This window comes from Papio anubis, chromosome 3 (assembly GCF_008728515.1).
Source record: "Papio anubis isolate 15944 chromosome 3, Panubis1.0, whole genome shotgun sequence".
Taxonomy (NCBI): Eukaryota; Metazoa; Chordata; class Mammalia; order Primates; family Cercopithecidae; genus Papio; species Papio anubis.
In genome coordinates this window covers 133651736-133881497 of record NC_044978.1, presented here as the reverse complement: position 1 = coordinate 133881497, position 229762 = coordinate 133651736, and the positions used below count along the sequence as shown (strand labels likewise).

General features: G+C 36.0%; 1 protein-coding gene and 1 long non-coding RNA gene across 8 annotated transcripts; one reads left to right on the top strand and one right to left on the bottom strand.

The window, feature by feature from the left end:
- The first annotated feature begins 39046 nt into the window (after nt 1–39046).
- SNCA (synuclein alpha) lies at nt 39047–148854 on the top strand. 7 transcript variants are annotated; one of them, XM_017958851.3, is made up of 7 exons: nt 40323–40432; nt 40605–40649; nt 41701–41846; nt 49249–49290; nt 54718–54860; nt 145603–145686; nt 148251–148854. In XM_017958851.3, the coding sequence occupies exons 3-7, from the start codon at nt 41726–41728 to the stop codon at nt 148281–148283; spliced, it is 423 nt and encodes a 140-aa protein (XP_017814340.1). In that variant the 5' UTR covers nt 40323–40432; nt 40605–40649; nt 41701–41725; the 3' UTR covers nt 148284–148854. The 7 variants fall into 7 exon arrangements, with proteins under 7 accessions (XP_017814342.1, XP_017814343.1, XP_017814345.1 ...); XM_017958853.3 differs by lacking the exons at nt 40323–40432; nt 40605–40649 and adding an exon at nt 39047–39137; XM_017958854.2 differs by lacking the exons at nt 40323–40432; nt 40605–40649 and adding an exon at nt 39076–39174.
- A 5624-nt stretch (nt 148855–154478) lies between these two features.
- On the bottom strand, nt 154479–193531 carry LOC101024909. The gene is made up of 3 exons (XR_002522027.2): nt 187611–193531; nt 183218–183338; nt 154479–154828 (listed from the first exon to the last, which is right to left on the bottom strand). It is a non-coding gene; the product is annotated as an uncharacterized LOC101024909 (long non-coding RNA).
- Nucleotides 193532–229762: the final 36231 nt, after the last annotated feature.

Sequence of the window (229762 nt, the reverse complement as noted above, 5' to 3'; positions counted from 1 at the left end):
TATTAATACATTTATATTTTTATTAATGTTGCTATAATTTTATAGCAACATAAAAACAAAAGTCTGTGAATTCAACAGAGAGTACTGCATGGGCATGAGGCACAGAATCAGCCATGACAAAATTGAGCTCACCTGTCCAAATTATTAGAGTAAAATTCGTATCTTTACTCAAATATTTCAAAAAATATGAAAACAACAATGCACAATTTAGTATACAGTACATTATATGTAATATAATATCTGTGTAGAATTAAATATGTAGCATATATAATATATAAATATATATACATAATATACACCTATAGCATATAGAATACGTACATAATTTAGTGTATGTGTAGTATGAGTGCACATATATATATGTGCACACATACTAACACACACCAATAAAATATAGAAAGAAATAAGCATTTTAAAGAACAAAAAATAAAGAGCTATGGAAGTTTTCAGAAGTTACTTTTCATTCATTTTTACAAATGAGTGTGTGTGTGAGAGTGTGTGTGTGTGCATGCACGTGCGTGCACGCACATGTAGAGGAAGAGAGAGAATCTCTGCTTGGAAAAGTCAGCTTCAGAAGGCAAGAAATGTTGTCTTTTATGCCATCACTATATTTCTAGAAAATGGCACATTTCTATGTTTTATAAAGAATTGTTGAATGAATGAATGTTAACAGCAGTTATCAAAAACTAAGTAATGCCACATATTCTGAAGCTGAAGCTTTTTTTTTTTTTTTTTAAATGGAGTTTCCCTCAAGTCGCTCAGGCTGGAGTGCAATGGCTCGATCTTGGCTCACTGCAGCCTCTGCCTCTGGGGTCCAAGCAATTCTCCTTCCTCAGCCTCCCAAGTAGCTGGGATTACAGGTGCCCGACACCATGCCTGGCTAATTTTTTGTATTTTTAGTAGAGAGGGGGTTTCGCCATGTTGTCCAAGCTGGTCTTGAACTCCTGACTTCAGGTGATCTGCCCACCTCAGCCTCCCAAAGTGCTGCGATTACAGGTGTGAGTCATCATACCTGGCTTTTTTCCTGAAACTTTTAAAATCTCTTAGTATTACTTTTTATTCCACAGCCAGGGGTAATTTATGGAAAATGTTAATCAGAGCATGTACACTCCTGTGTTTGTTAAAGCTTTATCTTCTCTTTATACCTAAAACATCACTCAAATTCTCAGGCACAAAGTGGTCTTCTTACCACTACAATTGCATCTTCACACCCACTGTCTCCTTTGCCTACTATGTCCCAGCCACATCGGCATTCTTCAGTTCTCAAACTTGCCACTTAGTAATAGAATATTTTCTGCTCCCTGCCTAGAAATCTATCTTGCCTTCTCCTCATGGTTGCTTCCTTTTCGTGGTTAATTCTCAGCTTATATAACTCCCTCTTCCCTATAAGTATCTCCTTAAAAACAATGTATTTCACAATTAGTCATTCATTTACTGTTCATTTCCTTCCTACCACATATCACAATTAGTTGTTCCTTTACTTATTACTTGTTTTCATTCTCCCCACTTGAATCACTAAATTCCATAGTGGCAAAGGAACACATCTATCATGTTCATTTGTTTGATCGTATTGCCTAGTATGATATCTTACATACAGTCGGTGCTTAATAAATATTTAAGTGAGTGGTGAAAAGTAACCTTGAACTCCCATAGCTCTTTATTTGTATTGTACTATAAGCACTTCATTCTGCCTACCTTGTATTAGAGTGATTTGGAATGTAACTGGCATGTAAGGTCCTCCACGAGTCCAGTGCATATGTTTTGATTGTCTTCTTTGTCTCCTATAGCACTAGTGACAGATATTGCTAGCTATCTGCTGTGGTAGATGATGTGAATCACTGTACATGCAACTCCCAGTGTCACACTCTATGATACTCTATAATTCTGCTGGTATATAGATAGACGTACTAATATATTTGAACTTGGAATTGAACATTATGAAACTTTTGTTTAGGACACTGAGTTTTTTGGTAGATAGAGTAGGGGTCTGTGTCTTTGTCAGTAGCAGTACTGGCAAAGTATCTGATATCCAAGTTCATCTAACTTTACAATCTTCATTTGCCTCATCTGTCAGTAATACCTGCTTCACAGGATTATTGTGAAATGTAAATAAAATAACCTAGAACTTAGCAAAAGACTTTCCATGTAGAAAATATTTAATAAATGTTAGATAAAAATATTATCAGTAATGTCTATTTTTTCTTTATCTCTGTATATTACCAAGCAAAGGCTCTAGCTTAGGAGAGAGAATTAAAGCATCTATTTGAGAAACATGTTTGAGTGGATATAATGACTTATTTTTGTATATAAGACAAAAATGAGTTGAAAATAAAGGTTTTATTTATGAAAAAATCTATAGAATAGCTTTACGAAAAAGAATTCAAGGATACTTTTGCCATACTGAACCACTGGCAAGAAAAAATATAAAACATAAAAAAGGTATTAAAAAACCTTATAATTAACATTTATCCATGAGAGTGGAAAAATATTCAATATATGTAAATTTTACACACACACACACACACACATATATATATATATGCTGCAGAGGCGAAAAAACAATTCTGGATACTGGAAATTAATTTTATAATCCAACACCAGTCAGGTATCTGTCTTTATGATGAAAACTGTATGGTGACTTGAATATCTGATTTTTCAAATATCATCTCCCAAAAATCTCTCTCAAACTTGAATATGACAGATAAATTCACCATCAGTCAGCATATGATTGTTGGAATAGAAGGATAGGATGATTAATTAAAGTTGAGTCTCTTTTGTTCAGTTTGGGTTTGGAGATGTGCATTGGAAAATCACACAAAACCATATTTTTCTGGGATTTGATGAATGGCATGATCAGCACCAAATCATTTTCTACACACCTTACATCAAGTGGTTTGCTATTGAAGAGTGTTTAATAAAGGAAAACCAAACTCAATACATATATGAAAAGAAAGAGATGCTATCATTAATTTTGAACTAAGAAAGGAAAACAATTTTTATTTTTATGAAAACCTTATTTAATCTTTAGGGAAACACATAAAGAAAATATTTAAGGCTTTGTAAAAATCCTGACAGATTTTATTACTGAATGTTCACGTGGCCTGAATCAAATGCTGCTTTTTAAATGTGTTGAAATAATATTGGAACTAAGACCTGACATTACTAATTGCAATACGTTGAACAAATGCTTATTTGAAAGAATACTGGGTCTCCACTTACTCCTGCTGGGACCATTTTCATTTTCTGTGCTCTGTCATCATCACCTGGGCTGCTTTTGCTATTTTCCTTTCTCTAGCTGTTTCATATAATGTTTAAGTGCATCTAAGCTGCACGTGTGTGAGCTAAGTCCTCTATGATTAAAAAAAAAAAATAGCCGGCATGTGATTTAGCAACAGTATAACAAATTAGTTGTATTAATAATAATAATAATAAAAACCAGACAAATGCATTATTTGGGTTGTGCACCTTTATTTGAAGTCATATATAGTGTCAATTTTAGAATATTTATAATTACAATTAACTGCTTTATTATCTCCTTAATTTAATATTCAAGAAAGATTAAAATATTTTTTAAATAGCATACACTTAAGGCAATAGTACAAATACAGTGAAATTGTCATTTCACTTTAAGAAATGCCATCAAATTTGGGTGTTGATTCAAACAAATCAATTGCAAAAAGACATTTTGAGAAAATCAGCAAAATTGGGTTATGGGCTGGGTATTAGATAAATAGGAATAATTTGATTTAGTTCCATGTGATAATTTTATAGTTATATAAGAATATGGCTATACATTTAGAGATGCATGCTGAAGAACAGGAATGCAGTGATATAGAATTGCTTTAAAATACTTCAGCAAAAGGAAAAAAGATTTAAAAACACAATTTTGTCAAAATTGTGATACTTTCATTTGGGTATTGGGTATGTGGGAATTTATTATTTTCTTTTTTTCTAATTTTTTTAAATGGAGAACTGAGTAAATCGGCAAAATCAATGAAAAATTGATTGCTTGGAAATGCATAAAAAATAAATATGCCAGTAGTTCTGAAAATGCCATCCATTAGGCTTCCTCACTATGGCCCAGCCACACTGGCTGCTTTGGAGGCTCTTTCCTAAGGACCCTTGCAGAGGTCATTTATTCTCTTAGAAACACTCTTGCCCAGGTATTCACAGGGCTTATCCAGAGGGCTTGCTCCCTCATTCCTTCAAGTCTTTCTTTAACTGTTACCTCATTGAGCTTTTCCCTGATTATTTTATTTAAACAGTAATACCCACCATCCTCCCCTAATATTCTGTATATATTTCCCTGCTTTATTTTTCTTATAGTGTTTATTATTGCCCAATACGCTACGCAATTTACTTTTTTTTTTTTTTTTTTTTTTTGAGACAAAGTCTGGCTCTGTTGCCCAGGCTGGAGTGCAGTGATGCCATCTTGGCTCACTGCAAACTCTGGCTCCCAGGCTTAAGCCATACACTCACCTCAGCCTCCCTAGTAGATGGGACTACAGGTGTGCACCACCATGCCTGGCTAATTTCAGGCTGGTCTCGAACTCATGAGCTCAAGTGATCTGCCTGCTTCGGCTTCCCAAAGTGCTGGGATTACAGGCATGAACCACTGCGCCCAGCCACAATTTACTTTTAATTGTGTATATTATTTGCCCCCCTCCGCAGTAGAATGTTAACTCTATTAAGGCAGAATTTTGCTTCTGCTCTAGTAACAGCAATATTTCTAGTACTTGCTGAATAAAGTAATAGGACAGATTCTGAAAGATGAGACCGGAGCTATATTTCTGCCTGTGGTTACTAGGCAAAAGTTTAAAGAATGAAAAAAGATATTGAAGAAAGAAAGGCAACATTGCAAATGTGGCTCACAGCCCATATAGGCCAGAAAGTGCAGCAATATTCCCTTGTTCAAAAATATCTCAGGGAACTTTTCACACTCTAAAATTTCATTTAGATTCAAAAGTTTTGCTTTAAAATAAGCCCTTTGGAAAATTAAACTTTTATTTTCTTATACTTCACGATGAAAGTTTAGATTGTTGATTCTGTGACGATCAAGAAATGATGAATGTTTTAATGGGAATATGATGAAAGATGAGACCATGTTGGAATATACCAGGTGAGGTGGTGAACTTTAGAGGAATAAGCGCTAGGAGATGGATAGAAAGGATAAAGTAGCAGTGAGGTTCTGAAGTATGTATAGTGTTAATGTTTAAATCAGTTATAATTTTATAACAAAACTCTATGGTTAAGAAATTAATTCCTTAAAGATATATCTAAAACCTGAAATCAGAATTCTTATTCTGTTTTAAAAATGTATAAATGTGTGATCTTGCATTTTATAGACCTAAACTCTGACTGAAATAGCCATATTTTTTAATGTGTCTTACTGTTTTCTGAAATTGTTCACCTAAATGTATGCTTGGGTTTTCTTACACCTAGATGCTGAGACAAGATTTTCATCACCTGCAATTTTGCTTCATCTATTTAGGCACCTCTTTCAATAAATATCAAACAGAGACAAAGTTCCTTAGTAAGAGATGTTCAATAGAAAAGGGATATAGAAGGAAAGGAGAAGAAGCAACAAGATAAAATAATATTAAATGAAGATAACTACTCAAAAAGCTCTCTTATTTTGGTTTTCTAAACTGTGTTTTGACTAGTTAGCATGTGTTTGGGGTAAATTACTGAGCCTATGTTTTGTTAGGTATAAACTGAAGGGGCTCCACTAATGATCCCTAACGTCAATGATATCTTCAAAAAATTTTAACAACCAGTCCTAGGTGATGGATAGCCAGAGAGAAGGAAGGCCTGATGTGTATTACTTACCAGTTCTGATCAATTTCTGTTGTATAAATATTCCCTCTGTGGCTACTTTGGTGGGATAATTAAGCTACCAACATGATCCCATGAAATAAGATTTATAATTTAATTCCATTGTGTTCGGAGAACATGCATTGTATGAATTGAATTTAAAAGTATTTTTTGAGACTTGCTTTTTGGTGCAGGATATGGTCTATCTTCTAAGATGTCCAATATACATTTGAAAATAGTGTTTATTCTGCTGACATCAGGTGTAGTGTTTTAAAAATATCAATTAGATCAAGTTGATTGATAGTGTTATTGAAGTCTTTTATAACCTTACTGAATTCCTGTCAACTTATTTCATAAATAGTTAAAGTATGTTGAAATCTGTAACTATAATCATAAATTTGTCTACTACTCCTTGTAGTTCTGTTAGTATTGGATTCTTGTATTTTCATGTTATTAGATACCTGGAATAGGCAGAATTCTAAGGTTTTCCCCAAGATCTTGCTCCCTGATGTATATGCCCTGTATAATCCTTGGAGATTATTCTCAGTGAACCTGGCCTAATCAGGTTAGTTCTTAAAAGAGACAAAGGTTCTGGTGAAAGACATTCAAATTATTAGAGGAATTCCATGTGAGAAGGATTCCTTGTACCTGACTTTGAAAATGGAGGGGACCATGTGGCAAAATACAGTTGAGCTCTAGGAGCTGAGTAGCCTTCAGCTAAAAACCAGTGAAGGGATGGAGACCTCAGTTCTACAACTGCAAGAAATTGAATTCCGTCACAACATGTGGGGTTGGAAGAGACTCCTAACATCCAGAATAGAATACAGTCTAGCTGCCACATTGATTTTACCTTTTGAAACTGAATAGAGAATGTTATGTTCCGGATTCTGAGCCACAGAACTGTGAGCTGATAAATGGGTGTTTTTTTTTTTTAAGATATTAAACTTCTAGTAATTTGTTATGCAACAACACAAAACTAAAACAGTGCATAAACATTTTAGATTATTATGTCGTCTTCATTAATTGAACACTTTATCATTATGAAATCATCTTCTGTATCACTGGTAATATTCTTTGATACGAAATCTGCATCGTTTTATAATTAATATGTCCATTCCACCTTTCTATGATAAATGTTAGCATAGAATATCTTATTCCATCTCTTTACTTGTAACCTAATTATGTTTTTATATTTAAATTGGATTTACCATAGACAGCACGTAGTTGTGTTTTGCTGTTTTATCTAACCCGATATGGTGTGCTTTTTAATTGCAGATTTTAGACTTTTACATTTAGTGTGATTGTTACATGTTGAATTTAAGCCTCCTGTCTTATTGTCTTATATTTGTCCTAACTGTTCTTTGCCTCTCCTCTTTTTTTCTTTTCCTACCTTCTTTTGAATTAATAGAGTATATTTTATGATACTACTTATGATTCTCCTTTGTCAACTTATTAGCTATCGCTCTTTATAGGCTCATTTTAGTTTCTGTAGGATTTATAGTGTCCATCTTTAACTTATTACTGCTTACCTTCAAGTAATATTATACTACTTCTTATAAAGTATAAGAACCTTACAAAAGCATACTTCCTTTTCTACTCTTCCAGAATTTGTGTTATTGTTGTCATACATTTTCCTTCTGTATATATTACAAAAAACACAATACATTATGATTATGTTTGCATTAAACAATTATGTTTTTAAAAGATTGAAATGAGAAGAAAAAAGCCTGTATATGTATGCATATAGTTACTGTTTCTAGTTTTCTATATTTCTTTGTATAGATTCATATTTTTATCCAATATTTTCCTTTTGCCTGAAGAACTTTCTTTAGTATCTCTTATGGCATAGGTCTACTAGTGATAAATTCTTTCAGTTTTCGTATGTCTGAAAGTCTAATTTCACTATCATTTTTGAAAGATACTTTGATTGTGTAAAGAATACTGTATTAGTTTATTCTCACACTGCTAATAAAGACATACCCAAGACTGGATAATTTATAAATGAAAGAAGTTTAATTGACTCAAAGTTCAGAATGACTGGGGAAGCCTGAGGAAACTTACAATCATAGCAGAAGGAGAAGCAAACACGTCCTTCTTCACATGGTGGCAGCAAGGAGAAGCACAGTGCAAAGGTGGGGAAAATGCCTTATAAAACCATTAGATCTCATGAGAACAAACTCTCTATCACAAGAACAACATGGAAGTAACTGCCCCCACGATTCAATTACCTCCCGCCAGGTCCCTCCCACAACGTGTAGGGGATTATGGGAATTATAGTTCAAGATGAGATTTGGGTAGGGACACAGCCAAACCCTATAAAATACCAAATTAATAGTTTTTTTGGAAAAAAATTTGATTTAAGTACTATAAAGATTGCTCCAAAGTCTTCTAAGGGTTTGCATTTTTTGTAACCCCTCCTCACCAACAACGTCTGCTGACATTTTTTGCTCCTCTGTACAGAATGTACCTTTTTTATTGGCTGCCTTTAAGAGATTTTCTTTATCACTAGTTTCAAATGGTTTGATAGTGATGTCCACTGGTGTGCTTTTTGTGTTGTCTTCTATTTGTGGTTCTTGAATCTTTGTGTTTAAAGTTTTCATTAAATCTGGAAAACAAATAACCATTATTTCTTCAAATATATTTTTCTTCCTCCACCTGTAAGAATTTCAATTACATGTATATTCAGTTATCCTACAGTTCATTGATGTTTTGTTAATTTTTTTCAATTGCTTTTCACTCTGTGTTTCATTATGGATAATTATGGATAATTTATATTACAATTTTCAAGTTGACTAACATTGCAAATTTAAACATTTTACAATATTTTATCTGGCTTTAATCTCCTTCAATATATTTTTCATCTCAGTCATTGCTTAATTTGGGCTTTTAAAAAATTATCTTCTGATCTCAGATTCCTTCTTCATATGTGTATGTTCATCAGTGCTCAACTAAATACTTGAGAATAGACCTCTGTAGCTCTTTGGAGCTTTCAGTCTGTGCAGCATTCTCCACTTTAGTACTCTGCCCTGCATATATTTATGTTATACTTAAAATACTCTAGAATTAATTCATTTCTGAAAGTTTATTGCTAATAAATTTCTACAGACTTTAATGTAAAAGATAATCTTTGTAAAGTCATTTCTTATGCTAGCTATCAATTATGGCAGGGAGACTACATGTTTTCTTCATTCTTATAAAAATCTGGAATCTTCTACTTTTTTACAATTTAAAATTATCCTTAGAATGACTACAGAGAAGAATCTAATTATAAAAAGGAGTTTACAATTCCACTTGTAAATTTAATAACATTAGAAAACATTGCCTGAAACTAAGTTGAAATAACCTACTATGAAATGTTAAACTACTCCTGTGAACAACAGCATTAAAAAAGTGATCTGAAATGTAACCCAGGCTGAGGATCCTTCTGTAACACTGCAAATTTAAATTGTTCAGAACTTTCCTGGATTTCTTTTTATCTGTTAGTGTGTTAACAATTTTATTGTACCAACAAATCTGTTTGACAAACTGTGGAGAAGAAAGTGACAGCGATGGAGCAATAAATAATGTATATATGCAATATATTAGCTTATTATGAAAAACAAAATAAAATAAAGTTCAACATATTTCTTTGAAATTATAAAACCTATTTTAGAATTTTTTTTATACACTGAAGTAAACACTTAAAATTTTTAGTAGTAAATTAATCACAAAAACCAATCATGTGTAATTTGAATTATCTTTTTTCTTGTAAATGTAATGGGAAATGTTCCCTTGTCGCCCTTGCCAGGGCGTGCGATGGGGGTGTGGCTCTCTTCTTCTTAATAAAGGTATTCTTTTACTTTTCTCTGCATCTGTAAGATTAATTACATAAAACATTTCAAAATTAGAAGATACTTAAAGAGAAGAAATTATAAAATTCACATTATCAAATGAGTTAAATATTTTAAAATACTAATTTTATTCCCCCAAGTGTAAGATATATATTTATGTGTTGCCCTAGTCACATGTTTACTCATAGTTGAATTTAATCTACTTGTGTTTCTGAGGCTAAGAATGACTTTTTTAAATTAAAAAATAAGAATAGGAAAATTTTTTTAGTGAATCTAGAATTATCTTCATTATTTGGAACTAAAAGACACTCTTTAACAATTGAATATAAATTAAGGTGCATTATCTTTCAAAACTGAAAGTATCTTTATTATCTCTGATATCTATTATTTTACTTATTATTTTAAAACAATCTGAAGTAGACTTATTTTTAATAGTTGCTAATTTTTAGGCAAATACGTCATATGTATAATAATTTCAAGATTCGACATGTTATACAATATAAAAGAAATAACAAACGCCCTTGTATTTTGAAATGCAGCATGAATAAAGCTTTGTATCTTTTTCTCTTTTGAATAAATTGAGAACATGGACAAAATTAGTCTTAACTTTTTCTTGAAAATTAGTAGAGAAAGAAATTGTAGCTTTTAAGGGCGTGCAATTTTGTTTCTAAACAACAGATGGCACTATCAAATTCTAAATTTACTAAATTTTTTTCTATTTTTCTCCCTTTTTTAAAATTAAAAAAGTCATAATAACTGTCTTAGCTTCAGAAACACAAGTAGATTAAACTACAGAATTACAGTTTTACTGGTCTTGAAGAACAATATTTGTAGGATCTTGAATAAAATACTGCTTTTTCAAAATTAACACTTGATGGTAGTTAAAAAGCTGTTTGATCAAATTTTAGAAGTATTAACATCAAAACAAATGAAATCAGTGCTCATAATGTAATTGATTTACACCAATAGGAACTGAATTCTCCACGTTACAACTAGGATATTCTCCTCTGAGCATTAGTAGAGATAAGGATGTTCTGTGAGGGAAGAGGCTGACCTCGACTGCACTAGAACTAAGTAGCCTCTGGGAAGCCCAACATCTGACAGTCACATAGAACTTAAAATGCAAATCAAATCAAATAATAAAATGATAAATTTGGTTTTTTACTTTCCCTCAAGAGCTATAGTCAGGGTAGAACATTTGGGAACAGAGCTGAGAAGGAGGAACGATTGTTAAAAACGGTTTTGTTCTCCCAGAAAATAAATGTCCCAGTCTGGTATAGGAAGAGGAGACTCATTTATTGTAGAATTTTGCTATGGACATGAGTTCTTTGGTAGAAGTGCTTACAGTCAGCGACTTTATCTCCATGACTGCCCTATTCTGGTCCACCCCGTTACTGCCAGGTAAGGTGGAGGTAGAGTTGCCAATTTCAACCATTTATTTATCTATGTGTTATCTTATATCCTACTCTCAGCAATCCTAGTGATATACCAGTCTGTTGTATCAAGTGTTCTTTCTTAGAACAATATTCTAGAAATTTAGCCTAAAATATTCTTGATCTCTCATTATCCCATTTCTTTTGTTTGTATCTTTTTTCTTTAAAAAAAAAACTCAGACTTTTTCTTTCTAATGTCCTCTTTATCACTCAAGAGTAATTTATCACATATCTATGTTCTCCTTACTTAGCAAAGTATTAATAATTATCCTTTTCCATTTTTCCTACATCAATCCTTTCAAATTCTTATTTTGCTTGACAAAATAGATATTGAATATAACTAAACTGCTTTAATCTCACTTACTACTTTCTTTTCTACTTTAGGATATCTCTTTATGTGTAGCTTGGAAGAACCCCCTACTTCAGTTTATATGTTCACTATTTTTATTTCTCTATTGAACTTAGATAAATGGATTATTCAATTATTTTGAGTATACTATGAGCAATATACATTTGCTCTATTATTTAGTAACAGTGAGAGTAAGGTTTAACTCTATCTATTTTCCCAGGACTGAAAACAAAAGCCTTAAGTAGTAGTCACTTTCCATTCTTGGTTGTGAAAAACTCTAGGGTTTCATTAATTATCTTGGGATGTCATGATGTTCTCAAAAGCAAACCAATATAAAACTAAGGAGTGTCTAAGGCAAGCTTTCTAACCCATGGTAGGTTGAATGTGGCCCAAGACAAATTTGTAAACTTTCTTAAAACATTATGAGTTTTGTTTGTAAACTGCTTTAAATGTCATATGGAAGCAAAAAAGAGCCCACATAGCCAAGACAATCCTAAGCAAAAAGAGCAAAGCTGGAGGCATCACACTACCTGACTTCAAACTATATTACAAGGCTACAGTAACCAAAATAACATGGTACTGGTACCAAAATAGATATATAGACCAATGAAACAGAATAGATGCCTCAGAAATAACATCATACATCCACAACCATCTGATCTTTGACAAAACTCACCAAAAAAAAAAAAAAAAAAAGCAATGGGGAAAGGATTCCCTATTTAATAAATGGTGTTGGGAAAACTGGCTAGCCATATGCAGAAAACTGAAACTGGACCCCTTCCTTACACCTTATACAAAAATTAACTCAAGACAGATTAAAAACTTAAACATAAGACCTAAAACCATAAAAGCCCTAGAAGAAAACCTAGGCAATACCATTCAGGACGTAGACATGGGCAAAGACTTCATGACTAAAACACCAAAAGCAATGGCAACAAAAGCCAAAATTGACAAATGAGCTCTAATTAAACCAAAGTGTTTCTACACAGCAAAGAAACTATCATCAGAGTGAATAGGCAACCTGCAGCATGGGAGAAATTTTTTTGCAATCTACCCATCTGACAAAGGGCTAATATCCAGAATCTATAAACAACTTAAACAAATTTACAAGAAAAAAACAAACAACCCCATCCAAAAGTGGGCAAAGGATATGAACAGACATTTCTCAATAGAAGACATTTATTCAGCCAACAAACATATGAAAAACAGCTCATTATCACTGGTCATTAGAGAAATGCAAATCAAAACCACAATGAGATAGCATCTCACACCAGGTAGAATGGCAATCATTAAAAAGTCAGGAAACAACAGACGCTGGAGTGGATATGGAGAAATAAGAATGCTTTTACACTGTTGGTGGGAGCGTAAATTAGTTCAACTACTGTGAAAGACCGTGTGGCAATTCCTCAAGGATCTAAAACCAGAAATACCATTTGACTCAGCAATCCCATTACTGGGATTGCTACTATAAAGGCACATGCACACATATGTTTATTGTGGCACTATTCACAATATTTTGTGGCACTATTCACAATAGCAAAGACTTGGAAACAACCCAGATGACCATCAATGTTAGACTGGATAAAGAAAACGTTGCACATATACACCATGGAACACTATGCAGCCATAAAAAAGGATGAGGTCATGTCCTTTGCAGGGACATGGATTAAGCTGGAAACCATCATTCTCAGCAAACTAACACAAGAACAGAAAACCAAACACCACGTGTTCTCACTTATAAGTGGGAGTTGAACAATGAGAACACATGGATACAGGGAGGGGAACATCAGACATTGGGTTCTGTCAGGGGGGTGGGGGACTAGGGGAGGGACAGCATTAGGATAAATACCTAATGTAGATGACGGGTTGGTGGGTGCAGCAAACCACCATAGCATGTGTATACCTATGTAACAAAATTGCATGTTCTGCACATGTACCCCAGAACTTAAAGTATGTATATATAAAGAAAGAATAAAGCAGAAGGGGAATGGGGGTACAAAAAAATAAAAAAGAATAAAGCTGAAAGATTTACATTAAAAATTATGAGGTTTTTGTGCTCACCAGCTATTGTTAGTGTTAGTGTATTGTATTTGTGGCTCAAGACAATTCTTCCAGTGTGGCCCAGGGAAGCCAAAAGATTGAATACCCTTGGTCTAAGGTGTACTGAAAGTTCTAATGGGGGGTCAGAGAAGAATGGATTGAAGCAGACATAGCTGCTGATATCCTACTGTCAATTTCGAGTCTACCAAGAGAATAATAGCAGTAGCAGGAGTAGCAAACTCTATTGTTTACAGATGACAGATACATATGTAAATGAATAAAGATCAATTTTCCTTGAAAAATATAGATGTCCAGTTCTATCTTTCATATTTTCTGTTTTCATATGATATGGCACATTAGGATTAATTTAAGCTGCAAATAGCGGAAAAATGCAAAATAACAGTGGCTTAAATGAAATACAAATATTTTATCTCTTGAAAAAGTTCTGATAAAGACAGTCAAATGTTATAAGGGCAACTGTGTTCCAGAAAGTTCTCAAGGAGCCAGGCTACCTCTAACCCACTGCTCTGCCATCTCTAGTTCATGTCCTATGTCCTCAGGGTCCAAAATGGCAGTAAAAACCCTCCTCATCATATCTGTGTTTCAAAAAGTAGAATGGAGAAAAAGATGGAGAAGAAAAGGTGGCATTAAGGAAGATTCCAGAAGCTGCCATATGACACTTCTGTTAACACTTAATTGGCCAAATTTTAATCTCATATCACATAAGTTGTAAGAGATGCTAGAAAATGTACTTGTCTCCACTCTACATGGACATTATCAGAGTATTTCTCAACAGAGAGGTCTATGTAATAATAGTAAAAAGTAAAAGTGGACACAAACCTAGTCCTTTACCTTTCAGTGGAAGTAAAAATGCTATATTAATATTTGCTCTCTCTCTCTCTCTCATTTCTGGTTTTGACAATCAAATTCAGCTGAATATGATTGAAACTAAAAATCAAGGAAAATGCATTATACTCTGTTGTTATGGTAACTGGAATGGTGAAATGTGTGTATTATTTTCACACCCTCAATAATACATTTCTAACTATATATTTTTTAAAAATTGCTGCAGGGTTTGCTTAATGACCAGAGTATAAAGGCATATTTGTTTCTCAGTTGGCAAAAACACAGTTTTGACAAATTTGACAGGTTTTTGTAGATCTGTAATTTATTTGATTTAATTAAATTTTCATCTTGTTCTCACGATGAGTTATTGCAAATAAAAAATAAAGGTTTAAACAGGAAAGTTTTAAATTTGAATTTTCTTGGTTGAACTCCTCATACTTTTCACTTTCAATTCACTAACAGAATAAATACATCATTCCACTGAATATGAACCATCCATACAAAGAGTACATGACCAAATGCAATGTCACTAGGTATTTAAAGTAACCTAGAAATTACATTCTGTCTCATTGTCCACAAAATACTACAACTCACATATTTGGATAAACATTTTGTTCATGGCATGTACACATATGAGGCATGCATAAGGATAAATAGATATAAAGTTGTAAAAATTAGACAAATTTCATATTTTTGTCCAGTCTTGAAACTTTCATTTTTCTAAAACAAAATATAAAATGCAAATTTTTAAAATAAATGTGCCATCATCACATTAGGGAATATTAGGGAAAACTGCATGAAAAATATACAGAAACACTTCATACTTTACAAATCTTTTGTACATCCTATATTATTTCAAAGTCAAAAGTTTTAAATATGTTCAGTTTTGAAATGTATCAGAAATGTTTATCTAAAGTTTTGTTAGTGTTAAGATTAATATATTAGTATTATTACATACAGAAAGACAGAGGGTAAAAGTAAAGTTAGTTTGAATATGACTGTCATTTTAAGTCATTAACATTTAACCTTACGACCATTACCTCAAGTTGGCCCATATCACTGCCCAACCTAAACACACGGTTACACGCAGCTGGTAAAGTACATGGCAGGAGTATTGAGATATCAAGGAGTCACTGTGTGTCAGGAAATGATAAAGTTCCCCAGCGTCTCCTCACCTGTGCCAGGCTGACTAAGGGAAACCACATTCTACATTCATGAAGAGTGATCCGTGGGCTTGAAAGGCAAGTAAGTGGAAAGAAGAGTTTATCCCAGCAATTCATGAAAATGTTGAAAAAAAGAAAAACTAAGTCAGCTTTCCTTGGAACCCAAGTTTCTGCCTGCCTTTTTTTTTTTTTTTTTCCTTAATTTTTTCTGTTAAAGCTGCCACCATTTTTCCAGATGCTCAAGATAAAACACTCAACACAGAAATGTATGATTTTGTTGTGAGATATAGGTTTGTTGTTTACACTCTACCCTACTATCCATCGCACCCTTCCAGTTCTGCTTGCTCTCAGTCTCCACCTCTGATTGCTATTTACACAATTCATCCCATGAAACACCATCAGATTATTCCAGCACACACCGGTATCTCCAGGCCTTCCCTGGTGCACTGCACTCCCTTCTTAGCCCACAGGTATATACACAGGCACACAGGCACATTCAAACATTTTAAGGCTCAGTACTCAAACTCCAGTATTTAGTTCGATATCCTTCAACAAATCAAAAGCATATTTTACTCCAGGACATGGGATAAACACATTCATTAACAAAATATTAAGATGAAATTCCTGCACTTAAGGAAAACAGTGGGGAAATTGGCCGTCTAACATGGTACCCTTTCCTGTTCTCCAAATGTACTGCTGGATATATTTTCACAAACCTAACACACCCATGTAACCAGCACTCAGATCAAGAAAGAGAGGAGAACCACAACTGGAAAATGCCTCACAATGTATTCTCTTAGTAATTGCCCCTAAGGGTAACAACTTTCCTGACTTCTAAGAGTAGAGAGTAGTTTTACCATTTTTATTTTTATATAAATTTAATCTCACACACACATAAATACACAAACATACAGATTTATTTTGCATATTATATTGGTTTTCTTTTGCTGATATAACAAATTACCACGAATTTAGTGGCTTAAAGCAATAGACATCTATTATATTAAAATTTTGTGGGTTAGAAGTCTGACGCAGAGCTCACTAGGCTTAAATTAAGGAATTGCCCAGGCTGTGTTCCTTTCTGGAGAATGTGTTTCCTTGCTTTTTTTGGCTTCTAAGGGTCACCCACAGTCCTTGGCTTGTGGCACTCTTTCTTCATCTTCAAAGTTAGCAGTGTTTCATCATTGTGATTAGACTGAACCCACATGCATCAGTCAAGATAATCTTCCCACCTCAATATCTGTAACCTTAATCACATCTGCAAAGTCCCTTTTGTGAAGTAAGGCAACATATTCACAGATGGCAGGGATTAGGATGTAAATATTTTTAGGAGAACCTTATCATAGGATGGAATTGCTGGCCATAGAATATGTATATATTCAGATTTAGTAGGTATTGCTAATTTTTCAAAGTGGTTATATCAATCTGCACTCCAGCTAGCAGTGTATGAGTTGTCAATACTTGATATTTTTGCCCTTCTGACTTTATCTGTTTTGGAGAACAATATTACATTGTGTACTTGAGTTCTCATAATTCCAAATTTTCTGTGCTTTTCAAAGTGCTGATTTGAGAACTCTGAAGTGTCCAACACATTACCGTACTTGGAAACCAACAAGTTAGCCTGACAAAACTGTATAGATATTTGCAAAAGACATGAGATTCCTGAGTCAAAGATGAAAGACAGTTTATCACTCATAGCAACAGCAGGTGCAAAAATATCTGCACTTACTCCAGTTCTCCATGCCCCAGTTCCCATAGGACAACACAAAGAGGGCCAGGTGCCTGTGCACACAGCGGGCTGCATTACAAAAGAGGAACCCTGAGCTTAAGGGATCAAATACTTTACAATGGAGAATATGCGTGCCTGCCCTTTGCCCTAGGGTGAGACACTGTGGCTATCTTCCAATGTTGAAATAAAACTTGCTCTGGAGAAAAACACTATCTTCATCTTCCAAGGCCATTCTCAATTAATATATCGTTGAAAATGTGTTCTGGAAAAAAGGCAACGAGTGAATCTGTTTCTAAGACATGCAGAAAAGTAAGAGACAAATGGGTATTGTCTCTCAACATTTTGCCTGTCTTTAATCTATTCTGAGGCTGATAAATAAATTATGATAAATTCAACAAACACAATTCACCATATGGCTGTATGGGGTGTATATATGGAGAGTATTATAAAAATAAATTAAAAGATGTCCTTGCCTTCAAGAGCTTACAAATTAGACGAGAAAGAGGATATGTGTACCTTTCCTATACATGTGTTATACTTCAAACAAAGGTTTTAAATGCAGCAGTACACAGTGTCACAATACTGAACTGACTTGCATCAACAAGGTGAATCTGAGCAACTCCTTTCATCTGTTTGCCATTCTGAGCCTGTTTTCCTAACTATAAATGGATGGAGATGATGATGATAAGTATAATATTGTACTAGATTGAATAACATCCTCTCAAAATTCATGTCTACTTGGAAATGAAGAATGTTACCTTATTTGGAAATAGAGTTTTTCATACGTTATGATGAAGTCATATTATAGTCTATTGACTGGCGTCTTTATAAAAAAAAAAAAGGAGGGCAATTTTGATACAGAAACACATCAACACAGAGGCAAGACAGCCAAGCGAAGACAGTCAAATGAGGCCGCTACAAGCCAGGGAGTGCCAAAACCTGGTGGTGACCACCAGAAGCTAAGAGAAAGCAAAGAAGTATGCTTCCCTAGAGCCTTAGAAAGAGCATAGCCCTGACTAAACCTTAATTTTGTACTTCTAACTTCCAGAACTGTCAGAGAATAGATTTCTGTTGTTTCAAGATACCCAGTTGGTGATAATTTGTTACAGTAGCCCTAGTAAATTAATACAACTACCTCCCTACCTACCTAACTACTTCATAGGCTTTTGCAATATATAGATGACATAATTTATATTACAGTGTTTGAAAAGTACTACATTTGTTTCCTCTCAATGTTCGTTAGTTCCATGGTAATAACACTCAAAGTAGGACATACTCTTCTAAGATATATGACAAAATCTTTCCTCTACGAACAGAATGAAATGAGGCATACGGGTGGGGAAATATATCATATATCCAGTTGATTGAAACAAAATGACTCCCAGAATCCTGGGACTCATGTCTATACAGTAATTTTGGTTTCCTTTGGTCTTCCATTGTCTCTTTTTATTATCTCCACATATTAAAAACAATGCACTTCAAGGAAGGTCTTGGTGCCTAGGCAGGCCCAATATACGGTAGTGCTTTTCTTTGTCTATGCTCTGAACCAATTGAGAAAAAGGCAAACAAGAAGAAGGCAGAGCAGAAATTAAAATATTACTTCTATTAGTATGGACACCTAAATTATAAAACATAGCTTAAATTTAAGAGACAAACAGGCTTACTAACTGGATCACAGAATTAAACAAATTTACCCATTCAGTCTTCTGTAGCACTAAACTGCAACTGGCCTCTTCACAGGATCCACAGGTAACATTTAAGGCAGGGCCATGACTAGGGAGTGCCAGGCTCCTTTCAAGATATACAAAGTAAGTAAAAATGTATTACAAAATGCTTTTTTTTTTAATTGTCCAATTACTGTTATAAAGATTCTTGATTGTATTCAGGCATCATTTTTCCTTTTCAGATTCAGGAACTATATTTACATGTTCTTTACTGTCAAATACATCATCCTCGATAATTTCGTATCTCCTACCTTGAGAGAAGATAGCAACATTGTTACTATTCACAAGGCGGTGGCTTTCCAGAATCCATTTGTACTGAAATGATATGGATCTTCTTGCCTCTGCAATTCCCTAACGCCATTTGTTTAACGCTGTTTACATGATTACACATGATGTGCCACCCACAATGCTGCCTGTGAACACTGGCTTCCACTGACTCTCTCACTGCTGTCACTGTGCTTTGTGGATGAGGACTAAGTATACAAATCTTGTATGCAGAAAAATGTGAACAACAATTGTTTACTGTACAGAATTTGATACTGTAAACTTAGAATAACACATTTTATAGTCCTATCCTCTCTTGAAGCTTTTAGGATGTAATCACTGAATTTCCAGAGTGTGATTTCTTTAAATGTTGACCTCACTCTGTCTGTCATACATGGCCATCAGCCAGGAGGATAGGGGAGGGGCTGTGAGCAGAGCTAAAAGAGCAGTCACATTTATGTAAAAACATCCATTCCGACCTCCAAGGACAGTTTAAGATCAACTCTTGAGAACAAGACTTCACCACAGGGAGGAAAAGCAAGAGAGGACATGGATCAGAAGGACTCGTTATCAACAGGGAGCAACAGACTTGAAAGCTGTCAGATATGTGTGGTTATTCCTGAGGTTTTCCTGATGGGTGGCACAGAGCCTGTGGAAAAAGTGGCACAGTAGCTGGAGGAGCACACAGGGTACAGTACACCTTTCCCCACCCAACTCTTATGGTGACGTAGACCTGAGGTGGTACCATGAAGGAAACATAGACAGATGAGGCCGCATGCAAGAGCCCAGACACATGGCTCAAGCTCCCAGGGTCAGTGATAGTGGATAGCTAGTTGGGAACCCTGCACTGGTTCTGTGTTCAACATGAGTGGGTCACCCTAAAAGACATGTCAGCATGGTTCTGCCTCCCCAGTCTTGCAAAGAAATATCTCTCCACCCAGTGAGAAGTGATCCACTAGCCAGGCTGCCCTCCTAGACCTGAATTAACCATAGAGTCCTAGAATTATTCTATAGGCATGAACCCCAGCATTCTATGGGACATCTAGGTGACCCCACAGGCAGCGGGGCTCGGAAGTCTGAGAGTAATATCTCAAAAGGTTGGCCCACAGGGGTCCTGTCCAGGATGGGAGGGCAGCTCCTGAAAAGCACTGCGAACCCTGAAGTTCCCAGCATGGGAGGGAGGGGGATTTGGAGAATTGTGAGGAAGCCATTCCAAAGTGCTACGGTGTCCAAGTGTAGACTTACATCAAGAAGAAATTGAAAAATGACAGCTTTTCCCCAAGTGGTAACAAGAAGTAGCTGAGCCAAGCCTAATTGTATATTCTTCTCAATTTTAACCCATTTATTAAATTACCGCAGCCCTCCTGAGCAGAATAAGGGATAGGGAAGGAATTCAGGAGAGTTCAGGAAAAACACCTCCTCATGAAAACTCAAAAATTTGGAAAACTGTTGGTTCCTAGTAATCGAGATAGCTACATTTTCCTTCAGTTACCAAAATGAAACTTAGGAAGTTCATTCTCTTTTACTCCTAATCCGCAAACAGCTTAGTCTTGTTAACAAACATGAATCGAAAGAGCCAGTCCTTCAAGACACAACCTGAGTGGCTAAATGGGGCTATGTTTTAAATAGGGACAAGTGGCCATTTGCTAACTAAAGGTCACATATGTATATTCTGAGTTCCCTGAAAACTCACAGCTCTGTTCAACTTTGGTACTTCCAGAGCTTACCTGATCCTACCAATCAGGCCTGGGCTGCTTCAACCAATCAGGGCTCAGCTGTATCAAACAATGGAAACTGAGTATTTGCATAAACAAACCTGACTGGAAACTTGGGTGGGAACTTTCACTGTAATAACTGAACCTTCTCTTGGCTCTCTGGATCACACCTTCATTTTACACCAAAGGCTTTGTCTCACGGTTTGCAAACTGTTCACTGGAATAAAGTCTTTCCTCCAAATTCCTTTTCAGAGAACTTTTGTTCACAGTCCCTACTATCCAAGGTAAATCTGTAATCAATATGTATGTGTTGGAAAGTGTTTCTTTCTTCCTCCCCACCTTTCAATCCTTGTTCTCTTCTAATCATCTTACAGATAATGTCTAAGAAATTGGCTTATTTAAGTTAAACGTTTTGACTTCCTTACTATTCATCTGAAAGTACAAAATACCTCAGTTGCGCATGCCTACCTGCTACGTCAACAGTGTGCTGCTGCATATTAAGAGGGACCCAATTTAAAATCACCCGGAAACGGCAAAATCTTACTTTTTCTTGCTTTAGATGACCTCTAATTTTATGGCTGATATCAGCCACAAACCTCCCCTTCCTTGTGAAAGGAGGGCAGCCTTCAAAATGAAGTTCAGAGCATTGTTGTACAACATTCCTGAGGTATATTTCTCCCCATGGGATTGGGATCTGTGCCACAGAACCTATAAATGGATAAATGGGATTTACACAAGGTTCTGTTATTGTCCAGGGAATAAATTGTGGACCATAAAAGTGAAATATATAATTCCCAATGCCTTTTAAATGTATAAATATGCACAGCAGCTCAGTGCACTTTTCACTGGATTAACAGCATGCTGCTACACTGTGATACTGCCAAGAAAGATCTCATATTTCAAAGCAGAATACATTAGTCCTAGAAAAGGAGAAGAGCAGCTCTAGGGTATGTCCATGATCTGTCTATGAATCTGTTGCCTGCTTCATTGCCTGAGGCAGAACAAAAGAGCACGTGGCCAAGAAGGAGGCTCTGGATGAGCCCAGCATGGGTCCTCGGCCTCAAACTATGGCCTCAGTGACTGTTTCCTGATTTGCAGAGTAAATACTACTGTGAATATCCAACACAATTCAGAGGATTGAATGAGGTTAATTAACTTCATTAACAATTATTAATTAATTAATTAATTTAAAACACTAGGTCACAGCCTGGGCCATAATAGGCTATCAATAAACGCTTACTATTGGTGTTGGCAATCTTTACTTTTATTTAAGTGATGTAATTACTCCAATTTACTTTATTTGAGTGATGGAATTATAGATATATATTTATAACTTATATAAGTGTAAGCAGTTATGCTTTTGGATTATACTTATACAAGTACTTATATAGGTTATAATGAAGTATGTAAATATATTTATAACATATTTATAGGATTAATGTAAGAAGAATATTTTTAATAAAATTATCTAACATGCTAAACTATAGAAATTAAATAAGTAAAATTATAATTTACTTTAGCTTGTGTTTATTTGACTCTAACCACCTGAACATTTAGTCCATTTACTGCAGTACTTCTCCAAGTATGGTTCTTGGGCCAGCACCATCAGCATTACCTGGGAAATGAGTTAGAAATGCAAATTCTCAGGCTCCACTACAGGCCTATATGAAAACTACTGATTTAGTGTTTCTAGAAGGAAAAAAATCAAAACACTTAGCTTCTTTCAGGAGAAAATAACTCTGATATTGATATATACCTCTCTTCACTTTTAAAAGTTTCTTCTTATAGAAACCAGATCTGATTGGATTGTTAAAATTAAATTGTAAATTTTGTCACAATGAATTTCCTCTATGGTGGTCTGTGTTTAAGGAAACACTCATCCCTGAACTCAACTATACAGGGTTGGGCATGTTTTCTACTTGTATGTCTCTCTTCTTGTCTTCCTTCTCCGTTGAACCCTAGTCTCCCTCCCTGCCTTTTCAGAACTGTTTCCGCCTGGAGTTCTTAGCCTACTCTCTTTTACCTTTCCATCCAAATATAGTCACCAATATAGTCCTCTTCTCTTTCTCAATCTACACAGCTGGAGCCTCCACTGCTGCTTTAGAATCCAGAGAGACTTCCAATCCCATTATCCCCAACGATGAAGTCTCTGTTAAAAATCGAAATTCTCTATTTTAGTAGTGGTGGCTCTGTGTTGATGCTGTTCCCTCTGCCTAAAACAGCATTTCTTCATATTTTCACAGCACATGGCACATAAAAAGCACACAATAAATACCAACATTCTGAGTTAAAAATGCGAAATGTCTTTTCCTGCCAAAATAATGTATGCATGGTGTTTGTCCCAGTTCAATACACGTTTATTGACTGCCTAATACTTTACAGGTATTGAACAAAGAAAGCATGGGGTAGAAATAATAACAATATTTTCTCCCTACACTGAAGTAGCGTGCACTCAAATAGGGAAGAGATAGATAGATAGATAGATAGATAGATAGATAGATAGATAGATAGAGATTATTTCCACATAATGTCACAGATGTAGCAATAGGAGAGTACACACAGTGGCTTGTGAATACTAAGGCCAACTTGAGAGATCAGAAAAGGTTTTTAGGAGAAGGTGTTGAAGGGCTGAATATATTTTAAAACTGCTAAATGTATTTTCAAAGGGCAATAAACACCCATATGTTCCATAAATATAAACAGCCTGCTTATTCAAGTTAATTCAGATTATGTTTTCAAAAGCAAGATAGATTTAAGTCACACTTATTCTTTCCTTTAAATAAAATATTCCTCAAGTTAAAAGTATTATGAAGTATGTCTGGGAACCATTTTCTTGTTGGAGGCCTTTAACATCTTCACGTATTCCCAACTCAGAAATTAGCAAACCATTTTGACATCTCCCTCTTCCTCAATTCTCTCATACAAGAATCCTTAAGTCATATCCATTGCATTTCCCATGTTTTTCAAATTATTTTTTCCTTTAACATCCGTATTGTCAGTGCCTTCTTTTTGCATCTGTTTCTTTCTAGATAACATCCTAATTATTTTCCCCAAAACTAGTTTTCATTCCCTCCAAATATCTGCAAGATATTAGAGTGCTCTTTAAGCAAAACAAATCAGATCACATTTTTCTCTTTCTTAAATCTTTTATTATTATGTTCCTCTAACTAGGATGAATATGCATCCCAGTTTGTCCAAATGTAGATATTCCAGTTTTATACCTGCTGACTAGCATAATTGTCAGGAGTGTCTCCTTTCACTCTCAGAAGTGCTTGTTCTGAATTAAAAATTATATGGTTAGCCTTCTCATTGCCTTCATTATTTTGTTTGAATTCAATAATCTTACATTAAAGTCTTCATTTATAGTGTGAGTCCTGCCATTAAGAGATGCAAGGTTACTCTTACACCCTGCTTTACCCTTTTATGATTTGAGTTCATTAAAATCATGGATAATGTCTTAACAACAACTAGTATTTAACACCATGCCTGCCATTGAATAGGCATATAATGATGATTATTAAATTTTAAATAGTTACATTTAAAATTGAAGTTTTTGTGATTAATCATATTCTATATGAAATATCCTTAGATTATTGAATGCAGCCATATGGTTTTTGACATTCTTTTTAACATGTTTATTTACACGTCTATAAAACGATCAATGATTAGTTAATATGTAATCTAGTTGAGCAATGTCCTGGTGATGCTGGGATATGAGAAACTGAAAAAACAAACATCTAATTACAGATGTTCCTCAATCTACAATGTTGTTATTTCCCAATTAACCTATCATAAATTAAAAATATTGCAAATCAAAAATACACTTTAACACCTAACTCATCAAACACTATAGCTTAGCTTATCCTACCTTAAAATGCTCAGAATACTCACATTAGCCTACAAATTTGGACTCCTACAGTTGGGTAGGCTAATGTAAGTATTCTGAGCCCTTTACTGCAGGCTAGGCTAAGCTATGTTTGTGCATGACACAAATCCTATTTTATAATAAAGTGTTGAATATCTCAGATAACAGTCTTATATCACATATCAAAAGACCAGGAAAATATCAAAATTTAAAATTTTAAGTACAGTTTCTACTAAATGGGCATGACTTTGACACCTTTGTAAAGTCAAAAAGTCTTAAATTTGGGATCATCTGTAAATGAGGGCACAAGTCCCACAAGAAGGTTTCAGAATTAAATTCAAAATATTGTGAGGACACAAAAGAGGAAGTGATCAACTCTCAGGGAGTGGAGGGGAAATAATGGCTTTATGAAAGAAATGACTTTTGGGCAGTCTTGGAAGATGAAGAATTGTAAATATTCAGTAGAACTGGAGTAGGATGTAAGAGGAGCCGTGGATTAGCCTAGATAGGTTACATAGAGGCCAGAGCTCAGAGGATATTATTGGCCAGTCCTTGTGAACAACGATGAGTGCCTAAAGGGTGTCATGCAAGAGAAAGATAGAAACAGTATAAAAATTCATAAAAGTCAGCCTGGTAGCAGCGTGACAAGCATACTTAAAGAAAAAGACACTTGCCCTAGGTCAACAAAGGTTATTTCAGAATAAGAATTATATTAATATATAGGCATCTGAATTCAACAGTACTTTTGCCAAAATCATGGCATAATGTGTAAAACTGTATTCAATTATATCCCACATTGATTGTAGCCATTTCTTCTAATTTTCAGGTTTTAGCTGTGCCTATGCACGTGGATGAGACTTAGGTCTCAATCAAGGGCTGGCAGTTTAGAAGGTCATGCCATGGTAGCTACCAGACACGTCAACCATGGTAGCTACTTCATTAACCAGCCTCACCTAGATTGAGTATAACTGTGAAGCTTTTAAATTTTCTTTATTATTTTAGCCATACTGCTATCATTAGGATATTTGACCTCTCCAAACTTCACGTTGAAGTTTGATCCCCAGTGTTGGAAATGGGGCTTCATGGAAGGTGTTTGGGTAATGGGGGCAGATCCCTCATGAATAGATTAATCCCCTCCTTAGGCATGGTGACGGTAAGTGAATTCTCACTCTATTAATTACCAAGAGAACTGGTTGTTAAAAAGGACTGGGCCTGGTACCTCTCTCCCCTCTCCCTCTTGCTTCCTTTCTCACCATGCGATCTCTGCATATTCCAGCTCCCCTTCACCTTCTGCCATGAGTGGAAGCAGCCCAAGACCCTCACCAGATGCAGATGTCCAATTTTAAGGGTTTTTCAAAATCAGAATTATGAGCCAAATAAATCTTTTTTCTTTATAAATTATCAGTGTTCTTTAATAACAACACAAATGAACTAAGACACATACTATGTTTGCTTTCTCTTTCCCATCCTTTAATCTGAGTAGAAATTATAACTTTGACAAATTCAATTATGAAATTTACCCCAAAGGGTGGTAAACTAATTCAAAACTTTCTCCTCCCTCACATTAGGCCAGAATTGTATGATGTCTCTGGCAACATATTCTCCTTTCCACTCCTTTTAGAGTAAACAGAGATGAATTTATGCATTGGTTACCTGTACACAATATGAGAACATCCTTGGCCTCAGTTTACTTCGTTCACATTTCATCAGTTGCTAGTAGCTTTTGCTGATATGTGAATGTTCTGTGCTTATTAAGAAAGGTTATTATTGTGGTCACAAAATCTACCTTTAAATCTAGTGTTATAAATTTGATTATTTTACTGTTGATCCCTCTAAATGCACCATATTTCATGACTAGAAAGTGTCTAGGGCTTTGTTCTGTGGGAATTTCTTATTTTAAGTAAACACTGAGTGTTAATGCATGTCAACTCTCCTCTTGCCGTTTTGAGATTTCCAAGATCTTGCTAGCTTTGAAAGTTAAATTGGGTGAAATAAAAATTCTGCAATATTAAAAAAATTTAAATCTCAAAGAACTCAAGACATAGTTCAAGATTTTTAAAAGTTCAAATATTTGTCAATAAATAATAAAGAATTATTTGTTGCTTTAAAAAAAGAACAGCAAAGGATGTGTGACATAACTGGAGCATCCAGTAATGACTCTATCAAATTCCTAAAATAAGCTTAAAGAAACGTAACATCTACATATTAATATTTATGACTGTTTCTGAAAAGGATATGAGTTAAAACCTTTCTCAACAGTTGATATTAAACAAAATGTTTGCTCAAACAAAAAAAAACAGAAATTTGATTGGTATTCTTAATTAAAATGATGTAACTCATATTATATGCCAATTAAAAAATAAAGGGAACCACTGAGGGATTGGTCATTTTAAAAACTAATATAGGGGCCAGGAGCAGTGGCTTATGCCTGTAATCCCAGCACTTTGGGAGGTCGAGGCGGGCGGATCACCTGAGGTCGGGAGTTTGAGACCAGCCTGACCAACATGGAGAAACCCCGTCTCTACTATAAATACAAAATTAGCTGGGCATGGTGGCGCATACCTGTAACCCTAGCTGCTCAGGAAGGCTGAGGCAGGAGAATCGCTTGAACCTGGGAGGCGGAGGTTGCGGTGAGCCAAGATTGCGCCATTGCACTCCAGCCTGGGCAACAAGAGTGAAACTCCATCTCAAAAACAAAACAAAAATCTAATATAGGTGATGAAAATTGTGGCTGTTGCTATAAATTGTTACTGGTAAATGAGTTTACTATAGATACATGTACACACACATATACAATAAATGCTATCTATTACATGAATTTGAAAAATAATATGCATTATGGGACAGCAACTTCAACTTTTCACAGATTTTAAATGCAAACATTTGAAAAATGAAGGAAGAAGAGAATATAGAAGTGAAGAAGGAGCTGGAGAAAAAGGAAAGGAAGGAAATGAGAAACACACCTTGGCATTCTGAAAAGAGAGTAGGATAGAAAACTGAACCGTATTGGTAACTGGAGATATGACTCATTATTTCATGTAATGATGATATTAAGCACCAACTAGGCTAAGAATGCATTAAAGGAAAAAACATAGGCATTGGAAACAAGAGAGCTGGGTTCAAATCCTGGACCTATACTTAAAGCTCCCTAAGGACTCACTTTCCTCATGTTTCAAGTAAGAGGGAGAGAGGGGCTCATTATTCTTACCTTAAAGGTTAATGTGGGGGTTAAATGTTAAAAGGCAAGAAACATATTGCTTGCTACAATTAGTGATAAAAAATATTATCCCTTTTCTTACTCCATATGAGAGGTGCTGGGTTCTTAACATTTGTGCATTTTCTTGTTTGTTTTACATACAGGTAGAGGAAAGGCAAGATACCATCTTCAGTCATTTAAATCTATGATTTGGAGAAAAGATATTTTCAAAGTATCCTTGCTCATTGACTGCTATACTAGAGAGTATGAGTATTAGCTTGTGGACTTTGGGACAGTAATAATAAAACAGAATTCTATGCATCTACAAGTATAAGCAGAATTTTTACTGAGTAATTTTTGAACTTTTTTTGTTACTGTTCAGATCATCTTAGTCCAAATTTTTAAATTAGTTATTGAGGTAGAGACTAAAACGTACTGTCTCTTACATTACATACTGAAAATATTATTGCATGTTTGATTAGTTAATATGCATATTATTAATTATTGTAGGTAGTAAGAAAACTAATCTAAAAGCTTTGTTTACTCAAGCTGTTTATCATGGTCTTAGGAACTTTTTGTAAACTGCTTTATAATTTTACTGTCATATATTCAGAATAGTCTTATTCAAATATATCAAAAACACTGAGTACATCAATAAAGTCTTTCAAAAATCGGGAAAAAATAGTGGGTTTTTCCAAAGAGAGAACTTAACGTAAGAATTTGTCTAATTGTGTTGAAGGACTGCCAAAGGACATAATGGAGTAACAGGAAGATTAATAAATGCAGGCAGCAGGGTTCTCCCCTAAGAGAAGAGCAATGAAAGGTAGAGATTGGGATTATTAAAACCAAAAAGCTTAAAGCCATACCTCTGTACAGTTGGCACTTACACTTCTGAGGTGAGGTGCTGGCACCTCAGGAGGCACGAGGAGAAGCCTTGAAGAGCTTCAGTCAGGTGCATGAGGAAAAAACATAGGCATTGGAAACAAGACAGCTGGGTTCAATTCCTGGACCTATACTTGTATAATCATGTTTATTCCTTGTGCTTTTGTTTGTTTTGTTTTGTTTTTGAGACAGAACCTTGCTCTGTAACCCACGCTCCCGGAGTGCAGCGGCATGGTCACTACTCACTGCAGCCTCGACCTCCCATGTGCAAGTGATCTTCCCCACTCAGCCTCCCAAGTAGCTGGTACTACAGGTGCACACCACCATGCCCAGCTAATTTTTAAATTTTCTGTAGAGACAGGGTCTCCCTTTGTTGCCCAGACAGGTTTCAAATTCCTGGGCCCAAGAATTCCTCCCACCTCAGCCTTCCAAAGTGCTGAGATTACAGGCATGAGACAACACGCCCAGCCTTGGCATTCAATTTCAGCATCCATAAAACTGAATTTATTTTGAAGTTCCTCTTGAATCACAGTTTATTCACTGAGTATACACATCAGGACACAAAGCACACTCTATCACAATTGGAAGGACAGGAAATTTGGAGAATATAGTATAAAACTAATGTAGTAACCAGAGTAGCCTAATTTTTCCCAAAGGGTCCATGATTTCACACCCTACTGGACAGCTGCTCTCTAGTTTTCATTTTCTTCAGAGAGTGTTCAATAGTTCTGTCATCGAAAAGTGTTTCTGCCAGGATTGATGGTGTGAAATAAAATTTATGGGAGCCATTGCTTTGGACTGAGCTCTAGCACTAGGCCCAAGAGACCAAACCATAATAGAGTGACTCATGTTACAGTCCCACATTATCAAGCCAAAACTAAGTTGTTTATCTGACCTTCCTAGAAATCAAGAGAGTAAGAGATAATAGCCAAATCCCTAGAGGAGCCAGTTTTAGCTGGCATGATAAGGAAGTTCCCTCTGTTTTAACTTTTATAAGGAAAGTACCTTTGAAATAAGAAATCTACTTTTTGCTCTCTGTTTCTGCTTTCCTTAGCCTTTTACTGTATATGAAACCAAACTCCTCTGCTCAACTTATCAGAAAACTCATTATATTATGTAGAATGAAGCGTTGCCTGATTCTAGAAATACAGATAAAAGCCAATTAAGGCCTTTAAGTAAGTTGTAATTTTGTCTTTTGGCAACAGTTTCTGAACTGAGTCTGGGAAATAAATAATCAAAAGACCAGGTAAAAGGAATGGAGAAAGAGGAGTGAATTATTTAAAGCTGTCTTTTCTCATTATGATAAGTTCCTTCACTCTACAAAAATAAATAATTCTACCACCTGGATAAATTTGGTCCTTTGGTCCTTAATGGAAAAATAATATCATCAGTAAAAGTGGAAACTGTGGGTAAGAAAAGGGAAATAATTAAAATGCCTGAACCAACTTTACTGTCATTAAAATATCAAATAGCTGAACTAGAATGATTCAATAAGATTTCAAATCAACTGTTAGTAGTCTCTTAATGCAGAAAGAAGTCTGCATCTAGGAAGTCACTGAAAGAAATTGCTAAGTTCTAAAGACAGGTCCTGTCCAGACCAAAGCAGGCCCCTAGCCCTAACAAGGATACCTTGCGTAAGTAGACCATTTGCTACAATAAGAAAAAATGACATCAAAGGATAGGCTGAGTGCTATGATCTGAAGATCAGTGGGTGAGGAATCTCTTGGGAATCTCCTGGATGCTTGCTCTGGACACAAGGCGGGCACTGGAGATATAAAGAAATGTGTGGCCCTCAACTGTTCAACAAACAGCCATCAGTTCAAACTGGATATTTAATAACCCATCAGTCCTCAATCAGAATTTCAAAGCCCAGAAAAATACATTTAAAAGGTCAATCCTTTAGAATACAGCAATATTCTTTATTGTCTATGTCCTGTTTAGCAATCAACTTTCCACACTTTCTACTGAGTTTTCTACACAGCTTAGAATGAAAGTCCTACAGGGTAAGAAGTTCAAGAGCTAATAGATGCTTTTGTTCTTCCAGTTGTTTCTAATAAAAGAGGTAAAATCCAACAACATATTCTTTATAATTTGATTATAATCCAATTTCTTACATTCTCAGACTAAACTTTGTTTACTACACTAATGATTTCTGAAGTTAACCTCCCCTCAATACCCTTTTTAAACAGTGAGAGCTGAAATTATAACAGCCATATGATATTGATGGGCTGCTTTTAGAGCCTCAAATTCAAGCTCCAGAGATTTATTTTTAGTTGTGCATATTTATTGTAAAATATTTGTAGTGCCAGCTTATGTTTTCTATGCCCAGATTTTGTTCTCCACCTTCTGAAGCCCACAGAGTATGAAATAAGCATTTATAATGGAGATGATGGTGCTAATTTTATGTATTTTATTCCCTGGCATATTTGATTGCAATAGAGTAGACAAAAAGATGGATTAGTAGATATGATCTCGCTCTCTCTCTCTCTCTCTATATATATGTGTGTGTGTGTGTGTATGTATATACATGGAAGGCATCAGATATCTCATGTGTGTATATACATACATATATATAGGATATAATGATATATATGTGATGTAAGTCTTCACATCATCCATAGGTGTAATACCAGCTGGTTAATCTTGGGCCAGTCATGTAGCTTCTACAAACTTTGGGCTTTCTGGACAAAGCATATATAATGTTCATTATGTAGCTATGCCAAAACAAAGGTCAAGATAAAGAAAGCTCCTACCTAGAGCAAAAGAGAATTTTTATATATACATTTTATATACAAATTATATATACAGTTTCATATACAAATATAAATATCACCCCGATGTAGTAGTTTGCTAGGATTGCCATAACAAAATGCACAGACTGTGTGGCTTAAACAACAGAAATTTATTTTCTAACAATTCTGAAAGCTAGAAGTCTGAGTTCAATGTATCTGCAGGGTTGGTTTCTTTTAAGGCCTCTCTCCTTGGCTTGTAGATGTCTGTATTCTTCCAGTGTCTTTATATTGTCTTCTGTGTGTGTGTCAGTGTTCTAATCTGCTCTTTTTATAAAGGTATCTGTCATATCAGATTAGGGTTCACTCCAAGGTATGAACTGAAGAGCATGCTCTTTTCTCTGATGGGGAAAATTGACTCCATCTAGACATTAATCTTTGGAGAGCAGTCTCTCAGATGCTGACCCTCTCTACAATGGAGAGAGCACATGGCACGGCCTGCTAAGCTACTTCTCTGCCATTCTGCTAGGCAGGTTTCCGGCCCTGACGATATAAGACATGAGCCTCTACTCATCTTTGGATAAGTCTCTCTGCATTATTACAAATACAAGAAGCATTCTGTAGCTGCATAATAAAGAGAGGAGAACACTTGCAATATTCTCAGTCAAGATTCTCAACTCCCCGAAGAAAAACAGTGTATTTTACATATATTCATGCTGTTATAACTACATTATATAGAAAGATTATTAACCAAATATTGTATATATGAAAACAGAGTTGAAAGCTCTTCAACTATTTCAATTTATGACTCCCAAGATGGACCTGACTGTACTGATATAATCTGATGGATTTTTATTTGAAGCTATTCTAACAGAACTGTATTTTATGATAGGGAAATGAAGAGAATTGTTTTAGGGAAGAGCATGTTTAATGTTTTCAAATATTTTTATCTCTGACTTAAATTTCAGCTTTTCTAGTTTGTTTCACATTTTCACACTTGGGTCAATTCTCTTTTGCTCTAGGTAGAAGTTTTTTTTTTTTAATCTTGACCTTTGTTTTGGTGTACTTCTGCCTGACTGGAAACGTTTTTATAACCCCACTTTCTTTTCATCTGATTAGTAGCTTTTCTGTGTCCACAGATAAACATATCTTTTACTTTTATGAGCATTATTTTGGTATATGTATTTTTGTTCCAGTTGGGAAAAGAGCAGCAAAATGATTTTCTTTCTTATTTTCTTCCTAAAACTTGCTTTAGAAGTTAAGTGGGAGCAGCTCTTTCACACAGCATCATGGTAGTTATTTACGTGCATTAGCGCAATTCATTTTCACAGATTTATGAGACGGATAAAGTTAACCGTTATTTCTTAAAGAGAGAGAGAGCAAGTGGAGAAAAAGGTCAACTGCAGGTGCTTGAGATTGTATTGTGTGCTGCGTAAGAAGAAATACGGAGTCAAAGTGCCTCGTCATTCACCAGTTGTGTGACGTATCACAAAAAGAGGGAGTGTAACCAACTAAAAATTTAACTTGGACAATCGGATTGGTAAAAACTTTTTATGGAACATGCAGGAATACAGTTCTTAAAATTTTATAAGATGACATAAAATTCATTTCTTTGATAAATGACATTATTTTCTTAAGATATCTTTCTAGAAATGGAATTGCTGAGTCGAGATGCATATTGAGGGATTTTGATAGATATTTTTAAATTATCTTTTAGAAAAGGTAGTTTTTAGTAGGAAAGTAGAAGTTTATCTCTTATTGTTAGGCATACTGATTTTTTTCTTTTTCTGATCTGCATTTAATCACTTTTCTTTAATGAGCATATACTACTTGTATAACAGAAAATAAAGGATGATTATATCTGTGAAGTGTCATGTCAGATTGTCCTGTCCAGTATGAAATCCACTTTGACTTTTAATCTACTTTGAGATGTTATTTTAGCTCCCTACAGGTTAAGAGCATAATCTAAGATGATTAAGGAGATTGAATTCTCATTTAATTGATTGTGCCACAAACACTTACACAGAGATAAAGCCATTAAACACAGGTCTCTTTTACATTTGAAGAGACGTGGCAAATAATTTCACTGCTTTCTTTAGTGTACATAACATCATAATATTGTGAGTGTGCGTGTGTACAATATTCTGTCTATATCTTAACGATCTAATATTTATATGCTACTTTCTTACATGAAAATGAGCCGTACATATTTGAGTAATATTGGTGACTTTTTGATATAAATCAATTTTTCCTTTTGATGCTTACATTATATGAAGATGTTTGAAGCTGTTTTTTCTTTGTTATCTATATACTTATAGATATAGCTGTGGAATATCTAGCTAGATGTCCTGTAGGAATCAGTTTTACATATGTAAACAAGTATATTTCTGTACTCTAAATTTTGATAATTACAATAATTCATAACTTTATTATTCAACTCTCAAGTGTTTAATAGCCATTACTAACAAAAATTTCTCTTTGTGGCTAATCTGATTACTTGGAGTTTCTTTTTATTGTGACAAAAAAAAAAGAAACCCTGCACACACAACTTTAATTTCAATATTTTAATGACAAAATTTAAGGAGAATTTAAATAGAAATGGACTCAGAAAAGCATCAGTAAGACTTAGTGAAGGATCGTTGTCTACTATAGAGAAGTTGATTTAAGATTAACTTATTAATAATATTTAACACATATAAAGAATTATTAGACTCGGTATATAGACAAGTGTTTTACTCTTGGAAGATAAAAGAAGAAAAACTGAATTCAACCGATGTATACGAAAATTAAAAGTAACAGTAAATTAAAAATAGATAATTAAATAAATATATGATACAGTATAACATTTTATAGTCAAGATGATGTTACAAATCCATATTTATTGACATGGATATGTTTTTATACTAAAGTGTTTATCACATAGCCATTAAGACATAACTTCTTCTTTGAATAATTTACTTTCTACATGTCTTAACAACATACATTTCCAGCTTTATATGGAAAACCAAGTTTTCAAACCATTAGTTGTGTGCTTTTTATATAGTGTTGAAAAGTTTCTTTCTTTCCCGCTCCCCCCCCCCCCCCCCTGCGCTAAGACGGAGTCTTACTCTGTCACCCAGGCTTGAGTGCAGTAGTGCGATCTCTGCTCACTGCAGCCTCCGCCTCCTGGGTTCCAGCAATTCTCCTGCCTCAGCCTCCCAAGTAGCTGGGATTACAGGCACATTCCACCATATCCAGCTGATTTTTGTATTTTTAGTAGAGATGGGGTTTCACCATCTTGGCCAGACTGGTCTTGAACTCCTGACCCTCAGGTAGTCTGCCCACTTCAGCCTCCCAAAGTGCTGGGATTACAGGCGTGAGCCACTTGCCCGACCTAAAAATTTTCTTAAACGTCACTTTATATTCTCAAATTATCTAGAAAGGAAAATGTATTAGATTCCTGGATATTTTGGATATTGTAAGGAACATATTTATTTGCTGTATATTCTTTTAACAGTATTATAACTTCAGTTCAAAACAACACACAAAACATTATAAGAAACATTATAAGATTCCCTTATATTTTAAAAAACTCATTTATTTTCTGTTAATAATGCTGTTCAGTCTGTTGATTCTTCACTCATCTGAAATATTAGAGACTGATTCTGAATTGGATATTCATTCTGAAGCCTTTCAGAGCCACTGACACAAAGGGTCTGTCAAACTTGGAACACTATTTGTTGTATCATTTTATTTTTTTCTCTTGGCAAATCCACATAATTCATACAGGACTATGCCAAAGTCTTTTGAAAGAAACCAGATTTAAGAACATAAAAATGTTAGTAAAGATAGTGAATGTTAATTCTGTCGTTGTTACTGTATTTCTTCAAGCTGTGGCTGCAAACTGCTTTGAGTGATGTTATTGTAACTCACACATTAGGGAGAGAAAAGAGATGTTTGCTAGATTTTTTAATTAATGACCCCTATCGATGCTCCTTGACCTTTCCCACTCTATCTCTCCACAACTTCCATCCCTGGTTGGAAATTTTTTTGCTATACTAAGTGAGAGTTATTGATGGGAAGGCATCAGATATCTCATGTGTGTTGCTGGTGGGATGGGAGACTGTGGAGGACGGGAATAGGTGGAAATCTACTGCAATGGGAAAAAAAAAAAAAAAGGCGTGTCCTAGGACACCCAAAACATAAAGACTAGATAATAACAATAGCCACTTGTACTGAGAGCTTCCACTCTGCCTGGCTCTTTGCTATGAACCACATTATTCATTCCTTACCACAATCAAACAAGACAAGTAAAATATCATTCTCATTTTAAATGAGAAAACTAGAGATTAGACAGGTTGTAGATACTTGCTCTGAGTCACTGCTAATGAGTAGTAGAGCTTTGATAAGTCCCTGAATTTAGGTTGTATCTAGTACATTTACTCTTAGAAGTCTATCACGCTCACCAGAGTTGCAGAGTTGAATGTATTTCTTGGGCTCATTAATGTGTTTTTTCTTTCTAATACTAAAGTCATTTGAACTTGTTAGATTTTGAAATATTTAAATGTCTTTTCTATCTGGCTTTAACATCTTGTATTCTTTCATATTCTTAGGACCACAAAACCACAGGAATATTTAAAATGATATCTAGTGGAAACAATATGAAGTTGGCCATGGGGTCAAATTAGAGAATCTGAACACTGTGCTCCTTCATTGCTCTTCATATTTCTTCAGAGTAACCTTATTCCCCCATCTCACACTCACCCTCTTTCCAAAATCATACATAATGCTCTCCCAATAGTACTCATTAGGCTTTCTCTACTGTACCCACTGTGAAATTACAGGAGAAGCCTACCGAGATCTCACTACCTCATCTCTCTCACACGTTTACAGAAGGTGAGAGGAAGGTGCAGATAGAGAATAAGAAGCAGGTGGCTCCAGCATCAACATTACATCATCCCTTGTGTTCACAACAAATATGGAATATTATCCAAACACAGTAAAGATTGTATTGTCTTCACTTAAACACATTCAATCAGACCTCTCTTTAATCATTTGTTAGTAGGCAGCGTCTTTATTTTCATGCCATTCTACTCTGCTGTCTTTGCTATAGCACAAGTTTACCACATACCATACCTAAAAATTCAGTTGTTCTATGGGGGTTAGACAAAGTCTAGGTTAAGCATATATTTCACAGAATGTTAATCTATAGCAAAATTAATGAATTAAATCCAGATAAAACAATCGTATTAAGGTGTGGTAAAATATTTATATCTCACTTAGCAAAGAGAAAACCAAACTTGAATATGGTAGTTATGAAGAGAACATGCATGCTAGTAATGCTTCCAAGTACATTATTACTTCATATTTCTTATGGGGTACAAGCCATTCAGTTAGTTTAACATTATATTCAGAGAGGCTAAAGATTTACTGAAGACAATGCCGTACATCAATAATGAAAACAAAAATAAAAAAATCTTTATTTTAACTTCTAGTTCCATTCTTTGAACTTGAGCAGCTTTGCCTCCTTAAGAACACAGATCTAGAACATATGCAGTATCACTATCAATATTACTTGTAATTAAAAGTTCATTGGATGTTTACTGTGTTCAAGGCATTTTGAGGAGTGAAAAAAGTTAAACATATAGTTGTAGTTCAAAATGACAATGAAATTAGTTTACAGTTTTCTTTTTTTTGTGGGTAGTGAGAAAGCGTCTCCCCCTATTAAGAAATACCAGTATACAAAAGGCAAAACTTTAAATATGAATGAACTGTTTTATAATAACATAAGTTCATCTTGATTTCCATTGTCACATCCAAATTTGAAGGCTATTTCTAACACAGCTGGGTTCTACCCTTTTCATTCTCACTCTTTACCACACCCAATCTGTGAGGCTTCAGACAGAAATCGCTAATTCAGGAGACAATTGTGCCTTCTATAACAGTTTCTGCTAAATTGTCACAGTTCTGCCACTTAAAAAAGCTAGATGATCTCAGCCTATCACCAAAGCTCTTGGAGCTCAGGTTCTCTGTCTGTAAAAGCTACATAAAATGTAATTTATCTGCTTGTTATGACTAAATAACATAGTGCATTAGTCCTTTGCGAAAGTACTAACAAATTACCATATAAAAGTGTAGAATCATGTCAAATGTTATAAGAAATGCAACTGTCGAAAAATAATTATCTCACATTGGTCTGGTAATGAGACCTAAAATATCTCATTTTATTTACCTATTTGACTCAAAGCACCAGGTCTCAAAGAGGTCACTGTTATACTATAAAAACGTCATATGAAATAATATATTAAATAATTGTTGTAATAGCCTATTGAAGTACTAGTTGTAATAAGACACAATGGAAAACTTACACTATTAACAGTAATAAAATGAAACAACAAAAAGCAATAAAAAACAAACCACCGATTCATGCAATGACATGAATCACCTCACAAATACTATGCTGAGTAAAAGAAGTCAGACAGATATAAAAAAGTTTATACTACGTGATTAGATTTTTATGACATTCTAGAATGTGCACATGAAGGGTGCAAGGTAACTGTCTGGAGTGATTAAAATGTCCTGTGTCTTCAAAATAGTGTGGGTTACACCAATGCATGGTTTTTTCAAAACTGATTTAAAGGGACACAACATCTGAGCATTTCACTAGGTGTAAATTACACTGAAATTTAAAAGAATCGTCTAATGACATTGTGGTTATTTTTAAACAGTTCTTAAATTTTGTGGATGCATACTGAATGTTTACAGTTGAAAAGATGTATATAAAGCTTGAATTTTGTGAAAAAAATAGGGAGGATTGGTAGTGATAAAGTGAGTGGACTTATGAATGAGACATGATATGCCATGCATAGAAAAAATGTAAAAGTTGGGTGATATTCACATGGGAGTCCTTTATTCTTTCTACTTTTGCGTATGTTTGAATATTTCCCATAATAAAAAGTTGAATATAGGGCGATCACCTGAGTTCATCTCGTCATTTACAAAAAATAAAACTGGAAACAGAAGGAGAACATAACTTGTTCAAGGTCTCCAAGCCAGACAACAAACTAGCTCCCAAGTCCAACCTTCTTGCTCTGGTCCTAAGCAAACACAAACTATTAATATGAGCTACTGCGTTATGGAAAGTCTGTTTTTCCAAAGGGCAGACCAATAGTTCAAGGAAGAGTTTAAGTAATAAAAATTTGTAATCTTACTTTCATGTTTTTCTATTTTCCACTGAACACATAGGCATTATCTTCTATATGTCTTTCATGTATAATCATTTGTTTCCTATTCCTTGTGGTTTTAAAGTTATTTTGTATGTTTACATTTGATTTTACTCAAATTTCAGAATCCAAATGAGTGCAAGAATCAGACAAAGCATTAGCTACAAATATAAAAACAATTTTTAAAAAACACAGCAAAAACGAGCTGTTGTACCCCCCCCCCCGCCGGCCCCCACCCGTGCTTAACTAATCTTCTCAATCCAGGCACAGAAAGCAAAGGCTTTCTGCTAGTGGGAGGAGCTTCCTTCTCCATTCTGGTGTGATCCAGGAATAGCTGTCTTCCAGTTCTGAAAGAGGTGAAAATGCGTTAAGCGATGCAAAAATTGTCTTGAGGTTCGCGTGTGTACGTCTGTGTGTCTGTGCATGTGGTGGGTCGGGGGAGAGAAAAGGGGATGTCAATTCTGAGGGCAACGAGAATTAGAAGTCAGAAAGGTGAGTGGCGTGTAGCATCTCCCTTTCAGAAGGGGCTGAAAAAGAAATTGGATATGATGGTCTGGTAGGGTAAATCACGCTGGATTTGTCTACCAGACCATGCACATAGGTCTGCAAAGTAAGTCTCATTTCTAGAGCGAAAAGCCTTAGGACCGCTTGTTTTAGACGGCTGGGGAATATTTATTCCTCGTTCCGCTGATGGGAAAATCAGCGTCTGGCAGGCGCTGATTGGTGGAAAGGAAAATGGTGATAGTGGGGTGGGAAGAGGATTTGCTGAGCCTCCTCCTGCCTCCTCAACCTGTAACTCTTCCTTAGTAGTCTCCGATTCACCCGCGGGACCCTTTCGAGCTCGACCTGGATTAAGAGCAAACGAAAATCTTGAGGATATTTGAACTAAAGCGACCCTTAACGTAGCCTGTGGCCGTAATTAAATGTCAGCGATGCGAGGGCAAAGTGCTCTCGGCGGTGCGGTGTGAGCCACCTCCCTGCGCTGCCTATCTCCTCCAGCAGCTCCCCAAAGGATGGGCTCTGCTCTGGGTGGTCGACCCTCAGGCCCTTGGCTTTCCCAGGTCGACTCTGACGAGGGGTAGGGGGTGGTCCCAGGGAGGACCCCGAGGAAAGGCGGGGACAGGAAGGGAGGGGAATGGGAAAGAGGGAGAGGCGTCAGCCCAAGCCCAACCGCTCCCAATCGCCACAAGAGTGCCCGTGACCCTGAACTTGAGGTGAGGCGCAAAAGCGCCCCTACTTTCCCGCCTTGCGCGGCCAGGCAGGCGGCTGGAATTGGTGGTTCACGCTGCGCCCCCTGCCCCATCCCCATCCGAGATAGGGAACGAAGAGCACGCTGCAGGGAAACCAGCGAGCGCTGGGAGAGGGGCGGGGAGAGGCGCTGACAAATCAGCGGTGGGGGCGGAGAGCCGAGGAGAAGGAGAAGGAGGAGGACGAGGAGGAGGAGGACGGCGACGACCAGAAGGGGCCCGAGAGAGGGGGCGAGCGACCGAGCGCCGCGACGCGGGAGTGAGGTGCTTGCGGGCTGCAGCGCAGACCCCGGCCCGGCCCCTCCGAGAGCGTCCTGAGCGCTCCCTCACGCCTTCCCTTCAAACCTTCTGCCTTTTTCTCCATCCTCGTGAGCGGAGAACTGGGAGTGGCCATTCGACGACAGGTTAGCGGGTTTGCCTCCCACGCCCCCAGCCTCCCGTCGCCGGCTCACAGCGGCCTCCTCTGGGGACCGTCCCCCTCCCGGTGCCGCCTCCGCCCTTCCTGTGCGCTCCTTTTCCTCCTTCTTCCCTATTAAATATTATTTGGGAATTGTTTAATTTTTTTTTTTTAAAAAGAGAGGTGGGGAGGAATCGGAGTTGTGGAGAAGCAGAGGGACACAGGTAAGTACCTGTGGATCTAAACGGGCGTCTTTGGAAATCCTGGAGAAAGCCGGGTGGGAGAGGAATGGTCGTGGGCACCAGGAGGGGGTGGTGCTGCGGTGAGGACCTGCTGTGTCAGGTCTCTGGGAGGTGAGTACTTGTCCCTTTGGGGAGCCTAAGGAAAGAGACTTGACCTGGCTTTCGTCCTGTCAAGGGCTTCTCCCCAAGGGCTGAGAGATTAGGATGCGTCTCCGGGATCCGCTTTTCCCCGGGAAACGCGAGGATGCTCCCTGGAGCGTGAGCATCCAACTTTTATTTCTCTCTTACCTGAAATCCGTCTGCCCGCTCTCTTGGTTTTTCTCTGTAAAGTAAGCAAGCTGCGTTTGGCAAATAATGAAATGGAAGTGCAGGGAGGCCAAGTCAACAGGTGGTAAAGGGTTAACAAGTGCTGGCGCGGGGTCCGCTAGGGTGGATGCTGAGAACGCCCCCTCGGGTGGCTGGCGCAGGGTTAGAGACGGCCCGCGAGTGTGAGCGCCGCCTGCTCAGGGTAGATAGCTGAGGGCGGGGGTGGATGCTCGGATGTATTAGAACCAGCACCCTTGGGCTCGCTGTTTGCCTGAGGTTGAACCACACCCAGAGTGAGTAGTTAGTTCTCTTGCCTACGCCTCTCCACCATCAACCTGTTAGCCTTCTTCTGGGATTCATGTTAAGGATGCCCCTGACCCTAAGCCTCCAGCTTCCATGCTTCTAACTCACACTGTTACCCTTTAGACCCCGGGAAGTTAAAACAGGAGTGACTCTTTTCATGCAACTCCACTTCTGAAATGCAGTATTAACAACTCAGAGGATTCATCCTAATCCATGGTTAGGTGGCTAGACTTTTACTAGCCAAGATGGATGGGAGATGCTAAATTTTTAATGCCAGAGCTAAAAATGTCTGCTTTGTCCAATGGTTAAATGAGTGTACACTTAAAAGAGTCTCACACTTTGGAGGGTTTCTCATGATTTTTCAGTGTTTTTTGTTTATTTCCCCCCAAAAGTTCTCATTCAAAGTGTATTTTATGTTCTCCAGTGTGGTGTAAAGGAATTCATTAGCCATGGATGTATTCATGAAAGGACTTTCAAAGGCCAAGGAGGGAGTTGTGGCTGCTGCTGAGAAAACCAAACAGGGTGTGGCAGAAGCAGCAGGAAAGACAAAAGAGGGTGTTCTCTATGTAGGTAGGTAAACCCCAAATGTCACTTTGGTGTTGGTTCATGACTGATGGGTTAGGATAATCAATACTCTAAATGCTGGTAGTTCTCTCTCTTGATCCATTTTTGCATCATTGCTTGTCAAAAGGGTGGACTGAGTCAGAAGTATATGTAGGTAGGTGAATGTGAATGTGTGTATTTGAGCTAATAGTAAAAAATGCGGCTGTTTCCTTTTCGATATTTTTAATTTTGCCCTAACATTTAGGACTTTTGAAAAATGAATGCTTCTGTGCCTACATAATTACATTTCAGAGAACAGTTTTAAAAATACATTGTCTTTTTAAAAAATCAAGAATATTCTTAAGAATCAAAATCATTGCTGGGTCTGTGATTTCTTTTACCATCATGAATAATGTTTGTCAATTTTAACCCATTCTGATTTTAAAAATATGACTTTGATATGCCCCTGTGCTGTGCATAAAGAGACCTATTTGTGGCCCTAAAATGGAAACAACAGATTAGTCTTTGGTAGAGTTACTTCATGTGATCGTTTGGTCTCTGTGAACACTGAGGACAGAGAAAAGTGCTTGAGGGCTGCTACTGACCTCTCAGAAACATTTATACAGTTCATCCATCAAATGACAAACATACTGAAAGAATAAAGAAATTGATGCTTATTACCTACTTGTTCCTAAAGTTCCACCTTGGGGTATACAGCCAAGCTCTGACTCTCTTTTCTGTATCTTGAATTGTGTTCAATTGCATGTTATTTTACAAACCACTTTGAATTCTTTGGAAAAGAATAGACACACACGCTCTCATCCACAGGCATAGACACAGACACACACACACACTCAACATAGACACATTGCCCATTCTTCCTCTCTTCTTTCTCCTCTGAGCTTTTTCACATTCTCTGGTGGCAACTATAAGCAGTTAGAGTCACAGGATGAACCGTCAGGTGGAGGATGAGCACATTGAGTTGCCTAGCTGAAACACGTGCTCCGTCTATGTCTGCAAAGCGAAAGAAAGCTACACTATCTCTTTAAGATAGATCAGTGGGGAAAATTTTATATTTGGAATGAGTTATATGAATGCGTCTCATCAAATTTCACAACACATTTTTTTTTTCTGTTTTCTATTTTCAATTTTTAGAGTCAGGGTCTTGCTCTGTCGCCCAGGCTGAACTGCAGTGATGCTATCATAGCTCACTGCAGCCTTGAATTCCTGGGCTCAAGTCATGCTCCCACCTCAGCCTCCTGAGTAGCCAGGATTATAGGCATGTGCCACTGCCTCATTATTTAGACTTTTCTTATGTTGACTTAATCTTCCCACAAATCTTCAGTGAAATTACTTTTTTCTACCTTAAAACATATTTTCAGAAAGTCATTAAAATAGAGTGTTACAAGAGGAAAAAATGTATGAGTTAATTTTAAATATTTTATGAAGTGTGAATTATACCTTTTTATATGGAATTTGGAATACTGAATTAGTGACATGCAGTTTATTCATCTTTCCATTTGTCCTCAGATTTCCAAGTTTTGCAAGTACAAGTTTCTTTGACTTCAGTTACTTTATACCTGTTCATTGAAATCATTTTCAATGTCTCTCATGACATTTAACACATAGCACATTCTATAAATTATTTATTGGTTGCATTCTGAGTTCTAATTGAGAGTTGAACTTATACACATACACAGTATTTAAGATAAAAAATGACCATGCAAAGACACAATAGTGTAATCCAGGGGTTGGCAAAATTTTTTGGTAAGGAATCAGATAGCACATATTTTAAGCCATGAGATCTATGTCTTGGCCAGGTGCCATGGCTCAGGTCTTTAATCCCAGAACTTTGAGAGCTCAAGGCTGGTGGATCACTTGAGCCCAGGGGTTTGAGACCAGCCTGGGCTACACGGTGAAACCCTGTGTCTACAAACAATGCAAAAATTAGCCGGATATGGTAGCATGCACCTGTATTGCCAGCTACCCAGGAGGCTGAGGTGGGAGGATGGCTTGAACCATACAGCTAGCTGCAGAGGTTGCAGTGAGCTGAGATCAAGCCACTGCACTCCAGCCTGGGTGGCAGAATGCGACCCTGTCTTAAAAAAAAAAAAAAAAAGGAAATCTATGTCTCAATTCTGCTGTTGAAGTGTGAAAGTAGTCATAAACAATAGCTAGTGTGGCTGTGTTCCAATAAAACTTCATTTATCAAAACAGGTGGTGGGCTGGAATTGTCTTGTAGGTTGTAGTTTGCTGACTACTGATAGAGTGGAAAGAACATGCACTAATCACACAAACCAAAGTTTTAGTTCGAGGCTACATCACTTATTACCTTTAGGGTCTTGGGGAAGTGTACTTAACATCTCTGAGCATCGCTTCCCTGATTAATAAAAAATATGATTTAGAAAACTGCAATGACCTTCTGGTTTTTGTAAGAATGTCATAATAAACAGGACATATGAATAATTGAGCACACTTTTATATATAGGAATCATGGTTATTATTATCAAATAAAATCTCCAACGGAATAATTACTTTACCAACATATTTTCTATTTATTCTTTTGTCCTTCATTACATAACAAGTTTGAAAGATTGGAGGTGACCAAAGACCATTTTATAATTTCACTATGGCTGAAGATGTTTGGTAGAAGCCTCATAAGAAAAGTAATCTCAATCTCATCAATCTCAAAAGTATGTAAGAATATACTTTTGACAACTACTTTTTAACTCATTGCAGAACTACCTTAATGATCAGTGTTATTTTTGTGGGTCTTTTTCCTTCCATTTTTGTTATCTGTGTACACAAATTTTCAATCAAAGTACTTCAGTTTAATATACAAAAATTTCTTCAAATGACTCAAATTAATTAGACCTAAATTCAAAAGCAGAAAGATTTAATGATATAATGCTAAGTAATATAAATGCAATAAATGCAAGAAAATAATGATCTTGGAGTCTCTTCCAATGCCACTCTGTTCAATCAGCAGCAGGGGCCATCAGTGAAATTGACAGCAAATTCTCAAGTCAAAATGTGCTTCACCTCACTAAGCTGACAAAGTCAACATAGCATGCACAACAGGGATAGCTGGGTTCTTAAAACTCAAAGGTGTTACTTCTGACCTTCTTCTCCACTCTGTGCTCTTTTGAGGTTGGGAAGACAAGATGTGGTTGGTGGGGGACATTTCTGCTCAGGGAAGCCATCAGCTCTGGTGTCCCTACAGCATTTATATCTTGCTAGTCACATAACTACTTGGCACCTATTTTGTAGCTGTATGTTATCAATTACAGATTACTCATAAATTAAAGGCTAACCATCAATTACAGTTTATTGGTAAATAATTATGACCTCAAAGAACAGCTGATTGGTTTGATACATGGTAACCTTATGAGGACTCTCATTTATCTCTTTATTTAAGGTATATACATATCTCTTTGTTTGGGGTTACACTACAAAAATATAAACTATGTTGCATATTTATAAAAAATAATTAATTATAAATTCTAATGGTGTGTTTTAGTAGCATTCTTTTTTTTTTTTTCCCCCTGAGATAGGGTCTCATCTGTCACCTCACTCCAGGCTGGAGTGCAGTGGCGTGATCTCAGCTTACTGTAACCCCCGCCTCCTGGGTTCAAGTGATTCTCCTGACTCAGCCTCCTGAGTAGCTGGGATTACAGGCATGTGCCACCACACCCGGCTAATTTTTGTATTTTTAGTAGAGACAGGCTTTCACCATGTTAGCCAGGATGGTCTCGAACTCCTGACCTCGTGATCCTGCCACCTCAGCCTCCCAAAGTGCTAGGATTACAGGCATGAGCCACCACGCCAGGCCTAGTGGCATTCTTTTTTAAAAATAAATTTAATTGTGTATATTTAGGGTATACAACATGATGTTATGGGATATATTAGACACTAAAAATTACTGTATTGAAGAAAGTTAATATATTCATAATCTCCCATAGTTACCTTTTTTGTTGTTTTTGTGGCAAGGGCAGCTAAAATCCACTTATTTAGCATGAATCTCAAATATAGTACAATTTTATCACCTATAGTCCTCATACATTAGATCTGTACACTTGTTCATCCTATACATCTGCTACTTGCTTGGATCCTCTGGCCTATATCTCCCTCTTTTCTATCTACTTTTCCACCCCTATTAACCCTGTTTTTTACTTAGTGTTTGTACATTTGAATTTTGTTTCAAGCTTCCACATATATGTGAGATGATGTAATATCTTTCTTTCTGTGTTTGGCTTATTTCACTTAGCATAATGTTGTCTGAGTTCATCCATGTTGTAAATGGTAGGATCTTATTCTTTTTAGGGCTGACGGATATTCCATTGTATCTATGTACCACAGTCTTTTTACCTACCTATCTATTAGTAAACACTTTAGTTGTGGCTATTGTGTTTTTCTTTTTTTTTCTTTTTTGGAGATAAGGTCTTGCTGTCACCCAGGCTGCAATGGAGTGGTGTGATTATAGCTCACTGTAACCTCAAACTTCTAGGCTCAAGAGATCCTCCTGCCTCGGCCTCCCAAGTAGCTGGGACTACAGGCATGCATCACCATGCCTGGCTAATTTTTAATATTTTTCGTAGAGATAGCATCTCACTCTGTTGCCCGGACTGGTCTCAAACTCCTAATTCAAATTTAAAATAGAGTATGACAATTCTGTAAAATATAAAAAACATGTCCACTCCATATAGAAAGTAATACAATGAGAAGACAAACACTATTTATATTACTCTTGATAAGTTTTTTACAAAGAAATAAAACACTTTAATTTTTAATGTTTTATAGTTTGCTAAACAAATACTAGTTTTAGTGTTTTTAAAATTCATTATATATTTATAAGTGATCTTCCTGCCTCAGCCTCCCAAAGCACTGGGATTCCAAGCAAGAGCCACTGTGTTGGGCCCTTGGGGTTGCAGATATGCTGAAATCTTTTCTTGTGGATTTACACCCAGAAGAGGGATTGCTGGGTCATATGCTACCCTACTTTCAATTTTTCTTTTATTTTTAGTGAACATGTGATAATTGTATATAACTGTGGGATCCAGAATTATATTTCCATACATGTATACAACGTGTGATAATCAAATCAGGGTAATTAACATATCCATTACCTGGGACATTTACCATTCCTTTGTGGTGGGAACATTAAAAATGAAAAATTCTCTCTTCTAGATTTTTGAACACATGCAATAAACTATCGTTAAGTATATAACCTTACAGTACTACAGAATGCTAGAACTTATTCTTCATATTTGGCTGCAATTTCATATTCCTTAACCAACCTCTCCGTATCCTCCCCTCCCTCTTACCCTTGTCAGCCTCTAATAATCATCATTCTACTCTCTACTTCTATCTTATTGTCTTTGATTCAGAATACATTTCATCATTTAACCAAAGGTCAAATTCTTAGATACTGCTGAGGCAGAGAAGAAAGACCACAGACCAGCTGTTAGACATTTCTTACTACTAGTCATTTTTAAGACAACATGGGGTGCAGGGGGTGAGGATGAGAGATAGAGATTGAGATCTATTCTCTTAAATACCAGCTGTTCTCACTCTGCATAGTTTCAGCACACACAAATTCCAGTTACCACGGTTAGTTAAATAACACCAACCCCTAACAACACAATTCAAATTTCTGTTACCACAGTATACTGAAAGTAATTGCATAAAGTACAAACTTTGCTGCTAACTCTTCAGCCTTCAAATCATTACATAAATAACAGAAACCCATTATAATCAGTGACAAAACCACAGCACTTCTTTCAAAGCTTTTTGGTGATTGTTCGCTTCACATGTGTTATGCAGTTCATACAGACAGCAATGCCCATAGTTGTGTAGCCACTTTGTCTTCCAGTGGTGAGCCCATGTGATGCTTCACAAAAATGCACAATCAAAAGAGGAAATTGACCAGTAAAGGTGAAAGAGCAGCAAAGAAAGGAAGCGAAACATGCTGGAAGTAAAATTTGAACCAAACATAAGTTGATTTATATAAGAAGTAGCCACCCCTGAGGATGTTGTCACTGCTGCAATTCAGGAGACTCTAGATATGCAGTCAGAGGAATGTATTGAAGGTGGAGGTATCCATATAAATGGGGAAAGAGGTTGTGATAAAGAGTGAAGGTGTCCCAGAGGAAGTGATGCTGAAAAATGCACCTTATGTTAAGTACACTCTCAGTATATCATGACATTAAAGTGCAAATGGTAACATTTTGTAAACTGATCCAAACTTAAAAAGGAGTATGACAATTCTGTAAAACATAAAAATCATGCCTATTCCATAAATTATCTACAGTGTGAATTACACTGAAAAATCCAACATTAGAGACGATATGAATAAAATTTTTAACAAGCATAATTTTAATAATACACATAATAATTATTTGTATACAAGTTTAGTAATGGTCCAGGTTTGGAAGAAATTCTGATCCTGTGTAGAAACCCTAGTTTGAATGTGCTTATAGCCTATTATTACATGTGTAATGTTAGACAAATTGCTTAACTCGGATTTTTAATTTCATCAGATATTTTAAATGGGCATAATATAACTACATTCAATGGATGTTGTGAAGATTAAATAAGATATATGTAAAGTGTTTTTTACATAATGGGTGTTCAGCACGTGTTAAAGCCTACTCTCCATCCCTCTTTGCTTTTGTTTCATGAGTTGACTCATTTGTCTCTAGTGCTGTATTTTTAAAGCTTCTGGCCGGGCAGAGTGGCTCAAGTCTGTAATCACAGCACTTTGGGAGGCCAAAGCGGGCAGATCACGAGGTCAGGAGATCGAGACCATCCTGGCTAACATGGTGAAACCCCCGTCTCTACTAAAAATATAAAAAATTAGCTGGGCGTGGTGGTGGGCGCCTGTAGTCCCAGCTACTCGGGAGGCTGAGGCAGGAGAATGGCGTGAACCCAGGAGGCGGAGCTTGAAGTGAGCCGAGATCTGGCCACTGCGCTCCAGCCTGGGCGACAGCGCGAGACTCCGTCTTAAAAAAAAAAAAAAAAAAAAAGAGAGAGAGAGGGAGAGAAAAGAAAAAAGCTTCTACAGCTCTGATTTCAAAATTATCTTCTCACCAAGCCCCAGTGTAATCTCATTATTTTTTCTCCTCTGTAAGTTCGTATGTGATGTGGGAACAAAGGGGATAAAGTTATTATTTTGTGCTAAAATCTTAATTGGAGATGACCTCCTGTTAGCTTGGCTTTCTTCTATTTATTGTGGTGGTTACTGGAGTTCCTTCTTTTAGTTTTAGGATATATATATACACACACATATATATATATTTTTTCCCCTGAAGATGTAATAATCTATAGACTTCTGAAGACTGAGTTTTTAAATTAGTTGTATTGAAAACTAGCTAATCAGCAATTTAAGGCTAGTTTGAGACTTATGTCTTGAATGTGTTCGTTTTTGTAGGCTCCAAAACCAAGGAGGGAGTGGTGCACGGTGTGGCAACAGGTAAGTTCCACTGGGCTTAGATCCAAAGACGATAAAATATCTAGTGATTAGTGTGGCCCAGTATTCAGCATTCCGAATGACACTATAAAACAATCGCTGAGCATTCTAAGAGCATATCAGTCTTATTCAAACTGAATTATTTATAAAGTATTTTTAAATAGGTAAATATCGATTATAAATAAATAAAAAATATAGTTACTTGCCAAGAATGATGGCTTTGAATTGATAAGCTATGTTTAATTTATAGTAATTGGGCATTCAGATATTCTGACCAAAAATGTATTGACAAACTGCTGACAAAAATACAATGTGAAATAGCCATTATTTTTTTAAAAAATAGAGTAAAATTTCTGTTGATTACGATAAAATATTTTGACCTTAAGTTATATTGATTATAATATTTCTTTGATAATTCAGAGTACGTTTCAGGAAACACCCTTGGACAGTCAGTAAATTGTTTATTGTATTTATATTTGTATTGTTATGGTATAGCTATTTGTACTGATATTATTGTGCAATTATCATATTTCTGATTATATAATTCATTTGGCCTAAATTTACCAAGAATTTGAATAAGTCAATTAGGTCTACAATCAAGAAATATCAAAAACGATGAAAATGATGATAATCATCATCAGATGATGAGGAAGATGAGGATGAGAGTGCCAGAAATAGAAAAATCAAAGGGGAACCAAAATTTAACAAATTAAAAGCCCACAGACTTGCTGTAATTAAGTTTCCTGTTGTAAGTACTCCACGTTTCCTGGCAGGTGTGGTGAAACAAAAGATATAATCAGAAATATAATTTATATGATCAGAAAGCATTAAACACAATAATGCCTATAAAAACAAAATGTTCCTATCAAGGACTTCTAAAATGGAAACGAAAAAAATGATATGGGAATCTTAATACAGTGCTTGTGGTTAGGACTAAAAACACAGGAGTCAGTTCTTGGTTCAACTTGCTGCTTACTCCTTACCAGCTGTGTGGTGTTTTTGCAAGAGTCTTCACCTGTATATGATTTAGCTTCCTCATCTATAAAATAATTCAGTGAATTAGTGTACACAAAGCATCTGGAAAACAAAAAGCAAACAATATATATATTTATAAGTGTACTTCTTGCTTTATAGTGAACTTTCTTGTGCAAAATTTTTACAACTAGCGGAGAAAAAAATTTTTTAAATGAATATTTTTGATTTAAAAATGGGAGTGTAAAAATAAAGCAGACTCCTTTGAAACTAGTTCTGTTAGAAGTTAATTATGCACCTTTAATGGGCTCTGTTGCAATTCAACGGAGAACTAGATAAGTAAATGGACTATGTTGCCTTCTAGGGACCTCCTATAAATATGATATTGTGAAGCATTATTATAATAATAACTAGATAGCAGACAGGTGGAGACTCTACTATCTGAAGAGGGTCAATCTAGATGAATGGTGTTCCATCTAGTAGTTGAGGAAGAACCCATGAGGTTTAGAAAGCAGACAAGCCATGTGCCAAGTTTTGGAGTCAGTGGTAAAAATTTTAAAAACCCAACTACTACTGTCACCTAATCTAATGGAGACTGGAGATGGACTGCATTTTTTTAGTCTTCTCCAGAATGCCAAAATGTAAACACATCTGTCTCTCTCTCTTTCTCTCTCTCTCTCTCTCTGTGTGTGTGTGTGTGTGTGTGTGTGTGTGAGAGAGAGAGAGAGAGAGACTGAAGTTTGTACAATTAAACAACATTTTATAAAATGTTTTCTGAAGGACAGTGGCCCACGATCCTAAGTTTTCAACATTGTACTATGTTGGGAGATTCTGCATACTTTATTTTCTCTTTGGTATATTAAGGAATCTGAGATGTCCTACAGTAAAGAAATTTGCATTATATAGTTAAAATCAAGGTTATTCAAACTTTTTGATTATTGAAACCTTTCTCCATTAGTTACTAGGGTTGAATGAAACTAGTGTTCTACAGAAAACTATGGGAAATGTTGCTAAGCAGTAACGACATGGAGATTTCAGCATGGGCAATATTTACAGCCATTACACCCATGAACCACCCTGGCAGTAGTGAAGTACCAAAAATACTGTCATAACTAGTATGGCTATGAGAAACACATTGGGATAAATCAGCTGCTATCATAATCATTCCTCTCCCACATCAGATAAATGAATTAATTTTTTGAATAGGGTTATTTAATATAAAGTTCTTAAGTCTAATTATGAGAAGAAATGAGACAATTACTTCAGTGGTTAAAGAGAGAATAATTTGCATATTTTACCTGATGTAAAATGTTTGCTATGGGTACATATTAAGTGCTAACTAATTGTTAATTGTTCTTGTTACAAGTCTTAATGCAGGGAAACAAGAAACTATTACATAGTACCTAATATTAACTTCTAATATTAAATAAACAATTTCCCCCAAATTCATCCCATTAGATTTCTTTTCAAGGGGGCGGGGGAGAAATATAGACTTCAGTAAACTTGGGCTGGGAGCTTTCTACCTACAAAGTTCAAGGAAAACAAATTATCCTAGTTAGATAATATCAATGAAAAATCCACCAACTTAAATCCTGGCTCTTTGATCTCGGGAAATTATTTCAGTTATCAACTTAATGCATCATATATGAAAATGTATTTAATTAAACTTACTGAATGATATGTTTTTAAGGTACTTTAAAAATAAACTATGATATAAAGTTACTTATTTTTCATGCAAGTGTAGTATAAAGAAATTTCTGACACTGGAGATTTTCTGAAGGTTTTGATTCTTGTAAATTTATTACATCATAATGAACAAAACTAATTTTCAACATGTTATGATCTAAATTTCCTTAATAAATTGTTTTAAATTTATTTTCTTTAAATCTATCATTTGTATAACAATTCAAAACTAGATATTCTTAATTTATAATTTTGTTTAATGTCAAAGATTAGATTTTGCTATATCTATTCTAAAAGTTGGTATCACATTTCCTTTTTGGATTTTTATTTTTAACTTAGTTAAAGTCAAATATAAACCTATTACTTATATTAATGCAGACATTAGAGAGAGATACTAAATTCATTTTAGTATATTCTAAATTATTTATCTACTATAAAATAATATAAAGAAAAATAAAGTAGAATCCCTGATTTCAAAAAACTCAGTTGCTGAAAAACAGATACCATTTGCTAGACTCAAAATGTACTAATATGAGTATGTCTCTTTTCCTTTTGTTTTGTCACCGTTCGTTTGGAATGTCAGTGAGTAGAGAAATAGTGTGGAAGGCCCTCGGGGGAAAAATAGAGGTTCAAGGTCAGCAGAGACCCTACTAGAGAAACCAGTTCTACAGAAATGTTTTTAAATGTGTCGATGATTGCTACCTGTATACTCTGTTATTTTGTCATGTAACCATTTTATTTATTATTATAATAATAAAAGAGTGAAATTATAATAATGTGCAGAGTACATTTTACTGTGCAGTGTATTGCACTAAAACTAGATTAAAATTTATACATCTATAAAAGGTTATCTAGATATTATAAAATTTATGGCTGGATCTGTAAAAAATTCAAAACCTATTTTTAATCTTGCTTCGAGATTTTATAACAAGAAAATGTTCATTTGAAGCAAAATTTTCAATTCTCGTCCTTGAAAACGAAAAAAATGACAACTTGAAACACATAATTGACTATTTTTAAAGGATCAACATTTCAGAAATGTTTTAAAACATAAAATTTTCAGTACAGCTTTTCACTGGCATTTAAATCGAACTTTGAATTGTAAATAGCTCTTACTCTTAAGGAGACATCAGCCATATCCTTAGAAATGGCACGGAGTCGGTAGGTAGTTGTACAAAATTCTAGCCTAAAAGACAAGTAGGGAGCAACAATACTGTGGACCCTTTCTGGTCTTGGGCTGTGTGGCTATGTCAGGCTTCCCCACATTGCCTGAACTAAGGAGAAAGCCTCTTGTCCTTACAGGCCCCTTAGCTTCTGTGACCTACATAGTCTATTTGAAAATGAATTGCTTTGTCCACACCATTTAACTATTGGCTTCTTCAACTGGTGAGATGAAGCCTATACAATAATCATGTGACTAGCACGAAAGAGCTGACATGGTGTAACTCCTCTCAGACTGAGGCTTATCTGGGGAGTACAAATCATATCAAGAAAATGTGCCTTCATTTCCTTAGATGAGTGTCCCCATCCTCCACTCTCCTCCACTGTTCTCCTCTCTGCTTCTATGATACCAACTTTTTTTTTTTTCTTTAGATTCTACATGAGTGAGATTATGTTGTGTTTGCCTTTCTGTTTCTGGCTTATTTCACTGAACAAGAAAATTTTTGACATGAAATTAAATTTCTGCCTATAAACTCAATTCAAACTATTTACACTGTCTTCTCAAAAATGTTAACTTATTGTGATAAACCTACTGAATGACCGTATCACATTTTGTTTTGTGAAAACGAATTTTAAGGGTGCTCAATAGCCTCTTCATTTTCATACTGTCCAGCTCCTTTGCTCCTATTAAAATTACTGCAAGTTAGCTTTTAAGAACCCTATGTTTCACTACCTGAAGTTCTATAAAAAGATCCAAGTTCCTTCACAACCATTTCTTATGCTGTCATTCATACATATGTGATAATACCGTGTCTGAACACACAGATAAGAAGTATGGGCTGGGTGCGGTGGGTCATGCCTGTAGTCCCAGCACTTTGGGAGGCCGAGGCAGGTGAACCACCTGAGGTTAGGAGTTCGAGACCAGCCTGGCCAACATGGTGAAACCCTGTTTCTACTAAAAATACAAAAAAAATTAGCCAGGCATGGTTATGGGCACCTGTAATCCCAGCTACTCAGGAGACTGCGGCAGGAGAATAGCTTGAACTCAGGAGGCGGGGATTGCAGTGAGCTGAGATTGTGCCATTGCACTCCAGCCTGGGCAACAAGAGTGAAATTCTATCTCAAATGAATGAATGAATGAATGAATGAATGAATGAATAAATAAATAAATAAAATAAATACAAGTATGTATTGTGTTGTTTAGAATGTGTGGTGGAAATAAACTTGCTGAGTGAGCTCAAAGGATTGGCACTGAATTGAAATAAAGAAATACTCATGTTGAGTCTGGTTCAACTATAACTGCACCTGCAAGAATTGCTTTCCTTAGTATAAAACAAATCCAAATCACTCATGGCTTTACATTCCTGATCATTAAACTTGAAGCACTTTTTAATACTGCATGACTTTAACAAAAATATCTTAGCCGAGATTCAATGTTTGGTTGAGCCACACTCACTTGGACACCTTGGTTGCTTGTTTCTTCTGACCCCTCAGTTGTCTATGGCATGTGTAGATACAGGTGTATAGAAGTCGATGGCTAGTGGAAGTGGAATGATTTTAAGTCACTGTTATTCCACCACCCTTTAATCTGTTGTTGCTCTTGATTTGTACCAGTGGCTGAGAAGACCAAAGAGCAAGTGACAAATGTTGGAGGAGCGGTGGTGACGGGTGTGACAGCAGTAGCCCAGAAGACAGTGGAGGGAGCAGGGAGCATTGCAGCAGCCACTGGCTTCGTCAAAAAGGACCAGTTGGGCAAGGTACGGTGTGTACACTTTGTGCCACATTTATAAGCTGGTGAGATTATGGTTCATTTTCATGTGAGGCCTGGAGGCAGGAGCAGGACACTTACTGTGAGGAACAGCTACCTGACCCTCCCCTTGTGAAAATGTGCTACCTTTATATTGGTCTTGCTTGTTTCAGGCATTAACCCAGATAAATGCCATGCAAATTTTATAATTATCATGATTGTTTCAATTTCTAGAAGAAAGTTAATGAAATAAAAAATGTAGTAAAATGTCAAAGGAACAGTGACATTTCAAAAAGAATGAGGGCTTTCATGTTAACTATAAGTCTTGGAATTTCTCTTCCTTGGAATAACAAATCTCTTTGTGCCTAATTTCTTAATTTCCAAAATAAAATTCTTTTACTTGATTTCTTTATAGTGACATCATCTCTTATTCAATGGCATATTTGCATATTACATAACAGTTCATTGCCAAATACATGTTTGTGGGAACTAAGAGGTTTAAAATATATACCAACCAGAGATCATAGTTTTGAGGTAGATTTTAAAATTCTGAGAAGAATTTTGACTGAATTTTTTTGACAAACATGGGGCACAAATAAGATTATACCAAAGATACTATAACTTTCATTTTAAATATGAAACTAATACAGTATGAGGTGTCAACAATGATGAAATTTTACAAATGTCACCACTACAACAGCAAAATGATTTTTGCTTTTTCCCTGTCTCCTTGCTATTTCTTGAATAAATCAAGCATACCCTTGCCCTGACACATTACTGGGGAGGCCTGCCTTAATCTATATAAAATTGGAGCCATTACCTTGATAGCCCATTAAAACACTGATAATAAAAAGGCAGAACAAAAATATCTGTGATATATTTAGATTTACTACATGAAGTTACATGTCTAGTGTCTGGTGCAATGGATGTAATTATGGCAAATCCTGACTGGGCTTCTAGTGAAGTTCTTCAGCTAATGCTTGAATGCATGGTTGGTCATGGCGATACCCCTTTGTACAAAATATGCTTTTCAAATAATCTTATTAGGGATAATAATTATATTAATTCCTGGTTTCCATCTAAAATTATAATTCTATTTATAGCTTTGTAAGATTTCACAAGTTAAGAGGGACCTCAGATTAAAATAGTACACAGGCAATTGACCAGTTTTGTGTCTCAGACCCTTTTCGCAATCTAATAGAAGCTATGGACCCTCTTAGCTTCAGAAAAATGTGTCCTCACATACACACATCAAAGGGCTTAATGGGAAGTCCATTGACAGATCCTCTGTTCAGATCAATCTTCTGATTGTACAGATGAGGAAACTGAAATCAACAGAGGAAGTGGGTAGTGCAAGATTGTACAATCATTTGGAATAGACTGGACACCAATAGTACTTTTCCAGCCACTATATCACTTCCCCAAGCACTTCCTCAAAACTTACTTTCCTTTGGGTCTTTATACATTCAGTTATGGACAACTAGATTTAACTAGAGAATTTTATTGCTTCAGAATATTAAGCAACAGGGAAACATGTACCATCCTTTCTTTATTCACCTGCATTTAAGGCATACAGTATAAATTGCAAATGGAGCATGAAAGTGCTTAATCTTTTACAAAACTGGGTTTGCTTTCCAACCATCTAAAAATACTGCTATTTATTTTAATATTTAAAGCAAAAATCTAAATGATGTAACAAAATTAATCATTTGGAGATATTTCCCTTATAGTATCTTACTGATTTCTAATATGAAAATGAAGTCATAAAACCTAGAAATTGCAGCATAGTTGTGGAAATAAACATTGGACTGAGAGTGAAAATGGCTAGTCTTCATCTCTGCTCATACACCACCTGACTGGATAAGCTTTTGCAGATCTCCTAAAAGTCTTTCTCATATAATGAGGAAGCTCTACTAGAAAATTGTTGAAGTCTAATTTAGCAATAAAGTTCTGAGTTTCTAAAATAATTCAGAGAGTACTCTAATAAACGTCTGCAATTGTGGCCACATCTATGGGATGCTAAAAAATCTGGATGGTTTCAATGAAAGTATTTAATTTATTCATTATGATATTTGAAATAATTTATTTCATTTTTTAAACTCTGATCAAAATGACCCTGGCAACTAGAAATAAGCAAAATCTTTTTGCTTGAAATGCTTATTAATGACCACATTGAGACACTCATTCATCATTCAAGAAAGAATGTTTGCTCACACTGCGCCAGAAACTTGGAGGAAGAGGGATGTGACAATTAGGGATACCAGATGTCTAGCTTGTAGAAGTGGATTAATGGCCGTACTTTAAGATCAGGAACACTGAAAGGGAGTAATGGCACCGGTTTTAACCTTTCGTGCCCTTTGAGGGTATTTGGCCCATCACCCTCTAGTTGATGAGGGGGAAATTTTCCTCTCCCTTCACAAATATGGGGAAATTAAATTACGTAATTCTGAACAACCAATAAATCAAGAGTAAATCAAAGAAGATACCTGTTTTGTGAATTTGATCATAAGAATATAGCTGCCCTTATTAATAATTTCTGAGTATAAGACTAGTTAAAGGACAAATGAGTTATCTTGAATTATAAGAATTTGTTTTACAGAACAATATTAACTCTTGTGTTTAGAATTAGAATTAGAATAGAATTAGAATTAGAATAATAGATCTTTTGATCTATATTTTACTCATGTACACATAAGAAGTTATCAGTCATATAATTCATTTCTTGAAGTTCATACCTTTTATTGGCAGAGTAAAAACAGGTTAAAAGTGCACTGGCAGAAATTTTAAGTGCAAAGCAACAGTGATGTTATATAGAGAAAATTTATATTTCCTACTTCTATTGAGGAAGAAACATCTGCTTGTTCTAAGAATATTGTACAAAGAAAGTGACTTGGATCAGCATTATTCTGTGGTGCTACTATGTGTGCAGTGTGGAGCTAGCCACCAGAACACTTGGTCTATCCCAGCTCCTCAACAGTGTCTTGCATGTGGCTGGTGCTCAAATAAATCCTTGCTGAACTAATGAGCATTTCTTTCATGCCACATGGAATGCTCTAAAAGAGTTGGGTCCTGAAGTTTTTATATTTTTATAATTTTCTGGAGTTTTAGAGAGCAAAAGTCCTAAATAAACTGTGAAGCCACTGCCTGACAAATAATACAGCAGTCAGCTTCATTATCGTATCCCATTTAGACACTGACTTATCTACATGATGATTAGTAGTTTTCATGCAAGAAATAAGCTTGAAATATCTGTTGCCTCAGGTACTGAAAACATCCAGGTTCAGCAATGTTATTTATTGTTGTTCAAAATCAGAATGAAGTTCCTAAACAATGCCATTTTGGAAAAATTGGATCAATAGATTATAAACAGTTTTTTAAAAATCTGGATTCAAATGGATTAACGTGTGTATATTCTGTAATAATCCTGACTTAATTCATAAAAGGATAGCTAGTCAGTTGTGTGGTAGATGAATAAAACAAAAGCAGGATTTAAAATGTCAGATTTGACATCATGAACTATAATATCTAAGCATTCTTGTACTCACTTCCTTTGAACTTACTACAGCTGTCATGTTGGACTTCATGCAAATTTATTTTTAAATGCTTGAGTGTTATGGACCCTCTGATTAAATGATTAATCAGATGATGTATGCTGCCATCAGCTGAATCATTTAATGCTGATTTCACAAACAAGCACAGGTCACAGGCAACCTTTCAGATTTCTTTGAAGAAGCACACACAGGTCATAGGCACAATCTTAAAATAATTTTATAACAAGGTAGTAATAAAAGATGTCAGGACTGGGGAAATATTTTAATTTATAGTACACTTTCCCCTTAAGTGTCTAATAATGATTAATATAATACATTGCCTCAAATAATTAGGAGTTTGATTCTTGTCCTTGTGCTTGACTTCAGAAGATAACCAGATGACTGTTAGGTATATTTAGACCTAAATTAAAAGCTTTGAGGCCCAGTGAATTGCTTGATTTGTATTTGTGTTTGGAGTGGCATATACTATTACTGGCACTATAATCTTAGATTAAAGCATAGTGTGATTATTAAAGAAAAATTTTAGATTGATTTGTTTCTAAAGATATGTAACAGTGACATTTTGCAATGTGGTATGTAAAAGTTGTTATCTTTTTACTCATATGAGAGTCCACTAATGGTACATAAACTGTCCCCACTTAGAAACACAATTACTATGGACTTTCTTTGTATCTGACAAAATTTCACTGGGTTCAAGATGGATGAATAACGAATTATAATGACCCTTAATGCTGTAAGGTTCTAGGTGGGAAAGTAGTCTGTAATTATGTACAAATTTATAAGGAAAACAGGCTTACTGCTATGTTTTCATTAAAAATCATTAACTGAGTGCTTAATACGTGCCAGACACTCAGCTGGGCACCATGAAGAATACAAAACTGAGTAACACATAAGAAATGGGCAGTTCAGGCCGGGAGACTGACATATTTACCCTTGGGAAAAAGGAGCAGCTGTGGTCTCTGAGAACAATATGGTTTGTAACAAGTATACATCCATCATGAAAAAAAGGAGATTTATCTTAGAAATGAGAGAGGTTGATGCTGTCAATAAATATGATACATTAAATTGTGTCTTTGTCAGTAGACTGAAATTACCTCACACATACACGCAGATAGTAGCCGTGATATTTTAGCTGTTTAGATGTAGAGACAAATACTTCCACCCACATCTTAGAATCAGTGGTTAATAGTCTGTAAGCATTACAACCGCACAACATATACATGACTATACATAGAATTTTAATATTCAAAGAGCTGATTGTGATTATAGTTTTGTTTGTCAAAGAAATGTATTATAGGATGAGTGGGATAGAACTGCATCACGGTACACCAACAAATAGGTTTAAATCATTTTCGTGCACTTCCCTTGTTCCTTCATAAATGTTTAACATAGCTTAAAATTCTGTGAACTGCAATGTGAGAGCAACGACCACACTTTTATGAACCCATTTTTACTGTGCATGTGCTAACGTCTGTTGGTAGTATTCCTTCACTTGCAAAGATGGCGTGATAATTTTGCTGGTTTCATTAATGAGATACTATTAAACATAGGATGACTTCAAACTTAGGTGTATTTTAAAATTATTTTTAATTGTATATGTTTTAAGTTGTACAGCATGATGTTTTGAGATACTTATCTTTATATATATATACACACATACATATATATACACATATGTTTATAAAAGTGATATATAATTATGCATACAAGAGTTAGATGATACATCTCATCAATTTGATTGTTCTTCTACAAGGAGAAAATGAACAATTTGTCAACTCGTATATGAAGTACTTTTTATAAGAAACTGTATTAAAACTTTTTCCAACATTTGGATTTTTAAATTGCAATTTAAATATCCCCCTCTACCAGGTGATTCTGAAATCACTAAGCAGTTACTTGTGAAAATTCCAAAGCAGCATTTAATTCTTATTAATGCCATAGTGAATACTAATGCAAAGAATACTGAGCCAGAAACTATGTTTGTTGAATAAATAGATTATTTATTTAACAAGTAAATGAAAAAATGGAAAGAAAGAATGAATATATATTTTATCTTCCTGCTTAGATGTGGGACTGTCCTACTTTTCTCTTGTGTTCACAACAACAATATGATGAATCTAATTGGAATTCAGTTCATAGGAATGAATTCAGTTACATTATGGATTGTGATGAATAATGTACACTTTTAATTTAATGAAATCAAATAGATTTTAACCATCTATGCTTACAATGGAGTGACATAAGTCTGATAATCCTTAATATTAAGTCGTCTCCAATTCACATGTGTACATACTTTTTTTCTATTTGGTTATTGGGAATCCTCGAAATCGAAAAATTGAAAATTGCCCTTTCAGTGTATGTTACAGTATTCATGCCACACAGATTTTCTGAGGTTGTACATACAGCTTTGCCTTGAGGCCCCAATTTTTGCTCAGTGGATTGAGTATGTATTATTTGTTATTGCTAAGGGAAATGGGAAGAGGCATGTGCTTCCTACTTATGTCACATAGCTTTGGGATTAATGTAATTGTCCTACAAAGCATAGATAGATAGAAATGCTTCATCCTTAATTTCTAATATTATGACACGTCTAAAGTAGGCACCTTTAAAAGATAATCTCCACTATATACTAATGACTGCTTATAGTGGCAATTCATCTTTCACGATAGTCCTACAAAGATATACTAACATTTATGAGTTTGAAACAAAGGCAATTCACAAGTGTTCTACTAGAGATGGTCTATATCTGCTGTTTGATCCAGCATGATGGCCAGCTGACCCTCCTGTGCATGCGGGCTCCTGGTTTAACTGCACCGTTTTGTTTGGTCATATACAGGGAAAACATGGCTTGGTGTGGAGGACATGGGCTCAAATTCAGGGAACAGAGAGTTGGTCTTGTCTCTCTCACTCTACTGGATGATATCATCTTCCCTCTCTGAGCATGCGTTTTCTTATCTGTGAAATAAAAATGTTGAATTAAATGAGTTCAAAATGCTTTCAGTGTATAATAGCTTGAATCTTAAGACAATGTATTCAATTATGCATTGCCAGACCCCTGGAAAATCATTTAACCTTTCTAAACCATAGCTACTCATCTGTAACTGGCCAGTCAACTGCCCAGGGTTGGAGTGTGAATGAAATAAAATAATGCAGACAAAAGATTTAAAAATAGTGTAGTGCACTATACAGTTATAATATTTTGCTAAGAACTTATATTTTCTCTAAGAAATGTGTTGATATCTGATCATAGAAAATCTTTTCCATATTCTTTGATGATATTAAGTAAGTAAATTGTATAACACAAAGAGGGAAAAGCATCACTGAACATGTCATTTTATTTAGCTAAATAAAATGTAATCACCATTAGTTTTCCTCTGATTTCCCCAAAGTCATGTGGTTCCATTGAGTATTATGCACATGGTATAATTAGAATGGGTTCTCTGCTCAAATAATTTTGGGAAACATTGAAATGAACAAAGTTTAAAAGTATATCTGTTAAGCCGAAGCAAATCTCTGAGTCCTTAATGTTGTATGTAAGAAGAGTAGTTACCATCTTTCCTAATGCCTCTTTGATACCAACCCCATGGAGAATAGTTCTAGGTGTTTAGTAGAACACAGATTTAGGGTGCCACAGGTTAATTGGAACTCTCCCCTGCAATATTTTACTCTTTTTCTTAATAATGGCTGATTTTAGGTCCTAGATGAAAGACATTTAGAGAGATTATCAGGACTCAGCATCCTATATCAGAATCCATTCTTTTATAGTCATTTTCTATTACATTTCTTGGGACAACACCAAAGAAATGACCATCTTCATTCACATAAGGCTTTGTACCAAATGCTGACAAAGATCCTTGGTGACCTGGAAGGGGACAGGTCTAAGTAGATTGCAGCTGTGAAATTGGCTGATGAATTATCTCAGCCCCTTTTACTCGCATCCAAAGGCAGGACGGTCCATTAAGGGAAGGAGGGCAGAGAGTTTTTCCTTGAGCTAATTTCCTGTGCCAGAACTTTTTAGAATGGAAGCATTTCCAGAGGAGAAACAACCCCAAGCACAGTTCAAAGCCTCCTCCTGCCAAGTTCATTTGAAAGTGGGATGGTTTATCTGCAAAGGAGGAAAGGATGAAGGATAGGCATGGGAATATCCTTACCCTTCAGAGAGTCCGGTTTTCATCCTGCACTTGTACTGCACAGCCACGAATGTCTTGGGGTGAATCTACAATATGATATACCATATGGTCTAAAAGTGCCTGGCTGATCCTCTCTGATAACTTCAGGGGTCTAAAAGGGATAACATGCTCTCCTGTCACTCACCAACTCTGTCTACAATATTTCACCCAGCCTGCCACTGCCTTCACTTCCATCCAAGGCCTAATCTGAGCCATGGGAAACTTAAGAACCCCTACCACAACTGCCTGAACTCTCGGGAACCAGGGTGTATGGGGTTGACGGGAAGTGGGCATACATTCTCCAACTTGATATGTCAGCCCCCGCGTCTGCATGAGTGTTTGCTCACACTCTGACTGCAGGCCTTGCTCCTCAGGCTGCATCCCACCAGGGAGTAAGACCCAAGTCCTTCCTGCTTTCAGACAACACCAAGTCTCACGAGGCCCCAGTTGCCTCCAGAGAGGAAGGACCGGAGAAGACAAATTCTAATGTTCCACTAATACTTTCCTTCTTATTACCTTCCTTGAAAATCCCTTCTCCCTCTTTCTTTTTATACTTTGCTAATGAAGAGATAATGAAAGGGTCTGGCACTTGGAATTTAGAATAGATACATGGTTTTTAACCTGCAGATGTATTCAACAATAACCCTTGCATCTTCTACTAAGACGTGGGCTAGGAAGGGACAAGCCAATTCCCAGGGTCACAGTGCCTCAGCTGATGTTTCATATTTTCAGCAACTTTATGTTAGAGATGTCCATCAATCAGCAACAATATGGTCAGAGAATAAACTAATAAAGGTCATTTTTGAGGACATGTTGGAAGTCTATTAAAAGCATTGAAATTATGCATGCACTGACCAAACAGTTTCATGTCTAAGAATTTAAATGATCATAAGTTTAAATATGAAGACATTTATCACAGAATTGATTATAATACAAAGTTGAAAAAAAGTGCTAAAAGTTTGACAATAGGGACCTCATTAAATGCATTGTGGTTGATCGATACAGTGGTTTGCTGAACAGCCATTAAAATGTTGTAGAATAGTTATTAATGGTGTGGAAGGATGCTATTGTTGCAGTATGTGAAAAGAACAAATTACAAAGCAGTTTGTACAGTATAACATTTTTGTTTTTAAAAACCTGTATGCTGTGTATGTATGTATAAAGACCTGGAGTAAATGCACCACATACTCAATTTTTCTCAGTGAAGCCCATTTTGCATTTTGGGCTGGGTAATTCTTTGCTGTGGAGAGCTCTCATTCATTGTATGATGTTTACAAGCCCTGGACCTTACCTCTTTAATGCCAGTAGACTGCCCCAGCATGGCAACAAGCACAAAATTGTCTCTTATATTGTCCTTAAGGAAATTTTGCAACTGAATAACTACTTCTGTGTCCTAGATTACAGTCTGGATTATTGTGTTCCTTTCTTATTTTTATTTTATCCAATTCCCTTTAATAAGCATGTACTGGATTCATAAAAAAAGCATCATAAATGGTAATTATAATATTCTGCACTGGTTAAAACTTATGTAACTAAGTATTCTGCTGCTTTAGCCACAATTGTAATTTATGCTACTTTTCCTTCTTAAGTTCCCAGTTCCCACGTGCATTCATTCAACGAATTTGTAGGTCATTTTAGCTTGATAGACTCTTAAAAGTTAGAGTTATCATTTCTGCTATTTATTCTTTCAATTACTCATTTGTTCACCCATCCATCTGATCCATTTTGTTGATGCATGCTGTGTATAAAATATGACACCGGCCTGGCGCGGTGGCTCATGCCTGTAATCCCAGCACTTTGGGAGGCCGAGGCAGGTGGATCACCTGAGGTCAGGAGTTTGAGACCAGCCTGGCCAACATGGAAAAACACTGTCTCTACTAAAAATACAAAAATTAGCCAGGTGTGGTGGCAAATGCCTGTAATCCCAGCTACTCAGGACGCTGAACCAGGAGAATCGCTTGATCCTGGAAGGCAGAGGTTGCAGTGAGCTGAGATCATGCCAATACACTCCAGCCTGGGTGACAGAGCGAGACTCCATCTCAAAAAAAAAAAAAATACTATGCCAAGCATCATCAAAAATACAGTGATATTTAAGACCTATTTGTTGTGCTTTAGGCATTGACATCTAGCTGTCAATCATGAATATGTGCCAGAATCTATCTATTAATATTATGGACCATGCTTGAAGACTTGTTCCCCAATCTTTTTCTCTTTCCATTAAGTTTGAAGTAAGGTTTTCTGAGTGAAGTATCATAGTACCTATAGTCTCATTATTTTTCAAAAAATTCTGGTTATAGTACACTTCTTTCCTTTATCCCCTTTGTTCCCAACTATCAAACCATTTTGGATATCCAGTATTACTAAATAGCAAAACAGAGAATTATTAACAAAAAAATTTGTAGGAGTAATTGGTGTATGGTATCTAGTATTATTAGACAGTAAATCAGAAAATTATTAACAAAAATTTTAGACGAATAACGGGTTGTATTGCCCAAGTGAATTGAATGATTTAGTTGCTCTTTCATTTTCAGCAAGTACAGCTGATCATTTGAGGCCTTACTCCTTGTTTGACTTTGCAAATTCTTACTGTTATAAATCTTTTGGGCTCTGAGAAAGCTGTTGTCTTAATCTGCTTGTGCTGCTATAACACAATACATGAGAGTGGGTAATTTACAAACAACATAAATTTATTTCTCATAGATCTGGAGGCTGGAAACTCCAAGATCAAGGCATCTGTCATCAGGTTCAGTGTCTGGGGAGGGCCAGTTCTCTACTCCCAAGACGGTGTCTTGTTACTGTATCCTCCAGAGGGTCAAATGCTGTGCTCTCACATGGTGAAGAGATAGAAAGGGCAATCTCACTCCCTTAAGGCCTTTTATAATGTTACCAATTCCACTAATCAGGGCTCTGCCCCATGACTTTATTGCCGCTGCAAGGCCCCACCACTTAATACTGTCACGTTGGTGATGACGATTTATCACATGAATTTTGACCATAGTAGTTGTCATGCTTTCATTTTCATTTATCCTTAAAACTTTGCCTTTCTCTTTTTAATGTACTTTATCCACACACAGTATTCCAAAATCTCTAAGCTTACAAATAACTTTTTAATACTTTTGTTAACCTGTCTGACAATACACAGGAAAAAATAAAAGTGCAGTTTTTGATACGCTTTTTAACTGCCAGTTTACTTCTACTGTCGTTAGAGAACCCCATCCACAGTGCATGGGTTTATTTTGGGTATGAACAAAGACTTTATATATAGTTTGGGTCATTTTTATTCATTAGTGCTTCCCTTATAATCTCTGAATATCATCTTATTAGTAAATACTACTATTCTTAATAGTAACTAGCATGGCTGATCATCCCAAATACCTATTTTAAAATAAGTTATATTTTTAAATAAGTTTTAAAATAAGTTATATTTTTGGACTTAACATTTTAAAATAAGTTATATTTTAAAATAAGTTATATTTTTGGACTTAACAGTTTATTGAAAGGTAACAAGGATTGAGTCATAGTTGTATGTTTTTGGAAGTAGAATGCAACTGTAAATAGAAATTGGTTGTTCGGATTCCCACTGTATATAAAAAATGAAGGCTTTAGGAGAAAATCTTCCCAAAGTACCCATTTTTCATGTGATAAATATCCTGTAACTATTTGAGAAAAAAATGTGTATTTATTACATCTAACAAATATTTTTGTTTATTCTTCATGGAGAGAATAAAATTTCTCTTCTTTACACATTTCTTTTTCTTATTAGAAACTAATTGGTGCCTTTATAAAAACAAACTGCAAAGCACTAACGTGTATATATAAGCGTGTATGTGGAGTGGAGGGTATGTTCAGGGTATGGTGTGTGTGTGTGTAATGAAATATATGGTAGTGTTTTTTTAGAAATCTGCTTAGTCTTCTCATAGTTCATTCATTTTATAAATGCATCTACATTGATCTCTATCTTTGGAATCCGTAATATGGTTTTTGGCAATACTTCCTTTAATATAGTGTGTTGGAAATCTGGACATTTCTAGCCAGATTAGTTATACAAAGTTAGCCAGTGGTTTTGCACTTTCTATAGAATCAAGGCCCAAGACCTACTCTTGTTACTCAGGGCCTTGTTTTATCTGGCCTATCTTTCTTTTCAGCCATATATCTCTCAAATACTCAACAAAACTCTTCATTCTAGGTAGACAAGTATCTTCAAAATACTTCCCAATTATCTAATAAAATACACATTTTTAACTTTCTTCCCACTAAGAAGGCTTTTATGTCTTCTCTCTGAATTTTATCCATGCAAAAAAGTCCAGCCCAAGCCTCCAGAACTCCAAAAAGTTATCCCTAACTGCCAAAACACAGTAATTTCACTATTTGAAATTTCACTTTGATCTTATAGCATTTGCAGATATGCCATACGTATCCTTGATTCTTTTCCTTTCATACCTTTTATATCTAACCCTTAAGCTAATAATTTTACCTAAACTGTAATTCAAAATATATCCCCAGTCTTACCATGTTTCCCTTCTCTGCTGTTACCACCCTAAGCCAGCCTTCATCATTTCTCACCTGGACTCCTTCCCTAGACTTTAAACTGATCTACCTGCTTCCATTTAGACACCGAACCTAGTCCATTCTTGAGCAGTCAGAATAATTATTTTAAGAGAGAAACCAGATCACATCTCCCCTGCTCCCAACCATCCAGTGACCTCTTATCATACATAGAAAGAAATGCAAATCTTTACTGTGATTTAAAGGCCCTACATTATCTGGCCCTCAGTAACTTCTTATTTCCTATCCCCTTTCTCCTTGTATACCACCCTCCAACTACACTCTAACTACACTGCCTTTTTCCCTGTTCTTCAGACATGCCAACCATATTTTCACTGCTCAGTTAACACGTAGAAAATGAATTATTGGTTAAATGTAGACTGTTTCCTTCTGAAAGCAAAGATAAATGACATTGTCTTCAAAAACAACTAACTGCCCAGAATTACTGATTTTAATTTTAAAAACACGAACTGCAAGAATATGTTAAACAGTAAGGAAACAATTCACTACTTCAGAATTCCATATGATTTCACTGCATGTTAGTAATTTAGTATATTATAGAATATGAGGGTATTCTAATGAACTTAACTCTATGCTGTATACTTATCATGATAGCTCATTTTCTCATATGTTTATAACAACTCTATTTATTGTACATGGATACATGGGAAATAAATTAATTTTCTCCTTAAGAACAAAGCAACCATTTCACTCATGAGATAAATCTTGAAGATTTAAAAACTACTGTTTTAAAATTATACATTATTCATATAATGTTAAGTATTTTCTTAGTAAACCACATAATTTAGAATGACAATTGGACAGATGGGCAGAACCACATGCGTCCACCCTTAGGCAGTTGGTGAGCATAAGATGCCAGAAAGAAGATTAGGAATATCAAGGCAGGGAGCTTCCGATCGCTCTTGAAAACATTGACCCTTTGCTCCTCACTCTCCACGACGCATTTCCTTTGAAAGGTAATGTCTTCCAAAACAAAGTTCTGTGTTTTATATCCAAATTTACTCAATGCTTTCTCATGGTTATTGATACATAAAAAATAAAGTGAAATGCTTAGGCAGACCAAAAGAAGAATTTCCCCCTCCCTCTGCCTTTTATGCCAAGATGACAGCTATGAAATGTACAGTACGTTTCCTCTGCAAGGAATGTAGCAGTGTTCCATTGCAAGAAGATGAGAGGGAGAGAAAGGTTGCACGCTGAGGAGTACAGTGTCATTTGTCACTGCCTAGACTCATCAGCCATGTGGAACTCTGAGAGGCACCAGGCTTCTTTATTTATTCCTTCAGAACACTTCAGCCAAAAGATTTCATTAGGAGCAGAGAAAAATGTGAAAAACAAATTAGTTTTCATGATGCGGAGTAGTCATCTCTGAATATTGATCAAGATTAAGAGGGTGGGCTTCGTAACTTCTTTTATCCATAGTCTATACTGATTTAACTAGAAAACTGTAATTTCAGGTGGTATTTTGGGTGTGGCAGATCTTTATAGTAAATGAAGCATCTAGTCAAATCTACTGAAAAATTCTGCCCACTTTAATGTTTTATCTGGTTGAAGCCATTTTAGCTTAACAATCCTTCCTCTGCACCAGGGAATCCATTGATATCTTACAGCAAAATTATGTGGAAGGGCCATTAGCTTCACTTCCCGTGCAAATTTTGCATGTATTTACTCTTCCCTAATCCAAAATATATCAGATCTAGATGCCAGTGAAATTGTTTGAGCTAGATGGCTTGAGGGTCATAGCGTTTTTCATTGCCTGTTCTCAGACCTCTTATAATTGATAGAATAAAATCAGAAGAGCCCTAGAGTTGTCCCATCCATTCTGCCTCACAAAAGTAGAAGTAATGGCAACCACTATCATAGGGATCATGCTCACCTTTCTCTTGCCAGAAAAATTTGGATATTAGCTTGAAATTAATACCTTCCTTAAAACGTTGGAATTTGGTTATATGCCAAATTTTGCTCAATTTATTCATTGTATTTTGTATGGAATTATTTTTGCCCTATATTTTCACTTAAGTGTTCTCTATCCAAGATTTTAACTGAGCCCAAATCAGTCAGACACACAGACATGGCTTTTGCTGCCACCAAGGTTAATTCTTCTTTTAAAGTTAATTTTTAAAATTTGGTAAAATATGACTTTGAAAATTTGCATTCATCTAGTGTTTTTTATGTACTTCTCCCTTTTCTTTGATTATATGTCTATATTTTTCTTGTACAAATTGATTTTTAACCTGCTTTTTATGTTATCTTTTATGAGCTTCTCTCTGAATTTGGAATATGTCTTTCTTAATGTCTTCTAAATGTTTCTTTCTGGATTATTAAAAGATTTACTAGGCTTTTAATAATTATATTTGTTACCTTAGGGAATGCGTTTGAAAATATTTTAAATGGAATCACCAGTTAACACAGCATTGGAATTTTTCCTGTTAGAGATACATTGTTTTCTAGGCATTTTATTGGGAGAGAAGTTAGTATGATATTGTTATAGTGTATTTGGCTGATATTAACTATTCTAAGATGCATTGTTTCTGAGAACACCATTGTCTGACTTCATTCAGGGAAATTTCACACAAGCAGGTAGAGTCAATATTTTTTCAAGACCTGTTAATGGATATTTATAAAAACTTGCCATTGTTTACATACTGTTTCAGATCCTTTATGTGACCTAAGCTAGAAATGCATTTTTACAGCGTTTGTTTTTCTAAAAGTATTTATTTATTTATTATAGAGACAGCGCTTCTCTATGTTGCCCAGGCTGGCCTTGAACTCCTGGGCTCAAGCATTTCTCCTGCCTCGGCCTCCCACAGTGCTGGGATTACAGGTGTGAGCCATTGCGCCAGGCCCTTGTTTTTATTTTTTTTTAAACATTGTATTTTGAAAGGGGTTTGAAGGTGATCCCTAGATAGCAACCAATAATGATTCGAGCAGCAAAACAATCTAAAAAGTAATTTTATAGGAAAACGCAGGACATAAATGAGCCCACAAAAATTATATTAGGTTCTATTTACATCACTACCTTCTTTCACATGTAGTATTTCACTAACATTTAATGAATTTCTGTACAGTGCCATATACCATTATAAATTCTAGGACAGAAGAATGAGTGAGAAATATTCTTAGGCCTTAGGAAGAAGGAACACAGCATCTCTGTGTAATAGTTATTTCAAGTCTTCTTTTATGCCTCATTCCCGTATTAAATCTCAGAAAAGCTAAAGTAATAGCTATCCTAGATCTATTTTAGACTCCAGACACTTAGTTCAATGTCTTGTTCTCCTTATCAGACTGGAATCATTCCAAACCTCGTAACTTCTGGGCAACCATGATAATGTGACAGAAAGGACAAGAAATCTGTCACAAATTTATCTTGATACTCTATCCAGTCTTACTTGGTACTGAAGGTCACAAGTAGAATAAGGTTATTTTTTGTTTGTTTGTTTGACAGAAGAAAAAAGAACACTGTGAGCACAGAGTGAATGTCTAACATTGATTCTTGAGTAATAGGAATTCTCTATGCAAGAAGATCTCTATGCAAAGATATCCCATATTTTAGCACTATCAATAAGCTTTGGGGTAATATACTGTATGTGGTATGACTTGATTTCTAGAAATTTGATTTCTAGAAATGGTCCCTATAGTTAAGGATATATAATGTGGCCATCTCCAGTTTTCTATAAGGAATAGGAAAATACTATCAAATTAGCTATGTCACCATGACATGATAGTGATAGAAAACACTATCATATTAGCTATGTCACCATGAACAACTTGCTTCGTTCTTCAGTTACATCATCCATATAAAATAAGAATAAGAAAATTTACATCTCTAAGGTGTGATGGAGATCACATGGGATAAATGTGGTCCCAGAGCCTGGCACAAAAGAGCTTAATACTTATAGTCCCCCTCATTTCTCCGTATACTCTAAAGGAAGTTTGCTGCTCTCAAATTGTGCCGTGGTTAGTTGTATAGCTTCCCTGCCAAATTGTAAACTCCAACACTAAAGTGACCTTACATTTTATATAGTGCTATGATTTTCAAATTGTTTGTGTAATTTCAAATACACAGTAAAGTGTTTTTTATTAATATCATTATTGCTATTGTCAATATTATTATTACAACAGTTTCACAGTAAGATGGGCAGAAAAAAATTTAATTTCCCTTTTACAAATGCATTTTTGAGGCTCGCAGAAGTCAAATAAACCAAAGTCACAGGGCTACTGAAGGACCCAGAAGAAACAAATTGTAATTCACTGATTCCAAGCTCAGTGGTTGCCTCACAGCATCATAAAGACTATTACACAACCCAGGTGTATAACGTGATTCTCGTCTATATATTCATCCATATCAGAAAAAGTGTCCTACTCAAAATTGCTAGCAATCAACAGATACTGATAGTCATTAGTACTTAAATCTTTATCAAATGAAATATTAACACCCATGAAAGAAGGGACAGTGAAAGGTTTATGTCATTTGTGTGTCACAAGTCAACTTTTTTCAATCACTTATTATTAGTTTAACTGTAAAAAATTATTTACATTTAGCATAAAACTTTCCTATAATCTTAACATATTTCCTTCAGTAGAAAAGCAAACTCCAGTTCTCTGTTCTTTGCTTGGATACTTGCCAGTTCATAACTCAGCTATCAAACAATAAAGTTCACAAAACACTTATTAGAATGACTAAAATCCAAAATACCAAAAGCACAGCATGCTGGTGAGATGTGGAGCAACAAGAACTTTCATTCATTCACTGATTCTGTCAATACAAAATGGTACAGTAACTTTGGAAGACAGTTTGACAGTTTCTTACAAAGCTAAACCTAGACTTAACATATATATTAGTCCATTTTCACAGTGCTATAAAGAAGTTCCCGATACTGGGTAATTTATAAAGGAAAGTGGTTTATTTAATTGACTCACAGCTCAGCATGACTGGGGAGGCCTCAGAAAACTTATAATCATGGTGGAAGAAGAAGGGGAAGCAAGGCGCCTACTTCACAAGGTGACAGGAAGGAGAATGAGTGCAGGAAGAACTACCAAACACTTACAAAACCATCAGCTCTCGTGAGAACTCACTCACTATCACAAGAACATCATGGGGGAAATAGCCCTCGTGACCCAGTTACCTCCACCTGGTCATGTGGGGATTATGGGGATTATAATTCAAGATGAGATTTGGGTAGGGACACAAAACCTAACCATATCACCATATGATCCAAAATCATGCTACATGATATTCACCCAAATGAAATGTAAACTTTGCCCACTCCAAAACCTGCACATGTATGTTTAAAGCAGCTTTATTCATAATTGCCAAAACTTGGAAGCAACCAAGATGTTCCTCAATAGATGAATAAGTAAACAAACTGGCACATATACTCATGGAATATATTTCAGTGATAAAAAGAAATGAGCTGTCAAGGCACAAAAACACATGGAGAAAACTTAGGTACATAAGCCAGTTTGAAAGGTTGCATACTGTATGATTCCAACTATATGACATTCTGAAAGAGAGAAAATTGTGGAGACAGTAAAAAGATCAGTGGTTGCCAGGGGCTCTGAGAAAGGGCAGAGAGATGAATGGATGAAGCACATGGCATGTTTAGGGCAGTGAATCTATTCTCTGTGATACTGTCATAGTGGATCATGCCATTATACCTTTGTTAAAACTCAGAATTATACAATACAGAGTGAATTCTAATATAAACTATGGACTTTAGTTATAATAAGGTATCAATGTTACTTCATCAATTTTAATAATGTACCACACTAATGCAAAATGATAATAATAGGGGAATTGGGGAAGGGGTAATCACTCCTACAAATTAATTCACAAACCTCAAAACTTCAAAAACATGTTTTATTGCCAGGTGCAGTGGCTTACACCTGCAACCCCAGCACTATGGGAAGTCAAGGCCCCTGATCACTGGACTGAGTCTGAGAACCCAACAGGAATCTTTGTCCTACTTGAAAAATAAAATGAAAAAAATGAAAAAGAAAGGAAAAAGAAAGAAAGAAAAGAAAGAAAGAAAGAAAGAAAGAAAGAAGGGAGAAAGAGGAGGAAAGGAAGAAGAGAAAAAGAAGAAAAGGAGAAAGAAAGAAGAGGAAAGAAAGAGGAAAAGAAGAAAGAAAGAAAAGAAAAGAAAAGAAAGAAAAGAAAAAGAAAGAAAGAAAGAAAGAAAGAAAGAAAGAAAGAAAGAAGAAAGAAAGAAAGAAGAAAGAAAGAAAGAAAGAAAGAGAAAGAAAGAAAGAAAGAAAGAAAGAAAGAAAGAAAGAAAGAAAAGAAAGAAGGAAAGAAAGAGAGGAAAGAAGAAAGGAATGGAGGAATGGAAAGAGGCATGGAATGGAATGGATGGAAGAGATACAGTACCAGAATAGTAGGAACTTTACTTCACCTGTCCTACAAATTATGGTTCTGTGCCACTGGGGTAAAACTCAGTATCCAAATATGTGAATTTAAGATTTATGGGGAAGTTATTTGTATTTCAAAATAATCTTTAATGAATGCACTCCTTTTAAAGTAACCATTAATAAAGCAGTTAATGTTTCATTTAATTATAGATTAATGTACATAAGCTATGCCAGGAATGCAATTAGAAACTGGGAAGGGGGTGTTATTCTAATAACTTCCACACAGCATTGTGAGGCATTTTCTGCTTTCTTCAAATTTCATTTAATTACATTTTAAACAAATATTTTTTGTGAGCCTATTATATAGTCCTTTGCTAGCACTGAGGAGACGTGCTTTGTGACCTTGGGGATTTCACATTCAAATTTCACTTTCACCTAGACTCTTCCTTGCTTTTACATCCTATGTGATTGCAAATTCTTCCTCAGATTAAGACATTTTACTCACCTTTGTAACATCCACAGTATCTAGCCCAATCAATGCCTTCAAAAACAATTGGCCTCAAGAATTGATTGACTCAATGAGTGACTGCAGGACTAAGTTAATAAGTACACATCTATTTCTACTTCACTGCTTACTTATAAGGTATAGCAATGAAATACTGAGACAGTTTTACATTACTTATGGACTCAATCTCATTTCTTTACAATCTCTATTCTTTTTTCTTGAGTATAATGTTATTTTACAATTCCACTGACTTGTCACTATTATAAATTCATACCTCCATTTCACCTGAGAATAATAAAGGCAAGGAAGTGTTTTAAATGGTCTTTGTTTTTTATAGCTAGCATTCATTGAGCAAATCAAAGTATGAAAATAACATAGGTGTCAGTGATTATTATAAGGTTGTATGCACAAAACATTCTAATGATTGGGGCTAATACAGAGAAAACATCTCAATATTTGGAATTTTGCTTTTCTGTAAATATTTTGATATGTACTTACCTTGTATCAGTTATAACTCCTGCCGAAAACAAACAGTGCACACGAATTAGGCAGTCGGAGGAGACTTTACAAAGGGACTAATTATGAAGGTTTAGACTGGGTTAGGGAAAACACAAGGAATAGTGCAGTACTTTAGGATGGTAACAGTGAGCACCATTACAACCACTAGGCCAAATGAACTGAATGAACAGGGAGATTCCCATTTTCAGAAAAAGAGGGAGAAAGGAAGGAGAGATGAGCAAGCAAGTCCTATGTGAAGATGGCTGCCTGACCTGAGCTGTGTGATCTTTGGAGTGATACCACCTGCCTGCACTGGCCTAGGAGGGAGTGAATAGTCAATATCTGGAAAATGGATCACCTGACCTTACTTTCCTCCCTCCGTTTCCTCTTTGTGGCGTCCCACTGGCCAAACTCACAGCATAGACAAAAGGCAAAGGAGTGCATCGATGGAGCAGTGGTTCTAATCCAGGGGCAATTTTGCTCCCAGGGAACATTAGTGGTTATCACAACTCTGGGGAGGAAGGGAGAGGAGGGGAGTGCTATTATGATTCATTGAGGGATTTTTCTAAACATCTGCAATGCACTGGACATCCTTCCACAACAAAGTATCCAGTTTAAAAATGTCATTAGTGCCCAGGTTGAAAAACCCTGATGTACTCAATAAAATTCAACTTCCCCAGGCACAGTGAAGGAGTGGGGTGGAGTTTCTGAAGGGGGAGAAGGAAGAAACCAGTACGCCCCACAAAGGTAATCAATGAAAATACCAGAGAGGAAAAGAAAGTACTTAAAATACAAAAGTCTCAGGAATATATCTGGTAGTGTTTTATAGAATATATTAAAATTCAGCCTGGAGTGAGTAATATTTAGCAAGCCAGGTTTGTCTTTAGAGAAATCCTTGTGGGGTTTATACAAGGATTTATTAGTAAAGGGCACACACAATACTCATATTACAGTCAGTCTGGTTATGTAAAACATGGGCTAGAATGTAATAGGACGACGTGATGTATTCACAAAGGATTTTAGGACTACACAGACAATCCTCTAATGCTTTTACGTATGTACTGTGAAAGGCTATAGTTTGCATAGTGATATAGCCACGTAAGATAGTAAACTTGACATTTATGCAGCTATACATGTTTGCACACACCAGGACGCATGCCCTTTCTACCTGGTTGACTTTTGATTCTTTTACTAATCTCTAATTTATTCCCCAGAGCACTCTCCATAAAAACTGTTTCTCACAACTTAAATCTTTAATCTATTGTGTGGATTTCTGACTCATTCTCCAAGCTTTTCCTCTTCCCTCAGCAATGCCTTATAGTCTTATGACTATTTATCCCTTTGCCTACATTTCTAGCCAGATCTCTTGCCTGCTACACAATCTCATATTTCTCTTTGCATGCTACACATTTTTACTTGGATATCACACTATTACTTTGATTTCAACAGGTCTCAGTTTAACTTAATTTTTCCTTCAAGCAAGGAGTCCCTTCGTATCATTTACCACCACTGGCACCAGAATTTTTCTTATGACTTCCCATGACCTACAATATAAACCATATAAACCACTGATGCCTCATAGTTCCCTCCCTCTCATATTTAGCCGTAAGATGATTTTAGGATCCTTGTCTTTTCCAATCTCTCTTTCATTCTCTCCCCCATCTCTTCCATTAGGAAGGTTTGGATAGGACACTCATCAGCTCATGCCTAGATTAGTGCAATAGACTCTGAGCCTGTACAGCAGTAGTTTAGCTTTCTCTCCCAGTTAACTTTAACTGCCACATATATTACTTCACACATTATTTTTCATCCAAACATATTTAACTGGCTCTTCATTCATAAGAAGCTGGAATTTGTCCTTTGATATTTTAAAGTTTTTGTATTTTTCTCCATCCTCGTTCTAATATTGTATCTTGTGTCGTTTGTTCATTCATAAACTTAAGACTTAGCTAACCATTGAGCATCCAGGAAATTCAGTATCTATCATATAAATTCTCTAATGCTGGTTGATCCATTGTCACCAGAACATAGCAGGCTTTTCCTGCCTTTATGTATGTTTGTCATATATAAAACAAAATTCCTTCTTCAATCTTAAATTTCTAAGACACACACTTTTGCCCAAGATCACAGTAATCTCTGCCATAATCTCTGCTGGAATCTGTTCACTATGTTGCTCCTGCTAAAGTTCTTACAGATGACTTTTTTTCTTTTTGGTTTCCCTGGTATCTAGTACAATTTCTTATATGGGTACTCAATAAATGTTTCCTGTTGATCTCTGCACCTGCTCTGTACAATACAATAGCGACTAGACACATGTTGCTATCAAGCATTTCAAAAGTAGCTAGCCTGAGTTGAGACATAGGTTTAAAATACACAACAGATTTCAAAGACCTATTATGAAAAAAACTCATAAAATTTCTCGGTAATTTTTGTATAGATTACATGTAGAAACTATAACATTTTGAATAAGTTGTATTAAATAAAATATAAAATTCACCCGGTTTTTAAAAATTTGTTAAATGTGCTGGCTAGAAAATTTAAAATTACATATTTGGCTCACAGAATAATTATAATGGACAGTATTGCTTTAGATCAAGTTTGTCTAACCCATGGCCCATGGGCCACAAGCAGCCCAGGATGGTTTTGAATGAGATCCAACACGAATGTGTGAAGTTTCTTAAAACATTATGCAATTTTTTGTTTGTTTGTTTTGTTTTCGTTTTTTGCTCATCAGCTATCGTGAGTGTTAGTGTATTTTACGTGTGGCTCAAGACAATTAATTCTTCTTCAAATGTGGCCCAGGGAAGCCAAATGACTGGACAACCCTGCTCTATATAGAAGAGCATATGAGTAGTTAATGTGTACTCTAAGCAATATGATCTGATAGAATATTTAATGTTGTTTGATGGTGCATTATTCAAGTTGATTATTATGTCTACCTATGCAGTTTAACAGTGGGGGGGAGAGGGCAGCCTGATTACAGGTTTCATCTTTTGATTAACTTGCTAGGTCACCTGAGAAGGACCCAAATTATCTGAATGCTTAACTCAACTAATTTGTATTCACTTGAAGAATTTCAAGGATGTTTATATGCCGTCAACTTGCTTTAAAATTTTTTCTTAAAATGAGTATGTAGTATTCAAATTTATCCTTGTTTTCTATGATTATCTTTTCATAGCACTGTGGTTTCCAGGAACCCTTTTCTTGGGATGCATACTACATGTAACTATTGCACAGTTTGCATGTAGTAAGGTTCATTATTCTTCTACTTTTCCAAACACCTGGCATGTTTGCTTGAGGTTGGTACACCTTGTATACCAGATTTTGCTGTTTTTAACCTAAATATTGAGTATTTTGATTAAACATTATGGAAACTTTAAATAGGTCCAGAAAAATAGCTTTTCTTCCCATGAAGAACAATACAGCATAGGAGTTAAGAACATAGATTTAAAGTCAGAAAACCTGTGCTGCCTACTTGTGCAAAGTTACTTACATGCTGTACTTCTGTTTCTTCATCTGTAAATTCTACCTCTAAGTATTTGCCTAAGATTAATGAAAGCATATGTCCACGCAATGACTTGTACAGAATTATTCATAATAGCTTTACTCTTAATAGCTCCAACTGCCAACAACACAATAATCGATCAGTAATAGTGCTGTATTCATACAGCAGAATACTACTTAGCAACAAAAATGGAATGGACTACCGATAACCTCAACAGCATGGATGAATCTCAAAACTATCATGCTGATTGATGCCAGGCACAAATCAGTACATACTGTAATTCTAGAAAAAACAAATGTCATCCACATTGACAACAAGATCCATGCTTGCTGGAGGTAGAGGCATCAGTTCAGTCATTTAGGAAGCTGATTCCAAGATGGTGTTAAAATTACAACCATCCACAAGAAATTTATTGCAGGTAATACCTGTGAAAGGTAGAAAGAGAACAGGAGCAAAACCAGGCAAGGAAAAAACGACGATGTACTTGTGATATCACTTCAAAGGGAAGCAGAAGAAAGGAGAATTGGATAGGAATAGCCTCAGATTACAGTGCAGCTGCAAGGAAGTCTTGGCTTCCAACACAAGTTACTTGTTGAGGAGTCAAGCATTGGACAGACATGTCTGGGCTGTAGTTTCCTTGCTAGTACCAGTCATTGGCTGAAGACCAGTGTCTGGGTTCCTGTGCTGTAGTGGATCCCATTGCTGCTGCAGCAGGAGGCCAACAGCACTCCTGGCAGCTAATTGGAGAGTAAAGATCCAAGAGGTGTACCTTCATGGCTACCCCACGGGGTTGGAGTGGAGGTGGAAGTGGAGGAGAAGCAGAAGAGATTAATTAGAAAAAGGCACAAGGGAAAATAATGAAGATATAGGATTTCTCAATTGTGGTGGTAGTTATATGGGTTTATTAATGCATTAAAACTCAAGAAATGTACATTTAAAATGAGTGCATATGATTGTAAGCGAATTATACCTCAATATAGCTGATTTTTTAAGACTCATAGACTTTTTTTTATATTTAATACATTAGCATAACACTAAGACACTCCTCCACTCCAAAACTTAATTGCTTTGTGATGACCAAGGTACCTTGGGACATATAGGTAGAAAAGATGAAGTCTTATGACATTTAGCAAGAGACAGGAAAATGGACCTTGTCCTAAGTTACCAAACTGTGGCAATGTTACCTACAAAGGCTATTCATAACATACATTTTGAAGGGGTTACAATATTTGCCTACTGTGAAGTTTTGGATCTGTAAAGGGGTTAGACTATTTGTCCAGGGGAATAAATATCAATGAAACATTGAGAGGTCCAGAGAAGTAAAATATGAAGGATCTTTCAGGTAGAGGAGATATTTAACTTTCAGAACATGTGGAATGAAGCTGTGTTGATTGTGATCTGATCTTCTTCCCCCTAAATTTGAGCCTCTTCCTGTAATCTATTGTTTCCATCATCTTCAACTCTTCCCTTTCCCTCTCCCTCCTCCCTCACTTCTAGTCAATCACAAAGTCCTGCAATTTCACTTTCTGTATACCTTATTTCTGGAATTCATCTCTAGACTTCAAAATATCTTTTTTTTTTTCTTTTTGAGATGGAGTCTCGCTCTGTTGCCCAGGCTGGAGTGACATGGTGCAGTCTCAGCTCACAGCAACCTCTGCCACCCAGGTTCAAGTGATTCTCCTCGTTCAGCCTCCTGAAAACCTGGGATTACAGGCGTCTGCCACTGCCTGCCTAATTTTTGTATTTTCAGTAGAGACAGAGTTTCACCATGTTGGCCAGGCTGATCTCCAACTCCTGACCTCAGGTGATCCACCCACCTCGGCCTCCCAAAGTTCTGGGATTACAGGCATGAGCCACTGCGCCCAGTCCAAAATATCTTAAGTAGGTAATTGCGCCAATTAATCTCTGCTTTTCTCTCCCAGCAGCCTTCCAAATTCATGTCTCACAACTGACAGAGTTGTTCCCGCCTTCAGATTCAGGACACAGTCCTAGCTACTGACCTGGCTCTGTGCTCCAGCTCAGGCTTTCTCTCTCACATCACCTCTTGCCTCTGTTGCCCCCATATTTTCCCCTCTGGTTGGTTGGTGCTCCTTTGGAACCCTCTGCGTGTCTTTTCATGAATATGTGACTTATTATCCCTAGAAACTTTGTTTAATTATTTATTTCCAAAATTTGACAGGGAACTTTCTGAAGGCAGGTATTGTGTCTTTTTCATTTAAAAGCAAATTCTCGCCTGGCATGGTGGCTCATGCCTGTAATCCCAGCACTTTGGGAGGCTAAAGTGGGCAGATCGCTTGAGCCCAGGAGTTCATGACCAGCCTGGGCAACACAGTTAGACCCTGTCACTACCAAAAAATAAATAAATACAAAAATTAGCCTGGCATAGTGGCACACCCCTGTAGTCTCAGCTACTCTGTTAGCTGAGGTGGGAGGATCACTTGAGCCTGGATGGCTGAGGCTGCAGTGAGCTGTGATTGTACCACTGCACTCCAGCCTGGGCAGTAGAGTAAGATCCTGTCTCAAAAAAAAAAAAAAAAAAATGTGAATCCTCAGTGTTTAAAAAGTCCGCAAGCATATTAAACATAGAAGACCTCCAAATCAATTATTATTTAGTGGGTTGCTTCTCTTTTGTTTTAATATAGTTTTAACAGAGTAAAAGTTGTGATCTTTTTATTATGTAAAATAAATAATGCTGGATTTGACATGTATTTTAGGAAAACTAAAGATGCTACTTCCTAAAAATTTTCTTTCTATAATCTTCCTAAATATTTTTCCATAAAGCACAAAATAATAGAAAAAAATTAAGAGATTGAGTATCCTTTCAGGAGGTGATATGACAAATAGGGTTCGAGAACTATTTGAATTCTCACCACTTTTCATAAGGGCAGATCTCAAGTTAAATTTTTCTATTCAAATGTAAATGGCTTTCACTGGAATACCACTACAGAAAAGCTTCTGCGTTTGGATGGGAATATGAATTTTCTTTTCTTGGAATATTAATTGAAGGAGAGGTCTTAATTTTTTAAGTCTATATCTCCATATATATTTGAACCTATTTTATATGTCAGTCCTTCTCTTTAGTAACCTTCATCCACAGTGAACAAGGTTTACCCTTACCTTTAAGCAGTAGTGGCTACTTTATGTGAAGTGAACAGCTGCTTTTTTTTATCTGCATCTAGACATCAAGTAGTTCAGAGTCCTTTCTAACACCCTAACAATAGAAGTAAGAATATTTTGACCATTGCATGACTTGATACTTCTAGTAATAATACTATATTATTAAGGGAAAAAACAAAAACAAAAAAAAAAAACCTTGTGCCGTGGTAATTGAAGCAGTTCCTTGGGAACATGTATTACGTACTTTTGAGCAGTTAAGTCCACTCTCTATAGGTTAAGGAATATTTAAATAAAATAATGTGGCAAATGAGTTCAAGATGATAAGTGCAATGAGAACTAAAACAGCTTTAATTTTATGTGGGAAATAAATAGAGGAAAATTACATTATAGGGCTCCTGGACTTATTTCTTTCTTCTCAAGTGTTTCCCCTAGCCAATATTATTACTATTTTTTCTCTTAAGTAAAAAATATACAAAGTATGAATCTACACAGGATAATAATATTGAAGTTAAGGATGATTTCTCCTCCTTCAGTCTCCAAAATCCTATTTACTTGGCTTCACAGAAATCTCTTACTCCACTTCCACAATGTCAACTGAGGTCTTCAGTGCTTTCTCTCCCTATAGTGTATTCCTGTTACATGAATTCTAAACTGTGTCATGCTAGTCACACACTGTAACCTTTAGATAAGCGCCTGTCCAGAGGTTCTCAATTAGAGCCTTGCAAATATGTATTAAATCAATGGGTCATCTTCAGTATCTCAGTGGGCCCTTGGATACGTTTTGCAGACTGCTGTGAGTATGTAGGGATGTCCAATATGGAGGGAAGTGTGCATGGCTTTCATTGGTTCTTATAGGGTTAAAGAACACATAGAGCAGTAAGCACTTCTAGTGTAGGGAAAGATGGAGCTTCTCCCTCCCCACTGCTGGCACCACAACCACCCTACACCCCATTTTGAGTTCTCATGTGAATCCTTGAGAAAGAACACACAAAACAACCATCATAATAGTGGGCACAGCTGCGAGTGGTAGAATAACATTCCCCAAGGTTCTTTTCCTACATATGATTAATATTAACTCAGCAAACATTTCTTCAGCTCCTACTTTTAAACAGGCACCATTCTAGGTACTAAAGACACAGAGGCAAAGGATACGAGATTCTGCCTTTGTGAAACAATTAATAAATAAGTAAAAAGAAAAGAAACAGAAAAGATAATTTGGATAATGGCAGGTGTTATAAAGAAAACAAAATACCATTTTAATAAATAATAATAATACAATGTTTTCATACTATGTGCTAGACGCTATGCTAGTAGGTATTTATAAACATAACCACAATTAATCCTCAAAATGGCATGTCGATATCAATACCCCAAGTTTACATATGAGACTTAAGGTATCTAAGTATGTTCCCCCAGGTAACAGTTAATATGCACGATAAAACTTTTTGCTCATTCATTTATTAACCCATGTTGATTGAGTACCTATTTTGTGGCAGGCATCATTTTAAGGCACCAGGATATAGTTATGAACAAACAAATAAAAATCCCTGCCCTCAAATAATTAATATTCTCACAGAGATTAGGCAAAATATAATCAGAAAATAAGTATAAAGTATAGGATGCCAGATTATGATAAAAGCTATGAATGGTATCAAGAAGCTGGAAAAGGGGAGGAGACAGATTCTCTCCTAAAGTCTCCAGAACAGACCACAGTCCTGCCAACACCTTAACTTTAGGCTAGTGAGACCCCTATTGGACTTCAGACTTACAATCCCATAATGTAATACATTTGTGGTAATTCATTAGAGAAACAATAGAAAACTAATATTATATTAAAACAAATTATATAATAGAACAAGAAAATGTAAATGTGGCAAATAATGCCTACAAAACTGTTGTAAATGCTACGCAAATAATGTGTTTAAAGCACTTAGGCCAATGTTCAACATAAAGTAATTCATGCTGTAATATCATCATCATTATTACCAACATTTAGGGGCTCAAACAAATGATGTACATGTAGGCAGATATAAGAAAATTTCCTTGCTGAAGAGCAGGTATTAGTAGAGTATATAACAATAGACTACAAATTCCAAATAAAGGCAAATGAAATGTTTTATTGGATTAAATTTAATTTTAAAAACTATAAGAGGCCGGGTGTGGTGGCTCATGCCTGTAATCCCAGCACTTTGGGAGGCTGAGGTGGGCGGATCACGAGGTCAGGAGATCGAGACCATCCTGGCCAACATGGTGAAACGCTGTCTCTGCTAAAAATACAAAAAGTAGCTGAGCCTGGTGGTGCGTGCCTGTAATCTCAGTCATTTTGGAGTGTGAGGCAAGACAATCGCTTGAACCAAGGAGTTGGAGGTTGCAGTGAGCCAATATTGTGCCACTGCACTCCAACCTGGCAACAGAACGTGATCCTGTACAACAACAACAAAACTGTAAGACATCCATGGTAGGCTTTTAAGAGGAAAATACAAGCTAAGGTTTGTTTAGACTCTGAGTACTGCGTGCCTAAAAATAAAGGCGTGATGAAAAGATCAAGAGATTAGAGTGACACTTTTTATCTACTAGTGTCAGAGTCATGACCAGGGGACTGGCTATGAGAATAAATAAGCTGTGCCAGGAGTAATCCAAGGAGATTGTTTCGATTTGGAAGAGTGTCCACAGAATGATTCTCATACTAGACGCTGGGCTGTTATAAAGAAAGTTGGTGGGTACTCCATCACCAGGATCATATCCGGGAGAAATTGAACAGCATGGCCCTAATGACCCTGTTGTACCCCTAGCTGATCAATTAGGCTAGTTACTTCTACTTGTATACCCTGTTTCCCCATTTGTAAATATGAGGATGTGTTATTCTAAGGATCTCTAAGGTTCTTTGCAGTTGTTAAATTGCATAGCTCTCCATTGACTCCACGGTGGAAATTTGCTGTTCTATTACAAATATTCTAAACATATGGGATATCAGAAATACTCATTTAAAAAACAAAATATAAAAAATAAGTATTCTACAAATAAACACAGATAATGTTTAAATTATATATGTCTTTTTTTTCTCTTCAGAAGCATCCAAAATACAAACCATCTAAGAGGCAAGAAAATGTTGTGATGTTCTTAGTGCAAGTTGAAAAGATTTGCTTTCCTCAAGTTGGAAAGCCCTTCTCATTTTTGAGGTTTTTTTTCTTTTTTTCTTTTTTTTCAAGTGAAAGCATTTTGGAGGAGTCACTATCCATGTTTAAAGGTAGCCCAATAAAAATTACTTGTTTCCAGGACATTTTCATCTGAAAGAAACATTGTCATATAACATAGAAGCAAGAAATCCAGTAGTCGGTGTATTTACAAATAGCTGGAAAATTTTAATCAGCATGAGTCTGAAGCAACAATATATCATCATCTTTTATGGTGGTTGTGGTTAAGAAGATTTCAGCGGGCTAAGTGGTGGTGATGGGGGAGAGACAACAGGGGAGGTGATTCCCATTGCATTGCCTTGTAAACAGAGACACACATTCTTCACTTTTGTCACACAAAATCACAGATGTGCAGAATTTATTAATTTATTCTTCTGAGACAAGAAAAAAGTCACCAAAGGAAACCAACAGCTTGCTCCTCTCACACTCAGGGAACAGTTTGAGAGACTTTTCTATCCCTGACTTCAATTTTGACCTGAGGAGAGCTCCTCTTAAGGAAAACAAGTTAATTCAAAGACTATGCTACTTCATCATTGATCCTTATTTAATAAGAGATTTTTCCATAGGATATGCTGAGCTGTCTCAATTACATCAGTTGTGTCTCCTGAGGTGGGTGACAGGAGACCACAAATATTACATAGCACACAAATTTTTAATAGCAGCTGTTTACCAAACCATTACTTAAATATGTAGAGTACAATTCATTCTCACTAACGTCAGAGAGCATGCTACAAAATGCTGAATCCGGACAGCTGAAGATATTGAATAATAACTACTATTTTGAACAAACTTATAGTGTTCCAATCAGTAATGAAATTGACACCTGATGAATATATGTGTGTGTGTAGATATTCACAGCAGAGATGGTTTTCCTGAGATAAGGATTCTGTTATTTGGATAAGCTCCTGCTGGAATTGTCCTTCTACCCTTGTTTCTTTGTCCTTAGTCATCACTCATACCTCTTTCCACTCTTCTCTGCCATCACTTTCATCACCAAAGCCATGGTCCTTTCCTTGCCAATTGCTGTTGGAGGTCTAGGGCACAAAGACTTAAGCAGCACTCACCACATGCCAAGAACTGGACCACAGATACCATCCAGCATTGCTCATGGAGACTCTGTCCCTTTCTGTAGGACCTCTCCTTTTAGCTAGCAACCCCTTGACCACCTAGAGCCTCTGAACTTATCATTTCAATATTAAGAACTAGGACAACTTACTGCTGAGAATGGGTGTAACTAGTAAAACTAGAACTAGTAGAGAAATCTGGGTCTCTTGGGAATGGATTTTTAGGATTTATTGATTAGAGGTGTATTAATAATGCAGTGTTATAGTTTCATGACATAACAAATAAAAAAGTTCATTTTGGACTTGCCTTTTAGCTCTATAGGAGCTAAAAGACATATTTAATGTAATTTGTATATTGGAAATAAGTTCTTTTTTCAGGCAAAAGATGTGCAAACACATCTGGGAAAAAAACATTAAAAACTAAGGAGACAGTGTCCTAGATAACTATGTTCTTTTCCTGTTTTAGTCTAAAATCGTGATTAGTTTTCTTATATATCTTCATTTGTCTTCGTTCCTTTTAGCCCAATTTAATAATATTATTGCAGATATTGATGAAAACCTTTACTTTCCACTTAATTCATCAAAGTACTTGATGAAATTTATATCTAGTACATTAATTGGGAGATTTTTATAAGATTAATTAACATAATGAACTGATGTTGAAATTATTTAAAACCTGAATTATTATTATATTAAGTAGGACACTGTTAATCAGTCCTGCCTTTATTCATTTGTGAGAAGTTTTGGCAAGCTATTGTGAATATTCAAGGAAGGGAATGTATTTTTAGCAAGAATCTTATACCTCCTACATAGAAATGAAGCATTTACTGAAAGATCCATGAAACAAAATGTTTCTGAATGTGTACTATACACTGCTTATAAACCCCTTTTCTTCTGTAGCTGTATTTCAGAGAAAAATCTTTGTTTTGACAAAAAAATTATGTTGACTTACACATATATTTTATAAGTAAGCAGTGTTTGGTTTGTGATAAAAGATATAAAAAGATAAAAATGTTCAGCACACATAAGTAAGGCCTTGTTGCTAATGTGAGTTATGCTACTGGATACTCGAAAGGAACATTCAGTGTTCTCAGGTGGTCTCTAGACTATCTCAAGCCTAGGAAGATATTTTATTAACAGAGGAGTAAGAGAAGGAAGGTTCAGATTTAATCCAAGTGAAGAATTCAGTTTTGTTTGCCTGATCTTGTTATTTTGAGAGGCAGCCAAAAGATGCTGGTCAGCAAGGAGAATTGTAAGTTGGGCAGCCAACTCTGATTTCTCAACCTCTTAGCTGTTTTCTTAAACTCAGAATTTTTAGTGAATTTAGATGTCTACCATATCAGGTAGACTTTGGGGATGCTTTTACCAGTGATTTTCAGAATGTTACTTTCTGGCATTTATTTTCATGTAACATTAAATTAAAAATGAGTTCATTCATCCACCTTCCCTTGTCCCTACCAATTTTCCCTCCTACTCCCTTCCCCCTCATTCTTGCCATGGGAACATGCAAACGCGGTGGTTGATGTGTGAGCAAGGCTGCTGACAAGGCGGGGAAGGGGATGTCAAGCAGAGGTCAATGGCAGTGTGCCCAGAAGCCTAGGAAGTAGGAGGGAAAACAGAGAGAGACAGAGATGGTGGGTGAAAGAGAAAGCCAGGATGATTATTGTGGTTATGATACTTGTCATGCTGAACACCCAATTGAGTACCCAATAAACACATAATAATTTCATCATCCTCTGGCTTGAATAGCAGTGTTCTATCATTGTTGACTTCCTGGTTGTGACAGCTTTACAGTGTTAGTGTAGTAGAGAATCCTTGTTCTGGAGGGGTACTTACTGAAGTACCTAGGGTTAATGATACACACACACACACAGACACACGCAGGCACAAATACATCCATGTGTTAGGCAGAGGGAGCAAATGACGTAAAATGTTAATAATTAGGAATTCTGGGTGAAGTGGATAGAGGGACTCTTTGAATGTTCTTGAAACTTCTCTATACATTTGATCTGTTTCAAATTCTTCAGAAAATCAAACTACAAAAAATTAATTCATTTAGTGAACATCTACTGAACACCTGTATATTAAATAGTGTTAAATGAATGTCAGTTAAAATGCTCAAACACAGTAGAGGTTGATTCTCATTCACATAAGTCCATGGTAGGTGTTTTTGACAGGTGGGTGAGTTTCTCCCTCAGGGTGATTGAGGAACCCAGACTCCTCCCTAGTTGCAGCCCCACCATCTTCTAAGAGGATGCATCCATCTCCACTTTGAAGTAGCATACATTATTTCCTTTCTCGTTCCTTTGGATACCAGCCACAATTTATTCAAGGTAGATTGAAAATTGTAGTATATAGCCATATGCCCTGACAAAGAAGGGAGAACAGATTTTGGTGGACAACTAGCAAACTCTGATACAATCTGTTATTAAGCACTGTGTGTGGATAGTGCTAACTAGAAGGAGATTCTCTTCCCTTCAGCAAATATAAACTGAATACCTTTTATTTGGGTGAAACTAAGCTAGATCATGGGAGTATAGAAATTTTATAAGAAGACATAGTCACTTCTGTCAATGAGCTCACGAAGAATTAGTATGTGAGATATAATCATACCTGAGGGGGTTTGTGCCACTTAAGTAAAATGAAACATTATTTTGAGTACAATTTAGCAATAAATGTACTACGGCATCATTAAAAGTCATGTTTGAATGTTATTGTGTCAAGGATGGGAAAAAGATGTTTTGGGTTGGAGACTTGATAATTATAGTTAAAAACAGTTTTTATTCTTGTTTAGTCTTACTTTTTTATGTTTAAACATATTTATACTTGCTAACATTTATACTTGCTAACTAAGTAGAGACTGTTTTTACAACCATGACAAGAACAAAACAAGTTAGTAATGCAAATGCCACATTTCCTACAATCAACTAACCACACTAACAGCTTTGCATGGAAGGATCACTGGGATTGATCTGGCCACGTGTGTAGTCATGCCCAAAATGTGAAGTCCATCTGTGTTGCAATTTTTTTTAACCACTCTTATCCAAATTCTCCTTAGATTTTTTTTTTATTAGTGGATATATTTTGTAGGTCAGACACCCTCTTAACTAGATCATCACCTTTATAACAAATAGATACACTATTCTCACGGAAATATATTTAGACATTGCCCTACTGGGAATTTTTTCAAGTAATTAATGTACAGCTTGTGCACCAGCTTGATCTTGGCTTCATGGAAATAATTCACTCTTAGCAGCATCTAATGCCACAAAGCATTTATGGATGCCAGCTCAGAACTTACTTTTATTTATTTCTGAGTTCCTTTTTTTTTATTTTTGAGGCGGAGTCTCGCTCTGTCTTTGGCTTATCCCTAACCTCTTAACAGACTTAATTTTAAGCTCCATTTCACTCAGTCGTTCTATTGTCATATAGATGAGACATTCTGCAAGCACGGTTTTTAGTTTCTGCCAGAGCATCGTACAACATTGTGAGTTATGATGAAGACCTAGAGATGATATTTAATATGAAGTTCATTATCTAGTATTTGGTATGTGTGACAAAATAGCAATCTACTGTTTGGCTCTGCTATAATCTATTTACCCACCTATCCCATCTTTCTTTCCATTTAAAAGGATAACGATTTTAATCACAATTATACATAAACCCATTACCATAGGCAACAAACAATGGAGCAAACCATCAGTCCCATAGTTAGGGTGTGGTCTGAAGTGTGTTTTGGTGGAGAGAGTTCTATGTCTGGAGATAGCTAACATGGATTTGGGTCCCAGATCTGCTCCTACCTGTTGCCGTGCCTGTGACCAAATCATGTCATCTTTCTGGTTGCAGTTTACTTGTGAATAAAGTAAATACCTTCATCAACACCTGTTTTTGAATACTGAGTTTTTCTGTAATTTTTGCTTGTTATAATGTTACGATGGTCATCCTTACATCTAAATCTTGGTTTACGTTTTCATCAATTCTTTTGGAAAGATTGGAGAAGTAAATTTTGGAGATGTATGTCGGCTATTAAAAAATTTTAATTTTTTAATTAAAAATTAAAACATTGAAAAATCCTGATGCAAAATAAATGCATTATGCTTAGTGAACTCTTCTCAATTTGAAGTTTATTCACCTTCTTGTTTTTGCAAGTTTCCTGAAAAATGCAATAAAGTCACCAAGTATAAAATTATATAACTATATATAATCTTTTGATGTCAGTGAAGTCAGCTGATCCTATAGAAATAATGTAGGAATTATAATCACTAACACATAATTTAAGAGTCCTGTGGTCTTATTCATGTTATTTACCCTCTCTGAATCTTACATATAGTAAGAGGGTTACTATACATAATATGTGTACATGTATACAGGTAAGTATGTATATATGCTTATGTGTAATAGCAGAGTTATTGTGAGAGTCAAATGGAAATGTGAAAGTACTTTGTAGTTTTTTATTACTATTATTAATTTTTAATAAAATGGGAGCATTCGTTTAACAATCATTAGTTTTAACTTCAGATTGTACTGGCTTTCCTCTAATATTTCTTAAGATTAGTGAATAAAGTATCTCTCCTAATAAATATATTGACTACTGTCTTTTGATCAAATATGTTAGGTATATTTTTACAGTAGCATCAGACATAGTGAAAATTTGAAGCTGTTTATGGAGGACTGATTTATGATGAAAAGGAATAACATGAACAAATTGAATTATATGAAGCTTCCCCAGAAACATTTAAGAGGGGCCAATTTTAAGAAATATCTGACTTCTTTTTCATGGACATTTCAAAATAAACCTAATTCATATGGTAAAGTTTTTAAGCGAGAAAAGAAAAAAACATCTGAGAATCTCTGGAATTCTGCCAAAAGTATCACTTGGCATTTTATTCTACCTTCTGGATGCAGTTGATTGACAGCAGTGTTATGATGCCAGGGGTATAGTGACTAGAAGAAGAAAACCAGGGAATTCAGTGTTCTTGCTTGTGAAGAACAGCTTGGTTCTTTAAAAACAATAAGATTTTGCCACCCCATCTCACAAACCTATGATTTGTGAGAACAATCCCTTTTGTGTTGCAAGACTTTTACATTCTCTTCCCACACTATATCAGAAGAACAAACATTGCTTCATAAATACTGATTGATAGTCTCATTTCATATTTCTAAAATAGAGATACTTTAAGGTTAAATTTTTCATGTAGATTAAAATGACGAAGTAACCATTCACATATTTCAAATAAAATATATTGTTACTACAAAAGGAAAATGACTAGGTTCTTAGGTGTTATAGTCAAGTGTAATTGAGTAATATGAATTCTAAATGAATTTCTAAGATCTGCTTAGCTTTTGCTGCCTTAGGAAGGAACAACTTAAGAGAAATTTTAATAAAGGTATATCTTCACACACTTGGCAGTGTTATATTTAGAGAACATGATCCATAATTTTTTATGACTGCATATTGAATTCCTGATACTCTTGGGAAGCTCCAGAAACACCAGTGGAGTTTCCAGATGTAACTATGGCTGCAGACCCACCAGTCCCAGTGTTGGAAGGAACCATTATAGGCTCTTGTATTCAGACTCATCTTCAAGCCCGGAGTAATTAACTGACTTGCCCAAAGTCGCAAAACTTTCTCATGGTAGATTGGGCACTAGAATCAATATCGCTTTTTCTTAGTGTTACAGCCTCCGTATTATGAAACCTTCTACGTTCTGAAAGTGTTGAAGGCCCTCTCTGCTGGTGATGTCTCCCTTCTTCATCAGTTTTACATTTTTAAGCAATGGAAATACAAACTCACAACTCCCAATTCCCAAGCCATCTTAGGAAAAGCAATATTTAAAGAAAAAATTACAGGCATCCCCTCTCCTTTACCTGGCCGATGCTTGAGAGTAATGGCATCTAGATAGTAATGACATCTAATATAAATGTGTCCTTTTAAGTCAAGCTTTCTCTGTTCATTAGTAGAAATATTGTATATCAAGTGTGCAAAAATTTTCTTCAACAAGGAGCTTTCTTTCCCTCCTCTTATTATAACAATCTGAGCTTTATGGTCCCAGGGTCTCCTAGTGCCTGTCTTTAGGTCTGTTTATTCACAATGGAGAAAGCATGTCATATGGCATTATCTAAGACTCAGGCTGCTTATGCATGATGACAGAAGGGTTCCCAGGCACAAACATTCATCCATGCATTCATCCATCCACCTAGTCATCCATTGATTTGGCTGATGATTATTGACTACTATTGAGTTGCCCTCAGATTTAGTATCTGTCCTTCTGTCATGGGGAAATATGGGTTAAGCCACAATATACTCTTCTCTTCTTTTTCTTCACCGTCTTAGTATATTTAGTGCCATTTTGTCTAGCCCTGCCTCTGACTTCTTTGTTGTACTTCAGGCTTTTTATCATTGAAAGTTATTTCTGCATTGTAGATCATTCTCTTGGTCACTTTGCTTGTTCACTTATAAAATTAATTCAGAAAATACGCACAATGATTACCATAAATCACAGGCCATAAACTATAATACTGTATATTGTATTTTAGTACAGAAATATTTATAGATACTTTAAAATGTTTTAATTATAGATATTATAAAAAGATATGTATCATATAAGTAATATAGATGCTTTTTTATTACCTCCTCTCTCCCTATTCTCCAGGCCAGTATTTTAAAAATCTGTCTTTATGTGTCCATCCTGAAAAAAACTCATGATCATAAATGAGTTTCTCAATAGAGTTTATAAGGCCACAGTTGAAACACAATTGCCTTAGCATCTGCTTAGTTGTCATATTTTTAGAATTTAATGGCAAATATTATGTCTTGTTTCTTCAAAAGAAATATTTTAAAATTTTAGTAAAGGCAGTTAGAGAAAGTAGAGATAATGGGCTGTTTAATCCTACTTTTCATCCCACAAGTGAAAAAAAAAATGATAAAACACTTTTCCCAAAATGTAACTTTAGCTATACTTAAATTTGGACTAAAAATGGGAGATATCTTTTCCACGATTGAAAAGCCGTGTCTGTAGATTAATGCTAAAATTGGTTGTAAAAGCAAAATTTGTTTGGCTTGATTGCCAATGGCCCATTCATTTGGCTACAGAAACAATAGTACATAGCAATAGATAATGATGTGAGATCACCTAACTCAGGTAAGAGTGTCTGATCCGTCAAAAATTTATACATAAAGATTCAGAAGAAATGTGTGTTTTCTCAAGTCATCTCTGTAAAAATATATTAAATAGAAGAATAGAAGTTTGATTTGAAAATACATTGCAGACTCAGTCTGTCTGTCTTTCCTATTTTCTGGTGAAAAAAGTATCAAATATCTGGAACCTGGAACTGCTATTTTCCTTCTTAAAAATCTTTCTTAATATTCTGTTGATAACTGGTGCAAGCCTAACTTTTTGTCTTACCCAATTCTTCTCACACCAACGTGATAGGACCTTCAAGTGACCTTTGGATAGAAGATAAATAATAATTTAACTATTGATGGAACTAGTTAGTAATAGAATTAGGCTTGGAAGTCTATAGAATAAAATGATTCTACAACAATTTGTATTTCAGACGTTAGTATAACAAAACATGTTTGCCTGTGCATGCAGAAACAACCAATTTCACGTGGGTGCTTATATTCACAAAGGAGTAACCACCCAGGATTTCCCACTGTTGCTCCAGAGGAAACTAGCAGCAAGAGAACTTTTCTGAAGGTATCAAGACATCTTTAAAAAATGCTTGTAAGTGTTGGTTCAGCTAACGCAGGGCATTTTCAGTTAGTAGTGGCTTTTAAAAATTAAAACAAGTTTAGCATGTAGGTCATTAATCTTGAATCACTGTCATGATTATTATTAACCACCTGTTCTCAAATCTAAAGATATTTTTCTTTTCGAGATCACACTTACTCTCACATTGCTAAAACAATTTCACCACATATGAAGATATGAAAACTGTAAAAGTCACACCTTCCGCATTATTATTTGTGATGAAAAATTCCTAATGAAACACTGTGCTCTGGGACAGAGAAAGGAACCAACTGACATTTTGCTTCTTAACTTGTTTTTATACCAGTTCTAAGTGGTTTCTGGCCATGTACATAAAAGACAAATATCTGGAAAAAAACTAGCAAAAGTCAGTTATTTGGCTATATCTACTTTGAGAATTATGTTATATAAATGTTAGGAAATTTTTTGTAATATTCTTATTTAGAAACAAAATATACCAAGTTTTAAAAATATCTAAGGCCAGTATACAGTCCTAAAGTAAAGCTGTTAGGTAAATGCTGCACAATCCTCTTATTACAGAGTCACTTACCTGAGAATTTAAGAAGAGGGCCTCCTGTTTAAGAGTAAATGTGAGCTGCCATCAGCATTCTGTACTCTTTTGGACACTTAGTTTTCTTTTTCCCTGACTGGTGTTGCATGTTACTGAGATACCTACCTCTTATGTGACCACAGCTTATGTTACAATGTATCTAGTCAGGCTTAGAAATGTGTGAAAGAGCAGTACCTAGGGGAGAAACTATGGGTCTATAAAGGTTTTGCCTTCTTGAGCCGAGTCCAAACGAGGAAGCCACAAAACTTACAGTTGCATTTTTGCAGATTAATGAAATATATTTTACACTTTTCCTGAAAGATATTTTATTTGTGCAAACCTTGTTCCAAAGTACAGCCAGTTGATTAATCGATCAAGTGATTTGCAGTGGATTCTTATATGTTGTGTAAGGGTATATGTGAGACCCTATACCAGAGGCTCTCTATATAAAGAAGTATAATTCAGTTCAGCATTTCAATTCAGCAGTCACTTATTGGGCCTCTACTCAGTTGCCGTCAGGGTTTTATAATCTAATTGATAAAGGGAGGTTAATTAATTAATTATAACAACAGACCGCTTAATGGTATAACTACTAATTTAATTAATGACAAATAACATAATACATTAAAAGGAATGCATTAATAAATAATAATATATTGGTGTTATAGACAATAACTAAACAACAAAAAGCTAAATATAGGGCCCAATCTCTTCTGGCTAGCAGGGTTTATACTGAGAAATCTGCTGTTAATCTGCTATGTTTTCCTTATAGGTTACCTGATGCTTTTGCCTCACAGCTCTTAAGATTCTTCCCTTCATCTTGACATTAGATAACCTGAAGGCTGTGTGCCCAGGTGGTAATCTTTTTGCATTGAATTTCCCAGGTGTTCTCAGTGCTTCTCATATTTGGATATCTAGATCTCTAGCAAGACTAGGAAGTTTTTCTTGATTATTCCCTCAAATATGTTTTCCTAACTTTTAGATCTCTCTTCTTCTTCAGGAACACCAATTATTCTATTGTTTGATAGTTTAATGTAATCCCAAACTTCATGGGGGCTTTGTCTATTGTTTTATTCTTTTTTCATCTTTGTCAGATTGAGTTAATTTGAAAGCCTTGTCTTAGAGCCCTGAAGTTCTTTCTTCTACTTGTTTGATTCTATTGTTGAAAACTTCTGGTATATTTTGCAGTTCTCTAAGTGTGTCTTCCATTTCCAGGAGTTGTGATTGACCTTTCTTTAATGATATCTATTTCTCTGGAGGCTTTTTCATCCTTATCTTGTATTGTTTTAAAATTTCTTTAAGTTGGTTTTCACCTTTCTCTGGTGCCTCCTTGAGTAACTTAATAATCAACTTTCTGAATTCTTTATCGAGCAAGTCAAAGATTTCTTCTTGGTTTGGATCCATTGCTGGAAAGCTAGTGTGATCTTTTTGGGGTGCTAGAGAAACTTGCTTTATCAGATTGTCAGAATTATTTTTCTGTTTTCTGGTTCTTTCTCATTTGGGTAGATGGTTTCAGTGGAAAGATCTGGAATTTTCCCTTGTATCTGCCATTTTCCCTTGTGGTCCCTGAGACAATAATTTTGAAGAAGATAAATAATTGTTGTAAAGAGTTGATTTTCCGGCAACTAGTCATACAACAGTGAGATTTAATCGGATCCTTGAAAACCTTGAATAAGAGAAATAACATGATAAAATGGAAGCTTTATACTAATTAAAGTGATCGAGATGTGCAGAATGTTTTAAAAGAAAGGAGTTTAGAGGCAGGGATGAAAATTTGAAGGCTGTAATTGTTTTATATCAAAATTTCAAGATTTTAGAGTGCTTTTAAAAATATATTCTAATTTTATAAATACTAACTAATATACAGCAGACTCTCACACAACACAATGGTTAGGGGTGCCAATCCCCCAAGCAGTCAAAAACCCACATAAGTGCTAATAGCCTACTGTTGACTAGAAGCCTTGCTGATGACATAAATAGTAGATTAACATGCATTTTGTAAGTTATATGTATTATACACTGTATTCTTACAGTAGAGTAAGGAAATGTTATTAAAAACCCATAAGGAAGAAAAAAAATACGTTTACCATTCATTCAGTGGAGGTGGATTATTATGAAGATCTTCATCCTGGTTGTCTTCATGTTGAGTAGGCTGAGGAGAGGAGGAAGTGGAGGTGTGGGTCTTGCTCTCTCAGAGGCGACAGAGGCAGAAGACACTTGTATGTAAGTAGACTTGTGCAGTTCAAACCTATATTGTTCAACGTTGGTCAGCTGCATATGTTTTTACATATTAGCTTGGTGCAAAGTAATTGCACTTTTAGCCATCAAAAGTACTGGCAAAAACTGCAATAACTTTTGCACCAACCTAATATATATTTTATACATTCTAACACATATTTAAAGTGTAAGATAAAATATTCTGCTAACAATAAATGGCTCATGCACAATTTTCAAAGTAGTATTTTTATTATTTTGTGCAATAGATTTGGAAAGACATTTGAAAATTAATTTGCATGTTACTAATCAATGGGCTTTACAGGCTGGTGTAGGGTTTGTTAAGGATCCCACTATATAACATGAAATATCTGTTATTGGTACTGAGGTGTGGGCCACAAACAATTCTGTGACATTCATATGTTTCCTGAAAACTCTTCAGAATATTCGTCATCTTTAGTGCTTGTTATCTTAGTGTCTGGGCTTGGCTTAGGGTGATACATCTCATAACAGAGCAGCAGAAAGAACCAGGAAACAAGATTTATACAGCATAACTCAGTAAAACTAGAGGCACCAGAGGTTTACATTTACATTAGGTTACATTTTCTAATGGGTAGCAAAGCACATGAATGAAGTTTAGTGGAAGGCCTTCCTCAGGAATCCAGCAAAAACCAAACACACACACACACACACACACACACACACACACACACGGACATCCGTGAGGCAGGAAGGGAGGTCCACTATAGTACAGACAAGCATCCTGGAAAGTCATCAAGGAGTAGGTAGGTTTCAGTTCCTGCAGGAACATGGCATGGACCCAAACTAAATGAGTACAGATACTTGTCATTGAGGGGAAGATTCAAAGTAAGATCCCAGGTGTACAAATTGAGGCACCTGGGGCAGGGGAACTAGGTCTCTGGAATATTGGCTTAAAAGCACCCCTCTCAGGAAAGGGCCTCATATGCCCTGCAGGGGGTTATATATGTGTTGTGGGACACAGATGGCAAGGAGATAATTCTATGCACCAGGCTCTACCATTAACAGGTAAACAGACCAACATTAGGGGAGACTTAGGTAAAAAGGTACGTGCCGAGTGATCAGTTCTCAGGCACTTCCAAGATGCAACTAACAGAAATGTAACTTGGTGTTTACTGTGTCCTAGGTCCAACAACTAAAGAAAAGTGAATTAGTACCTATTATGGACAGACAGACAGGGGCAGAGACCCATTACAATGCTGTCTCAGATAGACATTTGAAGCTGTTTAAGTACGTAGAGGCTTAAGTCAGGCTGGTTCTGAAATGTGAGAGAGGGTTAAGCTTCATGGGAAATCAGCAGGGTAGTTTGTTGTTTTTTCTTACAACCAATCCCACAATAGTTTGGGACATCAAATATCAGATTGTTGGGAATATTTTTCCATATTAGTTTTTTTGCCTCTACTGTTCAAACATAGTTTACAAGATTCCACATAGTTTACAAGGAAAGTTTATGAGCATGTGCTAAATCTCCCAGTTTCTGTGATTCCATCATTGGAAGTTATAAAATTTCAAAAACAAAAAGTTGTAAAATTTCCATCTCCACTTAATCGATCTTATGTACCTATAAGATACATCAAATGTTCTGTGTATACAATCACAGAACATTTTTGCAGATCATGCAAGGTGGGCAGACTCTAGGGATTGGAGATGCAAAGGTGAATAGAGGTTCCACTGTCTCAGTCACAGCTCATTGTTATGGGTGCGGTAATGGATATAAGTAAAAAGTAATGTGAGAGCACAGAGAAACAAGAATTGAACTCTTAAAGAGAAGACTGTGGAAAGCTTCACAGAAGTGTCATTTGGACATCAGCAGTACCAAGCTGCTTCTACCCAGGTTTTTGTTTTCTTTTTTTACGTTTTTTAAAATTTCCATAGGCTTTTGAGGAACAGGTGGTATTTGATTACATGAGTAAGTTCTGTAGCAGTGATTTGCGAGATTTTGGTGCACCTATATATAACCCGAGCAGTATACACTACACGCAATTTGTAGTCTTTTATCCCTTGTCCTCTACTCACCCTTTTCCCCTGAGTCCCCAAAGTCCATTGTGTCATTCTTACACCTTTGCATCCTCATAGCTTAGCTGTCACTTATGAGTGAGAATATACGATGTTTGGTTTCCTGTGTTACTTCAATTAGAATTATAGTCTCCAGTCTCATCCAGGTTGCTGTGAGTGCCATTAATTCATTCCTTTTCTGAGTACTATTTCATCATATATATATGTATATATATGAGATACATATATGTGATATTTATGTGAAATTATAGATATAGATATAGGTATAGACAGAGAGTTTCTTTATCCACTCTTTGATTAATGGCATTTGTGTTGGTTCCATGATTTTGCAATTGTGAATTGTGCTGCTATAAACATGTATGTGCAAGTATCTTTTTCGTATAATGACTTCTTTTCCTCTGGGCAGACACCCAGTAGTGGGCTTGCTGGATCAAATGGTAGTTCTATTTTTAGTTCTTTTATTTATTTATTTTTAAATTATATTTTATGTTCTAGGGTACATGTGCACAACATGCAGTTTGTAACATACGTATACATGTGTCATGTTGGTGTGCTGCACCCATTAACTCGTCATTTACATTAGGTATATCTCCTAATGCTATCCCTCCCCGCTCCCCGCACCCCACAACAGGCCCTGGTGTGTGATGTTCCCCTTCCTGTGTCCAAGTGTTCTCATTGTTCAATTCCCACCTATGAGTGAGAACATGCAGTGTTTGGTTTTCTGTTCTTGTGATAGTTTGCTGAGAATGATGATTTCCAGCTGCATCCATGTCCCTACAAAGGACACGAACTCATCCTTTTTTATGGCTGCATAGTATTCCATGGTGTATATGTTTTCTTAATCCAGTCTGTCATTGGTGGACATTTGGGTCGGTTCCAAGTCTTTGCTATTGTGAATAGTGCTGCAATAAACATACGTGTGAATCACCATACTCTCTTCAATAGTTGTTCCCACCAGCTGTGTAGAAGTGTTCCCTCTTCACCACATCTATGCCAACATCTATTCTTTTGTGATTTTTTATTATGGCCATTCTTTCAGGAGTAAGGTAGTATTCCACTGTGGTTTTGATTTGTATTTATTTCCCTGATCGTTAGTGATGTTGAGCATTTTTTCATATGTTTGTTGGCCATTTGTATATCTTCTTTTGAGAATTGTTTGTTCATGTTCTTAACCCACTTTTTGATGGGATTGTTTGCTTTTTTCTTGCTAATTTCTTTGAGTTCGTTGTAGATTCTGGCTATTAGTCCTTTGCCAGATGTATAGATTATGAAGATTTTCTCCCACTCTGTGGGTTGTCTGTTTACTTTGATGACTGTTCGTTTTGACATACAAAAGCTCTTTAGTTTAACTAAGTCCCAGCTATTTATCTTTGTTTTTATCACATTTGCTGTGGAATTCTTGGTCATTAAATCCCTGAATAGGCCAGTGTCTACAAGGGTTGTTCTAATGTTATCTTCTGGAATTTTTATAGTTTCAGGTATTAGATTTAAGTCTTTCATCTATCTTGAGTTGATTTTTGTAAAAAGTGAGAGACGAGGATCCAGTTTCATTCTCCTACATGTGGCTTGCCAATTATTCCAGCACCATTTGTTGAATAGGATGTCCTTTCCCCACTTTATGTTTTTATTTCCTTTGTCAAAGATCAGTTGGCTGTTAGTATTTGGGTTTATTTCTAGGTTCTTTATTCTGTTTCGTTGGTCTATGTGCCTGTTTTTATACAAGTACCATGCTGTTTTGGTGACTATGGCCTTATAGTATAGTTTGAAAGCAGGTAATGTGATGCCTCCACATTTGTTATTTTTGCTTAATCTTGCTTTGGCTATGTGGGCTCTTTTTTTGTTCCATATGAATTTTAGGCTTTTTTTTCTAGTTCTGTGAAGAATGTTGGTGGTATTTTGATGGGAATTGCATTTAATTGTAGATTTCTTTTGGTAATATTACCCAGGCTTTTCTTACTTAGGCACCCTCTGCTGTTCTTTCCTTTTCTTTCTTTCCCCTTCTCTTAACCAACTGTTACCTACAGTTCAAGACTTTCTGAGGGCATTGCATCCTCCAGTAAGTCTCCCTGAATCTTCTCTTCCTCCCCAGGCTTATTATATATCCTTCCTCTTGGTTCCCTTTGCACCTGTGCACACTTCTGTCATTGCACTTGCCAGTTTGTTTTGTGATGATCTGCTCATCTGTCTCCTCACTTAGACTATGAGCTCACTGAGAGCAGTGGCTGTCATATTCACCTTATATTCTCAACACCATCTTGAAAGCAAGAGAAAGAATACCCAGAGGTGGAGCTGGGAAGCTGGTTGTCTAAATAGTGAATGACTCTAGTTTGAACTCTATAGCCAGTGGGCAATGTGGATGCATTGACAGTTTTTTAACAGGAGTCTAGTGAAATTACATTTGGGTTTAGAAAAAATTGCAAGTCTGATGACATGCATAGAATTAAGAGAGGAAATTAGGGATAGGAATTTCACTTCAGAAATTTAACCACAAGTAAAAGTGAGAGATCACAGAAGTCTGAACCAGACTATAAATGTGAGAATAGAGAAAAAAGTTAACAATTTGGGTGTGAGAGGGCGAGGGGAGAGGTGTGAAGAATGACTAAGTGTGGATCTGTTTTTAAGGATTGAATGGAAATCTGAGCATTTTAGCTTATCAGGCCTAATACTGAGTTTTGAGCAAAGCAAAACTCTTGCAAATTGTTATTTCAAATGTGGGCTGAGAAAATGAAGAAATATAAATTCTCACATTATAACCTCTTCCATGTGTCTGATTTGATAGAGTCCACCCCCATTGCCTCCAAATCTCATTGCATCTTAGACAAGCAAGCACAAATGAATTCTATTTAACCTTAGAATTCTATATGAAAATCTTATTGCCTTTTTTTTCTAATTATGTGTCTAAGTGTGGGAAGAACTTTTATCTATGTTTTAATAACTTGCCAGTATAACCACTTTTACTTGAAAATTTTATAATTTTTCAAGTAAACAAATTATTTCTCTAAGTTGAAAATTTTATGACTGAATAAAAATATTTTTCCTCAAAACTCATAGAAATTTTACAACAAATGTTTTAGAATTAACTAAATGTTTCTTTAGTAGTTCAGTCACTTAAAAAGTTATATGATTATGAAAATACTTAAACTTTGTCTTTTAACTATTTCTAATAATGCTATTGGTATAATTTCATATTTTTATACTGATCTTTTCTCCAAACTTTAGTAAAACATACTTCTGTAAACCCCTACCCGCAAAACTGGAGTCCACATTTACTTCTGAATGACTGATAAGGTTGTAAAAGTATGCATGAATTTCGTTATTAAGTTAAAGTTTTTATTGTATTTTATGCACAATGGTATAAATATTAAATTAATTTTCAAGCCTATAGAACATTGATAAAGATTGTTATTGTTATTAGAAAACCCTGAGTTGATTGTTATAAATTACATAACCTTTCATTGGTGGATTAGTGAATATGGTATAGGGTGACCATGAATCCAAAGAATCAAGGCTGGCTACAGCAAACAGAGGGTCAAAAGGATATGGAACTATGCATGATCTAGCAAAACACTCAATATCTATGCTAAACTACCATGTTTTCCTGGAATGTTAAAAGACAAAGAAGAAAACTTGGGGAACACTACGTGCATATAGTTCTGGGTCTTTAAGCATAAAAATATGGGCTGGGCACGGTGGCTCATGCTTGTAATTCTAGCACTTTGAGGGAGGCCAAGGCGGGCGGATCACAAGGTCAGGAGTTCAAGACCAGCTTGGCCAACATAGTGAAACCCTGTCTTTACTAAAAATACAAGAAAAATTACAAAAAAAAAAAATTAACTAGGCATGGTGGCAGGTGCCTGTATTCCCAGCTACTTGGGAGGCTGAGGCAGGAGAATCACTTGAACCCAGGAGATCGTGCCACTGCACTCCAGCCTGGGTGACACAGTGAGACTCTGTCTCAAAGAAAAAAAAGAATAAAAATATGAATGGTCAGAGTGCTGGTACCTTGTTCAGTGCAGTGCTGCCTCGGGATTGCATTGCAGCAAGTCTGACTCTGTCTGAGAGATAGTAAAAGAAAGTGATACCTTCCTTAGCCCCATTTCTCTTCAGACTATATGCTTTCTCCTCTCCAAGTTAATATGTCTTGGTCTAAAGCCTGAGAAAAGGTACCAATCTTGTTTTTCTTTCTTTCTCACACATCCCTGAAGTTACACTGGGACACTATTACTTTTTTCCAGGCTTTGGCCATGTGTATTGTTTTGGTGAGTCAGCTTCCTTTGTTTACTTTCATACTGCAAATATTTTTCAGCTGTCACTCAGTACTAGGTGCTATAAAACTTACAGGTGCATTTTACATGCCTATTTCCTACAGGTCACGATTTAACAAAATGTTCATAAATGAGAATTACTAGTGCATGTATTGAATCACCACACATTAACTGAACAGCTTTCATTGGCCAGAGACTATATTGACAGTGGAGATTCAAAGATAAACTACAGAAATCTCATGCTTAAAGAACTTTTCTATAATAAATTCTATAAGAGAAGTTGGTTCAGGGATCTTGGGAGCTCAGAAGCAGGATGAGTTTAAACAAAAGTTGGATTTTGCCTTTAGCTTGGTTTCATTACCCTGAAAGCAGAGCCTGAAATATACTGTAGGGTGCAAGTAGTATATGTGGGTGGTAATCTCGGAAAACAGGAGCATGTGAATAAGGAGACAAATATATGTATAATATAAAGATACCGCATTGAGGGCAATGAGGGCTCTAATTCTCCGCACCTTCTCAAGCATTGTGCAGATTGGTTTTCTGAATTATCAGCCTGAAGGACAAAATGAAGAAACAATCATTAGCTCCTGTCTCCCATTGTCTGAGAGCTGCCACTAGGATACTAACTTCCTGAAATTCTGCAGAAATCTCCTCTTACTTTGGCACTGGAGATGCCCATACGCAGAAAGCAAAAAGGCACAGCATATTTCAGGAAGCTCATAAGAAACAGTGCATCCAGAAGTGGTGAGAATTGGAGGAACGGGCATGGGACTGTAAGAAGCGGCACCTTTGATGTTCCTTTTGATCTGATATGTAGCTCTTCTTGTATACAGGTGAGCAAAGGCATGCTGGACAAATGGATTCACATGTGCTAAAGCAAGGGGTAAAAAGCAAATATTAATTCAGGAAAAGGCAAGATGTATGGCCCTCTCTGACTCTGTCTAACGGTGAATCAGAGAGCGGATGTATGTAAAAGAGTGGCAGGGCAGGACTTGAGATAAGAAGGCTAGGTGGGTGCTCTCATGCTAGTAGCATTATAGTACAGGTGATGAGAAACTCCTGAAGAATCATTTTAACATTTGTATTGTAGAGCAACAATACTGAGCTCTGACTTAGAGGCAGCAAAACTAAAGACAGACCATTTTGATTATTAATGATGTAAATACAAGAATATTGTCAACATGAACTGAAGCATGAAGCTACTTATGATTTATCATCAGAAGGATTTAACTGATTGGAAACAAACAGAGAGGGAGGGGGAAAAGAATTCATTTGTTTTTATTTACTCTTTTTTTCCTACTTATTCCTTAGTTCTGAGTGTGAATAAACGTTGTAAACACTTATACTAAAACATTCTGCTCATTCATACTTATTTATTTGATGAAAGAAGGAAACTCTTGTATAGTTATAAATGTGTGCATTGATTTAAATATTAGGAAATTTTTAAAAAATAAAGCTAACTTTCCGGAGGGGAAAGACTTGGTTAAATTTTTTGCTGGCAATCTGCTTTGTGGTTTTGAACATGATATCTACATCTAGACTCATGTTTTGCTAGTTAGAATTTTTTTTTCAAATTAATGCTATCATTATTGCATGCTTCACCATTTAGCTTTTGCAGCCTTGGAAATCTATGATTAATACAAATAATTCTCTATGGCAATTTTAAAAATACATGTAAAAGCATTCAATCTACATTGCTACTGTGTAGTAGCACAAAAAAAAGAAACTGTCATCAAATTTGAATAAAATCTACCATTTATTCCCTTCTAAATGCAGTCCTAGCTCAAGAGAAAGGAAGCTATTTGTATTTTTCAGAATCAAACTTTCTTAAGTGAATATAGAGTAAGAGTTATAGCTGAAATAGTGTTGAAATAGTGGTCATCTCAAATCTGAAGGTCATTCCAAGAAAAGTTTCTGAGTTTTCATTGCCTCAATCTAAAAGTTGGCCTTTTTGGTAAAAGATGAAAGTAAAATAATTAAAGGGTCTGTTGCAGTTTTGGAATATCTTCAAAATATAGTAGAGTGAAGCCTTCTTCCCTCAAATAAAAGACAATTTGCTCATTGTGTTCTTTCTGGGCAGATAAGAATAATGCTTTCTTTCTCTTGTTAGTCTTAACACTTGTTACTATGTGTCAGAAAAGCGAGACACCGTAAATGGAGATACTACTGATGGAGGTCATCTGACATGGGGCTGGTAGGCAGTGGGAAGATTGGTATGCACACAGGTAGCTTAGGGGTTGGGGGATGATTTGGAACCAAGGAAATGATAATTAGCAGAACCCAGTGTACATGTGTGTGCATTTGTGTGTCCGCGTGTGTGTGTACTGTAGCGCAATGCAAGAAAGAAAAAAAAAAAGGCAGACTTTTCATAATTTCAGGGATAAATAAATCCTTAATCACTTCATGTAGACTATTGGCTACTTGGAGATATATATTTATGTATATTTAGATATATCTAAACATAAATATATAACTATATAACTGCATGCTAATTAAAAACACACAAAGAAGTGCCGAAAGAATTACAATAGAAAGTGGCATAGTAATTATTAGAGTTAATATAGTATAAATAAGTCCAGGCATGGTGGCTCATGCCTGTAATCCCAGCACTTTTGGAGGCCAAGTTGGGGAGATCACTTGAGGAGAGGAGATAGAGACGAGTCTGGCCAACATGGTGAAACCTGTCTCTGCTAAAAATATAGAAATTAGCTGGGTGTTGTATTGGGCGCCTGTAATCCCAGTTACTCAAGAAACGGAAGCAGGAGAATTGTTTGAACCTGGAGGCTGAAGCCACAGTGAGCCAAGGTCACTCCACTGCACTCCAGCCTGGGTAACAGAGCAAGACCCTGTCTCAAAAAAAAAAAAAAAAAAAGTGTAAATAATAGTTCAAAACACAAGTCTGTTAAGAGAAAAGGTACAGAGGAATGGTGAGACAACTTTTTTATTTGTATGATAAAGGACTGTTTTCTGTGACTGTGAGAAAGACCATGAGTTAAGAAAAAGTGGCCATCAATAAATGAGCCACTTGTGGGGAAGAACCATAAGCCACTCTCAGCTGAAATACAAATGCCATCATTATTTAATATGATTGGAATATTAGTATTAGTTTTTGGTATGTACTGCTAGTACTGGTACATTTTACTAGTCAATTAATATTTTGTTAATATTAATTTCTAACTACATTCCAGAGTGAAATGGAAATAATACTGAAAAAAATTTTATTTACAAAACGGATTTTGTTTTCTTTCCCATTAAGAATGATACACAGTTGTCCTTCAGCAGCCATAGGGGATTGGTTTCAGGACCTCCCTTGGGTACTAAAATCTGCAGATGCTCTAGCCCTTGTTATAAAATGGCTTAGTATTTGTATATAACCTATGCACAGTCTCTCGTATACTTTAAATCAGGGGTCCCCAACCCCAGGGCCACGACCAGTACTGGTCCATAACCTGTTAGGCTGTTTGATACCAGGCTGCACAGCAAGAGCTGAGCTCCTCCTCCTGTCAGATCAGCGGTGGCATTAGATTGTCATAGGAGCACAAACCCCATTGTGAACTGCACATGTGAGGGATCTAGGTTGTGCACTCCTTATGAGAATCTAATGATAAATGTAATGTGCTTGAATCATCCCAAAACCACTCCCCTTCCCTTCACCATCCCTGTCCATGGAAACATTTCTTCCACAAAACCAGTCCCTGGTGCCAGAAAGTTTGGGGACTGCTGCTTTAAATCGTCTCTAGATTACTGATGATGCCCAATACAATGTAAATTATATGTAAATAGTTTTTATACTATATTGTTTAGAGAATAATAAAAAGAAAAAGGCTACATGTTCAGTTTAAGTGTTGATAAGTGTGCAGAGAAAAGGGAACCTTCATACATTGTTGGTGGAAATATAGATTTGTGCAACCATTATGGACAATAGTATGGAGGTTCCTAAAGAAATTAAAATTAGAATTACCTAAGACCCAGCAATCCCTCCTCTGGGTATGTACCCAAAGGAAATGAAATCATCACCTCATAAAGTTATCTGCACTTCTCTATTCATTGCAGCATTATTTACAGTAGCCAAGATATGGAAACCACCTAGGTATGTGTTGGTGGATGAATGGATAAAATAAACTGTGGTATATGTATATACAATGGAATATTATTCAACCTTAAAAAAGGAGGAGACCCTGTCATTTACCACAACATGCATGGACCTGGAGGATATTACGCTATGGGAAATAAGACCAATGCACACTCACACAAAAAATTGCATAATCTCACTTATATGTGGAATCTAAAAAGAAAAAGGTCAAATATACAGTTAAAATAAAACAGTAGTTACTAGCTGGACATGGTGGCTCACGTGTGTAATCCTAGCACTTTGGGAAGCCGAGGTGTGTGGATCACCTAAGGTCAGGAGTTCAAGACTAACCTGGCCAACATGGTGAAACCCCGTCTCTACTAAAAGTACAGATATTAGCCGGGCGTGGTGATGGGTGCCTGTAATCCCAGCTACTAGGGCGGTTGAGACAGGAGAATCACTTGAACTCAGAAGGTGTAGGTTGCAGTGAGCCGAGATGGTGTCCCTTCACTCCAGCCTGGGCAAAGAGCCCAACTCTGTCTCAAAATAAAAAACAAAACATAAAACACAGTGCACACAGTGGTTACCATGAGTGAGGTGGCGGGGAGGAGACTGGGAAATGTAAATCAAAGGATACAAAGTAGCAGGTATGTAGGAGGAACTATAAAGCTGACATGCAGGATGACAACTATAATTAGTAATAATGTATTGTATTCAGGATTTCTGCTAATTGAGTAGATTATAGCTGCTCTTGCCACAGGGGAAAAAGTGGGTAACTATGTGAGATCATGGATATGCTAATTTTTGTCGTTATAATAACCATTTCACTGTATACATTCATCTTATAACAGCATGTTATTTACTGTAAATATACACAATAAAATTTATTTTTAAATATCTGAGTATGATTTGATGAATTGTGAAAACAGAGTGAATTATAATAATTTAAAATGTAAGTTAATGTTATTAGAAAAGAAACAGAAAGAACGTACCACACAGAAAGTCTGTCTGAAGGATCTTTGTTTTCTCCACCAATACAAGTGTTCATTGATTCAGAGGTGGATTATGAGATATGACCATAAAACAAAAATTTCAAGGGAAATATAGTTAATTCAATGAAAAATTCTCAACACAACAGTTACATGCCAGTAAACACTATATCTTTTAGATAACAGATCATATCTATTATATTTAAAATTCAAGGAGAGACTACATTAGAGATGCTATTAGATCAGCTTCTAATTTCAAAGATTTCTAAGATATGGAATGGTTATTCCTTATACAAATTTAAAAAGCCAATGCTGAAGAAATTCAGCTGCATAGATGCACCATGAGGTGGAAAGATGCTCCATAACTCTTAATTAAACTGCATTAATTACACATAAAAGGAAAATGTTTCATTTCATTGTTGTTTGGAAACCAAAGAAAGAAAAGACTGAATTTTTACATAGTGTTAAAGAGATTGCATATCTGTACTAAGTTTAAGACAGAGGCAAAATGTATTTTATTCATTTGTCCTGCACCAGTTAGAAATAAAATTCAACTTCCTTTTACTTTTCTTTTTGAGAATAAAAAACTTAGTCTAAGGAAAATCTTAAGGTTTTTGTTTTAAGTGATCCACTGTTCTAGAAGTTTAGTATTTTGTTTAAAATATTTATGCTCTGTATTCCACCAAGTCTAGTTTTAAAACAAAACAAACAACAACAAAATACTTCTGTAACTTGGAGTTTAAGGTGAAAGAAACCAATTACATGGTTTGAAAATATCACACTTTTCATCTCTCTTTTTTTAAATTTTTAAGTCAGAACAGAAATTGTATGGATTTAGTGTAAGCCTTAGGATCTCACAAGTGTCAGTATTTCACTCTCCTCTATATCTTGATAGCAATAACTTGAAACAGGATCTCAGTAGCTCAAGCAATATTGGGCTCTGAGAGTTGGTTAAAAATTATTTGGCTGAGCGCCTGTTGCTGAGGGAAGAACTAATCTCGAGCATATTTTTGGAGCCAAATATCAAATTGTTTGTGCTTAGCAACACAGCACCAGTCTTGCCCTTCAAAATGATCATAGACCAAATGCCAGAAATGTTCTGGTTCTGACTACAGAGTTCTATTCATAAACGACAGGAGGCAAGAGGTCCTCCTCGCTTTCAGAAGAAAGGTCCTTTGCTTTCTTAGTCAATGGTAGGAAAACCATTGTGGTTTTCATTGCATTACATAATTTTTAAGGTGATTACTTCAATAAGAAGTGCTCTCTCTATATATGTGTTTATAGATGCATTTTTTTAAAACACTGGAAAATTTCCGAAAGTAGTACAAATCTTGTAATGTCAAGTAGATGTGGGAAAAAGGGAACTTACAACATTCCCTCCTTACATTGCTCTACTTTGGCATCTGCATTTTTAAAATGTTAAAAATGTTTAAAAATGTGTTGTTAACACTTAATATGGTGATAGTAGCTGTTACCAAGGCAACTCTAACTCCACCCAGATAAAAATAAATCTTGAAGATGAGTTTCTGTGTCTCTGAGCAAATATTTTTGTGAATAGTAGAAATAGAGAAAGTTAAAGATACCTGAGCTTTTGACCTTTACCAGTTTTATAGATATGTTTATAGTTATACATTTTTATTCATACATTTTAGATAAATAACTTTGGAAAGCAATTGATTCTTCTTGTAAAAATCAAGTATATTCTCAATAGACTGAGAGACTTTCTTTTTTTGAGACAGAGTCTTGCTCTATTGCCCAGGCTGGAATGCAGTGGCACAATCTTGGCTCACTGCAACTTACCTCTGCCTCATGGGTTCAAGCAATTCTCCTGCCTCAGCCTCCCGAGTAGCTGGGATTACAGGTGCACGGCACCACATCCCGCTAATTTTTGTATTCTTAGTAGAGATGGGGTTTCACCATTTTGGCCAGGCTGTGAGAAACTTTTTAAGGTCTCTTTTGCGGCCAGCTGTTTGTCTACCTTATTTAATTCTTAATCTCACTATCCAATATTTTTCTGTTTAAGTACTTTCAGCAAATATTAAATGCTTGTTGTGACTTCAGTCTTCTCCTGTGGAAAAACACTGGTAATCACAAAAACACATATTTCAACCTAATATACAATAGAAATGGAATGCCAGCTATTCATGGAGGAGAAGAATAGCCTTCTGTATTTAAAATAACTTATTTTGCTCTGTGTTTTAAAGTCATTCTTCCTTAATCAATTGTAAGCATCTTGACTATAATTTATATACCTAAAGATAAATAATTCAGTAGCAATGATAACTGAAAACAGGATACATACAATGAACTTGCTAAATTACCATAAATTCTCATCCATTTCAAAAATAACTCTGTACTTTTTTCAGATTTTGTTAGAAGAATATTCACTAAAAATATTTATTCAATGAACACTTCAGATGTCAAGATTCTTCCCCATGTGGACAACAGTAACCGGTAAAGATTCTGCAGCCAGGCGTGGGGGCTCACGCCTGTAATCCCAGAACTTTGGGAGGCCGAGGTGGGCAGATCATGAGGTCAGATCAAGACCATCCTGGCTAACATGGTTAAACCCTGTCTCTACTAAAAATACAAAAAATTAGCCAGGCGTGGTGGCGGGTGCTTGTAGTCCCAGCTGCTCAGGAGGCTGAGGCAGGAGAATCAATTGAACCCGGGAGGTGGAGGTTGAGGTGAGACGAGATCGCACCACTGCACTCCAGCCTGGGTGACAAAAGCAAGAAAAAAAAAAAAAAAAAGATTTTACACCTGGACTCTGTGCTCACCAGCAGAAGGGGTAACATGGCTTCTTAGGACAACCTTGCTTGACCATTTACTTCTTTGACACTAGGGATATTCTTAGATCAGCAGGTCCTTCCCTCCATATATCCATTTGAGGCTCATAGAAAGTCTGGGAGGCAGGGAATTTATGACAGGGAGCAGTATACTTTTTATCTAAGAAATTATTAATGTCACTGCATTCAAGTAATGGACACCCTCAATACCTTCAAGACCAAGGGAATTACATGATATGTAAAATTAGAAAACTGTCATCTACTAGTGGCTAGGTACTTTAATTACATTAAGCATGCAACAAGAGAACTCTTCAAATGAATCCCTCTCTCCTCTGTATTATTTCCAACCCTCGGATCCCTATTTGCTTCTGCAGACAAAAGCTATGCTGCTGAATGTCTTAATGGTTTGTTACCCCAACTAGCTTCAAGATACTGCAGGTCAAGGATAGCATCTTACTCTTCCCTGCATCTCCAGCACCTCTCAGTATGTTGGTCACATAGAAGATGTTTGCTGAAGAGTTGAATAAAAATATGTACAAGGGACACAATTAGCATTGTTTAAAAAAGATGTAACAAGATAGGGTAAAGGAAAGCTTTTGAGGATAAACCTTTAGAACAATCAATAATATCTTCTCCTCTGTTGGTTAGTTGCCCTTCAATCTCAGCCACTGAATCAAATACAACGTAATTACTATTCTGATATGTTCTTGAATCTAATATCCAATAACAAGATACATAGTGGATTTAATGATGTTTTTGAAAGGGCTTGAGGAGACAGGAAGGGGAATATACACACTAACTTTAAAAATGTATCTTAGTATCAGAAACAAAAAATATGTGAAAAAATGTGTGTCATTTAATCAAAGAAACATAGTATTTTAAACTACAGAGTTTACTCTGACTTGGTAACAAATCTTTATAATCGCTGACATACTCTGAGCTCTTAAGATGGACCAGGCACAGGATTATGGCTTTTACATGCACTGTCTTTTTAAATTTTCACAGTAACTAGTGATATAGGCATTTTGAGAAGTTTAATAACTTGTCCTTGATCAAAGACCTAGTATTTCGGATGCATAGCCATGTCCAACCCCAAAGCCCATGCTTTTCACTATTGTTGTACTCTATACATTAGCTTCCAAATTTATTTGCAATCCAAATATTAAAAGCAAGTCATAAGCTTAGTATGGCCAATGTGATACTAAGTATCCACTTACTAAACTTTATTTTCAAAATGTGGTGTTATCTCAGTTTAATGAACATTGCATGTTTTAATTTATACTTTCACATTACATAATAAGGGCGTGGTTACAGATATGTTAATTTCCTGTTCTTCTTCACAATGATGGAACATAGCAGCAAATTAAACTGTTAATTTGCAGATACCCATAGGCCTTTGGTGTCTGAATAGAAATGAACACACCTACAACTGAGAGAGAAAGCATGTGAAGTATTCCAGTGAACGGAGACCATTTATTCAGTCACAGACACGGGAGAAAAACAACAATTAAAAAAACAATTTCTGATGAAAAGTTCATAAAAAGTTCACTCAGTTTAAGCATATATTCTACAACTACTTAAAATAAAGTTCTTCTTAAACATCAAATCTTTTTTGTTTTTAGATTTCTTCTGCCTGTATCAAATTAATAGGACACAGCATACTTTTAATTTGTTCTGGTTTCTTAGTGGGGCATTTATTAAACACATTAAAACAATAGTCTCAGGGTTTTACTGCTGATGTTAAAGTTCTGCTTTCCTACTTACCAAATGTGTAAGGCACATACTTTGCCTCTTTATCAAATCTCCCAAATGGAGAATGATAAGAATACTTACCTCAATTAAACAAGCTATAACAAGTAGAGTGTTTAGAAAAGTGCCGGTACACCATAAGCCTGCAGTGAGTATTGGACTGTATTACCTCTGAAAGCTGCAGAATGGAATTCTCAAAGTTGTATGTCCCTAAAATCCTCTTAAGTGACAGGAATGGAGAAATTACCAGTCTGTTTAAGAGAGCTTTTCTAGAGTCTGGGCATATGTTTTTAGGACAAGACAGTTCAGCTTCAGCTTAAAATGAGAGAGCATGTCTGTGTCCTTACCCCTGGGTGCCAGGTTTCTTGTTCCCATCTTGAGACAAATAATTTTTGATGGAGAAGAGGCAGTCTCTTTCATTTCTCTCTAAAAACCTTTTCTGGAGGAGGTAGACACTCTCCACCCCCGTTTTGAGAGTCATCTCATGCAGCTGAGAATGACTGGCTGAGTACAAGCAATTGTTCCTTCTAAGCAGTTTCAATTCTTATAACTTGTGGAGATATTCTTAAGTCCAGGAAATTTTGTGGATGGTGGATTTTTATTACAAAGGCCTGTGCTTCATAGGAACAAAATAATTCAAAGTCAGGAACCAGATCAAAGCCACAACTCAGATATGGCACCTTGAGAAGTTCATTTGTATTTCACTTGCATAAAAATCCTCACCACTGCTACCTGATTTTCACAAATCATTCAACAGTTATCCATGAAGCACCCAGTGTGTGTCTGGTCTCTGTGTCAGTCCCTGGCTTCATGTGTCTTTCCTTCTGTACCGCGACTCCCCAGCTCATAAGCACATGAAGTAAGAAAATGAAAATATTTTTCTGTCCTCTCTTCTAAATCACTTTTTTCAAAACAAACAGCTCTCACCTGCTCATCCTCCATCCAGTCAATCACGGGGGCCTAGAAATATCACAAATATTTTCTGGTTCTGTCCCTCCCCTCAAGCTTGCCAACATTATCACAGTTCAGGGCCTGCTCATCTTTCCCCCAAACTGCAGTTAGATCTCTCCACAATGCAATTCTGCACATTCCCTGTTACAACCCTTCAATTATTTCCCAACCCATGCAAAATAAAATCTAAGGCTTTTATTAACACATTCAGGAACTCTGTGGCCTACGTTTCTCTAGACTAATTTTCCAGCAGTTGACTTCCAGTGCAAGTGAAAGCCTAGTGTCATGCCTGCATGATAGATAAATTGGAAGCTGAGGAGCCCAAATGTATAGACCATGCCATGAAAGGTTTATAGTAATGGCACAGAGGCCCTATACTACAATGCTTGAAGCTGCCTCTCTACCGTCAGACAGACCGCTTGCCAGTCGTGAGACCTGGGGCAAAATGCCTTAATTTTTATGTGCCTAGAGTTCTCTTGTGAGATGAGTATAAAAATTATCCCTGGCCGGGCGCGGTGGCTCAAGCCTGTAATCCCAGCACTTTGGGAGGCCGAGACGGGCGGATCACAAGGTCAGGAGATCGAGACCATCCTGGCTAACACGGTGAAACCCCGTCTCTACTTAAAAAAAAATACAAAAAAAAACTAGCCGGGCGAGGTGGCGGGCACCTGTAGTCCCAGCTACTCGGGAGGCTGAGGCAGGAGAATGGCGTAAACCCAGGAGGCGGAGCTTGCAGTGAGCTGAGATCCGGCCACTGCACTCCAGCCTGGGCCACAGAGCGAGACTCGGTCTCAAAAAAAAAAAAAAAAAAAAAAAATTATCCCTATTTCATAAGATTTAATAAAGCATTTAGCATAATACCTCATAACAATTGCAATTCAGTGGTGGTTATTATTATAAAGAAATGATGATTAACTTTATCTTAATGTTTAACATGTTCTGATAGTTACGGATCTATAGCTTTAATATGGAGGTTAAAGAATGACCCGGAAAGAATTGGCCACAGATGACTGAAGATAGTGATGCAGGAATAAAAGATGACTGCAAAATGTAAAACTGTAATAACAGGAAGAATGAAGTCACTGGTCTCATGGGAACTGATATGGGAGAAAAAAAAACAGATCAAAAGGCTATTCATGTTTTGGACCTCTTTGCCAAAATGGAAATGAGAAATTTGGGAATAAAAATTAGAGCAATTCTAGCATCTAGTTTTAACATAATTCTTACCCCTAAAAAGAATCTATAAGAAACCCCCAAGGCTGGGCGCGGTGGCTCACACCTGTAATCCTAGCACTTTGGAAGCCGAGGCAGGCGGATCACGAGGTCAGGAGAATGAGATCATCCTTGCTAACGTGGTGAAACCCCGTCTCTACTAAAAATACAAAAAATTAGCCGGGCGTGGTGGTGGGCGCCTGTAGTCCCAGCTACTTGGGAGGCTGAGGCAGGAGAATGGCGGGAACCTGGGAGGCGGAGCTTGCAGTGAGGGGAGATCACACCACTGCACTCCAGCCTGGGCGACAGAGCAAGAATCCGTCTCAAAAAAATTAAAAAAAAAAAAAATAATAATAATAGTAATAAAGAAACTCCCAAATGACAGGCAGCCATGCATTTCAAGTAGTCTTTTAGTTGTTAAAATTTAAGTTTCCAACATGAACATAAAATTTTCAACTTAAAAGAAATGAGTTCCAAATTTGAGACAGGTAACAAAGGATAAAGACTACTAGGGGGTAAATTCCATCTCTTTAGAGATCTAGTACACAATTTAGCAATGTCCAATCAAGGCTTTAACTACTACATTTGAACACATCATCATTTCAAAATGTTACTTAATGATGCCAATTAACTGTACAATGTCTCTGCATAGCACATAACCCTAAAATGATTTGTGCAACGTTATTGTCAGTATAACTGAACTACAGGGAATGCTCATATTCTATGTCAGTATATACAGAAATGGAATATCAATAATGTAATGTCTGTTGGTATTAGAAAAAAGTGAAAATTTTCATATTTTTCTATTTTCTTTTTTCCTCAATGGGATGCTCTTGTTAAAGATAGATCTGCATAGTAAGGTTTGTATAAACATTATTTAGCTAAGGTTAAAAGAGGTAATGTACTGATTCCAGCACAGATATTAAAACAAATTAGTCTGTAGGTAGGCAGTAATTATATTACTAACCATAGTTTTATTATATGGTTATGTTAATTATATTACTAACCATCCTTTTATTCTTTCCCATTTGATTTTACACAGTGGGATGTTAAAGGTTGAATGTCTTTGGTATCTATAAACTTAACTGAAAGATGTATTTGTTTGTTTAGGTCTGCTGATTTTCATAATCATAATTTTACTCCTATAGATTTCTTGTAGGAGTACTTTATAAGATTTATCTTGCACTAAATTTTGTTATGTCATACAAATTAATAGGCTTTTATTTATGGAAAGCTACTATTAATCTGTCATTTCTTTTAAAATTACCAAAAAAAATGTTATAGCTTTAAATGTTGGAGAGTTTATATTTTAAAAGTTACATGCTAGAAAAGCTTATGTTGTATGAGTATGTTAGAAGTTACAGATAATTCATCTGTCAACTATATAACTCTCTAACACTACCTTTCTTTAATGAATAATATGAAATTTAGCAGTGAAAATGTAACAATGTGCTAATCCTAAATAAATCAACAAATTTAGAGATGTACCTCTAAAACAATTTAAATTCAACAGTGTAATTTTCCATTCGACTTTCACTTATTCATTCATTGAACAAATGTTTGTGTGTACCTGCAATGTATGAGACATTGTACTGAAGCTAGGCAGTGTGAGTTATCATATGGGATTACCTTTTAAATACTTTTGAGGGCAAAAAGAAAAGAAAAGGTGTGAGAAAAGACAAAGGATTAATTCATTAAAAAATAACACTTGAAGACTGTTTTCTTTGCAAGGCATAAAGTTGTCACCCTCTCAAACAGTAGATATTTCACATTTAGGATGCAAGACTCCAGTTCCAATAAAGCTGATTGCACAGCTGCTACCCTAATTAAACTGCTACATGAACTCTGAGCAATGTAGCATGGTAGCCGCATGCTTCTGCTTGCATGATGGTTAATTCCTTCCATCCTCATCAGTGATTTTCTGAGCTTTGAAATTCTGATGGTACCTAGGATATGAAGCATATTTATCTAACTGAAAAACAAATAATTAGATGTAACAAAATGTTCAGAAAGTATGAATGGCTTTGTCACTTTATTGTAGCAGAGAATGAATGTGGGAGAAATTAAAGCTGATGCTAGAACATATGCCTATTTTTTTTGCTGGAAAATTTCAAGGTTTATGTACCTTGGGCTTGAGAAAGAAATGGAATTTATTTTTTATGCACTGATATCTCCTTTTTTTGTTTTTTTTGTTTTTTTGGAAGAGCTCTCTTATGAATGAATGGTATGTAAATATAGCAGAAATGTAATTATATATTTTCCTGACCCAGTTCCTAAATAATAGATATCATTTCAGAAGTGCCCCTAATACCTGACCTTTTGCTCTAAGCCATATCAAAGCACACATCTAGTCTACTTTTCACTCTCATTCCTAGCCACTATGACAATACTATTCAGATAAAACTTCTGGTCCTCTACTTATATGACTCATATCAACTTGACCTTAGGATAGTGACTGACTGTGCCTATCCAGGTTCATGCTGTTTGTCCATTATTATGGTTTTGTGAGAAAAGGCAAAATTTCTACGTAAAGTGTTATGATGACGAATAACCCACCAGGAAACCAGCTGACCCTTTCATTTGCCATCTCATCACTTCAAACAGCTCTCCAGAACCTGCAGCCAGCACAGACCAAAGTCAGGTTTGTCTCTTCTTCTGTTGAGGAACAAAGGTTGATTCCATATCTTGGCTATTGTGAATAGTAATGCAATAAACATGGCAGTATTATATAAAAATATCACAGATAGCCCTTAAATATGTATAACTATGATGTGTCTATCCAAATTAAAAATTAAAATCTATTTTTAAAAGTTAAGTTAGAAAGCTCGTAGTTCCTGGCAAACTACTACCTTTCTTGGCAAAAGAATTTGATATCTCTTAAATGTTTTCTGCCTAATGCTGATAGATTGTATTTACATATTCCATTAATGACAACAAATAAAATTACACCAACACATCAGCATTATTTATTTCCAGGTGTGCCTCTCAATATAAATTACTCCAAAATTCACAAAACCAAAATCAATGTGGAACTGTACTCAGGGATACAAATGTAGCCAGGTGAAGCATTTGCCCACTTGTTTGGGATTATTTAAGCGCAATTGGAAAAAGGTGCAATGTATGCCTAAAAATTCCATAATAAAGGCCAGGCGTGGTGGCTCACACCTGTAATCTCAGCACTTTGGGAGGCCAAGGTGGGCAGATCATGACATCAGGAGATCGAGACCATCCTGGCTAACATGGTGAAAGCCCATCTCTACTAAAAATACAAAAAATTAGCCAGACATGGTGGCGGGAGCCTGTAGTCCCAGCTACTCGGGAGGCTGAGGCAGGAGAATGGCATGAACCCAGGAGGCAGAGTTTGCAGTGAGCCTGCTCTCCAGCCTGGGCAACAGAACGATACTCCGTCTCAAAAAATAAAAATAAAAAATAAAAATTCTGTAATAGGAACTTTTTAATGTATGATATTATAATGTAAAAAGACTAGCTGTCAAACAAATTATGTGATGGGAAGGAATTAAGGGAGAACTTTAGACTAAGCAATAGAGCAGCACCTGTTTTTCACCACAAATCTGTTACGTGTATTGCTCAATTGTGCTGCATCCATATTGGATCCTGGTGGCTATGTAATAGTCTCTTTCTTGGATAAACTTTTGTCCTCTCTTATGGTTTATTAATGGTGTACAGAACAGAATTGAATAGTGATTATTTCCTATGGCTTCCTAGATATCTCTCTCATAATCACCTTTGAATGTTCTAAAGATCATTCTTAGATACAACTAGATACCAATCATAGTGGAAATCAAGTAGACAAAATTTAAAAGGAGTCTTAATTGAAGGTCATTTTATTGTCCTCAGATAGTATTAATCTTATTTAAAACAAGCCTGTCACTGAGCAGAGCTCAAAACACCAGAGCCCTTTGCCAAATGTGATTTTTTACAATAGGAGTGCTGGCAGTTGAGAGGAGTATTCTGTCACACTTGAGAGAATCCGAGTCCCTGAAGATTTATATGAATGCTTAGCTATTATCAAACCATCTCTTCATAGATGACTTAGTAAATGTCTGTTTTTGCATCAGATAATGGCTTACAAGTTAATCTGTTGCTCTCCGTTACACACACATACACCTTCTTCCCAAACAGCTCATAAGGTGAAAGAAAGACTCAGATTTCCGACTGTGTAATTGATAGTATCACATGGACTACCTGCTCATCATCTGCTGGTCACATTAGCAGAGTTGACAGTTTTGGAGACACTGAAGACAGTGCATATATTAGGAAATTAGCAGTTTTCTGATATGAGTTTTCTTGTAGTTTATAAATTATTTAACATTTATTATTCCCTCATATTTTATAATATTTAATATTAGAACTGACACATATATTCATTTTAAACTCAGTTGTGTATAATAACTATCATAGCAACCCTTGAGTGCCTCCCATAAACATCTTGAATATATAGGGACTGTGGTTAGCTCCAACAAACTTTTGGTTAGAATTCATTGCGTTGATACATAGACATGTTTTAAAGGCAGTTTCAAGTCAAAGCTCTCAGCTGTGAATCCAGCACACCTTAAAAAGTGACACATTTGTCACTGGATTCCAGCCTCTCAGATTACTCACACACATCCTTTTTATGTAAAGATGACATTGTTCTTTCCTGATATATTGCATTCCTCATGAATTTCTTATAAGCCATTTCAGCATGGCTGAAATAAACATCAATATTTTAAACTTTTTCATTCCATCAAAAATATTGTATGCAGAGATATCACTGTAAGTGTGTATACTTGTGCTTAAGAGACTAGGGCTGAAGAGAAGTAATCAACCAAACCACTGGTGTAAATGTGAGTGACATTTTTAATGACTAGAAATTGAAATAATTCCAACAAATAAATATATTGGCGAATTCAGATTACCTTAGACTAAGATAAAAATCTTTTCCTGGTACTATATGCCTTATTTTATTGAATGACTACCTGCCTCTTTCTATTATATATGCAGAGTTTATATCTCTGGTCATCTTCGTAAATGGTGCCTAAAAGATAATTTGAAGAATAAGTGACCAGCAATAAGAACAAATGTCTATACAAAATCACCCTTCAGCTGGATATAATTCACTGTTTCGAGTTGTTAATAACCTGTAAGGATGACGGTAGCTACTAGTTGAATAAACCATTATGTCTATTATTAGAACACTGGATAGTTTGTAAGTCCAAACAATGCATAAAATACCTATCTCACATTACCATTGTTTAGGTTACCAGTTAATTGTTCTCTCCAATTATTCCACTTAATTTTTTGCTTGCCCATTAGCTAAGTGTCAAGAAAATGCTAGACATGTATTGAAAATGCTAGACAAGTACACTTAAAAACAGGTCAGGCACAGTGGCTCTCACCTGTAATCCCAGCACTTTGGGAGACTGAGGTAGGCGGATCACCTGAGGTCAGGAGTTCGAGACCAACCTGACCAACATGGAGAAACCCCATCTCTACTAAAAATACAAAATTAGCCAGGCATGTTGGCACATGCCTGTAATCCCAAATACTGGGGAGGCTGAGGCAGAAGAATTGCTTGAACCCGGGAGGTGGAGGTTGCATTGAGCCGAGATTGTGCCACTGTACTCCAGCCTGGGCAACAAGAGCAAAACTCCATCTCAAAAAAGAAAGAAAGAAAGAAAGAAAACAAATGCACAATTTGTAAATATTATTTTTATATAGTATGTCATCTAGGGCTTCTAAATGTATTCTTCTTATAGGCCTAGGTTTGTAATAACATTCATTTAGTATTGAGTAATTTAAAATATAATATTTTATAAAATATAATAATTTCTCTTAATTCTTTGAAAATATTAAATTAAAAGGGAGTAGCAAACTCTGCATTCCACGTTTCTGTCCCAACATTTAATTTTAGCAATTTTGTAGTCTGCCTAACAAGCAATCCATCATTTACTGTTTAGAAAATAGGGAATGTACACAGAGGCCTTTCAGCTTTCCCTGAACGCCATAAAAATCCTGTTGCTTCTTTACTGCCCCCCTTTGTCAGGGGTTCTGAGGAAATGTTTTTTTATCTTAAGTCTCAGAAAGCATTCAGGAGAATATTTAAGCTTAAATCCTTTTAAAACTTATGTTCAGGACAAAGTAACGTTGTATGCATTGGTGTCATATATATTTAAATTTTGAAATTTTTAATATTGGCAAAATAAGGTTTCAATTTTAATTTAAAATATTTAATAATCTTAAATCTTTAAATATATTACTTAATATATTTAATATATCTAAATGGTCACAATTGTCCCATGCTAATAATCATAAAAAATCTTACCTAATGGTCATATAGGTATACTTAATGGAGTTTTGGGGGGTATTTTTGTATATTAAAAAATTCATATATTTGCTTTAGTAGAACTGGTTAAATGAAAGTATAATATTAACAAACATATTCTGTTATTTTATATTTGCATTTGTGATAATTATATTTGAAACAAACGTTCAAAATTTTCCAATGAATTTTTTTTGCATTTGCATATTTGTGCCTTTTTATTATAAAAATAGGTGGCTTTTTAGTTCCACTGCGTAAGTTTCAACATAGGTCTACAAATAGTGCATCTTTTTGAAATTAATCATTATAATCACAAATTGAAATTGCCTGAGCTCCAACTGGAGCCTAAATGGATGACTGAATCTTATTATTCAAAACCCCCTATTGCTACCCAATATGGCCACACAAGAGAGTACACAAAACCTATCTGATTCAGCCTCAGTGACATAAATATTTTAATGGTTTCGTTGGAATCTGGAAATGGCACTCTCCATAGGTGATGCTTCTTCCTTTGACTCTCATTATTATTTCCTTTACAAATTAATTAATAAAAACTTAGATGGTAAATTAGCATTTGATGAAAACTTACATAGCCTTGACATTTTGATTATGTGAGTGAGTAAAAATACTAGGAGAAACAAAAATCCTAATCATGTTCAGGAATACCCACAAGGTAACAAATATATTTTTAAACTTTAAAAACATTTATTATTCATGGTAAAACATGTTGTGTGATTTAAATAAAATTTTTATTATTTGCTTTAACTTATTTCCAAATTGAAAAGTAAATGTTTACCTATCTGTTCTAAATGGTAATCCTCATGATTAAAACAGCAATTTGTCATATTTCAGTTAAAAATGATCTTTTATTATTAGTTATAGGACATAAGTTTCTTCATTGATTGAGGCGATGTTTCAAGTGGATAAATCTGTTAAAAAAAATTGTGGTCATGATTCTGTTAAATTCTCATACCAGCCAATTTGTTTGATATTCAGAAAAAATCTAGGCACTGACCAAAAACTCTACCTGCCTTCTCAGCTGTATCCTCTTGGACTTAAAGGGGACTGGGAAAGTTATAAAATGGTTCATGATAGTCCATCAACATCCCAAGAATAAAAACAGATGTTGTACTGACAGCATCATATGATCATATGCATGTGAGTAAGAGCATATTCATATTGCCAAATCAGTTGGAATTTTTCACGGTTGAAAGTTAAATGAAATGCTTAGATGCATGAGTCATTGGAGTTAAAGACAATTACAGCCAGATTTATGGCTGTGCTAAAATAAAGCTAGTTAGAAAACAGACAAAATTCCATGACGATACCAAGTCTGACTAATGATTCACCTTAAATTTCAGAGCAACATTTATCCTCACTTCTTTGTTTGTCTATTTGACAACTTGCCCTTATCCATTAAGTAGCTAGGAGGAAAGGGAAAAGCACTACGTGGGTGCCTGACAAAACACTGAGATTGATTTGTGACTTTGGATAATTCCTGGATGCTGTTATCTGTTTTGGCATAGAGATGGATCTGTAACTGCTAATAATTGCGACTGTTACCATCCCAGAGGTCATTTACTTAACCCAGGTATTTCAGACCTGACAGCTCGAGGATAAACACGATTTTCCTCCATCGCTAACTTCATCTGCAGGGCCTAAGCCTCCTTCACAGTCTCCCCAGTGATTTATTGGCATCTCCAAGGGTATCTCAAATGTGCTGAAGAACAAATCTGCTCACTTTTATCCGCTTGGTTTTCCTTTTTGAAATCTGCTGCCTTAAAATTACTAAGGGAGGAATCATACTGCTGCTACCCTTGCCAGTGACCTCGCGTCTTGTGCCCTGAGTGTTCCAATTACTACAATCAAAACAGAAGCGTTAGCAGTTACTGCACTGCTCTCTCTGTGGACGTCAGGTCTGACTCAAAGAGCCAGGCTGGGGAACAGCCATTTCCATTCTTGTACCTCTGCAAGAGGACTTCCATGTTCCGTAGACTCCCACCTCTCATTTTCCCCCCAAGCAAAGCATCATAAATTAGACAGCATGTAATGGGAAGGAAAATCCATTAGCCGTTTGGGTTCAGTCAGACAAGCCAGCTCGTGGAAAGTTTATACAGGAAGGTCACGTTTCAGGTGAGATCAGGAGGATGAAAGGGTCCGGCTGTGTGATGAGAGAATGTTTGGGAGTGGGCTTATTAGAATGTGGAACAGAGGTATCCAAGGCAGGACAAACTCGTATATGAAGGTTTTAAGGGTGTGAGAATCTGGCATATTTTATGGCATAAAAGAGTCCTGAATAGCTAGAATATGGTGAATATGAGAGGAGGTGAAGGCTGGAGATAGGAAAAATTATTCCAGATCTTATAAGCTATAGTGAGAAGTTTGCATATTATATATAGACTCATGGGAAGTCATTGGATTTTGTAAGAAGGAGATTAACATTATCCTATTTATGTTATTTGTAATTTATAACCCCAAATGTGCCAGATACAAACAAACCAAAAATAATAATAACGAGAAGAAAAACAACAACAGCAATGGAACTGTGGTGATGGTTTTGGTCACAAAATGCATATATATCTATTTTTCACAATGTAAAAATATTTCATTATTTCAAATTTTAACATAAATGTCAGTGTGCATTAGTTTATAAATCTTGAAGTTTATTGGGGAATATTGTTGAGCATGGTATTTATTGCATGGTCACAACTTACTAATGGGAAACATCTGAACACCTATTGAGTTAATGCATGCACATTTTTATTTTCCTGGAATACTGAGAAAAAATTGTTAGATAATGTCTTGATAGCTTCTAAGTCATGGCTCAAAAATGAATATGGAATCTGCTAATTGGAGTGGACTCAGGTTCAGCCAAGTTCTCAAAAGCATTTGCTTTCATAGATGTCTTCAAGAAACAAGGAGTTTTGAATTTAAATTGTGAAGTGTCTATCTTAGAATAGAGAGATTTAAAATCTGACTGTATTTTGTTAAAAAAAAAAGTCTATATAACTGTATTATATAAAATTATTTATACCACAGTTAAAAAAAGAAACCCATCCTATTTGTGCCTAAATATGTGCCTGCTTGTAGCATGAAAACTATTTGTTGAGGGTCCTTAGATCCTCAGAGCATGCTATAAAAGTAGGTACAATTGTTCTTTCTATATAAGCCTCTTAAGATAACAGATCATTGCCAGAAATACAGCGCACAGTACAAAATTACCTTGTTTTACTTTTGCCACAAAAAACAATTTCTTTTGGCTTTGAGCAATAAAGGCCAATGATTTTTTTTCCTCTCAAAATATCTCCCTCCCTCTCCCTAAGTTTTATATTTGTTCACAAAGGAATATTCCAATATCGGATGTTTTTGTCTGTGTCTCTTCCTGGAACAAGTGTTAATTAATCTCTTTGGGTTTGTATGTCAAGTGGAGTGGTGGGGATTGGGGACAGGTGATAGTTGTCTAGGGACTTAACTTCATCTCTATAGGAGAGTGGATAGATGCTGTGTAAGAAAAGCTCTTGAAAAGGGAAATAAAGCAGTCACTTCCTCAAGGCTTCCACGGTGGTCAGACTCCTTGATTGCTTTAGATTAGTTCCGGTTTTTGTCCTTCTGAGGCCACCAGATTGGATGGATAGACATTGCCCTTGCTGTTCTTTTGGCATACCTACTTGTACTTTAGGGAATAAAATGCTTGTAATAAGCTAAATGCTTTCTCAAAGATCACCGAAGTATATAACACATGGCAAATAGAAAGAGAAATGAAAAAGATGGTATAATCAGCATAATTTATAAAAGTGCCTTATAGCAAGATCCCATGGGATATGGCTTTTTTAAGAAAAAATCTACCTAATCTTTACATTGAACTCCTATTCAGGATTCATCATGTTGAATATGACTTAGAGACCTAGAAAATTGTTTCCACCTTTTTAATTTATTCACCATCGTTTATGGAAGTTTTCAAGGACATTTACTTACCTACCTCAGTTAACAGATTGTACTACTTAGGAAGTCTATAAATATGAGCTTAAAGAATTTTCTGAGTTTTAAAATAATTTAAATTCTGTAGAATGTTAAAACTAAAAGAGGAAAAAATTATTCAATTCCTCAGTTGAAGCTAGCAATTTATCTTTTCACAGTGTGCTCAAGTATAGTTTCTGAAAAGTAAAGGAGATGGTTTTTATACAAAAATAAGCACATTTCAAAGATTGTATTCAACTAATTAATTAATAGTGGAGCCAATAAGCTGGTAAGACTGGTTTAAAGGAATATCTGAGGAATAAAGATTTATAGAAACAGTGAGTCAAAGGAATTCTAAAAAGAATTGGCTAATAGATATAAATCTGGTAAATATTTGATTAATAATAGCAGTAACCTATGGAATTCTGTTTTCTACTGAGCATAAATGTACAAGTTAACATATAATGTGCAGATTTGGGGGCTCTAATAAAAAAGTTAACAGCAATGTCAAAATCAGGTGTTTTATCTTAGATAACTTAATAGTCATTGAGTGAGCCCCTTAAAAATAACATTTAAAGGACATGTAGTCATTCTCTTTCTTTATTTCCAAGTTTTCAGCAATTTTTCTCATGAGAATGAGTGCTAAGAAACTTTTGGCAGAGCGTGGTGGCTCACACCTATAATCTTGCACTTTGGGAGGCCAAGGCAGACCAATCACTTGAGATCAGTAGTTCGAGACCAGCCTGGCCAACATGGTGAAACCCTGTCTCTACTAAAAATAACCCCCGCCAAAAAAATAGGAAGGTGTGGTGGCACATGCCTGCAATCCTAGGAGGCTGAGGCGCAAGAGACACTTGAACCCGGGAGGCAGAGGTTGCAGTAAGCCGAGATCCCACCACTGCAATCCAGCCTGGGCTACAGAGGGAGGCTCCATCTCAAACAAAGATAAACTTTTAAGATATAACAATAGAGACATCACATAGCCCACAAAACCACTTCCAAAAAAGCATTCTAGTCACCTGTAAGAAAGTATATGTATACACACACACATACAAACACACACATATATACCCACACATATGTGTGATATAAACGTGTATATTTACACATATATTTGTGTGCATGTGTATTTTTAACTCAAAATGTACTAGGAGTTAGATATGAACTGATTTTGGAGGAGGTGATATGCTGTAGAGAGATAGAATGGGAGAAAAGGAGTATTATATTCTCTCTCCATTGTATTCGGTTTTTTTCTTTGTCTGAATTTTTCATAGAAGTCAGCCAGAAGATATTCGTTTCTGGGAAATGTGTTGAGATTTAAAGTCAAATCCAGAGAGAACTAGAGGCTTATGAGTAAATAAGTAAAGGTTATGTAGAGAAAGTATTCTTTTTCCTGTGTAAATTTGAATATTGGCCAGGTGCGGTGGGCACCTGTAATCCCAACACTTTGGGAGGCCGAGGCGGGTGGATCCACTGAAGTCAAGAGTTCATGACCAGCCTGGTCAATATGGTGAAGTCCCATCTCTACTAAAAATACAAAAATTAGCAGATGTGGTGGCAGGCGCCTGTAATCCCAGTTACTAGGGAGGCTGAGGCGGGAGAATTGCTTTAACCCGGGAGGCGAAGGTTGCAGTGAGCCGAGACTGTGTCATTGCACTCCAGCTTAGGTGACAAGAGCGAGACTTCGTCTAAAAAAAAAAAAAAAAAAAAAATCCTTGAATATTTCTTGTACTTGTGTTCAAATCATACATTTATAAAAGTGTACCCCTAGCTGTTATACTTAAAAGGTACTTCTGAAATACACAGAGAAGATACAGACTGTTAATGAGTTCCACTAAACTTTTAGTGGTTTAGAAAATACAAATATTTTCTTGTTTTTCCGGAATTCCGCCATTAATGTAAAACATTGGTTTCAACATAAATAACACACTGGTATGCACATACAGACATGTTCTGAAAGACCACTTTTTAAAATTATTCAGTACTGTATATTGTGCATTCCTTCTTTATCCACATACTTAAGCTGCTGCGAGCATCCCATTGATAACACCAGTAATAAAAGATAATAAAAGATGGGACCATCAGTAATGAGATTTGAAAGCCCATTTTGCAAGAGAGTAAGGACTAGAAGGTGGAAATCATTCTCTGTCTTGATTGATAGAGTCACATGGATTGGGGCTTTGCTAGAAGCCTGTGCTCTCAGGGAAAACTGCCTTTTTATTTTCTCCAGAGAAAAGCCTTTTTGTCAGAAAAAGAAGATGTATCATCCAATGCATATGTAAAATTCTGAACAGCAGATAAAACAACATTTACTATTAATCTCTGCAAAAGGAGATATATTGAAATAATCCTCAAGTGTCCCTCTTTGGGTTTCTTTGTTATGTTTAAAGCAGTTATCTTTAGATACATAAGAATCACCTGACGATCGTATTTTTTAAATTCAGATTCCTGTCAGTTCACTCCCAAAGGTTCTGATTCAGTAGTTACTAGACAAAGCCTAGGAATTTGCATTTACAATCAACACCTCAGGTGATAGCCATGCATGGTGTTCTTAATGCTCTACTACTATCTATGCATAAAAGGAAGACAAATTTTTAAAAACTTGAAATGTGGTTTAAAGGTTTAATATTGAATAATATACATTTTTACCTATTTTAACAAATTATGATATCTTCTTGGGGCACTAGTATCTTTTATTTTGGATCTGAATCCTAATACTGGCTATGTATCACGTAGTCTAAAACAATTAAATGGAGTTAGTGGTTTCTTTCAGTAACTCTTGATTTTCTGTTTTTTCCCATTGGCATCTTACAAAATTTATTCATTTTTCCCTTTTTCACTTGGCATTATTTGTTACACAGTGGACAAAAGAACTGTAGAAAGTAGAGATGAGTGTGATGTTGTCCCTGCTCTTAGGTTCTCACAACCCAGGAGAGGACATTTGCTTACGCCAATCATCTCAAAACATGGCAGTTTATGCTGAACTCAATCCAACGGGAAAGCATTTGACTGAGCACATAGGAAAGAGAGGTTAGCTCTGTTGAAGGATAATCAACGAAGAATTCATAGGAAATGTGCGATCATTCATTGAATATTCGCTCAGCACTTACTAGGTGCATATACGTACTAGGATCTAAGGATGGGCTGATGAAGAACGCGGGTCCCTTTTCTCCTAGTGGACATGCAGACTGGCCTTTAAAAAAAAAAGGTAACTGGGAAATGGATAAGGAAACTGAGTCAGTTCTTATCGCTCAGTTTATTTGCTTTCGTTTGTATTTTCATTTTGACACAGTGCAATGTCATCCTAACGCATCCTCTAGAGTGAGGGGTGGGGTGGATAACACTTTAGTTGGCATTTCTGTAGCCAGCAGCCAGGATCTTTCTCCCATAATTGCATTAACCTTGGAAGGTACCCTCTCGGTAGATTTGTATAGCACCCTGGCTAATCAATTATCAGGTTACTTCTTGTCTCACTAAGCTTTAACACCTTACATTTATGAAGCACTGTAAATATAACTTTAGCATCTTGATCACAGCAAGCACCTGATTTATATTTATTTTATTTTATTTAGCTCAAGTGAAATCAGATCAGAGAAGTACATTACAGGTCATAAAATATGTGCAAATTTCATAATGACCTCCTTTTTTAAATGTGCAAAAAGAAGATAGTTAAGGCATATTCCAGAGCCTTGGGGGGTGGGGCTGTGTGTGTGTGTGTGTGTGTGTGTGTGTGTGTGTGTGTTTGTCTTTTGAGAATATCTTTATATCAGAAAATTTGACTGAGAAGCAATCTTCTTCTTAATGGTTCTTTTTTCTCTTTTGAAAATAAAGTACTAAAAATACTTAAAGATGCAGAACAGCAACCTGTCCCCAGTGAGACTCTCGTTTAATTAATGTGGTGATCTATGTAGAGAAAAGGGACAATTGCAAAAGTCCCTCAATAATTATCTAACCACAGGCTTTAGGTAATCACAGCAGAAAGATTTTCAAGACACAAAACACCCTGGAAAATTTGACCTCTTATTTTGATTCAGGCCTTTCGTTTCTTAAATCTTTTCTTTCATGTCGATGTTTATGCGTGACAAAGTCAGCCTAATGCCAGATGAATCCCTGGAACTCAAAACATTACTGAATTCACAGTTGAAGGATTTTAATATAATATACCAGGGTTTAAAAATCCTACAGTGAGAATAACAGGACTGAAGAAAAAAATTAAGAAATGCTCAGGTAGAAATAAAGAGAGAAATTTAGAGAAAATAATAAACCATATTCAAAATAAGTATTAAGCATTGGCAAACAAAAAAATAGTATCAGACAATTACATGTTCCATTTGTAAAGATGATTATTAATTAGTGGTCTTGCAAAACATTGGAGAAAACTTGCTGAACCATCACATTCATAAATATTAAAACCATCCATTAGCGAAAATCTTTTTACTAAACTTCACAATTGATAGTCAAATAATGTTCCGTTTTTCTCCATTGCAATAAAAATTAAAGGCTTTAGGTTTCAGATCAGTCTCTGGGCCTTATTAATTCAGTCAGCCAGAAGCCACATGGAAATACTTTGTTTTTGTTAAAAGCCAGCTTGCCCTCATGATCTTTTAAAATCTTTAAAAAATGTTCCATCAGCCCTCTCCCTGACTTGAATTATGGCAGTGCTTTCTAAACTGGTAAACTCAATCTCCTTGGTGTGCCTCAAGATAGAGTGCATAAACCCTCCTTAGAAATTGAGCTCTCAATTCTAAATTGCACTCTCCTTCATGAGAGCAAGCGAGAATGCTTTGCTTTGTATTAAGTGGTCACAATATTAAGTATAGCCATAAACAGCACTGTATTTTCTAAACACCTTATCTTCTTTTAATGACTGACATAAATTAGGTCATAAGTATACAAATGCATATGTGTTGTATTTTTCAGGACCCTGTGGGTTTTTTTGTTTCTTTTTTTGGAGTTATTTTTCTGCTTTTGGCAGCCTTTTCTCTCAGGTGCCTTGTGATCCACAGTGGTGTGTGTTCACACTAACCAAAGCAACAGTCTTACCTGCCAGAAATAGCTGTGACATTTAAAGAGAGGTCCAGGGGAAGGCACAGTGCTTAACATCCAAGTCTGAAGAGCTAATAGTGAAACTGGGACATCAGCTACAGAGAGATTTAGGGGAAGTAACATGCAGGTTAAATATTTTATGGAAATGATTTCTGTTCTGTATAAGATTACAATTAACACATGTCAATCTGTTTCATTAATTTGTTAACTCATCTATTATGCTATGCCATGAAGAAAATAAAATGGAAGTTCTTTACTTTTTTGAGATGGAGTCTCACTCTGTCGCCTAGGCTGGAATGCATTGGCGGGATCTCAGTTCACTGCAATCTCCACCTCCCAGGTTCAAGCCATTCTTTTGCCTCAGCCATCCGAGTAACTGGGACTACAGGTGCGTGCCACCACGCCTGGCTAATTTTTGTATTTTTAGTAGAGATGGGGTTTCACAATGTGGGCCAGGCTTGTCCCAAACTCCTGATCTCAAGTGATCCTCCTGCCTTGGCCTCACAAAGTGCTGGGATTACAGGCATGAGCCATCACGCCCCACCATAAAACTGAAGTTCTAAGCTTCAGTTTAGATGCTCACTAAATACTTGTTTTGCAATACCTAACTGTAACTGGCAGAAATATGTTTTGAAAGTCCTCATTTTCCAGGTATGCCAGTGAAATATAGGGACATTATCTACTACGTCAAATTATAATGATTTATCAGTGGCACATGAAAGTGGCCTCACGTTTCTTAATCAGTGATATACCATGATATACCATTATATCATGCCACCTTTTAATGTAATATGTTTATATCTTTCTTTAGATGTAAACATTCATTTAGTTCATCACTGTGGTTTTCATAGTTACTCCAAGGAACCCTATGAATTCCTTCAATGTACTCAAGTCTCCTGCCCCAGGGAGAAAGGGAGGGATGAGCAGGAATCACTTTAATCTATTTACACAGATATTTTCTTTTCCATTTAATTTAAAGGATTTTTTTTTAACTTAATGAATATGCAGTGATGGTGGTGATGATGATAATGATGATGATGATACAAAGGTTTAAATGATTAGGTAGTCAAATCTGGGCTGGAATTGTAATACTGTTTTGACTTTTAATCTTAGAGAAGCTCCAATCTGCTTATTTTCTGGACATAAACACATGAGAACAACAACACAATTCTGTTATCTGAATGTTGTTATGTTGTTTGAAACATTCGGTGACTTTCAAATGTTGTATTTGCCTAAGAAAATTCAACAGAGTCAGACATTTTCTTCCAGGTTAAATTCGCTGAGTCTGCTAGGAAAATAAATTTTGTGCACTGGCCATTCTGATCTAGCAGATGTTCTAATAAAATCATCTTTGTGCTGCCTACAACTTCACTTCAAATATGAGTTACCTGGGTACTCCACACCAAATTATAGTTTGAGATCTGAAAAATGGGATAGGAAGGCACAGCTCAAAGAAAAAAATACTAGCACTGGAAAAGATAGGACTAGTGAAGATGAATCATTCTCTGGACTTTAAATTCAGAGATATCAAAGTTAAGAAAAATTAGGAGGAATAAAAAAAGAGGGTAAGAAAAACAATAAAAGTTTATATAGCAAGAGGGTATAAAACAAATACAATATTTTTCAGAAAAATTAAATAAAAATAGATTTACATAACATTGTTTTTAATCTCAAAGATCAAATTTCAATTTTCATCTCATTTTAAAACCCATATGCACAATCTCCTTTATATACATCAGTTGGGTGTCAAAGTGACTTTTTTCTTGTTTCCAAATACAGTTACTTTTCAATTTTAATTCTATGATTTAGGAATTTGATAGCAAGTCAGTTGGCACACATATATGTTATTACATGTGTGCTTTAGACTTGGTTTTTAGTTAATGTAACATGACAGGGCCACCTGAATTATTTGTTTACAAACTAGCTAGAAAGCCACCAGGGAAGAGAAACCCTGGCAACAGAATGGTCTGCAGCAACGGTGCTTTTTTGTTATTGTTATCTATGGGATTGGATGCCATTACTACTGTAAAACGGTTCACAAGAACTCGGTCTATGGGAAAGACTCAAAACTTCTTTGCCTGTTAAAGAAAAATCAGGATATTGGGCTGGTTAGTTTAACTAAAAAGTGATGACACTCAGATTCTGCTTGCATGCACTGCTTCTCACCAGTTGTTTTATTTCTTTCTAATTGATATTGTATCTTATTTTTCAGATAGTCCATTATAAAACTCTTCTACTTCCGTTAAAATCACAACTACACAACAGCAACTAAAACATGCTTTGGCATAAGACTGATATGGTTTTGAACCCAGCTTGACTATCATATTTGTTACTTTAGGCAAAACACCTCTGACATTTTTATCTTATCTTCAGTAAAAAGGGGTGATTAACTGTTTTACAAGAGTATTCAATAAACAGATATAAATTCCCTCCTTTTCCTTCCTTTCCTTTCTTCATCTTCAGCATCTGAATGCCATAAGCTCATTTTAGTTCTCTGGACTCATGTTAACATGTCCCACATTTCCCAAATTAAAAATCACCTCTGTTCTTGGCTCCATTCTTTTCCTCTCTTTTGAGACAATTCTCTGTCAACCAACCCCGTCTCTGCCCTGTATCATGAAACTCTGCTCCTACTACATTAACAGTCTCTTGGTTTCTTTAAAAAGGAAGACAACACAATTAAAGAACAGAAGCAAAAAATCTACTCAAATCCCCAATTGTTACCCTCAAAATTAATTGTCCCAAACCCAACTTTCTCGTTGCACAACTCTTTGTCAAAATGTTTTCTACCATCACAGTCTTCAATGATCCTTCTTGTTCCTTTATCTCCTGAAATCTGACTTCTGCCTCCATCTTTTTTGGGCTATTCAACACACTTAGAGAAAAAACACATTTTTGTTAAACAGGTATGTATCTCTGAAGCATAAAATACATAGTACTGGAAGTGCACATGTGTGGTTCTTTCCATTTTTTGTCAGCACTTGAAACTGACAAGTAGTAGTACCAATTACTTAGTGAAAGACCTTTTTCATTTCATTTCTGAAATGTTGTTATTTTCCTTTTTCATCTTCCATCTCTGACTACGTCTCCAATTTTTCTTCTTTGCTGCCTTCCTTCCTAAGAAAGTTCTTCATGCGATGCCATCTTGTTTTTCTTCACTGGCCTCTTTTTCTCACTTTAATTTTATGAACTCTGATGACTTTTTCAATTACCTCTCTAGTGTAACTACTCAAAATATATATTTCTGAAGTCTCTCAACTCTAATCCCTTATTTTCAACATATATTTATGGACGCATCTCAGACTCAACCTATCTAAAATATGACTTATCTCCCTAAAATCTACTTTGTTCTTTTTTTCTCTACTGCTAATAATTATCTTCCTAGTTGGTCAAGCTCAAAACCTAAACATTTTTACCCGTTGTCCCTCTGTCAGCTGTCCACATTCAAGCGGGGTCTCATTTCTGCACGTTTTACAAGCAAGTCAGTAACTGCCTTTTGTTTGGGATTAGCTTTTTATATAGTGAATAGCCTTGGAAGATATAAATCATTTATCCTTCTAAAGCAAAAGGCAGGTGTGCTTGCAGCCTTGGATAGAGGTAGTGCCTCTTTCTGAAGCAAAGGGACATCTTTACTGGCCATTATAAAATATCCATGTTTCCTAAGCTCTGGGTTCCTCTTTTCTGATGCAACTCACTGAGCATGTAGGTGTCACTTGAGGTTTTCCATGGGAATTGGGGCTTGAGGAATCAGTGCAAGAAAATCATGATACTCTTGCTAATGCTATTACTGTGACTAGTAAAGTCAATTGTCTCTGACCCAGCACTATTGTGTCTTTGCCCAGCACCCAAAGAACTGGCAGGCTTGCAAGTAAGACAGAATGTTAGACTTTTCACAGTTCTTCTGCTTATAAGTACTTGTTAAAAGCAATTAAAACACAACTTGTAGTTTGCACCTATAATTTTGTAGCATTTGCTTCTTATCTATGTCACTAGGATGCACTTAGGATGCAACAGACCCATCTATCATCTATTACTCAAGTTTTTGGCTGTATTCCTAGGCAACAGAGAGAAGGGAAACAAAGAAGAGGACCTGTGCACAGTGTGAGAAAGGCAAAACACTGAGCTTAATTGCAGACTTGAAAGTAGCTAGCAAATGAAGTAAGGCAAAAGGTTCCTTTTTTTTTTTTTTTTGAGATGGAGTCTGCTCTCTCGCCAGTCTGGAGTGCAGTGGTGCTATCTCAGCTCACTGCAACCTCCACCTCCTGGGTCCCAGCGATTCTCCTGCCTCAGCCTCCCGGGTAGCAGGGACTACAGGCGTGTGCCACCATGCCCAGCTAATTTTTGTAATTTTAGTAGAGACAGGGTTTCACCATGTTGGCCAGGATGGTCTCAATCTCTTGGCTTTGTGATCCGCCCACCTCGGCCTCCCAAAGTGCTGAGATTACAAGTGAGAGCCACTGCGCCAGCGAAAAGTTTCTATTTTTTAGTTGGGTTTTTTGTTTCAAATCTTTCCAAAAAAAGGTTTTTTAAAAAATAAAATTTGCAATACGATGAAATACAAGAACAATGTAATCTTATTAAGACAATATATGATAAACATTTATCAAAATACTTATATTTTCAAAAGTGCTTAAAATAATCTGGCACATAGTAGATGTTCAGTAAATATTTGATATTATGACTGTGCAGGGGTCATTGCAGGCTACTTTATGTGTATCATTTCATTTAATACAACACCACTCTGAAAAATGTTTTATCGTTACCATTTTTCAGTTGAAATATTTACATTGCTCAAGATCTCACTGGTACCATCTACTCATAGGTCAGTCTGCCACCAAATCTCATGCTCTTAAATGCCCTTTTTCTCCTGCACTTCCAACAAATAGTGTATTGTATACAATTGTTGAAGGGAGGGGACTGTGATACAAAATATTTAGAGTGATTGTGTAGCCACAATTTCAGTTTCTCAAGGAAGTAATAGAATTAAGAATCATCCTCAATATATATTCTTCCAACACACACACACAAATACCACAAGCCCACTTGAATGCACCCCACCTACACATTGCAACCATAGAGACAATTGTAGCATTAAATACAGAATATTTTGTGTGTTGTTTGTTTGTTCTCCCTCTGCTACAAAAATCAGAGTTTCTACTCAATAAACAGCAAAGGGAGATATAAATGAACCAAATTAAAGATGGAAAAATTGTTGAAAAAATTAAATACAGAACTAAGTACTGATTTATTGAGAGTTCAGTAATGTAATCCAGAAATAATGGATGCTTTAAAAGTAATTAAAATAATACAAATAAACATTTAGTGCCTAAAGAAAAAGAAAAAACAATATTAGACAAAATAAAAGATATTCATTTGATGTGATAAGGAAATAATCTTTTATTCCTCTTTAAATTCTCTGTGGAATAAGGCAGGGTTATAAATAAATAAACATCTGCCCCACGGACTTAATGGATCATTATGTTTTATTGTGATAATCAAAATGAAATTGTTGGGAGGGATTAGTATCTCTAGTATAACACTAAGAAAGATAAGGCCTGTGCCCAGGCAAAAGCTTTCCTGGTTGGTCAAAAGGTTTCAAGAAACTCAAGTGATGATGTTTCAAACCATTCTAAAACAAACAAAGACGCAAACAAACAGAAAACATATAGTGTCTTTGCCACATATTTAGGAAACAAAATGAACGATTTATTTCTGACAACCTCATAGTCTTTATTCTGAACAATAATGGAAAGGTCTAAACCAGAAAATGCTATGCATTGAATTTATAACAAACTCTTTTTTCCTATAATGAAAAATTGATAAACTTGGCATTTGCAGATTTAAAAATTAAGGTTAAAAATATCTGTTTTTTGCCGTTGCAAAAAATCATATGTATACACACATATATGTGTGTGTGTGCATATATATATATACATTTATATATATATATATAAACATTTCCTTTGACCTCCTATTTTCTTCCAATAAAAATAGTGGTACTAGAGATAGTTCTGATATTTCATCGTAGAATAGTTAACATTGCATTTGGAAAGGATGAATTTTTTAAAAACATAATTTTGCCTTAATAAGCAGCCCAGCATAACATTTTAGTAACTACACAGATTTTTTTCAAGACATTTAACAAATAATATTGCATAATAGTTAAGAGTGTAGGCTTTGGATCCAGACCTCCTATTTCTGTTCATTCACTGATAAAAAGGAGACAGTAGTAACTTCCTCATAGAGTTGTTTTTTAAGATCAAATAATGCATATAAAACTCTTGAAATGGTGCCAAATACAGAGTAAGCACCAAATAAACATTAACTATTATTGTTAGTCCATGTCCGAATAACATAGAAGAGTAAGAATTTTAATATTTCATTTGGATGACCTTTTAAGGATACACCTAGCCCATTATCTTTCTTGATAATCTTGTAAGATGATTCCTTTTTTATCTCCTATCTGTTGAGGCATGGATAGAGGTTTTCAGGAAAAACATTTTCTAGGTAACTAAAAGAAAGTAGGAACAACAAATTGTGACAAAACTTTACAATGAGAGAATTTACAAGGTAGTATAATCGCAATTCCTTTTGAAATCAACCACTATGGTCCTCTGGCTGGGACAGCTAAGCAAAGATATTCTAGCCTGAAGGTTGAGACCTACTTGAAGAGTTTTCCATCCAGATTGTGAGGGCCCCTCAGACTTCACTTGGTGTCTGTTTCTATTAGTATGGGAGCTTCTGGGACCTTGGGGTATCACATGCACTTGACTACTTTATTCCTGCTCTATCTATCTTAAAGCCTTTCTTAATCTTTTACATCTTAGAGAAGATACTTCTGGATTTTAAATCCACTGATCTTGAAGCTATTGCCCTCACTCTCTGCTTCAGAGCCCATCCTTTTATATATGAGTAGTTTGTTTTGCCTAAAGTATTTTCTCCCAGTCACATATTAAGTCCAGGTTCTCATCTATTTTTGAAAGCAAACTCCTGGGCCTTGGCTCACTAACATCTTGACAGCATATTTCTTCTTTCCTATGAGCTTTTCAGCATTCCCTGGGTTTCTCTAAAATATAGAAGCAGACTCTTTATCTCTTACTTTGTCAAAGCCTACCCTCCCCACTGATTTCTCACCCAGTTGCTGCTTTCAAGACCTGCCTCCAAATATCATTGTATTTACAAACATGAAATGACTCATTGATTCTGAGCTCAGCACAAGAGCAAACGTTTCTCAGCTTGACCCATCTTCACATTGTTGGTGCCTTATTCAGTCACGACCCAAGGGGCTGACCTTCAAGAATCTAATCCATGAAAACTTAAAATAGTAAACAAATTTGAATATAGTTTAACATACATAAGAAATGTTATTCATAGAAGAGGAAGATCAGCCCTTAGACATGAAAAGTGAAAATAGTTTATTCCCAGATTTCCCTTTGTGCATTAGTATTTTCAACCAAGTCTATCCAAGTAACAGGAAAAAAAAGAGCTGGCAATTGTTGCTGTGCTGTGAAGTCTTATTAGGTGAGTCAGCTAATTGCATGGCACTATCATAAATACAGCAGGCACTGCACTGCTTGTTAAGCTTGCCAAGGAAAATGAGGATTTAAAGCAGCATATTACCTCTTTGCTATATAATGACATTTTCTTCTTAAAAATGATTTTGTACCAATTCCTGATTTATCCACCAATTATTTTTTAATTTATGGTTGAATGTATTTAAGCCTGAATTCAGAGATAAAACTAGTAAATAGCTCTCAAAAATAACCCCCTATATTAGCTTTACTCTCTCCTCCACTGCCAAACCTTTAAAAACAGTGAAATAAGTAGTTTTTATTTCATCTGTTCTCTTTCTCTGTATATATAAGGTGATTGACGAGACTAAAGAAATAGCTAGAAGGGCAAAAGGCAAGAAAATGAGTAAGATAGTAACTGATTATCCAAAGTAGAGCACGGGCCAGGTGCAGTGGCTCATGCCTGTAATCCTTGCACTTTCAGAGGCTGACGCAGGAGGATCACTTGAGTTCAGGAGTTTGAGACCAGCCTCGGCAACACAGTAAAACCTCATCTCTACAAAAAAAATTTTTAAATAGCTGAGCATGGTGGTGCAAGCCTATAGTCCCAGCTACTTGGGAGGCTGAGGCTGGAGGATTACTTGGGCCCAGGAGTTGGAGACTACAGTGCGCTACGATTGTGTCACTGCATTACAGCCTGGGCAGTAAGGCAAGACCCTGCCTCTAAAAAAAAGATAAACAAAGTAGAGCATAAATAGCTTCTAAATATGTGTTGTTTATGTGTAAGACTGGGATCTCTAAAGGTATCAATTAAAATAGATTTGCATTCTCAATCTGTACATATGGACTATGTATAATGTATTTACAATATGACTTACAGCATTCACCAATGTGACTACTCCCAAGTGATCCAGACGGCTGATGACATAGTAATTTGTACATTTGCTGAAACCTGATCTGAGTAGGTACATAACATAACTGAGGAAGAGTAAGTCCATTTGCTGAAAGAAAGCCTAGCATATGACCCAGGAGCCACATCTTCACTCAGTCTTGTTGCTAGGTTTGGCTTAGCATATATAATAGCATAGGATGTATAATTTATGACAAAAACTGTACTTGCACTTTTTAATTAGAACGTTCAAAATGATCTCAGGAACTGGCACCAGAGATCATCAGTGGTCTACTGTACTTTGCGTGTATGTGTCTGTGAGTGTGTGTGTGTGTTTGTGTGTGTTCCCACATTCTAAGGCATATCTTGTACAGGTGAGTAGAAAATGTTGATAGAAAATTATAGATGCTGACATCTAAAACACAGTAGGTCACTACATTGTTAAAACTTGGAATTTTTTATCTTGTTTTAAAGTCAGGCCAACCAAACCTAAAATACTGCTACATTGAAAGAGTGCAAAATATTCAAAATACTATAGTTATAGATTTGGTAATAGGACTGTACCAGACCTGTCACTCTATATAAGACTTATGCCTTGCCCTTTCACTTACCTGTTCACTTTTACATCTATCTCACTAGATGTAATGCTATAAATTATATTTATAATATATTGTAATTTATCTTGTACTATAATCTATTAAATATTACAAATTATGTTGCAACTCCCCTTACCTTTTGTCTGCATATTGCCTCAGAATAAACAGGTGGATCCAGTGGACTTCAACCACAGGCCCCTAGTGGCAAATAGCTCTTAATGCTGGGCTTGCCACTTTGATGCATTTCTAAAGTTATAGAATATTAAATGAACTAAGTCCCTTGGCCACTTTAATTATACCTTAGATCTAAGCCATAACGGCACTTTCCCAAAAATTAAAATTCGAATTTTAACTTAACCATATATAATTGGACAAGGAGGTGGGGTTCATTAAGTGTACTTTTATCATGCTTTATTATCTTTTGGACATTGGATACAGCAGAACATGCCAATTTTTATGACTTCTCATGTGACAGAATATACTTACTAGGATGCAGTGAAACACTTCTTAGACTATGTAAACAATAAATATAATCATCACATTATTTTTATATTGTTCTTTCTTATACATAATAGTAAGACTTAAAATATACTGTTATTTCTGAAATATGCATATTGTTTTGCTTTTGATGATTAAATAACATTGTCCAAAGTTTTAGGTGTTTTGAAATCTTATATTTTTTAACAAAATATGTAGCCTTTCCAAAACAAGACCTCAATAATTCATTTAAGACCTAGAATTGTTCCTCTCCACATAGATCTCTTAAAAAGGCAGAGGATTTATATGACCTCAAGAGAAACCAGAGTATCCAAAGTTTGCTTTAATTCAATTTTTTAAAAATAAAATTCTTTCGTTTTTTAAAAAAATTGAGATTAGTTTGATTTTGAATCAGATGCCCCTTGCTCCCCACCCCAAAATGGCATTATGAGCAGACTAGGAATTGACAATAGAAAATTGAACATATGAAATGTATCTTTACCTTGCTTTTTAACAAGATATTCATGTCTGTCTCCTTCATTTTTAAGTGTATCAGTAAAATACATGGTAATTTTCCTAGTGAAATACACTGTCTACACTATGTACACACTCCCCTGTCTAAGGTAGGGAAGTATAGAATATTCACATTTTTGAAACATCTATGCTATTTTTATTTAAATAGGAGTTCTGGGCTTGATTTCATTTTGGAACACTGGTGTGTGCTTAAGTTGAACCTTTTTTTCCTCTTAGGTCAAATTTCTTGTTTAGTTTCTGCTTTTATCTTTTTGGTTACCATCTCTCTCCTTCCTCCTCATGGTGTGAGCTGTTGAGTGAAGGTATTAATTCCATTATGTGAGGCTAAGTGGCATTGTTCAATAATGCAGCAAAACAATGGTTCTACCCCAAATATCTTCCAGTGTAAAAGCAGTGGGGAAAAGAGAAAGTGTGCTTCTGCTGCTTTGAATGTTTAAGGCCGTGAAAGTTGATCACACAAATTGGGTCATTCTTGTTATACCCAACTAAAACAATCAAGAAGCCTGGGAGGAAAAGCATTCAAGGAACATCACATTACTCCACAGGTGTAATTTTCTACAAGTCCACATGCTGAAGCTGCCTGTTGTAACCTGGGACCAGTTTCTTCTGTAACTGCTGAAAAAACTTGCTGCAGTTCTAGGACTAATTTTGCCCACCACTGTCACTCACCAGTTGAAGCTTGCCAGCTCCCCAGAACCTTTCTAGTGCCAATGAACTTTCTCAAAGAGCAATGTGTATCGTTTCTCTTTTTTACAACACCTCCAACCTCCTCTTTGTTCTTTAGGTATACCAAAGACCAACCAGCCTCGAACTTCAATTTTTCTTCCCACATAAAAAGTTAAATTTAGAAATTTATCTCTACATTTCTAACTTTGACAAAGCATAGATACCAGATAATTGGTGAAACCTTGCCATTATAACGACCACCATGGATTACTTCCCAGTGTCTTCAGATAACCCTCGCCATTTACTAACGTTTGATGGACTTCAAAATGAACGTATCTTTTTAAAAAAAAGTTTTATTCACACTGACAGCAAGTACATTGGTATACTCTATATTAAATTATACCACAGGGTTTACAAACAATTAGTGATGTTGGGCAGTGGTTTCCAAAGAGCATACTTAACAAGACATTCACAAGGCCCTACAAACCTGCATTTTTAACAAGGACCCTAGATGATTCTAGAAGAATGTGGTTTGGAAAGCAATTTTTACCTTTATTATGTGTCATTTTAAATATATAATAAAATTAAAGTTATGAGTCATGGAATTGAATAAAGATAATTTCCTTACAGAAAGTATTACTAGATATCTAAATACAATATAGTTCAAAACAGGAAATTTAAAAAGATTATGTAAATTCTGTAGTTGTATTCCTAAAGACAGAAGCTGAAATTTTTTCCTACTTCTCCTTGTATCACTTCCCTTTTCCTTCACTTTCACTTCCCTGGAATTGTACTTCCCAATAAACTATTAGCAGTGAACTTCATCTCATGATCTGTTTTATAGAGCACTTCAGCTGAGACAAGTACCAGCTGGTAATTGATTATATTGGCTATTCAACCCTACAGGTTTATTTAAAAAGAACTTGAATAGGCTTTTTAGGGTGAAAGAGGTCAGTCTCAGCCATTTCTGTTTCCTGATATAGCTTTTAAGTCTTTCCTTATTAGCAATGAAAGGCCATTCCATTGTAATTTTTTGATAACCATTTTTCTTTCTGTGTGTCAAATGCAGATATAAGATACTGAACTGAGTCTATTTCACTGTTCGTAAAACAATCTCATTTGGAAAAAAAAAAAAAGGTCTACAGATATTCCAGGGATAGGGTGTAGTAGAGAGAGAATAAAAGGTATTTTATTACTATATCTCTATATCCTACCCTGTAGGATCTCTTATTAAGCATACAGGCATATACCAAAATCAAGACATTTTTCTCATTTATTTTATTGCCCTAACATATTCTGGGTTAATATAATATCGTAATAAAAATTTGAGAAAAAAATTGATTTTTTTCAAAAGTGTTTAACATTTGTTATATTGGAAGATTTTTTTTTTCTTGTTTGTGGTAAAAATAAATAGAAGGTGCATTTCATACCTTCAAGTATGATTACATTTTGAAAACAAGTCATTAATACTCATAAAATGCAAATTTTAATGTTATTTTTGTTACAGCCAAACTATAATTAGGCACAGTTATAAATTGGAGTTGAAATTTAGTAAGATATTTCTTTATAGATAACACTTAATGGTTTTAGAGATGGGCTTATGAAACAGTAAATATACAGGTATAGGGATAAAATTGTGTCTGACGGTCATATGAAGTGTTTGTTGTTATATTCTCTCTTGGGATAGCTGACAAATATTTTAGTATGCTTAAAATCTGTGAATGTTATGGAGTCAACAAATTGAGATCACATATCATATTCAGAAAAGCATAGTTAGAGAAATAACCATTGAAATGAGCATACAGCAATCTTCCTTTATCTGCAGGGATACATTCCGAAAGCCCCACTTGGACATGTGAAATTGCGGATAGCAGCAAACCCTACATATACTGTGTTTTCCAATGCTTACATACCTATGAAAAAGTTTAATTTATAAACTAGGCACAGTAAGAAATTAGCAACAGTAACTAATAACAAAAGAGAACAATTATAATAAGAATAAAAGTTATTTGGGTATGGTCTTGCTTTCTCTTTCCCTCTCTCTCTCAAAATATCTTAGTATTTTGGGTCTGCAGTCGATGGTGGGTAACTGAAACCATGGAAAACAAAACCACGGATAAAAGGAGACTACTGTGTATACTTTTTAAAACTGAGGAAATATTAAACTCATGTTTCTTCTATATCCCACCAGTTTCCCCCCACCCAAACCTAGATAGATATCTTATTTGATCTGTAAACAATTAATTTGTAAAAGTTAAGAACTTTTTAAAGTAAAACTGTAATATATCTTCACACCTAAAGAAATAAACAATAATTCTTAAAAATCCAGTCAGTGTTCAAATTTCCCCAACTACCTCATACGTGTTTTCCATTTGCTTATGTTGGGATCCCAAAACGAATGAAATAAAGTTCTTAGGTTGCAATTGGCTAATTCTCTCTCACTTCTACTTTAATCTGCAGGTTCCCACTAACTTCTTTTTTGTTGCAATTTACTTGGTGAAATTAGATGTATTATTTGTCTTGTGTAGTTTTTCACAGTGCAAAATTTGCTGATTGTAGCCAGTGATGTGAACAGTGAACATGTTTTTCGCCCCTTATATTTGCTGTAAGTTGTCAGTGATAGTTAAATGTGAATCAAATTCAAATTTGGATCATGTAGGACTTTTCTTTTCTTTTCTTTTCTTTTTTTTTTTTTGAGACGGAGTCTCGCTCTGTCGCCAGGCTAGAGTGCAATGGTGTGATCTGGGTTCACTGTGATCTCCGCCTCCTGGGTTCAAGTGATTCCCCTGACTCAGGTTCCCGAGGAGCTGGGATTACAGGCGCGCCACCACACCCAGCTAATTTTTTGTATTTTAGTAGAGATGGGGTTTCACCATGTTGGCCAGGATACTATTGATCTCCTGACCTTGCGGATCAGGTAGGACTTCAATCGTTGAACAAACGAACTTTTAACAGCGGTTACACCATTAGGATGTTCTGATCCAACATCGAGGTCATAAATCCTATTGTCGATTTGGACTCTAGAATAGGATTGCGCTGTTATCCCTAGGGTAACTTGTTCCCATTTGATGAAGTTATTGGGTCAGTGAACAATAGCCCACTTAGACTAGTATGGTCTTGGTTTAAGATGGTGATGTGTATGTACTTCCATCAGAGGGCAGATAATACTGTAAATCCTCACTTAACTTCATCAATAGTTTCTTGGAAACTGTGACTTGAAGCAAAACAATGTATAACAAAACCAGTTTTACCATTGGCAATTGATATAAGCAAGAATTAAGTTCCTATGGCAAATTTCTGGTCACAAAAACACCATCAAACTCCTAAATAAAGATAAATCACTTCTGATATTAAACACTGAAATTAATGTGAGCTATATATACGTTTATGAAAGATTAATACAAACAAGTCAAATAACTTACCTATTTATTCCAGTGGAGACTGCAGGTGGCTGGACCCTCTCCTGGCAGCTTAGGGAGCAATATGGGAACCCACCCCGGACAGGACGCTGTTCCATCACTGCAGGGTGCTCTCACACACACCCAGTCACCCAGGCTGGAACCATGTAGACACACACACTCACCTAACCTGCACATCTGCATACATCCTTCAAAGTTCAGCCAAATAACATATAAACATATCCAGTAACATCCATCAGTCTTAGTTCTGCCGTAACAACTCCTTTTTGATCATCAAACAAACAGGCTAGGTCCGCCATATTTACTTGTCTGGTCCATATCAAAATTTTCTAACAAATTATATTAGAAAATCAAATCTCTGTCAGTTTCAAAATGCATGAAAAAAATTGCCTTATTTCCCTTATACTTGGCTATCCTAACAGTAATCTAAATATTAATGAGAAAGTTAATGATGTCGTTTGCTTCTCCCAGTTGTAAAGAAGGTTTGGCTGCCCCGTTTGATCACTAAGGCTAATTGACACGCAGAAAAAAAGCATAGGAAACTTCTCAGCATCACAAAAGCTCTGTCATCTAGAGAAGTTAGGACTTGAGCTCAAGTCCTGTGACATGGAAGCCTTGTGCCTAGCTACCCCGCAGCAGAGCCCGTATCCTTCACTTGTACCAAGAAGTGAAACACTATGAAAACAGTCTTTACTCCACATTTTAAAGTGAGGTAGTTTGGGGTGGTTTATATTTTATTTAATGTATCTATTATTTGGATTTTTTTAGTTTATAAAAAGGGCATTGGCAAGGGCAGAATGATCTATAAGCTTCTCTGCCCACCTACCATAAGCATGATCTTTAATTTGACCTTTTCTTACCGTCATCCATTTCCTTATACTTCAGTGTCCCTGTCAGTCACTTTCATGTGAAGACATGGGGAGGATTTTTTACACCAGACATGTTGTTGAAAATCAGCCTCATTGGCTGAGGGATTATTTGATCCCTTCCTCTGAGTCCATTAGGCTCACATTGCCTCTCTGTTTTTTGAATTTTCAGTTAACTTTATCTTCTTATAATTACTTAGCTAAAATAAATGCAAAGCAACAAAAGGTATTTAGTGAAGAATATCAACAAAGCCATGACCATTTCAGGCTGAGTTTTGAGTATTCTTTGTCTAGGAAGAGATACCTAGAAAAATTTTCTGACCATGTATTTGATTATTTCCCTTCAATATGTATAGTCTGTCTTCAAATTTCAGAAAAGAATTTGTGTATTCGTTGTCATTTAAAATCATTGTGTTAAATATGTATGCTTTTACATTATAAATGGTTATAAAAGTTAAACACTTAGAAAAAAGTCAAAATAACATACATAACTATCCAGCAAAATAACTTTCATATTTTATTGTGTTTTCTTCCAAACTTTTTACCTTTGCATCTGAATTGTGTGTAGGTTGTATCTATAATACAAAAAACACTTTATAGTCTGCTAAATATTATACCATAAATAGGTTGTTGTTACATAATTCTCAGGTAATAGTAATACATATCTTTATCATAATCTACCGAGTAGCTGAATGATAATTTCTTTTTAAGACAAAGTCTTGCTCTGTCACCCAGGCTGGAATGCAGTGGCATGAACATAGCTCACTGTAGCCTCTACCTCCCAGGCTCCAGTGATCCTCCTGCCTCAGCCTCCCAAGTGTCTGGGACATAGGCATGTGCCACCATGCCCAGCTATTTATTTGTATTTTTAGTAGACTTGGGGTTTCATTGTGTGGTCCAGGCTGGCCTTGAACTCCTGGACTCAAATGATCCACCTGCCTCAGCCTCCCAAAGTGCTGAAATCACAGGAGTGAACCATAGCACCCAGCAATAATTTTTTAACTCTTCATTATTCATTGAACATTTAGTTAACAATTGTAAAAATGTTGTTTCCTGCTGTCATTGATCTTGTGAAGAATATTTTTGGACTATAGCTGTGGATTATTTCCTAAATAGTGAATTACTTGAGCAAAAACTTTACATACTTTGAGGGTTCGTAACCCATGTTGCCGCAATGTTTCCCCAAAGGCATTGCAGAGTTTAGAATGCCAGTACTTATATTAAAGTGTGCCATTTTCAACATCCCTGGCCAACATCCCTATATGTAAGATTTTTCCAAAACATGGTTCTGATTTTTAAAAGTGAAAAATGCTACTTCATCATGTTCTTTTTGTGCTTCTCACTTTAAATATTAGAATGAAGAAGGAACCCCACAGGAAGGAATTCTACAAGATATGCCTGTGGATCCTGACAATGAGGCTTATGAAATGCCTTCTGAGGTAGGAGTCCAAGCTGAATCTTTCTAACAGTACCAAAAACCTGTCATTGTCATATTTCTCTTGCTTAGTGAGAATCATTTGCTCTCTACATGCTCATTACGTGGACAACTTTCAAGCTAGGAATGGTTTTTACATTTTTAAAGGGTCCAAAAAAAAAGAGGAGGAGGAGGAAGAGAGGATGTAACACAAATCCTATCTAAGTCCACATAGCTTAAAATACTTACTACTTGACCCTTTACAGGAAAAGTTTACTAACCCCTGCATTAGAGAATATATTTTTAGAAACTATACATTCTAAAATAAGTTTCTAAATGGAAAGTTAGGGAAATCAACGGAATGCCAAAGGAAGGTAATTATTTTTTGCCATACATTTCCAGTGGGATGATTGCATAGTAAAATAAAAGTTACCCACACAAGTTATAGAATGAAAAGATAAATGTATGATTTGCAACAATTGATATATTCCAGTATAACGTTTTAAACAACGTATGATTGTTAATTTTATTTTGATTGAAAACAAAAGTATTTTAATAGAAAATGTATCAAAAGGGAAATTAGAAAATACTGTTAGATGAATAAAACTTACCCAAGAAGAAATAGTAAATCTGAATAGTTTTGTATAGATTTGTAACACAGTGAAGTGATTAAATGATTAAATTAGTAAAAAAAACCCAAACAAACAAACAAAAAACAACAAAAAAAACACCTGCATGCAAAGAAAATCCCAGACCGAGACAGTATCACTGGTAAATTCTACCAAACATTTAAGGAAGAATTAATACTAATTAGTTAACACCAATTAATATCTCTTACACAACATAGAAGAGGAGTCATTTACACTTTTCCCAACTAATTCTGTGAGACCAATATTACCCTGATAATCAAAACCAAACGAAGATATCACAAGAAAAGAAACTGTATGATGGTTCCATTAAAAATTGAGTTCAAATATATTGTGGTTAGGTTATGGATTATTCCTCATGGCATTATTAAAAGGCATATCAAGGATGGGTGCAGCGGCTCACACCTGTAATCCCAGCACTTTGTGAGCCAAAGTGGCCCAGTTACCTGAGGCCAGGAGTTCAAGACCAGTCTGGCCAACATGGTGAAACCCCATCTCTACTAAAAATACAAAAATTAGCCAGGCATGGTGGAACACGCCTATAGTTCCAGCTACTTGGGAGGCTGAGGCACAAGAGTTGCTTGAACCCAGGAGGCAGAGGTTGCAGTGAGCTGAGATGGCACCCCTGAACTCCAATCTAGGCAACAGGGCAAGACTCTGTCTCACACACACACACACACACAACATATTAATAATAATTCAATTTATAGAAATTGAGATTAAATTGTTTGCCTAATAAGAATTTCCAGTATTTTGGGGTCTTTTATGCAAGACACAGTACTAAACACTATAGAAAACTATAGTGTAATTGACATTACCAGGATATAAGGAGTTTACAGTCTGGTAGGTTTGATGAAAAAAATAGAAATTCATTCATTCATTTCTTCATTATGATTCCTTCCTTTAACAAACATTATTGATTGTCTTCTATGTACCAGGCATCACAGGAGCAAAGAAATACAAGATATACTAAAATATATAACATTTTAAAGGATCTGTTTCAATCAATCAGGAGAAGTTTTATTGAGGAGGTAATGTTGATCTGGGTGGGAAAAGGAAAGAGATATGGTAGGGCAAAACAAACAGAGAACGTTCTGGCACAAGGGAATATCAGAAGCAAAGGCATATATGTCTGAGAATGCAAATGGATATGTCTGAGAACAGTAAATAATTATCACTCAAGCTTAGGAACAAGGAAAATGGTGATAGATTGAACCTGCAGCTATGGGTCAAAGACAAATTATAGAGTATTAGGACAATCTTGTCATTTAAGTTTGTGTTCTATTCAGAAAACAACTTCAGTTATTGAAGATATGCTTATTTGTTTGTTTTTAAGCAGAATCCTGATATTATTAAAGTTGCTCTTTAGGAGGAATAATCTGGCCCCTTTAATTACATCATTAATATTTGTATTGTGGATGCTTTCCAGATATTGTATGGAGAGCTTGGGGTCTGAAATACAACTAATAATTGAAGCCATAGATGAAGATGAAATTTTCAAGGGGGAGAGTGAAAGTCGGGAAACTGTACCTCGCCTTCAAACGTCTTAATTTCCTTCTGAGAATTAGAGCGTCTTAGCCCTGGAAAAGACTTTATAGACCGCTTGATTTTATTCTCACATTTTACAGGTGAAGAAACTGAGAATCAGCCAGTCCAACTTATTTGTCCTACCAGACTAGGTATATGATCATTAAATGGTACATCTGGATTACAACCTAGATATTTTAACTGATTACTACCACAATTCGCGTCTATATCGGACAGGAAATACACAACTATTAAAAATAAGATAATGTATATTGCAGAATATTTGCAAAAACATTGAGTGTAAATTTTAATGTAAGTGATGAGCCATTTCCTATCTCATTGGCTGTCAGTGCTGATGCATGATTGAAACTTACACTAACAGCGTGTGCTGTCTTTTTTATTTTTCTAATATTAGGAAGGGTATCAAGACTACGAACCTGAAGCCTAAGAAATATCTTTGCTCCCAGTTTCTTGAGATCTGCTGACAGACGTTCCATCTTGTACAAGTGCTCAGTTCCAATGTGCCCAGTCATGACATTTCTCAAAGTTTTTACAGTGTATTTTGAAGTCTTCCATCAGCAGTGATTGAAGTATCTGTACCTGCCCCCACTCAGCATTTCGGTGCTTCCCTTTCACTGAAGTGAATACATGGTAGCAGGGTCTTTGTGTGCTGTGGATTTTGTGGCTTCAATCTATGATGTTAAAACAAATTAAAAACACCTAAGTGACTACCACTTATTTCTAAATCCTCACTATTTTTTTGTTGCTGTTGTTCAGAAGTTGTTAGTGATTTGCTATCGTATATTATAAGATTTTTAGGTGTCTTTTAATGATACTGTCTAAGAATAATGATGTATTGTGAAATTTGTTAATATATATAATACTTAAAAATATGTGAGCATGAAACTATGCACCTATAAATACTATGAAATTTTACCGTTTTGTGATGTGTTTTATTAACTTGTGTTTGTATATAAATGGCGAGAATTAAAATAAAATGTCGTCTCATTGCAAAAAAATTTTTATTTTTATCCCATCTCACTTTAATAATAAAAATCTTGCTTATAAGCAACATGAATTGAGAACTGACACAATGGACGTAAAGTTATTAATAGGCATTTGAAGAAGGAGGAATTTTAGAAGAGGTAGAGAAAATGGAACATTAACCCTACACTGGGAATTCCCTGAAGCAGCACTGCCAGAAGTGTGTTTTGGTATGCACTGGTGCCTTAAGTGGCTGTGATTAAAAAAAAAAAAAAAGTGGGCTCCAGGGAACGAAGCAGTGTAAAAGATGATTTTGACTACATCCTCCTTAGAGATCCATGAGACACTTTAGCACATATTAGCACATTCAAGGCTCTGAGACAATGTGGTTAACTTTGTTTAACTCAGCAGTCCCCACTTAAAAAAAAAAAAATCATCAAAAATTCTCTCTCTCTATTCCTTTTTCTCTCGCTCCCCTTTTTTCCAGGAAATGCCTTTAAACATCTTTGGGAACTATCAGGATCACCTTAAAGAAGATCAGTTCTCCAGACTGATAAAAATTTCATGATCTCTTTTAAATGTTGCCAAATATATGAATTCTAGGATTTTTCCTTGGGAAAGGTTTTTCTCTTTCAGGGAAGATCTATTAACTCCCCAAGGGTGCTGAAAATAAACTTGATGGTGAAAAATTCTATATAAATTAATTTAAAATTTTTTTGGTTTCTCTTTTTAATTATTCTGGGGCATAGTCATTTTTAAAAGTCACTAGTAGAAAGTATAATTTCAAGACAGAATATTCTAGACATGCTAGCAGTTTATATGTATTCATGAGTAATGTGATATATATTGGGCACTGGTGAGGCAGGAAGGAGGAATGAGTGACTATAAGGATGGTTACCATAGAAACTTCCTTTTTTACCTAATTGAAAAGCGACTACTACAGAGTGCTAAGCTGCATGTGTCATCTTACACTGGAGAGAAATGGTAAGTTTCTTGTTTTATTTAAGTTATGTTTAAGCAAGGAAAGGATTTTTTATTGAACAGTATATTTCAGGAAGGTTAGAAAATAGCTGTTAGGATATATTTTAAATCTACCTAAAGCAGCATATTTTTTAAAATTAGAAGTATTGGCATTAAATGAAGAAATAGAGGACAAAACTAGACTGATAGCAATGACCTAGAACATTTTGAGATTAGTAAAGTTGTGACCATGAATTTAGGGATTTATGTGGATACAAATTCTCCTTTAAAGTGTTTCTTCCCTTAATATTTATCTGGTAGTTATTTATGAGCAGTGAATTATTTTGTAGTTTATATACCTTAATAGTTTATTTGGGACCAAGCACTTAACAAAAAGTTCTATAAGTCATAGAAGCCTTTTCAGGAAGCTTGTCTCACATTCATTCCTGAGACATTCACCTGCCAAGTGGCCTGAGGATCAATCCGGTCCTAGGTTTATTTTGCAGACATACATTCTCCCAAGTTATTCAGCCTCATATGACTCCACAGTGGGCTTTACCAAAACAGTTCAGAGTGCACTTTGGCACACAATTGGGAGCAGAACAATCTAATGTGTGGTTTGGTATTCCAAGTGGGGTCTTTTTCAGAATCTCTCCACTAGTGTGAGATGCAAATACGTTTCCTCATTTTTCTGGCTCATCCAGTATGTAGCTATTTGTGACATAATAAATATATACATATATGAAAATATGTATTTGGTTTCTGCCTCCAGTTCTTACAAAGAGCTCCTAAAACCCTTGTTATTTCCCGAGTGTTAGGGGTGCTAGGGTCATCTTTTGTTCTAATATTTGGTCTTTGATCCTGCTTTCTGACACAGAGCTCCTAAGTCCCTGGGCGAGAGTAGTATCTTCTCTTCTAATGAAGGGACTCTTGCTGGGTTCCTGGACTGGGACTGGTCACCAGAAAAGTCAAGCCATGATAACAAGCTTGAAGCTTTTAGCCCCATTTCCATCTTCTGGGGACAGGAGAGAAGAGGAGCTGAGTTAATAAGCAACCATGCTTCCATGATGAAGACTCCGTAAAAATCCCTGAAAGACAGGATTCAGAGTGCTTTGAAGCAAGTGAACATGCAGAGATGCTGGGAAGGGTGGTGTGTCCAGAGAAGACATGTAAGCTCCCCACGCCTCCCCCATACCTTTCCCTGTGCATCTCTTCCATCTGGCTGTTCCTGAGTTGTATCCTTTTATAACAAACTGGTAATCTAGTAAGCAAACTGTTTTCCTGAAGTCTGTGAGTCACACTAGCAAATTATCAAATCTGAGGAGAGGGCCGCGGAGAACTTGGATTTGTAACCAAGTCAAACAGAAGTTATGAGTAACATGAAGACTCATCATTTGTGATTGTCATCTTCAGTGGGGAGGGGGAAAATTTTGTAAAACTGAGTCCTTAACCTGTGGGTCAATGCTAACTCCAGGTAGATAATGTCCGATTTGAATTACAGGACACCCAGTTGATAGCCACAAAGAATGGGAGAATTGCTTGGTGTAGAAAACACACCCCACACACACATGTGGTGGTAGAAATGAAGTGTTCTGGAAATAATGAGTGTCGTGAGTGAGTATATAGAAAGAAAAACAGCTTTTCCTTTTCACTACTGGATTAAACACAAACACACTTACGCATTCACACATCTCAAAGACAACCATCAATTCTCAAAGGTGGTGCCGTCTAAATCCATACTGAGGAAGAAAACACATTTTCTTTTCCAGTCTGTAAACCTGACAGACTGCCTCGTCCACACACTAATGGAACTCTGTGTTTTATCTGGAATGCGTTCATCCCATTTAGTTCTTTCTGTCTTGGGCAGGGCAAGAGTGCAACAGGGCTGATATTTTCATATGAGCTCTGTCCCTGTTATTGGCTATACTTAGACAAATTATTATGTGTCAAATATAGATGTAAGTGATTTATCAATATTAAGTCACTTAATTCTCAAAACAACCTTAATAGGTTCCATTATGATTCTAATTTTATACATAAGCCAACGGAGGCACCCTCAGGCTAAATAACTTTCCCATGGCCACACAGCTAGTAAGTGGCAGAGCCAAGAGGCCCAACATTACAGTACCACAGTCTGTGCTCTCAGCCCCTTGGCCACATAGTCTCTGAGCGAGGACACAGAGCTATTTAAGAGAACTTCCAGAAGTCTAGGAAATGGAGCGATAGCTCCACTTTTCTAGGTATAATTATTAGATATTTGTTTTTCTTCAGGCACCCAAAGAAAACTTACTAGAGTTTGAGCCTTTAGTAAGTTTTGCTAGTGTATTTGTTTTTCTTCAGGTGCCTGAAGACAAACATATATATATACACACACACACACACACATGCACACACACACACAATGTGCATCTATATATGTGTGTACACACATATATACACATATCTCTCATCTATATATATGTCTCTCTATATATCTATAAACATATATCTATAGATACATAGAGAGAGATTTTAATTATTTTTTCTTTTTTTTTTTTTTTGAGACGGAGTCTTGCTCTTGTCACCCAGGCTGGAGTGTAATGGCACAATCTCAGTTCATTGCAATCTCTGCCTCCAGGGTTCAAATGATTCTCCTTCCTCAGCCTCCTGAGTAGCTGGGATTACAGGCACCCACCATCTCAGCCCAGCTAATTTTTGTATTTTTAGTAGAGATGGGGTTCACCATGTTGGCCAGGCTGGTCTCGAACTCCTGACCTCAAGCGATCCACCCACCTCGGCCTCCCAACGTGCTGGGATTACAGGTGTGAGCCACCATGCCTGGCCAAGATTTCTAATTCTAAAAGAAATTAACACCTGATAGATATTTCCTTGTAACTAAACCAGGCATATTCTGATTATAGAACTAAGTTATTTATTTTCAGTGGAAGATACAGATGTTGATACAATAATAGCAGCAGTCTACAGTAAGGTGGGCTTTGTAAATTTCTATGTTGAATCATGGCATGGTTACTTGGCTTATGTCAAATAGCCAAAAAATATAAATTAAAGTATAACTAAGATTGTCAATTACACATATTTAGTAATGGAATGAATGAAGTTATAAATAAATAGTAAAGGGCATGAATTAATAATCTGTATGTATAAATAATAGTAGCAACTTAATATTGTATAATAAACTTCGATTTTCTAGGTGTAGTTTTTTGATGCAGTAATGTTCATTTTATCCTTTGAATAAGCATAGAATGGAAGAACCCAAGATGCAATAGAATAGATATAACACTAAAACTATTCTTAAATATGATTTTAGTTCCAATGTTCTTTGTGTAATTACCTACGGTTTTCTTTAATGTTTTGCTCCTACTACATTATCCTTAATTATTTGAAATCTTACTTTGGAAGCAGTTAAACCACATTCCTTCAAATAGCCCTTAGTTTGAGCCTTTAGTAAGTTTTGCTAGTATAATTTGGCTTTAAAATCAGCAGGATTGCATAGGGAATTTCCATAACATATTGTTGATCTGCAACTATAGGTTAATGTACTAGGATGGCTTCTCTTATGAACCTTATGAAAATATATCCTCAGATTCCCTCAAAGGTCAGTGACAGAAATCCTCATTGTTTCTATGGCAACACAGCAAGAGATGGTGCCTTGGAAATGTGCTGCATTTTAATTAGGTTCCTCTAGGGCTTCCTAACTGCCTTTTGCAGGTAAACTAAATACCAGGTTGCCTTTTATCTTGCAATGAAATGAAAGCTAACGCATGTCTGTAAATGTCAAAGCTAAGCTGTGTTCCAATAAAGTTGAATCTAAACAAATATAGTAGCAAGTCATGCTTTTATCTTAGAAAAGAATACAATACTCTTTACCTAGAATAGTCAGGGATGCTGCTTAATGAGGTAGGTTAGAGCAATAGAGAATATCCTGAACTCTAAAACTATTAATAGACTATGGAACTTCGACTCCTATTTATGCCACTTACTACTTAATATTAGTGTCTTTGTTTCCTTATACATAAATATGCAAATGATAAAAATAGTGCCTCATGGCATTGTTGCATGCATTAAGTGAGTTAACATAAGTGGAACACTTAGGACTGCCTGGCTGATAGTAAGTGATCAATGAATCAATGATGCTATTTATTAGTAGTAGTACTAGTACAGCACACTGTATTTTTAAAGGTAAAAAAGAAATAACAAATTTTTTAAATGTTCAGATATATTCACATGTCTTCTTTTAATATAAAATAGCAATCAAGATCAAGATAGTGGTAGAGATATTTTGGAGACATAAGGCAGAGGCTATTTACTAATAGCTAGGGGAGCATTTTACTAGTTTACTGACCAATATTACTATACTTATGTGTAGTATACTTATACTTTGCAGAATATCACCTAGCACCTAAAAGAAATTAAGAAAGTGTAACTTACTGAGAGGTGAATATGCACCAACTCCGTAAACACTATGTTTATGGAACACATCTAACTTTAGACTTAGCTATACTCATCAACTTATGTATCTTCTCATCCAAGTGGGATGTGTTTAATATTTACCATATATTCATAAATTCACTGACTATTGTTCTGGTAACTAGAAAAAAAAAGGACAAGCATATATAAGTAAAACTCACTGATCTAAAACAAAGTATTATCAACTACAAAAGAAAAAAATAACCACTTGAATCTCCACCAATTCCACCGATTCAATAATTCTCAAATCTCATTTATTTCCCATTATCTTCCCTCACACCTCTTGCATTTATTTAGTTAAAGTTCTTTTTGATCCAAAAGGAAGCAATGTTTACTGGGCAATTTCTACCTTATGCCAGAAACAACAAATATACCAGCAATTACAGTATTTCCAAGAAAAGTATTGTTTGTTTTCTCTTCATGTCTTTGGTGAGTCCCTTGGAATTAGGATCAAAAAAGAGCACATGAGCTGGTGAGATGTTTGCTATTGTCCTCTGTCAGATTTTCCTGTGCAGCAGCATGGAAAGTAGGTCAGTAGGACACTGCATACTTGTCCTTTTGCCTTCTGGACACTGCGACAACCTAGGAATTGAGAGTAGCAGAAAATTATTGTTCAATACTATGTTTCCTAACAAAATCAACTCTTGTAGAAAAACAAACAAAGACTAAATATGGACAGATGAGCCTCTAGAACGTACTACTAGAACGTACTATGTGTTGCGTAAGGCCTCATCCAAATCTCTATGGAAATGGTCAAAGCAAGTTTGAGAGGCTGCCAAACATTAGTAATGTGGCAGCACTGACTCCTGCTGTTGAAGATGGAGTGTCCATGTTGAATGATGAGAAATCTGGCAAGTCTTTTTGGCAAACTTCTTTGGAAATCCATCTTGGGCATCCTTAGCTGTTTGTGCCATCCTTTAGCTAGATTAGGCCATTTGTCTTAGATCAATGGGCAAAAGGGTAACAGCTGAGAAAAAGACCTTTCCTACAATTTTCTTGATCTCGTCTAAAGCAAAAGAAGACATATCTCTGAAGGAACTGTAAATCATGTATTGTCAATAACTGATTCTGAGCTCTGATTATCACAGCAATGTTTGGACGTGAACACTGGTGGATACTTGGTGTCATTCTAAGAAGGAATCCAACACAATCCAAAGTTATGTTTAAGAACAGCTCTGTAAATCAATATTGTGGTGTTTCGGTGACTGTGTTTTCACTGCCCATGGTGAGAATAGACATTCAAATGCTACACTCTGTTGATTTTTGATGATCAGACCTATTTCCAGGCTGTTAGGTACAGGTTTTAGTCATGATTTTCTTGCCAATTATTTCTGAACATGCTAGAAACAGTTCATTTGAAGTAATTCTTTCTGGAATAACAATGATTTCCACATTATAGTCCCCTTTTATAGATAGGAACTCATATTGACAGTCTGTAATTGACTTGAATTTCTTTTTTTTTGAGCAGTATCTTTTCTGACAAACCATTCCATCCAGCTGCCACATACACCCAGCAGCAGTTCAGGAAAGACTGATCTGTAGTCATCATGTGTAATTATGGAATGTGTTCAATATGAAAATGCTGATAGCTAATCTTAAACACTTGATATCTGTATCTTTCTGACTTCTGAATGCATTTTTTATTTGTATTCCACTTACCCACAAAAAACTCAGATCTGGCTTAAAATAAACATGCAAACCACAAAACAAACAAACAAAAAATTGCACTGGACTATGAAATAAAGCTAAATTTTTTGTAAGTGAGAAATCATTTACATGTATAATGGAGAAATGAGACTACTGAGAATACGGTACAGAATAATGTAGTTATATCCTACTCTTAGATCTAAGTTTCTTAGTAGCCAAATCTATAAGAGCAACACAAAGATCACATAGTTTTCAATGTCTGTAGAAAGAACCCATTTTGTTATTGTTATTGTTTGTGATCATTATTATTATTATGCATTTATTTTTTCCTATTTTAATATTAAATAGCAGCTTACTACCGACCAGCTCTTTTAAAAACATGACAGTCAAATGGCAGCCTTCCAAATCATGATTCCCTATAGTCAAAGACATATTCACAACTGGTATCTTTTCAGAGGAAGAAATAGTGGCAGTCTCATGACATCCTCGTGATGGAGTACTGAATAAACTACGGTGTTTTCCCTTTTAGTGCAGGCCCTGCACAGGATGGGCAGAATAGACAGGTACAGTTTGTCAGTTCTTCTGTGTTTCTAGAAGCATCTAGCCAAAGTTCCAAGCTCTGCCTACCCAGTGACAGAATTAAAATCATTTCTTTTCTTTAGGAGAAAGGCCCAGTGGAATAATCTGTACAAACGGTGAAGGCATCCCACAATATTCACGTATAGAAGACTCAGGTGCTTTTAGTACAAGACATGTTAGGAGAAAAGACCTTTCGAAATTTACTCATCTATGGGAAGAAGGAAATGCTGGGAAGAAGTCCAGATGTAGACAACAACAGGGAGACCATGCAAATGACAGTATGCTAAAGGTCTAGCAAGAAGGAGCTAGAAGCGTGCAGGAGAAGCAGCACTGAGAATAGGGAAACAAGTGCTATTCACCCAGGCAGGGTCAGGGAAGTCTGACAGCAAACAGTACCACCCCTACCCAAGTCAGGGGTTTAGCAGAGAGATTCTGGAATCTTCTGTGAATTGGCAAGACTAAAATTAGACTATAGGCCAAAAGACTAGCATCCTAAAGAGATTAACAATAAGCTCTACTTAAAATACCTTATCACCATATCAACTAGCCCAAAATTTCAGCCTTGACTCACAGGCATTTGGCAAAAGAATAAGCAACACTCTTACCATGCTTTGAGACTTTGAGAAATTTTACATTTTTAGGAAAGGTTGGTGTTGCTGTTGAGAATTCTGTTTAGAACCAAATGTTTCCATACATATCTGAGGCCAAGGTGAAGCAGAAATATGAAAAATGCTATTTTGCCAGATACTTGGGCCTTGCATTCTCTAAACTACTTCGCACATTTCAGTTCACTCTCTGTTTTGTTTTCTTTCAGGGAAAAATCAAAGCACTCAAACATACAAATTCCAGGAAGTAAATTGATTGGCACTGTGCATTCTGAAAATCCTCAAAGCATACATTTGAAAAAGTTTAGGTTTCTAGGTGGAATCGTGACCGTATTTCTGTTGCCTGTGGCTACCTAATTAATTTTCTTCTTGGTGGATGTGTTCATACTGTTCAGTTTAGACAGGAGTTGTGAGTGAGATTGCCATAGGGAGATTCCCCAAGGGACAGCAAAGAGAGTACAGTTCAAAACAGCCTGGATTGTTAAAAGGTACAAAAAAAAATTAGAGTGAGACCAGATCAGGATTTAGGATCTAACAGAGATGTAGGAAGACAAATCAGTCTGAGCAGTTCTATTTATCAGGGTCTAGCAAACCATTAGTGCTGACAGCTCTCCCAGAAGACACATCTCCTCCTTTTGTCCCCATCAGCCCTTTCCAGTGATACAGAAGCCCTGCCCCAGTGGAACCCCGAAGCTGCAGGTTGTCTGAAGATCAAAGAGTCACATAACTTTATAGCTGTCCAATGTCTTTATTTTATAAATAAGCGAACACCCAAAATTACATGGCGCCTTGCCATTTTGGATAGAATCAAAACAAACCTTTGACCAATAATTCTTTACTGCTACAAAAACTATTACTGGTGAATTCCATCCTAAACCTTTAGATACATTCCAGAATATATCTATAAAAGGAACACAAAATATTAACACTAAACCCCAGCATACACTGGAAGCATAATAATGCTCTCATTTAAATGTGGGCAGTTTTCTTATATAACAAATTTAGGATTCACTAATTCCTGCTGCTTTGAGCCACTATATTACCCCTGCACCTTCCTTATTGCTGTGGGAAACAAGGTACTTTTTAAGTAATCTAAGAAAAGTACAATAAAAAATATATATATAAATGTATAAGAAAACAAACACAAAATTCCGTATCTAAATATTTAGCACAAAAAATAAGAACTTAATATTTAAGTTAAGAACCACCAGTACACCTATACAAATGTAACTTCATCAAGTTCTTTTCTGATTACATTTTTGAGCCCTTACAGTACAATGGCTAGTAGAATCTTGGTCAGAGTAAATATCTGCATGAATGTGCAAACATCATTATTAGATGTTATTCTTAAATACAAAATTTGTTATACTAGATATATAAAGATTGAGATGAAAAGAAACCCATTTGTACATTCACTAAATTTTTTTAATGGCTAAAAATTATTATATCATTCAGGTATACAATTAATTTCTTACAAGTATAGAATAGATGACCTTTCAAGTGACTACTATCAAGTACAACGACATTTACTTTCGAAATGTTATTTCTCTGTTCTTTAAACCATGGCCAAGTTGTCTTGATCCCTTAAATAAAGAGACTGTAGGTCACTAGAGAAAAAAAAAAAAAGAGGTGAGTGCTAATCGTTAGGAAAAAAAAAACCCTCAGTCATCTCAGGACACCATCAGCTTAAAAGAAGACAGCACTTTTTTGGGAGTATGTTTGACATTTTCCACATATTTCAAGAAGGTCTTACAGATCTAAAATTGTAGCAGATGGAGAAGCAGCAGGTGTGAACTCAGCAACTATACAAAAGACAAGATTCCAAACTAGGCCAACCACTTAAGGTCTTTCACATTTGAGGTGAGGGAATGGATTTACTTTAGAAAAGATATAAAAGTGTATGTGTGTGTGTGTGTGTGCGCGCGTGTGTATACAACGCATTAAAAGCTATGTTAATATATTTCTATAAGACATACCATGGATCTAGAGCCTAGGAGATGGATGATAGCAAAATAAAACAGAGGAAAGAGTTCTACACCAAAGTTAAAAGAAGAAACCTAATTCTGTTTACTGTCCAAACTAATTCAAGTTACTGTGCTGTTTTTAAAATTTATATTCATTTTTATTTTTATTTTTAATTATACTTTAAGTTCTAGGGTACATGTGCACAACATGCAGGTTTGCTACATATGTATACATGTGCCATGTTGGTGTGCTGCACCCGTTAACTCGTCATTTACATTAGGTATATCTCCTAATGCTATCCCTTCCCCATCCCCCCACTCCACGACAGGCCCCGGTGTGTGATGTTCCACGCCCTGTGTCCAAGTGTTCTCATTGTTTAGTTCCCACCTATGAAGTTTACTGTGCTTTTAACCTCAGGAATATGCTTCTCTAAAGGCAAATTCTTACTTATTTTAACAACCTCTCCTCAGACACTTGCTGGCCAGTTATTTCAAAATTATTAAAAAATAAAAACATAGCTATTTTCTCAATCAGAATCTCTGGGTTCAAGTTTTAGTTCTACAATATTCTAGCTACGTGACCCTAGGAAATATATTAGCCTCTGAAAATTAGATATAAATTGGAAATTAAAACATTCACTCTGCTTTGTTTTAAAAATTAAACGAGATCTACTATGAGTATATTAACTCTTAATAATACCTAATATTCTTTATTTCCATTTTCTCATCTTCACTGGTGTAAGAAAAGTCAAAATCTTAACAGCAAGATGTAATAGAATTAAAGTGATATTAATATTTTTTAAAAAATATTCAGGTCAAATAAGTATATCTGTTTGGGTTTTTAATGTAGTAATTCCTTATATTACTATGGTGACTATTATAAAAAAGAGGAGGCCAGGCACGGTGGCTCACTCCTGTAATTCCGGCACTTTGGGAGGCCAAGGGGGGTGAACCATTAGCTCAGGAATTCGAGACCAGCCTGACCAACATGGTGAAACCCCGTCTCTACTAAAAGTACAAAAATTAGCTGGGCGTGGTGGTGCATGCCTGTAATCCCAGCTACTCAGGAGGCTGAGGCAGGAGAGTCACTTGAACCCCAGAGGCGGAGGTTGCAGTGAGCTGAGATCACGCCACGGTATTCCAGCCTGGGCGACAGAGTGAGACTCTGTCTCAAAAAATAAAGAAGAAAAAATTTTCAAAAACACTTTGAGCAACAAGATCTTAATGCAAAAGGAATCAAATGAAAAACATTTGAAATAAAGTTTCAATTTTTATTACCAATGCAGAAATATCTTTCTGTACATTATCTTGGAGAGAATTTGGTAATTTCCAAAAAGGCTTTTGATTCAGTTAGGACATAGACACAAAGATTTAAATCAAATTGCAAAGCAACATCTATTTATATATTTACACCATCCTAACTTACATGGAAGAAAAAGGAAAGTAATAGAAAAGCTAAAAGTACTACATTCCTATACATATGTTTGAAATAGACTGTACACAAACTAAATATAATCTGCATTTCTTTTGGCTACAACAGAGCACTAAGAAATGTTTTACAGACTGTTAAACTGACTCAATATATACTTTTAAATATCAGTGATATAAACAGAATAAGGACATTCTAATATATCTTGGAACTTCATCCACTAAAGAAATGCATTTAAGATTTTGTGTTCTAAATACTCTATTTTAGAATACAAACAAGCAGGGTAAAGCAACCTTGGCTTCCTCGTTCTTGGTTATTTGATAATATCTGTAACTTTTCACTTACAGTGTGATTCAAAAGGACCATGACAAACGTGAGAGGCACATTCACATTAAATAATGGGCAGTAGAAAAACTTTGCAAAATTTAAGTTGTCAACAGCTAAATATACCTTATGGTAACGGTCCCTAAAAGGAAGCTAAATTTGTAAGCGAACCAAAAGGTTCAAGTTTTCTCAAAATAGAGCCAATGGTGGATTTTAAGTATCCTTAAATAAGATGTAACTTCTTGCATTTTATATAAAATTTAATGTCCATATGTCTATATAGCTTTTTCTAACTAAAAACATTTATATTCTTCATCCACTTCTAAAGTGGATGTAACCCAGAATAGGTTAAGAAGCTATATAAAAAAGAATAATATTGTATAATTACTAGAATCATCTCAGAATAACTGACTAAAACCTTATTTTCACAAAATATATTGCATAAAATACCAGTTCCTGGGGAGTTAAACAGATACATAAAAAATTTGATGAATAAATGAAACTTCTATACTGCAGGATTTTTCAGAGCTATTAACATTTTAATGAGCATTGTTTGTCTCCAAGAGTGTGATACAATAAGCAGTTTCACCAACTCACCTACCCAAGGAAGCTTTCTTAGCTCACAGTGTTGCCTGGCTGTGAGAGTCCAAGGAAACCGCTTGGAGAAACGGTGATTTAAGACTGCACTTTATGACCAAACATTGAGTGATAGATAATCGAGTAAAGATTTTATAATTAAATTCAAACTAACCAATTTTTAATGAGTAAAATAGCAACTGTGCCTTTGGAACCATGCTGTTCTCCATTAAGCAATAACCATAATCGCACCACTAAGTAAATTGACCAGCAGGTACCAAATGGATAAATACTTCTCCACATATTCTTAATCGCTTGGGCAAAATACCTTTAAAGAATACTTTGTCTAGCTTTGTTGTGCCAAAGATCCTTATTATTTCATCCCTAGCTGGTTAGCTAGTACACATAAAAAGTAAAACTAAGAACAGCAAAAATGGGGTGGAAAGGATAAAAGATAACGTTTCAACTGCAAATTCCAGGAATTGCAGTCATTGATAAAATTGTGTAAAATGGGACAAGTATAGCCAAGAGCTGTATTTCAGCTTCAGGATTACCAGAATTTGAAGTTTAATCCAGTGTTAACCTATGTTAAAACAACCAAAACCAAAAAGAAAGAAATGATTAGCAGAGAATCAAACACGCTGATGTTAGTTAAACTTGAGTAATAGTGAATTTTCATTGTCATATTGCCTAAGACTTAAATACTCTTTGTAACTGCTTCCAGTGTGATTTTAAAAACCTGTAGGTCTGATGTTCTTTATAAAATGGGAAACACATTTTATTTCAACTAAAATCACAGCTGTAACCTAAAGAGAGAAAATAAGATTGCAAGTCGTCCTTTTCCTTCCTCTCTACTTTATCAGCTGTTCAGTTATATCCACTGACTCCATTTAAGCTGACAACTGGTATTTTTCTTTCATTCTCTCTACTCCCACTAATATTATTTTAGCTTTTGAGTTCTCTCCTAACGTCACCATCTTGTTTTTGCCTACATCTGTTCTTCATTAGCCTCCCAGAGAGGTAGGTTTTCATTCAACTTTATGGAGTATCCATGATAAGCCTGAGACTGAATATTTTGTGTTTCTTGTTCCAAGATCCAAGGAAACTGACAATCTTGCAAGGGAGCAAAGGACAAAAACACCTGCTACTTTATCCTAGAATAAGACAAATTTTTCAATATATGGCTTTCGTTACAGTAAATGAGATATGGTACCACTAACTTAATTCTTCACTTGTAAAATGCTATTTTGATATGGCCTAAGTGTCGCTATGGAAGCTGATATTACTCCTCAGTTGTAAAAGGGCAAGAGATTGTACATTTAAGAAAAAATTATGAACATTTTGGAGAAACTATATTGTTAAAAAGCTCTGTTTTAGACATGTAACAATATTTAAAATGCTGAGCTGATATTTACAATATTTTGTTCTTTAGCAACTATCTTTTTACATTGCTAGAGCACTGAATTATTGAACATTAATGTGGTACACTGAGCAGTAGAAATGAGCTTTCTAGGAATATAGTTGCCTAAAATATAATACTCGAATGTATTTAAAACTAAGTTCATTATATTTTGACAGAATACCTTCTGTATATTTAGATTAAGGACATATTCTCTCAGCAATATTATTTTGGTAAACTGTAATATTAAATCAGACATTTTTGGAATGGATACTAGAAATTTTGAATGGATACTTGAAATTTTGTGTCATTATGGTTAATGCAAACATTTTAATCTGACTGCAAATTTTCAGAGAAAAATATTTGTTCTACACTCGTTGGTAGGCAGGAGAAATGTAAATAGATATTAATGTTTACAGTGTGAAAATATATATGCTTAAGGCATACATAAGGTATTAGTTGACAAAAGTAGACTTAAAGTATTAGTTAAGTTTCATTTTATTGTGGTAACAGACACCAACTGGAGCTAGATTAAACAAATAAATATACTTTTTAGGAAGATGCTGTCACATCTCACAGAAGCTAAGCTGAAGTTGAAAGACCCAGTCCCAGATAGGCTGGTATCAGAGCAGGTTCCAGGTGTGGGAATTCATAGGCCTCAGGGCCACTGGCATTTATAATAAAACTGAGCTACCGGAAGCTCCCAGCCTGTGGTTTCTCACTTCAACTTTCTAAATTCCGAGGATCTTCTGATTGCCACAGCTTAAATAAGGCATCCACATCAACCCAATCAACTGCAGCAGGTGAACTAGTTCTTACAGCAGTGCCATGGCTGGTAGAGACCCACCTCACTGTTACAGGGACAGTTTCCAGAAAAGGAGAACTCTTGACAACTAGACACTAACCCAAGAGTTATTCTACAACTCAAAAGAGTGTGATCGTTTATCAAATTAAATTTCAATGACTATCAAAGTTGATGAATGTATCTTTCAGATTTCATTTCACTGGTATCCATTATGAGTCATAATCAATTCAATTTTATTGGAAAATATATGCGTGTGTGTATGTAAACAAGATAACCTTGACATGTAATGAATATGGTTGATGCTAGTAATGTTTACACAGTTGATTTAAAATTAACCTAGAGCTCTTAATGGAGTTTATTTTATAATATGTGGAGAAGCGTCTCTCAAGAATGTTAGTGTCTATTTCCAATAAGCTTGAACAGAAGAGGTGCAGCCTGGAACCATCCAGATTAGACCCCCAACACAACAGATTGGCTTGAACAAGTCAGTTTTAGATCAGTTCTAATGATTATCAAAGTTGATGGTTACATCTTTCAGATTTCATATTTGTTGCAGGTTATCCTCCTACTGGGCAATAAAACTAAAAGGCACGCTCAGTCTTCCATGGAAGTACACAGAGAGGAGCATTACAAAATGTATTCAGTTTTATTGTTATAAGGATGCACTTTGATTTTTAAAAAATCTCAGCTCAATTGCTTAATTTTTTTTTTTCACTCCATGCATTTGCAAAATCTGGGATGTAAATGTAATCATGTAGCTTGACTGAATTTTATAGAAAATGGACAACTTAATTGTATGAATAAAAGAAGAAAATAACCTTTCTACACACTGATGCATTTATTTAAAATATATGGGTTCGATGTCTTTTTAGAAATAAGCTAGGGTTTCCTTCTGCACATTAGTAGGTATTAGAGTTTGTTTGTTTGTTTGTTTGTTTGAGATGGAACTTTGCTCTTGTTGCCCAAGATGGAGTGCAATGGCACGGCCTTGGCTCACTGCAACCTCTGCCTCCTGGGTCCAAGAAATTCTCCTATCTCAGGCTCCCAAGTAACTGGGATTACAGGCGCCCGCCACTATGCCCAGCTAATTTTTGTATTTCTAGTAGAGACAGGGTTTCACCATGTTGGCCAGGCTGGTCTTGAACTCCTTACCTCAGACGATCCACCCACTTTGTCCTCCTACAGTGCTGGAATTACAGACGTGATTCAGAGCCACTGTGCCTGGCCGGTATTAGAGTTTTTTTTTTTTTTTTTTTTTTTTTTTTTTTTTACTGTTATTGGATTAAAGGATTTTACTCTGTTACTAACTGCACTTGATGAAGTTAATAAATAAGTTATTTGACTTGCTTTCCAGGAATGTTGGTAATCATGTGTCAGCCGTATTTGCTTTTAATATTTAGAACTTACCAAGAAATTCAGTGACAATACAAGTGGCACATAAGTGAGCAAAGAACAAAGAAGACACTGAGTCCTTCAGATTATTACTTAATATGTTTTTGATTTTTAAATAATAGCAAAAACCCATAGTTACTCTTCTGCTCATCCTATAGTGGCATAATAAGGTGATCAGTAGAAATTGGGGGTGACTCTTTATGATTACTGTTAACTGAGGAAAGATCTGACTTCAGTGGCTCTTGTGAAAGACCTCTGTGGTCAAAAATAGCTAAATTTGTCCCCTCCCCCCTCTGATAATAAGCAAGCACTTAACTCTTTTAATGAATTCCCTTTGTTGCATCTTGGTAATGGAGAATGGAGAACAGGAAATTGCAAGATGAAGAGACAGGCTTTCATTGTGGGAGCAGCTGACTGCTGAGCTGTGGCAACATCAGTGGGGCTCAAGCAAGAACAGAGATGACAGAAAATACAATAGAATCCTTTTACATTCAGAGGAGCTCTTAGATTCAGGGCCAGATACCAGCAGTGCATGGAAGACAGGAAGTAAGCACGGATGTCTGAGAGATGAAAGCTTTGCTGTTTTGTATACAGCCACATGGCATGTGTGGAAACACCAGGGAGTTCCACAAAACTCCATTTTCCTCATCCTTTCTTTCTTTGGGAGAAGGAAAACATACTTGGAGCCCTTGACCCTCACCCTCAAGGATGTAAACAAGTTAGAATAACATTCCCTCTGTGATAGCATGCCATGCTGCCTTGAGAGGAATTGCACTGGGAAAGAAAGGTAGAGGTTTCTGTGAGTAGAGATAAGGGAGGCTGTGAAAACTGAGTCCATTATGTTCCACTGGTTAAAGCAGCATTCCTGGAATTTCACTGGTATCCATTATGAGTCATAATCAATTCAATTTTATTAGAAAATATATGCGTGTGTGTGTATGTAAACATGATAACTTTGCCATGTGATGAATATTGTTGATGCTAGTAATGTTTACACAGTTGATTTAAAGTTAACCTAGAGCTCTCACTGTAGCTTTTTAAATAATATGTGGAGAGGTTTCTGCCAAGAATGCTAGTGTCTACTTCCAACAAGCTTAAACAGAAGGGGTGCAGCCTGGAGCCATCTAGATTAGTCCCCCAACACATCAGATTGGCCTGACCAAGTCAGTTTTAGATCAATAATAATTGTTAGCTTACTTGTGATATATTTCTTATTGTGAATCAAATTCATCCCAGTGGACAGAACCTAATTCCAATGTCAGCCCTTAAAATTAGCCTCATTCTATTTACACTATATTACAAGCAACCAATTATTGGATTTAGTGAAAGTCATCACACAGGCCATAAAAGAAATCTAATATTTATATGTTCAATAAATAGAGTAATTACATTGTGTTAGACACTAAACTAAGTACTTGCAACTCATTTTAAATATTGCTTGGTGGAGAAAAAAGGTATCAAACAAGAAGATAGAAATGAAGTTTGATGCCAGTGATGGTTATTAGCTTTCTTATTTGAAATGGAACAAAACACCAGAAAATGGAACTGCACAGGCTAGTACAACGTATCAGGCTTTTGAGAGGTTCAGTGCAAGTACTAATTATAAAGACAATGGAATCAGATGGCTCTTGCTGAGCATAACTGATGCATTGGAGAAAGACACCAAAAGGTTGAGGGTAATTAATCACAGCTCAAAAGCAAAATGTGAAAGTCAGAGGTCCTCGTTGGCAGCATATAAAATAACTGTTATCTTTTACAGCTTTAGACAGACAGAAAAAAACAGAGGATCAGGGCCAGTAGCAGAGCACCAGAAAAGGCTAAAGTCTCAACTGCATCAAGCCAAGGCTCTTGTTGAAAAGGGATGAGACTCTGAGAAGTGTGAGGATTCCATTTGGCTAGAAAATGTTGAAGCCCCAGATCCTCTCGAATCTCTGGGTTTACAGGAAGGTCCAACTCCTTCCAGCTATATACTATCACTTTCCTCCTGGTTCAAGACAATGCAGCAGTCTCTAGCTTGCAACCCCACCTAAGAATCTAGCCACACCTCCTTTCCTAACCAGCAGACCAACAAGTAGCATCAAACCACAACACTAACTGGCTGGTGAAGTACTGAGACAGAAAGGAGGAAATGGAATAAATGAACTATATCCCAAAGAAGCTCCATGATCCAGGCAACATGTACCAGTAGCAACCAGAAAATGATGTATGGGACTAGATCCTGCAGGTCCTGGATTAAAAGACTGGAGGATGGATGGAACAAAAGTCTGAATAATTAGGATTTTATTTACATAGTAGTATTCTCCCATAATAGCAGGTCTAATTACCTGGCAAGGACTCCAAGAGATTGTGCTAATATGCTGGTTGGATTGCACTTCGAGGTTTTTGGGGACAGCAGTGGCCCATAGTAATTGAAATATAAATGGAGCAACTGCAATGGCAGAAAATGGGAAAAGGCGTGCTACAGTGAATATTAATGTAAGCTTAGAAAATCTGCCATCTGATCACATTCCACGGGTGGAGTTGAAGGACACTTCTTTTACCAAAGTGCTAAATTATGCTCTAGTGAGAGAGGCACCAACATCATTGAGAAACTCAGTAGTGACTTTTCCTCTGTTGGTAAAGAAAGACAGCAGGAGATTCTGTTACACAACTGGGCTCAACTGTTACACAACTGGGCCAATAATATGAATTAGAATGACAGAATTCCAAAATACAGATAGTAGGTGGTGGCATTTTATTGTTGAAGCAAGGAGGTTACAAATAATGCAATGAGCAGCCAGGTGTGGTGGCTCACACCTGTAATCCCAGCACTTTGGGAGGCTGAGGTGGGTGGATCACAAGGTCAGGAGTTCAAGACCAGCCTGGCCAAGATGGTGAAGCTTCATCTCTACTAAAAATACAAAAATTAGCCAGGCGTAGTGGCAGGTGCCTGTAATCCCAGCTACTCAGGAGGCTGAGGCAGAGAATTGCTTGAACCTGGGAGGCAGTGGTTGCAGTGAGCTGAGATCGTGCCATTGCACTCCAGCCTGGGTGACAGAGCAAGACTCCATCTCAAAAATAATAAATAAATAAATAAATAAATAAATAAATAAATAAATAAAGCAATGAGCTTGAGCAGCAAGACTGGCATGACAATCTGGGGTCCTGAACTACAGGACACCATGGAAATGGTTAATAAAACACAGCTTCCCTAAAGGCAGATAGATTGGTAACCTAAAACGAAATTACTCAGTTCATATAATCAAAATAAATTAGACGAAAAGGCCAAGCACACCTGGACTAATGAAATGCTTCAAATGTTTGTCTGTTTCCATATCTGAGACAATTTTCAGATCTGAAACATATGAGCTGAAGGGCAAACTGGGTTCTCAGGAGAAAGAACCCTGCCTGAACAGGCAAATGGACAAGTATGTAGGAAAGTGATTCCCACAGTCTTTCTACAAAGGGACTTATAGTTATTCATACAAGTAACCATACACAAAAGAGGAATACAAAATATTTTGAGCACTGTTAGACACTAAGTTGGCTTAGACTAAGTCTAAAATGCTCACAAATGTGGAGTATATAATCCATGCAATACTGTCATGGGTTGTCACACAGTGAGTCCACCAATTCCTCAGAACCAACCAGTGGCCATTTCTCTGATCTTGGCCCTGACTATGTAATTGGTGTAGATATACTGGATTGATATTAGAACTCTCACAGGTGTTTCTGTCCTGATTGGGAGAATATATTGTAGTGAGGAAGGCTACATGGAAACCTCTGAAACTCACCAACTCCTTTCCCACTGGCTGAGTTAGTAAATAAAAAAAAATACTGTATCTTGAAGAGAATGGCAGAGATCAGTGCCACCTTTAAAGCCTTAAGAAATACAAAGGTGATGGTCTGCATTATATCCCAGATTAGTTCACTAGTCAACCTGATAAATTCTGTTTGCTGTACTGGATGTGGAATAATTAACATGGGCTCAAATACATGGAGTGCTATATGGCCATTACTTGGGCAAATGTTTTTATTTCCATTCCTGTTAAGAAGAAGGACCAGAATAAGTTTAAATTCATTTGAAACAGACAGCAATATACTTTTATGGTCTTCCGACAAGCCTGTGTGAACTCTTCTGTCATCAGTCCTAACATAGTCTGAAAAGATCTATGCTGCCTAAACATTTACAGAATATCATATTAATCCACTATATAGATAACATCATGTTTTAGGACTAGATGAGCAAGAAGTGGCAAATATGTTAATAAAATATGATTTTGGTTAAACACATGACTTTCAGGAGATGGGAAATAAACCCCATGAAGAATCAGGACCAATTGCATTGGAAAATTTGAGAGTCCCAAAAGTCTGGGCAATATTTTCCCCTTGAAAATAAATGACAAATTATTGCGTCTCACACATCCCAGCACTAAGAATAGAGCATCTTGGGGTCCAAGAGACAGAATAGTCCACCACTGGGAATAGTACTCTTACCTTCAGTGGATGGCATGGAATACAGCCAAATGTGAATAGGATTGAGAGTAGAAAAGTGCCTTGCAGCAGATTCAGACTGCTATGAGAACAACTGTACCATCTAGACCATAGTGTTGTGAAACAACTAATATTTTTCATTTCTGCATGATCCAGGATTTCTGAGTAAAGGATAATTGAATAGGAACCTGAAAGATAAATCCTCGCTGGAGTCATTTGCTTATATTTCAAAATGGTAAAGAAAAGCTATCAATTTTTTCTTCCTCTCTCTGGAGAAGATTTGTTTACATTGCAAAGCAAAAATCCTTCTCTAGGGAGGAGGAGGAATAGATGTGCCAGATGCCCTACTTAAGCTCTGATTCTCATAATTTTTGGATTCCTCTTCTGTAGCAAAACCTCTACATGCACAAGTGATATCTGGCCCTCAATGTGTTGCCCAAAGGAGAATTGGGGCACTGCTGAGATGATCTGCGAACAAATGATGTATTCTTTCATCTAGAAGTAATGTCTCAGATCCTTCACAGTTTCAGACTTAAAATTGTTACACATAATTTGTGGTGGAAAAACACATGTTGTGTGGAATTTCTCACAAGCCCTAGTAGGAGTTTCACAGCATAAATCCTAAGGATTCTGGAACACAACCATGTCACCTGCAGTAGAGAATTAAACACTATTTGTAGAACAGCTCCCAGATTGCTCCTTAGCCCTAATAGAGATGGAGAGAATACAGCTTGTTGGCATCAGCCATGGAGACGCATGACAGTTTTATGAGAAGGCTGATGAATGAGGATCTGAAAATAATGATGAAGAGCATAGAGTGTTCAAACCCTGACTCTCAATGCTAAGAGGTAAGAAATGGGAGAACACACAGTCTTGCTTGAAAGAAGAAAATATTAATCAGGGTCTTTCAGGGAGAATGAAATGTTATTTAAATCCAATATGTGTAAAGTACTTTGCAAAGAGTTTAACCATCTCTAGAGATCATTAATCATGGAATGGTGGACTTAGGGAAGGAGTTTAGAAGGAGCAGAAAAGAGATGGGATCAAGGAACAGAAGGAAAAAGCATTATTGATAGGAGAATAAGACAAAATAACTCTTATCCCAAAAGAGTCTACACTTGAATGATGGTTGAAAAAATAAGGAGGTGAAGCAGGTTGATGTCGGACGCCAAAGAGAAGCGCAAGATAATCAGCGATGGGTAATGCAGGTTTTAACCATCATCAGGGCGGGAGGCCAAGCAATAGCAGCTACAGCATAGTGGGGTGATTTTCAAATGTTTGATGGCTGACAGTGATGGCAAGGGCAGTGGAGGAAGAGATTCCCCATCTCCTCTGAGATCAACAGGAACCCAGCTGTATATTCCATTTCGAACAAACATGCCTCTTTTCAGAGAGAATTTACAAAATTCTAGGAGGCTGCTAAGCCTGTAGTCTCCTTTGAAGCACAAACAATTCTGTCTTTGGGCTAGTGTGATAAAAGCAAACAAACCTCAATTTACTGGACACAGCTAAAGTAACTGTCTAGGTGGAAATGCAGAGACCATTGTAGATGATAATGAAGCTCACCCAATCAGATTTGGTGGGAAAAACTATGAGAGGTCTAGGTATACAAAGAGGCCAACGTCACTGGCCCTCATGCTGTATTCCCCATGATACTAATTGATTATCTCAGGGCTATTTGAAGCCTGCTGTACTGAAAAGCTGAATGTCTGAGGACACACCATATGATAATAATCCCATATCCATTTCCCTATGTGCTTACCTTCATTGGATAGGTAAACTAGGTACCATTTTTTCTTATTAATGTAAATAATTTTGCTGTAATAGCTAACTTTTCCCGAGGACTTAAATATGCCCAACACTGGGCATGGTTTATAAGCTTTATTTAGTTTTATACTTAAATAACTCAACTTGCTTGACCCTATTATAATAACCCTTTTTGTTACATAAAGGAAACCAAGGTTTAAAAAAGGTTAAGTAAATCAAGTCTCACAAATGGTAAATTTTGGAGCTTGATTTCAAACTCAGGTGGTTGACATCAGAGCCCCTGCACGCAACCACTAGCCACATTGGTGTTTTCTCTTTTCACTTTGTTTATTCCCATCCATCTTCCCTTAGGAATCATTCCACTAGGACAGTTGAATACATTTGTTGCAGTCATAAGATTATGTTTTCTCAGACAGTAATAAGTAAAGTGGCAGACAGAGATAACCAAAAGAAAAGGAAGGGGGCATGGGTTAAAATGAATGGAGTAAATTCATTTAGAAGGCCAATGATTTTTTGGTCAAAGTGGCAGAAAGTGGAAAACAGTTAATGCTTGATAAAAATCTATTTGTAAATCTGTCCTTTCTTCACTTAATTCTGAGAGATTGAAATTGAAATATAATTGATATTTGACACATGGTTGAACAAGTGGAAATGAATATACAAAATATATATGTGAGAAAATTGCATTTTTACTGAGCATAAAAATCTAGAATTAAAATTTAGGTTTTGCATTTGTGGCTCTACAAAATGGACTTGCAGCTTTTCCTCACTCGGGTAAAAGGTGGCAGCTGAACTGTACTCTGTTTTATAGGTTTGAACTATGATAGTTATTTCAGGTAGATTGCATTTCCCCAAAATTTCTAAAAATACTATATTTGCTGTTTTAATGCTCTTCCACAGTTTTACCACTCCTCATCAAGGTGTAAAGTCTATTTCTCCTCCCCATAAAAGTGGGCTAGCCTTTGTGACTACACTAAAAAAATGAAATATGAGTGATGCCAAGTGACTTTCTAGTCTAGGGCACTGCAGCATAATAGGTGATAGTGCTTCCATCTAGCTCACATTCCGTTCCTCTCCTCATCTTTGAAATCCAGCCACCATGTTGTGAGGAAGCCCAGGTCACATGGAGAGGCCATGCCATGTGTAAGTGTTCCAGCTGAAAGCCCCAGAGAAGGACACAGTGTACAGCCAGGAATAATCTCCAGGTCAGTGGAATGAGCAAGCATTTAGCCGCTCAAAAGATACCAGTCCCCAGGTCACAGGCTTCTGTTCAAGTGCAGAAGCTATTCCCATTCTTCAGTTTCCAAGTCTGATGTTCTATTCTCAAAGAAATTTTCTCTGAACTTTCATATTCTATTAAGTTGCCCTTTTATATGTTATTATAATGTCTCATGAATCCCCTCCATAATGTATATAACATGCAAATATGTGTCTACTTATATAATTATACAAATCTAATTTGTATAATTTATATTTGTATGAAATCATTCATTATGAAATAAATATATACTTATGCTCCATATATATCACGGAAGAGCTGTATCTTTCTGGTTCACCATATGTACTTAGTATTTTAACTTTGACATTTGGCAGACCCTCAATATATATTTATTGTGTAAATTAATTGTTACTCCAGTGTTACTTCTAAGGGACTCAAGCTACAATGGTTTAAGAGTCCCTAGAGGCTCGGAAAGACTTTAGTGTTTGTACTCTAGTAGATTGGTAGGGGATGGTGGAAGACTGTCTAATCAGTATGGTTTTCAATTTTGCATTTATATCTTCATAGAAAAGTAAGTGTGATTTTGTTTATTTTATAGAAATAAGGAACTCATCAGAGTAGATTTGATTGTAAAAGTGCTTTTCCTCCCTGGAACATATAAATGACTCCTTTCAAAGTGCCCCTTCTTTCTGTGCTGTGTTCTGCCATCATTTATTATTCAGAAAATGAGGCTATGGTGTAAAAGGCAGAAAAGAAAGAAAGGAGCCTTGAAGATAGATGCTGCAAATTTAATCCTGGCCAAATGACCGATGTAGGGGGGGTGACCTAGACCTGGATATGTTTTAAATCTTCCCAGGCCTGTGCCTCTGTAAAACTTTGCAAACAAAGTTTTCCTGAGGAAAACAGAGGCACATAATGTACATATATTTCTAGTGATACATGTGGCACAGTGTAATGCTATGTGAAGCAATGATAAAGATCTTTGAGGGGCAGCATGCTGAATAGAAAGAATAAGGGCTGTGAAGTCAAGTAAACCTTGAACCCGATTCTTCTGCTTTTAGCTGAGCCTTATCTTCAAAGTGGTGTATAATTAGAACTAAATGAAATAAAACATGTAAAACACGCCATACAGTAAGCTCTCAAAAATTATACTACCTTTTCCTGATTAATACTCAGAAATTAAAAAAATAGTGAGCTGTTTTTGTATCTTAACTGAACCAATGCTAGTATTCTGGTTGTAATATTATACTATATTTGTGCACTGTATTTGTGTTACCACTAAAGGAAACTGGGTAACTGGTATATGGGATCTCTCTGTCTTACTTTGTACAACTGTGTGTAAATCTACAATTAGCTCAAACAGTTTAATTTTTTAAATCTAGACTGAGAGGGAGGAACCTCCACTCATACAATGGTTCAGCTGAGCTGAAATTCTATTATTCAAGCTCCATCATTTCACAAATGACGTAAGGAAGCCCAAAGATATTTGGTGATTTAGGCAACACATAGTCACCGGCAGAGCTGCAGAAAAACATACAATGTCCTAGTTCTAGGTTGGTTTTGTAATACAAATTTAAACATATTTTTGAGGAGAGATGCTTGGCATCTAAGTAGCCTTTTCTCTTTTAGCTCTGGGATTGCTTGTATTTTGTATTTATAGCCTTTTATAAAGATGACTATTTTTTTCTGGGCAGTGTTTGTAATTCTTTATACTAATATAGATTTTCACAAAATCCTTTCATGTAATAATTTAAGAAAGTATCTGTTGATATATAACCTTGAAATTGGGTGGCTGGGCATGGTGGCTCATGCCTGTAATCCCAGTACTTTGGGAGGCCAAGGCGGGAGGATCACCTGAGGTTGGGAGTTCGAGAACAGCCTGGCCAACATGGTGAAATCCCATCTCTACTAAAAATACAAAAATTAGCTGGGCTTGGTGGCAGGCACCTGTAATCTCAGCTACTCGGGATGCTGAGGCAGGAGAATCTCTTGAACCCAGGAGGCAGAGGTTGCGGTGAGCCAAGATCGCGCCATTGCATTCCAGCCTAGGGAACAAGAGTGAGACTTTGTCTAAAAAAAAAGAAAAAAAAAGAAAAAGAAATTGGGAACAAGCTTGAGTAAGTAACTAGAATTTAGGATTTCTGCTATCAGTTTTCTCTTGCTGCTCTGTGACAGAAATGCCTTTAAGAGGTTGTATGAATCAGGTCATACTGTCTATAGAAAAGAATAATGTTGTAGGTAATAATATATCCATCACATCTTTTTTGAAATATAATGGGAAAAATTCAACATTTATAAATAAAACACACTGCAGGCATACTAATTAGAATATCCAGTATGAAACATCATACAGGGCTAATGAGGCTTTTGAGTAATGTCTTAAAGGACCCCAGACATCCCCATCTCAAAATGCTCTACCTCTTTGACTGGCTTCTTTCTCTGTGACTTTGCCATTATGTTTTCATTCCTATTGGTTGCATGAGTACATTTAGATGTAAATACCTCAAAAGAAAGCTTTTTGTTACCACTATTTATACTGCTTCCAAACAGAAAACTAGCTGAAACCAACATTCTGAGGTGATAAGAGACGGGATAACTAAATTCCGTAGAAGGAAACATTAAGCCATGTTGAGAAAGAACGGGTCTTCATGGGCCATTGCAGTGGGAAACAACACAGAACGCTTGGGTTACGGCGGGAGGAAGACAGTAAATAAAAATAGGGAGAGAAATATTGAAAAGGTTTAAGAGAAGACGTCTTAGAAATACATCTTACTACTTTACTGTTTCGTCCAATGTATTTCGTAATCAGCATCATGATATTAACAGCACAAAGACAGCATTTTCCTAGAAAGTATACCAATGAAATTTAAATGAGAAAACACAAAAATGGTTATTCATATAGTAAAATTAAATTCTTCGTAAATGTTAGCTGTGACTTTTATCAAAAACATGCTAAAATTATTAAAATTGACAGGAAAAGTGATAGGGACATATAGGATATAAAATGCTCATACCTACAAGAAATCATTTGTGTATACTAAAGGAGAATCTGATATATATATTTTAATGCTTTAACTGTAAGTTCTGATATTAGAATGAAATTTCAATTTTTCTACCAGTTGACTGAAGGTTCCAGCTAAAATAATATATGTATATTTCTCACTTTTACAAAAACAGTTAGATTTGTTTTCCATGCTCTTGGCTGTATTCTAAGAGAGTTCTACATGAGTGAGTATGTCACCTCAGTCCTCAAGAGATGAATCAGGCTTAAAGTTAACAGCACACACAACAGTTAAAGATGAAAAATTGCTGTTGTTTCAGTATAGATAAAATCAAGCCACAGTTTGCATTCTATTCGAATTCACTGAACTTGGTAATACATTAGAAAATATAAAAGTATTTTTTATGTTTCTTTCTTAAGTGTGTATAGTTTTTTATTATTCAGAATTCCATATCTGAATTGCAGCCATTACTTGAAGAAAGTGGGTGTATGACACTAATAATTTTCTTAGGGTTTGTGACAATGTTAACTATTTCCCTGAAATGGATGAAACCTCTAAAATGGTGGGGAAAATACTTAGGGCACTGCTTCTACTACTATGGTTTCTTTAAACTTCTTTTTTTTAATTATGAAAGGAATGAAACTCTAACACTGCAAAAGAGCAAAACATGACAGTATATTTTAAATTTCAACTCTTTCTAAGGTTGACTATTATATAATACTATCATAAAAGTTTATCGAGCATCCTTGAAAGCCTATTTCTTCCAGTTACAAATACACACAGATTTTACAAATTGCATTAGTCCATTTTTGTATTGCTATAAAGAACTGCCCAAGATGGGGTAATTTATAAAGGAAAGAGGTTTAATTGACTCACAGTTCCACATGGCTGGGAGGCCTCAGGAAACTTACAATCATTGGGAAAGGTAAGAGAAAGCAAGGCACCTTCTTCACAAGGTAGAAGGAAGAAGTGCAGAGCAAAGGGGGAAGAGCCGCTTATAAAACCATCAGACCTCATGAGAACTCACTCACTATCATGAGAACAACATGGGGAAAACTGCCGCTATGATTCAATTACCTCCACCTTGACACGTGGGGATTATGGTAATTATGGGGATTATAATTCAAGATGAGATTTGGGTGGGGACACAAAGTCTCACCATACCACAAATGCACACGCATACATACACACATAATATGATACTGTGTATATTGTTTTGTTACTTGTTTTTTCACTTAATAGGTTATGTAATTTAGCTAACTATATTTATCAATGTTATTTAGAGTATTTCCAATTATTTGTTATGTATTATAAAGTAATGCTATGAGTGTCCTTTTACTATCTTTTTGTACATATGTACAAATATGATTATAACTCCCAAGAAAATAATGTTCTTAATCCATTTTTAACTTTTACAAATATTGCCACATTTCTCTCTATAAAAGCTGGACACATTTACACTCCCACCAATAGTGAACCAGGGCCCATTTCCCACATAACCAATTTAAATCTCATAGACAAGTTCTGCCCAATAGAATTTTCTACATTGATGTAAATGCTCTATATCTATGATGTCTAATATAGTAGCCACTAGCTATATATGACTACTGAGCACTTGAAATTTGGGTGGTGCGATTAAGAAATTAAATTTTTATTTTTATTTAATTTAAATGTAAAAAGCCACATGTGACTAGTGTTTACCATATTGAACTGCATAACTATACCAGGAATGGGATCTGGTTTATTTGCAAGCTTGATCATCTTTCATAACTTTTAAAGTGGTTTATTGTTCACTATCAATTATTTAATCTAGGAAATTTTGCGTGTATATTTCTGCTTTTTTGCTACTGTATTGTGTGTCTTTTATCTTATTGACTTACAAGTAATATTTTCCTGATATGCTGATTTCTACTGGATGTTTATTGATACTTAATCTACCATAGAGGATGCAAACATTTCATTCTGGGCTCTTATTTATTCACAGATATTTTATGCAGTTGGTACTATTGTGAGTTACATATTTGCTTTTCAGTATTATCTAGTTGGTAATGACTTGTGTATATGAAAATTTGGGTTTTGTATATTTAGCTAATATCTTGTCAATTCACCTACTTAGGCTACTAGTACTAACTTTGTGGGGGTTTTCATTAAAATTATTTTCTAATAAGCTTGTATTTCTAAATCATTGTTTGAAATAATTGCAGCTTTGTGGTTTCCTTTGTAATAATTATCTCTTTATTTTTCTTTTATTAGTCTGGCTGAATGCACTAGAAAATACAGAAACACTGAATGATAACAGTAATATGGTAGTCACAATTCTTGTTTTATTTATTATTTTGATATTTGATAGTTTGATAGTTTATTATTTGATAACATTTGATAGTTTATTATTAATTGTGATATATATGTCTCTATAAATATCCCATGTAAAGATGAGGAAGTCTACTTTAATTTCTGTATTAACATTTAATCTATAAATAAATTCATTAATAATTTTTCAATGCAAAATCCATTTAAGTTATTGGTATATTCATTATAAGCCCATCAACACTTTATTATAATTATTGCTTTATGCCATTGCCTTTTAAATCAGATAGAAGAAAAGAGTTACTAATAAAAATATATTTACAATGTCTTTTATATTTATTTATGTAGTTAACCTTTAACAGTATTCCTTGTGTCTTATGTGAATTCAAGTTGCTCTTTGGTATGTCTCATTTCAGCCTAGAAACCCCCATTTAGTATTCTTTTAGGGCAGGTCTGCTAGGGATTAATTTTTCAGAATTTTTGTCTGGGAATTAATTTTCTCCTTTATTTTCACAGGAAAATTTCTTTGGATGTACAATTCTTTATTGGCAATCATTTTCTTACAACACTGAAAATGTCATTCTATTTCTGGCCACCATAGTTTCAGATAGGAATTATTTTATTGATGATCACTTATAGGTGATGAGTTGTTCTCAAAATTCTCTCTTTGTCCTTGGCTATTGACAGTTTTACTATGATTTGTCTAGGTGTGGATCCCTTTTAGTTGATTCTATTTTGAGTTCCTTAATCTTCATGAATGTGCAAATTAGTGTTTTTTATCAAATAGGAAACAATTCACACTATGATTTATTCAGATATTCTTTCTGCCTCTTTCTCTCGCTCCAATCCTTCTGGGAGTTTATCATGCCTATGTTGGTGTGCTTGATGATGTCTCACATCTCCCTGAGGCTCTGCTCAATTTTTTTCATTCATAATTCTTTGTGTTCCTTAGAATTGATAATCTCAATTGATCTATCTTTAGCTCCATTGATTCCATCTTCTGCCATTTCAAATCTGTTTTTGAGTCCTTCTAGTAAAATTTTTATATCATTTACTTTAATTTTTAAGTGCATTATTTCTACTTTATTTTAAAATTATTTCTACCACTTTATTGATATTTTCTATTTGAGATAGTCTCATATTTTTATTTAATTTTTTAATCATGGTTTCCTTTAGTTCTCAAAGGTATTTATAATAGCTGATTTAAAATCTTTGACTAGTAAGTCCAAGGTCTTAATAGTCCAGTAGTCTTTCTCAGGGATAGTTTCTATTGATTATTTATTCCTCCATCCCTACCCGCCACACCCTATATATGGGGCGTACCTCTATCTCATTTATTTGGGTATCTCAAGATTTTTTACTGAAAAGTGAGACATTTAAAATAAACATACTGTGACAACTCTGGAAATCAGATGGAAATAGGACTTCCAGGACTTGCTCCTGTTGCTAGTTGTTGTGCCTCTCTTTATTTTCCTTTTATTTGTTTGTGACTTTCCTGGACTAATTCTGTCAAGTCTGTATTCTTTAATTTACTCATCAGCTAGTGATTGGACAGGGATCTCCTTACATACCTTGGACCAATAAGTCTCACAGCCTTTGCTGACAGACTCTGTGTTTACGTTCAGGAACATCTTCAACACTTCAGACAACTTACAGTTCTGCCTTAACCTTTACTTCTTGATTTTATAGCAACTAAAGGTCAGTCATAGGTGAGCAATTAAGACCTTATCCAGTGTTTTCTGTACATGTTCGCAGTCCTGCACATGCATGTGGCCTTCTAGATTCCCAGGAATGTGTGGAGTTTTTAACTATCCTCTAAAGTCCTTTCATTCCCCAGTTTTTCCTTTTAAGTTTCCTAGCCACTTATTAGCTCTAAATGGGATCTCTGCTTAAGGAAGCTGTGTTGTTCAACAATTGCCAATAGTTGCTTTAGACACACACCTGGGAATATGGCTATTCTCACAGAGAAAGCTCTAAGTCAGGCCAAATAAAGATAAACCTGCCACACCTATAATTCCAGCACTTTGAGAGGCCAAAGTGTGAGGAACACTTGAGGCTAGGAAATTGAGACATGCCTGGGCAACATAGCAAGACCCCTGTCTCTGAAAAAAAAAAAAATTAGCAGGTGTTGGTCAAGCACATGCAGTCCTAGCTACTTGGGAGGCTGAGGTGGGAGGATCATTTGAAATTAGGAGGTCAAAGCTGCAGTGAGTCAAGGTCATGTCACTGAACTCCAGCCTGAGTGACAGAGTGAGACTCTTTCTCTAAATAACTAACTAAATAAAATAATAACAAACCTTGAGAATGAAGTTTTTCAGGTAGCTTCCATACAGGTCAAATGGTCATTTTGCATGTGGATTTGGGTGATTTCCAAACCCTTCTTCCCACCCAGTGACTACTAGGCTGTTGTTTTTCAGTTACTGTGGGTGTGAATCTGTTGGTCTTAAAGGATATCATGAATTTGAATGGGCATAAAGTAAGTTCAAGCACCACAAAGCTCATTGTTACCAAGATCTGATTATTTTTCTAAAATAAAAGTTCCTCGGATTGTTGGAAAACTTCAGTTAGTTTCCAGGATTCTGAAAAGTTGATTTTGACTTTTTTTTTTTTTTTTTTTTTTTTTGCCAGTATCCTCATTACTTTTATGGAGGAGGAGTTTTGGGAGGGTTTTACTACAACCTTCCCTTCTTCTTTTATTTTGAAACAATTATAGTGGATTAGAAAAGTGTATCTAGGGATTGATAATCAAAGGTTGTATAATTGACAACAATTATGTTTAACAAAATAAAGTTCAAGGTGAATTACAAAGGGCTGAAATATTTTATTTCGATTAAATACATAATAGTTATGGTCTTGGTACTGCAAATAACATTTCTTGGAGATGTTTAGATGTAGAGAGAGAAACAGATAAAGTCACAAGGGTCGAGGCTTTAACATACCACTCTAAGAAATAATTACTCATAGCCAAAAACAATATAGTATTACAGTATTATACAGTATTCTGACACAGCTAGGTTTCAGAAATCATTATACTTGACAAAAAGGATAATTTACATTCTTTTTAAAATCCCATGTAACAATTACAAAAATCTCTTTAGCAACAAAGAAAATCTCTAGAAATTCTCAAAAGTAATCTTTTAATGCATGGCATTTTCTGAACACAATAAAACTCTAGTTGATAGAAAAAAAGACAGAAAAAGGCATAAAATAAGCTTGCCTAATTTGAAATAAACACTTTTCTACGTAACTCAGATTAAAGATAAAACCAAAACTAACAAAATTTTTAGAAGACTATCACTATTTTAACTTTCAAGAAAACTGTTTTTGAATAGCAGCTATTATTATTTTGTGGATACATTAATTTCTTTACATTCCCTGAGGTTACAAATTTCAAATAAACATTGTCCTATTTGTATTTCCTCAGTCTTAAAAGCAGATTTTGACAGTCCAAAATATTATAATATCTATATTCATATTTCCCAGAGGCAACCACTTTTGGCACTATTTTGTGCTATAGTAGTTATCTCCTTAACTATGAATAAGATAACTATATCTCTATGTTATGGTTTAACAATTTTAGACATTATGAACTGTCTCCTCTCTTGGAAAGATTAAGATTTACTCACATTATCTACTGTTTCTTCTTGCCTTTGTCATTTTTGCTTTCGGTATTTTTTTTAACACTCCTTAGTAATTTAAAATAATATTCCTAAGCCATTCTTTCTCATAACAATAACTTTAGTATATAAACTACCCACTATGTAGTAGGTGCATATTATATCATTTTCTTCTCATCTCCGACTTCTGTGTAGATACCTTCATTATTATAATATCAAAAAGACAATAAAATTATATTTAATACATCTGTGCTTAGTAAAAATTTGGTCAAATACTCAAAACCAACAAACTGTAATTTCTTTAAATTTTTTTAATTTTTAATTAGTGTGGGTACATAGTAGGTATATGTATTTATGGGGTACATGAGATCTTTTGGTACAGGCATACAATGTGTAATAACCACATCAGGGTAAATGGGGTATCCATCAACTCAAGCATTTATCCTATGTGTTACAAATAATACAATTACACTCTTTTAGTTACTTTGAAATGTACAAATAAATTATTTTTGACTATAATCCTCCTGTTGTCCTATCTAATACTAGGTCTTATTTACTCTTTCTAACCATTTTTTTGTACCCATTAACCATCACCAATGCCCCCCTCCCAATTCCTCCTCCTAGCCTCTGGTAACCATCTATCTGTTCTCCATCTCCATGAGTTTAATTGTTTTGACTTTTATATCCCAAAAATAAGTGAAAATATGTTTGTCTTTCTGTGCCTGGCTTATTTAACTTAACATAATGATCTCCAGTTCTGCAAATGACAGAATCTCATTCTTTTTTATGGCTGAATAGTACTCCATTGTGTATATGTACCACGTTTCTCCATTCATCTGTTGATGGACACTTAGGTGGCTTCCAAATCTTGGCTATTATGAACAGTGCTGCAACAAATATGGGAGTGTAGATGTCTCTTCAACATACTTTTGGGTATATACCTAGCAGTGAGATTGCTGAATCATATGGTAGCTCTGTTTTTAGTTGTTTGAGGATCCTCCAAACTGTTCTCCATAGTGGTTGTATTAATTCACATTCCCACTAACAGTGTACAAGGGTTCCCTTTTCTCTACATCCTTACCAGCATTTGTTATTGCCTGATTTTTGGATAAAAGCCATTTTAACTGGAGTTGGATTATATCTCATTGTAGTTTTGATTTACATTTCTCTGATGATCAATGATGTTGAGCACATTTTCATATGCCTATTTGCCATTCATATGTCTTCTTCTGAGAAATATCTATTCAAATCTTCTGCCCATTTTTACATCAAATTATTAGACTTTTTCCTATATAGTTGTTTGAGCAAACTGCACTTTTATTCACTTCTGAGCCAGTTAGTGTGCTAGCATTTACCTTTCCTTCTCAATAAGCCCAATTCTATGACCTCTGTGACAGCCGAAAGTATCAAGTGCAAATAGATTATTTATTCTTACACTCTGCTGACCACTCAAAATCATACCACATTTTACTTTGCTTAATGTTAGGACCATTATTTTAGTATAGAGGTTTTAATTTTCTCCTGGCATTTCTTATCTTTCTTTTTGTTGTTGTTAACAAAATCGTTTTTTTTTTTTTTTTTGCACTATTACAATCTGGTTGTGTTTCTCTTTTGTGCTATGGATGTTTTACAAATGTCTGGTGGTCATTTTTTTCCTTGTTATAAGTTGATAATTCTATTGTCCCTGTTTGCGTATATCTGTTCCCCTAAGTGTTGTCCTCTTCCCCCCACGCCCCGCCCCCAGAAAGAGGGTCTCCATATGTCTTGGTTACACTTGGACTTGAACTCCTAGGCTTAAGTGATCCTCCTACCTCAGCCTCCTGAGTACTCCTGAGTAGCTAGAACTGCAAGCACATGCAACCATACCTGGTTTTCTTTTTTCAAACGAAGAATATGCATTCTCTGGAAGCATGGGGAAGATGTGAATTTGCAGGTTTTATTTTAGAAGACTCATGGGGAGGTAGCAGCCAGTCACAATGACACCCATCTTGTGGGGAAAACAAAAACAAGAATGAATTTGTATTGCCTATTTTGCAAGGCATCTTGGGGAACTACTAATTGGAGATCACTTTACATTAAATTTTAATTTGAGCTTTTTTGGGCCCCACAGGTATTGTGAATTCAAACCTATACTGGAAAGAATGACTCCCACTTCTGCTGAAATCTCTTTCTACATATTGTTTTGCTTCTCATTCCCTTGTTCAGTTTTTACCTTTGTGTGTCATTTAATTTAAGTGTACCTCTTACAAACAACTAATTACTGTTCTTTGTCTTTGACAGGGGAACTTATCTAATCGTAATTGTAATCATAATATGTTTAAACTTTTTGCTGCCATCGTGTGTTATGTTTTCTTTTGTTTGGGTTTTCAAATGTTGTTTAAAAATACTTCTCTGTTTATAACTTTGTTACTTCTTTCTAATGATTTGCAAATTGAATATCTTATTTCTCTTATTGTACTGGTTGTTCTGAAATTTGAAACAAAATAATCCATTTATTTCCTCAGTGTCAAGAATTAATCATTTGGCTTTTGATAGTTTGGAATTGTTTATTATATTGTGGATCCTTTGTTTAATGAATCTTCTTTTAAAAATTATATGGCCAGGCACAGTTGCTCACGCCTGTAATCCCAGCACTTTGGGAGGCCGAGGTGAGTGGCTTACAAGGTCAGGAGTTCGAGAACAGCCTGGTCAATATGGTGAAACCCCATTTACTTAAGATATTTTGGGCTGAGCATGGTGGCTCACGCCTGTAATCCCAGCACTTCGGGAGGCCAAGGCGGGTGGATCACTTGAGGTCAGGAGTTGAGACTAGCCTGGCCAACATAGTGAAACCTTGTCTTTACCAAAAATACATCAAATTAGCTGGGTGTGGTGGTGGGCGCCTGTAATCCCAGCTACTTGGGAGGCTGAGGCAGGAGAATCCTTTGAACCCAGGAGGCAGAGGCTGCAGTGAGTCGAGATTGCACCACTGCACTCCAGCCCAGGTGACAGTGTGAGACTTCATCTAAAAAAAAATTATATTAATTTTTGGAGTGGTAGCCTCAATAATTATTTAGAGTTAAGAGAAATTTTTCTGGTCTCTTTGCTCATCATGGTTTCTTGAATTCAAAACCTTTCTCTCCCTTGGTTTATAATTATCATTTTTTGATAATGTATCTTCAAGCCAATTTTATGGGTGTGATATGGTTTGGCTGTGTCCCCAGCCAAATCTCATCTTGGATTATAGTTCTCATGATCCCACATGTCATGGGAGGGACCTGGTGGGAGGTAATTGAATCATGAAGGTGGTTACCTCCATGGTGATCTCGTCATAATGAGTGAGTTCTCATGAGATCTGATAGTTTTGTAAAGGGCTGTTCCCCCTCACATGCTGTCTTGCCTGCTGCATGTAAGATGTGCCTTCACTCCTTCTTTGCCTTACACCATGATTGTGAGGCCTCCACGGCCATATGAAACTGTGAGTCCATTAAACCTCTTTTTTAAAATAAATTACCCAGTCTCAAGTATGTCCTTATAGCAGTGTGAGAATGGACCAATACAGGGTGCAATCAGTAGCTAACATGGCTGTAGAAATACAACTATGCTAAAGTCTTACTTAAAATTCATAACTACAAATCATACATAGGCTCTTAATATTGGTCTGTGATCATACCACATGTCCCTAGTCTATTTACTCTCCCATTCTTCTAGATGTGTGCTGTCCAATAAAGTAGCCATTATCTATATGTATTTCCTTTTCCATTTAAATTAATTAAAATAAAATAATGTTGTTTCACAACTCCACTAGCCATGTTTCAAATGGCCAATCACCATATGGTGATAGTGGTCGTGCTGGTAGGCAAAGTAATGGCCTCTCAAAAATGTAGGCATTCTAATCCTGGAACCTATGGATATGTTACCTTACATGGCAAAAGGGACTTTGTACATGTGATTAAGGTCAAGGGCTTTGAGATGGGAAGATTATCCTGGCTTATCCACAAAGGTTCCAATCTAATCACAAGGATACTTAAAGTGGAGGAGGAAGACAGAAGAAAAGATCAGGGTAATGAGCTGTGAGAACTCAACATGCCTTGCTAGCTTTGAAGATGCAGGAAAGGAGCCACAAGCCAAGGAATGCAACTGGGCTCTAGAAGTTGGATCAGTCAAAGAAACAGATTCTCCACCAGAGCCTCCAAAAAGGAATGCAACCATGGTGACATCTTGGTCTTAACCCAGTGAGACCACGGTGCATTTCTGATCTACAGAACTTATAAGATAATAAATTAATATTGTTTAAGCCACTAAAGTTGAGACAATTTGTTGTGGTAGAAATAGAAAACTAATACAGCTACTATTTCAGATAGTGCAAATATAGAACGTTTCTGTCTCTGCAGGAAGTTCTATTGGACAGCACCAATTTATAAGATTTTAAATAATTGAAGGTACAGTAAATGGAGTTCTCATTCATTTTTGGTAATCTCTCTTTCTTTGGTAATCTTCACTTTCTGGAATGATCTCATCTAGTCTCATAACTTTGAATAGACAACAATAAAAGCTGTTGATTCCAAATTTATATCTTTAGTTTGGACTTCTGACTCCAGATGCATATATACACAACTGATCATTTAAAAGTTCCAATTAGATAGTTAATGGGCATCTTAAACACAGCATGTATAAAACTGAACTCCTGATCTCTCCCAGCATAGACTTGCTTTATTTACATTATTTTCATCTTAGTTAATAATAATTATGCCATTTTCAATTTCTCAGGAAAAACACTAGAGTCATCTTTGACATCTATTTCTCTTATAACACTCATACAACCTATATCAAAACTCTTTTTGACTATATAAAGGATGAAACTCAGGAACAGCCAATGAAAGAGAGGCAAAGAGCAAAGAAAAGGGGCAGGTACAGGACTTTCCAAGCCCTCTTCAGGCTTACCCACCTCACAGCTCCTCTCTTGATATGTTCGCCAACCCAGAAGCTCTCAGAAACTCATGGTTTAGGGGTTTCTATGGAGATTGCATTATGTACGCATGATATTGATTAAATCATTGGTCATTGGTGATTGAACTCAATCTCCAGCCTGTTTTCTCTCCTCAGATGTCAGGGAGTGAGGTTGAATGTTCCAGCCCTCTAATCATGCCCTAGTTTTTCTGGCGACTAGCCCTCATGCTGAAGCTTTCTAGAGGCCCCCAACCACCACTCTTCTCATTAACATACAAAAGATACTCTATTAGTCCACAAATTTCAATTTCAGTCTTTTGGAGCTATATGCTGGAAACCAGAGTCCAGTTTATTTTTTATCACATTCCATCTATAAAATATATTCTGCATCTAATGACTTCTGAACACTTCCATTGCTACCACTTTATTCCAAGCCACCATTATCTTTAGCCTAGATGATTGTAATAGCCCACTCTATTACAAACATAGTCCAGTGTAATAACAGAACCTACTCTAGGGAAATAATAGAAGCCAATTAGTCACAAAATTGTTAAATACCTGAAAGAACAAAGGGAAGAGTTAGGATAATCCAGACATTATTTATTATAGCCAGCTGCTACCCCTAGAGATGATATTATTGGAACCCAAAAGCTGAGACCACCCAATACAAATGGCAATCACAGTAGCCTGCCCAGCGGACCGGCCTTGGGGCACATGCAGCAGTCACCACAGGCACAACCCAAAACAATCAGAGAGAGGGACCAATGCCCCAGCTTGTCCCTTCTTGGTGCCCTGAACTTCATGACAATGCTTCTTTTTGAACAAATTCAGTTTGAAACCAATTAGCAAGGGAATCTGAGAAATATATTTTGTAGGGGTTAGACCTCTAAGATATAGATGTAACTAGAGGAAGGGGAGGGAATGAATTTGGGAGAAAACAGATGCTTTCTGATTTGTCTCCCAGCTTCCATTAAAGCTGTCTACCACTACCACTCTCCAGTACATACACATTCTATTCCAACAGAGGAGGCAAAGTGATCCTTTTTAAAATAAAGACAAATTATTTCACTCCAATGGCCCAAATTTTATGGCTGTCTTCCTGTCTTGCAGAGTAAAAGTCAAACTCATCACAGTAGCCTACAACATCTACATGACCTCCCTCCCATTTCACCTCTTTGACCAAACCTGCTTCTTTTTCCCTAACTCAATTTTCTCATGCTACAGTGATCAGCTTGCTGCTCCTGGAGGGCACCAGGAAACTTCCTAACTCTGGATCTTTCCAGCTACTATTATTCCCTTCCTCTAATATCTGCATGGCTTACTTTCTCACCTGCTTCAAGCCATGCTGAAACACCAGGTTTTCATGTTAAAGAGCCATCCTTGAGCATCACAGCAATGTGCTGAGAACACGTAACAAAAGCTTCCTGTAAAAGAACTGAATTGGAAGAGATATTTAGTGCTCAATGCTTTACTGTTTTTTCCTTACATTAAACTATGCTAACTTAACATGTCTTTGTTGTCTTCTTCTATGATTTGACATCTAATGAAAAACATTATAATATTACATTATTATCAAAGCTGTAACTGTAAAAAGATTTGAACAGCCAGATATGAAAATGCAGATGACACCCCAGAACATTTATGTTGTTGATGTTGTTCAATACAACTCATTTCATGGTTCAACTCAGCACAATATCCTACTTGAACAAAATAATAAAGAGAAAAATGCCAAATAATAGAGGAGAATGTAGTAGACTCTAAAGCAACAGTTTAGCTATTACACCAAAAACAAGTGCTATCTGAATAAATCATAAACTTGACAGATTTTGACACGAAGAAGCTAATTTAGTAGAACTGTCACAATCCCAAGTCTCTCTTTCTTGTTTCAAGGAAATTTTGATTGAATGCTAACTGAAGCACTGAGTTGCATGCTGAAAAATTTTGGAAATATTTGTTATTTTTTCTCAACAAAACAGTAACAACACAGTAGTATACGATCTAAAAGTAAATCTGCTAACAAAGCAGAAACCAACCTGTGGGCACTTCTTTGCCTCATGCCTGTCTCACACTATATAAGTAATCTTTTACCTGAATGGGATATCAGCTACATTATTGTTTTTAACCAAGATCTGTTTTCTTCAGTGTTGACATGCAATTAATTTTCCTGGCCAGTGAGAAGTGTGGCTAGGAAAACTGAAAAGGGTAACAAATATGGCCATTACAAATATGGCCACAATAATCAATCCTTTCCTTATCCATGCCCTTTTCCACTGATTTTCCACTACTCCCATCAAGAGATGGAATCTGTTTCTTCACCTCTTTATCTGGGCTGGCCTGGTAAATAGAATGTGGTAGAAGTGACAGGATGCTATTTCCAAGCCATGAAGTCAAGGGTCTTCTGTGTGACTCTTTCAGAACTCTGCCACCACCATGCGTCTCTTCTTCATGTGGTTTCTCATCCACAATCAGTCTAAACCAGCCGGCAGCAGACCTTACACACATGGTCAGCCCAGAAAACACATCCAGCTGAGCTCAGTCCAAACTGCCAGTTTGCAGATATGTAGGCTAAAAGAGGAGCTGTCTTAAGCCACTATGTTTGTGATTGATTGTTACATGGTAATTATAAGGTAGCATCTTTCTTTGCTGACAAGTAGAGGAAAAAGATACTGATTTCATTTTGAATTGCAGCTTGAGTTTTAACTGGAATAAGCAGAAGGTCCCTTTGGTGTCAACAGATTAGATAAAAAGAATTGGGTTGTTTGTTCCCCCTAGTGTTTCCTCACTAGATCACAGTTCTAGATACCAGTGGCTGGCACTCATGCACCACGTAGTGGTACAGGAAGTCCATCCCCCTTAAAACAGAGGAGCTCTGAGAGCAGAATGGGCATTTTCAATTCTGCTCAGACAGCTAAGAAAAAAAACAACACGTTTAATTACTGTCACACAGATGTACTACTTTGATTGTCAACTTTTGTTTGATTAAATCACTCTTTTATGGAAAAGGAGGCTAACATTCTTATGGTACAAAATTGGCTCATACAAACTAAAGGAGAAAAAATTCATAAATCACACACCACAGCTAGAATTGACTTATTTTGGTCGCACTGAGTAGAAAGAGAAGTCCCTTCAACACAGTCCTCAGACTGGTATATCTGGAGGGTCATCTCCTATCCTCCTAAACAATGATAACAAATGGACTGGACCAGTTCAAACCTCACAGGAAGAGCCAGTATAAAGTATATGGGCACCGAATCAAATTAGACGAATGTAAGAAATACTGGGAAAACAATGATAAAGAAGGCAAAAGGAAATTGCCTACCCAAGCATCTCCTATTGTTTCTAGATTTATCATTGGCAGGTAGGCAAAGTCACCCAAAATATCTTCTTGATACTGACTGAAGTCTTCATTTCATGTGTATCTCCTTACTACACAATTCAACTATACAAAATCATTCTGGAAATCAAGTCTATCAGGTACTAATTAACTCATATTTACATGTATCACTATGTACTAAGAATCTTCATTATGTCAGGTCATGATAAAGGTTCAAAAATGAGTAAGCCATAGACACTGTGTTACACAATGTATGGGGGATGTTGGTAAAGAAACACCTTAACATAGCTAACAAAAGGTAGAAAATAGGAAGAAACGACATTAGTTGAAAATGGAGATAATCATTTGAATTGGACCCTGAAGGACAGGCAGGATTTGAACATGAATAACAGTGACACGGAAGAAGAGGAAATCTAGGATGAGACAATAGCTTGTTTCTCTTTGCAGAGAGGAAAATATATTGGGTGGACTTGGCCAAAGCTATCACATTAGTAAAGCTTTTCTTGGGAGGTCCTGGCCTCTTGCTGCTGACCTAAGAAGGTAAGAAAGAAAAAAGCATTAGCATAGGAAATGAACTATATTTAGGACTAAATTATATAGAAGCAATATATCCTTGCTTCTGAAATATAAATCAATGTGTACTTTGTAACTTTTCAAATGAATATTCATAACTTAGAATGTATTTTAATGACATTTTAGTCATATCTCAAGCAATGTACACATTAATTTTCTTTTGTCTGCAACTTTATTACTCCATTGGAATTATAGGATTTTGCTACCCTTTTTGTTCTGTGATACAATTAGTCCATGTAGATTTGTTTGTACTTACCTTTAGCCCAGTAAATAATGTAGATTATGGTTACCTTTAGTGTGCCTGATTTTGTTCTGAGTATATTTTTCTCAGACAACTCAAAGTTATCATTTTAATGACTGACTTGAATTCTTTCCTAACAAATCTAAATCTAAATGCCTTGTGTTTTTTGACTTTTTCCTTCCTCGTCTTACTATTTTCTCTCCTCTCTCTTACGTTTTCTTTTTTTTTTTTTTGTCCTGCAAATTTTCCTGTAGCAAAATGAAATTGCTGTCTCCTATCAGATTATAGCAATCCTGGCATTATTACAAAAGATTTCCCTCACCTAACTAGAACTAAGAAGCGATACGTTTTAATCTGAGATATTTCTAGACTGACATAAAAAGTAAAGTTTTGAATTTGGCTCTATCACTTAACCCATAAACAAGCTTAGTACACCTTACTTCAGATTCCTTATGAATAAATTCTGACTTTAATAGAAAAATTGACACATGTTTATTGTATGTTTTGTGTGCCAGAAATTGTGCTACATGATAGAAAACATACAAAAACATAAGATTCTCATAAGGCTAAGGACTATGAAATATAAAGAAATCAATAAAATCAGTCAAAATGCCTCATAAAAATGCAAATCATGTTTTAAATGCTAAAGAGAGCTTCATATTAGCTGTATAGAACTTTATATCCTAACACATATGAAGTGAACAAGAGTGAAGACAGAATACTGTTGAATAGACTCTATTTCCCTTTTAGTGTTTGCCAAGCATGACTACATGAAAGCTTTAGTTCTCCAGTAATCAAGAGGCTAATGTTTACAAAATTTTTTTCTTTGTACCTCATTGCTGCAGAATAACTTCTTTCTTTGGCATTATTTGATATCAATGAAAGCCTCTTTTAAAAAATTTTTCTTTTATATTTTTCTTTGTTCAAAATTAAACAGCGGGGATAAGTAAAAAAAAATCTTATACCTTAGAATTTTGACAGATAAGTGCAGGATATAAAGGGCATGCATAGGATTTAAAATGTAATGGGATATGTGGAAGACTATATAGAGGCCTGTGACTATAACCTAATGCATGGTGCTGTGGTCTAGGAATTATCAAGGCCCGGAGACTCTGAGGAGATAATCCTTATCACTTGTACCTCACTAGCTAAACTTTGTATTATGCAATATACATGGCAGTGTGATAAAGAAAAGGGGTAGGCTTTGGAAGTGATTGGAGATAACACTGTAGTGATGACCAGACATAATTGTAGTAAAACTTTACCTGTTTGAATTGAGCTTGGAAATAATAGTTCAGACTATTTGCTTGGTGACAGACATCAGGCACTATGAGGTTAATGAAATATTTTAAGACTTTGAAAGACAAACTGGTTTTTGTCTTCTTTTTTACTTTAGATCCTATAAGGTTTTTACACCAAAGAGCCATTACTACTGCATAGGGAAAGAAAAACAAGACCTTGCCTGTTTTTGGTAAAACAAGATGGATAAATTATGTTGTAAAATAAATATTTATCTACAATTTTTGAAGGTCCTGAATTTATAGTTTCCATATGGTATAGGATGCACTAATCTGATATCACATTTGTGATTTGTGTAAATGATTACTATTTATTAAACATTATTTAAAATACGTATGAACCATACCCAAAAAGCATATTTAAAGTAACATATCATGATTGCCTATGATTTCTTTCAAAAAAAATAAGCAAATATTAGGAAATCTGTCAAAGTAATACCTGATAGTAAAGGCTTAAGAAGAAAAACATGTTTATCTCAGTTTTTATAGTCTTTGCTAAGGTTTAAAATATTTGTATTAAAAACTCTTGGTAACCTCTTAAACTTGTAATAGTCATGTAGCAAAAATTTGCTACAAACATTGGACATAATGGAGAAACTGATCACATTCCCACCACCACAACTACTATATCACAAAGTACTGGAGGTCTTATCAAACACTATGTGAAAAGAAAAGAAAATGAGTTACAAATCTGAAAGGGAAAAGCCAAAATTGTCATTATTTCAAATGATGTAATAATATGCTCAGAAAAAAAAAAGAACAAGAAACAACTGATAAAGAACAAGAAACTGATAAAGTATTAAAAATAAAAAACTGAGGGCAGTTTATCACATTCAAGATTAATCTACCTTGGGAAACTCTTCCGAGATGCAACAAATGGGAGAATTCTCGATCAAGGAAATGGAAATCATACAACAATATGTAATTGTCTTTAAATATGTTATGCAAACATCTCAAAAACATAATGATGAAATAAAATATATGCATCAAGTACTGAAGGTTACTAAACAAAAATAGTAAAATATGAAAAGAACTCTTTTAAAAACATAAAAATGAAAAAATACTATTACAAATGAGAAACTCAAAAGTTGAAATAAACATTTGATAACATGGCTGAATACAGAATTAAATACTGAAGTATAGAACTGATGAACTAACTTAGAACGCAGCACAGGAACTAGCAGATACGAATATATGAAAAGGGATCAGCAAGGTCCTTAGCAAGGTCAGTTTGCTTTTTAATTCAGATTTATAAATGTTTGTGAAATGCCCAAATTCTAGGAATAAAGAAAAGGTCATAAAAGCAACCAAAGGAAACAAATATTACCTACAAAAGATGCAGGAATTTTGCTCCAGAGTTCAACTAAAGTCCAGGTTCTTGTCTAACAACCAGGAAAAAATTAGGCACGCAGACACATTGAAAGGTAAGGATAGCAGCATTTAGTAAAAGAAAGCTCTCAGCAAAAATAAAAAGAGGGACCTGCCAACAGACTCCCAGCTCACAGACTGAATACCAGGCCACCACACACGAGCTGAAGAGCCCAGACTCCTCCCCGGGCATCAGGCTTGAATTCTCGGTGGCTCCACCCCACTCCTCCAGTATGCAGGTGGGCCCCCCAGTCTGCTGTGGGCATGCCCAGACAAAGCCCTGTTCCGTCATCTACACAGAAGCATCTAATGTAAACATTTGTGGGGCAGGTCAGAGATTCTCTGGGAACCCTCTCTTATCCGCCTCTTACATCTATCACAAATAGATAACATCTTTATAAGTGCTCTCACTAGCAACACAATGTCCTAGGAATTATATTTTCAAATTTTAGAAGGGAAATGATTGTCAATATAGAGTTCTGCACCCTAGTAAACCATCATTCGAGAGTGAGCGTAAAATATAAGTGTTTCAGATACTCAGTTTTTGATCACATGTACTAACTGGTAAATAACTATAGAATGTACTTCAGCAAGAAAATAAAAATGATCTCAAATAAGAGTAAATATTGAGAAAAAATTTATTCAAAATAAGCAGCAAAACATCTTCACAAATTTAAATAAGCATTGACTTAGAAAAGCTGCATTTTTTGCTTGAAACAATGTGTAAAAAATTTTCCACATGTGATTATAGAAGATAGGAGCATGATTTAGTTCAGAATGTAACATCTCTCTGCTTTGAAAGAATACAGACTAACTGGTTCTAGGGAATATCAGAAAATATAAATATGATATATAAGTGAAAAAATGTTGAGTTATCCCTGAAAGAATAGAATTAAGTACATAACTTCTAAACTTATAAAGAAAAAGAGGGGAATAGAAATGACTTCACTGGATCAATAGAATATAGGGTAAGGGGAAAAAGGGACAGAAAAAGTGAGAAGCGAAGCCAGCTGGGTTTCTGAGTCAGGTGTGGACTTGAAGAACTTTTCTGTCTAGCTAAAGGATTGTAAACGCACCAATCAGCACTCTGTGTCTAGCTAAAGGTTTGTAAACGCATCAATCCGTGCTCTGTGTCTAGCTAATTGGGTAGGGGACTTGGAGAACTTTTCTGTCTAGCTAAAGAATTGTAAATGCACCAATCAGCTCTCTGTGTCTAGCTAAAGGTTTGTAAATGCACCAATCAGCGCTCTGTGTCTAGCTAATCAGGTAGGGGACTTGGAGAACTTTTCTGTCTAGCTAAAGGATTGTAAATGCACCAATCAACACTCCATGTCTAGTTAAAGGCTTGTAAACACACCAGTCAGTGCTCTGTGTAAAAACAGACCAATCAGCACTCTGTAAAATGGACCAATCAGCACTCTGTAAAATGGACCAATCAGCTCTCTGTAAAATGGACCTATCAGCAGGATGTGGGTGGGACCAAATAAGTGAATAAAAGCAGGCCACCTGAGCCAGCAGTGGCAACCCACTGAGGTCCCTTTCCAGGGTTGTAGAAGCTTTGTTCTTTCCCTCTGTTCTTTTGCTCTTCACAATAAATCTTGCTGCTGCTCACTCTTTGGGTCTGCGCCACCTTTAAGAGCTGTAACACTCAGTGCGAAGGTCTGCAGCTTCACTCCTGAAGCCAGTGAGACCAGGAACCCACCAGAAGGAAGAAACTTTAGCCACATCTGAACATCTGAAGGAACAAACTCCGGACACACCATCTTTAAGAACTGTAACACTTACTGTGAGGGTCCGCAGCTTCATTCTTGAAGTCAGAAGACCAAGAACTGACCAGAAGGAGCCAGTTCCAGACACAAAAGCATGGCACAGAAAGCAAAACTAAAATGCTGAAAAAAGTCAAAACATCTGAGCAATCATCAAGAATCAGAATGAGCTAAACCCACCTTTCCAATACCAGAAATCTCAGATTATTTAACAAAATCCAGTTATATCCTTTATAAGAGAAACACCAAATGCAATAACACAGAAATGCTGAAAAGAAAAAGAAAAAAGAGAAAGCATGCGAACATTAATAAGAAAAAAGCTGGTGCATCAATATTAATATCAGAAAAGAATGAAATTTCAGATGAAGTATATTAAGGAAAAGAAGAACACTTTATACCAATAAAATAACAAATCATGAAGAAAATACTATAATGTTGAATCTATAAAAATATATAAAACAAGTAATAGCCAGATTACAAGACGAAATGGATAGCTCCACAGCCGTAGTGGGAGATTTTCAACAAATCACTCATATACTGAGAGATAAAGGAGACAAAAATTAAAAATCAAATAAGATTTGAAAAACAAAAATTTTCATCTGAAAGAATTTCTATGTGGAAAGATCATTTTCAATTGCCATATACTTTCTCTAGTATAATGGCTTGTCCTCTGCCTTAGTAAATGTCCACAAATCCATCACTTGACATTTTCCCCCAAGCTCTTTTTTCTTTCCAATTATTTCCTTTAGATTTTCACTTTAAATGCTGTCCTCTGGCCTTATTTAATTAATTTCTGATGGTGAAATTATTTCTCTGATTATAATTCCATTTAAACAAACCAGATAAGTCATCCTTTTAAAAAGCTCCCGGAGAGAGCACCATCCATTGACTTCCACTTAAGCATCATTGATCAAGGCTTTGTCATCTGACCACTACTAGCTTCAAAGTCAATTGACTTTCTTTACCAAGGCGGCAGAAAGCCATTTTGTACCATAAAATAGCAAAATTGATCGCTAAACTGCAGGAAAATAAAATGAATAAGTGAATAAATAAATAATAATATATGTGCATAACCTCCTCCTCCCAAATTTGAGCACCCTGTAGCCTGTGATGAAAAAATACCAAACTGACAGGAATTGAATTAAAACTTAAAATCACTTCCTTAATAAAATTACAAAAGTTGGGAGAGTTGGAAGGGATTATATTCATATAGACAGTAATTTATATTAAAAACAATATCATTTTAAAACAGTGTCTTAGTCAGCTCCACAAACATGGCCACCACAAACCCAGCCCACTCATCTTTTGATTGTTTATCTTAGTCTGTCCACATACCCTGTTCCTACCCAGCATTTTCTTTTAGAGTAAAAATTCCTTATAAGTTTTATATATAAATATGTGTGTGTTTGTGTGTGTATATATATATAGTTTAAGTTCTGGGGTATATGTGTAGAATGTGCAGGTTTGTTATATAGCTATACACGTGCCCTGGTGGTTTACTGCACCCATCAACCCATCACCTACATTAGGTATATCTCCTAATGTTATCTCTCCCCTCACCCCCGACAGGCCCCAGTGTGTGATGTTCCCCTCCCTGTGTTCATGGGTTCTCATTGTTCAAATCCCACTTGTGAGTGAGAATATGCAGTGTTTGGTTTTCTGATCTTGTGATAGTTTGCTGATGATTTCCAGCTTCATCAATGTACCTGTAAAGGACATGAACTCATCCTTTATTATGGCTGCATAGTATTCCATGGTGTACACATGCCACATTTTCTTAATCCAGTCTATCACTGATGGACATTTGGGTTGGTTCCAAGTCTTTGCTATTGTGAATAGTGCCGCAATAAACATACATGTGCAGGTGTCTTTATCATAGAATGATTTATAGTCCTTTGGGTATATACCCAGTAATGGGATTGCTGGGTCAAATGGTATTTCCAGTTCTGGATCCTTGAGGAATTGCCACACTGTCTTCCACAATGGTTGAACTAATTTACACTCCCATCAGCAGTGTAAAAGCATTCCTATTTGTCCACAACCTCTCCAGCATCTGTTGTTTCCTAACTTTTTAATGATCACCATTATAACTGTCATGAGATGGTATCTAATTGTGGTTTTGATTTACATTTCTCTAATGACCAGTGATAATCAGCATGTTTTCATGTCTGTTGGCTTCATAAATGCCTTCTTTTGAGAAGTGTCTGTTCGTATCCTTTGCCCATTTTTTCACGGTGTTGTTTGTTTCTTTCTTGTACATTTGTTTAAGTTGTTTGTAGATTCTGGATATTAGCCCTTTGTCAGATGGATAGATTGCAAAAATTTTCTCCTATTCTGTAGGTTGCCTGTTCACTCTGATGATAGTTTCTTATGCTGTGCAGAAGCTCTTTAGTTTAATTAGACCCCATTTGTCAATTTTGGCTTTTGCTGCTGTTGCTTTTGGTGTTTTAGACATGAAGTCTTTGCTCATGCCTATGTCCTGAATAGTATTGCTCAGGTTTTCTTCTAGGGTTTTTATGGTTCTAGGTCTTATGTTTAAGTCTTTGATCCATCTTAAGGTGATTTTTGTAAAAGGTGTAAGGAAGGGGTCCATTTTCAGTTTTCTGCATATTGCTAGCCAGTTTTCCCAACACCTTTTATTAAATAGGTATTCTTTTCTGCATTGCTTGTTTGTGTCAGGTGTGTCAAAGATCAGATGGTTGTAGCTGTGTGGTGTTATTTCTGAGGCCTCCATTCTGTTCCATTGGTCTATATATCTGTTCTGGTACCAGTACCATGCTGTTTTGGTTACTGCAGCTTTGTAGTATAGTTTGAAGTCAGATAGCATGATGCCTCCAGCTTTGCTGTTCTTGCCCAGGATTGTCTTGGCTATGCGGACTCTTTTTTGTTGCATATGAAGTTTAAAATAGTTTTTTCCAATTCTGTGAGGAAAGTCAGTGGTAGTTTGATGGGGATAGCATTGAATCCATAAATTACTTTGGGCAGTATGGCCATTTTCATGATATTGATTCTTCCTACCCATTAGCATGGAATGTTTGTCTATTTGTTTGTGTCCTCTCTTCTTTCCTTAAGCAGTGGTTTGTAGCTCTCCTTGAAGAGTTCCTTCACGTCCCTTGTAAGTTGTATTCCTAGGTATTTTATTCTCTTAGTAGCAATTGTGAATGGGAGTTCACTCATTATTTGGCTCTCTGTTTGCCTGTTATTGATGTATAGGAATGCTTGTGATTTTTGTACATTGATTTTTGCAGCCTGAGACTTTGCTGAAGTTGCTTATCAGCTTAAGGAGGTTTTGGGCTGAGACGATGGGACTTTCTAAATCTACAATCATGTCATCTGCAAACGGAGACAATTTGACTTCCTCACTTCCTTTTTGAATACCCCTTATTGCTTTCTCTTGCCTGATTGCCCTGGCCAAAACTTCCAATACTATGTTGAATAGGAGTGGTGAGAGAGGGCCTCCTTGTCTTGTGCCAGGTTTCAAAGGGAATGCCTCCAGCTTTTGCCCATTCAGTATGATATTGGCTGTGGGTTTGTCATAAATAACTCTTCCTATTTTGACATATGTTCCATTGATACCTAGTTTATTGAAAGTTTTTAGCATGAAGGGCTGTTGGATTTTGTCAAAGGCCTTTTCTGCATCTATTGGATAAACGTGGTTTTTGTTGTTGGTTATTTTTATGTGATGGATTATGTTTATTGATTTGTGTATGTTGAACCAGCCTTGCATCCCACGGATGAAGCCAACTTTATTGTGGTGGATAAGCTTTTTCATGTGCTGCTGGATTCGGTTTGTCAGTATTTTATTGAGGATTTTCACATCAAGGTTCATCAGGGATACTGGCCTGAAATTTTCTTTTTTTGTTGTGTCTCTGCCAGGTTTTGGTATCAGGATGATGCTGGCTTCATAAAATGAGTTAGGGAGGAGTCCCTCTTTTTCTATTGTTTGAAATAGTTTCAAAAAGAATGGTACCAACTCCTCTTTGTACCTCTGGTAGAATTCGTGTTGGGATTCACTCAGGATGGTGGCAGAAATATTAAAAGGAAATATTAGGGCAAGTTATAGGGAATAGTCACAAACCTTTTGGAAGGCCAAAAGGTTACATAGCTTGTAATAACTGAACAGGCTAAAGGCAGCCGTTTCTTACCTTAGAGCATTAGGTCATAGCATAAATATTAGGGACAATAGAGGCTTCCCCAGTTAAGTGTGTTTACCTCCATTAACTAACCTTTGAGCCAGATGGCTCCCTCGGTGGGGGAGAGGTTGAGGAGGGAAATTGCTCCTTCATGGTATTTACTTTAGACCCCAGTACCTGAGTTTTAATCATTCCTAGAACCACTCTCTTAACTGTCTTAATTATCTGCAAGTATGTTTACTCAAAGCTTCTGTTGTTAACTGTACATCAAATAAATGCCTGGTGTGCAAACTGCTCAGGGCCTGCTACAGTGACAAACCTCTCTTGATATGCAGGCGGTTGGACACTCAGCTGAACTGGCAAAACAAAATATCTGTGTGTCAGTGTACATTTTATTCACCTGTCATTTGGGTCAGGGTCTGCAGGCAGACGCCTGCAGCTAATGTCCTCAAGTGTGAGGAGCAATACCTCAAATTTGGCTGTGAATCCGTCTGGTCCTGGACTGTTTTTGGTTGGTAGGCTATTAATTACTGCCTCAATTTCAGAACTTGTAGTTGGTCTATTCCGGGATTCGACTTCTTCCTCGCTTAGACTTGGGAGGTGTATGTGTCTAGGAATGTATCCATTTCTTCTAGATTTTCTCTTTTATTTGCGTAGAGGTGTTTATAGTATTTTCTGATGGTAGGTTTGTATTTCTGTGGGATCAGTGGTGATATGCCCTATTTCATTTTTTATTGCATCTATTTGATTCTTCTCTCTTTTCTTCTTTGTTAATCTGGCTAGCGGTCTATCTATATTGCTGATTTTTTTCAAAAAAAAAAAAAAAAACAGCTCCTGGATTGATTTTTTGAACGTTTTTCATGTCTCTTTCTCCTTCAGTTCTGCTCTGATCTTAGTTATTTCATGTCTTTTGCTAGCTTTTGGATTTGTTTGTTGTTGTTTCTCTAGTTCTTTTAATTTTGATGTTAGGGTGTCAATTTTAGATCTTTCCTGCTTTCTTTTGTGGGCATTAATATTATACATTTCCCTCTAAACACTGCTTTAAATCTGTCCCAGAGATTCTGGTACGTTGTGTCTTTGTTCTCGTTGGTTTCAAAGAACATCTTTATTTCTGCCTTCATTTAATTATGTACCCAGTAGTCATTCAGGAGCAGGTTGCTCAGTTTCCATGTAGTTGAGCGGTTTTGAGTGAGTTTCTTAATCCTGAGTTCTAGTTTGATTGCACTGTGGTCTTTTCTTTAAGAGCGTTGAATATTGGCCCCTACTCTCTTCTGGCTTATATGATTTCTGCAGAGAAATATGCTATTAGTCATGGGCTTCCCTTTGTGGGTAACCCGACCTTTCTCTCTGGCTGCCCTTAACATATTTTCCTTCATTTCAACCTTGGTGAATCTGACAATTATGTGTCTTGGGGTTGCTCTTTGCAAGGAGTATCTTTGTGGTGTTCTCTGTATTTCCTGGATTTAAATATTGGCCTGCCTTGCTAGGTTGGGGAAGTTCTCCTGGATAATATCCTGAAGAGTGTTTTCCAACTTAGTTTCATTCTCCCCATCACTTTCAGGTACACCAATCAGACGTAGATTTGGTCTTTTTACATGGTCCCATATTCTTGGAGGCTTTGTTCTTTCCTTTTTATTCTTTTTTCTCTAATCTTGTCTTCTTTCTTTATTTCATTATGTTGGTCTTCAATCACTGATATCCTTTCTTCCGCTTGATTTATTTGGCTATTGATACTTGTGTATTTTTCATGAAGTTCTCATGTTGTGTTTTTCAGCTCCATCAGGTAATTTACATTCTTCTCTACATTGGTCATTCTAGTTAGCAATTCAACTAACTTTTTTTCAGGGTTCTTAGCTTTTTGCATTGGGTTAGAACATGCTCCTTTAGCTCGGAGTTGTTTGTTATTACCCACCTTCTGAAGCCTACTTCTGTCAATTCGTCAGACTCATTCTCCAACCAGTTTTGTTCCCTTGCCGGCAAGGAGTTGTGATCCTTTGGAGGAGGAGAGGCATTCTGGTTTTTGGAATTTTCAGCCTTTTCGCGCTGGTTTTCCCCATCTTTGTGGATTAATCTACCTTTGGTCTTTGATGTTGGTGACCTTTGGATGGGGTCTTTGAGTGGATGTGCTAATCCTTTCTGTTTATTTTTCCTTGTGACAGTCAGGCCCCCCTGCTGCCAGTCTGCTGGAGTTTGCTGGAGATCCACTCCTAAACCTGTTTGCCTGGGTATCACCAGTGGAGGCTGCAGAGCAGCGAAGATTGTTGCCTGTTTTTTCCTCTGGAAGTTTTGACCCAGTGGGCACCTGCCAGATGCCAGCCAGAGCTTTCCTTGTATGAGGTGTCTGTCGGCCCCAACTGGGAGGTATCTCCCAGTCAGTATACATGGGGGTCAGGGACCCACTTGAGGAGGCAGACTGACCTTTAGCAGAGCTCAAACACTGTGCTGGGAGGTCTGCTTCTCTCTTCAGAGCTGTCAGGCGGGGACGTTTACGTCTGCTATAAGCCCCTGACTGGGGATCCTGCCTTTTTTACAGAGATGCCCTGTCCAGAGAGGAGCAATCTGGCAGTCGGGCCACAGCAGCCTTGCTGAACCACAGTGGGCTCCACCCAATTCAAACTTCCCAGCAGCTTTGTTTACACTGGCTATACAACTGCATACTCACACCTCAGCAATGGCGGACACCCCTCCCCACACCAAGCTCCTCCATCCCAGGTGGATCTCAGATTGCTGCTGTGCTGGCAGCGAGAATTTCAAGCCAGTGGATCTTAGTTTCCTGGGCTCCGTGGGGGTAGGACCCGCGGAGCCAGACCACTTGGCTCCCTGGCTTCAGCTCCCCATTCTGGGGGAGCGAACAGTTCTGTCTCAGTGGCATTCCAGGCGTCACTCAGGTAGGGGGGAAAAAATAAAAAAAAAATTAAAAAATTAAAAAAGGCTCCTGCACCTAGTTCTAGTTCAGTGTCTGCCCAATTTGCTGCCCAGTTTTGTGCTTGAAACCCAGGGCCCTAGTGGGGTAGTCACCGGAAGGAATCTCCTGGTTTGTGGGTTGCGAAGACCGTGGGACAAGCACTGTATCTGTGCCCTTGTTTCTCAGGTCTGAGGCTCACGGCTTCACCTGGGTTGGGGAGAAAATTCCCCGACCCCTGGAACTTCCCAGGTGAGGTGACGCCCCAGCCTGCTTTGGGCTGCAGCCAGTGTCCAACCAGTCCCAGTGAGATGAACTGGGTACCTCAGTTGGAAATGCAGAAATCACCCATCTTCTGCACAATCTCGCTGGGAGCTGCAGACCGTAGCTGTTCCTATTTGGCCATCTTGAATTTCCCTGTGGCCTTTATAAGTTTTCTATAAGTTCTCTCAGTTCTTAATAGCAATCATGCTGGTCAACATACACCGCTTTCAAAATGCCTTAAGCTTAATAAGAAAACACAGAATCTTGATCTTCACTTGTCTTGACTTTTAAAATTGTGTTCAATGCTGAATAATCCAACATAAACTGGAGTCTAGTTCATTAAAAAAAGGTTTTAAAGCCTTTTTAAATTCAAAGCCATGCTAAAATTTCAGAAATACACTTGCCCTTGACTTTGCAACTTATCATTCTGTACATCCCCTTTAATATTTAAAAAACATGTTTGCAACAAAATACTTTGAAATTTGAAGAAAAAACATTGCAAAGTCAAATGTCAAGAAATAGACACCTTAAAAAAACAAAAAGGCTAATGGAACAGAATAGAGAACCCAGATACAAATCCAACATTTACAGCAAACTTATATTTGACAAAGGTGTCAAAAATATACAATGGAGAAAGGAGAGTCTCTTCTATAAATGGTGCTGGAAAAACTGGATAATCAGTTGGGTACAGTGGCTCATAATCCCAGCACTTTGGAAGGCCAAGTTGGGAGGATCATCTGAGGTTGGGAGTTTACATGGTGAAACTCTGTCTTTACTAAAAGTACAAAAATTAGCCAAGTGTGGTAGTGCACACCTGTAATCTCAGCTACTCAGGAGGCTGAGTGAGGCATGAAATCTTTTGAACCTGGGAGGTGGAGGTTGCAGTGAGCCAAGATTGAGCCACTGTACTTCAGCCTGGGTGACAGAGTGAGACTCTGAAAAGAAGGAAAGGAGGAAGGAAAAATAAAAGAAGAAAAGAAATTCAGAGAGAGAGAGAGAAGGAGGGAGGAAGGGAGGGAGGGGGACTGGATAACAGTATGCAAAAGAATAAAACTAGGCCCCTGACCAGGCACGGTGGCTCATGCCTGTAATGCTAGCACTTTGGGAGGCCAAGGCGGTGGATCATGAGGTCAGGAGTTTGAGACCAGCCTGGCCAATATGGTGAAACCCCACTTCTACTAAAAATACAAAAATTAGCCAGGAATGGTGGTGTACACCTGTAGTCCCAGCTACTCAGGAGACTGAGGAAGAAGAATTGCTTAAACCTGGGAGGCGGAGGTTGCAGTGAGTCGAGATCACGACACTGCACTCCAGCCTGTATGACAGAGCAAGACTCTGTCTCAAAACAGCAACAACAACAACAACAACAACAACAAAGCTAGACCCCTATCTCTCACCATATACAAAAATCAAATCAAAATGAATCAAAGAGTTCAGTGTAAGAGTTAAATGTGACACTTCTAAAAGAAAACACTGGGGAAGTACTCAGGGACATTGATCTGGGCAAACTTTTTCTGTGTAAGCCCTCAAAAGCACAGACAACAAAAGCAAAAATAGACAAATGGGATTGTTTCAAGCTAAAAAGTTTCTGTACAGCAAAGGAAACAATCAACAAAGTGAAGAAACAACCCACAGAATGGGAGAAAATATTTGCAAACTATCCATCTGACAAGGGATTAAAACCAGAACACATAAGGAGATCGAACAACAGTGGAAAGAACAATTTAAAAATGAGCAAAATATCTGAATGGGAGTTTCTCAAAAGAAGACATACCAATGGCCAACAAGTATATGAAAAGATGTTCAGCATTACTAATCATGAAAGAAATGCAAATCAAAGTCACAATGAGATATCACTCACCCCAATTAACATGGCATTTATTACAGAGACAGGGAATAACAGATACTGGTGGGGATATGAGAAAGCGGAACCCTCCCACACTGTTGATGGGAATGTAAATTAGTACAGTCACTATGGAAAACAGTATGGTGATTCCTCAGAAACCTATGATGAGAACTACCATATGATCCAGCAATTTCACTACTGGATATATATCCAAAAGAAAGAAATCAATATATAGAAGAGATATCTGAACTCTCGTGTTTATTGCAGCACTATTCACAATAGGCAAAATACAGACTGAACCAAAGTGCCCATCAATGGATGAATGAAAAAAAAAAAAAAGTGGTGTATATACACAATGGAATATTATTCAGCAAAGAAAAAAAGAATGAAATCCTGTAATTTACAGCAACATGGATGGGATAGAAGTCATTATGTTAAGTGAAATAAGCCAAGCACTGAAAGACAAACATCACATGTTCTCACTCATATGTGGGAGTTAAAATAAATAAAGGGATTTCATAAAGATAAAGAGTAGAGGCCTCTGGCCTGTACAGAGGCCAGGAAATGTAGGACTGGGGGTGGGGATGGTTGATTAATGCCTATAAATATACTTTCAAGTAGAAGAAATAAGATCTAGTGTTTGATAGATTAGTAGGATGACTATAAATTAATCTCTTGTACATTTCAGTATAGCTAGAAGAGAATAATTGGAATGTTCCCAGCAGAAAGAAAAGATAAATATTTAAAGTGACGGATATTCCCATTACCCTAACTTGACTGTTACACATCATATGAATGTATCAATTATCACATATACTCCAAAAATATGTACATCTGTTATGTGTCAGTAAAAACAAAATAAATGAAGTTAGAAAGCTCATAGAAAAAAAGAGACAGATGTCTATTTTTAATTGACAAATAATAATTGTATATATTTATGAAGTACCATGTGATGTTTTCATATATATGTGATACATTGTCAGATGACTTTCCTCGAAGCACAATTATAGATTAACCCAAATGAACTACCTGAGCCATGAATTCCACCGACTCCTTTTGAGATGACAATCGCCTCAGTTAGGACTCATCATGTGCTGTCAACCTCAGGCACTTCTAGACCGCTATTATATGTGTAAATTGGGAAAATGTTACTCATAAAACCATATTATCATTTCACATATGTCTTTCTAATTTTGTTGTGTGCTAAATTGGACTCTTGCCTTTTAAATCAATTTAGCTCAAAATAAGATTAGAAGCCAATGATGAAACTTAGAATCTTAGAAGTCATTTGACTAAACATCAAACTAATCCATGGTGTTTCTTTGAACACTCCTATTATTTGCTCACTTATGGGGTTGGCTTTAATAGCTGTAATCATTTTTAGTGCCTTTGCTTAGAATCCAAAGCTGTTTCACTATTATCACAACTCACGTGTTCTGCCAGAATCTGTTAAACTGTAACAGGATAACTTACCAGCTTTCAAGAAGGGTGAGACCACAGACCCTTCACAGTTCTCAGTGCAAAAATCAGAAAGTGAGTGGCTTTGGAAAGGAGACTAATGGAAAGGGGCGCAATGGAAGGAACTTTCTGTGGTTCAAGGTTGAAATGGAAACATCTTAATTGAAATGTTCTATTTCTTTATTTAGGTTGTATCCACAATTGTCAAAATAGAACACTTAAGAAATGCATTTATTGTATGTAAATTACACATCAAATTTTTTTTAATTCCTAAAAGTTCATCCTCAACTGAATGGCATTATTCCTTTTCATCTTCTCAGGAAATTTAAAACTTTTTTGGGGGGTGGAAATTAGCACCATCAGTATATACAATGTTAAATGACAAAAATAAATAAAATTTATGAATAGTTAGCAGCAATTACCAAATAATTACATGAATGACAATTCAGAGAAAGACAAATATTTGATATGAGAGCTTTAAATGATCAATGTCTTTATAAGCTGTAATGTTTATTATTTAGGTTTTGTGAAATATCTAAAACTTTAAGTAGGAAAATTTCAGTGAAGATTCTCAAGTGGCTACTGAGAGAAGCCTGAACAATATGTTGACAGATTTTTGTAGAAAAGAAAATAGAGTAACTTGCAAAAATATCCAAAATATACCAATGACAAATTGAAATTCTCTCTCTCTCTCCAAAAAATATATATATATATTTTGCAGCACTATATATATATTTGCAGCACTATTCACAATAGACAAAATATATATATCCAGGCTGGAGTGCAGTGGTGCCATCTCAGCTCACTGCAAGCTCCGCCTCCCGGGCTCATGCTATTCTCCTGCCTCAGTCTCATGAGTAGTTGGGACTACAGGCACCCACCACTACATCCAGCTAATTTTTTGTATTTTTAGTAGAGACAGGGTTTCATCGTGTTAGTCAGGATGGTCTCGACCTCCTGACCTCGTGATCAGCCTGCCTGGGTCTCCCAAAGTGCTGGGATTACAGGCATGAGCCACTGCTCCTGGTCCCAATATTTTATTTTTGAAAAAAAATCAGTAATGACTTCATGCCAGAAAGAACAGAAAAATCTAGTTTAAAAATTTGTAGCTGAACAATTGACTTCCTTGAATTAAATGAAGTTTAGATGCATAAATAAAATACCTTGATAAAGTAGGGCATTAAAGAAGACTGAGATATTATCATAGAAGCAGAGTTAGTGCAATTTGAGTATATGAATATAAAACATGTAGGAAGGTAGAGATGCGCTAAAAATTAGATGTGTAACAGAGGAAAATATTAATTTTTATTATACATTGTTATAGGGTACATGTGCACAACATGCGGGTTTGTTACATATGTAGACATGTGCCATGTTGGTGAAATTAATATTGTTCCAAACAAATTCTAGAAGAATCTACTGTAGAGATGCTTATGAGCACTTTGAAAATAAGATGATTTCATGAAACCCCCTCAAAGCACACAGAGATAAACATACTTAACTAATACTTAAAAGAAAATAAAATAGGAGAGAAAATATCAGAGTGCCCTGCAGGTGATCAAGGAAAGTACTGTTTTCGGAAGATCTTGTTTCCATTTAAAACGTGCGTATTTGTGTTCTGCTTCACAATTAAGATATATTTCTTATTTGGGGTTCAAGTTCAGAAACATTTGCAAGCTTCTGTTCTGAATAGGTTTGCCTATAATATTTGAATAAGAAATGGAGAGACAGATACTATAGAAGGAAGGTACCTACTATAACTAACTTGTTCCACTTACAAGCTTGGGCTACAAACTGTCATTTTTGATATATAAAACTAAGTGATTCTGAGTCACCTTCTCTACATATCCACATTCCCTGATAAATAACAGGATTCTAGCACTTTCTTAATCCAAAGTATTTGTCCCCATTAGTATCATTCCCACAACGGAAAAGCAGATCATCTGAGCAGCCCTTTGCCTCGGGGGAGATCCCTGGCCTGTTTCTGTTTTGTTCAAAGGCTGTGTAGTATAGCTGTGGGACAAGGGTGGTGGACCAATCAACTGAGGTGACTGAATCATAGACCAGAACTGCTGGTCTAATAGTAGCTCCTCAGCATTTCAGGAAAGAGAGAGAATGCCTTTCTTTCCCAGAGTTATGTTACGCTATAGTCACGCCATGCCACCCAAGGCCTGAGCCTCCTGTGTTAGGGCATTTCACAAGTACAGCATTTTTAGTTCTCTACTTCTACATAGACATCTGTTTTCTCCATGCATATGGCATGGTTAGATGATCTATACCATCCACATGCTGTGCTCAGACACAGGCCTCTCCTACTACTCCAGGGAGAGGTTGCTACTCTTCTTATATCCAAAGAATCACTCTTACTGATTACTTGTGATGCTGGAGGGGAGATACAACCTTAAGTTTGGCATTGCCATCATGGGTTAGTGCTGGCAAGGGGCATCCCAGAGACTTGATGACAGTATTTCTCACTCCTGGCTTATCTTCGATGTGAAGAGCATCTCTTGTCCCAACACTGAAGCCATTCTTCCAGCTACAGACTTCATACTTGGGGCCTTCAGGATCCGGATCCATAGGAAGTCCCTGCCTCTGCTCCCTACTTCCAGAAGGGCAAGATCCACCGCAATTCCTGTCACAGAATTATTGACAATTAAAATATTTTCTTTCTTCTGTCCATCGTCTGAAATATTTTGGACTGTTGAGGCATTCTCTTTGCTATTTAGTCTTACCTCGAGCGTTTTGCATTTTGGCAGATCTCTCTATAGCTGGAGGCAGCATGCTTCGCTGTTTTTTTTTTTCTGTCTTCAAATTGCACAGATTTGAAGTCAAACCCTGAATCTAATACTTCAAAGTTATATATCTTTATAACTTTGGGAAGCTGACTTCTCTGACTTCAAGTGAGGTTATGTTTAAATGTTAAAACCATAGTAGACATGCAGGAACTACTGGTTTCTTTCATTTTATATTTTGTTATCGCAATGTGAGTGCATGATAGAAGCACACTAACTAGTTGATTTGGCTTCAATTTTGTTGGAAGAAATTTTTTCAACAATTATTGATTGATATTAAACTAGATACCATTCATCGTTGAGGAATTACTGTTTTGGTAAAAATCATGTCAATCAGAGAATTATCTTTAAATTGTTAGCAATGGTGAAGTTATCAGAAGTTAGTCTGGGCATGTTTAAAGGAGGCAGTTGGATAGAAATGTGTCATGAAAAAAATAGAATGTACTGCGCTCTGAAGAATGACAAAAAGGGATTATTCAAATAAGAATGTAATTACTATAAACACCAATCTTGGCTATAATTGTTATATTTCTTTCTGATCCTCTGAGATTGCTTTTTATTTTTTGAAACAGGTGACTATTTTAATTCACTAGGTGAGTTATCACAGCCATCACCTTTCTGGACTTCCTTTCTAAATAAACGAAAACTATTCCAACATAATGAAGGAAAGCTGTACAGTCTGTTGAATTGTATTCTTGTGTCTCTCCTGAAAACTATCATGGAGGAATATGTGGCTTCTCTTGACCTAAAGGTAGAGAATGGTAAAATTCACTTATTGGCATTGTTTGCATTGTAGATCTGATGCCAGTAGCTGGAGTAAGCCTTATGCACAGATGAAGTGTTCAGCTTCACAGCAATGTTTTGTACTAGGATTAGGAGAATATCCTGAGGAAATACATCTTTTCAAAACTCCATAATGCAGATCAAAATAGTATTAGTTACCATATGGTCTGTAAAGCAATTCTGGCCCAGTTCTCTCTATTTTGTAGATTAAACAAATAAACAAAAAAAAAAATCACAAACATAAAATTTTTTTTTCAAGCTCAAAAACCTCTGCCATAGCTAGCACAGGTACCTGGAATTCTACTTTCAAAGGTTCATTTACACATTAGAAGGCGTCTCAGTCTTCAGGTATCTTTGGCTAAAATGTAAACAGCTCTGCTAAGCACAGTACATTGACTTTTATCATCCTCCAACACCTGCAGAGATGATTCCCTGAAGTGATTAGCTAGGGAATGGACAAGGGACAACAATGACAGGAGGCTATGTACATTGGGCTGAGGCAGCATGCATATTCCAGGCATTTGGTGGAGTAGGTGTGAGAAAGTAAGTCGTGTGAATTTGGAAAAGAGACCCAAAAACAAACTTTTCCCATCTCACGATTGTGTCTGACTCTTGTCCTGAAAGTAGAAAAAGGCTAAGAAAATCAGGTTATACAATAGGGGGTGGAATAACTCAAAAGCTTCTTTAAGATCCTCAAGCAGAATGAGCTTATTAATATTTCAAATCTAATCTAGAAGAAAATGCATTATTAAAGGAAGACCCCAGGATGACTAAAGACAGAAATCTTTTCCCTTGCCTGTAGGCCTTCTACCTAAATCAAATGATATTCCAAATGACTTGGTCTATCTGATCTGCCCAACATACCAAGGAGAGGGAAACCAAGAAACCTCACTAACACTTCCTGGCAGCCCTTTGATCCTGTCCCCTGCCTCCACTCCAGGGATCCCCCAATTCTTGGCCCTTCAGTAAGTCCCCCTTCAGACTCACCCTGACCACCCCTCTAAAACTCTGGCACAATATTCTCAAGTAACCAGCAAAAAATGCTACATTTATAATAAAGTCATATTATTAAGCTCCTGCAAATAGCTTATAGCTGTATATTTCATACACTACCAAGTGTGATTAATCCTTCTTTAAAACATTGAGTAACTTGCCGAACATTTATTATGGGAAGTGATGTTTCAAATTTTTTCTGCACTTTGTTTTATATTTTTTAATACAGCATGGTTTTGTTTTCCTGCTCTACTTTTTCTACCTTCACTGGAATAATTTTTTACTTATTGTGCTTTTCTGTCTATTGTTTTAGAACTTAAATCCGTTTCTTATTCTTTTAGTGATCATCTTAATTTTTAACAAAAAATTAAACTTATATTTTATTCTGCATATCAACAATTAATATTAATCCTCCAAATACAACAAAAGCCTTATGCCATTTTTACTTTGCTACTCTCCCAAATTGCCACCTCACATGTTTGAAAGTGTCTTGAATTTGAATTCAAAATTGTTACTTATTTGTTCATAATTAAATCAACACTTGCATAGTGTTAACTATACATTTACTGATTTCTTGCTCATCACTATTTTTTGCCTTCTATTTTATCCTTCTCTTAGATTTTCTTTTCCTTTCGGGAAGTAAATTCTAAAACAATAATTTCAAAAAGGATCTAATGGTAATGTATTAATTAAGGACATCTTTACCTACAACTAACATACTCTCATAGCAGTAACTTAGATATAGGAATGTATTTATTTCTTGTAACTAGATGTAAGACTAGATGTAGATGGCTGCTAAACTTGGTTCAGGACTACATACCAGGCCACTATGTCTACAATTTTCTTCTCCTGATAGTTGCAGAATAGATGCCATTATAGATCTTAAGCAAGCGTTCTAGTTGGAAAAATGAGAAAAAGAAGAGCAGCTTATGCATCAAGTAGATCAGAAACTTTCCCAGAAATCTTATGGCAAATTCCACTTATCATTGACTGGAATTATACATGGGCAATGTGGGGAAAAAAAGATGGGAAATGGGGATTGGGTCCACAAAGAAATAGCAATTTGTCCAAGAGGCTAACTTTTAGATGAAATACATACCAAAAAAAAAAAAAAGGATGCATTCTGTCCTCAACTTGAGTACTAATTTTTGTTTTTGTTTTTGGTATAGTATTTTAGCTTAAAGCTATATCTTGTCAATATTTTGAAGACATGACTCCATTTTATTCTCCTATGCTGTGTTGTTGATGAGAAGGCTATTGAAAATTTAATTTTTGTTTCTTTAGAGGTAAACTATATTTTGTTGGTGGTGATGGTCATTCTGAAAGATTTTGGAGCTTTTTTATTCTTAGGTGTCAGGAGTTGAACTTTTCTCCTAAAATAGGCTCAAGTCCCAATCTCTGGTACCTGCAAATGTGACCCTCTGAAAAAAAAAAAAAAAAAAAGTTTTTGCGGATATAATCATATTAAGAGAAGGTCATACCGAATTAGGGCAGACCCTAATCCAGTGACTGGCCTCCTAAGAAAAGGGAATTTTGAACATAGGCACACACAGGGAGAATGTCATGTCATGACAGAGGCAGAGAATAGAGTGATGTGTGTACAGGTCAAGTAATGCCAATAATTTCTGGTAACCACCAGAAGGAAAGGGCGAAGAAGGATCCTTCCCTAAAGCCTTCAGAGGGAGCAGCAGTGGTGAATCCACATCTTGATTTCAGTCTCTCCTTCTGAACTGTTAGAGAATAAATTTGTTATCTCAAGCCGCTCAGTTCATGGTAATTTGTTATGATAGTCCTAGGAAACTAATACACTAGGTTTCTAAAAGTTATCTAGGTCATGTCTAAGTATAACTCCTATGTTATAAATCCTATTTAACACAATGTAAACCCTTTAAATTGAAGGACTGTGTTGATAGCAGCCTTTGCTGAATGATCCTGGTGGTGGTTCTAGACATCCTTCCTGCTTTATGTTTTTGTTTATTCTGAATGTGGAGTTTCTCTGGGAAATAAGCTGCCCTTTCCCATCCAATACCTTGTCACTGTGTACGTTCTGGCGGTAGCTTTCTCTGTCCATTTTTTTTTTTTGGTTTTTTGTTTTGTTTTGTTTTTTTGTTTTTTTACCATTTAATCCTATCTACTTTCTAGCTTCTAGAATTTTTCACAATTTCTGGCCTATTGTTGAAAAACATCCTTGTTTTTCAGGGTTATTCCCTGTAAATATATTTTCTTTCTGTTACATCAGTAGAATTGGCTGGCAGAAAAGCGAATGAATGTGCGTTGCTCAATCTGTCATTCTGAGTCAGGCCACAGATTTTTAAAAATTTATTTATCCTAGTTAATTTTTTCCCTTAAGACCTTTCAAACCATATTGGCATTAGAAGCTTTTGTGTTATTTTTTCACTTTATCTAGGGTCCAAGCATAATTTGTGGCTGCCTCTGAATATAAACAAGGTAGTTTTTTCCTCCTTGACAGAATTATTGATTGGTTTTGCTCAAGCTGAAATTCTAAAAATCTCATTCATATCAGAACTAGAGGTTGTATGGTACTGGGATAAAATCTGCTACCTAGGAGTCATCCCTAACGTCTTTTAGTGTGCCCAAGTTTAGATTTGCTATGTTCTAAACTAGTCATGTGTATCATGTAAGCCTTAAATTTGAGAGAAGGCTAACTTGTCTTCATTAGTAATACTACTGACTTAGGTGTTTTTTCAAATGCCACAAATAGTCTGATTAGATTTTGTGGTTTATAGAAACACACACACACAAATACAGAATTACAGTTCTTCCAGTCCTAAGGCAAATTTAGCACTACAGAAAGGTCCTCAAGTTGCACTTACACAGGCAGATAAACTTGTATGTGTAGCACAGAGTCCCCAAGATAATCTGCTTAATTAGCTGGAATCAGTTGAAACAAGTGTAAAATGAACATGGAACTAAGGATTTCAAAGGTAAAACAAGCAAACAATATACATAAGGAATTGAGATTTTACCTCTCATTTGTATTTCATTGTGTGTTTTTTGTAATTTTTTTTTTTTTTTTTTTTTTAGGAAAACTGTTTTTCAGGGATCACCATTATATTAGCTCTAGGTACATATTTTATATCTCAAACTTTAGCAGCAGGGCCTGAGAAAGCGGAAGAATAGATTAATTTACATTGAGATGATTTTTTTTTCTTTTTTTCCCCCCTTGGCATTTATTTTACATTTCGCAATGCTTCAGTCAACCTGAAAAGTATGGAGAATACTCTAAACTACTCCTATATAACTGCTACCCACATTCAACAAATAAATATTAACATTCTGGCATACTGAATTCGTGTCATTTTGACTTTTCATGTGTAAAAGTTAAAGACATAACTTGAAGCCTCCCTTTCACTCCCTACATTGTGATTTTCCCTCTGTCCTTAGAGGCAGTCACTGTTCTGAGTGGGTTCTTTCCATTCATTTTTCATCTTTTCTTCCTATGCATTTCTAAAGTTTTCTCTATTTTCCTTCTTTATTCTTCACTCCTTAAATGGATGTATACTTTGTAATACATATTCCTTACACCTATCTTCCTCCCAGAGCAGGCAAGGATCTTGGCTTTACCGCCCCAACCCCCATTCTGCCCAAAGGAATCTATTTTCATTGACATGTATTTCAGTTTCACCTTTTGTAGCTCTAAATCTTTTATTTTGTCATCAGTAGTTAATTAAATTTGCCACCATATTTTACCAGTTTTTATATTCACTATTTTTTCATGCTTCCTGTGATTTTTCTCTGGATTTCATCTTCTTGCTATAATACATCTTTTGGTCATTCTTTCTGGAAAAGTATGGTTAGTAAACTCTTTTAGTTTCCACGCATCTGAAAATATATTTTCCTTTCCCTCCTGCTTAAAATATAATTACTTATTTACAGTATAGTTATGCATACTCTATACAGTGTAATTATGTATAGAATCCTGGGTGGACAATTGGCATCCCTGAGCACTTTAAAGGTAGATTATCATTGTTTCGGGGCACACTGGCTACACCTGAGAAGACTACCATTAGTTTAATTATGCTTCTTTTGTGGAAATCTTTCTCCTCTGATAGATTTCAGGGTGTCTTTTTTTTCTTTATTTTTGATATTCTGAAGTTTCAGTAGGATGTGTCTGGTAGACTTATTTTTATTTTTCCTTCTTGGCCCTCAAAATGAATTGCCAAAATTAAGACTTATATACCTGTTCAAATCCAGAAAATAATTACTAAAATTTTGAATTCTGTTCCTCTCTTTCAAAGCTAAAATAGAATGTTTTATTATTTTAATTGTTTAGTGTTAGCTGTCTTTCTTAAATTTGCCTCATATGGTCAGGAATATTGGTTTGCAGGCTAATATTGACTGGAAGTTTCCAATTCAATTTCATCCCTCCAGCTAGAAGTTTTACAGTTACTTCTGCCTAGGAACCAGTGCAGAACTGGTAATTTTGAGTTCCCGTGCCTCAATGAGTGATGTTAAGAATATCTCAGACCAGTCATTGAACTAGTAGACAGTTTCACTCAGGTGGTAACTGAGAAGCTTCCGCCTGCTTCCTCCTCCTCCAGCCAGTGCAGCATCGACCTTTCCAGAGTTTTCTTCCCCCTAAATGGAAGACTTTGGTGCCAAACAGTGAAGAAGGTTCTGTCCCCTATCCCACCGGAGATGGATTTCGTTTCCATCATCCCATAGGATCAACATTTTTTGGTGGCAAAGGCTCACTTCTGGCCCCACACTCTGGCAAGCTGCATGTTCTGTCTCATTTAGCACTGTTTCAGTTCCATTTCTGGTCTGCAAAGATCTTTGTCTTGTTTCCAAAAATGACAGTCTTGGCTGATGCATTGTGAAAACATTTTTCTAGTTATAGAAAAGTGACTTAATTATATTTAAAACTATATTTTATATATATGTATAAACATGTACTTTAGATTTTCAAGGCTAATAACAAAACACTCAAATTAATATTTTTAAATGTATTGTCTTTTTGTACATCGTTATTTTAAAAACATATACAAAGTCCCAGAAGCAAGCATGCTTCTTCATTCTTGAATAAGGAAATCTGTGTTGACTGTATGTTCCTTTAAGGTATTTCAATACAAATCAACTGGGAGAAACTCACAATCAGATGTGAAGCATTTCACTCAATTTCACAGTCAGCAATTAATTGCTTATTTTTATGGCACTGAAAGTCTACTGTTTTCACTGAAATAAATAGTGCCATCTACTGGTTCAATTGTCGTTAAAGGGACAGAATCAAGCAAAATTTGTGTTGGTGGGAACTCACATCACGCCTAATTCCATTCTCTTTTTTTCACCCTCATATAAGAGCTGAGTGAAGAGCTAAAAGCTGACCCCTGATCTAAAGCACACAGCTGTTACAATTCAACATATAAAGATCAACATATAAAGATAATGGTATTATCTCTATAACTAACTGAGAACTCGGGGACTTAAAGCTCATTAGCTTTCTCCAACTTTTTAAAGTTTTTTTTTTTAAGTAGAAAAATTTTGTATTGAAATGTAATAAAGACACCAAATAGTCTTTTATATTGTTACAACATAAGAAGAAACACTTTAGCTTCTAATAAAATAAGGTAGCAGGACATAGAATCCTGTTTATTTGTTTGTTTGTTTTGTTTTTTGAGGCGGAGTCTCGCGCTGTCCCCCAGGCTGGAGTGCAGTGGCGCGATCTGGGCTCACTGCAAGCTCCGCCTCCCGGGTTCGCGCCATTCTCCTGCCTCAGCTTCCCGCGTAGCTGGGACTACAGGCGCCCGCCACCACGCCCGGCTAGTTTTTTCATATTTTTAGTAGAGACGGGGTTTCACTGTGCTAACCAGCATGATCTCGATCTCCTGACCTCGTGATCCACCCGCCTCCGCCTCCCAAAGTGCTGGGATTACAGGCGTGAGCCACTGTGCCCGGCTGCAGGACATAGAATCTTTAATGTTACCATAATCAATGGCTCGTTCCTCCTAGGAGAATGGTGGGACTGTGAGTTGCTTGGTATATTTGTCAGTGTGGGGCTCAGTAGTGAGAAGGGAGCATCAGGTTGCATGACTCAGGCTATGAATTGATTTAAATACTAATATAAAGAAAACAGCTAAGTTAGACGACAATGGCACATCCCAAATAAAAGCTTAATTTATATGTTAGTGTATTAAAGCTTTAGAATATAATGGTAACTTTCCTATAAAAATCATGTCAGTAAATATACAAGACAGGTTTATTATATCTCAATTGGATCTGAGGTTGGCCGGCAGTCTCAGATTCCACCCCCTGATAATTACCTTCCTGGGGTCTGCAGCCCCTACAGACACTTTCATTGTTCACTGAATCTTAAAATGATGGAGACCTTAATATTTCAGTTTGTCAATAATACAGTTTCTAGGCAACCATATTACAATTCCTCATTACAATCCCCAGATATAATCAGCTACAGAGTCTCAGCTCCATCTAAAACTGATTAGCAATTAGTCAAATAAATTTCAGATTAGAGAATGTCAAAGACTTAATATTGCTTTTAACATAAATGTTTTAAATCTCAGTTTTCTAATAAGGCAAAACTTAATTTTATTTTCAAAATAATTTAATTTAAGGCATCACAATAATGGATTAATTTTAAAGAAAAATTTAAAAACCTTTTCCCTCAGCTCATAATCATCAGGGTTGAGTGTAATAAGTTTATGGGAAAATAGAATATTAAAAATATCAACTACTTGAGTTGAACATTGATAATTCTGATCACTCAGTCTACAGTACAGATACAAATCAATATTTGAAGAAGAAAATCATTTTATAATTTTGGGCTAATTAAGATGGTGATAAAGTTCAGTTTGCTGTTAAAGTTGAGTAAAATATGCAGTAAACACTAACATGTAGGAGGAGAAATAATTGAACTACTATAATAACTACATCTTCATCAAACGCTGGATATGAATTTTATTAAAGGCATGAGGGGATAGAAAATGAATGTAGAACAGTCAAGATTCAATTTTCTCTTTCAAGGAAGAAAATTTCCCAAGTAGTAGAAACTGAGACTTAGTAGTCAACAGCATAGGGTATAGCAGTGGCGTCCATGGGGCTGAGCCACACACAGCTATGATTCATGCACAATATTTGCCACCCAGGTTAAGGAGCCCTCACAGACAACTTAAAATCGAAAGTTGGTCCAGAAAAGCACTACCTCAAGTGATATGAAGCTGCTACTGTAATTAGTTAAGCTAAGTCATCAAATAATGATTATCCAGGTTTTTCATTAAAATCAAACATTTTCCATATGGCAATGAGAGCTTCTGACTGGCAGTGTATAATACCATCACAGCTTTTGAAGATAAAGGTAATAAACACCAATGGAAATTATCATTTTAAAATGGGGGAGAGAAAGGTCATTTTGCAAATGTTGGTGTCAGCTATGGGATGCCAATGAGAAATTTCTCACTGACATTCTAATTTCTCTTACGTTAATTAATTTTCTCAAGTTAAATTAAAAATGAAATTTTAAAGGGCCTATTATTTGCAAGTGATACAATGAAACAAAACAATATGGGACAAGCCTTTAACATTCCTTTGTGAGAACAGGAGGTTGGTAAATAATTGTGCATTAGAGAAGCTATATTCGTGTCTAACTAGTTTCCTTAATTTTGCAGTAACTAAATTTTTACCTATGATCCCCCCTTTCTGCTGTCTATCCCTGTTATAAACTGAATTGTGCACCCCTAAAGTTCATATTCATAATCCCCAATGTTAATGCATTTGGAGATACGGCCTTGAAGGAGGTAATTAAGGTTAAATGAGGTCATAAGGGTGGAATACAATAGGACTGGTGTCCTTATAAGAAGAGGAGACACGAGTGTTCTCTCTCTTCATGTGCACAAAGGAAAGGTCCTGTGAAGACACAGAGAGAAGGTGACTGCTTATGAGCCAAGGAGAAAGTCCTCCCCAGAAAGTATCCCTGCTGGCACCTTGATCTTGGACTCCCAGTCCTCATAACTATGAGAAAATTAATGTCATATTTAAGCCACTCATCTATGATACATTGTTATGGCAGCCTGAGAAGAATAATACAAGCCCCAAATTCCATATTAATCTAATTGTGTACCAGTAATACAGAAGGCAAAGTATTAAATGAAAACCATTTAGAAAAATCCAAAATTAGTTTTTGAAAGTGACTAACATTTAACCTGGCTATTTCTACTTGTTTTTTTTTTTTTCTTCTTCTTTCCCTTTTTCCTCCTTCTCTTTCTGTCTTCCTGGTAGTGGTAATGTTATTGTTGTCATTATTGGTATCATATAGTGCTACAAACTTTAATTAATGACTATCATATCAATGCTATAGCCACCCCTTGCCAGTTTTTAGACATGTAACAGCACGGGAACTAAGTTTTGTAAACAATCTACTACACACTATTTTGTTCTAGGTTATTGATATAGGATATGTTTTTTCAAATTCTGAATTGTAATCTTTTTTAAAAAAATTATTTATTTATTTTTTGATACAGAGTCCCACTCTGTTGCCCAGACTGCAGTACAGTGGCACGATCTCAGCTCACTGCAGCCTCGTTCAAGTGATTCTCGTGCCTCAGTCTCCTGAGTAGCTGGGACTACAGGCATGCACCACTATGCCCAGCTAATTTTTTTTTTTTTTTTTTTTTTGTATATTTTAGTAGAGATGGGGTTTTACCATGTTGGCCAGGCTGGTCTCAAACTCCTGACCTCAAGCAATCTTCCCGCTTTCACCTTCCAAAGCGCTGGCATTATAGGTGTGAGCCACCAAGTCTACCTGTCATGTTTATTTTAAATGTCTCTTTTAAATATAAGAATAAATTATCCTGGTTAAACACTTAGAATTTGAGAGAGGCAGAAACCTACACAATTATGCTTGTAATTGATCCCAGAGACTACGGCCTTTGCACTACACCTTTTTGCCTCAGAAACACAATTTTCCCGCAGTATTTCCAAATTTGCGTGTTACCTGGGCTGATCGTGTTGGCCCATTTCGTTGGAAGGTAGCACTAATGGGTCCAGGCGCACAGTTTCGATTTCTACAAGCCACGATTAGCTTTATTATACTACTTGATGACAATTGTACCAGAATCTGATTTTTGGTAAGATTTCTGGTGAAAAAAAAAAGAAAGAAAGAAATCAACTTATTTAAAAAAAATACATTGAAAGTGCAAATATAAATATATAAATATGTTCCAGAAATACATATTTCTAAAAAAATATTTAATTTCTTAATTGTGTGTCATTTTGTTTTTGAAAAGATAAGTATCCTTGTGTCAAAACCGCTTTTTGAGGAAAAAGTTGTCTACCAAGTGTTTTCTTAAATGTATAATGATAGTTATTAAAAAATAATCAACAATAGTTTATTTCAAAACTACAGGTTTTTAAAATAATATTTGTTTCTTAGATTTTTGTGGTTTTACTTAGTTATCGATATTTCTCCAAATTGATTCTTTTTGTCTAAAAATGGAACTGTAGATACTTCTAAAATTCTGTCACTATAGAAAGATATTAAAAAATCAATAATACTATGAACAAAAAATGGTGTTATATCAATAAATTGGGACCAGGAAAAAACCAAAAAATTTAAATTATTCATTCTATTCTAAAAATACTCAGAAAATAAATAATTATTAAGTTAAAGAAAAAATAAGCCAAAGGGAAAATACAATGAACTAGTTAATGTGGTTTGTTTGGTTTTTGTTTGGAGAAAAAATTATGAGTTTTCTGAATATAGCTAAGTAAAATACTTAAACATTTAGATATTTACACTGAATTAATTATTATACACTGAAAGCTGAAAACAATACCTGGAATGTTTGAGCTTTTTTTGTTTGTTTTTGCAGGATATGAGGGAGTCAGTTCTAGAACAGATTCTGGTGACAATGAATGTCTTTCTAGTACAGTGTTAAATGTTGCCTTCCAGTTGTCGGTTTATGTAATCTTTTTTCATTAATTTCTGGGAAATTTTCCTATTGTCTTATTATTTCTGTGTCTTCTGAATGGATATGCTTTATAGATGTGCTAGGGTAGGCAAAGACCTGAAAGACAGCAATTGCATTTCCTACTGGCAAGCTAATTAAAGACATCTAAGTCCTTGGAATTTATTACAGCAGCTAAGCAATGCATCAAAAGTTGAAAGTCCTATGTACAATAGAGAAAATACCCTGCCTTGACCACATAAACATAAACCTGAGATATAAACTCAGGCTAGAGGATATTTAGAATGTTCAACTATTTTGATCTTGGGACTAAATATTCATTAAAGATACTTATAGCTTCTTTGAAAATGTCATCATCCTATTCAAGCAGAGGTCACATTCCCACATGAATCCAAATAGGTCAAAGGGCAAGACATGGAGCACAAATGCAGGGTTAAAAATGGATGTGCCCTAAAGCCACATACAGTAGCATGAGGTTTTTCCATTCACTCTCTAGTAAGGCTTCTGAAAACAGGTTGTTCGGCCTATGGCTCAATGACTGCCAAACATACTACAATACTTACTGAGCCATGCCAACCCAGCATTTAAAACAATCCAGGTCAATGATCAGGGTGAATGCTGTCTTTAAAAAAAAAAAAAAAAAAATTCCTTGATCTAAATACACTAAAAAGCAAGAGACAGAGTAATCACTTAGAGCTGGGTTTAAAAAATAACTGTTAGTAATTTCAAAAATTGTCCAAGTAATGGTTCCATGAGAACTGACAGTGAAAGCTTTTAAAAATAGTGCTTCAGAATTAAGATTATTGTTTTCTGTCAGCAGAGAAATATAAACAATATATTAAAAATAACAATATATTACTGTTGCTTGGGTTAAAAAATAAAGCTTCAATTTCTCATTACAGAAGGTACATTAATAAGGCTAAGTCTACAACTTTATGGTTCACTTTAACACCTAAAAAATTGTTAAAATGACTGTACAAGAAAAACAGTACATAGCAAGCAAACTAAGATAAATACAGCATTCAAGAAACATACATTGGCCTCAAGGTACACATACAGATATACACACATTGTGCGAGTCAATCAAGTCATATTTTCAAGCCCTTAGCATTGGGTCAAGGAGTGCTACTTATCCAAGTGATTTTTTGTTAATTTTGTGTTGGAGCAGTACTGCCCAACTCTTATGGTAACCTGGGAGACAATTGCCAAACGATAGACCTAATTTAAGAATGTGTCAAAGTTTGGTTATAGACCCTGGCATTTGGTCAAAATCTAACATTTGGGTTCATCTTTAGTTTATTCTTTGAAAGTCCAAATAGTCAAATGCCTGCTGCAATATTTCTGTCATCTCCAACAGGTGTGTGATGAATGTGAACAGATAAATGTGATCACGTAGACTGTCATCATATCTAAGCAAATAACAGTGATATAAAAAAGGAGCAAGAATAGGCACTTCAGATTTATTGTTAGTCTCATTATCCACTGTAAAATATAGGTAATGGGGTGGAAACCTTATTAGTTATTAGTATCTTATTAGTAAAATAATTATTTTACTAATACTAGTAAGTATCTAGTTAGTAAAATAATAATTTACTGATTTTTTCTTTTTTTTTTTTTTGAGATGGAGCCTCTGTCGCCCAGGCTGGAGTGCAATGGCGCCATCTTGGCTCACTGCAACGTCTGCCTCCTGGGTTTAAGCGATTCTCCTGACTCAGCCTCCTGAGTAGCTGGGATTACAGGCATCTGCCACCAGGCCCAGCCAATTTTTGTATTTTTAATAGAAACGGGATTTCACCATGTTGGTCAGGCTGGTCTCGAACTCTTAACCTCAGGTGATTCACCCACCTCGGCCTCCCAAAGTGCTGGGATTACAGGAGTGAGCCACCATGCTGGACCAATTTACTAATTTTTACTAATAAAATAAAGTACTAATATTTACTAAAATAGCTTACTAATATTTACTAATAAAATAATTATTTGTTAATTTGAAGTATAAATGTGTATTTATTATTGTAGTGGTAAAACGGAACAATAATACATCATGGTTATGAAAGTTGTTGATTATATTTATGGAAAGCCTTTTGAGAACTTTTATATAGTAAAATTATCTTAGAAATAAATTGACCTTTATGAATGTTAAGAAAACATATATTACATAGATAATTTTAGGAAGAAAATTATATTCTTTTGGAGTCAACAAACTACTATAAATAATTCCAACATGAATATATCAGAAAAATAATGACTAGGTTGTATTATATTTCCAATCTTTGTAGAATTATTTGGGAACTAGTGTATATATTTATATAAAACATTAAATAAAATATCCTCTCAGAACTGTGTTTAATATTTAATTATTTAACCCACTGTATTTAATATTTAATTACTTAATTCCCATTTTGTTTGGAAGTCTTTGAATAAAACGTTCTATTTTGTTGCTCTGAAGTCTGAGAAAAGGTGATTTAACAGACACACACTATCTTTGCCTTGTTACTCATCACCTGTGACAGGCAGCAACAACATCATGATCAGTAGCCTAAGCAGATTGAGCCGAAAGATACCTCACATCAATTTAATGTGACAACTGCTCAGTGACCAGAAGACAATCTTGCACTTTCCAGTACAGAGATATTGTTTGTTCCTGCACTGTAAAACCAAGCAACTAATTATTAAAATAATAGATGTGTAAATTAAAATGTCAAAATTATTCTTCTACTTTGGCCAATTAATTGATTTTTGACACTTAGCTGTTTGGCATGTTTTTCAAATGTGCATGTATCTCATTTTTTTGAGGGAGATACATTAATATATATATGAAATGAAAAATAAATAGACATAGTTGCACAAAATTTCTTTTTAACCATGATGGAAATATGTGCTTATTATACAACATCTTGAAAATTCTGAAGAATTTAAAAAATATAACAAACACGTTTTGCATCCCTCCAAAAGTACAGTATATAATTCCAGTCTTTTTCTCCATATATGTATTTCACAAATACACATACACACTCAAACATATATATGAATACATTCACCGTCCTTGGGTTTTATAGACAAAAACTTAAGAACACTAAATGAATACCTCTTGATAGAATATTTTTAATTTTTTAAACAATTTTTTGCATTCTTAAAAATCCATCTCTCCTCCTGTTTTCTAAATTGTCTGAAAAACTTGCACATCTTTACATGAGTATCTCTTCACTCTGCTTTCCCGAAAAGGAATAGAACACAAAATGTCCCAATGTCATGGTAATTCACTACTTTTTACATGATTATTTTTATCGTAGGCCAAAAGACATACCTTAATGTGAGAGTTGGTGAAAGCAATTAGAAATTATTTTATATAAGTTAATCGGACTGACCGAAGAAAACAGATATTTAATCTTGTAGGTATTTCCTTTTATTCTTCTTTACCATTAAGATGAAATATACTACATCTGCATAGGTAAATAAGCACATGTATTTATAAAAAGGAACAGCTTAGTTTATATCTGGACTTGAATCAAACTTTGCTGCTATAAATTTGATCATGAATTTCCTTAGTTATTTGATACAAGAGAATCATGGTCATTTCTCCCAAATAGTGTTGTAGTGTTATTCCTTCTGAATTTGAAGGACCATTCATAAAAATAAAGATCAATGTAAAAGGTTCACATGAGATACATCATGCTTCATCTGCCTAGAATAAAATTTAATGCTTATTCTGATTACAGATATTGCAACTTTATATCCATTTTCCCCTTGCCAATGCTTATAATATTTTTAGCAAGTTGCAACTACGTTCTCAGTTTCAGTATCTAGCAATCATAGGCCAGATATAACTGTATCATTGTGATGGAGTATCTCTGAAGATTTTTTAAGGTGGCATATTTCCCTTTATTTTTCTCCAGGCACCCAAAAGTTGATGGGTTCTGAAATCTCTTGGTTTCCATTGAATTCTATATTTCAATTGAACTTCGTATTTCCTCTGTATTTCATTATGTGGTTGTGGGATTTGAGGCTTTTGGGCTAGAGAGCTCTGATGGAGATTTCCACAACTGTGTTTCAATTTGTATTTCATTTCAGTTAACATTTTAATTAACACAACTGTTTCTAGGGTCCTTTAAAGAATATTTTTATTCTTCCATCTCCAAAAATCTCTCATAGTCTATCCGCTCCTTTACATAGACATTTTTAAAAATGGTATTCATTAACATTGCATTCAGAAAATACAGTAGAAGAAAATGTTTTAAAGAAAAACCTGATCCTGAACAATAAAATAATTAATTGTGGATTCTCTTTGGATTTAATTGTTACATATCATTCGAATTAGAAAGTTAGTTTTTGTTTGCTCATTCTTATCTGATAAAATTCAGTAGGAGAAGAAAGAATATAATAATGCAAACGAATGGTAAAAATCAAAGTATTAGACTTGGTATAGTTTTAAAATAATAAAAAGAATACAAGCATAATAAATAGAATTTGATGATAAGTAGATATTGAAGAGATCTCAAAATCATATCATCCAACTACAAAGCTAAAGCTAGATTCCTTTCTGCAATATTTTGGCTGAAATCCCTTTCAGAGTGCGCCGAAACACCATCTGTGAAGCAGGTTTGGTCTTTAGTTAAAACTAACCACTCCCTCTTTCGTATATTTGCAGAGCTTTGAAAAGGTCTTTGTCAAAGCCATAGAGAATACTTTTATGCCTGTATGTAGTGTGTGTGCTTCTGGCTAAAGAATGCATATGTAGAAATCACCTTTGTATTTTCAGGAGTTGTGTGAGCACCTGGAATACAGGTGAATCAAAGAATCTTCCCCAATAATAAGACCCATACATACTTGGGAGTCAGCATATTAAGTTTTTAATAACTCTGTTACAAAGCATTGTTATACTGGGCTGTAATTAGTGGCCCTTGGTGGCCCTTGTCTTTATCTTGAGATAATACATAAAAACTTCTGGGTTTTCTTGTTTGTTTTTGTTTTTTTTGTTTGTTTGTTTGGTTGGTTTTTTTCTTTGAGACAGGATCACGTTCTGTTGCCCAGGCTGGAGTGCAGTGGGGCAGTCTCGGTTCATTGCAATCTCTACCTCCCGGGTTCAAGAGATTCTCATGACTTAGCCTCCTGAGTAGCTGGGACTACAGGTGTGCACCACCACACCCAGCTAATTTTTGTATTTTTAGTGGAGATGGGGTTTTGCCACGTAGGTCAGGCTGGTCTCAAACTCCTGACCTCAAGTGATACGCCCAACTCAGCCTCCAAAAGTACTGGGATTACAGGCATGAGCCACCACGCCTGGCCCCACAAAACTGGTTTCACATAGATTTATATCAAATGCAAATATTGAGGTAATCAATGACATTTTCTCCATTGTACATCTCTCTTTTACATACTAGATATCCCATGCCCAGTTACTCCAAATATATATCATGGGGCATGATTTCAATCATTTTTAAAAATCTGGTTCTTCTCATTTAAAAAAATCATACATGTCCAGATTACTGGGAAAAATGGTTCTCAAAACTGAAATAGTATGTATTTGAACATATAGAGTAGGACCCATCTGGCTCTCAGAAACTAACTTCTGAGAGGCAATGATCTGCTTATTGCATGTTATGTGTAAAATCTGGCTGTATACTTCTTTGGTAAGAGCGGTGTTGTACAAACTACATTCCATAGGAGGTTAATAGGGCTGTATGAACACACAATACAATTTACATGCATGATCTGTTCTCTGGTCAAATTAGCTTGGAAAACTTTCAGTTAACTTGAGATTTACAACATTTAAATTTAAGAGATTTTTAAATTGCAGACCATGTTAGACCCTTAAGATGCTATTATAATCATGTCCAAGACTCCTTGAGGGATAAACACAGAGCAGTGTTTCCCAAAACTTTTTGACACCAGACCCTTTTCATAGAGTGTCTTGCAGGACACATTTTGTGTAATAACACACATTATTACTCTTTGTGCATGAAAAAGTATAGTTTCTTTCCAAGTATAGGAAATGCAGAATCACCTGAAAGGTGAAATTGAAGTTATTCATGCGACATAAATCTGCCTAATTATTGTTGAAGACTTATGTTCCTCAGACCTAAATGCTGAACTGAACAGAAGATTAGGATGCAGCAAGAAAACAAGGTGTTTAGGCAGCTGGTCCTTGAAAAATGAATCAAAAAGTGGCAGTTCTCATGGGGAGGCTCACTAAGAGCGGAAGCTAACTTTGGATCTCAAAGAGGAAACTTTGGTCTTGCACCTACTAAGCTCCATGAAACTTTTGGGAGAGTAGGCAGCTGTCTCTACTTCGGGACAACAGTAGATTAAGGCAGAGTTTGAGTATTGGACTCGTATCTTTGAGACAAACTATTTCTGTATTTCTTGGTGTCTGGCCATTTCTCTTTTGTTTTTCCCTTAATGTTCGGAAAAATCTCTGAAAATTCCAACCAGGCTCAATTTTGAGATGCATATGCAAAATAAATATTTTTGTCTTAACTTAGATTGGAGGGGAACAATGCACGTTGTCATCCGACCTCCTGAAGGCAGCTGTATTCTAAGTGGCTCAGTTCTAAGGAAAAGGCCAAATGTATTGACAATCTCATAAAATCTGTTTTATCAGATTCCCTTCCCCACCTGGAGAGTTCTCATTTGCTGCTAGCTTCTAAAGCCTGGAGGATTCTACATTTATTAAGGAAAATGATTCCTTCACAGATTGTGTTACACAGAAATTCTAGTTTTCTTTTGCCTATGGTTATGTTTATTTGTTTAAGGCAATCTTATTACCTTTTTGAGGTGACACCTTGAGGTGACAACTAAAGGAAACAACACACCCTCCTAATTTTCACATTTCTCCATCTCTGCTTGTGATTATCTTTTCCTAATATGCTACTTAGGTTTTCGAAACAAAAGACAAGAATTCATAGTAATTCTTTTCAAATGCAGTTTCTGAAGATTTAGCCCATTCATCAAATCTCTAAATACCATTTGATTCTGCTTTTCCAGTGTATTTTTGTCATATCAATGAACCTTATCATCTGCAAATGTATTAAGTATACTCTCTAATTCTTCATTACAGGCATTAATAAAATGGCAACAGATTGGAATCAACATATTAATAGCTTCTTGATGTGATAATATAAGCACTTTCTTTCCACCTTAATTACATTAGCATCTAGCCGATATTTCTTGGCATTATTCCTAAGGATATCTTGAGACACATTGTCAAATATCTTGTCAGTTGCAGACACAAAGGGGAAATAAGAGAATTCAGGATCATATCAGATATGTATTATTTAGTTGAGCAATATTCCTTACAAATATTAAAATAATTGAAATTTTATAGTACTATTATTACTTGCCCCATAAGTTTTCTGATCTAGCTCAGAAAATACTCATAGGCCCACATAACACTCGGATAAGCAAATTTGTATTATTTATTACAAAAACTTTCCACTGAATTCATTTGAGATATTGATTTTCTTTTCTTTTCTTTTTTTTTTTTTTTTTGAGACGGAGTTTCACTCTGTCACCCAGGCTGGAATGCAGTAGTGTGATCTCCGCTCACTGCAAGCTCCGCCTGCCGGGTTCACGCCATTCTTCTGCCTCAGCCTCCCGAGTAGCTGGGACTACAGTGCCCGCCACCACGCCCGGCTAATTTTTTGTATTTTTAGTAGAGGCGGGGTTTCGCCATGTTAGCCAGGATGGTCTCGATCTCCTGGCCTCGTGATCCGCCCGCCTCGGCCTCCCAAAGTGCTAGGATTACAGGCGTGGGCCACCGTGCCCGGCCCTCATTTGAGAAAATCGATTTTCTAATTATACAGAGTTGGTCCTTATGTAGATCTGACACTTACCGGCTGCGAACCTTATCAAAGTTTTTTTTTTAAATCCTGGTCCTCACTTGCCTCATTTGTAAGTAGTAATTAAGAAAAAATTAAATATTTAAAGTGTCTGGCATAATCCTGGTACTTAGAAAAATTTCAACAAAGATAGGTCTCCTTACCAAAGTTATTACAATTATCTTAATAATATCTTTCGTAAAGAGAAGTCAGTTTTCTGACTCTTAAATGACATCAATATAAATTCTAAGAGTTGTATGAACTGGGACTATAGTGAAATAAATGTGTTTATTCAGTGAAATCAATAGAAATTTGCAGTTTGAATTTAGGAGTACAACATAGAGTCACAATCAAAATAATGTAATACAGAAAAATAATTACTGAATGCCTACCATATATTCCACCCTCTGTTGATATTAGGAGCGGGAAGGAAAGATTTAATCTCCTTTCAAGATGAGGTTCAAAGCATGATCCCTTCTATAGAATAGACCACAATCTAGTGAAGATAATTTACAGAAAGCCAATAATCGGATTCAGTATGCTGCGTTCTTTAAAAGTAGGTTGTGCATCTAAATATTTGGGGTGCTATAAAATTGATTCAGTTTACCGGGATTGAAGGCCAAGATTACCCAGAGGAAAATATGGGAGAGGGGACACTCGCTGTTTTATATAGTGAGTAGAAATTTTAAGGAGAACAGTATTTTTTGCTTAGGAAATAATTAATTTGGTGTGGTTGGAGCACACATCTGGCTTGAACTCTCTAAAAAATAGAATTCAAATATGTATTTGTTAACTTTCTATAACATGTTTAGAACTGTAGGTGCTGTTGATTTACGGAGAAGATGTACTTAGCCATTTAGGAGAAATAATGCACTAGAATTTAGAACTAATTATTTTGAATGATGAATGAGAAACAGATCAAGATGAATTTAAATATCTAACTTGGGTAACTAAGCAGATGGTAGTTAAATCAACAGAATTAGGAAATTACTGAAAAATAGCAGATTTGGGGGATATGTGGAGCTTGAGCTAATCAGAGAAATAATCTGTAGTGTGATATCAGAAGTCATTTGCCAATTTAAGCTCCGGTGCTCATAAGAGATTGCAGCTATAGGTACAAGTTTTATATGCCATCTGTATAATTTTTGATTTTATTATAATTAGATAAATTACATGTTTATTGCAGAAAATATGAAACGTATAAATAGAATATAAAAGCTTCTCCCAATCACATCATCTGTTAATAATTATAGGGGTTAACATTTTGGCAGATACTATTCCAAAATTGAGGTTATAATGTTCATTCTCTTTTTTCAATTAACTTTTTATCATAAGCATATTTCCATGTTCCTAGACATTAATTTAAAATTAGTTACATGCTCTGTAGTATTGTATTGATGAACCAGGATACTTGAGTATCCCTTTTTTGCGGGCAGGAACTTGAGTACATGAGCACGGGAACTAGCCAGCTGCTTCGGTGCTGGTAGGGGCAAACTCCACTCACTCGGACCTGCCGCATTCCACTGCTTGCTGGAGGGAGCAAGCAGGTGAATGAGCGCAGGAGCTGGGGCGAGCGCTTTTGGGCACCAGCAGGAGCAAACTCCATACCGGCCCCGCAGTAGAGTCTAGGGGGATGCCTGCGACCCCTGGAGGCCCAGAAGAAGTGTTACAGTACTCTTTTAGCTCTGCTGTTTGAGGACAGCTTAAGTGTTAACAACTCAGCGGGCCCTCTGCTCTTTTGTGTGAGGCAGCCGCCTTCCTCCAGCGAGGGCAAAGGGTCGGTGTGACAGCCTTCTGTATCCGCACCCAAGCTTTTGTCCAGCGTCCAGGAGAAATGACGCCACAAAATTAATTGGAGAATGGTAAATGTGGGGGATTTTATTGTGATGGGGGTGGCTCTCAGCAGGAAGGGGAGCTTAAAAGGGGACAGGGAAGGGAGGTAATCTTCCCCTGAAATCCCGCCATCTCTGGTCGGATTA

Bases quoted from the DNA above. Each gene is read 5' to 3' on its own strand.
- SNCA (XM_017958853.3), top strand. From the start codon at position 41,726: ATGGATGTATTCATGAAAGGACTTTCAAAGGCCAAGGAGGGAGTTGTG. The intron at 49,291-54,717 runs GTAAGTTCCACT...GATTTGTACCAG, and splicing joins GGTGCACGGTGTGGCAACAG to TGGCTGAGAAGACCAAAGAG. The intron at 54,861-145,602 runs GTACGGTGTGTA...TTTAAATATTAG, and splicing joins AAAAGGACCAGTTGGGCAAG to AATGAAGAAGGAACCCCACA.